The sequence below is a fragment of the Buteo buteo genome, chromosome 2 (assembly GCF_964188355.1).
Source record: "Buteo buteo chromosome 2, bButBut1.hap1.1, whole genome shotgun sequence".
NCBI lineage: Eukaryota > Metazoa > Chordata > Aves > Accipitriformes > Accipitridae > Buteo > Buteo buteo.
Window position 1 is genome coordinate 40,269,651 of NC_134172.1, and position 288,358 is coordinate 40,558,008.

At 38.6% G+C, this 288,358-nt stretch overlaps 2 protein-coding genes across 5 annotated transcripts in view; one reads left to right on the top strand and one right to left on the bottom strand.

The window, feature by feature from the left end:
* Positions 1-4,921: 4,921 nt before the first annotated feature.
* PLCL2 (phospholipase C like 2) lies at positions 4,922-114,331 on the top strand. 2 transcript variants are annotated; one of them, XR_012653648.1, is made up of 7 exons: positions 4,922-5,225; positions 6,004-6,545; positions 66,883-69,369; positions 72,815-73,018; positions 76,179-76,267; positions 90,030-90,105; positions 104,297-104,358. XR_012653648.1 is itself a non-coding variant. In XM_075051891.1 (7 exons), the coding sequence occupies exons 2-7, from the start codon at positions 6,222-6,224 to the stop codon at positions 113,445-113,447; spliced, it is 3,381 nt and encodes a 1,126-aa protein (XP_074907992.1). In that variant the 5' UTR covers positions 4,923-5,225; positions 6,004-6,221; the 3' UTR covers positions 113,448-114,331. The 2 variants fall into 2 exon arrangements, 1 of the variants encoding a protein (XP_074907992.1); XM_075051891.1 differs by lacking the exon at positions 76,179-76,267 and adding an exon at positions 113,268-114,331 and having other exon boundaries at positions 4,923-5,225; positions 104,297-104,406.
* Positions 114,332-159,074: 44,743 nt separating this feature from the next.
* TBC1D5 (TBC1 domain family member 5) overlaps positions 159,075-288,358 on the bottom strand; it is a 325,080-nt gene continuing 195,796 nt past the window's right edge. For all 3 annotated transcript variants that reach the window (XM_075051907.1, XM_075051919.1, XM_075051928.1), the window contains 10 exons: positions 283,974-284,146; positions 241,648-241,790; positions 234,930-235,036; positions 219,104-219,189; positions 214,031-214,296; positions 204,452-204,615; positions 187,122-187,221; positions 169,893-169,972; positions 168,971-169,147; positions 159,075-162,300 (listed from right to left, as the gene is read on the bottom strand). In XM_075051907.1, coding sequence (XP_074908008.1) covers positions 162,007-162,300; positions 168,971-169,147; positions 169,893-169,972; positions 187,122-187,221; positions 204,452-204,615; positions 214,031-214,296; positions 219,104-219,189; positions 234,930-235,036; positions 241,648-241,790; positions 283,974-284,146 — 1,590 coding nt within the window. In that variant the 3' untranslated portion in view covers positions 159,075-162,006. The remainder of the gene's footprint in view (positions 162,301-168,970; positions 169,148-169,892; positions 169,973-187,121; positions 187,222-204,451; positions 204,616-214,030; positions 214,297-219,103; positions 219,190-234,929; positions 235,037-241,647; positions 241,791-283,973; positions 284,147-288,358) is intronic.

The window sequence follows — 288,358 nt, forward strand, 5'->3', positions numbered from 1 at the left end:
CTGGTAAAACATATGTACCTCAGCTGAAATGCACATGATGCAAGTCTTATCCACTGTGTCTGTCTTTCCTAGTAGAAGGAAATACAAATTTTGCTCCATAGAAACCTTACCCAATATAACCTCAAATATTATTGTTACAAAGTAAGTTTTTCCAAACAATGATACAAAAATCAAACAAAAAAGATTTGATTTTCAGCCTTTTCAAGAGTGGCAAACAAACAACATGCTATTAGAATACAATAAACTCTCATTTCCAGTTAAGATAACTTCAGGATCCCCAACAGATTTACTCAGAATTAGTGTCTAGGTCAAGACTTTGAAAAGAGACTTAATTTCTAGTTTGTAAACTGAGGCCTTAAGGGAGCCTGACTTCCGGAAAGTCATTCACATCTGCTCTTTAACTTTCCATTAAAGTGTCTAGTTCACTATTTTAAAAGGCAGGGAATGCTGTTGTTCAGTTTTGAAAAATCTTGACCTTTTTTAAAACATATAAACAGAGTCTCATTTTCAAAGCAATGTGATTTAATGCTGCATTGCAACCAATTAACCTCACAGCATGATAGCCTTCATAACAGACAGTTTAGAGAAGAACTTTTGAATGATCTTGATTTGGAAAAACACTCCTTCTGGATTCAATAGTCTGTAGGGGAAGAGTTGATTTACTGTTAAGCTCTTGTTAATCCTCAACCGTCAAATTTAGTAGGCTGGTAGCCAAACTAATTGGTATGATAGGTAGGATAGAGAGTAAACATTCCTTAGGCTGCAATTAATAGGCTAAAATGGTTGATCTGCTTGATTAAAAAAAAATCCTCATGCTTACTGCTAGTATAATGAACTTTCCAAAATTATAAACATAATTAATTTCAAGTACACAGTGTTAACAAATGCTTCCCAGTAAACAAATCTGTCAATTTAGCCTATGTTTGCCTACCTACATTTTTGCTGTCTTTAGTGCACATCCATTCATATTCCCCCACTCGTACCGTCTGCTCTTTTTACGTGCATATGACACACCTGCACTTTACAGATGTTGTATACAATAATGCATTATTTATAGCTAAACTTTGCTTTGGATTAATTATGAATTAGATTCCGACTGTAATGGGACTGCTTAAACATGTATACTTAATTATAAACAAGTATAATAAGTATCTGCAAGACTGTGACCTGAACAATCAAGTCAGGCAATTTAAAAAATTATCACTGGAATTGTAGAGATACTTATAATAATGAAAAAACATATTCCAAGCAGAGATGTCAGAAAAGCAACATTTAAAGAAGATAATCACTAATTAAAGTTTTTCATGTTTGGAATAAAAAGTATTTAGGCTATTAGTAATAATCTGGCATTTGGCTTATTTAAATACTGGTCATTTAGTCACTGGTTAGGGGTTTAAACATAGTCTTTCTTGGCAGGTTTCTACTGCTACACTATTTGAGTTAGAAAAGTTTGAGGGGTAATATTAGCTTAGGTGTGCAACTGATATTTAATAGGATTTTATGAAAATAGCTAATATGTGCACATGACAGCAAGAACTCAGTTAAATATTGTCACAGAGGTGTCTTTTGATTCCATTATAATCCTTATTTCACTTAACAATTAAACAAATAGAGCCTGCTGAGGCCGCTATTGAATAATGATGATGAGAAAGTTTCTTCACCCCATGATCTTCAAAATGCTGTGGCAAAGGAAGTATATGGTATACATTAGTATAACATTAACTACTTCAGAAACGTGAGCTCACTGGGATAAACAAAGTCTCTACAGAGTAGCCCAATCCTGGTGGCCATTTCTGGGACTTTGGTTTATCAGAAATGCTTCATTTTGTGTATGGAAGTATTTTTCAACTTAATGCATCAAAAATGCATCTGAATAAACACTTTGCTAATGTAAGGAAATTCTGTAAATTGGGGCAATAATAAAAATCAGTGAATGGTGATCAGAAGAAATTTCAGATTCAGAGAAATAATTATTTGCTACCTCCATCTTTCTAGTACAACTTTTCTACTTTAGTGTCTGATACCATGTTTTTATCAGTAACTAAGTTTCAGTAATTAGCATAAGCACAATGCCAGTACTATTACATTGACTTGCAGGCATGTGTCCTTAAGATGAGGTTCAGAAGTTTTACTGGTTCCTTTGTATTAAATCATCACTTTTACAGCCAAAAGTCTGGCAATGTCTGCATGTCTTGATATCATTCATTACAGAACTGCCAAGGCTAAAGTTAAATGATTTCTTTTTCAGTGGTGTTATCTCGTTTCTATACAGGTTGGACAGATAAGCAGAGTTGAAAAGGGAGGGGTTTTTTTCTTCTTTTTTTCTCTGAGACGGGACTGATCAAATTTTGCTAAAGGCCTAAAACCTGGTGTTTTAGTATGTGCATCTTAAGTAGTAAAATGACAGAAAGCACACATCTTCTTCACCTGTTTACTCGCAACACTCTGTGACAAATTATTCTAATAACATTTTGTACTGGTTGTATGTAAATCTCCTCCTCCAGAAGAAATAGTGATGATCCTAACGACAAAGTGTCTCCTGTAGGGTTGGCTTGTGATGTGCACACCTGGAGATACAATACTGAACATTCCTTTAATATTCAAGGCTGCCTTTTCCTACTTAAATGGCAAAGCAAGATGTTCAGGCAAGAGACATTCAGATATGGCCAAATGGTAAAATCACTGTATCTCCAGCTAATGGAAAACACAAACTTTGGCTATTTCAAATCTTAATGTCCTTCAGTGTTTACAGCCTAAATCCTACAAATGTCTACGTTTTCATTTAAACTTAAGCATTGTTAATAGTTTGATTAAAATTAGGACCATATATATGAGTGATGTAGCAGTGTCAGGTTCTGAACTTCCTTGACCCACTAGAAATGATACTGAATAAGTAATATTCTCCAAATAGGTTCATACCTCTCACCAAGTTAGATCATACTTCACAGTCCCTTTTTCCTACAGTGATGAACACCATTGTAGACAGACTTGCAGACAGAATATTGCCTGCAAGTCATGGACCAGAGATTAATGATTTATTACATGCAATTATTATGCACCTGAAGGAGATTTACTCTGTGGGAGTGGTGTGGCACTTCGATGACACAAAACCAAGTGGGTTCCTGTGTCTTAGTTACTAGACCTCTCACCTCAAAGGTGAGTTGTTTAGTCCTTTCCTTGCTACCAAGATGATTATTTAATAACACCTGTGAGCAGATTACTGCTAAACTGCAGTCACATTCCCACTTGTGCTCCGTCTTCTTTCCTGCCCAGTGTCTCTTGGTTTCTTTTCCATAGTGTGGCACAGCTTCCCAAGGAAAATGCTCTCACCAGAACCAGCCTGTAAATTGGCGGCTGCCTAATGGCAGTGGGGACACGTGTGTGAATCCGTTCAGGAAGAGAGGGGATTGAAATAAGGGCTCTCATGCTCCAAGCGATCTAATCACTAAACACAGACAGAAGGCGGCATCACCCCTGTGTCTCTCAGTGTTTTGGAGGAGTGAGCTGTCCCTTGGTGCTCCAGAGGAGAAGCTGGAGGTGCCTTCCCTTTGGACACAGCTCAAGGCAGTGGGCCACCAACGGGTGGAGGTACTGCTCTGCAGTCCGTGGTAAGGCCCTGGAGCCAAGGGACAGGATTGAAAATGTACTCTTCTTCGCTCCAGCGCTTCCACCACGTGACTCCGCACCAGCACACCGAAGGGAGGTATTTATGCTGCCTTATTCTAGGTATCTACGATAAGCGTCTGATCTCTGGTGCCAAGGCTCCAGACACAGTCAGCGATCTCCAGAGAGCAACTGGGGGAACCTAAATTAAAAGCGTAGTGCTTTCGTTCGACTATAATCCGAGCCTAGCTCCTGCATTAAGCACTTCAACCAAATGCCGAAGGTCAGATGGTGTGGGCCGTCTTAGGTGTCTCTTCGCTCAGCGTGACTCTTTGCACTCCTATTTCTGTGATTCCTAATTTTGCCCGTGATCTCAACGTAGTGCCTCCGCGTCTGACTCAACTTCTGAATTTCAAGCAGAGGGCCAAGTGCCTCAACTGCGGCATTTCATTTCCCTTTATTCAACATAGTCATGAAATATCAAGCTCTTGCAATACGCAGCCGTGTCAAGAGGTAAAAATAAACATGTGGCTCTTTGAATTATTCCTCATACGCGAAGTCACTTGTGTTTGTCTCATAGCACACGTAAACAGGTATGCATGGGGTACGTAAGGGCACACCGGCTGCGCTTGCTTTGTTGTGGACACCACTCTTAGCTAGGGTAACCGCCAAGTTGCAGTCCTCATTAAGCTTTTACTATTCCAGCGCTCCGTCACCTTCTCCCCTGTATTAATTAACGGATCTAATCGGCCTCAGCAGCCCCCGCCGGCTGCGAGCTCCGCAGAAGCCCCGGCGGCAGGGTAGGGCGAGGCCACCTCCCCGGCGGCCGCCGGTCACCTCACGGCGGGCGGGAGCGACCGTTGGGCCGCCGCCCCCCCGCCCTTCCTGCGCGCCCCCGCCGCCGTCGCCCCGCGCCCGGCCCGTTCGATGGGCGCGGGCGCTGGGCAGGGCGGGTGAAGGGCGCGGGGCCCCGACGGGAGGGGTGGGAAGGGCTCCCGCCGTCCGGGGCGAGCAGCGCTGCGCCGGCCCCGCGGCGGGGAGGAGCGGGGGACGCGGCCGGGCGCGGGGCGGCGAGGAGCGGGCTTTCTTCTGTGTTAGCCAGGGGCGTCTGCGCGGGCAGGGAGCGTGTGCAGGAATCCGCCGGCAGCCCCGGGGCGAGGGAAGGGGCCGGCCGGCGGCGGCGGCGGGGCGGGCGCGGGACCTGCCCTCCGGCGGAGCGCCCCCGAGCTGCCGGAGGGGGGTGCTGGCGGCGGGGCCGCCCAATCCGCGCGGGGCCGGCCCCTGTGATTGGCAGCGGCGGGCGGAGGGGGGGGGCGAGCCCGGCTCGCTTACTCTGCCTTCCCCGGAGAGTTTCCCAGCGGGGGCGGCCGGGGCTGCCTGTGCCCTCGGCGCTGCCGGCATTTCCCCCCTCGGGGCTGTTGCCGGGCTCGGAGCTGGGGGAGGCGGCGGCGGCGGCAGCGGAGAGCGAGGGAAGCGAGCACATGAATCAGTTTCTCTCTGTATCCGGCTCCGGGCAGAGGCGGCGACCATAGCGGGGAGGAGGGGAGAGGGGGAAAAAGCGGCTACTGCAGCAGCCGTGGCGGCAGCGGGGGGGTGGCTCCCCTTGCCACCTGGCCGCCGAGGTGGGTAGCGGGGGCGCAGCGTGCGGGAGGGGGCCGGCTGCGGGGGGGAGGCACCGCGGGTAGCGGCTCGGGAGGGTGCCGCTGCCCGGGCCGCGGCTGTAGCCGCTGCGAGGCGGCTGGATGTCGGCAGGCAGCGCGGAGGGGAGAAAAGTTGCGGATGGCGCCTGGGAGGGTGCCCCGCGGGGCGGCGGCGGCGTTGCTCGTGTTCCGCCGCTTCTCGATCCGTCGCGCGTGGCCGGAGAGGGTCTGCGGCGGGTCGTCCCCGCTGTGCGTGGGACGGGCTTTCCCCCGGGCTGGGGCCGGCGGGTTTGGGGCGTATTGTTCTCCAAGTTCTCTTTTCGCTCCCGCCTCGCTGCTCTGCGACTGTGGGTTTCACCGTAAGGGTGAGAATACCGCCATCACCGTCTCTCGTTCTCCTGGCTGAGCAGCCCGCACGGCGCGGTTCCTCCAGTCCCCCTCAAACCTTCCCGCTCCCCCCCCCCCCCCGCAGCGGGCAGCGGCCGGCCCGGCCCCTCTGCCCCGCGGCGGGGCTGCCCCCCGTCCCCGCGCGGCCCCCCGCGGCGCTGTGCTGCACCGCACCGGACCGGACCCGACCCGCCGGGTCGCGCGTGTGCCCGGCGTGGCGTGGCGCCTCGCGGAGACCTCGCGCGGTCCCTCCCCTCCCCTCCCGCGCGCGTGTGTCTGTAGGGGAGCGCGCCGCGGTGTAACGCTCCTCCGCCCGCCGCCGCCGCCTCGTGTGCGGGCAGGCTGTCACGTTTCGTTTCTTTTCCTTCCCCAGGTGCTGAAGCACTGGTGCTCGCCGAGACGCAACCGAGACGTTTGTCCCCCCTGCCGGAGCTACGCGGCCTCAGCTGCCAAATGTGCGGAGGGGAGAGACTTTTGCTCAAAATCCCCCGATCGTAAATACACGGAAAGCGGAAGAAGAGCCACCGCCGAGCAGCTGCAGAGGAGGGGAGGGGGACAGCAATATTGTTTCTGCTGTAGTCAGGGAGGCTGATGGCGGAGTTTGGCAGCGGTGGCGGCACCGGCGGCGGGGGGCTCCCTTCCTCCCCGGGGCCGGTCCAAGGGAAGGTGGCCTTCAAGGCAGGAGATGGGGAAGGAGGAGGAGGAGGTGGCGGCGGCGGCGGCGGCGGGAGATCCCGCTTTGACAGTGCGGGCAGCCGGGTCTCCAACGGGGACTGTGCCCTAGCGGGAGCCGGCGAGGAGCCGGGATCGGCTCCTCCTGCAAGCCCGGAGAGCTGCAGCAAAGAGAAAGGATTTTCCACCGGTCAACAGCGAGAAGGCAAACCTGGCATCCCCCGGAGGAGCAGCATAATTAAGGTAAGAGCACTTGCTCCTCCCCATCGGGGTCTTGGTTCTTTCTCTGTGACAGAGGCAGGGGGATGCGGGTTGATAGATTTGGCTCACAGAGCCTTGGCTCTAGATGAAAGGATAGGCGGCTTTTTCTTTTTTTTTTTCCTGTGGTGGGGGGACTTGGTTCTTTCTTTGTCAGAAGTGGACAACAGTGAGAGGACGGCTTTATACACATCCACGCTTGGGGGTTGGGGGTGGGGCGTCGTGTTTTGAGGTTTATTAAAACAGAAGGCTCTAACTCCTGTTGGAGAAGGTGAGAGAAACTAGCTGGCTTGTAAAAAGACAACATGGGCACCAGCCTGGCAGGGAAAGACGTGGATTACACAGTATCCTTGTTATTTGGGATGCACCTGTGCAGAGCAATTTTGTGGCTCCATTGGCTTGTGTGTGTGACAGGCACACAGCAGGTGATGAGAGATTCGGGAGCTCATTGGGCTGGGGGTGGGAGAAGGTAGAATAGGGAGCATTCGTTTTGTTAAAAGTGACAGGTCGTTTAACAGTAGGCTGTGTTGTACTTCACCTATAGAAACATCTTTCTTTATACTTGGCTCTGCATATTCTGAATGCTAATGTTTCAGCTTGAAAAATAGGGGGACCATCAACGGTAGAATGCAGATTGGAGAAAAAGGAATGTGAGTGGTTTTTTAGTACAATTATTTATACAAATACAGTTGTTCTCTTTTCTTAAATCCATGGTTCTGAGAGATGACGCTTTTGGCTTAGCTTTCCCAACTCCACCGAAAAGGTTCAGAGAACATCGAGAAATGACTCCATTGGTATAATGGCTGTACTAGCCATAAAATGCACAAATTCACGTACTTAAGAACTGAATTTAATCAAGATCAGCTAGATCTAAATCAAGCTAGATTTGTTGTGTTCTTAGGTATTTATATGCTTCCAAAATCAGCTGTGGTGGGTTGACCCTGGCTGGATGTCAGGTGCCCACCAAAGCTGCTCTATCACTCCCCTCAACTGGACGGGAGAGAGAAAATATAACAAAAGGCTCATGGGTCATGATAGGGACAGGGACATCACTCAGCAACTACTGTCAAGGGCAAAACAGACTGAACTTAGGGAAAAAATTAATTTAATTTATTACCAATGAAATTAGAGTAGGGTAATAAGAAATAAACCCAAATCTTAAAACACCTTCCCCCAACCACTTCCTTCTTCCCAGGCTCAACTTTGCTCCCAATTTTCTCTACCTCCTCCCCGCCAGTGGTGCCGGGGGACTGGGAATGGGGGTTGGGGTCAGTTCATCACATGTTGTCTCTGCTGCTCCTTCCTCCTCAGGGGGAGGACTCCTCACTCTTCCTGGGCTCCAGCGTGGGGTCCCTCCCATGGGAGTCGGTCCTCCACGAACTTCTCCAGTGTGGGTCCTTCCCACAGGCTGCAGTTCTTCACGAACTGCTCCAGCGTGGGTCCCTTCCACGGGGTGCAGTTCTTCAGGCACAGACTGCTCCAGCGTGGGTCCCCTGTGGGGTCACAAGTCCTGCCAGAAAACCTGCTCCAGGGTGGGCTCCTCTCTCCATGGGTCCGCAGGTCCTGCCAGGACCCTGCTCCAGTGCAGGCTTCCCATGGGATCACAGCCTCCTTTGGGCATCCACCTGCTCTGGCGTGGGGTCCTCCACAGGCTGCATGTGGGCATCTGCTCCACCGTGGACCTCCCTGGGCTGCAGGGGGACAGCCTGCCTCACCATGGTCTTCCCCACCAGGGGCTGCAGGGGAATCTCTGCTCCGGCGCCTGGAGCATCTCCTCCCCCTCCTTCTTCACTGACCTTGGTGTCTGCAGAGTTGTTTCATGTATTCTTACTCCTTTCTCTCTGGCTGCTGTTTTTACAGCAGTTTTTTTCCCCCTTCTTAAATCTGTTATCGCAGAGTCGCTACCGCTATCACTGATGGGCTTGGCCTTGGCCAGTGGCGGGGTCCGTCTTGGAGCCGGCTGGCATTGGCTCTGTCGGACATAGGGGAAGCTTCTAGCCGCTTCTCACAGAAGCCACCCCTGTAACCTCCCCTGGCTATCAGAACCTTGGAACCAAATATATTCTGCCCCTTGCCTCTTTGAATCACATATTTAAGAATTATCATTGAAATCCACATTCATCACATCATCTTCACAAACTTCAGTCACATCAACAAAAAAAGAATTCCCCACACCAAAATCAAAATAACATCATCACAGCATGGAATAGAAGTGGGCAGTATTCACACACAGTCCATCTCTCATCCCTTCACTGCAGTTAGAACAACATAAATTCCCTACAATCATTCCACTCTCTTAACATTGTTCAGTCCATGTTTTGCCCGCTACCTCTGTTCTGTTGGGTGGATGGTAGACAAACGTGTACAAATTCAAGACTAGTAGTGTATCTCAAGTTGTGTTACCGTCTCCTGGACCTTTCTATAAAAACGAGGGGGAGAGCAAGGGCAGTCAGCAGTGGAACACATTTGACAGCCTGCACCCACCCTTCCTGTTCGAGCAGTAATGCTGGGCGTATACGTGTGTATGTGTGTGTGTGTTAAAGAAATTATAACAATAGACAAGGGGCAACTGAGCTTGGTGTTGGAATAACTTAATATTTACTGGTTTTGCCAGTGATTTTTTTACAGGTCTGATATTTCCTAATACTGTTTTGTTTCTTCTGTGGTAGCCCAAGAAAGATACTAGCTTTGTTTGCAGTGTGTATCATGCCATCATGCTACTTTGTAGTGTATGATTTGATTATACAGCTACCTTCTGCCTCTCTGGGGACCAAACAAGGATACAATACCTAGGGATTCGTGATATATTAAGATCAAGCAGCATGAGATAAGGAAATATGTTTTAGATTACATTTCACGAATACCCAAGTCAAGATTCTTGGTTCCTACAGAAATGATAGCACTTTGGAATATAAAATTATTCAACTTTCTGGTATTACCTCTGATGAATACCATTTTGCAAATGTGAACAGTAATCTGTATAGCTGCTAAGAACTGATTACTACAACTTTGTGTTACAGTTTGAATAAATATAACATGAGTGGAAAAATTTGACAGCACTTCCTTTAAAGTTATGTCGTCCATATTTATTTTAGATATGACTGTTATAATACTTCTGGGAAAAATCTCTTATCATCATATATACTGAATATTCTTCTGCCTGCTTAGTTCAGCAGTTCACAGAGAGTTTGAATCTAGTTGTGTAGGTCCCTAGTTTTTGATACGAAACCTTTTGGAGAATCTGGCATGAGTAATAAAGCTTAAGATGCGTCTTGTTGTCTGCTTTTGCAGAGCAAAACACAGTGGGAAAACACAGTGGGAAAAGTAAAATGTAGTGTGTTTTTGGAAAATGTTCTGGAGTTTTAGTAACTTACATAAGTGATGTAAAACTGCTCTTAAAAAAATACATGGAGTAGCCTCAGGAAACAGGTCCGTCCCATGCAGATTTCATCCCTTCATGCAAAACACAACATCATTAGTTGATCTGTAAAATGCATGTTTGTGGAATATCTAATACTTTAAATGTTTTGCCTGCTGATTACTGTGTAGGCTTTTGAGTCACAAACAGAAAATTGACATTTGAATAGTAGTTCTAGTTGAGATTAAATTCTTCAGAACTGTATGTTTGTGCATGAAAATCATGTGCACAGAAATGTATTTTATTTTGGTTTTAGTCTGTGTTTCTACTGGTTGTCTGTTTTCATAACTCAGAGCACTTGCTGCCTTTTTTTCCTTTCCTTTCTTACTTGCAGTCTCTGTTATTTTTTTTTTCACTGGTTCCATATTTTTTCTTTCTATTTTTATTTATTTTATGCACCTGCATAATTTTGACTTTTTCTTTCTTGTTTGGTAGAAGAGGATATACTCTTCGAGCTTGAAGTGTCATCTAGGATGATGACAGGTGGTACAGCCACTATTACTGGACAAACTAATACAATCTTCATACCATGATAGTTTACTTGGCCTTTCACTATCATATATAAGCTGCATTTAGGTTGAAAGTGTTAAAGATTGTACCCTTCATTTGTAGCAATTTTTATGGAATAGCCTATTTCATTGCTTACCTTTGCTGAACCAAATTTGAGGGCTAGGGACTGCATATCTGTGTTTATGGAGACTTTTTCACTTTCTATTTCTTACTCTCCGTATTTATGAGATTCTGATTTTTCAGAGGTGATGGTGATGACACATTGTGCATTCATGGGATTTAGGCTCTTCAGATACCTGATTTGTGAATTAATTTATGTTCTACTTATTTGTACATAGTGGGGTTTTTTTTGTCACTTTTTTGGTTTTGCATAATATTTTCCTTGGTGCAACTAGCTATGGTTTCCTATACTGTAATTTCCTACAACAGTTCGTATAATGTTCTGTAAAATGAATTTACAGTGAGTCCATCTTGCAGTTCAAAGTGGATTTAATCATCTTGTGAACTTCTCTTAGCTGCTCTGACAGTTGGCAGTGAGCTTGCTTTATTTTTGTGTGAGACATGTTCACATCTTTCTTAAAGAGACTTTGAAGTGGTAGGAGTTTGAGAATCTTGAAGGCAGCAAATGGCATGTGGTATATGTGTTTCCTCAGAGCTGCTTGCTTCCAGGGGTCTCCAGTAAATGCTTATGGAACCTCACAGTTTGTCAAAACTATAGACCTAGACAGAAAGCGATCCAGTGGAATAAATATGTCTGTATTAGAAGACGTGTTAGAGTAATAAAATGAGAAGAGATACACGTAGAGACCAGAGTTATTTAGGAAGACAACAAAGAGAAATAAAGGGAGAAAGGTGGCTTGGCATTCTGTGAGCAGGTGTTTTCTTATCAACATGTGTCTGGAAGCAAAGTCCAGGGTTTTTTTTTTTTTGCATGTAGTAATGCTGATCTCTGTCAAGAAATCTGTTGGCTGAAAACTTAAACAAATTTCTATCTCCCTTTTTTATTCTGTGTGTAAACTCAAGCTTTCATTTTGTAAAGTCATGCACTTGCTGAGCATTGGCAAATCCTAAGTTTGAAAGTCTGTGAGAAGAGAGGAACCAAATTTAGCAGGTAGATATTCTAGGGTATAATCTTCAGCAGAGCTTTGCTTTTGAAACTAAACATTCTTATATCTGTGGCTTTCTGAGACTGGGGAGCTCTACAGCATGTGCATCAAGATCTTCTTTTTTCTTATTAAAATGCCAGCATATGTTATTATCTCATTCAATTTTTTACGATCTCCAGTTCATACTATATACCTGTTTGTATCAGGTGTACAAAATACGAAATATGGGGAATGTTACAAAGTATTTTCTACCACTGTGATTGTTTTAAAGGCTTTAATAAAGCCTTTTGTGTTCATGGTAAACTCTAAAGTAGTATTTTCAGTAGGTCTAGGTTCTCTGCAGTCCTAAATTACTTTACCCACAAAGGGATATTAGCAAGTCTTCATGGAGACCCAGGAACAGATCATACACGTTCAACTTCCATCTAAAAGGATATAAAGGAGTTAGGTTGCTGGAATCAGTTTGAAGTATATGAAATTATCTAATTTTCAGTCATCTTTCATATTGGGAAAGAAACCTGTGTAACGATGCTGTTGAGATAGTTAGATATATATATATATATCTGTATGCATTTATGCCCAAGTAACTTTTCAATGTGCTGGACATTTTCAGGTAAATTTGATTGAGCAGTCACAGGCTCAAAGGAGCTAAGGCTTCTTAGGTTCAAAGAAAACAAGACGTATAGAGGAAGGAAGGAAAAAACTAGCACGTACTTTCTTTCTCCATATCCCTTCCCTTTGGAAACAAAATGCTATAGTATGACCTGAATTATTCCTAGTTACAGAAGACCTGTGTGGAAGAAAGACATGAATGTCCCAACAATAGAAGATGTTTTGCTCAGAGCACATGTGCTAATTGACACCAAAATTGGTACAATTGAGACCACAAAAAAAAGCATATATTTGGGAAACAAGGCTATGATAGTTGAGCTACTCCTACATCTTACCTTGAGCAGGCTTTCAACTAAACAACCAAAGTGTAGATTTTTCTGAGGAGCTGTTTCTGGATTTGTTTTGTTTGTTTGTTTCTTAGTTTTTTCTTGTTGATTTACTGTAGATCTATCTCATCTCTGTGGTTTGTCAGATAGTATGAGAGATCTCAATCGCTACCTGCAGCTCCGCAAATCCTGGAGCTTTCTTTTAGAGGGTGCTTTCTCTTTGAGTTGTTGGACTCTCAGCTAGATTATAGGAGGTTACCGGCACCTATCAGTATTTGTATTTCTCCTTCTTCATCCTCTACTACTGATTGTGTACTGGCTTCCTGATTTAAAAAAATATAATCTATACTTTAAAACAATACTTAACACCATATAGTGGCTCTTCCCAAGTCATATTTTCTGTCATACAAAAGCTGTATAGCTTAGGTATTTGCATATAGTATCATATATATACATTAGACATATATATCAGGCAGTTTGCTACCTGCTGACAGTGACACTGGACTGAGGTATGTCACAGCCACTGAGTGGGTATGTTGTGCACTGCATTTTGTATGTATTTTTATTTGCATTAGTACTTTCTGTAGACGGCAGTAATCAAAGTTTTAGTTGGATATATGTAACAAAATTTAAAAAAAAAAGCGTTTGTAGAAATGTTTACACGAGGACACTCACTTTACCCAAGTTCGGCATATAATCTAGTTAGTTTATGTACTATAGCCCATGAAGAGAAAGTATTTTTTCCAAAAGATGACTTGGAGCAGGAGCTTAATTTGTATGAATTTAGCTTCTCTGATTTCTCTTCTGGAAGAGCTTATCTGCCTATTTCTGTCGACCAAGTAAAGAGCTTGGCTAGTGTGAGTAACAGCAGCTCCTTCACCCCTTCCACCCCCAAATCCTTAGAATATCCACAAAACATATTCAGTCTGTTCAATGGTGAAAAATCAGTTAATGGAATTTAAAAATCATTATGAATACCTGATGAGATTTTTTTTTATGCCTGTTATCAGGCTTGATCGAAGATATGACTATTAGTTTAGACTTTTTTTAAACTAGGAATTAGAGCAGTGGTCTTCTACCCATGGCTCACAGATAATACATTGCATTTGATTGCATTCATGGAAGATTAAAAAATTTAAACTGAAACTGACAGGACAAGTTAATTGCGTAGTTTCCCAGCCTTTGCTGGTCCATGGGTGATATTGACGTCGATCTTTGTATTAATCCCACTGACTCCATTAAAAATCTGCTTTAAATAAAATTTGCTGATGTCCGTCTTTCAGGGCCAAATTAAGTTAATACACGTAATACTAGTACATTGATTCTAAAATATTTATCTTTGCACACAAATGTGGGATTGTGTTCAAAATTCAGAAATCTAAATATAAATAGACTAGGAGGTAGATTTTTGGGGAAGAAACATGTATAATAATTTGTTTAACATACATGGAGAAGAGGAAAATATGATAAAAAGCAGCAGCATCTGTGTATTGAAGAATGTTTGAAAATAGGGCTGGAAGAGACCTCAAGAGGTCAGTCTACTCTGCTCCGCTGCTCTGCTATAGGATCAACTGTTAATAAATTTCAGTATGATGCTCTTTGTCTTTTAACCGCCTTTTGTTTGTGATCTTTCTATGCAGAACTGCTGGGTGATTATTCCTCTTTGTATATGGGCAAAAGCAATCATCTGCAGAGTTTAAAAGCCTGCACTTGTCCTACTGACTGCATTCTAATTATTTCTGATCATATTTTCAATTTGTCAGGTTCTTTCTGATTTTAACTTACCTTCTAACTTGCATGCAGCTCTTCCATCTTCAGGTGAACAGCCAGCTTTAACTATGCTGTCATTTCCATCAGTACAATGATACGTGATTTTTTTTTTTCTGTTTGTTAAAGGATTGTAGTTTATGGGTTTTAAATATAAGTTCAAATTTTATACTCCATGGTTAAAATAAAATCGGGGTTTTTTTTGCTCATTACTGCCTGTAAACTGGGCAATATGATGTTGCAGAATCTAGTTCAGAAATACAATTTATGAGAAAATATTTTTCCTTCAAAATATATGAAAACAATAGACAATAAATACAAATTTATAATATTATATATTATATATACTAGACTGCAGTGTTGGCATAAAAAAGGGTGCTTTGAAAGGGGCTGGTTTGTTTGTCTTTGGGGAGAGTCAGTAGCAAGTGTCATCTTACCCTGTTCTGCAGTTGTGTTTGTAAAGACCATCATTACCGTTTTAGTTGATTTTCACATCTGGCATGCCTTTTAAACATGAGGTAGTGCCATTACTGTACTTCTTCCTGTTGAAGGAGATTATGTATGGAATGATCCTTTGGAAGGATGTGTTGCCCATTCTCTTGAATGCAGTACACCTCTTAATTTCTACTTAACTAGTTTCTTTTCAAGAACTGTCAGAATAGACTAACCTGTCCCTTGCTTTTGAAGACGAGCATGCCTGAGTTCACCCACCTCTTTCCTCCTAGACCTTGACCTCGCAAAACATCAATGTTCAAGACAGTGAAGAGTGCAATATAGCATGTGACTGGAAATCAGCAGTACTGAGGCTCACAGCGTTAAATGGTGCAGCCTTGGGAAAGTTAAATAGATGTGATTCATTTCTGCCTCTCCTGGGATTCCTTTTAATGTCATTTAACCCTTTGGAATAAGTAATAAAATATCCCTGAGTACTTCAGATTGTATACTGTGTTCAGGGATCTTTTCAGATACCAAACATTCATGTTCTGGAAGTTGTAGTAGGTAGTTCATAAGTGCAGGCAGACAGAAAGTGCCTTTAAACAAACAAACAAACAAACAAAACCCTTTTCAGAATAGTGGCTGAGAGTTTTATAAAATGAAAAATATAAAATAACAAGATATTAAGCTGGATTTCCAAATTTACTGAAAAAATGTTTACTTTAATAGAAGAAACTTATTTGTGGGTTTTATTTTGGTATAAGCAATAGGAATCTTACAGATACATAGTGGATAATTGATATTATGTGTATTAGTGCCATGACTGTCCTAATACCTTTGCTAAAATGGCTGAAAATGGTTTGATATTTCCTCTAAATTACAAGATAATCATATTGCAGAAGAAAAAAGAATTTCTGTCCTTTTGTTATTAAACACTTCCACAGAATTTTCAAGTTCTTTTTATGGTTGAGCTTCTGTGATTATAACTTCTTTTTTCTTTCCCCATTTTCTTTTCCTTTTTTTTTTTTTTTGTCCTTTCTTCTTACCAGCATTATTATTTTGCCTTCACTAAAAAAGGCAGAGCATTATAAGGTTCTGTGTATGCTTTGATGTGTTAGCATCCATGTAAGTGAACATAGCCCCATCCTTTACTGCCCTTTTTAGTGTAGGATAAGAGAGGAAGGACGATTGTGAAAGTCTGCAGCAGCAGAATGGTCTGTGTGGTTTTTGTTTCGTGAAGCACCTCTTTCAGTATGGAAAATACTGGATGCTTTATATATTTCATTACCTAGTTCCTGATGACAAAAGTGTTTGACATTGTCCACTGTTTACTCTAGCTGCACTCCTGAAAATAAAGTGTAAATGACACTTTATTGAAATAAAAAAAAATAATTTCATTGCTTAATTTTTTGTATTATTAAAGTGTAATTTGGACTAAAAGGACAGGAATTAATCTCGCTGTCAAAGCTTTTGTTTAGGTTGTTTTCCTCCTACAAGTTATTGTTGGTGTTTTTAGGATAGGCAGTTGTTTATTGAGTTTAGGTAACTCCTGTAAATGGTACAGGAACAATTGTTAAAAAAAAAAAAAAGGCAAGACAGCAACTTTATGTACTATGCCATGCTTTTTCCTTTAATAAATTAGAAGCAGAATTAATTATCTTTCACATACATATTGTAGAAAAAGTTAGTTTCTGAGTTGCTGGAATAATACATTCATTGCAATATTTATGTGCTTACTAATACATACATTTTTGCTACATAAGGCAGGAAAACCTCAGTAATAGTTGGAAATAAATTGCTTCAGGAAATAGCTTGAATCAACCGAAACTTATTTTGCCGTTTACAGAGAATGGTCACTAAATCAGGGTTTTTTTTTTTTTTGATATGCTGATAGATTATTGCAAAAAGCGTTTCCAGCCTGAATCCTAGAGTTAAAGACTAATATTTATGTGAAATGAGAATGTATTTAGTCGTGGCACGTTACTACCACATAGTGGAGAAAGCTAGAGCAGACATAAGTAGTTTGAGTTTGGATAGTATTATGTTTTTCTTGCTTTTGAAGAACCCCCAAGAGCATTTTATGGCTTATTGGATGTACTTCATTTGTTAAACTCCAACTCTCCTTTATTTTATCGTTGTTCTCCCCTGTTGTAGTAGTTGCAGTGGTTCATCTCACAAGCATTGTTTGAGGTTGACACTTTACAGCTTTATTAGTCCCTCAAGTAATGCATACCGTGTGCCTCACGCTTGGTCCTTCTTCAGGGAATGGCCAGCCTGATTTGGAATCTGCTCTGGGAGTGGTGGTATAGTGTGAAGGCACTGAGTGCTTTTAGTTGTGACTGTTATCTTCTGGTATTTTGTAGATTTAGAAGTAAGGCTGTGGAAGAATTCATAACGTGAGTCTTTTACTCTCCTGCTTGGCCTGGTTCTGGTTTGTCTCACCTTGTCTATTGTGTCACCCTGTCTGTTTGTCCCTCCCTTTCTTTGGTCTCTCCCCATCCCTCATTCAGCTTGGCTTTTCTGCTTCAGCAGCAGAGAAACCACAGACTGGCCATACTCTGCTTTTCTTCCTTAACAGCTAGTGGAGATCTTCTGTTCCCAGCAAAGTGCTAGAACAGAGCAGAGCTCTCTGTGGGGTGTGTGCAGTACTGCAATAGCTCATGTCTGCTTTTGAATCCCCAAAAAGGAGTAACAACAAGGGAGTACAGATTCCAGTGCAAGGCTGTCAACCTTCACGATGGGTTTAAGTCCCACAGGGTTTGAGACCTGAGCTTATGATGAAGGCTGACTGTGCCACTTAGGGTAGATGCATCTGTTTCCCCCAGTCTTCAAAAGTTGCCAGCCCTTGTGAATTTAAGAAAGGCTGCCAGGGTCACACCAAAAGTCCATTTGGCTCATTAGCTTGCCTGCAACAGCAACCGCCATGAGATAGAAGAATAAATAAAAAAAGACTCCTTTCCTGACATGTGCTTCCAGCCTTAAGTGATTTGGACCTAGGACATCATTGCATTTAATAATCCATATGGTTTTTTTTTTCCAATTAATTATCTAAGGCCAGTTTGACTTTTGTAAGCTTTTCACCACCGTAAAGTCCTGTAGCAGTTTCTTAACTATGTGTTGTGTGAAGTCCTTTTCTGCCTGGTTTTACCTGGCAGCTACTGACTTGTTTACCTGCTGTCCCCTGGTTCTTTGTTAGAAGAACACTTTCTCTATTCCACAAATGAGTTGAAAGGTGTTTGTCATGTTTGCTCTATGTCATCTTTTTTTTCCAGGCTAAAGAATCTTAATGTGTTTATTTGTTGCATGTATTGAAGCTTTTCTGTGCTTTTTTTTCATTCTGGTGCCCTTTTATGTATTTTTTTTCCTTCCATTTTATTAATTTTTTGCAGTGTGGGACTAAAGTGGTATTCCAGATGTGAGCCAGTCAAATGTGTAAATCCACTATGGCATAATGAAGATTTAGCAATATTGTGATACTAAGTTGGACTGTAATTTATTTATTTTTAGTGTTGTCATCATCAAAGATTTAAATGGTATCACTGTCACTAATTGGCAATGGGAAAGTGGTGTTAAAACCTTTTACTAAATATTTAAAACCGTCTCTTTGAAGAACTGTGTAAGAATGTCTGTGCTGGTGATGTTTGTGTTGGAAGTGGCTGGCATTAACATCTTTGCAGGAGACTGAAGTTCTGTTAGAAATCTTTTAACATGTTATAAAGTCTTATTATGGTGCTCATGACACAAAACATTGCCGATCAGCACATCTAGCTTCTAGCTATGGTTGAGTACATTTGTTTGCCCAGTAACAGAATAAAATGGCATGGACGTTGTATAAAGCTGAAAAATACAGTACTAATAAAAGTGCTTTCATTTTATAATAAGCTGTTAAATATGAAAGAAAGAGGAAGGACCTTGTTTTTATAAATGCAATCCGATAGTATTTTGGATGTCCTAGATTTTTGAGTTTTAAGGTTCTTGCCCAACACTTATGGTAATGGATTATTTTATTCAATCTTCTATTTCTTTTGCTTTTATAATGTGTGAGGCTCTTTAAGAGCCCTGTGTCAGAGTCCAGAACAGCCAAGAAGGCATTTCTGGTCTTCAGGAAACTCAAAGCATAACAATGAGGTCAGATGGCTTCCTGAAAACAGAAGAGCATCTGATGTTTCACCTAAGAGGAGAATTCATCTGAGGGTTAAAAAGGTTATTAAATGGTTATAGTAAGCAATGACAGATAAAAATAATTGGAAGTTTTTAGGTCCCATGGCATTGATACAACAGCATTATCTCAGACGAATTCCCAACACTTTGTCACTTGAGCTGTTGAAAGTAGAAATGGTGTGAGGAGTCTGTTAGGATGCTGTCCTCAGTTTTCCTTATGATTATCTCCTTTCTGCCCCCCCCCCCCCTTTTTTTTTTCTTTCTTTCTCCTTTGAAGAGGGGAATTGCTTTGTTCTTCCCTTCAGAACTTTCTGGCTACTGAGAAGTGGAGTAATCCCTGTTAGCCTATTTCTTCTCAGTCGGGCTGCTGTGTTGAGATGGAAGAAGACACCTTTGCTGTTCCTGAAGTCCTGAGGATTCCTGAATCCTCATGCTTTTGTGTGTCCACTTTGTGACAAAGTCCAGTGCCTGACTCATCATTTCTGAGCATCACTTTCAGCAACATTATCTTTATGTAATTCTGAAGTTTCAAAGCTTCAGATAATTCTACCACTTGCTTTAAAATGTCTGATAATGTGTTATTGTTCTTCTGTTTGAAAGTGACACACAGTCAGTTGGAGTAACAGGAATAGAACATGACATGGATTTACATTGTTTTACATGTGGAAATTAATATTTCTGTCCATAAATATTGAACTTAACCTACCAAAATAGTTGTTTAGGAGTTCCTGCCTTGCCAGGAGAAAATGTACTGGTTTTGTCCTAGTAATTGCTGATGTATTTTTGTATTAGCCAGAAATCATAGCTCAAATACATACTTTCAGTGTGGTCAGCTGTAGCAAATATATTTTTTTCTTCCACATCTAATCCCAAATTCTGCTCTGTCCTTAGTGGATATATAAAATTTACTATAATCATTGGGGGGCAGGGGGGAGGTAAGTGGGATAAAAAAAGAGCCTTGTGATTAAAGCTTTGGCCTCTCAAAAATGATTTGCAAGATTGACCACTTGCCACAGACCTTAGAATCTTGAATTAATTTTATTAAAAAAAATTAAATTCTAATGTTTAGATTTATAGTATAGTCTGCAAACAATCCCTGCATGTATTGGAAATACTCTGAAGTGAATAATTAATTATTGAATTTATTTCAGGTCTTTCTCACTTTTTCTGGTGAATTAGTAAAATTACATTATGGAATACTATCAACTAAATGCATCTTTTGCTAAGAAAACATACCACCTTGTGATTTAACATAGTGCCTAATTGTGCACCATGAAGTAGGTTTTATATTAATTCAGTAGAGGCTCAGAGTACTTTATCAAACGGTACTTGTGGCTGAGGTGATGGAGGAATAAGAATTTTTTGATGCGTTCTGTTAAAATACAGCATAGCTGTTAAATGTTTAAAAAGTTTTTGTATAAAACAAATAGAAGTGAAATTACTTAGTATATGAAACAGAAATGCAGAGCAACATTATGTTTTTTTCTGTTTGGTTCAGAACCATACCCCTATCTGCCATGTCACTAAATTTTGCAGTAGTCAAAATTAGCCATAGTAAAAGCTACTCCTTACTTTTTTTTTTGCTTACTACTTAAAATATTTAGAGTACAGTTCTGTATTCTAGGAATGCACACCTCATAACTTCTCCTTATTTTAAATGTCTGATCTGCACCGCTTACACTTGTTGATGGGAATAAGTCGGGGTCTTCTGCTGCAAACTTCTGTTTGCTGCTTTGATCATAAGCCAGGTGGGCAATATTGTGTGTGTTTACTTCTTTATTCCAGGATTTTTAAAAAATACAATACAGAGTGACCTCTTGGTCCGTTGATTTAAAAATCTTATATAATTATTAACAATGCAGTTGTATGAACCTTCCTCTTTTTACTTGCCTAGAAGACATTGCTAACAAACTTGTGGAGGTCCTTGCAGGACAATGTAAACAGTATTGGTCTTGCACTGATCAGCTGATTAGACAGTTTAAAGCCCTTCGTAACCTTCCCTATCCTTGAATTCTGATTGTATTCAGGATAAAACCAATATTAGTGAATATTTCTGTCCATGAAGTTGACCTGCAGTAAGTTCTCATGAAAAGCAAGCTCACAAGCATAGTAGCAACTTCTTCAGCCTTACTCTTGAACTTTTGGGACTTCCCAGCTGAATTTTCTTTCTTTGTTGATCCCTCAGTTGCTTTACACAGTGTGTTCTCTTTTGCTTACTTTGATTGTTTTTCTCTTTGGTTTAACTGTAATGAAACCCTTTGAGATAAAGTGTATGAAGTACATGTTTTGCATTCCTTCTATGTTTACCTACAGTATTCTCTAACCTTAACATTCAAGAATCACAAGTCAAGTCCTCAAACTCTGAGGTTTTTTAAAAAAATCCTAAGACATGAAAATTAATGTATTGGTTTCAGTGCTCCTTTGACTTAAGCCATTCTGCACGTGTGCCATATTTTCCAAGTCTTGGCATAGGAATGTATGAATAAATATAAAATTTAAGTTAATTTGGAGATTCTGATATCTAAGGACTTTAAGAAAACACCAAGCATCATGAGATTTGCCATAACGTTTGGAAGACCATTTGATTATTACACAGATAGCTATTATGTTGGGCAGATAACACTAGATAACAGAATATAATACTGATAAACCATTTTACTTTTTATTATTTTACATACTTGGTCTTATTCTTTTGTTTCTTTGTTTAATTGCTGTTTTATTAGCAAGACTAGCAAGGTGCTAATGTGTATTTTAAGTAGTTTCAAACTCCTCTTGACAAAGATTTCATGAGTTTTGTAGTTAATTGTTTAATGTTTAGGAAGAATGTTAACTGTTCTTTAAACTGATCCTATATTTAAACTATTTGTTTCAGCAATTTGAGAGCAATTACCATATATTCTGAATTGTGTTAGAATAGAGGCCCTGCAAGCTTTATCCACATACTGTGGTGATAACAGGAATCAGATGCTCACAAGCTTCTGTTCAGCTGACTGTGAAAATTTCTCTAGAGGAAATCAGGATAAACAGTTCTACAAAATTCTCAAAACTTATAACCAGTTACAGAAAACTGAGGACCTAAAAGTATACCAGTTTAAAAAACCAAAAAAGTTCTGATAGTCAAAAATTCTTAAAATGCTGTTCTTGACAGGCAAAACTTCAGAAAAAAAGTGAGGCCTCGATACAAAGCTCTTAATTTGTTATACTAGAAGGGGAAAAAAAAATAGTTCTGTATTATTTCAGGCCAGCAACTTGGCAGGAATTTAAATCTGAGTCCAAGGTTTCTGAAACCAGAGGCTTGAGAATGTTAGCAGGTTTCAGGGCTGGTCATGAAGGGGAAATACAATGATTTCACAGATAGCTGGGATACAAACCATAATCAGAAAGTTTAAAGGAGTTACTTGGAAAATGTGGAATTATATATGATAACAAACAGAAAGAGGTGTGTGTTAAGTGTTGGTGTTGCATATGTTCCTTGTTGCTAAGTAGTAGGGCAGTTTTTGAGAGCCAGTGAAAAAAATAATGGCTTTCTGGTTGTGGGTCAGGATGTGGTCAGGGTGAGTTTTATGCCAAGAATAATGTGACTGAATGAGGCAAATTATTTTTGAGTCCTTTACCTACAACTTTGGTAGCACATAAATGATTTCAGCACGGTACAGCATTGTGGAAAGCTACTAGTCACTAGTATTTTGTGGTGGTGTTTTTTTTGTTTCTTTTTTTTCTGGATGCCAGTTAATTTCTTGCTGGAAAGTGTCTTGGGAGATCTTACTGTGAGAGGCAGTTATTGAGCAGCAGCAAAATCCCTCTGTGACTTGTCAGATCATCTCTCAGTATTACCGTGTATGAAATGAATGTGACATTTCTTAACCCTCCTTCTGGAAGTATGGTTCTTTTTGTGATGGTTCTTAGTTTATAGAGTTTCTTTCTTAATATAGGCAGATTAAATTTTTGTGTCTAATATATTTTTCTTTTGTTTCTACCCTGCTTTTAATGAAAGTCATGGTCGTCCCAGGGAGGAAGCTGCATTTTCTCTTTAATGTTCCAGTGGGAAGACAAACAGGACTGCCATTCTTGCACCTGCTACATTAAGGAAAGGGAGGGAGGCAACAGTTTAGAGAAAATAAAACATGTTTGGACTTCTGTCTTACATTGCACTACTGCTCAGGAGTAAGAAATGTTCTCATCCAACTATGTTTATGTAGATGATACAGGAGAATGCTCTTCATTCACTATGTCTGTGGTCATTCTGTGTGTTACGCTAGCTGCAGTTCTGTGAGGCAAAAATTATGCTCCTTGAAACTTCCTCGTTTCTGTCCCTGTTGTTTTTGTAGCTTGCCAAACTCGTTACTTGTTCTAAATCAGCAATGAAAAGCCATTTCTCCTTGCCTCCAGGAAATCTTTGTATTAATTTAATTTGTTACTGTAAAACATGGTAAGAAATGCACTAAAACTGTAGGAGACCTTGAACCAAACTGTTACTGAAAAATGTACTTATCTCACATTTTACATTTTCTTTCAGTGTTCACAGTAACTAATTGGGAGAAGGTGACACCTGCTAGAATTTTGTAACCCTGTTTTTTTTACATGTAAGAACTAAAAAAAAATAGTCTGGTTTTAAGATGTAACTTCAACCACGAATGCCAGAAAAATTTCACAGTTTATGGGCATTTTTTCCCCAGTTCCTTGAGCAAATTATTTTGAGATTCCATACTAAAGGTATTTGTTATGCTCAACTTTTCACAATCTATTTTCCTCCAATTATTGCAAAGCTTATTAGGGCTGAGACACTTGTTTGCAATTTTATATCATACAGAAACAAGGTCTCAGGAATCAATGTAAGGGACAGAACCATGATCAAGAAAATGTTTCTGAACAAATACTTCGGAAGGAAATCTGGCAGTTTTTCAAATAGAAGGAAGTAAGCACTTGATGCAAAAAGCTGTCATTTAAGGTGTCATCATGTAACTCCTTCACTTTTAATTCCATCCACATGTTACCCCCCCCCCCCCCTTCTTTTTTGTGTGTGTGTGTGCAGGAGGCTGTGGGGAGTCTCTTCTCTGGCCCGCCTGTTATTTGAGTTCTAGTAGTTGACCGGTGTTGGTAGCCAAGAACAATAAAAAGAATAGTGTCATTTTCTTTTTCACAACTATATGCATAAAATTATTTTATTATATGTGTTTCTTCTTCTCATAGCATGCATGTCGGCTGTGTATCACTTCATATTTTTGGAACCTTTTCTTTTAAAAGGTAGTAGCATAAAGTTATTGTCATTTTCTTGGGCCAAACTTGTAAGCTTGTTCTATTTAGTTCAATGCACAGGATTTATTGAATGGACTACTTTTATTTTTGTGGATATATGTATTTTAAGGGGAAGACCAGTTTACCAGGAAGACAAAATATCTTATTTAATATGAGTATCATTGAATCAAAGTTGTGGTTTTCATGCTATTTGCTCCTGATTCATAGGAATGTTCTTGATTCATAGGATTCATTGGAAGAGCCAAATGTGTGAATAAAACAGAATTCTGCTTGCCTTTAAAATTGTCAATATAAACTTAAAAGCAGAGATATTTTAAATATTCCTCATTTAATTTGAGACCAATTAAAAATACTAGTTACCCTTCACGTTTATTTTGTACCTTGGAGACGATTAACTACATGGGAAGAGAATGTTGTATTGCTGTGGTGTTCCAAATGGGCCAACTGGCTTCTGGTCCATAGCGATACCAGTTTGCTGTTCCAACAAGTTTGTATTGTTAAAAAAACACCACAAAGCAGGTCAGAGCATTAAGGGAGAGTGTTTATATAAAGGGAAAACGGAAAGGTACAGAGTACTAGAATTGCACATCTCTTGTGCTCTGGTTCTTCTACATCTCATTTTCCTTTACACTTTGATACAGCCAAGGAGAAAAGAAGTGGGAAGTAGCTCAAAGCTACCTTATATTCTCCTCTCCTCCTGGGGCCAGCCACAGATGTGGTAGTCGGATCCTTGCCATGAGCGAAAGTAGCTTCATTAGTTGTTACAAAGGCTCTGTATGTTAAGTTCCTCAGTAAAATTCACTTCCATCTAGCCCGTGTTCCTGTTGGAAAATAAAAGGTGGGTTTTGGAAGCTGTTAAACTGGTAGGTAGCAGCTAGTCTGTTCCAGTGGTGTGCTGTAAAGCAAGCATGGTGGTGCAACAATCTCCATCATTTGAAGCGGATCAGAGGCTTAAAAACTGGAATATAAATTAAAGTTGTTTATTCTCAAACACATCTCTCTTTCTTAAGCTTTTTTAAGTCTTCTGTTAAGAATGGCCTTTCTGCATCGAGCCCATCATCCTGTCTCCACTGAGAGTGGGCGTGCAGAAGGGTGCTTGAATGCAGGCTCTGAGAGGCATGCAAGGAAGGCAAAGCTGAAGGTCTGCTAGGCAAGGGATGAGCAACAGGACAAAATAAACTGATGGGTGGGTGCCCACTGAATAGATACTAGATGGCGACAGTCTGCTTAGAAAAGTACAGGGAGTGGAGTTGCATGGCTTGGCAAAGCCTGAACTCTTAATAACTGAAAAAGACAACTCAGTGCTGAATGTCAATGCTGCCCTGTCCCTGATCCGCAAGCGCTGGCTGGATTCTAGCACAGGGAAGAACAAGGTACCAAAGTACCGCGTTGGAGCTTCTCCAGCAGCCCAGCTGCTTCACAGCGAGGTCACCTGGAATATATGGTCACGCTAGGGCCAGTGCAGCCATCACTGCTGCCTTTGCCTCCTGGGCTGCTTTGCCCTTGAGCTGTTGTTGACTGCAGTCAAGGCTGCCAGGCGAGGGAGGCTGGGTGAGAGCTGCAGCAAAGCAGCTTTGTGAAGCCAAGCACCCAGCTGTGTGGTGTCGTCGCCTGCCTCCGCGGAGTTGAGAGGCCTCCGGGAGGTGCCCAGGTGCTCTAACAGCCTCTCAAGCTCCACAGCACTTGGAAGCAAGGACAGCATCTCCCATTGTCTCAGAAACCTCAGTGTGGAGGAGGAGGAGACAGGCAATGAAGCCCTGGTCTGTGCTTTGACTTTAATAATAAAAAATTTTGCTGCTCCCTGCCCCTGCTTTTTGCAGAGAGAAGTGCAAGTATGAACTAAATATGTATCATTATCCCTCAATATTGACCTAGTATTTTTCAGTGACCTATTGCTCAGAGATTTTCTGAGTCACAGGTGGTATTCTCGTATTTAGTATCTACATTTGAAGGGCAGGTTTTGCTCCCATTATTTTTCCAAGTTTCTTTTTGAACCCTGTACGCTTTGGTACCTGTAGCACATCCTGTGTCTCAGAGTTCCATATCTTGAATGTGTTTGTAAGGAAAAGGTACCTTCTCTTCTTTATTTTGAATCTGCCACCTGCTAGTTTAATCTGATGTCTCCTTAATTTTTTTTATAGGGTGAGATGGTGAACAGTCATTCCTTACTCATGTTCTTTATTTCACTTGTTAATTAATATTCTGATGTCACATTTGCTGTCCTATAAAGTAGTCATGTATGATGTATAACTTGAAAGATGTCTTGAGATCTTGGAATCATATTTTTAACATAACAGCTGTGCAGTCTACGTGGAAAGAACTGAAGTCTTTTATTAATAATGTGCTGTGTCCCTCAGCCTCTTTTTCCTCAGTATGTGAAAGTATCTTGGCCACATCTGGAATCTCAATGCATAGGGATCTTGTGATACATGTTGACAGAACTAGTTTATCTCATTTAACTGTAAGCCACCTTTCACCTATAGCAGACCTCTTCCACACTAGCAGTTTATTTTGACTTTGTGAACTTGTGTGCTGGTAGTAATTTCCCACTGATAGTCTTCATTACATTGAGTTTCTGAAACATCTGTCACATCAACATCCTCATTTAAAGTTTGGCATTCCTGTTTCTCCATCTTGTTTGTCTGCATTGTTTAAATGTCTCTGTTCTGTTTTATCCTCATTCACTATTGAAGTGTAGTCACTTCCTATCCTCTCTCTCAGTGTTACTGTGATTCTTCCACAAAGGATTCATCATCTTAAACTGTGTGCTATTCAATCCTTAACAGCTTTTCTCAGCTATTAAAATTTAAAAGGTCACAGGAAACTATTGAATTAAATTGCTTACACTGTTGCTTTTTGGTTTAGATGAAGCCTTCTTCCAGTATGTGCTCACTCTGTTTCTTCTAGTCTTGGCAAATCTGCTTGGAATTATTCTTCCCAGAATTAGCCTCTCTAGGGAGATATGAGCTCTATATTCTTTTATTTATTCTCCTTCCCTTCCATTCACCTCTTTTACCCGTAGAAAAAAGAAAACCCTTCTTGGTTCTGAAAATGATTGGAATGATTTGATGGCTTCTGTGTGTGGGAGAGAGGAGGGTTATTTTCTTCATTCTTGATGCCTTTTTCTCTTTCCAAGGAGTTCAAGCTGGCCTTTTGTTAACAGAAATTGCTTGCTGGTTGAATCCATTAACAAAGTTCCTGCATTGAACTTAAGATACCTGTGGCTATCTCATGGTGGGTACTGGAATTATTTCTTCATGCTCAGCAGGGGTGGGAAATGTGGTGTGTATGAGAGATGAAAATGAACAGAAAACTGTTCAATGATTGTCCGTAGTGTTTAGTAATATACTGATGGGAACTGATAAAATCCAGTTGATCTGGAGGGTCCTTAGCAGGTCAATCTGAATCATTTGGAACTGGAGAATATTCTGCGGCCATGAAAATGGCAGCCCTCAGTGTTCATCCCTAAAAGCTGAGGCTGCAAGAGAGGATTTCTTCCACAGCTCCTGTTTAGTATTCAAGCTTTATTGCTGCCACATTTTTATTACTGATTGAAAGTAAGATAAAAACTATTTGTATTATTTCCATGCTTTTTCAAAATTATTTTTTTATTGTAGATCCAAGTTAGAACATAGAACTAAATACAACCCCCAAAAACTTAAGGAAGATGACCTTGTAAGTCTGGTTGCTTAAAATGGCAGAATCTCTGCCTGGGGGATTCACGGGAATTGTAGTTTTGTTTTCAAGTAAGAAATCTTCTGTTACTTTTGATACTAGTTGGAGGCTTTGAACTCCAGTCTCTATCAAGACCTTCAGGAGAAATCTCCTTTTCTCCCAAGGGAAATACAGAGAATGGTTCGTTCCTCAGAAGATTGCTGGACACATTTTCTGTCTACAGTACTAGAAGCTGCAGATAATTTGGAAGTAGAACCTAGAAAAAACAATCTGGGCTGTGACTGGTTAGACTAAACAAACGGCAGTTTCTGGGGTACTGAGAAAAAATTTGGAAACACTTTGGCAACACAGCTGTTGAACAACATGGTAAAATGACTCTTTCTAACTTAAGAATCTAAAATTATTTCTGTGACTTATAGAAGTGTGTACAGGTTTAGTATCAAAGTAATGAGAATACAACTCCAGAAGAAATTGAATTGGTAAGTTTTCTTAGAAGTTTATCTACTTTATTGCTTGCTCTGCAGCATTTTTCTTGGCTATTTTTTCTCAGTTTTTTTTTTGTTTGTTTGTGTTTTTTTTTTCTCCATATAGTTGTCTTTTAACTACAACAAGGACAGTGTTATTAATCCCAAGAAGGTGCTAGTGACGATCCTTTTAGCAGAAAACAGGGCTGGAAAGGATCATGGAAGTTACCATGTGTAGTGGGTTGACCTTGGCCAGCAGCCAAGCACCCACACAGCCGCTCACTCGCCTTCCCCTCCCACGGCCAGAGGAGAGGGTAGGAACAGCAAAAGCAAGAAAAACTCGTGGTTCAAGATAAAGACAGTTTAATAAGTGAAGGAAAGAGGAAAGAAAAACAAGTGATGCAAAGGAAATCACTCACTACCTCCCACAAGCAGACCAATGACCAGCAAGTCTCCAAGCAACAGCCACCTTGGAAGACAAGCCCTCCCCTTCTGCTAACTGAGTTTTATTGCTGAGCATGTTATACAGTACAGAATATACCTTTGACCAGTTTGGGTCATTTGTCCTGGCTGTATCCCCTCCCAGCTTCTTGTCCGCCCCTAACCTATTCGTTGGAGTGGGGCTAGAGTGAGGGAAGAAAGAGCCTTAATACTGTGCAAGCTCTATGCAGCAGCAGCCAAAACATTGGTGTGTTATCCACACTGTTTTAGTCACAAATCCAAAACACAGCTCCATACAGGCTGCTGTGAAGAAAGTTAACTCCATCCCAGCCATATCATGGTTTTTCCCATGTCCCAGAGTGGAGTCATCAGAGTAATAACACTTCTAAATAAGTACATGTATGTATGATTTGGAGTTTCTCTGTGTGTGTATTTTGGTTTGGTACGCTGATGTCTTTTAAATGAACCATTTCTTGTGGTTTGGTGTTGATGAATATAGGGAATATGACAGGTTTGTGATCAGAAAACTTGCGTACAGCTAGTATGGCTTTGAAAAGTGATTGCTTTTAAATGCTTAATATCTCTTTAGAGTACTTAATTTTTTAAGTATTACATACATTAATTAAAAATTTTGGCTCAGTCTGTAATGGAGATTGAATCATTGCAAAGCTGGTGCAGCCTGCAGGCTGTTGAGGCTGGCTTTATAACAGCTCTGTCTTCAAATTTCCCTAGCTGCTGCTAATACCAGTTTCTCTACCTTCTGCATGTCTCTTCCCATCTTTTTGCCAATTGAGAATAGAGTGGTGTTAGTAAAAAATCTTAAGGCTATCATGTATTTTCAGTCTTAACAAGAAAAAAAGGCAGACCCTGGTCATTTGGAAAAGGGTGACAGTCAGTGCTAGAGAGGCGAAATCTTCATGGGTTTTTCAAAGTACAAAGTTTTATTTTAGTAACAGGGAGAGACTTTGATCAATTCAGTTTTCATCTTGCAATCTACCCAGTGCATCAAACTTCCTTATAATTTCAGTAATTGTATGTCACTTTCTAGGAATGATCTAGTACATGTAGGTCAAAAATTCTGATAAGATAATAATATTTTAATAACATTTTAAAACAATTAATTGTTCCTGAACTGTCAAAAACTTGTCTTGAATTCAAAGAGAAAATGGCTTGCTATCTACAGTACTCATATTTGGGAAAAGGAAGTTTGTCTTTCATGTAAAAACTGTTACACAGAAACTGTAGAGAAATGACCATAGTTATTATTTCATTGTTCAGGCTGCTTTATTTCCTCTGTTATACAGGTGAGTAGCTTAGCAGGAATTAGTTTGAGAAACAGGTCCTAGATTTTGTGTCACTTTTTGTCCATGTGTAGGTATTTAGAACAGGACCTTGGATTAACTGCTCTTTAAAGCCCTTGTGTATTTTTGTTTGTATAAAATTTTGGTTTAGGTAAAACTTAAAGTTATTATCTTTGTATAAACAAAATCAAAGATTTTTGATTCCCCTTGTTGTTCTTCAGTGTATGTGGGGGTTTTAAAAAGTAAAGTATTAAATGCTTGCAGAAAATGCAAAGCTTGACTTGAAGTGTTTTCCTGTAACTAACTGCATTGGCACAAATAGGTGCAATTTTATACATGAATGGTTTTGAATTAAATGAGAGATAGACCAAGTGCTAAATTAGCATTAATTAAATTGGCATACATTTATTATGACTTTCTGTAGCCATCAGAATATTGCCAGCTAAAGTGCTCTTTGGTTGACATGTGAACATATATTGTACATTCTGTGACTAATGTTTCTGTGAACATTTTACAAAACAAGGCAGTGTTAATTTTACTTCTGCATTGTTAACAGAGCTCAGTATGCAAGTGCCTGTAACCTCTTTGTGGGGTTTTATGCAACACAAATGGAGGAATTGGAAAGAAAGCCTTTTTGCTGTAGAAGAACTTGCACATTGGTTTACAGTGGAGTGTACTAGCCTTGCATGCAGCCGCTGAACAGGCTAGCGAACAGGTCATCAGAAGGCTTGAGAAACAGACAGGTGGGAAATCAGCCATAGACTGAACTGTTACTGATGGAAAAATACATTCCCAAGCTTGGCATCTAGAGTCTGCCACTTCCAAAAATATCTGTGAATGGTCTGTTCTGAAACACATTGGGCAGAAAAGGTTAAAAAGAAGCACAGTATTAATACTACAAACAGGAGGAAGCAGTGCCAAGATAGTGTTGGATTTATCCTATGACCAGTTTTCTTTCTAGCTGCAGTGTGGTAGAAGGCCAGAGTGTGTGTTGCAGACCTTGTTTCATTCACACCATATAGAAGTTGCAGAGAAAGGATTGCTGTGCAAACATCCACTTTCAAACAACTTTTGGTCAGCTGTTAGTGAAATGCCAAATAATTGTTTTTTTTTGTTTGTGCATTGTTAGGGAAAGTTCGTTAGTCCTGTTGTCCGAAAAGCAGATTCGTAACCCGGTGTGCAACGAGCCAATAATCACACACTCGGGAGAGACATTATTTATTTCATATTTGTGTAAAGATGGGTGCTAGGTGGTAATTCCACAAAGCTAGCACACCCTGCAGTTAAACAAGCAAGCAATTTATACAGTTTTAGATTCACCCACTTAATTCCAAAGTCCTTCCCCAAAGTCATTATTGGTAGTCACTTATCTGCTGCCATTTCTATTGGGCTAAGGTTTTCTCTGCTTTGAATTAAAAGTACAGTGTTTTATTATATAGTGCATGCTCAAGGCAGGGCGGGGGGTTAAGTCTTTTAGGTCTTGAATTGAGTGGGTGGTCGTGATCTCCCCCTGCCACCTTTACGTTTCCCTTAGTTCATGCTTCTTTGGCAATCATCCGGCCTTCTGTGTCTTCTAGAGCAGGATGTTTCCTTCTTATCAGTCTTCAGTTCCTTCTTCAAGGGTATAGTGGCTGGCAAAGACTGCATCGTTTATACAAAGTAACCAGGCCTACATAGTGAAAGTGTTGAGTAATGGTCGTCCTTAAAGGACAATGCATCTTGTTTAACCCCTTATTCAGCAGTATCACCACAGTTAGGCTGTAACTCAAACAGACGACTGCAGTCCTATTAAAATATATTAGTTCTATTAAACCCGGTATCTTCAAACAGGAGTGAGAAACTGCTCTTGTTTTAGGATTTAGGAATAGAAGATGTTAATGCTGGAGCGTGGATATTATACCATTAAGAACAATTGTTTGAAGTGGGTATTTTTATCTGGGTTTTTTTGGCAGTCTTATACTCCTTAGTCGTCATAATTTAACATATAAAACTTGCCAAAGTTAAATAGAATGTGGGAAGAACATACTTATTCTTAGTTAGCATCCATTTAGAAGTGGGGGAATGGTGGTGGGGAAAAAAAGACTTTGCAGAATCTAATATTCTTGCTGGATTCTAGTACTTATATCTGTTACTATGTTCTTAGTCTTTGAAATATAATTTTTTTTTTAATGTTTTAAAGCCTAAGAAAAAGGTAACGTTTAATAGATGAAGGTAGCAAGGAAATGTGAAATGTCATCAAATGTTAAAGAGCCAATTGGATTTTTGTTGGTGCAGCACTGAAATGAAGAAGCCAAACCATACTGATACTGCACTTTGCACTCACTAAAGTAGAAGTAAGCAGCTGTTGTATAGCTCAGTGTTAAACACAGTAGTGCAAGGGTCGTACCAGTAAAAGCAAAAAATTAACTTACCATGTTGTGTTGGAGAATTGTTGCATGTGCTGTTCTCAAATTAAGACCTGACCTGAAAGGTGGTGTTTGCTGATTCTAAGTAATGAGATAATTGTCACGCTTTTCTGCACTGCCTCCAAAGATTGGAGTAGCTGGCTTCCCCCCCCTCCCCTTCCTTAAACGTGCCTATGGAAGGAAACTTTTATCTAGATTTTGTGGCAGCTGAACGCCATTGCTTTCATGACTTGAAGTCAGAAACAACAAGAAAATTGCAGATGAATTTCAGTACTTTGATTTCAAAGAAAATGGCATGGGCAAAACCGTCTCCCTAAATTGCAGGAGTATATAGTTTGAAGACACTTGAAATTAAAAATGTAACTTTTGCATTTAATTTGAACTTTTATCAGAGTGCTTGTAATATTTAGGCAGGACGAGTGTGTTAAAACACAGTAAGGTAATAGAAAAATCACTCAAGCTTGAAGATAAATAGGTGATTCTTAAGTTGCTTGGATATAATTCATAAAAATAAGATACCAGAAGTACACAAATGGGATGAACACTTTCAGAATCTTTTTGTAAAAAGATTAGTACTCTTGTAGAGAAAGTAGCAGGCCATGGCAGCCAAGTGACTGCCCTAATATTGTCTATTCTTGGTTACAGTATAAATGTACCTATGAAAGGAGTAAAAAAGAAATTGCAGTCGTCTTTAGTTGCAGAGTTACTCAGCTAAGACGCACATGTCCAGAACTACCAATTATTAATGAATACTTATTCCAAGGAGTAAGAGTGAAAGTAGTTCTATATTGCCGTTTATAAACATGCCTGCACAGCACCATTCTAATGCTAGTGTGTTTACCTCGCAAGGGACTTGTGTGCTGGGAAAGGGGTTTTATCTCTGTTCTATGAACATAGTTTCTAGAGACTTGAGTTGAATTCCAATGTTTTGTTGTTTTTCAGTGAAAAGTAGCCCAAGGGTTAGGTTAGTTACCATGTGAAACATTGCTGAGAAATCACCACTTCCTCCCTTTTTTCCCCTCTTTTCCTTGTGAAGACTTCTTCAGACTGCCTTTGCCTTTTTCTCCAGTTCCATGATCTCGCAGGTCAAGCAGAACTGCTTTCCCATCTTCATCAACTTGCACAAAATCCTGTCTTAATTTCTTAAAAAAAAAAAAAAAACATACAAAATGAATATGGCTTTGTCATCATCTTCACCAGTGCTATTTGTTTTCTTCTGGTTGCCTTTATCACGCTACTTACTACAGTGATAAAACACCTTCTTGGTTCCCTTGCTTCTCCATGCCTCATTTTCCTTTTACTTTATTTATGACTCGCCTAGGTTCTGCCACTCTCAGTGGGATATGCTCAAGGACTCTTGCGTCTCTAATTACAAATACTATCTTTATTCTCTCTGCTAAGTTCATTCTGTGTGCCTTGTCAGCAATGAAAAGGAGTATACCTGTACATGATTTAATGCTGATGGATCTGGTAGCTCAATGTATGATAAAATTCCTGATCTTGAATGACATATTCAGCCTTATTGTTTAGCAGTTTATAGAGTGCAGAACAAAACCTATGGACTCTTGATTTATTTTTGTAAACTCTGAGACTGGCAGTTTCTAATAACTTATGTTCGGGTGCCTCTCCTAACTGTGCATTTAGGCACTATCACAACATACTACAGTAATTGTTTAACTGACATAGTTTTGCAGCCACTTCTGTTTAAACTTTGGAGGACAATCTAGAGGTTATGTCTCTTCCTACTGCTGGCCTTCAGGAATTAGCCAAATGTGTGCAAACATTTGTGATCTCTCACCCAAGAGCAGAATAAATTTGCTGAGATAATTCTCTAGTCAGTATGCTTGCAGTAGCTGTTAGTATTTGCTTAGATTTTATAGCATGGCAGCTAGAAATGTGAGTAAGTAACTAACAGAAATTAGTTAATTACAAAGCAGCAGCTTGTACCAGTTGTAAATAATGATAGGCACATAACACAGCACTAACATTGGCAGCTTGTTTTTGTAATATGTTTATGTAAGTATACTATCTAGATTTTATAATTTAGTAAAGCTTAAAAAATATTTATATTGGCCCTAGTGACATCTTAGTTTTCTTGTATTTATTTCAGTGTATATATGGTTAAACAAAATTGCAAATACGATTTGAAAATACTCTTACTGTATTAAACTATATAATGGGTAAGGCAGTGTTTTGAGAGCTACTCCTGCTGTTCATGTAGAATATCGTCCTTCACTGGGGACCTTGTAAGTGGAGAATTCTAGTGTTATATATTACAAGCTATTAGTAATAAGGACATGAATTTGACATGGTAATATACAGTGTAATGATGGAAAAATGGGTAGGAAATTGACTTTCAAGTTCCCAAGTATAAATTAATGAATGTAAATCAATGTTGCCCATTGTTACTAAGGTCTGTAATAGAAAACTTCCAAATCAATACAGATACTTAAATAGCTTCATTAAAAATCAGACCCTGAAAATTATTTTTGAACTGGTGTTAACATTTTAAGGTATATCGGGATATGCCTAACCGTTTACACCATGTCGTGGCAGATTCTCAGTAAAATGTGGGATTCAGGCACATTGCTCACTGCTTTACTAAGAAGCAGCAGGATTTTCTTAATTTGTTCAATTGTCAGTAGTCTCAGGAAATAATTTCTTCCTCTTCTGACCAAAGCGATTCCATGTTTGGTATTGAAAGTCATCTGAATTGCCCCAATATCTCAAAAAACTTGCATACTTTTTGCTAGCGAATCCTTTTTTGTCTATCAGGTCATTAGCACGTATATCGCTAGGAAAAAAGGATGTAGTTGTTTTCATGCATTGATTGTGGCTGCTGCCCTTGTGTCAGTATAGATAGGTAGTGTCATACTGGAAGTGGAATATATGAACTGCTGTTTACTTAATAAGCATTATTACTTCAAATACTTATGTTTATCTGGGTACTTGACTGTTGCTGATGCAATCAGAAGTTTCAGAGTAGCTAAATCTGTTGACATTTTGTGTAGACAAGTATGGGTTGGGAGAAGAGATCTCTGAAAAAGGCTATGTAAATTAATTGCTAATGCAGATGTTATAAAAATTCCTATAAAAATACATGGAAGTTAAAAGTGTCAGACTAGGGTTCACTTGGTTCTAAAGTATTTCAGAAGTATTTAATGTGATTATAAAAGTGTTGATAGGTATTGCATTCTGCTGCAACAATCAAATCCTGTTGGACTGGGTTGTCTAAGGAAATTTTTTGCAAATGTAAATATATACCAAAAAAAGAGCATTTTTTTATGTTTCAAGAAATAAGGTTCCTGGTCAACAAGAAATCTTGATACCAATGTTGTCCTTAGTTGGTAAAGTTTTATGACCTTATATAAGAGTAGACGAAAATAAAGTTCCTTTTTGGTCCTACAGCTGAGGAAATCCCAGAACTTGCAACCTGTTGCCAGAAGACGTAATGATGACTGTTGACTATGCCACATTCAAGAAGTAATTAAAAATAACTTTTTTTCTTAGATTTTCGGAACATGATGTTCTCATTCGCAAATTAATTTTAAAGGGTAGAAATAAATGTTACTTTTTGTTATTTGGAAAGTGAAGTTGAGAGAGCATTTCATAATCTTGTGATGCAAGTTTTGGTTTCATGTTTTATTTTTTAGAAGCACTAGACACTTATAAGGGTTCTGTACATTTGTACGTGTACAGGAATAGATAGAAATTAATAGAAAACATGTAAAAGCTGTAGTCAATACAATGACTGTTGTTAGCTGACAAGAATCCAATGTTTGGATCCAGCCCCCCCCCCCCCCCCCCCCCCCGATTAAAGTCAGGAGTAATAATGCTTGATTATTTGTTAAGGGACTCATGCTGAATTGTTGAAGATGTCTGGAAACAAAACAGAACGTGTAATTTGTTTTAATATATCTCCTTACCTATCAATAGTGATCAAACCTCAGATATACCATTTTCTGCCTTGAATAAGTAACACTAGCTCTTAAATGCATAAAGCTAATTTATTCTGCAAACCAAATCAGATCATTAGTTTTCAATATTTTTATTCTTAGCTGACTACAATTCTGAAAAACACAAAATATGCCTATAATAGCACCAGTAAGACAAAACATGCTTTAAAAACTGCATTTGTGAATTAGAAATTCTAGTGTAAAATTGCAATTGCATAAGCTTCAAATGAGTCTGATGTTTTTCAAAACTGCATTAACTTAATTGTAAAAAATAATCCACTCCAAAAATACGAGATGTAAGCCATTGCAGCATAGTATCTTTCTGAGCGTTCTATAATCCAGAGAAACTTCTGATATTCCATTATCAGTTCTGCAGCCCAGGGAGAATGGGATATGCTTTATTTATAAGATGATATACCATGAGGATATTCTGGGGCTGATGAGAGATTTCTGATTACCATCTGCTCCAACTACTCGAGTTTCAGAATGGATTAACTATGTGTACTGAGACCATAAGATCCTAAATCCAGCTGTAGGCTGTTTATCAGTAGTGGTAGACTGTAAAATCTCCTTGGGTAGAATGTCTGAGGCCTTGTCTACAGCTAAAGAAACTTGGCATTTGGAAGTCACAGTGTAATGAAACAGTTGCTCAGTCAAACCACAGGTTTTGTTCCTTAAATGGTACTTTTCCATTTTGGAGAAGATGAAATGGGAAATTGAATCTGTTGGTTCTAAAGGTGTGACAATGGCCAAAATGGCTTTGTAGGAGTTTGCCATAGCAGCAGCCACGGTTTTGTTGTCTAAAGAAGCTGAAAATGAGGGTAGAACATAATTTGGTTTGAAATTCTGAATCTAAGACATGATTCAATGCAGATCTTAAGATTCTTGAACATGTGACTTCTGTGCATCTTCCTGGTTAAGAACACAAGGTGTTCTACGGGTAGTAGAAAAAAATGAGACTTTACAATAATAATTGTGAAGTTTGAGACATATCTTTAGAAAACTCAGAACTTTACAGTAACAATTATGAAGTTACCCTGTTAAGCTCCATTCTTGAAGAAGCAGCTGTATAGGTAGCTATAGATATGCAAACTGGGTAATGGGTTTTGATGAGCAGCTTAATTTTGCGCACATTTTCTAGTGAGAAATACTAATTTGAGTCTCCCTCCTTCTAACACCAATTTTTAGGAAAACTGCTGGAAAAAAATGATGTTAACAGATGTCTGTCTTCTCTTTCAAATTTCATTAAGATAGGCTTGTACATTTAAAAGCTATGAGTAGGGGACTGTAAGAGGGAGAGACAGACTAGGTGAACATTGAAAGTATTTACATAATCTCTGTGTTCTTAGAGAAAGTTAGTTTAAAAATATAGACTTATCAGTTTCTGAAAGAAGAAAATTAATTACGTCAGTAAGGATAAACCCCCCTTTTTTAGAAGAATGCCAAGACTTTATGTAACTTTTGTTGTGCTTCAGTTGTCAGTCTGCCATAATTTTCCTGCTTGGCAACTGTCATACATGCTTCTATGGGAATTTGCTTTTTTTTTTTTAGGGAGGTTTTTTACTATTGATGTATGATAGCAATGTAATCCTGGTACTAGTGAAGCTATATAATCTTTTCCTGAACCGTAGTCCAGAATTGTAGTTTATCTGAAATAGTTTCTTACTTGAATAGATTTTGCCTTTGTGCAATCTGCTGTGTCCCTACTAATACCTGATGCCTGGTTACTCTGTTAGTTGAATCCTACAGCCTGAAAAGGGTGCAGGGAAACTTTTTAATCTATTCTTAAAACAGCCACAACAGGAAAGAGAATAAATTGTGCTTAAACTCTTTTTGGCACAGTGCTTTTCCAAGCTAATTTTAGTAAACATGTTTTATAAAGGATATAAAATTAAAATACATGTTCTGAGAGCTGTCTTTTTTTTGTACTTTTTATTGCAGTGGTTGATTAATTAATGTTTGTGGTACAATCAATGGCCTTATGAGTGGTAGGTAGAGGCTTTTGTGGTTGAGGACTTAGCAAATACTTTTAAATGAAAAACACTAGCTAGTTTTTGCAAAATAGCTGGTAATCTTTCTGGCAAGCTAAGGCAGCATTAGCAGAGGAAGAAACACATTTTTGCTGTTGACTAAAGAGTTTGCTTTCTAACTTCATGTTACTACTGGAGTTATAAAAAAATTGTTTTCACTCTTTCTTGTCTTCTTAGTTGCCTAGGAGCAATTGGTTTACAATATTGGAAAGTACAGAATGGTAGAATTTCACAAATCGGACGGTATTCTGTTCAGGAAATGATGAATAATATTGGCTTCTGTCATGAATATTTTTGTTGGGTGCATACTTCTTTACTATGGTGATTTTTGTAGTGTCTGAAGGAAAAAAAAACACCTGTGAAATAAAACTCGTACGTATTAAGGTGAATTTCCTACAGCTGTATGAAGACGACCATGGAGACTATGAACAAACAGGATCATAAGTTAAATTCTAAAAATGGCTAGAACAGGCTAGTCCTAGTGTAATTTTAAGGCTATTGAGTCAAATTCTGCTTAGTTGCACTGCACTGAAAATCCAGAATACTTGACTTTAACATTTGATTTGAAAGCAGATTAACAAGGAGAATCTGGATGCTATTCTGCAGCTGGTAGTTAGAGAGTGGTTAAACAAAGAAATAGTTTCTGTTGGTGGAATTAGAGACAGGGTGGAGTAGAAATGTCATCAATTTTGGAATCAAAGGTTCTTATTAAAAATGTCACAGATTTTTTAAAAATAATTTTTTAATCTTCAGTTTTTGCCCAGAATTTTTTATAAAATTTCTTCATGTGCTTTGCAGTAACTCCTAGTACACCTCAAGTGGGGTTTCATTTTGCAAATTGCTAGCATTTAGCTAAGAAATAATATATGTGATGAGAAGAGAGGAATAGATCATTAAGTTTGATTCATATTTTTTTCACATATATCATTCTTATAAAAGGAACCCTTTCTTACTCCACTGTAGTTCCTGCTTATTTGTGGATGTTTGTTTTTACAGACAAAGTTCTTTCAGGTTAAACCTGTAGAATCATGTGTTAAACAAGTTGACATGCAGAATTCAAAAATTATATGTATCACAAAGTTCTAGATCAGTCACTTACGTATGAGTCTGTGCATGTGCTATGGCTCTCTAAATGCAAACACTTCTAGAGGAAGTTAGAAAATAATTGTGGTTCTGAAGTAGATGGATCAAAACATCTCTTCCTCTTCCAAGTCAGAATATGTAGCTAATACCCTTCAGAATGTTCCAAAAGTACAGGACATTCCTTTGGGAGTAATCTGCTACTCACTTCAAAGTAACTGAATGTATCTACAGATATTTACGTTGAAATGTGAAGGGCTAGCGCTTTTGGGGGGGGACTTTCAAAACTTAGAGAATGTTGGGAATGTCACTTTATATAACAACAAAGGAGTTTCTGCTTCCAGTCTATAGCTATGATCACTTGACTGTATATTTAGAAGTGAGGAAATGCCTGGAAATATTTTCTGACTCTTACTCCTGTGTGTTAGTGAGAAGAATATCGCGTATCCTTATTATTATAAAATGTAGAGAATGTATTGTACAGATGTAAAGATGTAGAGAAAGTTTTAGGTAATGCTTTGAGACCAATCTAAATAAATGTTTACAATTCAATTTTATTTTTCATTCTTTTTTGGTATATTTCACTGAGCTTTCAGAATGAATATCAACTATTCTTTTTTCTTTCCCACTTATCTGGTGCTCCAATATTACATGCAGCATTTGGGCCTCAGATGTTGTGGGTGAACCTTGTAATTCAAATAACATTTTTCATTGGAAGGAAAACTGCTGTGTTTCTGGAAATTCTTGTAAACTGTTTTTCACAGAGCTTATGTTTATCAATTATTGAGTGCACTCAAACTGCCCATAATCTACAGATCTTGCTAATTGTAAAGCACTGAAAAATTAGCTTGAAGTATGTTTTGATTAAATTTTGAAAGCCTATTGCTCTGAAATCAGGCCACTACTGCACGTGACAAAATGTATGCAAGCATCCTATAAAATTCTGATGCAATCATACTTGTATCATTAATGCTAATGAGAAGAAAGTATATAATACAGTAGACATAGTACAGGTGGCGATACTTGGCAGGATGCGCTGCCTTGTGCTTCTTTTCAAAGTAGAATGTATGTGAGAGTGGGAGACAGCTATTCTCCATCCCCTTTTATTTTTTTTGTTTTTTGTATGTTTACATGTATGTACATGTACACACCCAGAACCCCCTGCATTTCTCTCCTCTCACAGGTACAATCACTGCTGTTTCATTATACTCCCTTATTCATTTAGCATAGAGCATGGTGCGCTATGCTTCAGTCATGACTTGGTCCCACTGTAAAAACAGTCCTTTTCTCTTTCAGAAATTTGAACCTGTGAAGTGTTTTTAACTCTAATAAATAAGATGTGAATAAGAGATTATTTTAATATTGAAAAGAAAAAGTATAAGATAGCCAGAGTGGTTTGCCTTTTTTTTTAAACTAAAAATCATATTACTGTTTTTTGAATGACTGGAAACACTTCAAGGGAGTCTTCACTCTTTTTTATATCATTTTTTAATTTTTGATATAACTTTTTTTTTTTTTTTTTTTTTAAAAATCTCAGTTATTGGAGAGTGTAATGATCAGGGTTTTCCTCTGCTACCACTGTGCTAAGAGGAGTAGGGTCAGCTATTTTGAAAGTAATTCCAGAGCTCTGCTTTCTTCTATCTGTAGTCTTGAGTTTGCAGAATGATGCCAAAACTCTTACTGATCATCTCAATGTGTTGTGTTGAAAGTTTTTATAAATAAAAGAACTCCACTGGATTTTTCTTCTAACTGATGGCATCTGCTACAAATGAGCTTTTTGTTTATACTGTAGGCTTGCTCGGCTAGTCTCCTTCCAAAACCCAACACATAATAAAGAGGAGAAACTGTGCTATATTACCAATTTAAAACCTTATCAAAAGGCTTATAAACTAAACTAAATGTAAAGCTGTGATTCTTTCAGAGAATAATGCAAATTAGTTTGAAATGTAATAGTGGGTATAGTGTAGTAAACAAATTAGAAAGTTCTGTGTGGCAGTGTGACTTATTGTATAAGCAGTAAGATATTTTTGATAAATGAGAAAACACCCCGGGTTTTACTGTGTTTTCTCCAAGTCTGTAGTCTTTTCTCTCCTATAAAAGTTATTATCTGTTTTTTATAAAGCCAGCAGGAGACCAATCTTTTGTATGTACTTGCTGCCTGGAGTGCTCAGACAATGGAAAAATAACTTAATTTTTAAGGTTCTAGTATGCTAAAGTAAACCCTTAAGAGGATTTTTTTTTTTTTTTTGAAGAGGCAAATGATAGTTGGAATGTGTTTCCCATATAATGTGTTTTCCCTTTAACGATTGGGAGATCCAGACAGATCACACCTTCTTACTTACCTGGGGAAGAAAAAAAGCTGAAAGACAATGAGGCATATAATAAACTAGTTACCTTGATACTGGAGTTTAATCCAAAGATTCCCACTTGTATTTATAAAAGTTAGATTATAATTCTGTGAGAAGAAAATTTTTCCAGCCAAGGTTCCTGAGGAAGTGAGTTACTGCATCTGCCTGCCACTAGCTGATTTCTACCAAATAAGACTAAAGGATAGAGGTCTTGGACATAATTTAGTTTTCCAAATTTCACGAACATTTACAGCTGGGTGGAGAAAAGAGGCGCAGTTTATTCTTCGTTACAATAACTCAGGGAAAGTGCAGGCACTATGTGTTGTTTTAGTAGTGACTTACTGAGCAGGCAACATGTCTGTATTGCCTAGCCTTTCAGCACAGGTGTCGTTCCAAATGAGCTACAACATGTGCTGTCTCTTGGCTGTTCTGCAAGCCATGTAAGCAGAATACAAGAGGAAAGGGTCAGGATTCACGTGAGGTAAGAAGAAGCGTTGCTGGGGTTGGGAGGGAACCATAAAAGACAGGAAGAGATAGTGGAGAGGAGTGTGTGTGGTTGGGAAGATCAGGAATGCGATCCAAACCAAGACTTGGAGCAGTTGAGGAATCTAGCAATGTGAGAAGACATGGCTTCAGGCTGTGTTCAGACATGTTGAGGTTGGGAATGATAGTTTTCTTCCCATGTTCCCTTCTGCCAGTTTTGTTAAGAGGAATTCTTTCTCAAGTGCCCTTCTGGACTTGGGCTGTCTTCTGGTGCTGCAACAGCTGTACTGGCTCAATGCGGTGCAGGGGGTTGCATTGATGCATGGCACATGCAATTTTAACATAAATTTGAATTCTCTCGAAAGATCTGTAGTTTACAGTAGCTGACAGTGACCTCAGAGGTTGCCCCGGTAACTGGTGTCCCAGAAGCCTCTCTAAATATATCCGAAAAGTGGCCCAAAGTCTACATGCCAATGCAATGTCTAAAAATATTGAGTAATTATGTTTATATTTAAAACTGGTTATATCAAGGTGGTTTTAGTAGCAGTCTCACCCGAATATAAAAATAAGAAAAATCTTTAAGATAGCATGCACTTTGAAACTATGTGGGTTGAAGATTTCTAAAAAGACACCAGTGAGCACTCCCCCAAATTATGAGCCATTATTCGATGATGCCTTCTACTTTTACCATAATGACATAATTAACAAATGAAGTTCATTTTGTAAGAATTATATTTAAGTCATTAGAAGAATGACTTCTGCCTTCATATGACATAAAAGGAGGAGGTGTGGATCAAGGTACTTTCACACTGTTGGCCTCTAGATGAAGAAGGCAAGAGGATACAATATTTTTACTAGGAGACACAAATGATACTGCTGTACGTGGTTCTTTTATAATAGCTTCAGTAGAAAACAGTTATGCGATGGTGGGATGTTCAACTGAACAAGTCTCTCCATGTCTTAATTCTCCAGAATTCAAGTATATTATATAGTGGTCAAATTCATTATTAAAATTAATTAATTCTTAAATAATAAATTATTAAATTAAACTAAATTAATTAATAAAATTATTTTTCTCCCCTGTGGAAAATCCATATGGATTCGTATTCCCAGTTGAATGTTTGATAGTTTAGCAGAGTTTTGGTAAATATAACTTCTAGTAAAGGAATAATTCTCTTCATTTTAAGTACTTTCTTTCCCTCCCTCTCTATTCACTGTTGACCCTGAGCAGGAAGTGGCTTAGCAGTGTTGGCACCTTGCATTTGTTTGTGCAGTTCAGAGGAAGAATCAGCTGTATCACCACTACCTTTTAGTTGGAAGATGCATAGTATTGCCCAAGTCATAGAGTGCCTATTCTCTCATAGTTACCTTGACTTCTGGAATGCTTTTTCTTTTGTTTTGTGGATTTTCATGACCAGCTATAAATAGAAATTGTAGAAAGCAGTCTAGTTTATTCTATTCAAGAAAAAATGGGACTTGTGAATCCTTATTTAAATCTTGACATGTGGTACATATTTAAATTTAGTAGCTGTATAGCTTGGTTTCAAAATATACCTCAATGGAATTTTCCTAGTAAAAAAAGAATTTAGACCAGTGTCATGAAGACTTCCTGATTCTACTGTAATTTCACTAAAATAAGAAAATCAGAGTTTTATACACCAGTGACATAATTATTGGGTGGTGAATAGTATCATTGAACAAGAATATATTAAAATAGCAAAAGGTGTAACAGTGTATACAATTGTTATGGTTATGTATTTTGTAGTAAATTGTGAGTGGTCCATTCCTGAAGGAAATGCTGATTTATTCTTCAAAGGGAATCAGAGTGATATTCCTTAAACTAGTTTGTGGTTACAGATGTAATTTATCTAAATACTGTCTTTAAATAAAGAAAAAAAAGATTACCAGGTGAACGTTATGACCATATCAAGCAAGCTTCAGAAGGTCACAGTTTCTATAAATACTGGCCTGCTGTGGCAACGTACAAATAAACCAAAGAAAACCACGTACAAAAGTACTACTCATCTCTGTTGCTATGTATTAGGGAGCTGACTGTGAGGTAAAGAATACACAATCAAGTCCCTTGTCTTTTATGCTCCTAAATCTTAGTCTTAACTTTATATTCTTCATATTCATTATCGGTCTTTATCTTATGATGGCAAATGAGCCTGTCCATTCTCCTCAGACTTCGGCCACATTTGTAACATTTAAAGTCAGTTAAAACAAATTAATGTCACACAGTGAGTCAGAGTTACAGTCTGAATTTGGAACATTTTCCTGAAACTTGTTAAAGTCTCTGGATGAAAAGCATCCAAAAGATTTACTGTTGTTTACCCTTCGGGTTCAGCTGTTCAGTTTGTTCTGGAACCAGCCAAGGACAGATGTGTGTGCAGTCTCACCATTAGCACTTGTCACCATCCAGTTACTTGTTTTTATGACTTCTCCACACACTTCGGGATTCAGAGCTGTGAGAAGTCTGTCAGTTTTTCTTGAGGAGTCTTGTATTGCTAATGTGTATGTTGTTCAGTTGTGTCCATAACAAAAGGATGTGTATGGCAGACTTGCTATTCATAAAGTTATGTATATACCTCAAGTCTAGTTTTGGATAGAGTGATTTACTTTTAATCTCAAGCAGAATTGCAGTCCTATTACCATACAGAATAGAATTTTAGGAAAGTTGCCTGTGTAAACATTTCTTTTTAGCTGCCAATGTCTTAGAAATCAGTGAATAATATACTTGCATGCATCCATAAAATGTATCTATTTTCTCTGCATAACATTCTTCAATCTGGCATATGGGAACAAAATTAGAATCATAATTCTGTAGCTGCGATATATTCACAGCAAAGTGCAGTGAACAGCTAAATGGACTAGAAAATTTTGGATATGTTTTCATGCATCTTGAAATACAATATTGGTGTTATGATATTGCTTCAACAACTATTTATTAGTTAGGAACTAAACAAGGATTACAGTCCTGTAAGATTTCCCTAATGTTGAAGATACTCACATTAATATAGGAAGTGGTGATGATGTTGGACAGTTCATTTTGGAGTGCTTGACTTCCAGCACCTCCTGGAAGGAGTGACTAATTTTTGCTAGGGGAAAATATATCACTTGAAACGGTTTGGTGGAAGCAGCTGAAAGTTGAGCTCCAAAACTCAGTAGCTGCTCCAGAAAGTTTGGGGCTATGTAATAATGACATTTCATAATCTTCTTGAACTTTGTGGGGTTTTTTTAGTGCATTTTAGTCTTGTCTAGTTTATAGACCCCCAAAGTTATCTAGTAGTGTTATAACAGGGAAAGTGTCTAACAGGGCTCATGCTTTGAGTTAACTTTCATCTTCTAAGTATCACTTAGAAATGATCCAGAAAATCTGAGAAAACCATAGACTGTAAGTCATAAATCCTGAACAGCACAGAAGATATTATCTTGATTTTTTTCAGGATATTTATAATCACCACTAACAAGCTAAACAGTAAACTGTGTATGTGTAGTATTGTTTTGCAGGATTTTCAGCACTGCTTCTATTAGTGCTTTCTCATTAACCAATGGGTAGGCTATGTGCTCGAATGATATCTTTTCTCTCTAATTTACAGAACATAGAAAGATGTGTGAATCAACTGGTCATTGGCTGGGCCCAGAGAGTTGTGGTGAATGGAGTTAAAGCCAGTTGGTGACTGTCTACAAGTGGTCTTCCCCAGGGCTCAGTGTTGGGGCCAGTTCTGGTTAATATCTTTATCAATGATCTGGACGAGGGGATCGAAGGCAGCCTCAGTAACTTTGCAGACAACACCAAACTGGGCGGGAGTGTTCATCTGCTTGAGGGTAGGAAGGCTCTACAGAGGGATCTGGACAGGCTGGATCAATGGGCTGAGGCCAATTGTAAGAGGTTCAACAAGGCCCAGTGCTGGGTCCTGCACTTGGGTCACGACCACCCCAGGGAATGCTACAGGCTTGGGGAAGAGTGGCTGGAAAGCTGCCCTGTGGGAAGGGACCTGGGGGTGTTAGTTGACAGCTGACCGAGTATGAGCCAGCAGTGTGCCCAGGTGGCCAAGAAGGCCAATAGCATCCCGGCTTGTATCAGAAATAGCATGGCCAGCAGGACTAGGGAGGCAATTGTCCTCCTGCACTCAGCACTGGTGAGGACGCACCTCAAATACTGTGTTCAGTTTTGGGCCCATCACTACAAGAAAGACATGGAGGTGCTGGAGTATGTCCAGCAATGAAGAAGAGCAACGAAGCTGGTGAAGGGTCTAGAGCACAAGTCTGATGAGGAGCGGCTGAGGGAACTGGGGCTGTTTAGCCTGGAGAAAAGGAGGCTGAGGGGAGACCTTATCACTCTCAACAAGTACCTGAAAGGAGGTTGTAGCGAGGTGGGTGCTGGTCTCTTCTCCCAAGTAACAAGCAATAGGACAAGAGGAAATGGCCTCAAGTTGTGCCAGGGGAGGTTTAGATTGGGTATTAGGAAAAATTTATTCACCGAAAGGGTTGTCAAGCATTGGAACAGGCTTTGACTTTTGGTGGAGTCACCATCCCTGTAGGTATTTAAAAGACATGTAGATGTGGTGCTTAGGGACATAGTTTAGTGGTGGACTGGGCAGTATTAGGTTTACAGTTGGACTCAGTGGTCTTAAAGGTCTTCTCCAACCTAAATGGTTCTATGATTTTAGGTTTAATGTATATACTTGTGTGTGTGGTTTTTTTAGAATAAAATGCATTATGAATCTTGGTGTCCTGTGAAGATACACTATAAAAAACTCTGTTAGCTGCATAAATATTGTGAAGATAAAGAAATTTCTAACACTGTTTATTAGTCAAACTAATACATCCATTGCCAGTTGCTTTCTCAACATGCTTTCCTAAAAGCACAGCAGTGATTGATATGCTAGAGAGAAGCAATTTTCCCTATAAGAATTAATGTAATGGAAGGGGGGTGTCTTTCCATCCCCCACGCTGTATATACTGTCCTTGAAATTGTAAAGGTTTTTTTAAGCCTTACTGAGTTTCATGTATTCAGCTGTTTCATCTCTGAAGCTGATAATGGTTAAGTGGAACAGGCTATTAAATAATAAGTGAAGGAGTTCCTAACAATGGATAAAGAAGACATGGGTAGCATTATCGCTTTGTTAGTTGAGAACACAGGTAACTGCTAAATTATGCTGAAATTATCATAGGTTGCAGCCAATATGAACCCTCTGCATAATGAATTTTCATTCCATTTATTTCCCTGAGCGTACTGCCTTTAGGAGCAAAGCTCCTAAAGTGCATTGTGTTTAAAACAAGCTAATACATAGAAAGGGTTCTAACTTGTGATGAAAAATAATCAGTAGTGCTTAGTTGCTGGCTGGGGTTAAACCACGACATATATATGTATCACTACTCTGCTAACTTTTCTTTTTCCTCTTGACAGTCCTTTAGCTATTTTTGTCCTTTAAGGCACCTATCAATGGAACATGAAAATGCCGAGAAGGACCTTGGGATCATGGTGGACGAGAAGCTGACCATAAGCCAGCAATGCACCCTTGGGGCAAAAACGGCCAACAGTATCCTGGAATGCATTAGAAAGAGTGTTGTCAGCAGGTCAAGGGAGTTGATTCTTCGCCTTTACTCAGCACTGTTGAGGCCACATGTGGAGTAGTCAGTCCAGTTTGGGTCTCTCCAGTACAAGAAAGGCATGGACTTCCTGGAGCAAGCCCAGTACAGGACCACAAAGAAGGTTAAGGGACAGGGCCATCTTTCATATGAGAAGAGGCTGAGAGAGGTGGGACTGTTCAGCCTGGACCAGAGAAGGCTCAGGAGGATTTTACCAATGTGTATAAATACCTGCTGGTAGGAGGGAATGAGGAAGATGGAGTCAGACTTTTCTCAGTAGAGCTCACTGACAGGGCAAGAAGCGATAGGCACATATTAAAAAACCAGGAAATTCCATTTGAACATAAGAAGACATGTTTATACTGTGAGGGTGGTCAAACAATGGAAGAGGTTGTGGAATCCTCATCTTCAGAGATACTCAGCATCCAACTGGATGTGGTCCTGGGCAATCTGCTCTATGTCATGCTGTTTGAGCAGAGGGGTTGGACTACGTAATGTCAAGAGATCCCTTCAAACCTAAAGAGTTCCCTGTATCTGTGTCAGGATGGGACTTTAGCAATACAGAAGTTAAAGTTTGGTATGAGTCAATACACAAAGACTTTTCTGAACCCTGTATGGGTGCTATTGTCAGGAATATGCTTACATTGACTAATCTCTTACAGTTTTGCCCCATGTATGTCGTTCTATCCAGCCATTTTGGTGTGATTTCATCTAACCAATGGTCACTCTTTTTTCAGTGTTCTGAGTCAGAGATAGTCAGTAGATGAACAGCATTAATGTGTTTCTGCGTGCTTTATGGTGTTCTGAGGTTGTCATTCGTTAGTTTACAGGTGCAATATCTGCACTGAAGACTGGATAGGAAAGGTCTGCAAATACAGAACAGGTGCTGCTGGAGTTGTCCTCTTAATTTATCAATTACTAAGTGTTCTTGGTATATTTGGGGCAAAAATTATGAAGGATTATTTATCCATATGTAATGAGTTTTCCAGTCACTATTAACCTTCTTAACAGGTTTGCACCAAGTTGTATTAGCTATCAGCTAACAGTAAATATGATTCTAAGTATCATGAGGTTATTTACTTGTGTGTGGGAAGATAAGCAACCTATGTGATTGTTAATGGGAAAAGAAGTGTTACCAATTGGTCTGTCCAGGTTACAGAATTCTGACCAATATATTACACTCAAATTCTTCTTACGAGTGAAAGTAGATATGCCTTACAGGTAAAGGCAACAGTTTATTGCCAGTCTACATACAGTCTTAGCAGTCTAATGAAACAATTCTTATTAGTTCAGCTATGATAGTAACGGAGTTCATGGTTGGCTTTATACCATTATTACATAACCATTATGTATGATTAAAGTCCTCACACACAGTTTCTAGTATATACCCCTTTCACTGATGTTATGGTCAGACTTCCACTGCCCCTACTAATGGATGCTACAGTCAATGGTTTCATTTGGGGATGAGGCCAAGTGTCACGGGAAGTTGTTGTCGTCAGCCTTGAGTTGTCCTGTCAGCAAGCTATCCTTTTACAGGAATAATATGATGTTGGTGGGGTTTTGTTTGTTTGTTTGTTTTTTTCACCCTGGGGTCTTCTTGGAATCATTTTAATGTGTTTTTTAACATGCTCAACGTCTTGATCTAACCTCATTGTTTCCAGTTTTCTACATATGTTCATATTTGTCTTTTTTGCCTTAAAACTGTTCTTATCCACTTTCCAAGGTTGCATTCCTTTGGCTAACAGTAATGGGCTGTTAAATCCTTTGAGTGTCCGGTATCATCCTGTGCATGTACTTTGAAGGCCCCTGCTGTCTCTGCAGCTCTGTGCTCTATGCTGTGTTTTTATTCGAGGGTCACAGACTGTTCCATTCTACACAGGTCATCTACTCCTTATTACTGTCCATTAACTAGAAAAATGCGTAGTGTTACATTGTGCCGTTGACCAAGGTCTAAAACAAAGCAGGTAATAATCACCTGGTCATTAGGTCGTTGCTATTATAACTAGACAAGCTAAAACAATCCAGGCAGAACCTGACATGCCTGAGGCTTTTCGTATTATTTTAGCTCAAAGCCTGTGGCCCCTTAGTAGCAATGTCTATGGAAGAATACTTAAGTTAATGTCTTATGAAGCTCTGATCTCCCCTAAGAAAATAAATCAGTTGAGATTAGGGTAATCTGTACTGCGTTAACACAAAGAACTAATTTCTGAAATCTTATGGTTTAATTCAGATGTTCTAATGTAGACAAAAGATTGTCTTCATAAGAGGAAGTTTTGTGACTCTTGTGTGTATCCACCACTTGTCAGTACCTGCTAAGGCCAGTGGGATGGGTGGTTTTGTTTAGATAAAATTTACAGCTGCCTTGGTAGAAGAAGAGAGTGAATATAGTACAGTGCCGGTTTTAAGCACTTCAGGCAATACATGAATTTCCTATGTTGAAAGAAACACCTGTTTACCACAGTAGGGATTTTGACGCAGGTTAAGATCTGTTCTGGAACCTTTCCTGTTCTCTCTCAAAATTGCCAGTAACTTCTGTGAGAATACAGCAGGCCATGCTCAGGTGAGATAAGCCTCTCTGTGGTTTCTTGCCTAGAGGAGATAAGGAATCTTAGTCTCTGTAGTAGCAGAGAGTGTTGTCTTTGAAGAGGCAGGTACTCTACACCTGCCCTTCTTGGAGCAGGGTTTGACTGATAATGTAATACAACAAGCTCTTGTTTTTCTTCCCAAGCCCTTGGGAGTTCTTGGCAATGCCGTAAAATCTGCTGAGGAAATCTGAACGAGAGGCAGTAAAGAGAGGTAATTCAGATGTTTAGATCTGAGCACTGTATATCTGTTTAATTTATATGAAGCCAGAATGAAACAAATGAAGGGGAAAAATTGTTCTTTGGACTAAAATTTTACTCATCTCTGGGAGACAGGACGTGGTGGAAAGTGGCAGGATCTTCTCTCTGCTTTGGACTCAGTTGTGTCTGCCACAACGTTAATGACATGTGATCTCCAGTAGGATCATGTCTTCTTGGTTGACTTGGGGATCCAAGGAGGTCTGAACTCTTGATCTGTGCTTTTTTAATAATCTGAATTTTATTGATTCTCTTTTTCTTCCTGGCTTTCTGGTTTTGGAAAACTTGTGGAGCCTAGTCGTCTTTAGATCTCCTCTTTTTGTCAGATTTAGTTGAAATCAATAAATAAATTCTAAAGTTAGGAGGAGGGAACATAAAGAGACACACATAGATGACGTGATCCCTAGGATTATTTTCCTAGGAAACCATCTAAAACATATTATATGGTTCATTGGTAGCCCTGGAAACAGCCTGCTTCTATCTCAATCACTTTTATCATCATGAAGCTTACTCTGCCATGATTTCCTTCTCATAAATCTGTAGCTTGCTTTTAAGAAATAGTTTTTATTATAACTAAATGCCATTGTGAGAAGTGTGCAAATACTGTGGTAGGGAAAACAGTAAAAGGTTCTATGTAAACTGGGATATTTCTGCTGTATTTGAGTGCAGCCCATTTAACAAAGGTTTCTGAAGGCTGAGCTCCTTAATGTTCTAGAAATAATATTGTGCTGGATGGGACGTGCAGGAGACGAAGGGTATTCAAATTAAGGGTATTTATAATAAATTACTGAGACCAAAATGAATCCTTTACAATGTAATGCATACAACTGCAGCTGTTCTTAAAAATGCTTAAGTAAATAATCCGATGCAATAGGCTGAGACCAAATGGTTGTTGATTTTCCAAATTTGTAAAATTTGTGCACTTTTCTACTGTAATGTTAGTTTATTTCCAACTAATACAAGTTCAAATAGCTAACTTATACTTTGGTAAATGATTGAAATAGAGTTGCAGCATAGAGCAGGTTACTGAAATAAGGTTTCAAGATACATTGAATGAGAAGTTACCAAACATCAGTGAAATAGTTATACCACTTATTGTTTGTTTTTTCTGTCTAAACTATACTGACAGTTAAAATTCAATGATACAGAAAAACTGGGCAGCAACAGGTTACTACAGATATGAATAGAAAGTTCTGTTAATATTGCCAGAATGCTTTTGCTGCATTTAGTTAACTTGTACCTCAGAGACCTGATTGATTTATAGCATTTTTAATTATAATGTGACTATTTTTTGTTCAGAATTCAAGGTGGATAATAGATAACGAATTCCATATTCAAATGTATAAATATGCAAGTTGGAGCATTCAAATTATTTAATAATTTTGTTAACTTTTCAATTCACCATTGCATCAAATTAATTTGGCAAATTATTTTTCCCTTACATGTATTCTTTCTATGCTGTTTTAGAACAGAAATCTGAATCTTCTAAAGCAGCATTCAACTAATGGCACATCTGCTTCCTCTCAGTCTGGCTCCTCTGTCATTTCAGACTTAAGTTCTGTTGAGTCCAACAGGGCAAGTCATGTTGTAGCATGAACTTACCAAAATGTGTGAAAATCTGGGTAAAGTTGGTTATAGATGTGCTTTTAAAATGTTTTACATACAACTTGTTTTTAAAGCAAAGAGTTTTTAATTTTAATGTCAGTGCTTTTTATTGTTTTTTTTTTTTATCTAGTAATTTCTTTGGCTTTGTTAAAGTTAGAAGATTTACTATTTTAGTCTGTATATTAGTTAAACTATTCTGAGAGTTGTTTAATACACAAAATGTAATTCCTTCATTTTTTTATTATAGTACTTGAATGCTTGCCTTTTTTCTCAGGGTTCAAATGTAAGTATTAATACTGAAGGCTTGTCTGCTTTTGACTAGTTTTATTGGTATAGGTGACATGAGGGACAGCTCTATTTTTAGGGAGTACACAGATTCTAAGCTTCTTTTGCTGGCATAATTTAACTACTGAGAAGAGTAAGCTAGGTAACCAAAAGATGCATTTGCAGATATAACTGTGTCCATTCTAGTACTTTCCTGGTACACTGTGTCATTTACAGCTGATATTTTCTTTACGTTACTGTTCACCATACTGGCAAACTTTCAGATATAATCTAAAAATATTCTCCACCACATATTGATGACGCTATCTGCATATGCTTTATGTACAAAAGTAGTTACTGTGATTTATTTTCAGTTCTGATTAACAGTATTAGGAAAGGAAAACATTTTTTGCACAAATGTTTCTGTGTTGAAGAAGAATGTTTAAATAATTTTGAAATAATTAAATATAAACTCTTGAAATATTAAAATGTGTTTGGAAAGTTTTGTTAAATCAGTAATTATAACAAAATAGAAAATAAACAGTTGAATGTAGGAAGCTGGGAGAGTGAGGGTGATGACTGTAATGGAACAGTTCTAGTTTCTGTCTCTCTGCTACGCTGCAAGAACAAAACTTCTCATGAAGTCGTTTAATCGCTGTGAGGTTGCATTGTGGGTGGTTATAAGGTTGAGGTAAGGAAAATTAGTATAGTTTCTAAGTATTATCTAAACTTTTCTTCAGCCTTTTCTTTACCACCCAAGGCATGCTCATTTTTTCCCATTGGTTTAGGCAGATGGGCCTTCGTGGTGGGACACTGACCTGATTTCAAAGGATGGGGATATTGCTCTGTGCTGTGAGCAGAATCAGTGGAGGCCTTTGGTTTCTGAGTGAGCACAGTCATTTCAAGTAAATGGATGAGAAAATTGTTTTGCTTCTATGATTGGTTTTAGTTTTTAGATATCTGAGTTAATTTTTGTGCTTGGCAATGTGACTTTTTGAGTATTTGTGATGTGTAAGATACTCAGAAAGCTGCATACAGTGTATTGAGGTATGGTACATGAATATTTTAGTGAAAGATTGATGATATTTCCCTAGTATGTCTTAGTGACTTAAAAAAAATGTGTCCTGTTTTCCTAGTAATTATCTTTTCCTCCACAGAACACAATTATGGTATTACCATATATTCATGATTGCCCATACCAAGCATTAAGTACATTGAACTCTGAAAATTGAAAGTAGGATTATTTTTACTTGCCATATTATACTGAGGTTTGAGTGCATGCTGGATCCATAGCCCTCCTCCACATCTAGGAGGGTCGCAAACTTTATTTTAAGATATCTGAAATTCTTGCATACTTTCTTACCACCTCAAGTGCTAGAATTCTAATCTATATTGAGAATTTGTGTTAAGATCATCAGCTGCTTGCTAAGATGCTGCTGTTGTAGGTGGGATTTCAGAAATTGTCTTCAGTGTATTTGCTCTTGACTGTGACATCCTTTAACTTCTTGAAACTGTAATGTCCTGTAGTGATGCTTATTCAGGATTCCTCACAAGGTACACTTGTAGCAAACGATCAAAGTAAAAGTCTGGAGAAAACTGTTATACCTGGTAATTTTTATTTGTTTAATTGTAATTGCTTGGTAAAGTGTACAGATGACTTACTAGGTTTCGTTTGTCAAAGCTATGAACATTTATATAGATTTAAAATCTAAAGAGCGTATGCCTTATTGTTGTTGGCTTAGGATATACGAGTACCTTATACTATTTGATTTTTGTAGTCCCTCTCATGTCATTCTGTTACAGGCCTCTTCTATTAAATATTTATAGTTCACTGTTCTAAGTGCTTGTAACTGTTATGAATAATTAAAGAACAGAGTATAAGGGGGAAGAAAGGCACTGATGTAGCATTCAGAATGAGAATTTCCTATGATTGTTTGACAACTGTAAATTACATACATCTGAAGATCAACAAGGAAGACATATCAGAAGCAGCGGTATGTTGTTAGCAAAGATGCTTGGGTTCATGTCTTCTCCGCCTGTGTGATTGCTGAGTGATGGTAACCTAATAAATATTTTTTGTCTAATTCATAAGAATTGTCCTCCTTAAAAATAAACAGTTAATTATCACTGTTTAATTATCATTGCCATCTAAGTAATGAGGCTGAAGTAGCAACTTAAAGAAGAATTTGCAAGATAATCTTTGTTTAGCAAGTAGTAAGTTTTAAAAAGTTCCAACTCTTGTACTTAATTGAATACTGAATTGTATACATGAACTCTTCATAGCATTGAAGAGTTAATATTGGTAATGGTCACTCTCCTACTTGACAAAAAGTAACTTACGTCAAACCACAAAAACAGAACAATTAAGCTTATGAAGTTCCATCTCTCTAGAGTTATCTTATGAAATTTGCTAGTCCAATTACCATTAGTCAAGAAGCAGATCTGAAGACACCATCAATCACTAGAATGAAGCAAATCAGTTGATGAATAGAAAGCTGCAGGACAGAGGTAATGATAGTTTTTAGAATTAAAAAAAATTCTACATCTTATTCCTCTTAAGCCTGAATGTTTTACTTGAATAAAATAACCTTTAGGTGATAATTTTACTTCTGTGTTGTTCCTGGAAAACACTCAGCAACAGGAAAGGACACCAAAAGACACCAGAAACTTGCCAAGAGAGCAGATGATATTTGGATTGAAATTTGGAGAGAATATATGAATTGGCAGTACAGGTGGAAATGAACATTTTGCCACATCACTGAAAGTGAAATTGCGTGATTTAGTCATAACCTTGTGCTGAGAAGTTGGGTGGGGGGACCTGTATGGATGTGTGAAAAAGTCGGTCCTTTAAATTATATAACACATCCCTGGTCAATCTGCTGCTCATTTTTTGTGAGCAAGAGTTGTTTGACAATTAAGGAAATATCATGTAGACTGCTTATCACAGTAGAGGAGAAACAACATACTTTCCTGCTTTCTGACTAAATTAGTCATTTATAACAAACACAATTATTTTCATTTGTTGGCTGCATTTGCAGCATTGAAAAATAGGAATCTTGCCTGCAATGGAGTAGGTTGTCCTTTTCCATATTATTGTGTCCTTTTAGTATTTAAATTTATGTCACTTCAATTCTATCATGGAGTATGTACCTGTGATGGCACGCTAAGATGCAGGCTCTGCAAGCTTGGTTTTGTTATGTGGTTTTTCCTCTTGACTCCCTTAGCTCTGGTGACATGCAGAAAATAGGAATGTTGATATTCATAAAATGAAACTTAATACAGTTAATTGCAGAAGGGCTTGGGCACCCCAGCTCCCACTGAAAATAACTTCCCTCTTGGCATTGAAAATGTCCTTCAGCATGATCCCTCAGAATGATTCCTTACTTGTCTTCTTCAATTGTACCATTTTAAATCATACAAAAGTGTGAAATTTACCATGTACATAGAAATACATATAATTATGGTACTTTTAATAATTAAAACTTAAGTTCTTCAGAAGTAGTTTAATTTGCTAGGAAAGCTGTAGAGTTAGGTCTGTGAACTGATTCTCAAAGGTAACAATTGAGAGGCTGGCACATTAACAGTTTCCCTGTTTTGTGAACAAAGGACTGCCACCTTCATCTTCATGTTTCAAAACACCTTCAATGAGTCTTGCTTTTTTTACACCATGGTCAAATATTTAAAACCCTCATTTAATTATACTTTGCTTATTTGGAAGTAATGTAGAACAGAAGTCTTTTATGATCAACACATTGTTTGCACAAATCTGCACAGAAATTGCCTTGTTGGTTGTGAATCAGGTAGGATGGTGTTTGGGCCTGCTAGGTAGGAAAGTTGGAAAAAAAAACCCCAACCCAACCCAACCCTTATGTCTGTGGGAAACTTTGGAAAAGCTGCTGGGAAGGCTTTACCAACAGGAGTGGGAAAGGGTAGGGAGGCTTGAGCCAGTGCTCACACTCACTTCTTGCTGGACCTGCTGTTGGCTTCTCTTTCCTCTCTGATGCTGAAGAGGAGCAGCATGGGAAGAAGTGAAGCAGCTTTCTGCAGAGCCTGTGCTGCATCTGAAATTACAAAAGTCTTAAACGCGGTTATTGTGTTATCTAAGTCACCCACATGCTGTAGTTTTGCTTTAAACTGTGAAGCCTGACAGCTGTGTTACGGAAGTTGCTTATTTTGCCAATTCAGTCAAATTGTTGTTTATGCCTGAAACGAGAAATGGAAAAATGCTGTGCTTTCTACCAGTGGAACTGACTTGCAGCTATGAATACTTGAAAAAAATCTGAGATTCAACTTCAGACTGATAGCTGTAGTATTCTGCATATGAAATCTTGTTGATAGGTTTTGATTAAAATGCTCGTCAAAGTGTATCTTAGCTATAACATTTAAGTATTTAAAACATTATTGAAGAACTGAAAATGAAAATGCTTGGCGTTTAAACAGTTGTGCATGTGTATGCAGAAAAAGTGTCTTGTTGATTTTAAGGATCACAGCAAAGACTCAGAGGCTTCTTCACTCCTGAGCCATACTGAAACTTGTTGAGCCAACTTGCTTGTTTGAATCCTCCCGTACCTTCATCTGCAGTGTGAGCTCTGTCATATTCAGTTATTCTTCAAGCTGAAAGCATATGTAACTATTATTCCTTTTTCTGATCATCGATGGCTGAAAAAATAAATGCTTATAATAAACATTAGTTTCTCTATAGTAGTTAAAATGGTCTGTTTGCCATAGTTTAGATATAATTTCTTAGTACATGAGAAATTAGGAGTCTAAAATACTTCCTACTTACTTATCTAGGGTTATTGCCCTTTTCACGCCATCAACTAATTTTTAACAACTTTCCATCAAGACAGATTCCTCAGTTTAAGACTGAACAGTACATAGTAACTGTTGGTTTTCATAAATAATTATTGTAGTTTATATGAATTTGGTTAAAATATTGCTTGTTTGGATCTGAAGTATACATGTTTTGCTTTTACCAAGTTTGTGAAGACCGAATGCCTCTTTTGCTCCATTGGAAATGCTACCCAGAAGCCTGAACTGTAACTGACTCAATAAAACCAAAAACTTAGATATTCATGCCAAGCATAACTCAGACTTCGGTGCTCTCAATGCTCACAGCAGTCTGAGTAGTTTCCTTAGATGCTTTTTATTTGTTTTCTTTTGAGGTTAGACTTTTCTTTTCCCCTTTCCCCTGCTCATCTGTATTGTAAATTAACCCCTGAAACCAAATGCCCCTTTATTTTAATATTATAAATACGCAGATATACTTACATATGAAAGAATGCCTCAGTGGTGTTTGGATGTCATTTTAATGTATTACCATATTTTAATATTCAGATATAATATTACCAAGTTCTCTCATGATGTGTATTGCTTCATAAACATAACCGCATTTCTGTAAGTTACAGTAGTTGCTGCTAGAAGGCAAATGTACTTGGCAGCATGAAACTGCAGAATGGAGAAGTCTTAGTTACTATAAACTTTTTAAAATTTAGGTCAAAATCAAACATAGTATAAGTAATTACAGCTCCTTTATTTTCAGCAGAGTAAGCAATATCAGATTGTTTTCTTTCTCTTGAAAAACATATGGAATGGATCTATGTGTGCTGAATTAATATGGTGAAGTATCACTGTGATTTAATGTCTTGTTTTTAAAAAGCTAATTAATTGATCCTCAAGAGATCAGATATACTTTTGCCATTAAAAACATGGCCCTAAGAAGAAAAGGCTAAACTATTTTTGTATGTTACCCTCTGTTATGGTTAAAACTGAGGCTCAGAATTAAAACCTGAAAGAGAACCAGGAGTGCTCCATGTAATCACTGTTTCGTCATTTAACTGAAGAACATTTTCAAACTGAGCTGTCATTTCTTTTTAGTTCTTTTTGTAAAACTTACCGATATGACTTGCAAACACTAACAGTGAGGAATGTAATACAGTCAACGTTTTGGGACATGAAATGTGTTCATGCTGCTTTAGCAAGTCTTAGCATTGGAGTTAGGACATTCTCTTACCTTGCGCAGCTTGTGTCAGCTTTAAGAGCTGAGCGAGAGGGAGCAAGCAGCAGCATGGCTAGGGATGTCTTGGGCATCTTGGTGGAAGAAGAGTCTGCCTCGTAGCAAAGGTTCACAGAAAGCTCTCCTGCGACATACTGCAAGAGCATTTGAATGTTGAAGAACCTAAGGATACTTAACACAGCAATATAAAAAAAATATTAAAAAAATGCTTTCTTTACTCTTGGTAAACTGATCAAATTACTAAATAATCTCTTCTGTAAGAAGTTTTACATAGAAGGCCTTAGTCTAGACCTTATTTGCAAAACCATATCCTGTTATTTCCCTGCTCATTGCTGTCATAGTCTTTAACTGAGTTAAATTGCCTGCTCTAAAAGCAACAAGGACAACATAGGCTACCATTCTTCTCTGCTCTTTCTAATAGGTAATGTAGTAGTGATCTCTCTCCTATAATACAAATTTTTTGGTGTCCTGTTTTCTTGAAGTGAGGCAGAACAAAAATGAACCAAAGGAGCCCTGAGAACCTCAATTCTGTTATTTTATGGTATTGGTAGTTCTTTCTTATACCTTGCCTTTATATTCAATATGTTTATGAAATTGATGGTGTACATTCTGTGGGGTGGATCAAGATGAGAGATTTTGTTTTCTCTAATGACATAAAGCTCTCTTGTCAGGTCATGTACAATCAGATTTCAACAGAACGGTTTCAACTGCATTGATTTTAATTGAATACATTTCTTGATAAAAGTGAGCGATTCTGTTCTTTCCTCCCATTTTTAATCAATTTCCTTTTTCTACTGGTCATTTTGGACCAGCTTCATACTTCCCCGATCACATGGCAGATTGTTTCAGCTCACTAAAATTGTAGAAAACTAATTCAGCAGAAAAGAGATTTTTCATTTCCCGAGGTAGTGAGGTAAATTAATTTACTGTGTGTCAGACAGGTGCTAATGTGGGCCTGAGGAGCCGGGGTGGAGAGAAGGGAGATGCAGCTGGGGCAGGAGGAGGAAGAGACAGGACAGAAAATTAATGTTTTGAAGAGGATTTGAAGAGGGAATTGGTTTAGCTGGATCATGAACCATGCAATTAGCTGATCTGAAATAATGTAGGTCATTTTTGTTTGAATATTGAGCTAAAACTTGCTCCTGTGTCCATATTCCTTTAATAACAGAATTCCCTTAGTAAAAACAGATTAAAAAAAAAAAAGAATTGTTACTTGTGCAGCTAATCTTCATATTTTTCTTTCCTCTTCACTGTTATTTATAATGTGTAACTGGGTCTGGCTGGGGTCAACCCACCACACATTGAAAAAATATGTTTCTCTTAAAAGATTTCTGCAAACAGCAGATACATCATGAATACCAGTTTGGAAAAATATTTAAATGCTGAGCTCAAATATAGCGATTCACAATGAGTGGGAGGCCCTGTGTTTTCCAAATAGCTGGTGTTTTGTCTCCCCCATAAATGCCTGTTATTTCAGTTGAGGACTTTTTACTTTGTCTTAAATACAAGTGGTCAGCCCTGTGTACCATTAAACAGTGGCTACAGTTTCATTCAGAAACTATTGTACACGATGTGATTTAATATGTGCTGTTTCTAAAGTTTTCTGGATTTCTGTCAGCTGAACTGCTAATTACTTGGAGGGTTTTTTCTTGGTTTGATTTTCACATGCTCTGCAAGCTTTGGACATCTGTGTTGAAGCGTTATAAAGTACGTGCTTTTTAGTGAATTGGGTTACTGTGTTAGTAAGAATTTCCTAGTGATGGCAACTTAAAAGGTACTGACTAGGAAAAACATAGATACTTGCCTAGAGGAGAGAGGCTGAGTGGTGGCTGTAAGCAGATTCTTCTGCTGAGTTGTTGATTCCAGGAGAATTAGGCTGAGAGAGAGTGCACCAAGGATGTAGACCTCCTGCCTTTGAGGATGTGGCTCCTGATGACGAAATGCCTTTTCTGCCCCACCTTCTCTCTTCTTTCCCTCCCACTTTCTCTCTTTTTCTTACCCTCTTCCAAAGAAGACTCTCACTCTGTCTTTAACTGCATGTAACTTTTAAAATCCATGCTAAGTTTTGTGTAACAAAGATGAAGTGTTGCTGGTTTTAGTTACCTGTTATTTTCCTTCCTTTTTTCTACTGACTCTCACACAGAAACTTGGTTAGCTTCTTTTATAATGCTGCATGTTAAGTTCTGGAATGAGCTGGCAGCTGTACATAGACAACCTATAAATAATAATGAATTCCTTTTTTGTGTTTACAAAAATAAGTGGTCCTGTTTTATTATTGCTGTATCAGTTAAAGACATTTTTTCAAAGAAAACCCTAAGTATTTTTGCAATGAAAATATTTATAAAGAAAAGGATAATGTGATACTGACGTTGCATTTGTAACTCATTTGCTGATTTATGTCTGCATTTTAAGACCACAGGTGAAACCTCAGAAAAGAACAAATTACTGATATCATATTTTTTATTAAAATGCATTTAGAAATTGAATGTTTTAAAATACTGCCTTAAATATCTGTGTGTTTTTCCTTTGAATAGACCTAACTATATATAGACACACCTGAATGCTTTGTTAAGTATAAAGAAAATGAATAAAATTCAGGGTTTTTCTTTTGCAGGGTTCTGAAGACAAATGCTTAGGAATCTTAATTAAATAAACAAAGCTGCGATTTTTTATTATTTTTTTTTTTAACTAACCACTTCCTGTAATAGGCTTATGCTATACATCATGTTATTAAGCTAGGTGATCTTGCAATTGCTGCTAAATTGCATTTGATGAAGATAAGCAGTTTTCATCCTCAAATTGGCTACTTAAGTATCACATGCGCTGTAAAAGCAACTCATCAATGACTTGTATAGTGTCAGTAGAGTAGTTTGCTCTATGTTAATCGTGAAAATCATTAGGCTGTCTGTTCTGGTCATGAAGTAGTGAATGGTATTGCAACTGTTGGCTACAGATGCATATTAAATTACTTCTAAAATGCCTTTTACGCAATATGACATTGAATAATAATGTGATTTTAAAAAAACCCCAAATTAACCAAACTTAGGCACAGCCTGTGTTCTCACCTACTCACCAGTAATTGTTCAGAGTATTGCCACAACACTGACCCTCAGATTCACAGACCTGTCACTTAATTCAGAACTTGCATTCAAAAAAATTTTGATTTATTTAAAAGCTCTTGAGACCCTGTACGTGATTGCAGTCTTGTTACTACACATATATGCAAAGACGTTGCCATCTTTGCTAGGCTGAATGGCTCGGCATCCATCTTGTTTCTAAGCCTGTTTGGGATTAATTAAGTAGGCGTTCTTGGAACTGTGGCTCCTGTAGTCTGTGTGCATCATTGTCACAAGGTGTGTGAGTTTCTTCACACATTGTCAGAGCTCAGCCATTTACAATCAAAAAGCCTGCAGTGAGGTGCTGGGGTTGCGAGGAGGTGTCTTGTGCTCTATTTTTTGTGTAGTTGCTTGGTTGATAGAGCACTCACCTACTCATTGAGTGATTAGGCTCTAGTCCTTCTGCCTGGGGATCTTCAAATGCACAGCTCCTTGTGTGCTAGCCACATGCTCTCAAGACTAGGAGGGGCTGCCTTCCAGCTTCTGATGAACCTCTGGCATATAAACACAAAATGAAATTTTGTACAGTTAGAGCATAAGAAGCAGCAGGATCTGTCACCTGGGGAGGCAGGTATTCCTCTGAGAGGGCAAAATTCAGTGTTCAGGTCCCTGCTGCATGGACTGTTTGTATGTTTTGCATTCAGGGCCACCAAGTGAAATGTTCTATGGAGTAATGATGTCAGGGACTTTCACTTCCCAGATGAGTGCTCTAAAAATGTGTCATTCTGCCACTTCCTCTTGTTACCATTGTCTTTTCTTTGCAAAGTCCTCTGTCTCAAAAGGAGTACCTTAGTGGGCTAAATGCAGATAGGGGCCTTAATTTTCAAATCCCAGTTAGCATAACTACTGCATCAAAGCTGCAGGTAGCTGCTTTAGTCGTGGAGAGAGGCAGGATCACAGATACCCATCTCCAAAGTTTGCACTTGTGACTGTAAGGACTGTTCTGTGTTGGCTGATGGAAGGACTGTCCTGCACAGTGCTCTGGTTGCAGCTCCTCACTTTTCACCTCAGGTGGGTGGCAGACCCCTGCCTTGGGCTGTAAGTTTCTTCCTGAAGTGTTCTAGATTCCACTGTACCAACCAGTACTGAAACTTCTTGGTAACTCTGGGACTGAATGTTTTTTGAAGTACTGCTTTCCCCATGGTGTCTTCTGGGGCATGATTCCTTTGCGCATTTGCAGGTCATAAAATGCAGTCTCTGCATCCTTTCCTTTAGTAGATGGTTACAAACCTTGCAGTCTGCATTGTTTCCTCTATCATCCTGATCTATTACATTATCAAATCTCTGTTTGAACTCCACCACTGTCTCTATCAGTAACTGTGGTTATTTGAACTGCTCTTTAAGTAATTTTATCATAAAGTTGTATATACTAAAAGCTTTGCTGTTCAGGAGTGATGTGCATTTCTTTTAGTGTCTGAGGCAGGATTCTTTCATTGTCTCCAGAATTCTGTTTTGTAGGTAGTGCTTAGCCACACAAACATTTCTTTGTCTGTACCTTGAGAGGAACAACAACAACAAAAAGTTATCATGGAGATACTCTTCCCTGTTTGCTCTTTTAAGCTGTTTTCTCCAGCTGTCTCTGTCTAAGTGCCATAGATGTCAGCTGGGATTATTTCTGGTTTTTAAACTGCTGGATACTTTGCTTTCTGTTGCTAGAAATCCTGCATAAACTAAACTCTTTGTTTTGTCACTTGTAGTGGATATTAGCAAAGTTTCACAACAGTTTTATCTGTGATTGGTCTGTTTCTCAAAACTTCTTGCAGGTGACCTTGGATGTGGCATAGCTGGTTTTAGGAAGTGTATTGATGGGGGTGGTTATTTTGCTTTCAATGGTGAAGTCTTCTGAAGAACAGGCAGTCTTCAGGGGAAGTCCTGTGTTGCGATGACAGTACCTGTTATAATCTAAAGTTGTTTGAGCACAAAAATTGTAGCTTCTGTTGTGGACAGAATTATGCATCTGCACTGTAAAGCCAGTCTCACTTCGAGCATCTTGAACAGCATCAAGAACACTGTAATTCTCAAGAATGCCAAGAAGTCTCTCCTGTGTTCATTCAGATACATACAGTTCTCTGATGTGCCAGTCTTTTTGATTCAAGACAGACTTAAGACCATAAAAGAGCTGACGCAGTTCATGAATGCCAGCCCACTTTCAGGGTGAAATCCTCCACATTGTATAGCAGAATATTTCTGCCTCCTTCTCCATGCCAGACTGTATCTCTGAGGCTCACAAACCTGTTTCATACAGTTTGTGCACACTCTATGCAATTACATACTCAGCTTGTGAGTGAGAGTTTCTTTTCTGTTTCTTTTCAGACAGGTGGGTAATTCAGACAGACAGATAATTCTGGCCAGTGTCTTTGGGAAAATATCCTTTAAGTTCTTCTGTTCATGCAGATTGATTGTGACTGCCATGTCTCTCTCAGCATGGGGACTTGCACAGGCAATCTGGTAGCTCAGAATCATTGATCTCTGGAAAAGCAGAAACTTAAGAAGGGTATTGTGGAGCTTAGAGCTGTGAGAAACTCATGAGTATGTTAAAATTTGTCTTCACGGTCATCACAGTCATCATTCAGACAGTGATGTCTACTGCCAGCAGGCTTTACGTGGATAAGCCAAGTGGTGAGATCGCTTTACCCTGCAGAAGTGCAGAATACTGTCAAACTGGCTTTAAGTTCATCTGGCAGGCAAGGAAAATAGTCTTGCAGGTGGTAGATTGAATTATTCCTCTGATCCGCTTGTGTAAACTCCAATTCAGTCTTTAGGTAACTAGAGTTGGGAGTGGGGTTGCCTTGAGATGGACCTATTTACACCAGATGGCATCAAGAAATGTCAGATTTTTTTTTCTCCCTTGCCATTCAGTGTCTTGGATCAGACACAATCCTGATCATAGAGAAAGGCATAGACCTTCATTCTCTTTGGTAAATACTGATCATGGTCAGGCAAGGTAACACTTCCCAGGTCTTGATGGTTCTGGTGTCAGGAGGTTATCTGTCAGCTGTCTTTCACTGAAGAGTTCAATAAATACATTCCTCTCCTAGATCTGTGACTGAGAAATCTGGAGCATTAAGGAGTTTCAGCATGCTTCATTCCAAGCCCTAAAATACTGGACAGGAATGTCATTGCTCATTTCTGTGTGGCTGTCCCTTGCCACTTTTCCAGGTTAGGAGATGTAGATAGATAGCCAGACAAGAAGCTAGGCTTAAAATAGAACAAAAATCTTTGTAAACAAAAATGAGTTTTTTAATTTATTATTTTTTTAAATTAAGGAAATTTGCTTTTGTTTGAAAGCAATCCTTATGCCCAAACTACATGTAATGAGATTCCAAGAGTCAACCCTGTGCGGTATCCATTGCAGCTGTTTGATCTGGAGTTAGAAATAAAACAGTCCTCTGTAGGGTTATTCACTTTTACTGGTCTCTTGAGAACTTGCATAAAGCAAATTCTGCTGTCATTAAAGGTGCAAGAATTGTTATGGTTGATTAATTTTCTCAAACACAGAACAGCAAATATTAAGTCTGCTTACTTTACTAATCATCATTTTCAGTGAAAGGCTTTTTGGATGCTTATAAATTAAATTACAAAAAAGAAAGAATTCTGCGTTTTTAATTTAATGAAATTAAACATATAGCTCATATGCCTTGAACTGGAAATACATTCTGTAATGAATGGGTTTTATTTGAACATCTGTTCAGTGTAGCAGTTGTTAAAAGTTTTCTTTCCCTCGCCTTTCTGCCATATAAGCAATGCTGATTTACACTGAAACATACTTCAAATGGAAAACTATTAGAGGAAAAATCAACATTCTTTTTGTATAAAGCTGGAAAAGTAATATTTTGAGCTGTGCTGGAATATAAAAAGAACACTTCTAAACAGGGTATCTAACATAAAAAGATTATTTCACAGAAGTATTATTTTGGAGTAAAAGTTAGCTTATCAAGACACATGGCACTTTTAGAAAAAACAAAACAGCATTTTTTCAATCTCAGAAAATGCAGATAATGAAAGCACACAGGTTTCTTAAATTCAGTTCTTATAAAATTGATTGTACTTAACTCATCTGTTACTGATTTATTTGCACTTGTTTGAATTAATACAAACAGCAAATAGAGGTAACTAAGTGACTTTTTTTTTTGTTGTTGTTAAATGGCTTATATATCCAGTTTTCAACCCAAGCTTTCTCTAGTAAACTAAGACCTCTGGGTTATTTCATTGTTTTAAGAGCAAAGGTGAATCACTTTTCTTCCCTTCCTGATGAGGCCTTACATTTTCCATTCAAGTTCTTTCTAATGATACACAGCTTCTTTGGAACCAGTTAAACTTTAATCCTCTCGGACAGTTCCCTCCTGAGTCACTGTTGTATTTCCTGAAACTCAGAACTTGCATTGAATTGTATCTGCTGCGGTCCAGTCACTTGTGTTTCAGTGTAGTTTCTTAAGAAGAACGTGCATGTTTTCCTAGTATAGCAGTGGGATGCATGTGTCGATGCTCTGGGCAGTCTGTGGGAAGAACATGGATGGGTGCAGTAAAGAAGGGAGCTATGCGTGGTAAGTGCTGTTAATGTCTTGTATGCTTAGATTAGGAAGACATCCTATGGATTTTATGTAGTTAATTGTGTATTAATGTTTCTCAGGTGTTCATGAGGACCCTGTCAGCGTGGTATTAAAGCATTATATTCCATACTGACAAAATTCAGCAAGTATCTGTAGGACTGTATAAGGACTCAGAGGAAAGCTTACTTTCTACTGCCTTGGCTGTAGGACCCATTATTTCTCTAAGTAGGTTATTACTGATAAAATAAAATACATTTATACAGCATTATTATTTCATTAGCATTCAAAACTTGCTTTGTTTAACTTTGTGGTCATATAAAATATATTAAAAAAAAATTACCCTGGAAGGTTACTTATATAGGCAAGAACAAATATTAAGCCATTACTAGCATTTTCATTTGTTATGATTCCAGTAAGAATTTCCATCTTACTGGTCATTGCACAGATGCTAGACCTTGTTGAACTGCATTATGAACTTTCACCTGTAAGTTGAAACCTATTTCAATGTTGAGCAAAATCATACTGATACATGTTTTCTTTTTTCCCCCCCCTTGTTTACCAGGATGGTACGAAACAAAAGCGGGAGCGGAAGAAGACTGTGTCGTTTAGCAGTATGCCAACTGAGAAAAAGATCAGCAGTGCAAGTGACTGTATAAACGCAATGGTTGAAGGCTCTGAGCTCAAAAAGATTCGATCCAACTCTAGGGTGTATCACCGATACTTTCTTTTAGATGCAGATATGCAGTCTCTACGCTGGGAGCCTTCAAAAAAGGATTCTGAAAAAGCAAAGATTGATATTAAATCAATCAAAGAAGTAAGAACAGGAAAAAATACAGATATTTTTCGCAGCAATGGAATATACGACCAGATATCAGAAGACTCTGCATTTTCCATTATATATGGAGAAAACTATGAGTCACTAGATCTTGTTGCTAACTCAGCAGACATTGCAAATATTTGGGTTACTGGCTTAAGATACCTGATTTCTTATGGAAAACATACTCTAGATATGATAGAAAGTACTCAAGATAATATGCGGACTTCATGGCTTTCACAGATGTTCAGTGAATCAGATGTAGATAATTTGGGACATATATCGTTGTGTAATGCTGTACAGTTTATAAAAGACTTAAATCCTGGTTTAAAAACTAATAAAATTGAACTAAAATTCAAGGAATTACATAGATCCAAGGAAAAAACTGGTACCGAAGTAACGAAAGAAGAGTTTATTGAAGTTTTTCATGAGCTTTGTACCAGACCTGAAATCTATTTCCTGTTGGTTCAGTTTTCAAGCAATAAAGAATTCCTAGATACCAAGGACCTCATGATGTTTTTAGAAGCAGAACAGGGTATGGCACATGTCACGGAAGAAATAAGCCTTGAAATTATTCAGAAATATGAGCCAGCCAAAGAGGGCCAGGAGAAGGGTTGTCTTTCTATAGATGGGTTTACAAATTACCTTACTTCACCAGACTGCCACATATTTGATCCAGAACATAAAAAAGTTTGTCAAGATATGAAACAACCTTTATCTCATTATTTTATAAATTCATCTCATAATACGTACTTGATAGAGGATCAGTTTCGAGGGCCTTCTGACATCACAGGTTACATTCGCGCTCTTAAAATGGGTTGTCGAAGTGTTGAACTGGATGTATGGGATGGTCCAGATAATGAACCTGTGATTTACACAGGGCATACAATGACATCACAGATTGTCTTCCGTAGTGTGATTGACATTATTAACAAGTATGCATTTTTTGCTTCAGAATACCCTCTTATTTTGTGTTTAGAAAATCATTGTTCTATTAAGCAGCAGAAAGTGATGGTACAACACATGAAGAAAATTTTGGGGGACAAACTACATACACAGTCTCCAAACATTGAAGACTCTTATCTTCCATCACCGGAATCACTTAAAGGGAAAATACTAATTAAAGCAAAGAAGCTTTCCTCTAATTGTTCTGGACTAGAGGGAGATGTTACAGATGAAGATGAAGGAGCAGAAATGTCACAGAGAGTGGGGAAAGAGGGGGTAGAACAGCAAAACTCAATGACGGGGAAACGATTTCAGCTCTGCAAAGAACTCTCTGAGTTGGTAAGCATATGTAAATCCGTTCAGTTCAAAGAGTTTCAAGTTTCATTTCAGCTCCAGAAGTACTGGGAAGTGTGCTCGTTTAATGAAGTGCTTGCTAGCAAATATGCCAATGAGAACCCAGGAGACTTTGTAAATTATAACAAACGTTTTCTTGCGAGAGTTTTCCCCAGTCCTATGAGGATTGACTCTAGTAATATGAATCCCCAGGACTTCTGGAAATGTGGTTGTCAGATAGTAGCAATGAACTTTCAAACACCTGGCTTAATGATGGATCTTAACATTGGTTGGTTTCGGCAAAATGGAAACTGTGGCTATGTCCTTCGTCCTGCTATCATGAGAGAAGAAGTGTCCTTCTTCAGTGCGAATACAAAAGACACTGTGCCTGGAGTTTCACCTCAGCTGCTCCATATTAAAATCATTAGTGGGCAAAACTTTCCTAAACCCAAAGGATCAGGTGCCAAAGGTGATGTTGTAGATCCTTATGTCTATGTTGAAATACACGGAATCCCTGCCGACTGTGCAGAGCAAAGGACGAAAACTATGCATCAGAATGGGGATAATCCAATTTTTGATGAAAGCTTTGAATTTCAAATAAATTTACCAGAACTAGCTATGGTGCGTTTTGTAGTACTGGATGATGATTACATTGGGGATGAGTTTATTGGGCAATACACTATTCCCTTTGAGTGTCTACAGACTGGTTATCGGCACGTTCCTCTGCAGTCTTTAACTGGTGAAATTTTAGCACATGCTTCCTTGTTTGTGCACGTGGCCATTACTAATCGAAGGGGTGGTGGGAAACCTCATAAGCGGGGCCTGTCTGTGAGGAAGGGCAAGAAATCAAGGGAGTATGCTTCTATGAGAACATTATGGATTAAAACAATTGATGAAGTGTTCAAGAATGCTCTCCAACCTATTCGGGATGCCACGGATTTGAGAGAAAATATGCAGGTACAGTTTTTACAATGAATTTATTGGTTCTTATGTGTATTTTTGTATTATGATGCATATGGAATACATGTTTTTAAAAGTCTTGCTGCATTTTGTAAGTTATGTTATTCAAGTCTAACGCTGAACAGCTTTAAAAATGGGTTATGCCAGAGCAGCCTTTTAGGTGATACTGCCTACTGAGGTCATCTTGGATGCGTGTGTGTATTTTGTTGAGTGTGAGCTGGAAATATGACTCCAGTGTTAGAACTCAAGCCTGCTGACTCATCCTGTGCCTTTGAGGGAATGTTAGATACACACTAGAGGAAAGTATGGCAATATTTTAGTTTTAGAAAATTAAGTTAAATAGAAATGCAGGAGTAAAATAGAGCTGATAGAAAAAGGAGGCTTTACTGCTTATTGGAAAAGTTATTGTACGTCAAAGTATGTTTAGCATAGTTTCACTGAGGTTTTGGTTTTTTCCTCATTCCCAAATAGAAAGTAGTACTTTCAGAAAGACCATTTGTTTTCCATGATTCGTCCTAGCAACAATATGTTAGAAATACGTGGAATTAGCACTAAGATATTAGAAGGCATCCTCTAGAAGAATTACCTTACCTTAAAGGTCACATACAGTAAACACATTGAATTTCAGGAAAAAGTACCGGCTGAGGTGCTTGTTTTTGTGGAAGCCAAGAGATCCCACTTCAAAAACGCGTTGTTTGGAGATTCCAATAAGGATTCCTTGTAAATAAACCCTTTTAGTCATATACTAAAGTGAGTTGTAAAGTTGTGTTTTATTTAATAAAACTTTTAACTATCTATAAACTTCTGATGGAATACTAGCAGTGATCAATAAAATTAAGCATGATAATTTCAAATGAAGTGACCTATTAAATCCTCTTATGTAATGTTAAGTGGAAACTGATTAAAGGAAATGTCTGAGACTTCAGTCTGGATTTTAAAGGCACATCAGAGTAAATAAGTTTTCTTTGTGAATAATCTTCTATTGAAGAGATTTTAATAGTAATACATTTTTAAAAGTAATTTTTCTTCATAAGAAAGGAGAAATTAGTACGGCATCATGAAAGTCTCCCATTCCACTCTATATAAAATTGCTATACTAAAAGTTCATTAAAAAAATACAGGGATAATATTTTGACTTGTAAATATTTCACATTAAGGGCTACATACGAAGTGAACTTTACCTGTAGTTAACCTGTTGAAGGCTAGAATTCTGTCATATAAAGGATACTGTATTTTAAGATACCTTTCAAGGAAGAGCTGAACCTAAGATTTAAGGAAACAGTGAAAGCATACAGGTTTTGTAGCTACTTTAAACTCTTTACCATGCATGCTGCAGTATTTTCCAGTACTGATATAATTGAAAACAGGCTCTACAGTGTGGTTTCTTTGAACATGAGATATTAAAAGGTATTTTATGTATTTTATTCTGTCAGTTTGAAAGTTGTGCTATCAACTAAATTCCTCATTATCATTTCTCAAAATGCTATCAAGAAGATATTTTAGGTGCCTGAGGGAATATCAGTTTTGCATAGCTATACTGACAGATTATATAGCGTGCACAATTTAAACTCTGTATAACTAAGGTTTTACAGCTAATAAAAGTAAATAAACCACTCAAATATCAATTTACGGGAATGTGAGGTTTGTTTAATTCCTATATTACTGAAATTTTGTGTTATAAATTGTTACGATTTTTATGATATAGAAATAATGTCCCCACAAGCCAGGTTATAAAGAGCAAAGTTGTTTATTAATATAAGGTGGAACAAGAGAAAAAAAGAAAGTGTGCAGCAGTGAGTTTAATGGTTTCTCTAAATCTGTATACAAATAGCTAGCCTTTTGTCTTGTTAGGTACTACGTTACTGTGACAAAACCTGATGTCATAACTTGTTACATAATAATCACTGATAAAAGTATACTATAAATGATTAAACTGGATGTGATGTTGTATGTTTAAATTGCTTGGCAGTATGAGGGATAGTCTCTGGATATAGGGTTGGAAGTTCAAATGTGAGAGTTACAGCTGTAGTTCTGTCCTGCCTGCCATTAGTTAATATATACATTCCCTGGGTCCTCCTTAACCTCTCTGTAAAATTGTTGTTTGTAATGGCTTACCCATGATGTTTATATCAAAATCTGTTTGAATAGAATTCCCAATGTCTGTCTTTTCAGCTATGTAATTATTGTGTCATTAAGGTGTAGTCTAGTTAATAAAAGCAGTTTCTGTTTCCTGGACATTTACTAGATGCTACTACACATTTACTTAAAATATACTGTAAGTGACTGTAGTAGATGTAATTTAGTATTCACATAATTTTTCATGAATATGCTATATCTACATATTTTGAAGTCTTCTTCAGGTATTTTGTCCCATAAAGGGACAACAAAATATTTCACTCTTGATTGCTGTTTGCATTAAGGTTGGCATTGTGTCTTTCTAAGAAATTTGTCCACAAATGAGTCTTACCATGCCAGCAAGATGGAGGGTAGTTTTGATTAAAATGAAAATCTGGGTCAGATACCCTGCTTTGATAAGACATGAGAGAAAGGAGTACTGAGCACATTTGTAACTTAAATATACCATGTTTTTGTTTTTGTTTCCTACAGGAACACAAACTCCAGACCTGCCATAGATCACCAGCTCCCACTTGGTACAAAAATCCTAAATTTGTTACAATGCTAAGAATATTCCCATCATGGAATTTCAGTGGCTACTTGGAGTCACATTGTATTTCTAATATTGGATATTTTCTTCAAATTTAAACATACAGTTTTATGTTCTACCATATTGGATATAAAATACAACTATAATAAATTTTAGGGAAAGGTACCAAATTGGTATTTATATTAAAGTACCTTAAAAATTCACTGAAGTGTGATTCTGTGATAGGAATGACATCGGTAGTGGAGTGCTGGTTTTGTGAATCACACCAAATGGGAGCCAGCAGATCCACAGCACGTCTGGACTATAGTTCAGGTATGTTTAATGTTACAAATGGGCTGAATTCCTCCTTCCACTTCACTTATTTGGGACATTCAGCACCTAATATTTTATTTCTTTTGGTGGCATTTTAAAAATTACCTTGAAATGTCTTTTAGAATTTTTCATAATATATAACCAGTGTGTTTTAGAATTAATTTATTTGCTTGGTTAATTTTAGTAGTGATAGAGACCAGACTTACTTGTTCTAAATACATTTTTTTTTTTAATATATTTTTTTTTCCCTGTGGCAAGTATTGAATTATGTTTGAATTTTTAACATTTTTGGTGAAATATATGTGTAATATTGGTTGCTGTGGAAAACTGCCAGTTCTTCAGAGAAAAGCTGTGGTAATTCCACATTGTAGCTCAACTATAACAGTGAAGTATTTTATCCTGAAAGAATAAGACATTAAAATTCATATTTAACTGTAAAGGAAACTCTTTCTTTCCTTTTTGCAGAATGCAGTAGTTTCATTCAAAGAATTATGTGGCCTCTCTCCTGTAGCAAATCTTATGCAGTGCATTTTGGCAGTGTCTATGCGCTTGGTTGGGCCTGATAATACACCCTTGGTAGTACTGAATCTCAATGATCAGTATCCGACTATGGAGCTCCAAGGGATTGTTCCAGAGGTCTTGAAGAAGATTGTAACAGCGTATGACATGGTGAGTAGTCCTTTGTGGTTATTTTATATGCTATTTGAAAGACTTTCTTTTTATAATATACAATACCATGCCTGTTTTGAAAGGTTGTTTTAACCTGTGACTTCCTATTTCATGCTTCATTACATGTGCTTGAAAGTCATTCCCGTGAACATACAGCAGCTGATAGTGTTTTCATATTGAGTAAAACATAGAGATTAATACACTGCATGCAAATACATAAGTGTTTGTACACTTCAGAAGTCAAAGTGGTTATAATCAAGAGGATTTAACATGAAGAGTCTGTATTAATTTACCTGTTTTGCAATAACTTGAAACTTTTTGCATATCTATAAACCTCTTACATTAATTTGCTACTTTACATTTTCCAGTTTCTGGACCTTGATTTCTTTTGGCTTTGACTCAAGGTAGAACAGAAAAATGTTAGGAACTGCTTTTAGGAATTGTAGTTTTATAAGCACCTTCAAGTGTTAATTCTACACATGCTTTTTCATTTTCCTTTGCTGTATCTTTCTTACAGATCTCATTTGATTTGGCATTTTTTCATCTGTAAGCAGCTGTAATGTTAACTTCAGCCCTTATACTTCAGTAAATATGTAAATTTTGTCTTTAGAGACTGGAAATTAAACATTTTGCAAGAAGGAAGGAAGAACTAATACACTGAGAAATACTGATTTACATCTGCCTTGCATTAATTTTAAAGTATGGAAAAAAGATCCAGACAAGTGTGATTTGAATTGTCCTCCTTACTTCCACTGAAGTAATCTGGCACAGAGTAACTGAGCCTTTACTTATTTATTTAATGATTTCTTTAATTTGATCCATCATCTGACAATAAGTAAACATTTCTAGGATAATTTTGCATTAATTTTGTGTGCTAAAATGAGAAACCTCACCTGGCAGGATCAAGTCACTGTTTTAAAAACAGTCCTCACTATTTAAAGAAAGAAAATGAAGGAAAAGAAACCAGTAGCCCAGTTTCATGTTTATATTTTAAACTGCTTTCTAAAGAAAAAGTAGCTTTAGAATAATGCTATACCAAAGTCTGAAAAGCAGTTATTGGTAATTAGGTGGAGTTTATGTAGTTTGGTGATGATGTAAATACAACAGAATTTGATTGGAATGGTAGCACAGTTACAAGAAGATAGTGGTGTATCCTCTTAGTGGTAGCTTATAGGATATCGCTATAATTGGGATGCAAACAAGCTTGATTGTTGGGATTAGACCTGTAACACGTATGTAATGACGTTCTGTCTTGTTGATGGAGATGTCTCTACCTGCAGTTTGTTCTAATGTGGTGATGCCGCTTGTTAGTTACTAAGCTATTCCAGATACTTAAAATCTTTTTGTAAGTCTGGATTAAATTTTTTTTTGAATGTCACTAAGATAGGGGTGGCTCATGACTCCAGAAATCTTTACAGTCCAAGTTTGGTTTGCTCTTTGTCTCTCACATACATTTTTTTCCCCCACATCCTGTAGTCTACACATGATTTGAATAACTGTGTACTTTAGAAATGTATACTTTATTTTCATATATAAGAATTATAGAATATTTATTTAATGGCATGTTCAAAGCATTTTTCCATCTCCTCTTCCCTAAAGGATCAAGACTCAATTTTAGACAAAGAGAAAGGGTATGGTAGTGCTTTTAGCGCTAAATGATATTGAAGATAAGTAAAATTTAAGATTATTCTCGTCAAATAAAACTTAAAATAATGAGATGCATTTCAATTTGTGAAACTTTGGTCTTGCCAATACTCTGACCAGTTTGACAAAAGGTTTTAAGCAATTAAAATCTGTACGGCATAATGGAAAATGAAGTTAGCCATGGGAGCCATACTGATAGCACTTGTTTCTGAAAGCACATTGTGAAACAGTGAGAGACATCCATATCATCCTTTCCTCAAGGGGAGGAAAAGACATGGGAAGCTATTTAGCTCATATATTGATATTTGCTCTAGTGGCAGGTGTTTAGAGTCTGATACTGTCGTAAATAGTGTTCTTTTTGTGGGTTTTTGGTGTAAATTAATATAGTGAGCCCTCAAAATGACGCATTTTATCTCAATGGTTGGTTTTGGCTTGAGAATTTTTTTGACGTGATTAATTAACAAGTGGGTGTAAAATTCAGCTTAATAATGAGAAGCCTTATCCAGAATTAAGAAAAGGTAGATGTACTGTCAAAGTAATGATTACCTACTTTTCTTATTTTCTGCTGGCTTAGGCCTCAGTATAGGTCAAAGTTATATGACTATGTTCTTCCACTGTGTGAAGTACTGTAAGTATGAAATCATGTTGATAACAGAAATTGTGTTAAATGTTTATTAAATAAACCTTAGTTAGTACCGTAAATGCATAGGGTGTCATTACCTTGTGTGCTTTCTCAGTGTGGCATATTTAATGATATTCTCAAAGTACTGCTGTTTCAGGTTCACGGTATTTTTGGCTAATGAAGGGATTCTTATTTGTCAAAAATACTCTCCTTTTTATAAAATGATAATAAACGCAGAAAGCAATATTCAGCCAAGATTTTTAATTAATCAGAATTTGTTTATACTGGGAGTGGTTAAAGGACTCATCGTTGCTCTGTAAAGTGAGAAAGCATGTAAGACCTTTACAGTGAGACAGTAAGTCCATGTTGAAATAATTACAAAAGAGTGCAGTAATGCTGGGGCACATGGAAAGGTGGGAATATCTTCAGTGTAGCACAGGTACATATATTTTTTAAAGAAACAATGAGGCAAATGATAATAAATTAATTAGCATATCACGAGATACTTGGGTTTTTTACATGTAAACAAATAGCACATGCTTTCTTAAATTATTAGCATTCACTACTACATTAATGGAGGAGCTATAAGTGATAAAGGCTAGTACTATTCACGGGTTAAAATAATGTATTTTTTAATTTAATGAGTAATTTGTCACCAACATTACTGGAAACAGTTTACCCAGAAAATAAAAGGATCTTTTGCTTTTATCCATTTTATAGGAGCTGGGGTCTCTTTTCAGAATAATGAAAAACAAATATAACTAGAACTTTTAAGACAGATGTTTAAGTTGTGTATTTTTCTCTAGCTTCTCCATGCTCCTGAGTATTTTTCACCCTAACATCTTTTCACTGTTTAACAATGTTTTATTTTTCCCTCTCGTTCATGAACTTCAGCTTCCTTTATGTGATACTTCAGCATGCACTCTGTTGGTGTCATCACACCCATCACTGATCAGTGCTGCAGACTGAAGCTTGGAGTTAAGGCAAGTGCCTCTTCCACACCATTGCATGTTGTTTTTTTTTTTTTTTAAATGTCTTATAACCTTTAAGATAAACAGTAAGTAAACCTTAAAAATCTATGCTATGGCAAGAGAAAAAAAAAAATCTTGTCCTAAGTCTGCAGCATTATTCAGTGATGAGTATAATAGCACTGCAAAGATATGCTAGAGGATCATACAAATGAAGCCAGATATTGTTGAGAACTTGACTGTCTCTGTCTGCCCTTATTGGAGGATGAAGTGTCCCATCTGATGAAGATAAGGTTTTCTGAACTTTGCAAGCAGGCATTTACTTCTAAGAGGAAAGGTAACACATAAAAGGGAGAGAATTGTACCTGTGTGAAAGAAGATAAAGTAATGCTGCTACAATAATTAGGATTAAATGTTATTAAATCTTAATTAGAAAATGCTGCTAGATCCATTTTTTTCAGTTTCTGGTGGTAGGGTTTTTTTAATGTTGAGGTTATGTTGTAATTCAGAATATCTGCAGACTACAGTATAGGAGGTCTGTATTTGATTCAAATGAAATCAAATAAGATTAATAGATTTTGTATACATGCCCTAGAGATAGGCTCAAGATCAGGGCTATGTTTATTAGTGGTGGGGTTATGAGATGATGAAAATGAGAGGTATTAAAGCAAAAAAAAAAAAGCTGCTAAACTCAAAACCACCATATGACTCGTGATTAGCAGCTGTATAGTAAGCTTAAATCCAGTTACCTTATTATTGGCTCATTTCAACTACTGACTCGATACAGCAGATTGCATATAGGCAATGATGTGGACGTTACCTTTGTGTCATGGAGTTGCAAATTTGGCCGATGACATGAACTAAATATGATAGCCTATCTTTTGAACTTGAACATGTCCATCCCGTTGTGAAGTAGATAGTTTGACACTATGCCTTGAAGAGTTATTGACTGGACTGGTACTAGTAGGGTTTATTAAAAGACTATCTAAAAAGTACTGATTGTCAAGGTTTTGGTAAAATGTTAATAGTCCTCTCATACTTCAGCTACTGCTCAAAACCCTAAATATTCTTCACCTTTAAAACTCATCCTGATATCAAGATAGATGAATTGGGTGGGACACTTATGTATCAGGCATATTGGATTGAAACTCATAATTCTGAAGGAAGCAAAGAATATATTTATTGCCTGTTTCACAGGGCCTAAAAAAGAATGATTAACAGATCTGTTTTGAGTTATGCTTAGCTCATAAAATCTGTATGAGTTACCTTGTTGTTGATGTAGGTCCTCGGTTATTGTTACTTTGCAAATACAGTAAGAAGTAAGAGGGATTTCAGTCATTCTGCTGTGGTTATAGAATTGTATCTTGAGAGAACAAGTAGATGAAGACTTTTTCCTATTGATCTCAGCTTACCAATGTGCCAGAGTTACTCAGCTGAGTAGCCTTTGTTCCACAAATTACCATCTAAGGTTGCAAACCTTTGGGGTAACCAAAAAATACTAGATCCAGTGCTGGTAATTACCAGGTTATCTCCTAAAACAGAGTGAGCAAATAGGTTACTTTAACTTCTGCGTAACTTTCTTTTGATCTAAATACTCAATTTCTGATTGTGGCAGAGAAGGGTGAGTTCAAGATGGTCACCAATCTCCTATGATTGAACTCAATCTTTAGATCTCATGGTTTTAAATCACATGATAGCATCTTACCACTATCTGCTTTGTGCACTTGAACAAAATCCAGATTTTTCCATCTGGTACCTTTTCTGAGGAATATGTGACTGGCATAGACTGTGATAACACTCTTCTGTTGCCTGGTTGGTTCAGAATGTCTTCTGGATTCCAGCTCCATGGGTGTTCCATGTTATAATTTAACTCTTAGAATTATCTGGCTTATAAAGCAAAGAACTTAGGCTTTACACAGAAGACTGAAAAGCTATTATTCCTTGCTTTTATACTTAAGACCATAACTACATAAAAATAAGCAACCTTGTTAAAATGGAAAGGTAAGAGAAGTAGTAAAAAGAACAGACATCTTAGACACTCAAAGGTGCCGCACAGGGGGCTTGAAGTAAATATCTACCACTTATCAAAAAACACTTGAGGAGGACAAAAAGGAGGAGGTGCCATTCAAAAGAAGGCAGCATCTTTCAAAAAGCTGAAGTCACATGCAAATGAAGAAGACAGGATAGATATTTAACCCTGCCATTGTTAAATAAAAATATAAGAAAGCTGACAGTGAAGAATTTCAGGAACAACCTGAACAGACTTAAAAATAACAGTAACCTCTTTTCTGAAAATACCAGAAACAGGAAACCTGTCAAAGAGTGTGTATGACCACTAGTTGATCAAAGTATAAAAGAAAGCCCCAGGAAAAGAAATAAAGCCACAACCCTAAATTAGTTTTTGCAGCCATTTACCTGTGGAGATTAAGGTTTCACATGAAACGCCTCTTTATGAAGGACTCATTCAAGAATTCATCTCTAACTGAAATGCTGATAAAAGATACTACACAGGAAGGGTGAAATGACTGAGAAAAAAAATTACGAGAAAGAGGTGATATTCATTCAATGGTTCTGAAAGATCTCAAGAGTTGATATATCCAAACTGCTAATTGTTGTATGTATCCTCTCACTTAAAACTGATTATCAAAGTTGTTAGTTGGTGCCAGTGTTTTAGGAGGTTTCCAGGGAAGATCATGAAACTACAGATCAGACAAGATGACATCTGTACTGTGGAAATGGGTAGGAACTGTTTTGAAGAAGAAAATTAGAGGAAACATGGAGAAACATGTCGTGTTGGGGAAGAGTCAATACATCTTTTATAAAGTGAAGGGCTCATTAATCTCTTGGAGTTCTTTGAAATCAAGAAGCATGTAGACACAGAAGATTAGTCGGATTTTCCAAAAGCATTTGACAAAGTCTCTTTTCAAATGCTTGTTATATTGAAATGAAGTTACTATTAAATTTTGAGCCTTTTAAAATTCTTAGCTCTTCTCTGATAGGTGGAGTAAATGTTGAACTTAACCTGATGTTCCAACAGGAAAAGAACTGTTGAAGACAGTTGCTTGTGTTGATTTTTGCATTAGGCTGTTTTTCCATTAAGTGGATTAGAGATAGTAGGTATAGCTCCAACAACTTTGAACTAGCTAAAATAGCTAAGTACTCTTGAAAATGTATGACTTAATGATGCCCTCAGATTTGCAAAGATCCTCAAGGTGTGAGGTATGTCGGTGCTTAAAGTTTAAACAATTTTCTCAGTCTGAGTGGTGAATTGTTATAATGTGTGTTAAAACAGTAAGTTTCAGAGTTGGCAATATAAATGCAATATCGAAATACTGATAATACACACTCTCTCACTATTTCCATTATTGCCTCTGGCTTTGTACAGTATGTTTACTTTCATTATCAAGTCTCTGCAGAGTTAGAACTGTCTTTATTTAGGTAATAAATGGATACAGTTCAGTGGTGAAGAGATCTAAGGGAAAACATCATTCATTGCAATTTAATATTGCAAATAGCCCAAGTAATGGGTTTTGTCATGTTAAATAAATGGTAATAATTGTAGATCCTGGTTTTTGAGGTGAATTTAAATAGTTACTGATAGTGTAGTTGTTAGTCTGTCACAAAAACTGATGGAAAACAAAGTATTGATTGAAAATATAGTGAGTAGCTTGGGCAATTTCTTCAAAAAGAGTTATGTTGCTTATTATCAGTTTTTATTTTCCTGTTTTATAACAGGACAGTCATTCTAAACTGAAGGTTGCAATTATGCTTCCAAAAACAGAGCTGCAGATGATAACCTCAGCTTATGTTGGGCTTTTCAGTCCACAAGGGCAGAAACAAACGTCTAATTTTAGACATTCAGACTCCAGTGCCAAGTGCTGTAAAGTATGAGCTGTTTTACATTGATTGAAAAGCTCTGATAATGACAACTTGATGCTTCTGGGAAGTCAAGATTTCTTCATTTTTTGTTAAGAGCATGAACGGTGAAGCTTTTTGTGTCCTCTCAGTAATCCCATTATGGCTAATGGCTGACTCACAGTATTCATAAGAGCATAAAATAATATGACTACTTAGGAAGAGGAGTTCATCTAGCTTACTGTTCTGTTTCTAATGTAGTCCAATGGAATGTTTATGGAAGAGCATAAAAATAGGTCACATGCATAGCAACTTCTCTTATATGTACTCCGTATTTCTAATAGTAGTTCTCTTTTTCTTTCTCAATAAATTCTTAATCTTCTGTTTGAATTTTTGTCTCCTGTGTGAAGAAATTGTGGTTATTGGAACTGCTACCGATGGTTTTACACTACCTATTATTTTTCTTCGCAAGGATGATAAATTTCTGCTTCTCTTTACGGATACAGGCTATTTTCCTTTCATATATATGTGCTTCCTTATTGTCCACTTTTTACATAGTGTTTTCATTCTATCAGCTTTAGTTTAGAAATTATGAAAATCATTTTTCTGTGGAACAGCCAGAGTGTCAGGAAAGCAAGAAGAAATGACTGTTGGATTTAAAAGAGTTTAATGTCATTGTGTGCACAGTTCAGAAGAGAGATGCTGATTATTTTATTTACTCTGTCTTCAGCCTAATCTTTCTCAAATACTTTACCCATGAGGAATTAAGAACATAAGACTTTTTAATGGAGAACTTGTGGACTGTTTGTTCCTTTGGTAAATTTTCTTGAACTGTGGGAAATCTAATTCATTTTGGGATACTGCAGAATTAAGAACAGATGATGTCCTATTTTTTCTCGGGCCTGCAAGAGTTAGTTTTGGTAAGTGGATTTCATCCCTTATGCTCCTGCACTGCATTATGGCATAATCTCAGCTTGCTTCTTTCTGAAGACAAAAAACCTGTTCCATGTATGTGTTCCCTAGAATATAAAACATCTCAAAAAGAAGTGCGAGAGGAAAGGAAGGCTGGAAAAGTGAAATGATGAGTCTATTTCTATGTTTTTCCCACTTAGGGGGATATACTGCCACTGTCACTGAGGTACAGCATTACATTTATATCATAACATGCCAACGAGTTCAGGAAGCATAATGAAAATTTCCTCTGCATTTGTCTGGGAAGAGGACAGTGTTTTAAAGTCTAAAGGGAAGCATAATGATAGCATAATATATAATATATGTTATGGTCAAGGGAGGTGATCCTTCGCCTCTATTCAGCACTGGTGATGCCACACTTGAGTACTGTGTCCAGTTCTGCGCTCCCCAGTACAAGAGAGACAGGGACATGCTGGAGAGAGTCCTACAAAGAACCACTAGGATGATGAAGGGACTGGAGCATCTCTCCTATGAGGACTGTTCAGCCTGAAAAAGAGAAGCTTTGCGGAGGGATCTCATCAATGTGTATAAATGCCTGAAGGGAGGGTGCAAAGAGGACAGAGCCAGGCTCTTCCCAGTGGTGCCCAGTGACAGGAGAAGAGGCATGAAATGAAACACAGGAGGCTTTTTCTGAGCATCAGGAAACACTTTTTGACTGTGTGGGTAGGTAAGCATGGGAACAGGTTGCCCAGAGAGGTTGTGGAGTCTCCACCCTTGAAAATGCTCAATAGCCATCTGGAAGTGGTCCTGGGCAGCCTGCTCTAGGTGGCCCTGCTTGAGCAGGGGGAGTTGGACCAGATGACCTTCCGAGGTCCCTTGCAACCTCAATGACTCATGTGTTTGTGTGCTAAATTTATTTTCTTGTATAGTTGGAGAAGTAATTTCTAATTTAGACAACAAGTTTGCTGAAAACTTACTGCTTTGAAGTGAATTTAGTTTGATGTGAGGAGTCCTCTGCATGTACAGAAGTAGCAGTTAGAAGCTTTGTTTTCTTACCTTGGCACTTTGGACTATACTTGGGTAGTAGGAAGATCAGTTGTTCTTCATTATAGAGCAGCTTTGGACTGTCTGGGCAAAACCACAGCTGATTTTTATCTAAACTGAAGTTATTATTGATTGTTGCCTTGAGCCAGAAAGCTCAGTTCTGTAAACTTCTTTTGATTAGAGATGTCAGCTTTACTAAAATCCCTATTTACACAGAATCATTGAGGTTGGAAGGCACCTCTGGCGATTGTCAAGTCCAGCTGCCTTGCTCAAAGCAGGGTCAGGTAGAGCAGGTTGCCCAGGACTGTGTCCAGTTGGGTGTTGAATATCACCAAGGACGGAGACTCCACAACCTCTCTGGGCAACCTCTTCCCGTGTTTGACCACGCAGAATCCCCATTGAGCCTTCTCTGCTCCAGGCTGAACAGTCCCAGCTCTCTCAGACTCTCCTCATATAAAAGACACTGCAATCCCTTAACTCTCTTTGTGGCCCTGCCCTGGACAATAAGTCCATATCTTTCTTGTACTGGAAAGCCCAAAACTGGACTGAACACTCCAGATGTGGCCTGACCAATGCTGAGTAGAGGGGAAGGACCACCTCCCTCAGTCTTTTGGCGATGCACTTCCTTAGCTGTGTTCAAGTTCCTGTCCACCAGGACACTCAGGTCCTTTTCCCTGAAGCTGTTTTCCAGCCAGTCAGCTTCCAGCCTGAATGGGTGTATGCCTGGAGTCATTCCTCTCCAGGTGCAGGACTCAGCACTTCCCTTTGCTGAACCTTTTTCATGGAGTTCCTGTCAGCCCACTTCTCCAGCTTGTCAAAGTCCCTCTGAGTAGCAGCACAACTGTCTGCTGTATCCAGCCTCCTCCAAGTTTTGTGTCTTCTGTCAGCTTGCTGAGGATGCACTTTGCCCCATCATCCGGGTGATAAATGAGGGTATTTCAACAGTAGTAGCTCCAATATCAACCCCTGCGGCGCACCACTAGTGAGTGTCCTTCAGGTGGACTTGATGCTGCTGAGCACAATGCTTTGAGTCTGGCTGGTCAGCTAGTTTTCAGTCCCCCTCACTGCCCACTTACCTGACCTCTGTTTAACTTCCTTAGTTTGTCTGTGAGGATGTTACAAGAGACAGTGTTGAAAGCCTCAGTAAAGTCAATAAAAAACATCCACTGCTTTCCCCTCCTCCATCAAGGCAGTCACCTCATTGTAGAAGGCTGTCAGGCTGGTTAAGCCTGATTTCCCCTTTGTAAATCCGTGCTGTCTTTTTCCAGTCATCTTGTCCTTCATGTGTTGGGAAGAGGGTTTCCAAGAGGATTTACTACACCACCTTCCCAGGCACTGAAGTGAGGCTGACTGGCCTGTAGTTCCTCAGTCCTCCTTCTTACTCTTCTTGTCGATAGGAATGAAATTTGCTTTCTTCCAGTGCTCTGGAATGTCCTGTGATTGCCATGACCTTTCAAAGATAATCGAAAGTTGCCTTGCAATGACTTCAGTCTGCCCCCTCGGGACTCATGGGTGCATCCCACATATATGTCTCTGCGTTTTGATGAAATTGTCGTTAAACAAGGTTCAGTGTGTCTATTGCCAATCAATACCTGCTTTACATAACACGAACTACCCAACTCATGGACTGGCTGTGGTCTTGCTGTGTTAATTTCTAAAATTTCACTGGGATTTGAAGAAAAACTTTAAAAGAAAAATAATAAAAATCTGTTCTGCCAGGACCTTTGCAGGTTGTTTCCTGTCTCATCACTTGTCAGTAGTAGTTGTCAGAAAGTTGGAAAACTGTTCAGCTATCTTTTTTCAGTTATCTTTTCCATGCAACCTAGCAAGGTATTCTTCAGATATTTTAAAGCTCTGCTAAGAGGTCTCCTGGAAGACTGCAACTTGAACTCGGGACAGAGAAAAGTATATTGTCCCTTCTGTTTAGATGCTATTTCACAATCACTTCAACATATTTCTTTGTTGTGTATCGCTCCTGTTTGAACTGGAGGACCCGTTACTCTTGGAAACTGAGTAGCACTGATCTAGTGGTGCTAGCAGTCTCAAGGGTGGTAGGTATAAGGTTTTTGTCACTGCTTATTGCATTTTGAACTGAGCTCAGTAACGTGAACATGAGTCGCCTGCTTATTAGAAGGCCACTTCTGTTGTTTGTGGTGGTGCTGGTTAGAAGTTGGACATTACGGAATGCTTTCAGTGTGGTGTCTACACCATTAGAACAATTCATTTGAGTTCTGAGGTTTAATACGAGTTTACAATCTGATCTTCCAGTCATTTCCTTCCTTATTACTATAACACCATTCTTTTCCAGTGGAGAATCAAAGGCAGTATATAAAGTTCAACTCTTTATGCAACTTCAAAGCAAACTGACCATGGCAGTTGTCACTGAAAGGACTAAGAACAATTCTTTTGCTTGTTTCAGTGCCACAACAAAAATGCCTTCTGGTGCATTGACATTGAATAGTGGACTGCTTGGATATAGTTTATACATATATTTAATTAGAACTGAACATATTTTGTTTGAGTTCCTGGTACATATAATGGTTCTTGAGAATAGAAGTGTTTATATGCTGTCCCTACCAGAGTTCCTTTACTTGCTGTTATTGCTTGGGGCAATGGTAGCAACTTCTGACCCTCTCTGGGTCACGTGCATCTTTTGAAATGGTGCAGTTGCTATTAGCAGTTTATGTGTTGTAGTCGGTGATGCCCTGTGTTTGGTTTCCTTTTTTATGAAGTGCTATTTGCTATTGGTGCTATTTGTGCTATTCTGGGCTTAATAAAATGTCTGGAAAATGCAAATTGCATTTTTATTACTACTGTTAAGAGCACCGGTTTGGCCACTGAATACTAAACTGTTTTCAGAAATGGTGTAGTTTGTGGTTTCAGAAGTATATCTAATATACTGAGATTTGAGGCGAAAGGAGAATGTGAGCAGCATTTTGGAGAGAGCCCTTTTAATAAAGATTTGGTTTATACCTACTGTAAGTATGGTTTCAGTTTTACTGCTGGAATGTAGGTCTAACAGTATTGGCAACACATATTCGCAGATTTCGAAATGTAAATGTGTAGTGTGCTTTACTTGCTAAAAATAAAGCTCATCCTTGGTGTTGCAACTCTGTCAGTGAAGGTGTTTTCTCTCACTGAGTTTCATCAGCCAGACCCAGTTTATCATTGGCTGTTTTTTCCATTTTAAAATGCATCTGATGTCTCTCTTGGTGTGCTACCAACCAGTTCCACATGCAGAGGAATTAATAAATCTTGGGTTTTTTTAAAGATGCCTTTCTCGAGGTCTGTATTCTTTGTTAAATGTGATGTTTAAAATATTTAGGGTTGAGTTCAATCTACATCTTTTCCCTAAGTTGGGTGCATAAACAGGATATTCTGTCTTCTACCAGAAGACCTGTCTTCATGAGCCTGGTAGAAATAGATCTTTACTTTTTCAAATTAAGCTGAAATTGAATGAATGGTCTCAAATACATGCATGTGTACATACATGTGAGCACTTGTATACATGCATAGATATACTCAGTGTTAGTTCATAGCACTTACCTCTTTCATAAAACAACAAAACAGACTTAACAAAGCTTTGCAACATAAAAATAAGCCTAAAGGGTAGTCTAGTGATGTATATTCTTTTTTAAATTTTCTGTAACTTTCTTAATGTGAGAGTTCTATTTTGTTGAGAAAGGATAGATATATTTTTTAAGTATATGACTTCTTCATTTGGTTTGTGAAGACACAGTCACATAAGTGGTGAATGGTACTGTTAGCAACACAGTTCCATCAGTTTGAAGCAAGAATTGGTTTGATTTCTAACCATTGTCATCATGCTTTTTAAGGCAGGGACAGCATGTAATAATACAGATCTCTAATCCTCACTGAGAACTCTGGACTAATCATTTAGTGTTTATTTCTAAAACCCCTTAAGAATAATTTAAATGTTTTTTTACATCTTTCTTGACATTTGTCCTTTTGTTAGAATTACTGATGGACTTTGATCAAACTGTCAGCCTGGCCTCTGCAAAAATGTGATGACTTCAAGAGTCATAGAGCATACCATTCTGCATTTCCCATTTTCCATTGACCCAAAAAAGAAAGGAAGGTAGCCCAGTATGTAGTGAGTACCGGAGCAGTTCTCTGGTCATACTAAGATTGTGGTGGGGTGGCAAGAATTGAAGGTAGAGTGAAGCAATGCCAGCAAGTGTTATACATTCTGTATTTAAAATATTTGTTGCATATTTTGAATCCTTACTTCCAGGAAAAAACAATGTAGGTTAGAGATGGGAATTAATATTGTACAAGACTTGCTAGAAAGTATAGCTACTAAAATTCATATAATACCTGTTCTTTTCTTAGAATAGGTATGAGTAATTTGCAGTGCATTTTTAATGATCAGCTGGTAACTGGTTGTTCACTATTAGGTTTGTTTGCATTTCTTTTCGCAGTTTTATCACTGATAATATTCTCATAGTTGGCTGTGGTTAGCAAATACCTGCTTATTGATTGGCTTGTTCAGTGTAGACTAGTCTAATATATATACTTGACTCTACTTGGTCTTTCTCCTCGATTTCCACAACTAATTTGCCTTGAGAATTTCATTTCTCATTCTGCTGCAGACATACTGTTTTTCACACTGAAGCTCCTGCTTACTCATCATTTTCTGCTTTGCTTTTACACCAAGCACACACATACATACAAGTATCATTTGGATCAGGCTAATTTTCTGTTTAGATATAACCATTTATACTCAGTTGTTACATATGCTGTGTGTACCAAAGTCTTTCAGTCTCTTTTAATATCTACATGAATGTTTTCATGATGTTATAATTTTGGCTTGAACACCAGAAAGAATTTATATGTTCAAACCTTCCATAAAAGTCATTTAACAAATCTCTGAATACATACGAAAAGGTGACTGCATGGTGAAGAGCAATGTAAGAATAAAATTATAATGAACTAATACTATTACTTCATTAATCAAACATGACTGAAAGGTGACACCTACTCATGCACACAGCATACTGCTCTGTTATTTCCTTAGTGAAGTACATCAACAGAATTGGGTGTAGCATAATATTGATTGAATGGTAGTGGCAATCAACCCCGGAATTATTGCTAGCTCAGCCACTTTTGCTTAGTGGTGCTGTTCATCTTAAATACAGATTTGTATGTATTTTAGGGACCAAAGATAAAGTAACTGTTACTGGCCTTGGTAATATAAAAATTGGTATTAGAATAATTTCTGTCACATGAAATGCATTGACATTTTTCTTCAAAAGTTGCAAAGAGGGCGTTGCTTTTGATCTGAGAGTGTTTAGGCAAAGCAGCTTTCCATAGCAAAACTGTGAAGTATTAGACCTGCACATTATTATAAATTCTTCTTCAATGTTAGCCTTGCTGTGATGAGGGAGGACTAATACAGCGATTAGTTTAATTTCCTTTCATCTGCAGAACTAGTACAACTTTCTTGCCTTGTCAATACAGAAAGTAAACAAAGAAGCAGTGATGTAAGCATTTTTATGTGTCTTTGAATTCTCTTATTTCTGCAAATCAGTGCAGTATATCAGAGTAAGTTTTCTAATCTGCCGAGACTTGATCTCCACTATTTTTAAATTGCCTGGTGTGCATGTAGAATGCATTGTGTGAAGGAAACACAGCAGATAGAGATGCTCTGTGTTTGGAATAGGACCTAACTGAGATGACTTAGAAATTACATTATTATACGCATGGGGTCAGGAACACAGAATAGACTAACATAGGGCAGTTGCAGTATTTCTTACAGTTCTTCCAGAAAAAAATACCTTGAATAGGCAACACAACTGGTCTCTCTCTTTTATGAGATCCTGTCAAAAGGGTTCTCAGGTGAAAGCATTCTTATTAACATGAGAATCCCTCTGTAGTCCTTATTGTTGTGTATTAGCTTTCTGATAAAACAAGAGCCATATGTGCTCAGCATTTCATTTTTCAAGGTGATTTTCAATGCACCAAAAGCTCAGTGAAGGATGCTTTACAGTATCCTTTCAGCTAGTTAGCAAAATAACGTCAGTTGTTGGAAGTATATTTGCAATTGAAGTCAACTGTGTTTTGGTTCTTTCCATTTAAGTGCATTACAGAAGCAAATGTATTACATGCCATACATATTGAAACAGGTAAAATCCTTGCCTTTCAAGCAAGTTTATAGTGGCTTTATTTCAGTTTCTGAATATTGTTTTAAAGACCAAATAGTAATGAAACAGTGAAATGCAGCTTTCTCCTTGATGCCTCAGGAATAGTCAGTTTGCAATGCTCCCTATAAAGCCTATCATCTGGGTGAAATATAGTATTCTCGTATTTAAGTATGCTTCTCTTTAAAATAGTTGTCTTCAATTTATCACACCTAATTATTAATTGGCATAGTTCTATTTATAGGCAGTTTTTGCTTAAATGAATATTGATATTTATATTCAAAGAACAATCCAGTTAAAAATGGGTAAGCTAAAGTATTTCACTTGCAGCTTAGCAACCTGATCAAGTTATTATTTTTTCTTTATTTATTATAATTTGCATTTTTTTTTTAAACTGACTTAATATAAATCAGGGTAAATAGATACTTTGAAATTAAACACAGGTTAATCAAGATGTGAAGATTAAATTAAATTATCCAGTATGATGATCTCCACACACTCTGAAGTTGCTTGTTCATGTGTGGTTTGTATGTAGCATAAACATGGAATTGTGGGTTTTGCATAATTTTCTTTATTCTATCATTTTACATTGTAATTACAGAAACAGAACTAACATTATTTTTAAATGCTTTGTAATATACATAAACCAGATTTTTGTGTAGCTGAAAATAGAAGTCTGTAAAGCAGTTTACATCTGTGCAGGTGTTCTTCCTCTTCACTTGCTTGCACACTTGCCATCATGAAAAATCTGAGGCTTACTTGCCTGCTTTTCCAAATTTGTTTATGCCTCAGAGCAATGTTCAGAAAAACAGCCTTAATGTCACTCAGCTGGAGAAGGCTTCTTTTAATACATGTGAGGAAGGACTACCGTAGTCATGCCTCTTCAAGTATTATTATCTCTCTGAGGAAAAGTCTTAAGAGTGGTTTGGGTTTTTTTTTCTGTAACATGGAACATTCCTGCTTGTAACAGCAATTGTGGTCTCCAGAGGAAAAGAAAGTTCTACATGAACACCCACATAAGTAACACGTCAAACTTTAGACATTGTTTTAGTGACAAGAAGTGCTTTGTTGTTAGCATAATGATTGAGTGGATACCAGACACGTCAGTGGGTAAGGTGTGAAGCAAAGTCATTACTTCTCAATACATACCCCAGGCTGAAAAATCTGCATGGTTCCATCTTAATCGGTGTGCTTTTAGCTGAGCTTCCATGAAAGGCTTTTTGTTTAGAAAGATCAGGTAAAGGAATCATTGTGTTTTCCTTATCCTCCAGTACCAGCCCCGAGTGATTTGTTTTCCTCCATAGAGTTGTCTCATACATATGTACAGGTCAAGCCACAGAAAGGCAAAATGTAGAGGAACAAATCTGGAAAAGCAGTGGGATCATCCCTAGGAAAAAGAAAGCACTGGGTGGTGAGTGATCATCATCCTGAATGTCGGAGTGAGTGAGGAAGAGGAAACCTGCATCCAGGTTATCTCACCCAAGCCACCAAAAGTGAATTACCTGGTAAATAGTTGTATAATTTTCACTTGCTTTGCTAGGCAATGACTTATGGAGTAGATATTTTACTTCAGTGTTGACAGATCCCAGCCCAAAACCATCGTATTTTTTTATGTCTTTCTGCCACCTTTAGAGCACTTCTCTGCCTGGTCACAACCAGGAAAATGAATGTATTCGTTATGTTAACAATAAATATTAGATTATTGACTTGAGTTCAAATTTAAGCACCTTTTACAGATTAAAAATTTTCAGTAAAAATTGAATTTTACTGATATTTCTGTATATTTTAATTTATTTTCTCTACAGATGATTCAGACCATCAGGACTCTAGTTGAAAATACAGATAGCTTATATGAGAAGATAGTACAGTGTCAGAAAGCAGGTGAGTACAAGCTGTTTTTTAAAAATGTTTAAAGAACTTACTGCATTTCTGTTTATTTCCCAAGACTTTTAATTGAGTTTATTTATTCAACTGTAGCAAAAAAAATACCAAAAAACCAGCAACAGAAAAACAAACAAAAAAGTTTATTGTAATTAAGGCACGTACAGTAACAGTGAAAAGGACATTTCAAATCATAGAAAGCAAAGATCCATAGAATTACAGCTTGACTTTGGAAATCATGAGCATTTTATATATGGACAGTAGCTTGTCAACATAGTCATTTCCACAAATGCAGACATAGGATTAGAGGAAAGAAAGTGAATGATGTTTCTTCACAATGAAATCTTTTAACCATTTACTCTGATCTTGTCTTTTACCACGTGAGAACTTTTCCCCTTTCGTCATGGTAGGCTTAATGTCTTCAAGAGCCTTGGTGAAGTACTTTGCCTTCTGATAATTACATGAAAGTAGTTCAGTTATTTCATCCCTGTGTTTCTCTAGATCTATTGGGTGGATACCCTCTGGTTCTGCTGATTTGTTACTATTTTATCTATTCAGAGTAAAACTGGTATTGTAGACAATTAGATGTATCTTCTGTGGCAGACTTTTTAAACCACATGGATGCAGAAAGTCTGATTTTTTTAAAAAACTTTCTTATGACCTATTGGTCCCCCATTCTCTGGAATTTTTCCTGTTTCTGATACATACTTGAGAGAGATTGCATAGTTAGTTCTTTATCCCTTCACAAATTGCCTCTTTTTCACCTGATACTTTGTAATGGTTTTCTCATTTGAACACAACCTTGAGTTTTGAAGGTTTCCCTCTTATTTTGAACATCTCTGACCTTGCTGTTTAATCATGCTTGTTTTCTTTTGGTCTTTCTAACATATTTTTTAAACAATGTTATAAATTTACTCAAGAGTAGTGAGGCATCACATTTTGCATTAGAAACAGGAAGGCTGCCGGAGAGTCAGTCAAAGTGTCTGCAACCATGTCTTGCATGACTCAGCTGGGACAAAAACTTTTTATATACAAATACATTTTTATCTGTCAGATACTCAGCATCCTGCTGCTCCCATAATATTCCATGATTTTCTTCCATTCTTTGATCTGCTTCTCTGGTCTCCTATGAATTTCAGTATCTTTTCTTCATTCTCTTTTACTGAAAAGAAAACAACAATGCTCTTCCACCTTCACCCTTCCTTTACAAACTCTTTTCTGTTAGCAGTGTCTTCCAACTCAGATCAGCAGCAGGAGTGCTTACCCACTCTGAATTTCTAGATCTCCTCTTTATTCACAACTCATATTCCTCAGACTCGTGAATTTTAGTCAAACCGCAGAACTGTCAAAATACTTGAAAATTTTAATTTGTCCTATTTACTTCAAGCTGTCAAACATAAATAATCATAAATACCATGAGTCACAAAATATTATTTCACATATCTTGTTGGTAGATACAGAGATTTATCTAAAATACGAAACTTAAAATATATCATGCAGCAATAAAGACATTGTCTTGTAGACTTGTACGCTTACTTCTTGAATCATCTCCCATTTTTGTGGTGATAGTGTACCATATGTTTTTAGCTTTGTCACTGTCTCAAGCAGCTTAGATCCTTGGTTAGAGGTGAAGCAAAAGCTAATTGCCTATTTTACCTCAAATTTTAGAATTGTTGCCCTTCAGAAAAGATTGCTTTCTACTAGCTGATACAGATTCCAGTAGACTTCCACATGTCTGATTTTCTTGAGTCTTACAACCTTATTTTACATGAAGTGCAGCTGGGTCCAAGAATCCTTTGTTTAAGAATGCTAAAGACTTAAAGCCCATGCTAAATAGCAGAGATTTTGATCTCATTTGAATGAGAAACCTCCAGCATGGTGACATAAGCCTAAGTATGGATTATGTAACAGATCCTGCTATTCAGGGCAGCTTTAGCCCTGCAGGGTCAAAGTACTTTTTAAGATGAACCAGCTGAATTGAATTACCTTTTAATATCAACAGTTTTCAAAGATTTTCTTATGACTAATTGATCTCATGATCTCAGTAGATGCTACTTTATTTAATTCTGAGTAAAAGAGTGTATGTTTTCCTATGTAGATTTTTATAAGGAAAAAGTAAAATTATGCCCTTGTCTGGGCTTTTTTGTTCTGTGGCTCAAAGAGTGAAAGACCTGGTAAAATAAGAAGAAATACGCAAGCTGCCAATAAGCAGTAAATTTTTCTTGTCATGAACAGGCTTATAAGAGCATTCTGTTAAGTAGACAAAGTGGACTTCCTCTATTAAACCGTTTTCTAACTTAAGTTTAATAACAAGACTTTTGGTCTCCTTTAAAAATTAATTACTAATTTTAAAATAAATACACCATTATTTCTTACTTAGGTTGATGGCCTATTGAATAAGCAAAACCACAATTCTTGAGATGGCTCTTTTCAGAATTCAGGTTCTTTGCTATTAATATTCTCTAAGAACATATAACTGGAAACTTCTCTCCTTATTTTGGTCCTTTAAAATTAAACCATATCAAAAAACTTCTTTGTTTTCTTCATATCAGCATATTAGTTTCAGCTCAACACATTCTGTTCTCAATTAAATAGTTATTGAAAGCATTTTAGAGACATTAACTAATGAAAAGATAAGGAAACGTAATATTGCTTTGGTTCCCACTGTACTTCTCTTTCTTTAACAGAATTAAGAAAAAAGTCTGCATAACTTCAAAATGATTGCAGTGCCATTTATTTTGCTATTAAGCCAGCTAAAGATTCTGCAAGAAAACAGAATGTAGGTGCTAAAGGGAATTTAAAGATAATCCAGTCCGTCCCCTTAATCTGTTAAAGACCTAAAATGCTCCTGTATCTTCTCTAGAGTAAAGAATTTGAATGTCCAGGTCACCTTACCCAATTTGTAGACCTCCTTTGTATCCAACTCACATCATTCTTGTACTTCTCTTTTGAATCTTCTATAGCATTCTTTTGCTTTATAATTTAAATACTGCCTGAGCTCATCACTGGTTAAAAGAGAACCACAGTTTAGGAATTCATTTTGGTGTTCAGCACTGGGAGCTCAAAGGGACATGCGATATTCCAAGTATTCATTAAATGATATGGGGGGCAAACAATGAGCGAACACAGTTTGCTGGTGACAAAGAATTATTGAATGTAATCTCATGTAGATATGACTATGAAACAGTACAGGAAGATCTTGTGACACTGAGAATTACAAAACAATGTGTGAAATGCAACATCAGTAAGGATAAATGAATGTGTGTAGGGGAAACAGTAGTCTCAACAATACCTACAAGAAATGGTCTCTTAGGGTTTCTGTTTTAATTCAGGAAATGAAATGATTGTATTCAGTTCTAACAGTGTCAATTTACTGCTAATATCATGCAAAAATACGCATTCCAGCACTGTCTGCTGATAATTCAGATTGCTTTTTTTCTGTGTGGCTTTAGAGTTGTAACCTTCCCTAGTCATCTGTGCAGCCAAAACTCTTGTTCACGTTTTCTTGTCTTCTGGGATCTCAGCTACACTATCGTTTTCTCTGAGTTTGACCATTATAGTTTTGCATTATGTACGTTATTTTCCTGGCTGTTGTTTTGATGATGCCTGTCCCTATATTCATTTCTATACTTTTTCCTCATTCTACATGAGTATGGAGCTGCTTTCACTTTTCTTGTGTTTGCTCATTTGGTAGCAGGAGTTTCTACTGCCTGATAGATTGTCAGCCATCGTCATGCTTTCTATTGTGTTGTCCCACAGGCTCGCTGTAAACATCCACGAGGCTACTTCCTTTGAATTGTTTTTTTAAAATATCCTACGAATATAGCTAGATTGACACATGTCCTCCTACCACCTTAACCAAAATAGTTTTCATTGCTTCCTTGTACTCCCCACTCTTTCTTTATCCATCTGTTCTCGTCTTTCCTCATACTTTGATTCTAAGTTTTTGGAGCAGGGACTGTCTCATTTATTCCATCTGTACAGTGACTAAAACGGAAGTGACTTAGTTTATTAAATAATGCAAGTAGTAAAAGACATAAAATGAGTATATTTTTAAAAATGTACTCCAAAGCAGTCCTTCAGCAATGTCAGAAACAGGATACAGTTTGAAGAAAGGGAATATCCAGCCATTCTGGTTGCTGTCAAAGATAAACACAGTGCACAATATCCATTGGGAAAAAGTTATGTCTGTGCTTCATGCAGAAAAAGACTAGGATAAGGGCTGTACAGGCACTGCAAATACTTATTGTAGTTGAAAATTAAAGTAATAAAATCAATTTTGTTCAACTAGCGATAACTCTCAGTTCCCAATTGTTACTGCATAAGCTTTCAGCAAAACAACACATTTACTGAGCTGTTTCTTTTGCTGTTTGTTCCTCTTATTTGCATTCTAAATTGCCTTTTGACTTAGGGTCCACCAAAACAAAGCATGTAAGATACAGAAAAAGTAATATTCTATGTTTTATGTTATGTACAGATTAGGTAATCCATTAATAGAGGAAAAGAAATCGATACAAATGAATGTTGAGGAGCACTTTTGGCTGCTTTATCCGTTACTGTTGGATGTCATAACTGAGCAATATTTAATCTGACTGCATCAGTAGGACATGCTGATCTTCAAGTTAAGTCCTATAATTGGATCCTTTACTATATTTTTTCATGAGGTTCACTGTTGAAATTAAACAATCTGCAATATTTACCACCATCACATAAACTCAAACATCACCTGCTGTGACTAAAACAGCACTTTGAGGCCCCTCTCAGCCAGTCTTCATTGTTCCGAAATACCTGCTTTTCCCTATTTTCTCTTTCTTCCCATTTTTTCTAAGCCAGCTATCAAATTGTTTTAACTCCTTTCTTCACACTTGTCACAACATCATTTTGTAGGTTTATTAGCACAATAGGCTGTCTCCTGTACTTAAGGAAAGGTGTCAATAAAGGGCATATTCAGGACAATCCTTTTCTTGGTATGTCCCTTAACTTTCTTTCTGTATTCAGTCCATTTTAACCTGTTTTTTTCTTTCCTCTTTTACTCCATCTGCTCCATTTTTTCTACATTTTTTTTCTTCCTATTTGTCCTTCCTCAGGCAACTCCACTAAGCATCTCTGGGTACAGCTCCACAGCAGCTCAGGTTATACTGTAATTGCATATACTCCCTGGCTCTGTAATCCTGTTCCTCTCCTGTGCCTTGAATATTCTTGAAGCCACATTCTACTGGGGAGAAGGGGGGGGAAGTAAAGAATTGTGCTTAGATTAACTTAGGTAGCATTGGTGAATAAATGATCAGTCTTTTTTCTTGATGTTCAAATTTCTCTCTTCATTGTTACTCGCACCAGTCATACACCATATTTTTCACATATTGCTCCTCGTACATAGCTCACTGAAGTACCTTGGATGTTGCTGTGTTTTTTGAGAATCTGATATATTTTGCACAAGGGTGGATGATTCCTAGGATACAGCTCCTATACTTCTAGATGTTCGTAATGAACTGACTTGCTGCTTCCAGGGCAAACACTTAAACTAACATAGACTTTTCTATTGTTCTCCTGAGTTTGCCCCTTCACATGAAGCCTTTTTTTTCCTACTATTAATGCAATTCTAGCCCAGTAAAAGATCAGCTTGTATTAATCATGACTATCTAGAGCTGCATGTTCAACTTTCAGCAACCTCAGTGAGCAAAAATGATTGGAAAATTTGGTTATGTACTGGAAATCAGAATAAAATTGTAAGAGGCTAAAATAGAATTCTTGATTTTAAATAGGCTTTCCCAGTACAGAAATATTTACAAAATTAATTTGTTATATTAGCTTGTAGTTCATATTTTTTGGCAGTTGCCTTCTACTTGCTAAAATGGTGAAAGAGGCAAGATTAATTATACCTCTTAAGATACAGAGAAGTATACTAGAGTGCACAAATACAGCAGACATTTTATGTACTAAGATCAGCTCACAGGCTACACTGCTATCCTAACCACAGTCTAACCCGAGACAGTAGGAAAGGATGAGGAGTCCGTTTATTCCCCCGTGGACTATCTGTATCTACATTTGACAACATAACTAGTACAACAGCTGCTGACTGAGACTAACCAACAGTGCCAACCTATCTATCTTTAGATGGGTGTTTAAAAAAAAAGCAGAGTTAGTAAAGTGTTATAATTTGTTATAATTTGAAAGACAAATTTTGTAACATGTGTTATTAGCCTAAAGCACTGAAAAGTTGAACAAGCTTTCAGATATACATTTCCCCTTCTTCATATTTTAAACAATAGCAACAAACAATTACAGTTTGGGGAAATGGCTCTGTGTTTAACTAATTGTGTTAATCAGGCAATTTGAAAGAAAAAGGTAACCAGCTTCTCCGGAGCAGAAGGTGATATTAAAGAAAGGAGGAGTTACATTCCTGTGGAAGCAAAAGAGATAATAATTACGATTGCCATGAAACAATGTGGTCTTAGCAGGATCTGAAGACTGGGAGAAATTTTAATGTGCCATAAATCAATGTCTTTATTAAGTCTGCTTTCTAGCATTCAATGAAATCAGGATCTTTTTTGCTTACACTTTCACTGGTCTCCCTTGAGGATCAAGGCTGATAAATAAAAGATGGAAACAGCAGTCTGTGGAAAAAATCCTCTTCCTCGTAGCTTTGTGTTTGTGGCCTTTATTAACAGCATTAATTCATTCTCATACCTCGTGTAGTGGCTTAACTTGACCTACATTCAGAGATGTAGTCTGTCTTCACAGAGGACTGTCCTTGTGGATGAAAGTTTTCCCTGCATTGGGGGTGAAATACCAAGTCTTCTTTTAGAGCAAATGTTTTAATATGTGAAGGCCTGGTTTTCTGTGTATTTTTGTAGGACTGCTGTTTTGGAGGTACACAGAAAGTGTTGGTGTGTGGGTTTTATGTGTTTTGTAGCTTGATACGCATTTTGCCGACTTTGGTGTCTAGAAGGTTAATGTTACATAGGAGCGTTCTTGACAGTGTTTGAGGAACGTGGAGCTGCTTACTCAACTCCTGGAAGTAAACAACTTTTAATTAAATCAAGGCCAGATGTCACAGATGTCCTCTTTGTAACTTCCTAACAGTGTAAGCTTGGTGCTGCAACTACATTGAATCTTGTCTGACAGTGGTTCATAAAGAAGTTGGTGACCATCTTATGTCATAAGTGGTTCCCCAGCATTGAAGAAAGTGTCGTATATTGAAAACTGAATTGCTGTGATTGCGTATGGAACTGGATGAGTCTGGATTGATAGACTAAATATTAATTTAGTCCTTGCAGAGAGGATGGCTTTCAGCAGGCTGTGATGCCATTGTCATTTGGGATGTTGGGATAAGAATGTTATCTCAAGCATAGTATTTGTTTTGCTACTTTTGCTACTTTTAAAGAATAAAAGGGCAGCAGGCACCAAAATGTATTTTTAACCATCTAAGTAGAGGCAGTACATGGCTGTCTGCATTTGGGGAACATTTCCACTTACTATGGAGATACTGCACATTGCCAAAGTTGAAATAATTAAAAAATACTGAAAACTGATTTAGTTAATGTATTATTTCGTCAAGTATTAATCTAAATATTTTGAATGCAAGTAATTCAGACCTGGAGCTTCTTGAAGCTGAAGCACAGCACACTCAGAATCTGCAAAGAAATTCTGATTCTCCAGGTATGACATGAAATGTTTTGAGTGACTTCAGTGGGAAGTATGTGCTTGGAAGTACTTGAGAATTTAATCCCTGTCCCTGTTGAGACTCAGTTTTTGCAGCTAGCAGTGATCCTTAGATAATACAGACATGCTCTTAAATATTAATTTATTGAGGTTACTTTTAAATCTTTGTGTGAAAAGTGTTCTGTAAGCAAAATATGTGAGCATTTACAATTATAGTGACTTCTGTTGCTTCTCTAACATGATTTATTTGATTTATTGTTGATGTGATCTGGTAGCCAGACTCCTTTCCCAATCACTTTTCTGATAAACTTCATTTTAAGAGGAAATTGTGAGGTTGAAATACCTGAATGTTTAAGGAATATAATCTGAAATAAAAATATTGAGAAACATATTTAATGCTGTAAAAATTAAAGCCCTGGCTTTCAAAGATGTGGCCAAGAGTGGCAGTTGTATGTGCAGATCAAATATTTATATGTGGAAAAGAGTACTTACAGCTTAAATTCTTTCCTGGAATTCTTTCCTTTCTGTTATTACCTTTTAAATGACACACTGTAGGAAGAAATATTTTAATGTATGAAGTGCTTTCTTGGATTTTTTTTCTTGTAAGGAACAAACCTCTGTATGCAAATTATTCACAGAAACTTTGTAAGCATTTGAGATGAGTGTACATAGTAACGGAGCTGCAATATGTGGTAACCTGATCAAGAGCCCTATGTTTTTTCCCTTCCATTTTAAAAATACTTAATGTTTATTTCATTTTTATTACTTACTTATTACTCTTCTGAAAAGTATTTCGTTTGCTTTTAAATCAAAGTGCTCTACTAAGAATAAAATAAAATATATTTGGCTTGATTGAAGTTAAGTGCTTACCTGCAGTATTATCAGTGTGTATTTTATATAGGTATAGACAAATATTGTTTGTTACCTCTTTCATATTAGGCCTACTCAGTATATACATTTATTGCCAAAGTTCTGCCATTGTGCTATTTCATTGATAAAGGTCATTGTTAAGAGAAAAAACCTATACCAGGAGGAGCCCACCTGCTGTGTCGACATGTCTTAGCTAGGTTGGAAATCGTGCTCCTGGCAAGAAAGCTTTCATCAAAGAAAACAAATGAGTATTTCAAGTAGAAGTTTGGCTGTAACAGTACAGTATAGCAAGTGTTGTGCTTGCTGGAATGTATTGGGTTTGTGCGGCAAGGTTTTGGTAGCGGGGGGGCAGTTACGGGGTGGCTCGCTGTTTTGCTAAGGATTCCTTGAAAAATGAGTATCTCAACTCTCAGTTAAAGAAAAGGTGTGAATTTTTTTCCTGTAAACTGAGGTTGTATGCCAGGGCTTTGTGATAGTAACTTTTACAAAAGCAAACAAATTGCAAAGTTCCAAACAGTCTGAACTCCCACCTTACACACATGCACTCCGATTCTCCATGTTTCAGTCTCTTTTCACATCAGAGTTTTCCAATAAGGATATATGTATTGTACAGTAAAAAAGAAAAAATACAAACACATGCAGCTCAGTGACTCAAGGCTACTTGTTTAATATGTGCAATATATATGCCTCAGTTAGTTAAAAAATAGCAGAATCATGTATATGTCACATTTTAATCAATATCTTAAGTATACTACCTTGGAACTATAGTGAAAGCCCAGTAGTGGGAGGAATTGCTAACCGAATTCCTACAGGTGTCATTTCTAGTTAGTAATTAAGGATAGTGAGCTTCACATGAGGTTATTTCATTTTGAAGAAATTAAGAAACTGTTTTTTCCAAGCTAAATACAGTTGAATATGAGTAACTTTTAATAGTATCTACAGTGTTGTTTCTGATATGTATCCCCAAATAAAACTTTTTCCTGAAGATACAGTGTTGGCACTACAAAGCCAACATATCCAATATGCAGGGAAGCAACAGAAATAAATCTTCCTTCCTGCAGCATTTCAAGCATCAGCAAAACAATAACATGCATATTATAAGCTCACATGCTTGTAAGTTACGAAAGGTTTTGGATCTTTTGAATATATTTGTGACAACTAAAATATTGATTAAAAATCCAGGACTATAAAACAAAGCTCAGATTTGAATCTGGAAGTTATTCTGACAAGTGAAGGCTCAGAGTGCTTATCAGCCCATCAAGACTTGTATTGCCTTGTATGTTTTATTTAGGAAAGACATTTTTTTAATGAAGTATGTCATAGCAATAAGATACCCCAGTTTCTATACTATCATATCAGTTCTTATTTAGTTTATAGACATAAACATTCCATCATAATATGCTGAGCATATTAATTAATTAATGCAGGTTTGAGGTCTGCCATGTAATATTATTTAGAGGATACATCATGCAGCTAGTTGAGGAAACACAGGACTGGAAGGTCCTGAAGTCTACCCCAGGTACAATTTTTGGAAATTGATCATGTCAAGCTCTATTTTAAAATGAATATGAGGTATTGATTTGAGTAATTTTCTCCCTTTCAAGGTTGCTTACAGAACCACATCTACAATGGTAATAAATTTTACATAAATTCCAATTTTACTGTTGCACATTCATCCTAATATTGTCCTTCAGCTGAAATGATTCTTTGACGTCCACGGTCTTACCTGACTGATGTGTAGCTACAGAGCAGTTACTCCTCTTTTGGTTTTCTTTTTGCTAGACTAACCAAGCAAATTTTTATTAAGTGTCCTCACATGATACAGGGTTCCTATTGCATAGATCAGCTTTATAGCACTTCTGTTTTCCTCATGCTGTTTGAAGTTATTGAAAATGGGAGAAAAGAATTGTACATAAAATTTCAGAAGAGCATCTTGAATGATGGTATTTTCCCAGGAGGGATGAAGAAGCGTTAAAGCCATCTAATGCATTGCAGGGTTGGGGGGGAGGATCTGAGAGAGTCAAAAGCTGAGACGATCATGAAATTCAAACTAAACTAATCAGCATTCACTGGGGAACCAGAAAGTGATTCAGCACTGTAGGGGAGAATAATTATTTGGCAATACTGAAGACTGAGGGAGGTGATCCTTCCCCTCTACTCAGCATTAGTGAGGCCACATCAGTAGTGCTGCATACAGGTCTGGACTCCTCAGTACAAGAGAGAGACAGACATATTGGTGATGGTCCACCAAGGGCCACAGAGATGATTCATTAATGGACTGGAGTTCATCTTTCATATGAGGAGAGACTGAGAAAGCTGGAGCAGAGAAGGCACTGTGGGGATCTTGGGTTGTCAAACACTGGAAGAGGTTGTGGAGTCTCCGTCCTTGGTGATATTCAACACCCAACTGGACACAGTCCTGGGCAACCTGCTCTACCTGACCCTGCTTTGAGCAAGGCAGCTGGACTTGACAATCGCCAGAGGTGCCTTCCAACCTCAATGATTCTGTGTAAATAGGGATTTTAGTAAAGTTGACATCTCTAATCAAAAGAAGTTTACAGAACTGAGCTTTCTGGCTCAAGGCAACAATCAATAATAACTTCAGTTTAGATAAAAACATTTGTGCAGTGGGCACAAACTAAAACCCAGGAAATTCCGTCTGAACACAAGAAGAACACACATCCTATATAATCTTTGTGATTACTCAGAAACTTATATATAATATCCTTTCTAACATCTGCCTGTATAAGTGGAAAACATGAGTAACTTGTGCTTTTTGGATTAAGCAGGTGCCATATGCAGAAATATATTAAGAGTGATATGGGTTAGTATTGTGTCTGTTATTGTCCAAGAGCTCTCAGGCAGTTCAAAATTATTAATGGACTAATAATACTAGAAGTAGTTAAGCCTCATGAAAATTATTTGCTTACTGTATCTTAAGGAGAGAGAGATGAATTTTTACTTGCAAGGAGATAGAAAATTCTGTGTATTTATAAAAAAAAGACATTTAGCATTCAGTTTTCTTTGCAAGCGTATCTTAAAGGCACTTTTACATGAGTTTATATGGACATATTTTTCATTTTATTAATGCAGCTGTAAGTGAAAAGCCATTTCCTCTTTTTTCCTTTTTGTGTTAATCTTCTAAGAAGTCAGTTTCATTTTGTAATTTAACAGTTTTGTTGTTATTTTGCCACTATTAATGCATGAAATAGTTCCAAGGCAAGATGCAGGAAAACCAAGCAGGAACATAGAAGGGGAATACGAAGAGAGATTAGTTAGCAGTTTAAATGCTGTGCTGCATTCATACCCTGAAATTAAGTTGTCTCTATATTGTGTAGCGAATATTCCATTCAGAGATGGAAAAACTGAGACCAAGAGGTGAAATAATCCATTTCAGTTTATCAGGCAAACTAGTAATAGAAACAGAAATAAAATTCAAATCTACTTGTCCCTGGTTGTATGTTTAGACTTGGAGTAGGGTAGCTTTAGTTTAGCGTGATAATGAGTTGCCCTATCCAGCCCATAAGAGTTGTTGAGTGCTGTTTAAGCAGAAGGCACTTGTCTGCTGAGGGTTTACATGTGTGTGCCCTCGTAGAATGATCTGACTTTGTTTCATTTTTTGAAAAAGGGCACTGAAATGTTGCTGCTAACTGCCAGGAATATTTAGCTGGAGTGGAATGACTTTGGCAGAAGAGACATGGGTGTAAAGCATGAGTGTAAAGAAGGAAGAGAGTCACCACAGAAGGTAGTCAGTGACCCAGAAAAGAACTCTTCTAGTTACCTGAATATGTGGGAACCACTGTCTCCATGTTTGAGATGCTAGTGACTTTGTATACATACACATAACCAATTTCATATCGATCATGCAGTCCCTCACCATTATTCTTAATCTCTCTCTCTCTCTGAGTGGCTTCGGTTCAAGGTCATTATTGATCATGACTGCCCGTTGATTTGAAGGGCAATATTTATAAAGATGGAAATGAGGTACAGAACTTCAAAAGTTTAGCAGTATAGTCTCAGAATTCGTGGTACAGATCAGAAAATCTGTATTTTTATGGTGGCTCTAGAAATGTAATGTTGTAAATATGGATCTGTGCATAATCTTTCCATGATCATATTGGGAGTTTATTTTTTTTGGATGATTTGGACAGGAGATGGATACTTGGAAATGGTGATGGATGAATGAACTTTAATTTCTCACTTGGTTAGAAATCTGTTTTGGGGAAATAGAATATGAAAGGCTCACTTGAGGCTGTACTCCAGAGGCAGAGGCAGAGATGAAAAGGTGTTTGAAATAAAAATGATACAGTAGTTCAATTCAGGAAAAATATTTGCCATTTATTTTCCTTGTAGTAAAATTTAAAATAGTAAGAAAGGCTAAAAAGAACAATCTTGTCTTTCAAATGAATTTATGAATAATTTTTAAAATGTATGTATATATATATGAGTAATGTAAGGGAATGTACAGTGAAAACATTCAGTCATATCTCTTTCTTGTAATGAGACATGAGTGTGGGGTGAGAATCTACGAAGAATAGATACTATAATGTCCTTAGAAGTCCGTCTACTCTAGGATTGACAGCCAACACAAATTTGTAGGGTTATTCTATGACAATTAATTACATGTAAATTTTGAAGCATATATACTTACTGGGCAAATAGATGTCAAACAACATAGTTAAAATTATAATTTCTAATTAAGCTACAACTTGGTTTTACATTCATAGGTGTAAGTCACAACCACTTGCCAACTTTTGCCCACAAAATACCCTTTATGCTGTTAGTGATGGAGATTCTGAGAGCACAATTTAATGTATGATTTCCATAGGAGAGTTGCTGTAATCCATGTTGGGTTGATATGTGTACTCATGGAAGGATATTTTACTTCCCCTGTATGAAGGAAACTGTTTCAAATTTATTTTTATATGACTTGTAACAGCAGCATGGAAAGTAAATTGTTTTTCTTACATCTGTGCAGTGTGCTGGGTTAAAACGAAAGCTCTGGTCACTCTACTCAATGTTTAGGTCAAGCTAATCTGAGTTTTGCCGAGAATTTTTGGTTTGGAGTTTGTCAGATACAGGTTTTGTGGACACAGTGGTTTACATGGGTGTGGTAAAATGTCCTTGGTGGTTCACCTGGCACTCTTCCTTCACAGTAACTCCTTTTCTCCTCAGGGGTTCACTGAGAAGGTTATTTTCTAGGCTGGTCCCAGCATATAAGCTGTTAGCTGGACAACTGTGATGTAAATTTAGTGCATAAAAGAGTAAGGCACAACATAAATTTGTTGGGATAGAGTATTTAATGAAATTATTGTTTCCATGCTATAGCAACTCACAAAAAGTTTTTTACATATGGTGCAACAAATTCAGTTATGCTTAAAGAATATTCTTGTGTAGTAAATATTTGCTTGGCTCCATTTTTGTATGGCAGTGACCCAACAGGTACTTCAGTGTGGATTTTGGCTTAGAGAGATTTGTGTATATTGGTATGTTGTATAATGATGCAGATTACTAGATCAGATCCATTTGTGCTTGAAGAATAAAATTTCTGAAGCTTTTTCACTGTCCTTTTGCCTTATTAGTTTCAAATCACTACCTCTGTGATCACAAAAATGTACTAAAATAGATACTATATTCCTCCCTCTTTTATTCTCCACAGCAATGGAGTTTCATGAAAACCTGCACAATATAGGAGCAAGAGAAGGCTTAAAAGAAAGAAAACTGCAAAAATCAGTAGAAAGTTTTACATGGAACATTACAATTTTAAAGGTAATGTGTCTTCCTTTGGTTAGTTACTGTATTTTTTCCATTCACAACTGACATTCTAGTATTGTTACTGGTCATTGTTATGTGTCACAGTTCAACTGGATTTATTCACTCCTATAACCATATTCAGTTTAGTTTATACAACTTGAAAACACAGCAGACTCTCAAAGTGAATTTTTCTTCTTTTCTATTGTTGTGGGGGGTTGTTTCATTTAGTTTGTCTGACGTTTTCTTCTTACAACCTTTTAACGTTAACAGGATCCATTGTAATCTTGAACACATGGGTGAAACAATGAGTATTGATTTCTGTGAAGTGGCTCCGGCTGGGAGGAAGCTATGCTGCTGTTTAAACCCTGATTTGTGATTTAAAAGGGAGTAAGAGTGTTAAGGTTAATGCAGTTATTGAAAAACAGAAGGGAAACAGTTGCTACTGCAGTCAGTGATGAATGGTGATTAATGATACATACAAATTATATTAGTAATCCAGACTGGAGTAAGTTGAGTGTATATGAACTGGGGATTCTCTTTGCATTGTCGAGCGCATTTGCTTACGTTTTGATGCAACAGTAAGTGATGAAGTATAAAGAAGCTTTCAGCCAGAGACCCTCAGGAAACTAGAATGTGGAACAGTTCAGGTTTCTTATCACTGGTCTTTCATCTAAGTAGAATATATAAAAATTTATAGAGATAGTAAAACTGCCTCCCTTAATTTATTCTCTTGACACTATCCTTCTAGCCCAAATTATTCAAGTTTTGTGTTTACATCCACTAATGAGTTTTTCTCTCCCACTGAATCAAATATTTCATCACTACATTAAACTATAAAGTCTGTTTTAATTAGAAAGAAAATTATTTTCTCCCACATTTTTTTTATTTTTAGTTCTTATTGAAAATAAAATTCCCTATCGCCTCTTCTTACAGTGAACTACTATGGAAAAGCAGTAATGCATATGTATTTCTCCAGCTTTCCATGTTGGTTTCAACTGTTAAGCTTTTCACGGTGTTGCTTGGTGCTCTGGTCCCTCTTGTGTTACACTGCACAAGTCCAGTGCAGAGGAGAATCTCAAAGAGGTTAAATGTGCTGTAGCATGTACAGTTAATACATTCTAAAAATATGTATGCAGATTCTACTTATAGGTAAAAGGACTAGACTATCACTTTTCCTTTATTAGAGCAGAGTTTCCTGAAGACAGTGTATGGGGTGTGTTAAGTACCATTCCTGTGCTACCTAGGGGATAGAGAGGAGGGGAATCATTTTGGTGGGTTTGGGCAAATGTCAAGGAAATAAATTCTTATCCCTTCTTTACTTTTCTGTCAAAGGTATCAGATACCAGCTTGAATAGGCAAATCTATTTTAATGCTGCCTGAAACAGCAGTACCTTTGCTTCATCTCTGCTTTCCATTCAGAACATAAGGGTTGGTGGGGGGGAGGTTTGTAGTTGATGAGCAACTGAAATGTGAAGTCGTGATTTCTGTGTAAGCCAGGAATTGGAGAACCCACATGGTAGATCTGGCTCTTCAGAGCACTGAAAGGCTTTTGTGCATATCCTTAGGATTAACGTAATTATGAAGTTAGAAGGCTTTTGTTTTGAAGAGATTATTGAGAAAATCTCTTCAACATCGACTTGTTGGGTTTTTTTTTTCTACTTGCAGATTAAGCTCCTATCTGTAGGAAGGTACAATTTGTCCCATCATTAATATTTCATCAAAAAAATTGTTGAGGTGTTTAATCAGCCTGTTGTTGAAACTTTACAGGAGTTGTTACAGAAAGTTCTGGTATGTTGTTACAACTTTAAAGAACAAGTATTACAGTTCACATAGGCATATATTAATTGCTGTTATTCACATTTAGATGTACAAAAAGTTAGAGGCTGTGATTTGTTTGAAGTAACACATTGAGGTTTTTCACTCCAAACTCTTAAATGTAGGCTGTAACCATAACTTCTCTTGGGTGATGTAATTAAATAGAAAAAGTCTATCAGTTTCTAAGACGCTACTCTTCCTGTCTGGAGGAGAAGACCTGCAACTGTAATTTTGATCTAACACTATGTTTTTCCATTTCCATTTTTCCATTTCTCTAAAAAATATGCGAGGACAGTGATGGAAAGTGAATGCCACATTTTTTAGAGTAAAAATGGATCAGGAGAGTGACAATCTGAGCCAGTGTAAGAAGAATTTCTTTTTTCTGTTGAATTCCCTGCCTATGTCAAATTAACTTCCCTCTTGAACCGTACAAAAATAAATTCCTGTCTATTCAGTGGCCCCAAATTTTGCTGTTCAACAAGCAAGACAGTTCAGTAACCAACACACCGAAGGCAGTGCATGCTTAGATGGATTTAACTTTTTATTTTTCTTGTAATTAGGAACAGTATTTTACATGGCCTCTTGGCTATGATTTAGGAATTGCTGTGTGGCTTTGAATAGCATTACTAAATAATTCTGCATGAGCGCCATCCTCAGCTCCCTCACAGAGGAATCACAGAATGCTCACATGGTGTGGCTGATGTATTTTCCAAGCCAATTAAGCTGCATTTTACCCTCAAGGTACATATTGATCTTTTTTTCTCAATTGGGACATTTTGACTACAGTTGATGCAATGGAAAGTTTGATAAAATAACAAAAATCGACAGCTTAATTCTAGGGGAATTCTTTGTTTAGAACATTTGATGTAGCTATTAAATATCTCTATGTATATGCATGTGCGTTGCAATTTGTAAAAGGATTTTATTTTTCCTAATTTGAAGCCATGTGGCCAAATTTATTATTGGTATAGTATGTTTGAATTCAGCTGAAATATCTCTATCTAATTTGTGTATGTGTATATGCACACATTCCCATTCTTATGCACCCCATATATGCACATAGAGATACTTGTGTAACTTCAGAACATCACTTAGACTAAATTTAGTCTGCTTTAGTGAACTTTGTTGTCTATCTGAGAGATTTAGGGATTGTACAGTGTTAGAATATTCCTCTCCTTCAAACAGGCAGTTTGCAAGATCATTTGCTAGTAATTTGTTTATTGTTATTACTCAGACTGATGGCACTCATATTTTCTAAATATAGATAATCACGTTTCTTGCCAGCAAGAGTACACAGTTGAAGAAAGAAAATCACTCTAAGTGCTGTTGCAGCAGACTTCTACGAACAACCTAATGTTACAATTTATGGACTTCTCTGGCATACCAAAACTTTGGAAAAAAACTCTATAGGCTCAGAATTTGAGATGCGCATAAGAAGAGCATTAACAGCATCTTTAAAGTAGTCTTTGCAACAAAGAGCTGTTCCAAACACATAGGGAGAGTTCAGTGGAAGTACTCAGAATGAAGGTGGGACTCCTAACTCCAGCATTTGTTAGATGCTTCTTGTTGGCTATGAGTTTTTAGACGTCACATTAGACAACATGAATTACTTTCTCTTGAAAGAAATCCCAAGGCATATGCAGTTCATGGCATCTGTTATCTCTGTAATGACATTGGTTCTGCACCTACATTATTTTTATAAATGTATTTATAAAGGGAACATTCAAGGCACTTACAGGGGTGCAACTTCTTACTTTTTTTTTTTTTTTAAAATAATGTCAATTTTGTGAACCAAATGTACAAGTGGATTCAGGCAGCACTTCTGTCACCATGGGGCATTTGTAAAGCCTCTGATAGCTGCTGCCTAGTCTTGTAGGTACTCAGAAAACCTCTTGCATCACAGTTCGATTTAAATATCTAAAACTAGTAGTCTGTTGATGTTGCTGGACTGGTGGAATTTTGGATCCTAATTAAATCCATATTTAGAAGTTAGGAAGTCAAGTCCTTTATGTCCTGATTCTGTAAATGCAGTCAGAGCATGTCAGCTGGAGCACTTGCAGTATGTCCCATTGTACCCAGCAGCCACTGCTCAGAGAAACGCTTTGAGAAAGGGATACTGGCTTCTGGCTTCTTACTTTTCTTGATACAAGCTTTGGGTCCCAGAACCTGAGCTAAAGCCCAGTCATTACTGATACAGTTTCTTGGGATTCGGGGGGAGAAAGAGTGCTCATGCAGTTATTTCAAATGTCATCTCTACAGTTTTACTTGGATGTTCACACACTCACTGAAGAACCTGTTAACCAAAAGTCATGAGTGAATACATGCCAGATTATACAGGTAGCTGTGCTGAGACATTCTAGTTGATGCTATATCTGATTGACTCTGAAATGATACCTCATTTCATAGGTATGAGAACTGATAGGAACCATTTTGGGTTTGTTTTTAATTACCTTTCAGGAGCTATGATATAAAAACACTGCCTATTAGCCGAAAGCTTCAAAACAAACAGAAGATTTTTAATGTTGATTTAAAAAAAAACCCAAACAGAGTAGTTGACGCAGGCATATTGGGACAGAGAAGTATGAAGGATATTGAATTGGGCTTCCACATTAATTCGCATCTTTTATTGTTGTTTATTAAAAGCTTATGAATGAATATCAGTTTTGTTCTTTGATGTTCTTTAAGATCTTTTTCATGTCTGCCTACAAAACAGCTTGGTGCTTTATTCTTTTTCTGAAGCTTGTAAACATCAATATGTGAAATAGGTATTAAAGTTACATAGCACTCAGTTCTGTTAGTGAATTTTAACCACGGTGAAGGAAAGGGAGCAGCGATTGCCATCTGCTGCTGTGAGGACAGTGCTCTTATGGTCCTCTGCACTTGGGATGTGCAAGGCCTGTATCGGTCCCATTCCTAGCTGGGAATTATCACAAACTGCCTGTTAACCAAAGTGCTGGGAGTAAATTTGAGTTTTGTGGTGTTTTTACCAGACAACGCTAAGGACTAAATTCATTTACATTTTTGACTTATCTGAGGTGAAAGCCTGACAAAGGCAGCCCTGCTGTATAGTGAGAAACGTATGGGTTTGGTTCTGCAACTGCTCCAGACTCCAGCATTGAGTTGTCTCTGCAGACCAGAGCTTTGTTTCTTTGAATGTGGGGATTTTTTCTACTTCCTTATGATAAATCTGCTTGACTAAGGTCTGAGCCATTGAGACTAAGGTCTGAGCCATTGAGACTAAGGTCTGAGCCATTGATAGGTTTCTTGTATTGGCTTTACAATATGCAGTTTATCAGAGCAAGTAGCCTACAGCCATTTGGAGCTGGTAAGAAGGTGAAAGACCTCCAAGTAGTCCATAGATCTGAGAGAATCCCGTGTTCCAGCTTGTAGTCAACTGACTGTGCTATTAACTTACTTTTTAAGTCAACGGCACCTACTGCAAAAATAAGGATCTTATGCAGCTACAGGATGCATAGAATATAAAGAATTGAAACTGAAACTTCAGAGCCCTTGGACAAGAGACATTTGATATATAACTAGAAGAAAGGTCTTTGAGCTCTTTTAATTGAGTGTGTGTGGGCAATTTTTTCAGATCTGGATGACTGTTTTACTTTTCTGCCTTTCACATGCGTTGTATTACTGTTCAACAGTGTTCACTGTGACTACAACTTGATTTTTTAAGATGCATACTGCTTTTTTTCCCCAGCATATGGCTTCATGATGGTACATCAACAGAGCTAGGCATTTTACATCAGTTGCGCAGACCTCTCTCAGTTGAGCTTGTGCCATATTTCATAGCAGCGGTTGGCTCTTGTTTTATCTTTGGATCAAGACACGTCAGAAGATAATGACAACACAGTTGGTTTCACCAACATTTTTCTGAGTTCAGTGCATTCGGAAATCAAGTGCTTCATTCTGTGTGTTGGAGAAGAGAGTAATATACACAGATTCATTTTTCTGTTTCACCCTGGTCTAAACTTGATCCCACTTGGCTGAATGTGTTTAGTCTGAACCCTTTATCTGCAATAAGCCAGTCCCTTATCCCAGATCCTCTCTTGTCTACGAAGTTCATCTTCCCTGATCAGTCTTGCCCAGACACTCCCAGTTCCCTGCTGAAAATCCAGCCATTCTTGCTAACCCTTGGCTTCCTCCTTCCCGTCTCTCCTTCATCCAGTATTCTGTTCCCACTTGGCACCTAATTTTCTCTTCTGGCAGGTCTTTCCCATTGCTTTCCAATTCATATTGCCCCCTCTTCACCTCCTCTAGAGATCCTTCCTGATGAGTCTTAATTTTAGTTTTCTCATCACCTTTCCCAATTTCATTGTATTCTGCAGTCTTCTCCCTGCTCTGCATTTTTGTTTGTTTTTCTCTCTCACCAGCTTTTAGTCTCATTACCAAGCTCTCTCACTCTTTCTCAGTTTTTAGTCCTTCTACTTGTCTATCATTTTCAGACTTCTTTCAAAATGGTGGATTTTGTCAATCTGTTTTCCCTCTGTATTCCAGTCCCAAATGTTGCCTTGATCTTTCCCTTTCTCCACTCACCTGTCTGATCCAAGTTCAGTGTTGTCACACTGTGTTAGTTTTTCATTATTTCACAATCTCCTCTTTCAATAAGATCTACTCTCTGCTTTGTATAGTACAGTCCAACTTCCCTTTCTGCAGTCCTAGGCTTCTTACCAGGTCAGTCCTGGAGATTGCTCTTGCCCTCTCTTTTTCTCCATCCACCTCATCACCAGAGTCCCTGTCCCCTCCTCCAGTCTGGCTTTTGGACTGCCTGCACTGGCAACCAAATGTTGGTGGTAAGACAACTTGGAGAAGCCATACAGGAAAAACCCAACTTTTTCTTCTAATGCATATTTATTATTGTCTGGGAATGGAATACGCATTGTCTTACCACATTGCTGGAGCTGTCAAGAGATGAAGAATGGTCAAGAATGAAATCCTGAGTGATTGTACTAACCACGTTCAAAATCTGATTTCTGTTTATTAAAAGCTCATAACATAGATCCACTACTCTGGGTCCCTGCAGTCATTTGAATTACAAGTCTCTACCCAAGTGGGAGTGGGGAGGGAAGGATGGAAGATTGTTAAAGAAATCCTGACAGCATTTTCCTGCCTTTATTCTCAGAACTGAATGAACCATATGGATGAGGTTGAAGAATAATATTAAATAGTAATAATAATAAAATCTGCCAATGGCAAAAATCCTGCATAGAAAGTATCAGCTTAAGTAGTTAAAAGTTTGGCAAGCATATAAGCAACTGAAAGCAGTTTTTTTTAAATGAGAAGTTTTGGGCAACGTTATTAATAGACTGTTGCTAGCAGCTCTGCCTATAATAAATAACTTGATTAAAGTTCCAGAACTATATTCTACTAATCCATGTAAAATGGAGCTTGGGCTAGAAACAGATGCACTCCAGATATGACTCATTTAGTCTGCTGGAGTGTTTTAAATTAGCTTTTAGTTGTTTGTCAGTTTGGAAAAAAGTATGTGATTTTAAAAAAAAGTAGCCCTGGTGTTCTTCAGAAGAAAATATTACTGAAGCTTGTGCTGTGATTGGTCAACTTCTAGATTTTTTTTCCTGTCTGGTGATCAGAAAAAAAACCACTTTGGCTATTATAGTCTTGGATAAGGGGAGAGGGGGCATTATTTCTTTGAAGACAGCTATATTTGTTTTCAATTTGTGTGCCTCAAATGCGTAATTCTGTTTACTTCATAGGATAGTATTTATGTCCTGAGTAAGGCTGAAGTATCACACCATGAGTGCACACATGTTTTTGTCTGACTGCTGTTCTACCTCTCCTCCTTCATTTTTTAAATCAAAAAGTAAAGCTGGATTTCAACCTTATTTGGCAGAGGAGGAGAGGCAACATATCTGTTATGTCTCTAGAAGAGACATTAGCATCTCTTCAAGAGAAGTGTCTCTTAGGAGCTAGAATTTACACAGGAGAAACCTGTGTACCCCAGTTACAGGAAAAGGTGCAGTCAGTGTTCATACCTTATTAGACATTATAGGAACTGACAGTCTGAAGGAGCTACAGTACCTGGGGTTTTTTTGTTTGTTTGTGTGTGTTTTTCTCCCTTTCAGTTGGAAATGATGCTGTTTTAAGATCTGGTATTTTTGAAGCATCATTTACTTTTCTGTAAGCTGTGGGGCAGTTCTCCTTCGGGAGTGCAGGCACAGTGCAATTGCTTTGGCCCTTCCAGACTTTGCACGAGTTTGTGAACTTCTCTGTGTCCACCCATAAGACAGGTGTGCTCACCATGCGCTACAGCCGTGCTCATTCCCTGCACACGGGCAGAATAGGCAGGTAATGGCTGCAGGAAAGGCAGTCCATAGTCTGCTAATGAGAGCTGTTGCTGTTAGAGGGCTTTAATCAACACAGAGAGACGGAGTAGCCAATACTGCAGGACAAAGCCAAATCACCCAAGTCTGGGACAGCTTCTCTTACAGCTTTACTTAAAACTTGATTACTGTGAAGACTAAGAGTGCAAGTAAAGAGGGACAGTGATAGCGCTGAACTGCAGACAGCCCTGTGAAGTCTTTGTCATCACTGTCCTTTTTATATGTTGCTTGCCAACCTGTATTTTCATATTTCATGCCTTGACAAGCATTGATCCTTTACCATGCTCCTGTTGAATGAATCACTTTGCTAGGAAAAAAACCCCTGTAAGAACCAAAAAACCAAAACAGTTTAATGGCTCTCTGAAGTATTAAAATCAGCCTTCATGACTTTCTCTATGCAGAAACATTTGTAGTCCCCATCAATTAAAAATACAGCACAGATAACTTTCCTGAAAATTGTTAGGTAGAAATGATCCCTATCCCTTTGTTTATGCAACTGGTTGGCTCCAGGGAAAGCAAAGAGCTTGGTTCTTACTAACATCAAATTATCCAATTTTGAGTTTTGTTTTGGGTTTGGGGGTTCTTTGGGGTGTTTTTTTGGCTTTTTTTGAGCAGGGCAACTGTACCATTAATCTGAAACAAACAGAAGGGAGGAAAAAAAAAAGAGAGTCCTATTATCAAGTGTGTATTCTAACTGCATTTATTTTCTTACAGGGACAAGCTGATCTTCTCAAATATGCTAAAAATGAAGCACTGGAGAATCTGAAACAAATCCATTATGCCACTCTTTCATGTGGACTCAATAAGCCAGGCACTGAAAATGCAGAAATCTCAAAGCCCCGTCGAAGTCTGGAGGTCATACCTGAAAAAGCAGGTGATGAAAATGGAGAATGAGAGAACACTCTTCTCGTAATTATGGAGTTTATAACTCTGTGACCAATTGTAGCTGCATAGGACATTTGCTTTGCACTTACTGTTGGAAAATATTTGGAGTTTTTAAAGCACAACTGGAGAAGCTAATTACAATCTACTGAAACTGTGAATGTATGTAGCAACTCTGCTTGTGAAGGCAATGATATTGTGTAACATGGAAATTACATTATTGGCCAAAATATAATATATATGTAAAAGATACTGTAATTCAGTAATAGCGTGCTGAAAAATTCATTATAGTGCCATAGGGAGACGGAACATTTTTTAAATGAGCTGTAACTAGAGGGAAATCAATTGACAGAATGTGACAAGATGCCTTGATTTTCAAATGAATTGGATGCACAGGTCCTTTATTTCTTTGCACAATTTGTTAATTGTGCTAGTGAGGTGAATTATTCTTTTGAAAATCAGGTCCAAAAAAGTAGAATCCACATGTTTCACACTATATTTAATTCAGCCGCTCAGATATTTGGGTTTGAAGTGGTATTGATTTTATTGTTGAGCCATAAATTGAGAATGTAATTAGACAGTGATCACTGACTTCAGTGCACTGTAGGAGAGCCATTATGTAAAAGGAAAATGTGCAATCAATCTGATAGCCTATGTCAGAAGAAGATACATACCTATTTTGCCTAAGATCTTCTGCAAATGTGTGTAGATAATGTGACCAAACTGCAAGCAAAATGTTGTAAATAGTTTTTGTGAAGTGAAGTGCTCATATTAAAAAGAGTTTTATGAGATTGCTCCCAGACAAGTAAAGCTTTTAACTAAATTTTAACTTTTTTATTTTTCAAGTATTTTCTTCCTTACAGAATAGGTGGTATCTCAATAAGCAGGTTTGTCAAAAAAAAAAAAAAAAAAAAAAAAAAAATTGCTGTTCTGGTTCTGTTTTGGTTTTCTGACAACATTAGGTAAAGGTATTGTAGCTGATATGCTCATTGTAAAATGACTATACCAACCTAGAGTGTTCTCTTACTGTTTCTGATTTAACAATAAAATGGACTGTATAATTACAGAAGCTAATAAATTTGAAGAAAAACACGCAAAACCCTACAGAGATCAAAATGCAGTTTTTTTCACTGTGGGGAAAAAGGGGAAGATTGTGATGTCTGTTGAAAAGCATTGTTTTAATTAGAGGTCTTCAAGACATGCATTGTAAACTGATTTTTTTTTTTTAACCAATTCAAGATGCTGTTTCTGCATTCGGATTGTAATGAACATCTACATATAATACCGTCCTGTAAAAGTCAATGGAACTCTGACCAGCAGCGTTGGTATATTTGCACTTAATCTGAATTATTAGGGACTTAAATTTATTTTCTAGTCATTATAAAATTAAAGAGGGGGGGGAGGAAGATGAAAACAATTTGCATAGTAAATGTCGCAGCTTGAGCCTGCACTTTTAAATGTCAAACTGCATGGGTTAGGAGCAGTTTTAGAGGGTGCTAAGCTCTTTCAGTGTCTAGTGACAGATTGTATGCCTCAATATTACAATCTTGTCAGAAGCAAGTTCTATCCTGTGTTTGAAAAAAATGAACAACATTTCCAAAATGAAACATTTAACCTGTGGTAAACACCTACAAGCATTGCTTTTTAGGTAGTCCTTCTCTACGTTGTCAGCTGGAAGTCTTCTGATTGCACCTGAAGTTGATGGGAAGCAACATGAAATTCCCTGTTGCTAACTATGTTCTGAGCCAGCATGAAATTAGTCTTCCAGGGCCAAATCTATCAGATCTAAATCTGATTTATCTACAGCAAAATAACTGTGTTGCATCAAGATTCAGCTGGTCCATAAATATACAAGGTCAGTTTCACTTTATCAGAAAACCTAAAACATAGGCTGTTGGAATTTTAAGTTCCAACTTTTAGCCATAATTGAAAGTTCTAGACTGTAGGAAGATGCCAGTACAGTTAGCATTATACTTCAGAGAGGTCTTAAAAGCCAGTAAAGCTCCATTTGCAGTCGTGGCCCACCACTGTTTGCATGGTATTTACAGAATGACATAATTTATATCACAAATTAAGCATTTCTGTAGAGTCTCTCTCTCCAGCCACGTTATCAGAATTGATGGCTTGGGTATTCTTAGCATTTATATATTTTTGTTTAGCATATCACAACCTGGAAAGAAGTGAGGGAACTTTGAAAGGATTAAACAGTTTGGTGTTTTTTTCTTCATTTTAAGGCAAAAAAAAAAAGTAAGTGAAACATGAGTATCACATAAGCTAGGACTGACGGATTGTGTATGTTCAACTGTACAATATATTTAACCACTTGCTTTGATCCTGTTCTATCTTGTTAGAAAGGAAGATGATACTTTTTGGAGTAATATCCTTACATAGTATCTGCTTTTAAAAAAAAGAAAAAAGTTAAAATATATGCAGTTAGCTAAGTGACCATTTAAGTATGTTTCAATTTCAGTGTAGTTCTGATTGCTTAAAATGGAGGTCACTTTTGTCCATTATTCATACTCAGTCCAGATGTGTATGTAGTGTAAAGGCTTAAAATGAACTCAGTCAAGCAGTTACTGTGAAAGATGATGTGTAGCTAAATCCTTTAGGGAGTTTACATGTTGCATGTTAAAAGAATGCAGGATAAACACCTGCAAGCAAAGTATCAGGCTCCATTGTTAACCCAGTGATGATAATTTCAAAAGCAAATTTATTAGCATATTTTTCTCAGTTGTATTTTCTTAAAACGTTCTTTGCATCCCTGATGCAATTTACTTTTATTATTAGTCCCATTTTTTACAGTGTTTATTTTAGATTATATAGAAGAATAAGCACCCAAGATCTGGTGAAGTATTCCAAATAAAATAAATCACAGGTTGACTTTACACTTTTTTTTGCCTTTATTTTCTCAAATGTGCTGTAATGCAGTAAAACTGTTTACATAGTTTTCAAGTATGAAAAATGGAGCCAAAACACAAGTGACTATTTATCTGACTGTCTTTCTTGCTTTTGTTTGGCTCCAGTAATCGGTGAGTGAGTAAGGGTATGTATGGAGACCTAAGTCAACATATTACTCAATTTAAAAGAAAATACTAATTGGGAAAGGAGAAGTTCACGTACAGATTAACCATGTAGACACTAACAGTGAATTCTTTTTTTGAACACAAGAAAAAGGATGAACAGTACCTGTTTGAAAAAGGAGCATCTCTCTAAGCCCCACCTGCGTTCTTCCTGCCTAGACTCCCCTCCTCATTGGTTGTGCTTGGTGTGGTACATAGCAGCTGTTAGATATTTAATTACAGAGCCTAAGATCATGCCCTCCGTCCTCTGAACACACCAGCCAACTACAGAAGACAACTCTGTTCTCCAGGAATTCCCTCGGCAGCACATACTGAGGGGCACTGCTGAGACTATTGATGCCACCGAAACAGCAAAAGCCTTCAAAACAGAGCTGGGGGCCAAGCTCTACTGGTGAAGTTGTGGCCCTTCTGCTGTCGGTGGTAGCCTTCTACTCAAGTCAGTAGGATCAGGATTTAAGTGCAGTGTTGCAAAATTTCCCTTGTCACAGGTCTTTTGTTTCTTTACCTTTTCTTCATGTTCTTATGTTGCTGCAGCAAGGAGCCTTAGATGGGTGCCCCACACAATTTCTCAAGCTTGCCCATGCAGACATGGTGAAAGATGCTGTATGAGTCAAGCATTTTTTCAGCTACTTTGTACAGCACAGGAATATTTTTATAAGACTCCATGGCTGGTTACTGTGTTCACTTTTTCCTGTTTTGAAGTTGAAGCAGCAGAGAGAGGGGTGATTCACAGTTGCCATCATGAAAAATGGAAGTGAGTTCCAAGATGACTAAAAATTTTAACTCTGGTCTGCTAATCAAATGAACTAATCCAAAAGGACCCAATCCTCCAGTCTTGCAGTGCTTGAGTTTCCCTTCCGTTTGTATGATTTCCTAGTTTTCTATTGCATGAATGTTCTTTTGTCAGTAATGCTGATTTCTTCTTGCTGCATGCATTGTTTGCTGCACAGATCAGGGAAACCCCTGAATGTCCTGTGCATGGTATAATAATCCTCCATTAAGCCTTAGCCTATATAGGTTTACGCTTGTGTTAACTGAAGGTTCAAAATTAATATAAAGAGCAATATTTGCAAAAAGGGCGATCATACAGCCATATTAATGGCACAATATGCACTTGCAATGGCATGTACTTCACTGTGAAATCATTTTATCCCCATATAGCTAACAGTTGGAGTGGTGCTGCCGGAGGATGACTAGCCCATGGGGTTTTAATACTGTGAGCAAAATTCTGAAACTGGTGAAGTCACCAGCTTTCTTCTTTTGACTGTAATGGGTGTAGGACTTCACCACATTTTTTCTTTTTCTGTTCACACCTACTCATTCTGACCAATTAAGCTTTCTAAATTGAATGTTTTAACAACTTGGTTTAAAAATTAATAGATCTGCATGTATCCTATAATGACCTCCAGTCTTTTGAACTCCTGTAAAGAAAAAAAATCACAGTTCTTACCACTCTGACTCCTTTTGCTCTCAGTATTTTGAAAGCAGCTGTGGGACAGGTCAGTTTGATAATTTTCAAAACTAACCCATGTGACACTCTTTATTCATTACAGCTTGCTTGTTCTCAGTAAGAAAAAGGCAGTAAAACTCTTGAGGTTTTCTGGTTATTTCTGTTTCTGGACACTATTAAACTTCCCTTTCTGACTCATCACCTCTGTTCTCTGGGTGGCTGTGGAAAGACAGGGTAGCAAAAAGCAGCACAGCAGAAAGATTAGAACCAGGACTTGACTGCAAGAGCAACAACACGCCCTCGCAGGCTTAGGGGAGCATCCATTGTAGTCAGCTGCGTTGGAAAGGCAGTTAAGGACTTAAAGGCAGCAGTGGGGAGGAGGAGGAGGAAGATAAGCAGAACTGGATGTAAAAATAAAATAAAGAATTTTAGCCCAGGAGTATGGGCAGCCCCAGGGTGGCATGGTCCCAGTGCCATCCTGTGGGATCCCTAATGCTTCCTGGTGGTCCTAGAAATGTTACCAGTACCTTGGGGCAAAAGCGTAATGTTTCTTCCCTTGACAGTATTATCTGGTGTGGCAAAGAGAGCAGCGTTGCTGGGAGAGCGGTCAGGTGTGAACGCTGAACTCTTAATTTAGCTTTCCGTACCCAGCTGCATGCGCTGCTTCGGCATGCGTACTTGTGCCACTTCAGCTCATAGGAGTTCCCACTTGGTGCCACTTCGGGACACCGAAGTTGAGGGGAGAGGAGGAGGGTGGTGCGTGTGCGTGCGTGTGTGTGATCAGGAGAGGGGTGTTTGAGAGGCGGCGTGGGAGGATAGTGTGGAAGGAGGCAGCTTGAGCTGGGGTGGGAGTAGCACGACCAAACAGAGATTCGGCTGTCGTGAACCTCTCCTGCTTTGTCAAGAGCAACCCGGCCTTGCTAAGCCACCTGCAGTCTGTAGAAGAGCTTTCTGAGCGAGCTTAGATGTTTTATGAGTTACCTGTTTTCCATGCAGATACACGTGGAGGAGCAGAGGGCCTTCTCGGCTGGGTGCAGCGTTGGCCTGTGCGTTGGTGACCGTCTGGGAGAAGGAAAGCGGCAGGGCCAGGAAACAGAGCGCAGGAACTCACAGGCCTAGGCTTTGTTCTCTGGCCCTCAGCTTCCTCCGTCGATAAATTGGAGGAAATGACACCTACCACTTTTTGAAGTAGCAGAAGAAACACAGTGTAACTGCAGAAAAAAAATAACCCCCGCAGAAGGCGGCTAGGAGCGAAATAAACTGACGTATAAATAGTACATCATGGGAAGGCAGCACTTTTTGTGTTTGAATGCCATGTACATTAGGTTTCACTAGATACTCTTCTACCAAGTGCACTGATGCCTACACAGTTTTTCAGTGGCATGTACTTAGCAGACATACTCAAATGTGCTACTGATTGCTGAAGAGGGTTTAGAAATAGAAATCCTATCAGTTGATTACAAACTAAGCATGTCTGTGTGAGGTCCCAAGTCCTGGGGAGTTCAATATTTTTACTGTCTAGTAAGAGTAAAAAGATTTTGTTACACTCTTGTAATAATGGGCTTTAAGCTGTGGCTCACAGCATGAGCCCTTCTTTTTATCTCAGACATTATTTTATGGATCAAAAAAACCCCTCCTAGAAATCTTAGAAATAAGCCCTAGGATTCAGCTGTAGATCTCAGTCTCAGTCCTGAATTCCAGAACTGATGATACCTGCTGTGATTTTGATATGTCCTTAGCTGAATAATGATTAAATATCTCATGTCTGAATATATAACAAATTCTTCAAATATCTTTTTATATATTGTACTGGTGCTGCTACTTGTGCCAGGATTACTGAAAAAAGACAGAATTTATTTGGATGGAGAAATAAGGATCACCTCTTAGACCAGGAATCTGTAATTGTGGAGGTGGGTGGGGAGCTTCCCAGGAGAGTAATGGCTGTCCCTCCATTTCAGAGAGCCTCATGCCTGTGACAGAGCAGTTGTCAAGCAGGACTGGAAACAGCATTTCCTGAACATCCTTCTCTCAGGCGCAGTGTCTTGTGCTTACATTTATTTGCACACAGTTTTACAGAACCGTATGCTTTACTCCCATTTTTTTCTGAGCCTTGATTCACAACTAATATTCAAAGTTTATTCGCTTGGAGAGAGTTGTATTGATTTGCTGAGTATTTTTCCAGCACTCCCTCCAACATTTTAACAGCTAATAGCTCACAAATAGTAAGAGCCCGAGTGCATGAAGAGCACTAGTGATGTCAGCACCGTGGCAACACCTGGTTTTGGACTGAAAGTCTGGTCGCTATAATGTGAGCACAGCTTAACACTGTGGGAGGCTGCATTGGAGACAGTATTAACTGAGGAGACCTGTTCACTCAGGAAGGGGAGGCAGCAGCAGTTATGAGATCAAGGACAGAACTGGGTATGAGAGATAGGATATATTCAGTCCTGGAGGAGGAATCAGCTACTAAATCCAGCTCCTTCCCCTCCCCCGTGTCACAGGCGAGACTTCTCAGACATGACAGTTCGAGATAAAAACTCAATTTTGTATTAGAGATAATTCTCTGTAAGTGATGATCCATCACATATGATGGAACACTCTGACAGCATCTCCCCAAAAGAATTCTGGCAAAAGAAAAATGGCATTTTCTACCCACATAAAATCTCTGCCACAGCTCAAAGCCCAGAGGAAAACTGCAAGAACAATGATGAGATAGGAGCAGTGTGTTTCAAGCTAATCAGAATTACAGTGATATGCTTTGCCTACCATAACCACATTACCGAAAGTAGTATGATCCTAGGAGTAGGACCCTGAAAAGATAACATGCACCTATACTGATGGAGATGCACAGAACAGGTTGGAGCACTACATGCTCTAAAATCAATCACCTCCAACTGTTTTCATAATCCACATAGAAAAAGACATCCTCAGTCCAGTTTCCAAGCAGTGCTATATTTTTCACGTACTTGCTTTCTTGTACAGATACAAACTAGAAAGACAGTTAATAAATAACACCATAACGAGCAACGCTGGAATTGCAGCTTTTGCAAACTGCCTAAGTATGTAACATGCATATGACATCTATGCAATTCCTCCAAGAGCTATATCTCTCTGAAAATCAGACCCTCACACTTAAGATTCGGTTCATAGGCTTTTCATAAGAGCCAGATTAAAATTATGATCTGCGCTGCAAGTAGTAGTACCTACAACATTGTAAGAATGGCTATATTTGTTACTCAAATATTACCGTTTCTAGGTTCTACTGCACTGTTTCAAATACTGATAAGGTATGTAAATGGTGAAACCCTTTAATAAACTAAAAGGCTGCAAAATACAGAAATCCATAAAGGCCAGTGCTTCCCCTTTGTAGTAGCTAGTAGTCACAGCCACAGGATTTCATTGAGGCCAACTTACTCAGCGAGCTCAAGAAGGATACCTTGCAATTTAAACAGAATCCCAGCGTTACAGTGTGTTGCACTAAACAAGGGGTGATTAAATGTCATCAGGGCCTAAAATAATCTCTATTTCATAATGATTGAGAGAACTTCAAGCTACCTACTGAAACAACTGGTACAGGTCAATGGCCAACACTAGCTGCTGCAGTAGATCATGCATTTAAAGCCTCATGATGATTCCTGTGTTTTTGAGTAAATTTAAAAATATTTCTGTTATATGTTTAGAGCACATGACTTAACAATTAGTGTTATCCTACCACAAAAATGTTAAAACCAAGCCCCCCCCCCGGCTTTACAGACACTATGAAGGACTGGACACAGATTTCAGACCTATTCAGAACCACGCGATCGCACCGAGTCCCACAAGCCCTGACTATAAACTGGAATGCAGAAACTGAGTTGTGTCTCTGAATGAGTTTCCCAGTGCTGTAGCAGAGTATCCATGAAATACCTGACATCAAGAGATGTCTTTAGCTTAGCAGGGCTGCTGATGGCTGCTACATAAAGCTGGAGAGCAAGTCTGAAAGGCAGAGGACAACAGCAATGAAAGACACCCATCCAGGAGCCTCCAGGCCTGCTTTCAAAGTCCTGATTGTATTTGTCAGCTCACATGATGACGCTCAGAAAAAAAATATCTTTGCATCTGTATTTCTTGCTTAGGCCTGTGATATTTCTGCTGTTCGCCACTGGCTACCTGTAATGCAAAGGTCCTTATCCTTAGTGTACCAAGAAGGCAGCAATCATAGCTTTACTTGCGATGCTCTGACAGTCTCTTCTCGGGGAGCCCAGAAACATGTTTTTTTCACACTCCTTTTTCCCAGTGCTGACAGCTTCCGAACCTGTCACGTCCATCACGGTTACTGTCCTCTCCTCCCTCGACTGCCGCTGACCTGGCAGGGGCTGCAGCAGGGCTCGAACCGCCCCGCAGAGCAGTTTCGAGGTGGGGTGAAAGAGTCGCAGTGATGAAGACCTACAGCTTTGATGAGCTGCTGCTGAACTGCAGGACCCAGCAACTGCAGCATTATCAGCTGTAGGAAGGACTGTTCTGCAAGATCTGAGAAAGAAAGGGGCCGGGGGCTGGTAGTGAAAGTACTTCTGAAACAGGAGTGAGAGAACCCTGCAGTATTGGGGAGCAAAGGGTCACAGAGAAAAGCAGTGGAAAAACGTGCCGTTCGGATGTCCTTCTGAGCCTTTGTTCTCACTGTCAGGGAGGACTCTCAGTCTACAGTATGTATCAAATGACTTGTAATATCTTCAATTAGTCTGGAAGGAAGAGTAATCATTTCTGAATAATCAGCGTAGAAGGGATGTTTAGAAATGTGAACAACAAGATAAAAAATGTTCTTACAGTGATTCTGTAGGGATATAATAAAAGATACAGAAAGGGATGACAGCTATCCTGATCATCCAGCTGCCATGTGATGTGGGATGTTCATACTTTGGACTTACCTATGGTTTAGGGAAAGACAGACCCTAAACAGAACTTTTATCACATTCTAAGTCTTCCCAGCCAAAATTAACAGCTACATACAGATAAGCATATATTGTCAAAATTAGACAACAGCTTTGGCCTGGGTCATTTCTAGTTGTTTCAGACTGAGTATGGAGAAAAAAAAAGAATCCTTTTGCAGTAATTGGTTCTGCTACTGTACTTATCCCCAATTTTCTGAACTGTCAAGCCTCATTTCTTCTGTTATGTAGATTGACAGTCCTCTCAATAGTAATTCTCATTATGGTTTGAAGGACACCATGGCCTGGTTTTCTGGGGTAAGCACTGAACGAGGGAAACATAGCCTGCTATTACTTTGTCCATGGTGTTCTGTAATGATATTGGGTTCCTTCTCATACGCTGGCAATTTGCTAGACAGGACGATTGACAGAGCTGTAATTCATCAGCCACAGGCTTGGGTGTAATAGACTGTGGCAAGGTGGCAAGTGTCCCAGTGTAGATGATTCGAGCTGAACAAAATGGGGGGCTTTCAAAGGTCCAGCTGCTGTTTTCATGTATTTTGATGCAGCCACATGGAATAATAATTCATTCAGGATTACAAAGGGAGAGGAGTGGATGCTGAAGAGAGAGGAGGAACTTCCACTAAACCGTGTGGTGGAAGGCAGGGTTTTCTCTGTGCTTGTCAGTCCTCCTCTGAAATAATATCCTTCATAGAATTCTATTAATTTATTACCAATTTGATATGAAAAAGGTTATGTTTCCACCAAGCCTTTTATCCTTTAATTAGATTTTTCTGTTATTGATGCTCTCATAATAAAGGTTATGTTTGAATGGAATTTATACACTTACATGACATTTAAAACTGCACAGAAACACTGTGTGAAGTCATTGCATGCAAAAGTGCTATTAACTGCATGTCAGCATCCAATAAACTCTCTGCACTTTTAATCCTTTTTTAAGATCTTGAAGCTTATCTGATGTTGTGACATTTTATGGCATTTAAATGTCTCAGCAGTGGGACTTTGTTCTCTTCATGCAGACAGCTCTTCTAAGACTGAAAGAGCTCTAACATTGCAGAAGAAGCAGGGAAGATGACAAAATGGGCTGGGTTGCCAACTATTTCTCAAGTAAATTGTTGTAGCCAGCTGAACTGCAAACGCAAGCTGAAAGCTCAGACTTTTCCAGTGGTTTGTAGCATGCTGAAGCGATCGGGAGTTGGAAGGACGCTTGCGCCGAAAACAAAGTTAAATTCAAATTCAGCTGGAAGATCTAAAGGGAAGAGGTACAAAACACTGGTCTGGTACCATAAAGATATATTACCACATACTGGATGATCCATTGTGAAACTGTTCTCAAAAACTTCAAACTGCCAACCGGTTTCAGACTCAACATGAGGGGTTTGTAAAATGAAACCTGACACAAGTGAAAATAGTTTAAATGACAGAGAAACGGCGTGTGCTTATTTCATTAACCGTTTCCCCTGCAGTGCTTCAAATCCTTATGTCACAGCAGTGGGCAGGCAGGCAAGCAGCCCAAGCCCACCCCCAGCGCAGCAGCTGCCCCCACGTGTGACACAAACACGGAGCGAGCAAGCGGAGAGCAGGGCAGGAGGGTGGTCAGGTCTTTCCCTTTTGGTAACAAAGTAAGGGGATCAGATGCTTTGCAAGTTGTTATTCTCTCGTGTACCGCCCATTAGGTATGAATGCAGTCCCCACCAACGCAACAGTTTTTGGCTTAATGTTGTCAGCAGCTAACATGTACGTGTAGCCTAACTGTCTTCCACCAGGCCTTTTATGCTCTCGGGTAAGTACGTGACCAACCACGACTGCATTCACCCTCTACTGCAGGTTGACCACGCAGACAGACAGAGAGGACTCAGCAACTGAGGAGCTGATAATAGACAGTACGATAAATCTAAAAGAGCGGCGGCAATGGTTGTCTTTATTGCTTGTGTGCTTGCCTTGGGCTTGCTCTGCCAAGGGGGATGCTGACACACAGCACTGATGAAGGAAGAGGACGCTGAGTTTGCTGGAGTATTAGACAGAGAGGACTGCCCTAACAAAAGGAGCTTCTAATTTATAAATCTATGCAAGGACATAACAGCATCATCCAGGTATGAGCAGACCTTGTGCATCGATCTTGCACATATCAGGTGCATCAGAGGCATTCTGAGGTGAAATCCAGTATGGGCTTTTCCCAGTTTCAGCGTATTAGTCAGCTCGTTGCAGAACTGGCTGTCTCCAGAGACCCGTATCAAACGCTCATACCGGAGGTGGCGTTACTGCTTGTTCTTTTACTGAGACAGGAAAACTCTCTGAAATCAAATGGCTTTGTCTTACAAAGAGTGGCCAAGACCTTTCTGAGAAATACAGTTTCATCTTTTTCCAAGTAGCATAAAGTCTGTCTTGCCAAGTTTTCAGGGTGACAAATCCAGTTTGTACAGAGGGGATCTCTATCCTTCTGCCACTCAAAAGATGTGCACGCCTTTGGGAGAACTGAGTTCAGCCTCCAAATTGCTTCCCTGAGGAAACAAATTGCAAGTAGAGGAAGAGTTGTTTGGTGCCCTGTAATCCAGAAGAGAAATGAGATCTTAGGGGTGTTTGGAGACTGAGCTGTGGCTGGTCTGGCCTGGAATATTTTGAGAGAAATATTTTTTGTAGACCTCAAACCATACTGCGTTCTTGAGCCCAACTGAACATATGACTATGCCTGAGTATAGGTGTGCTGGTGTCCTGGGATCTGGCAGGAAGGCTCTGTATGGTTTATGTGGAACATGTTACCTGGGGTACACCACAATCTATTTCTGGCTACCCTGTGGTTGAGCTATGGATTTTCTCTCTGAGGATACTTCAACAAAACTAAACTACTGCCAGTTTCACTGACAGATCCAGGGAGGCAAAAGCTGGGCCAGATGGAGGTCATCACTGCTGCTAGGAATGGCTATAGGTAGACCAAAATTCTCAAAATAGAGGTGCACCACTAAAAATCGAGGTTTGTTGGGCTACGCTTCTGGGACCCCATCTTTGAAAATGTCAGTCATGATGCAAATAACCATCAGATGTCTTCCCTGGGGTACTTTACTGATGTAAAACATCCTGACTTTAGTCACTGGCAGCTATTTATATTCCAATTTCTCCACACATTTTGTGTAAATATTAGTCTGTGGTCCAGGCTGAGGTTGTTTCTAACTTTATCTCAGTTGGTTTGACTGCCCTATTTATAACACTCTTGCCACCTTTCCTGAAAGTTGCCATGCAGCTAAATTTATGATTCCACCAGCCACTGTTTATTCTGTACCTCTGCAGAAAATGAAAGGAAACATCACAGCTCCCACTCCTCAGCATAACTGCCTAACACCAGTTATAAACACCAGTTCACCTAGTCTCTCCTGCCTAGATCCTTCACCTGCAGCAGGTCTTTAAATCCACATCCCTTCCTTCCTAAGAGCTACAAAATGATGAAAATTAAAAATTAAACACTTTTGGTAGGTTATGTTTTTCAAAGGCTAATTTTTCTTATGGTAAAAACTTGCACTTTGTTTCTAGTTTGAGTTTGTCTGCCTTGAGCTTTCACTCATTCACCAGATAACAGATCCCACTACAATCAGAAATCTTTCTTGTAGCCTAATCATGCTGAAACGTAAATTATATTATGCATCAGATTGAAGTGCATTGTCAAGACCTCAGGTCATTCTTTTGCCTTCCTTCTTAATCCTTTTTGATATCTCAGCATAAATTCTGGTGTTGACACTATGAAAACATATATAGCATTTCAGGAATGACAGAGACATGATCCCTGCTAGTGATACATCACATGGGCTCTCACATGTTTCTTCTTTCCTAAATGTGTTTAATGCTGTTGTGTAGCCAAGTGATGCAAAATCCATCTGTACAAATGACTTCACCTCCTTTTTATTTACACTTCCGTAATATGTGTCCTCTGTAAATTGTATCCTTAATTACATTTTTTTCAGATCAGTATAAAGCAACTGTCAGGCAACACATGGCACTTCACTAGAAATGCTTCTTCAGGATAGTGTCTTCCCATTCAAAGTTAATTACATATTAATATCATTAAACTAATTTTAGGCAGTTTTAATTATTTTAAATTGAAGATATCAGGCATGGCATGGAATATCAGTACAAAATTATCAAGTTATAATCTCATCAAATAAGAAGTTAGGCTTACTTGACATTTTGCTTAGTAAAATAATTTTTACTGAAATTTTTAAAGTCATGACCCCCCTCCCACCACTCCACTCCCCCTCGAGTTTTGACCAGTGTAAATAATGCATTATGTTTTCTTTTCCAGGACTGCACATATCATGCAGTCTCTGTCTTTACTCCTGTAGAATACTACCAGTCTTCTGGCTTTTCTGTCCTGGGAACTTTCTCATCTTACCATGCTTAATTAGCAACAAAGTCAAAGGTTCAGAAAGCTTCTGAACCATTATTTTAATATTCCTACATGAAAAAAGGGATCCAAATCCATCCTTTTTATTAAGGGCACCACTACTTTAGCTGTAAATGTTTGGTTGAAGTAATGTTCTACATACAACCTGAAACATCTGATAGACACAGGAACAGCAGGTGTCATCTTTGTGTGAAACAGGGGTTTATGCTCAATAAACAAAGCACAGACCAGGGCTTGGGTTTTGTTGCCTAATGTCATGTCAGTGTTGATGCTCCCCAGCAGGAAATACGAAACATAGCAGTGACTCACTTCAGTGTCTACTGCAAACCCACAAAACATCATTCTTTGAGTCTCACAAGTCTCAGGCTTGCCAAAGACCATTAGTTGATGCACTTTTTTTTTTTTTTTAAAGTATGATTTGCTCTGACCAAACTGGTAAAGCTTGTGCTTGCACAGTACCAGGATGCTGAGAAACCTAACACAGCCACCTCAATGACTCGGCAGCACCTTTGCAGCACCTCTACTTAGCTGAAGGATAGATTCATTGTACTGAAACACTCCCCTTTGGAAGGACAGCAACAAGTAATCCTAAGCTGTATTCATTGCAAGTATCAAAAAAAAAAAAAAAAAAAAAAAAGTTTTTGAGCTCATTTTTCAGACTTTGGAACAGACATGAAAACAAATTTTCAACAAGCAAAACACAGCAGTTAGCAGTTATTATTTAATGAGTGACAGGTCTCATTCAGGCTTACTTGCACTTTTTTTTTAAATTTTTTTTTTTAACCTTCCTTTCTGGCACTGAAATATAGAGCCAGACTCTTCCTGACAACTCTGTTTTGCTAATTAATCTAATTAAGTGCTGTATGTAATTTTGCAGAGTAGAGCAAACTATTCAAGATTGTCATCATTAGGTTAAAGAGCTGACAATTGATAGAGATAATTTTTTCTTAACAGGCTGTAACCTTTCTGCAAGCAACCCCCTCCCCCAGAGGAGTTCTTCAATTAAATCAATAATGCTTCTGGAGAGAAAGAAGGACTTTGCTTTTTAAGAATCACGTAAACAGATCTTCAGCAGCTTCTCGTTGCTTTGCTCGATAAGAAAAGCAGCAGCTGGTTATTAATACCTGCTGTGCTCAGCTTTGACAAGCTTGCATTTGAGAATAGCAACTACTGTCTGGCGTTGAGGAGTAGGGGTTTTGAAGGTGTCAGGTGGGGTCTGGAGAAAATAATACAGTATCTGTATTGGGTAAATGACAGGAATTGGATGGTTCCTAGGCAGGCTGGGGAAATGAGATTTAAACTGATGGCGTTTTCGTTATTGTTTGGATACAAGAAGACCTGACAAGAAGATAAATGTAACCGGAGGAAAAGGTGGGGGAAGTTCATCATGATGACTCTTGCCAGCCTTAAAGCTTTAATAGGCAGGACCTGGAGGAATATTTTTGGCTTTTTTAACACCATTCCCAAAGGCCATTGTTTTGCCTGCAGCATACCCAGTGGGCTTTGGAGGACTGAGAGTGCCTATGTCCCTGCCGGAGGGAGCCCCTCAGTCCTCGGTGGTGACCAGACACTGATGTCCCTGGTCTGGGCGAGCTCAGTGGCAACTGTGGGCAGCCTGGGCACAGCTCTGCCCGTGGAGCAGCCAAACCCTTGTGGGTCCTCCCGATGGCTCCGGTGGGCTCTGCAAATGGAGGCTTCTGCAGCAGCCAGTGGGAGATGTTCCAGTACTTAGTTTTGCTTCAGATGCCTTGTTACCTTCTCTGAAAAAAGGGTGTGTGGCAGGTCACTGTGGCTGGGTCTCACCTCTTTCCCTTGGCTCAGCTCTTTCCCTCTGCCAGCTCACGCAATCCGGAGGATGCAGCCACGGAGATGCCTCTGTCTCCCTTCCTGCACAGCCTGACCCTGTGGGTAAAAAGCTCGTCTTTGTTAGCTCCTGCTTTTGTGTGAAATATCTCGTTTGTAGCAAAGATGGCTACTTTTTTCTTTTATTTCTCAGCTCTGATCCTTTAACCACCGCAATTCGCAGGCTGGCAGGCGCTGGAGCAACGTCCGCCGCAGACCCCGTCCTCCTTCGTGGATGGGTGCCAGCTTTGTTGCACAAGCATCTGGCCAGTTTGGGGAAGCACGTGGGAAACAAAACTTGCATGAGTTAACACGTAACAATAAAGCCCAAGCTTCAACTAGAAGCAAGCCTGAAATACCTCAGCAGCTTTTGTTTTTCGTGCATTTTAAGCTTTCGTATGAAGTTACGTATCACCCTCAGCTTGTTTGAGGCAGTTAGTCTATTTCCACTTAATAGCGCTCATTAAAAACTCCAGCAATATGATGTGTGGTGCACCTTTCTCTACAAAAGGTCTACAAGCACAGGCTGCCGGTACTGATAAAGGAAGGTTGAATAAGAGTCCAGGTCAGTACCAAACTGGTGGTCAGGGATCCCATTGGGCAGGGAATATTTGGACAAAACGAATTTAGAGAATTTTCAATATGAATTCAGAGTTTTTTCCATTCGAATCCTCCTGCCTGGATCCATTGAACTAATTTCTAGCAGGTACCTTGACTCAAACGATAGGGCTTTTTTTGCTCTGGCTGCAGCCTTTAACACTGCAATAGGTAATATACAGCCACAATTCCAGACCATCGTTTCTTGTTAATTTCTTAAATAGGAACTTGTGCTGCTATGGACACTAAATATATTCCATTCCCTGTATCATACAATTACAGAATTTTTTACTTCATTGGGTTTCTGTCCTTGGCTCTTAGAGCTAGAAAGTTACTTTGTGCAATGAAGGAAGAGAATTACAGTTTTTATTAAAATGAGAAACCAGCTTTATAGGGGTTTTGAAGGTTTTATTCGTCTTTACTTCCACCATCTTTGCAGTATTCAAAGTTCTCCTATAGATGCACACAGCAGGACGCTCCTAGAGAAAGTGTCCCAGCCAAGCTGATTGTGCCATCAAGAGAGGCAGTTGCACAACGTGACTTCTATGCTATGGCCACAACTGAGAGCTTTCTGTTTGCATCAAAAGCAAAGTCTGCTCAGAAAAATTAGGGGAAAAACCCCCACTTATTTTTCTGTTGCTGTTGTGCATTTAATGTGGGTTTAGTGGCACAAGAACTATTGACAGGACACAGAGACCCTTCACATAGCAATTGTGGTATCATTAGTCAAAAGAATTAGACAGAAACCTAAGGTATTTGGGACTGAAAAATGGGACTGCAAGTTGTGCACTGGACGTTATTTCTCCTATGGTACATTTACACAAGCTATAACTGTAACTATACTCAGCATTACTTTCTTTTGAGGGACTGAATAATGTGCTAATCAGAGCACAAGCACTGCTGCAAGGCTATTTATGTAGCTACTTGTCTATGCACCAAAGGAAAGGGTCTGCTTCGATCTTAGCCAGCAAGAGCAGAGCAGTGCACACACAAGACCTGAGCTTTCTTCCTGACATTGTCATCCAGCATGTCAAAATTATGCGTGACAAATCAGCTTCCTAAGCTCTGCACCTCAAAAATGAAACAGATGGGCTGTATCAGCTTCCTCCCACTGTTAAATGAGGATGAAGCATGTATTGATGAAAATCCCCCCTGGCAGATTGCTTTGAGGCCTACAGGCTCCAAGAAACACAAAGGGTTAACCTTACAAAAGGGTGACTTTTTTCCATGTTCTGGTTTTAGAGTGAAGGGACGTTTATTTTTAATAATTTTCCATTTGGATTTTGTCTTAGTTTAGGTTTTGAGGGTGGATCTAAATTAATACAAGCGCACAGGCACACAGGCAATTTTGCCTTTAGGAGGGGGCAGCACATAAATGGCAGCACACACTGGGAAATTCTGCTGTTGTATTGGTGTTATAAAAGAAAAAAACCCATGCGTCTGTTGATCCTCTATGTGATTTAAGGGGAACTAGATGTACATTAATTTAAAAAACCCAGTTCTATGTGTATATAATTTTTGTAAGAAAATAACACTTAATACACAGTCAGCAACCAATTTAAGTCAAAATTAAACTAGAGATCATAGATCTCTGTTACATTGTGATCTTCGAATGCACAAAGCAGCAGTGTAGGTTTATACATTCATGTATCTTGCTTAACACTGTTTACTTCCTTTAATGACTTTGGTTCACTCAATCAATTTTCCTCAAGCACGGCTTATGGCTGGAGGGTATTTTGGACTTACTCAGGCATCTTGGAATACTTTACAAATAAAAGAGAGGCAACTGACTGTAAAGCATATGATATTACCAATGTTGTTATTAACATTTTCTCAGCAGAAGCGATAGAGGAGAGAAAAGTCCACTCCCTCTTTGGGGAATGAGAGCTACGTCTCTGAGGGTTCTAAGAAGGAAAGTGAGCTTGGAAATAATTGCATTGATCCTTATTACATTGATGTTGTTTCACAGGACAGGAATTTGTTTTGGTAAAGTTACTGCAAGACCAGTATAAGCCTTCTCTATATTCCCTTGAAATCACGCAGGGATTAGATGTATGTTGTTTGCGATCACATCGTGCAAAAGGTGTTGTGCTAAGGGTGACCCAAAGAGGCTGCTTGCAGGGGGAACAGGAGCGATCCCTCCCTGTGCTGATAATCTGGGACACGGGATGACTGTATTCAGCCCTGAACTGGCAAAGCAAAATAAGGAAAACAAAAAAGGCAAATGCAGTATATGAAAGAAAAAGAGGGAACTTACTCAAAGCAAGAACTAAGAGATTGCTGGAATCTTGTCTGTTTTTAAAAATAAAAACTTAGTCAGAGTAAGGGGAAAGAGTATATTTAGAGCCAGCAAAACAACCTGGCTTTCCTGGCTCTACACATACACTATTTTGCCAGGCCTCAGCTAAAACCACCCAGTTTTTCCCCTCAAACAACCCTGTTTGCTCCCAAAACTCAAAGCTTAATTCGCTTTAAGCTGCTAAAAAAACTTCCTGCATCGTGGGTTAGCACTGTGTGCCAGGCTTCAGCGTGCTGAGAAATGAAAAAGTGCTTTGTAATGGAAAAGCCGGTTCATTCCTCCCTATGTGGTGCCACGGTAATAAAAAAAGAAAGTTGCAAACCTTCCCCTCTTTAAGAGGCCAGAAGGAACAGGGGATTAATTTAAAGAGTTCAGACTCAAGATCACTGTGATCAAAATTATACTCTCCAGCCATTTCCAGCCTCAGAGAACACTGGTTTTCTTGGATATTTGGTAATTCAGTGAACTGCATGATAGAAAGAGAAAGCTGCATAAAGCTACTCACTGTTACAGAGTGGGAGGTTAATGAAGTTCATTTAACAGACCAGTGGTGCAAACCTGTTATCAGATGGCTTGTGCAGATCCCAGATGGCTTAAGTAGAGCTGGGAACTTAAACAGGTACCTTGCATTTTGTCATTGGATTAATAAAGCATCAAGATACTTACAGCTTTTCTGTAGCAGGATAATGATTTTCCATAACTATGTGCTTTAACCGAGAAGGAACACATTTTAGCACTGTGTACTTCTAAGTCACATTTTTTCGGTCAGCTAATTGAATTATTTTTGTCATAGCAGAACAGCACTGGAAACCCTCAGACCTTGTCCTCAATTGCTGCACCACTTTGTGGATGAAGCAGGCATCATGCTGAGCATGAAGAGCTGCTCTTCCTCCTCCCCTGCCAGATGAGGAGCCTCATTTGGCTGATGCAAGGGAAGGCCAAGCATCACCCCACTGCATCACTGGCTGTGATATCTGCAGAGCAGAAAAAGCAGCCGGGCTGGAGGGGACACGATACTCCACCCTGGCTAGGCAGTACGTAAAACGCAGAGCTAGCTCGATTTTCAGAAGCCTCTTACTTTGGGTCTGTGATTAAATCTGTAAGACTATCATGTATCACTAATTTCCTGCCAGTTCAGTCTCTGCACTGCCTAACCCTTGTAGCATCAGCCTTTATACATGAATACACCTGATGTATTTATATTTTTGTTTGTTTGTAAAATGATTACTACTAGTGCAGACTTTGACTCTGTAGTACAGTTTATTCTGCTGTTGGCCAGTTGGCCACCCCATGCAGACGCCTTCTTGACAGCAACCCTTCTTGACAATCTTGGATCCCCACATCGAAGCAGATTTGCAGTGTATTACTGTCACCAGTTGCCCTTTATCACAGGGCTTTCACTGTCCCCTTCTGCAGACCCATAAGGAGTGTTTTTATAATGCAGTTCTTCCCTGAGCTGGAAGGAAGGAAATCAAATGTTTTGTTGCCCTTCCAGGAACAAAATGCAAGGTAAGGTCTTGCAAGAGCAGGTCCAGTTCCTGGTGCAGGTTCAGGCACGTGCTTGCTATGAGACTATATCCTCTTCATACCCCAGGGCTATGTTTACCATAACCACCTACAAAGCCCTGTTGACTCCACATTTGTCACCCAGCACCTAAATGCTTTGCGGATGACACCAAGTTGGGAGGGAGGGTTGATCTGCTGGAGGGTAGGAAAGCTCTACAGAGGAATCTGCATCGATGGGCTGAGGCCAACTGTATGAGGTTCAATAAGGCCAAGTGCCGGGTCCTGCACTTGGGTCACAACAACCCCACGCAGCGCTACAGGCTTGGGGAAGAGTGGCTGGAAAGATGCCCAGCAGAAAAAGACCTGGGGGTGCTGGTTGACAGCCGGCTGAATATGAGCCAGCAGTGTGCCCAGGTGGCCAAGAAGGCCAACGGCATCCTGGCCTGTATCAGAAATAGTGTGGCCAGCAGGAGCAGGGAGGTGACTGTTCCCTTGGATTCGGCACTGGTGAGGCCGCACCTTGAGTACTGTGTTCAGTTTTGGGCCCCTCACTACAGGAAAGACATTGAGGTGCTGGAGTGTTGTCCAGAAAAGGGCAACGAAGCTGGTGAGGGGCCTGGAGCACAAGTCTTATGAGGAGCGGCTGAAGGACCTGGGGTTATTTAGCCTGGAGAAGAGGAGGCTGAGGGGAGACCTTATCGCTCTCAACAACTACTGTCAGGTGGCTGGAGATAAGATGAGAGAAAATGGCCTCAAGTTGCAGCAGGGGCGGTTTAGATTGGGTATTAGGAAAAATTTCTTTACTGAAAGGGTTGTCAGGCATTAGAACAGACTGCCCAGTGAAGTGGTTGAGTCACCAACCCTGGAGGTATTCAAAAAGCACGTAGACAAGGCACTTCAGGACATGGTTTAGTGGGCATAGTTGATGGTTGGAGTCCATGATCTTAAAGGTCTTTTCCAACCTAAATGATTCTATGATTCTATGATTCAGGGTTCAGCACCTTGAAAAACTACGTCCACATGTGTGCTTCTCCATCAGATGCATGCTTGTGGAGGGCTGTGGGAAGGTGCCCCAGGGAATACCTTCAGGAGGGACATCTACCTCCAGCTCCTTTGGCCATCCAGCAAGAGCTGTTCTGCAGGGACCCATGTCCTGCACTCACCTGGACAATGTGTGGCCCTCCCTGAGACTGGGGACAGCAGTGGCGGGGAGAAGACTGGGTCAGGAAGGCAAGAGACCTGTGACAACAGCTTTCTGCCATTTCCCTGCATCTGTTTGCAAATTTTCTTGGCAGCCACTGGAGGACAGAACAGCAGGCACTGACCCCATGGGCTGTGTCCCTGCAGTTTAAATGCTGCAGGATGCCCCTCTTCCTCCACACTCATCCCAGCAGGCCATGGCTACATCTTCCCTTTGGCCAGAATAAGGCCCCACATGTGCCTCTCCCTGGGGAGCTTTGAGGCAGTACACCCCCAAGGACAGACACGCAGGCACTAGGGCAAGAAGAGGGAGGCTGCTGGTGCCCAGACCCTTCTTCAGGACGTCACGCTGCAAGACCTGATCTCTGCAGACATCAGGAAACACTGCCTCTGAGCCCACTCCATGAGGAAGGCAAGCATGGGGGCCTCAGCAGCACCCTTTCACGGCACCGAACCAGTAGCATCTGGGTATGAGAGCAGCCCCTGGCACAGCTGGGGGAGACAGGAAGGATGCTACAGGTACATAATGTAAATATAGGTAACAGTAGCATTATCTTCAATAATATATTGTTTTCACTGGCCAAAACACAGCATTTTAGTTAAGACACTGCATTTGACTTACATCTGGTGTTTACACAAGCCAGTGATTCAATGCCAGACAAATCCTGCATAATCTCTTTGGTAAAGTACTGTTAAAATAGCTGCCCACAGCATTTCTTCTCTGTCTTCTCACTAGAGGCGATGGCTGGTTCTGCGGGCAATAAAGAGCCAGTGACAGTTTCAGCCTAATCAGTTCATTCACCTTTTCAGGAGAAATGCCCAGAAACCAGCAACAATTTTATGTATCTCCAAAACTGGATGACTCAGTAAAGTCATGTCTTCAAGGTGGCTCTCTAATCAGCTCTCTTTTATATGTATCAAGAATGATAGCATATGGCATCTATGAAAGAGGAGATTTTAAGCTATGGGAGTTAGCTTTGATCTTATAGAAGAGTATAAAAGGATGCCTCAGCAAAGCTTTGTGGAGGTCACTCAAAGGACTTCTACCAATGTTGCTTAAATGAGAGTTAGCCGAGTTATTAATTCCTTTTTTAGTGCCTGTTTGCTTCAAGTTCCCTGCCTAGAATACCTTGATCTTTCTTATTTCTTCTGCACCTCATGGCTGAGCAAATTTAGTAATTTGGGGTTTTGGGGTGGGGTGGGAGAGGCTGTTATAAAAGCAGCTTTAAACTGCATTTCTATGCATCCTAACTTTTTTCTTCCTTTTCAGAAGAAGTCTATTCCATGAAGAGACAGCCAAGTTGACTATGTGCATCCCTGCATTTATGAAAATAAAAATGTAGATATCAGAACGAAGGGAAGAAACAAAGAGTCAAAATGAATTATCAGGCATTCATTCAATAACCCTCCTAGAAGTGAGCTCCTGCTTGAAGATAAAACTATTATTTTCTGTGCCAATATGTAAAAGTAACTTAACATCCTTTGTTGTGATACTTAGAGTTTGCTCAGACTCTTATTCATGTGTTACTTCAGAGCAAAGAAAGATGTGCTGGTGTGGACAAGATTGGTGAACTAGGGTTAATCCGGCCAACCATATAAGAAGATGACTTAAATGAAACTGTTTTATGTATCCAAAGATAATTAATGAGTAGAATGCAAGCACTTTTCTATACTCTTCAACAGAGGCAGTATATTATGCATATATCGCATGCCATCCTAGCCAGCAAGGTAAGCATTTGTCACTTGTTTCAAAATTGCTTTCTCTTAGGTTGCAGGCACACTTGCTAAACTTCACTAACTACATTTTGGAAAGATTAGAGAGATACTTTGGGAATAAAAAGAATCCATAAAAACCTGAAAACAAATGCAGACAAACAAGTAGGCTGGATAAACCTCTACACAAACCACTACAAACTCCTTGCATCTGCACCTATGGCAAGTGGTGGAGCTGTGAATCCAGCTGGATTTCAATTTTAAAACCCCAAAGTCTCATGAACCAGAGGAATTCAGCATGGGGACAGCTTGCAAAGTCAGGTCACAAAAGTGTTCAGTAAGGTCTTAACTTCCTACTGAGGGTAGTCCTTTGCACAGATATGATTCAGATTTGTCCAGGAGAGTAGGACTGGAGGCTATGTGGGATTGTGATAAAGGACTATCATAGAAGGGTGAAACAAAGGACATTCCCAGGCAATCTGAAGAAGACCCAATATTAGCCATTCTCATACGTCTATTAAATTTCAAACCTGCATATTCATTTATGCTATACAAGGGTGATCCAGGGATCTGAATAATTTAGTGTTAACAATTTTAGCTGTTAGAGGAGCAAAACATGGCTTATTAAAAACATGATTGGTGCATGGTGTAACCTTTTCAAAAGACCACAAGGATTACTTTTGCCAGAGCCAGAGGGCAGGTCCAGTGCAGCTCTCCAGCTAGCTCAGACATCTCTAATGTAAGCTGCCACATTGCCTACTGCAGTCCTGCGCGGGACCTACAGCGTACCACTGTGGGTCCTGAACAGCACAGCCAGGGACATAATTTAAATTAACCCATGTTACTGCATATCTGCATTGCTCTAGGATCGCGAACATGACTACTTGCTCTTGCTCAGCTTGCAGTCTCAAGGCTGTTCTCATGAGAGAGATGAAGCTAGCCCTGGTGCAACACCATGTCAGCATCAGCCCACTGCTTCCAGCCATGGACATCACCTGTTCGGTGCAAGGCTGGGAGGTCTCTGCACTGTACTGCATTGTCCATATGCACCTGCACCCCACAGCTTGAGTGGAAGCTAAAGAAACAAAACTGTCTTTTATAAACAATCACCAACTCAGGCAGGGCAAAAGGGAAATGAAAACCAAAGCAACCAGGAGTGTATCACAAATAACACCCCGCAGGTTCATGTGGAAAGACTTCTGTGGGGGGAACAAAAGGCAAAAGAAAAAAAAGTAGCAATCTGACTGATGATGACAGCATTCGTTGGAAGTGAATGAAAGAGAGGGACACAACGTCCTTGCTTTCCCCACAGATGATACAAAGGTAGGGCAAGGGCTGGGGAACAGGCTGCAGCAGCTACCTGTTCTGCCTAGCAGGTCATCTGAACCATATTCCTCCTCCTCAGGGCAAAAACCAGTACCAGCCCTTTGCCAGTGGATTGGGAAGGGCATCCTTTGGTGGAGAGAGGGGAAAGAAGACATTTACATTTGCCTGCCCACTCTCTGCTGGAGGGTGAAGTACCAGCCACGCTGGCAGGTCCTTGATTCTCTGTTCTAAGCTGTTCCTGTTTGGAAAGAGGGTCCTAAATTTCCTGTGGGATTCAGCCCAGACTCTCTTGAAGCGCAGAGGATGAGAACCACAGTGCACTAACTCCTGCTAGTAATAGCTCTGTAACTTGCCCCACACAAGATTCCTGCACCGAAATTAAATACTCTGAAGAAGTATGCCAGAGTTTTCTGCAAGAACAGTAGCAGCACTGTTCAGAACCATCACCATGCTGCAGATAAAAACCTTTTAAAGGATCATGGTAAAACAACAGTAGAATAAAAGAACAGGAGAAGAAAAAGCCTGTCTCCAGCTTCACTTTAACCTGCCCCCGACTGCCTTCATCATGTTAATTTTATATCTTACACGTGTTAGATCAACAGGGAGCACAGATGGCTGCACTCACGTGTGAGACTGCAGACACCCACTGGGGCACCAGCAGCACCTCTGTCACTTCCCCGCAACGTGGGGAGGGGGACTCCTGCCAGCACAGCGACAGGAGTAGGTCACTGAGGGTTAATAAAGGCAGTCAGCACATAATTATCACTCCCTTGTTAGCCTGAGCCTCTCAAGAATAAATTAGAAGGACAAAGTACAGAGGAGCTGTGAGAAGATCAGAGTGGGGCTACAGGAGGGGACGGCCACCTTCCTGGAGGTCCCTGCTTCAACTTACCGGGGTATTTTAGAGGCAACTGCATCTATATGAGGGAAAGTATTAGTATTTGAGCATTTTAGGTAGCTATGTTAATTTTCTTTAAGCTTTTAGTAGCACTAAATATGAATCCAGAGAAAGCAAGTTTTCCTTCCTCTTTTATCCACTGACCGTAGGCACGTCTGTCAGATTGTTTTCACACACACACTCAGTTTCTTGATCAATCTACATTACTCTGGGCCTGCAGTAAAAGGGACACTTTAAGGTGATTAATAGTGCTCTTGAGACTACAGCTCTAGAATGCAGGAGTCTCACTTGCAACGAAGATGACAAGAGCTCAATTAGCCATCTCTTTGCACATGTGTAAGCAATGAAGACAAGGCTTTCTCTGTATCAAATCAAAGCAGCAGATGAATTCCCAAGGTAGAGTACTTGCAAGGCAGAGTTGTTACCTTTGCAATCAACTTACTGCTAATCGTTTCATCTCAATGCTGTCAAATAATGCATAAATTAGCTTGGGCTAATGCACAGTCAGGGAACACTGGTCACAGCTCTAAAGGGCCACAAGTCACAATTCTGACTGGCAGTGGAGCAGTATGAACTAAGGGAGCATTAAAAGTTCAGTTGTAGGTGGGAGGCAGAGTGATGTTACAAAATATAAAGTATAAAACATAGGGGGATTCTGCTCTTTGTGGGACACTTGAAAGAATAATACCACTCCCGCTGTCACTCCTGCACTTTCATTATTTAACAGTGCTCCTCACATAGTTGTTTTCCCCAGCCATTGGTAACACATACTAACTTCTGAACAGCAGCAGCTGCCTCACAAAAGAAAAAAAAAAAAAAAAAAGGAAGTCAAAATCCTAATGATGCATCTCTGGTATGCTTTGGCACCATTCTAGTATATTCCATGTAACAAACCTCCTCCTGTGAAGGCTGCCATGATGGGTGAATAGTAACGTCTCTGCGGGTTAATTAGGTACACTTGGAGGAGTGGCAGAAGACCTATTGGTTGGGTTCCCCTGTCAGCTGCTGAGTCTGGAATATCTACCAACCCTTTACATAGACCTCAGCAGCCTCACCACACATGGACCAGCTGCAGGGACAGCTGCAGGGCAAATTTCCATAAGTGGCACTAAAGAACTGACTTGATCACCATTAGTACCAGGGGAGGTATATAACACAGAACTGGCATTTTCCTATCGTCCTCCAAGCAGGCATGACCTCTGTCTCTGTGCGTCCTGCTGTGGCACAGGTAACACATGCTGTTCAAGAAAGCTGGCCTCCTTGGAGCAGAAGTATGCAGATATCAAAGCTCACCTACTGCTGTAGCTACTCAGTCTTCTCAAAGTAATGGGTGGCTGGCCAGAGGGACTGCCCAAATATGTCTTGGGTTTATCAGGCACCTCCTCCTTTTCTCAAAAATAGAGTTGCGTTGATGCCAGCTGCTAGTACTGGTCATCACCATCCTTTGCTATTTATAGCTTTTTTTCCACTGGAACAAAGCTATAGACAGAAACTGTTTATTGAATAAATAATTGAATTAAGATCATGCCTTCCTACGTGGCTGGAAATTTTATCAAAAGCCCTCCAACATTGCAGGAGGGGGAAAGAAGTCATACGATGACTTTGAGGCATGCGATATTAAGAAGGAGATATTATGGCTGCAGAATGCCTTAAGCCCCAAAAGTCTGAATATGATGCCAGTGTGGACTCTAGTTTTACAGTGCAGTGCCTTACACCTGAATTTAGCTATTTCATGTGTTTACACCCAAATGCCAATCATCCAGGTTAAACTTGCAATGAAGGCATTTCTTTAAAGAAAGCTAGTGTGGGGTTCATAACTGTTGTGGTTTAACCCCAGCCAGCAACTAAGCACCACACAGCCGCTCACTCACTCCCCCGCCACCCAGTGGGATGGGGGAGAAAATCGGGCAAAGAAGCAAAACCCATGGGTTGAGATAAGAACGGTTTAATAGAACAGAAAAGAAGAAACTAATAATGATAATGATAACACTAATAAAATGACAACAGTAGTAATAAAAGGATTGGAATGTACAAATGATGCGCAGGGCAATTGCTCACCACCCGCTGACCAACACCCTACTAGTCCCACAGCGGCGATTCCCCCCCACACTTCCCAGTTCCTAAACTAGATGGGACGTCCCATGGTATGGAATACACTGTTGGCCAGTTTGGGTCAGGTGCCCTGGCTGTGTCCTGTGCCAACTTCTTGTGCCCCTCCAGCTTTCTCGCTGGCTGGGCATGAGAAGCTGAAAAATCCTTGACTTTAGTCTAAACACTACTGAGCAACAACTGAAAACATCAGTGTGTTATCAACATTCTTCTCATAGTGAACCCAAAACATAGCACTGTACCAGCTACTAGGAAGACAGTTAACTCTATCCCAGCTGAAACCATCTGCATGCACCAGGCTGTAGGGCTCCTGCTGCTGCTCGGCTTCTGCTAGACTTGCTGCCGCCTCACCTGTGTTGCATGCAGAGGACATTTTTCTCATGAAAAGTCCTTGAGTTTTAGTACAGAGTCCATAGAAGTAATATGCAGACTGTACAGTAATATATCAGAGATATGATGTACCTCCTGTGTGTTCCTGCTCTGTAATAAGACACTTCAAAGATTTCTAAAGTCTACTCAAAACACCCAAAAGATCCAAAAACCTCAGCTAGTGAAATCATACCAGGCAGTAACGTCTTAGGTAGGTAAAGTTCAAACCACATCTATAGATATGGCATCACTCTTCTGTGATATTCAATATTCCACAAGTCATCAGAGCCATTTTCTCAAGCCTCGTGTGTTAACTAGAATTTTGTCTGTATCCCCCCCCCCCCCCCCCCCATTCCTAGCTTTCTGTTCTCAGTTTTCTGACAACAGAAAATGAGTAATTTCTGCTAAACAAACCAAGGTTTTCTGAACTGTAGCAACTGTAATGACCTCTGTGTTGCCTTGATAATTGCAATAAGAAAATGATGCACACAAAGATAAACAAGAAGAGAATAGGGTGAGCAGATCCCTCTGTGGCTGCAAGCTCCCAAACCCAGGTCCATAGACTCAACTCAAAGGTAGGCAACTTGATAATGTTGATGGAACAAAACCATTTCTGCCTTTGCATACCATCCTTTAAAATCATCTCTAAAACTCAAGAGTGACACAGCAACAAACATGGTCTGTAAAGTCATAGCCAGAAACTTCATGGGTCTCCATCTCTCTATGGCGAGCACAAATTCCTTTGTCATGCTCTATTAACCCTGAATATAAGATGCTTGAAAGTTGTGCATTCAGGACTTTGTGTGAAAGTTGTTTCCTTATATTACAAGCAATGACTTATCTGCAGGCATGTGTTGCTGAGTAAATCTGCCAACCACTTCCATAAAAGACAGTTCTGCCCAAAGAGATTTTTCTTTTCCCATGAGAAAGCACTAAGAGAACATATTCCTCTGCACAGAACACACCAGACACCCCCTCCTCCGCCTTGAGCAGAGTATTCCTGCCTCTTTTCCTTATTGCTTTGGGGGGTGGGGTGGGGTGGTAGCAGGAGGGGCTGCAGGGGCAGCTCCCCTGAGAAGCTGCTGGAAGCTTCCCCGGCTCCAAGTCGGACCCACCTCTGGCCTGGGCTGAGCCCATCAGCGACGGTGGTAGCGCCTCTGGGAGAACAGGTTTAAGAAGGGGAACCTGCAGCAGAAAGGGGAGTGGGGTGCGAGAGAAACCCCTGTGCAGACAGCAAGGGCAGTGAGGAAGGAGGGGGAGGAGGGGATGCCCCTGCAGCCCGTGGTGAGACGGCAGGCTGTGTCCCCCAGCCCGTGGAGGGGAGCGGGGGAGCAGATGCCCACCTGCAGCCCGGGGAGGACCCCACGCCGGAGCAGGGGGGTGCCCCCCAAGATGGCCGTGACTCCGTGGGAAAGCCTGTGCTGGAGCAGTCTGTTCCTGAAGAACTGCAGCCCATGGGAGGGACCCACGCTGGGTCAGTTCGTGAAGAACTGCAGCCCGTGGGAAGGACCCACGGTGGAGAAATTCGTGGAGGACTGTCTTCCATGGGAGGGACCCCACGCTGGAGCAGGGGAAGAGTGAGGAGTCCTCCCCCTGAGGGGGAAGGAGCAGCGGAGACAACATGTGATGAACTGACCCCAACCCCCATTCCCTGTCACCCTGCACCACTGGCGGGGAGGAGGTAGAGAAAATTGGGAGCAAAGTTGAGCCTGGGAAGAAGGAAGACGTTGGGGGAAGGTGTTTTAAGATTTGGTTTTACTTCTCATTATCCTGTTTTGATTTGATTGGTAACAAATTAAATTCTGATTTTTCCCCAAGGTGAGCCTGTCTTTTGCCCGTGACCATAACTGGTGAGTAATCCTTCCCTGTCCTTGTCTCGACCCACAAGCCTTTCTTTATATTTTCTCCTCCCCATCCCACCGGTGGGGAGGAGTGAGTGAGTGGTTATGTGGTGCTTTGTGGCTGGCTGGGCTTAAACCACGACACTCTTCTACATTTTCTGTAGTGAGCTGGAGTGTGGCCTTGCAAAGCTGAACACCATTGACTCATACCCTAATTCATGAGGACCCCAATTTTACCACCTGAACAATGACTGGCTTTGGCAGTGTAGCTGTTGTACAAAGATACTCTGTTAAGATCTTAAACTGCATGGTAGCTGGCTTTTGCTATACTGCATGTTCAAAAGAAGAGTGATTAAAACTCCATCATGAGAATAAAACTCAAAAGATTTTGTCAGGAATTGGCATCCCCCTGTACCACTGCTTTGTGGAGAGGTGGGATAATCTAGCTTGTATTGCCTAGTCATTTGACAGGTTTTTTGGGGGAGAAAGACTCCAGAAACAGCTAACCCCCCCCCCCCCCCAAATCTCCATAGAAGGCTATACTAGAAACTAACTCATGGAAAACCAGCAGCTTCATGGTGTTTAAACGTGTTTTACCTGTGGATCAGCAAAAGAACTGAAATTGCAGGAAATTTACTGGAACACCTTTTACCACTGCAAAAACACCCATTCCTCCCTTCCTCTCTATCTATTAAACAACCTAAAAATACCTCAGTGGGTACAGTGGTACAGCAATATGACATTTTTACTGTCTGCTCCTTTCCCCTGATTACTCTTCCCTGTAGCTGCCCTATTTCACAATAACTTCCCCTGGCTCACACTCTGCACTGAGGGCCTGGTTTGCATAAAAGGCTGTATGCAGGGAGGCAGGATCAATCCACCCCAGCAGTGCCTCCAGCCACTCCTGTTATCTTATTTTCATCAAGACATAGGAAGCTGAAGTGAAACGCACCCCTTTTCCGAATTGTGAGGGTGCCTGCTGTGAAGATGCAGTGATGTCAGTGCTGAATAATTAAGTGATAATGTAATAACTGTGAGTTTGTGCTCCATTAAGTGAGCTCCTGCTGACTGCTTAATGAGCAAACAAAACCTCAAACCCCATTAATATTATTCCTGTTACATTAAATGTAAAAAAGAAAACTCAAGTCCTTAGCAGTAACCGCTTGGGAGTTGTCTTCTGAAAACACAGACCAAGATGGAAATCATGAACTATCCCATTGCTGCATTTCTAAAAAGACCCAGAAGTTTATTTTCTTTTCAGAAGGGTGGAGAATTAGGTAACAATACTGATGGGTTTGCTGTTTCCTCTGTGCAACGTCTGAATCCTTTGTTGCAAAAAGAGGCTCGATAGGTCTCCTCTTCCTGTAACAATGCTGCAACGACTGTATCACAGAGGCTGCAAAACACACAGTTCCTTGGCTTGTGTGCCTTAGTAATTTGAGGAGAGTCTAGAGGAAATATCCTTATTTGTCAATATAACACATGAGATTAACAAAGGATCTAAAAAAAATTCAGTGGTATTAGTATGGCTGCAATGTTTGGGAAGAAGAAAGTCCAGAGTTTCTTGTTTATGTTTCTCCTGCTGGGGCGATGAGTGAGTGTAGCATCTTTTAGTGAGGAGTCAGCCACTGTGAGAAGACCCATACACCACAGCAGCCTCAGGCAGCCAGAACCTCAAGTCACATACAACTTTTAAATCAAGCCTGCTGCTTTGGAAATAAAGCCAGCACAGTTCAGAGACTAGTACAAGGTTTAGGCTTCACATGAATGGCGACAGTCTCAACACACAACAAAGCAAGCGATAGTCCTTTAGCTTGCACCATTATCTTGTGTATGATCTGTGGAAAGACAGTAAAGCCCAGATTCTATTATTTTCCCCAGATGGTATTAAGGAAAAAACAGGATGTGAAGTTTACAGCTCAGTGCTCTAATTTCTGGAGGTCTGTTAGCTGAAATGGGGCTTCTAACAAAATATTTATATGCTCTTAGAAGCTTTCTCATGAAAAGGAACAAGCATTATTTGCATTTTCACTGGTTTTATTTGAGAATCCCAGTCAACATAAATTATTCAATGTACAGAATTTATAATCAAAGCATAAAGATCTGTATTTGCCTAAGAAATCTTTCCTAGAGAAACACATGTTGTTCCCAAGTATCACAGAGGTGTATAAGCCTACTTTCAAGATTTGGTATGCTATTAAGGAACTGAAACTTTGCACACAGATAACATGAACTACCTGCTATTTCAACAGATAGATAATAACCTGCAGCAACTGTCTGGGTGTACCCTTGTTTACTCCAACCAACATGCTGAGTCTTACAGGAAATACAGAAAGATAACATGCAAGAATGACATCTCCCCACTTCCTGAAGGACATACTTTTTAGTATATCATCAAGGACACTATCAGCAGGTGATTTTTTTTCTCCACTAAAGGTGCCCTGATCTATGTTATTTATCATACTATCTGAAGGGCAAGGGCTTCATACCCTTGGTAATGAAATTGGGTATTTTGTAATAAACACAATAACAACAACAACAATGAGCAAGCAGAAGAAAATAATTGGGGAAAACAGCATGTTAACTGTCATTCTATTTTTATGGTGCGTAGCTTCAAAACAGATTTCCAGGGGTGAGGTAAACTCCAGCTCTGATCTTTAGGGAATGCTTTCCAGAGCTGCTCTTGGACACAGCTCTCTTCTCTAAGAACAACTCTGGCAATGTTGGCAATGTTGATCCTTCTCCATCACAAAGGGGGTCCTCCCATTCCTCCCTCTCCCCAAAAGAAGTGAAAATCAGTCCCAACAGAGTCATATCTGTGCCCTGTGCTGAATTCTGTGTTTTACCGTAAGAAGACAGTTAAGATGGAGATTGGGAGGTTGTATTGGTTTTATGTGGCAAGGTTTTGGTACCGAGGGGGGTTACAGGGGTGGCTTCTGTAAGAAGCTGCTGGAAGCTTCCCCTGTGTTCGAGAGAGAGTGAGCCCACACCAGTCGGCTCTGAGATGGACCCGCCGCCGGCCAAGGCCGAGCCAATCAGTGATAGTGGTAACGCCTCTGTGATAACATTTTTAAGAAGGAAAAAAGTTGGGAGAGTGAGAAACAGCCGCTGGAGAGAGGAGTGAGAACATGTAAGAGAAACAAGCCTGCGGACACCAAGGTCAGTGAAGAAGGAGGGGGAGGAGATGCTCCAGGCGCCGGAGCAGAGATTCCCCTGCAGCCCGTGGTGAAGACCCTGGTGAGGCAGGCTGTCCCCCTGCAGTCCAGGGAGGTCCACGGTGGAGCAGATGCCCACCTGCAGCCCGGGGAGGACCCCACGCCGGAGCAGGTGGGTTCCCGAAGGAGGCTGTGACCCCGTGGGAACCCCGCGCTGGAGCAGGTTCCTGGCAGGACCTGCTGATCTGCGGAGAGAGGAGCCCATGGAGCAGGTTTTCTGGCAGGACTTGTGACCCCGTGGGGGACCCGCGCTGGAGCAGTGTGCTCCTGAAGGACTGCACACTGTGGAAAGGACCCACACTGGAGCAGTTCATGAAGAGCTGCAGCCCATGGGAATGGCCCACGTTGGAGAAGTTCGTGGAGGACTGACCCCGTGGGTGGGACCCCACGCTGGAGCGGGGGAAGAGCGTGATCAGCCCTCACCCTGAGGAGGTGAAGCGGCAGAAAATAACGTGTGATGACCGTAAACCCCATCCCTGTCCCCCTTGTGCCGCTGGGGGGGCTTGGTGGAGAAATCCAGGAGTGAAGTTGTGCCCGGGAAGAAGGGAGGGGTGGTGGGAAGGTGTTCTGAGATTTCGTTTTATTTCTCATTACCTTACTCTGGCTGATTTGTAATAAATTGAGTTAATTTTCCCTAAGCTGAGTCTGTTTTGCCCGTGATGGTAATTAGTGAATGATCTCTCCTGTCCTTATCTCGACCCGCAAGTTTTTGTTATATTTTTCTCTCCCCTGTCCAGCTGAGGATGGGGGAGTGATAGAACGGCTTTGGTGGGCACCTGGCGTCCAGCCAGAGTCAACCCATCACAGTCTTTTTTGGTGGAGAATGCGGGCAGTGTGAGGAATTTGAGATAAGGATAGTAACTGAGAGAGGTAACGGGCAAAACATGGATGTCCATTAAGGATGTCGCTACCTAAGATGCTCAGATACGGAGGAATGGGCAGCTGTTTTTAACACAGCAAGTGGCAAGTGAAGATCATTGTAAAAGACCGGTTTGGCAATGTCAACCATCTGGCAGTAAGTTCTTTGCATCCTAAAAACTTACTGTATCAAAGGCACACTGAGGGATTTGCTTTTTAAAGGTAGTTAATAACCGAAGGAACAGTCCTCCCTGTGATTATGATGACTGTCAAATACCACGATGCTAGTATCTCATTTAAGGCCAGATAAACATTGCAAGCTGGTTATTTGTTGTTTTAGTGGAGGTTTTCATTACAGACAAAGGGAACAAGTTAAAATACAGCAACTGCCAAAATGTTTCAAACCAATTGGGAGTATGTTGGTTTTTGATCTCGGACAGGTCATCCTTGTCCAAAACCCCTTCATCCTTGCATAAAGGCCTGCTTATGGTCCCCAAAGATACTAGGTTCTCTGTTAATGTTAGAGCTTTTCAGCCTAAGGAGGATTATTTAAAGTCATCCCATAAGTAAGAGTTTATTGGTATTCTTTCTCAGACTTTCTAAAAGGAGAAATCTTGGTTTCCAGATTCAAACACCAAAGCATACCATTTTTGTTCTGCACAGACTTCTACAACACAGTTTTTTTCTGCAGGAAACTTCCTCTCCCGCAAAGTAAATGAACTAATGAATTCAAGTAAAGCTCAGCACTTTTATGTAAAAATAATAAACACACCAAAATAACAAACCACACATACACACAGAATTACTTCTTCCTTCTTGCAGATTAAATTGAATTGCAAAGATCTGTAGTGGTACTTTGTGAAAGACTCTGAGGAAAAGAACCTGCTCTAAATTCTTTCATTCTCTCATGCTGCAGAGATATTGCACTACATGATATTGGCTAAATTGGCACGTAACAGTGCAGAGGCTGACGTATCCAACACCCTTTTTTGTCTGTGCTGCATTTATTCCTTAATGAAAGCATAAAGCTAGTCCAGCCTTTATTGTTAAAAACCACAAAGGTAACCTAGAGCATGAATTACTTTTCCAGTCATTGGCAAAGAATATACATAGTCTATATTCTCTGCATTAGTACACGTAGGCAAGTGGTAATTCAGATGAAGTCCTGCATCTATCAGTCAATATTTCAATGCCCAGAGAGTTATTGCAGTCACAGAATGATTTGGCAGGACAGCGACTTTATTTAGATGTGGCAAACACAGTCTTATCTGATTACTTTTGTTGCATGTACCTGTTTTATCCAGGCTATTCTTCAAACATGGACTTAATCTTGAATTCTGTAAAAAATCAAGGCAGAGAGTAGCAGGTATGCTCTCAGCATCCAAGCCATTGCAGCTTTTTTTTTTTGCAGAATTTATACAAACAAGTATGTAACACTAATCATATATCTATAGTACCTTTAAACTTACCTCTGCAGCCAGCTCATTTTCTTTCATTTCTAAGTTTATAGTCCTCAGAAATACCATAATCAATAAACCTGCTCCAACTATCAACCTGAAGTAAAGTAGGGTCTCCCCATTACCTCAGCAGCAGAGGATACCATTTTTCATGCATTCATTATGCAATATTAGGGAAGAGCTATAATTATACTCTCCAGAGCTTGGAAAATGGCATACAGAATAAGACAAGACTTTCAAAGCTGCTGGCAGTATTTTTAGAAGCAGCAAAGCACTTCAGCTATTAAATCCAAATATCCACTTCAGTGGTATTTAGGCACCTAACCCATTCAGATGCCAACTCCGTCTGGTCCCATGCCAGCATCCCACCCACTAGCCCATGCTACCCCTGCATATTACATGGGGTAATGACCAAACCAAAGAGCAACCAGCTCCTGCTCTTGCTTGGTGCAGCTCTGCTCACTGGCTGTGCATCAAGACTTCTAGCCTGCTGATGAGTTGTCACATTGGTCTTCTCCTGCAGCAAAGCAGAAGTATTTGACTCCTTGATTCTCTGTACGACACTTGGGTAGCTGGTAGATCTTGATGCAGCTGGGATGGGAGCACAGTATGTTCCCTGTTTCCATAATGACCATAGAGACTATAGCAGAGTATTTGCAGTATTTGTTCTTGGAGAATCTCAGACTCCCTAGTCACAGGTCACCTAAGGAAGACAAGCAGTGTGGGCAAGTATCCAAGTGGGGCAGAAAAGGCAGTGTGTTGCCTTGCATTGAGGCAATTAAATGGTAATTGCTTGGCAGTCTCTGTTCATTATGTCCTGAATCCCTCTTTCAGCCCCTGTTTCTCGCACTGTCCCTACCAAGAGCTGTGTGAAAGTCTGAGCACGGTGTAGGCTCTACTCCTGATTTTAATGCCCTCTATGAATTTACTGCAGGTAAAGTAGCATCTGGCAAAGCACAGATACTTCAGGAGAATTTCTAACTTTCTTTCTCCAATTGATTGTTAATCCTAAAGCAATGATGGGTATTCTATCCTTGTCTACCTTCCTAAACAGCCTATACACTGGAAAAATTAAAACCAGAATGTGCTATCAATCAGATCCATCTTAGTGAATTACTTCTGAAGGGCCAGTGCTACAAAGCTGCTATTTCATAAACACTTCATTAAACTCTGATGTGACTAATGCATTTGTTATTTGTGTGTATTTAAATTTATTCTTTGACCTGTTTGTAAATCTGTTTTGAGGCAACTAGACCCAACAGTCTTCACACTGCTCTTACACTCTCCCCTCATTATCATGGTACAGTTAGTTTCTTTCCCCTCTCACACCTTTACTTTGAAAAACTCATCTTCAATCTTTAGCTGAGTAGGCAGGCCACAAAACCACAAGACACTATATAACATTTTTTTTAAAAAAGTATTTTTTATGAAACAGAAAACGTGTTCTAGTTGCCAAACATTCCTAAAATTATGCTCCTAATCAATACTGCACAATCATTTTCAGCAAAATCTCTTAGCCATTTCATTAAGTGATATGAAATGTAAAATAAGGAAATTCAGGAAAACTTTGAATGCAACAGTAATTATGGTGCTAAAACCTGGACTCCATAACAACAGTCTGATCAGATGAGAGCTTCTCGTTTACTGTTTTTAAAAAAAATCTATTCAAATGCAAAAATCAGCAGTAGCTATGAGATTATGCGTAGCCTTTCCCTTCTCCCCAGTCTTGTATCTCGAGATCTATTTTTAATGCTGATTCAGGTCAGCGCAGATTCATTCTGCTGTTGGGCATTTGCAGGCTGCGGGGCAGCGCCTGGACCGCGCATCACTCTGCAGAGGACCTTTGATAATAAGGTTCTTCACGCTCTGCTTATCGAAGAGCCAGGTTCAAGGAGGAATTTGGAGGCTGTGCTCCCAGCTCACTGCCGACACGGCCTGTGGCAAAGGCTGGGTTTCAGGGTGTGCACGGGACGGGCGAGGGCCGCTGCTCTGCCTGCTCAGGTGCAGACCTCTCTCAGCATCACTGGTGGTACCGCTCGTCCCCACCGGAGCACGGCTCAGTGGCACGTTGCTGACCTGCGACCACCACCCGTGGCACAGGGCAGCACCTGAGAGCAGCGTGCCCATCACCGGGAGCTGAGTCTCTGCACATTTAAAAGAGAAAAAACCCCAAACCCCAACACTTTCTTGGCTTTGAAAGAGCGAAGAACACTGAAAAACTCCCCAAAAGGTGCAAAGGTCTCGCTGAGTTCAAGTCCCAAGAACAACTCTGTGAAGATTTTCAGCAAGACGCCGATTACAACCAAAACAGAAACTTTTCTCCCTGGATGTAGCCTAACTGGAGGACACATGGATGCATGAAAATTAAAATACATCAGCCTGTGTGAGGCTCAGTGCCCGTTCACACCGAAAGCAAACTTGCCACTACTGCCACAGCAGCCCTGAAATAGTGATTGGTAACGCTGAAAGGCTGGGGAGCAGGGTGTGGGGAGGAGGCCTGGTAGGGAGTGTGCTGCGGGGTGGGAACCCCCAAAGTCAATGCAGCGGCTGCAAAGCAGGCAAGGGCTGGATGCGTGCTGTCCGTACACTGCTGTCACAGTACTGGATTGCCGGCAAGTGTCCCGTGCCCACCCTGGCACGGGGCAACTGGTGGCTTGTGATTCTTCTTCTAGACTTTCCCTGAACTAAGGTGATGACTTCCAAGAAGAGGTCGCTGCTGCTGCTGCTAGCACTACCGCCCTCACTGGGTTTTGCTATGTGATTTAGCACCGTTAGCAGCTGTGGTGGGAGCTGACGGGGAGGATCTGTGGTAAGCTACTCACAGCACAGGTGTAAAAACACTTCTAACAGATATGTTTTACACATGACTGTCCGGACCCACAAGTCGAAAGTGCAGCCAGTGCCTGGTATCTTTGAAGAGCAAGGGTTGCTTAGGGGCTGTGTCTGCAGGGAGCATTTCCAGTGACCCTGGACTGGAGAAGGACCCATCTTTTCTTATGGGTGTCTGTGGTGGGTTGACCCTGGCTGAATGCCAGGTGCCCACCAAAGCCTTTCTATCACTCTCCCTCCTCAGCTGCACAGGGGAGAGAAAAATATAACAAAGGGCTCATGGGTCGAGATAAGGACAGGAGAGATCACTCACCAGTTACCGTCACAGGCAAAACAGACTCAACTTGGGGAAAATTAACTTAGTTTATTGCCATTCAACCAAAGTAGGGTAATGAGAAGTAAACCAAATCTCAAAACACCTTCCCTCCACCCCTCCCTTCTTCCCGGGCACAGCTTCACTCCCGGATTCTCTACCAGCCCCCCCCAGTGGCACAGGGGGATGGGGAATGAGGTTTGGGGTCAGTTCATCACATGTTGTCTCTGCCGCTTCATCCTCTTCAGGGGCAGGACTCCTCACTCTTCCCCTACTCCAGCATGGTGTCCCTCCCACGGGAGACAGTCCTCCATGAACTTCTCCAACATGGGTCTTTCCCACGGGCTGCAGTTCTTCATGAACTGCTCCAGTGTGGGTCCCTTCCACGGCGTGCAGTCCTTCAGGCACAGACTGCTCCAGCGTGGGTCCCCCACGGGGTCACAAGTCCTGCCAGAAAACCTGCTCCAGCGTGGGCTCCTCTCTCCACAGATCCGCAGGTCCTGCCAGGACCCTGCCTCAGCGCGGGCTTCCCATGGGGTCACAGCTTCCTTTGGGCACCCACCTGCTCCGGCGTGGGGTCCTCCACAGGCTGCAGGTGGAGATCTGCTCCACCGTGGACCTCCCTGGACTGCAGGGGGACAGCCTGCCTCACCGTGGTCTTCCCCACGGGCTGCAGGGGAATCTCTGCTCTGGCGCCTGGAGCATCTCCTCCCCCTTCTTCTTCAGTGACCTCAATGTCTGCAGGGTTGTTTCTCTTACATGTTCTCACTCCTCTCTCTCCGCCTGCAGTTTCTGTGCCTGATGCAACTTCTTTCCCTGCTTAAATACATTATCACAGAGGCACTACTGTTATTGCTGATGGGCTTGGCCTTGGCTGGCGGAGGGTCGGTCTTGGAACCGGCTGGTATTGGAAGCTTCCAGCAGCTTCGTACAGAAGCCACCCCTGTAACCCCCCCCCCACTACCAAAACCTTGCCACACAATCCCAATACAGTGTTTTACATCAGAAGGACACACTTGCCATCAGCAGAGATGAACAGGTGCTAGCACAGAGCTATTTTGATCAAGCAGGAGGGAAGAGGAGGCTCTCCCCAGTACCCAGGTTACCTAAGCCACCGGTGCAGCAATGTAGCTGATATACAAAATGCTCTTAATAAACTTAATCCTCAGTCAATCTTTCTAAAACACTCAAATTTTAACAGATCCTGTTATCAAAAATAAATAAATTCCCCTCGGTGGCTGTTGTGGGGAATTGTTTATGGAGAGCATTTGCATTACCTTGACTTGCTGGCTTGCACTGCCACCCCAAGCTCAGTGATGAACGATTGATGCACATGGTTATCTAGGCCAGCAGAAGTTGGATGCAAAAGAAACATACTTTGATCTGGATAAGCCTCTGTGACCGCGGGGGTCAGTAGAAGTGTGCTGATTTGCATCCAGGACAAATCTGATCCAAGCGGGCTGGGTCGGTGTTGAACAGACAGGTCTGCGCTGCAGGCTCTGAAGATGGGGATTTCCCTCTCCCCACGGTGGCTCCGCATGTGTGATAAGTTTAGAGGGAAGTGTGCCCAGCGCACTGCTAAAAACCTTGGGTTAAACTAATGTTCTTTCATCCAAAATATGGCGAATGCCAATCACACAGCTAATGGTTTTGATACTAGTGCAGCATCCTTTGCCAGATGGCCGAGCATGTACAAAGGACAACCAACAGACAGACCTCAGTGTATGAACTGTCCCTGGCCGTGCTGCTCACTGGCTCTCCTAGAGGAGTGAGGTTTTCAGGCCAGAAACCTTCTGCATCCAGCAGCCAGCACCATAAAACGCCAGTCTTGGCTGTGAGCACGTAAGCTGCAAAGCCCCACTCTCAATTTTAAGTATCTCTCGATTTTAAACTTGTCTGGCTCTGTTCTCAAGGAGCATTCCACAGCACAGGCCCACCCTCCTGGTGTAGATTTTATTTCTTACTAAAGATAAGCTACCCTCATCCAAAAATCAGTGATTTGATAAAGGAATTTTAAAATGTCATGAATTGAAATATATTGATGAATTTGAATTGTTTTGTATATATCTCACTTTTTTACTGTCCATAAAGGATTACTTAAAATTTCCAAATGAAATAATTTTGAACCAGAAGGTGACTTTCTCTTAAAGAATATCAAAACAGTATATTTGAAACTTTTAAAGCTTCTTTCTGAAGGAAGGGGATGGTATTTCACAATTTGTTGAATTCACCTTTTGCCCACCTGATGTTTCTATTTGGTCTCATCAGCATTTTGCAGTAGAAATCAGAGTTTGTATTTTTATCACCAGTCCCCAACACCTGTGTTTATCTTGATCATTTCAGCATCCACAGTGTGCACTGATGACAAAGGCTTATGAAATGACAGGATTTGGGGATGCGTCTCTGTGCTTATGAGATCTTTCCTGTGCATTTTACAAACTTGCTGGAAGTTAGACTCATGTTTTCTGATTTTGATGGCAAAGGATACAGTTATTCTCAAATAATGGTACATAGCTCTATCATGCAGATTGCTTCCTACGAATGCTTACCCTTCACAAAAAGCCAGACTCCTCAACAGCCCATGACTTTTGGTATGCTTGTGGCTTTGCAAGGACAGAGAACAAATTAATGTTTTCTGGCAAGGTGTGACTTGCTAATTTGGGTCAGGCTGTGATTTGTGTCATACCCTCACATCCTTTGTTGTGGTTTTCCCAAAATGATATGCAACTGGACCTCTCATAAATCCCGACCTGGGGAAGGTGGCGGTGGGGGGATGAGAAGGTTCTGCAGGTCGTGCACATGCCAGGGTGCAGACAGGAAGACAGAGGATGATGAGGAGGGAAAATACACTCTTGCCATACCTTAGAGAAGCACCACAAAAAGGGATTTACAGAGAACCAAAAAGTTTCGAAAACAATAGGGATTTTTTTAAGCAAAAGCATGTACTGATTTTCTTTCTTTAAAAATATTCTGCAGAAGCCATATTCATCCTATAACTTGCTCCAGTAGGCCAGATGTACCTTAATAAGCACTGGCAAAACACACAGTCCTGTGCTCACATAGTTGAAGAATTGTAGACATTTTGCCTCTTTAGCATGTCTTAATAGACATTGGTTTTCTACTTGCTGCAAGCTACCAAACATACTACTCCCATCATGTAAAAAAACCCAACAGTTAGATTACAAGAATTTTGAAGTTGCTATTTCTCTCTCTCTTTTGTTTACTTTAAAATCCCTGATACATGGGGGCAGAGGAGGAGAGAAGTTGTTGCAGTCTCTCTGTGGACTTACACCAATAATAAAATGTCTTAAAAAAAATAAAATAAATTCACATACAGCAAAAATGCCAAAGTATGAAAAAAGGAGATTTTTTTCTTTCTTCTTCATAAGCCAGTCTACAATGTAAAATTTGCATCCCACAGAAAGAAAACACTGAGGAAACCACATTGCAGCGACTGCAATGCCAGCACGGTTAATGATGCTTGGCAATTGCTTTCCCATTTTTATTTACGCTGAAGCGTAAAGATCCATGGAAGGCAGCAAACACTAATTTTCATCTTTTGGTCCTCCACCTTTCTAGCAACACTGCAGCCTGTGGCCTTTGCACAAGGATGAGCTCTCCTGTGCCGTGCACAACGGCGACACACACTGGTGTGGCGTGGCCTCGGGTGTCCCGTGTTTCCTCCACGTGTGGCCATGGGCCACCTTCCCCTGTGCCCAGGAGCACCTGGCCCTGAATACAGCCATGGCCCCTCCTGAGGAACAGGGGACAAGTTCTGGTACCACGCTACATCGCTACATCGCTGTCCTGGGCCTGAGGCTGTTCTCCCTCTCTGTGGTCTCACCAGGGGGAATTTAATTTTTTTTTTTTAAAAGAAAATGGCATAGCTTGCTAAGTGTCTTATTTGCCCAATTGTGGTCCAGTGTGTTTACCAAAATGTGCTGTTTTTTAGAAATTGAAAATATACACTATTCCCATTTATAGTTTTGTAAAGTTGACGTTTAACTGAAGATCCTCTTTCTCAGTATGGGAAAAGTTTTGGAGAAATCAATGTTTTGTTTCAGCACTTTTAAGACAAAAGATATCAGAACTCTACCTTATAACCAGTTCAAATACACTTAGGCTGTTTTACAAGTAAAAGAACCAAAAATCCTCGGCAAAGATACTTTACCAGGAGAAAGAGGAGGGAGGAAAGAAAAAGCAAAGCATTTTTGAGCCAAGCCAAAATTTTTCTTCTATTTTTTCCCTGGTTGTAAGAATTACAAAGAAAGTGTGGAGAGAGAAAATATTAGGCAATAAAACTTACAATAAAGCTTACCACAGGGAAATTGTGAGGACTGAATATGGATACCACCTGCTGTAAAAATAGTGTGAGATTTTCCTAAGATTTCAGATTTTACAGAAGACCAAGGAGCACACTGGTTGGGCTGGTGGCCAGGCTGCAGGCATAGGGTATTGGAGGCCTCAGATGATGAACAGCTAACTTTGATCACAGTGACTGAGAATTCATTTATTCAAGAAGATTAAACAGCTGAAGTTTTTATGGGTTATGTCCGGTATCACAAAACTGCCAGATGGGCTTGACTGTGGGAAATGAGTACAAAAGGAGTTTGGAAGGAGGGTCTGCTGGGGAGTTCCCCCATCACAACTTCTTCACAACTTAGTAAACATGTGCAATTCATTGCTCATATACTGGAATTAATTTTCTCCAGATTTTGAAAGTTATTGTCTGAAGCACAATTCTGAAATACAAGAAGTTCATTGTGGTCCCAAATGCCTACCTTCAGGTGCCTTTACAAGCCACACTGAAGTATCACCTGGAGGCTGGAGTTTCATCACTGCACGTGCAATGCACATGTCATGCCAAAAGACTTGCAGGCCTTATAATCAAAGATCAATAAGAAAACACACATGTGGGTAAAGCACAGGTAGGGACTTCAAGGCAGTAATAAGTAAGGAAGGCAGTAACTGGAGAAAGTAACATTCAGTGTGCTCACACCAAAACCTAGCCTAATACTGTCCAACCCCCAGGCTGCTGGCGGAGAGGGTATTACATTGACTATGGGTGCGAATACCGCAGCAATCCAGACAGCAGTGTCAGTGATAAACGGAAATCTGCATGGTGGAAAAAGCAATAAAGTAATCAGATTTTAGTAAGAAAATTTAACTTTCCTAAACTAGGTGAAACTTTTGTGAGACCTGATAATCTTTGCAAGCCTAAATAAGCTTTGTGTGTATTTAAACATTTTTTTTAACATTTTGATGTATTTTAACCCTTGTAGCTTTAAAAATAGCCTCACATTCATATACATTTTCTGCCACATGTTCCAGGCTGTTGCAAGTCTCCCTATTTATGGATAAAAATGATGCATGTTCCCAAGTATTGCACAGAGGTATATCTTATCCTGCAAGCTATATGACACCTCTCACAATCTGCTTTTTAATATGTTTGCTTGATATTTTCTCGTATTTTAAAGGGGAATTTAATGCTGATTTGAAAATGCTACTACATTCCCCATCCCATGGATTCAATTAACACAGCAGGTGGGAAATCAAGATATTGTGACAACTATTCTTCCATCTCAAAACTATGTAGCAATTTATATTCCAAAAGGTCTCAAATACTGACATGATAATTTATAGCATCTTTGAATGCTTCTTTGTACTAGTTAAAAATTCAGACAAACCTAACCTTGCCACAGTCCCTGAAGCTCACGGTGAAAGCCAAAGCTGTGAAAACTTTCTCAGCTCAAAGCTCTGTGACTGCATATGATGACTTAAGCAGCAGAGTTCCCATCAGGTCTCTGGAAATGCTTACAGGGTGTTTCATGTTGTCACCATGGAAGACAGTGAAAGTGTAAAATCAGTGGGATTTGAAGGATCAAATTCTTACCATTCATAGAAATGGAACCACAGTGTCTTCCCTTTGCAGCTGATACATTTTAATGCTTCCTGCATCTCAGCATCAGATAGGCTTTTGCAAGTTAAAGACAAAGATAGGGTTGCACGAACCTACCTGGCATAGTCAAACAAGGTACACAAGTGCTACCTGAAGCACATTTTAGAAAATACTTCTTATACTTCATATATGTGTGGAGACAAATATAGCTTTTTGCATTTGGCAACATTGTTGTCCTGTTTCTGGTGTGGGTTTTTTTTGGTATTAATTTATTTATGTAAGCTACTGCTTTTCAGTTGCACTTACTTATTTCAGCAGTCTGGGACCAAATTTCTCTGATACAATACTACTGCTGTCAGCTGAGCTATTATTATTGGATTACATCTAGCTCACCGAAAGAGCAAAACCTGGTAAAACAATGAGTATATTATTATTATTATCCTAATTTTGACAGCTTTTGTGATCATGGCAAACTACGCTAGAAGCTCAGAGAAAAAGATGATTCCTGCTGTAAAGAATCTGTAGTTTAAGAGAGTCTCACGCTGCATCCCTTCCGGCTCATCGTCTGTTTCTAGGGTTATACACTTTGCCTCTTGCAGGATCCTCCCACATAACTAAAACCTCCCTCACCATTTTAGCGGTTAAATATGTTGCGAGCAGCAGGCAAACAAGTTGCCTGTGTGCACATTTCAAGTTGCTGTTTCTCTCATGACCTTCTTTCATGCTCTTTCATCTCTAAATTTAGCTAGCTACTAAAGTGGGAGTCTAGCAGATTCAGTGACACAGGAAACACTAATGCAGAGACTGTATATAATCACTCTTAAAAGAACAGCACAGATTATGAGACAGTGTAATTACTATTCCATAGCCAAATGAAGTTTATTTTATGAAATCGCACCTTTTCAAGTCTAATAAACCATTACAGACATTCACTCAAGACCAACACATGCAGCACAAAATCAAAAGTATTACTTAAGGGCTGACACCCAGAACTCAGAAATCTGTTCATGTTAGGACTGCTGTCTGTATTTGAACAGGTGACACTGTAACTGCCAGGCACAAGTACACCTTAAATCTGAAATCTAACCTTTTAAATAGCTGCGTCAGTGCCATCTAATGAGGAGAACATACTGGAGAATGTGAAATAACATACTGAGTTTCAGAAAAGTACTGTACAGATACTGGCACTGTGACTGAGACATGATGATGTAACTATACCAAGTTTCATGAAATTGCAGAAAAGTTATACCACGTTAAATTCTGGTTTGTCATTTTCAGATAGAATAAATATGGTAAAATAGGAAATGTTCTGTGTTGTTTGGGTGAGAGAAATGACAAGCAGTTTTATTCCCTGGAGCATATATATAAAATCTGATTAAAATATTAATAATCTTTGTGCTTATATAGTTAATAAGATAGTTTTAAAATTTTTAATAAGTTCTCAGAAATCATACTTCCAGTATTCTAGTCAAAAAGTTTTCCCTCTTTTTTGAGAAAACAGCACAAGCACAGCCCAGAAAATTTGTTAATTCTCTCTTTAATAAAGTGGGCTAGATGTTCTTCCAGAGTAAAGATACAAAGTTCCACGACTAAATGAATACCCAGTCAAAATATGATACTGCCTTTCTGCAGTACATACAACTGACATGACATGCAAAAGTCTTTAAACAGTCATAAATTACAGATGTGAGATACAGTACAACAGTCTCAGATACATATCTTAATCCCATATTAGGTTTCATCAGTAATTTGCAATGCATGTAATTTTTCTATCTGATTACTGTTATCCATGAACATTATGAGCAGGTCATCTTCAGAGAAAAAGAATAATCTGTATTTTAAATGACAATTTCTTTCTCTGTATATACTTAACATAATGCAAGACAGGGTGATGATTTGACATTTTGTCTAACTTACAAGTTTCTAACTTAATGAATATACAAAATTCTAACTATCTCCGCACTATGATCAAGTATCAGAGACAACATATTTGAGATGTGGAAGGAAATGGTATAATCAGAGTAGATTCATTTACTGGAATTCGCTCTGATCTTATTTGTATAATCATCTCTTTGCTTCTGAAGACGTTTATCATATCCCACGGCATGATAGGCATTCAGCTCATCAGTATTCACTGATTTGTGAAAACTTGTTAGAAACTCCCCAAATCTTTATATACTTTTAGTGCTGTTTTAAAATATGCAATATTAGAGATACAACTAACTTACAAAAATAAAAGAACTGTACAAATCACACTCTCCCATTGGCAACGAGACTGTTCAAGAAAATAGTAATGTGATCCCTGAAACAAACAATCAGAACAGAAATCAAAAGACTGATGCTTAAAAAAAATAAAAAAGAAGTAAAAATATTTTCCCCTGCCAAAGTACTGGAATCTTTGAAGGTTTATGTATCACAGAATATAAAACTTTTCTCTCTGTCCCCAGAATATTTCTTTCCTCTTTCCATAGGTACTTCTTGAACAGATTCCCCTTTGTGGGTGGTGTGGCACAAGCCTTGCTGAATGAGTTAAGGCTAGAAAAGCTTGAAAGACCTAAATAAATCAACAGCCACCTAATCCCCTGGCAATCATGCAAAGTCAGGGAAATAAAATAAACCTGAAGACAGGCATGCATGCTGAATTCCAAAGCGATTTTCTATGAAGCTTAAAATTAAACCAAAATAAACATCTCTCTGAAATGTTATGCATTTAAGATCTTTCATCTAAACAGTCATCTGACTGTTAATATCACTCTGTCGCAGAGAAGTATGATGCTATGCCTGCTCATAACATTCTAGTATTTTATCATTTTACAAGGCACAAATAATCTCAGAAGAACTACTTGGCGGCTTTTGAACATATAAGGATATGGCAGCTACCATGTAATTACATGACAATGATCTCTTCAGTTCAGCAACTGACACAGACCTTGTAAAATCTAAGACCAACAAACTACATGTCTCCTCATCTTTGGAATATGGTACTTAACTCCATTTACAATTACAGACTAAGCAGCAAATAACTACCATTTCTTAACTCCATACAAACACAAGCTTTGCCATGCAATTATGAAGTTGTGGCATAGTATAATGTATATGTGTCTAAAAAGTAAATAATGCAATTTTTTTTTGCTGCTGTTATGGAGTGACTTTCTAGCATTCCTTCCTCAAGCTAGCTCTGTGTAGGTCCTGCAAGAGGAGGTGTCCACTCACCACCGGTCTCCCTTTGTGAATTCCAACAGAGTTTAAAGGGATCAGAGAGTACAAACCACTCCCCCCTTATCTACTTGAAAAAACTGTTATTAGATGTACTATGTACTTGATGGGAAAGAAAGACACTTTTCCATAGAATAACAAGTTCTAGAGTTAATTAGAAACTTTCTGTTGGTTAACGCTGCTGCACCATTATGTTTTTCTTGACTAGAAATCTGGAAATCGCATAGGAATATATGTAAACAGAGTCTATAGAAGAGAATAGTAATGAGACATAAAGTGCTTTTAATTACGGACATTTCATTTCACTTTGCACCCTTCCCTGGTAAGTTATCTCAAGCTAGTTTTAGTTCAGCTGGCTCACGTCTACACTATGAAATACTGTAATTTCCCTTGCACCTACTGTTTTAACCATGGTAGTCTCAGTAAAATAAAAAATAATTCATGCCAGAAGGAGTAAAAGTAGACAGATATAGAGAGGGAAAGAGGTGAACTGGAAACTCTCAAGGGGAAAAAAAGTAGGCAAAGGGAAATAAGGCTTTGTTATATAGGTCCCCGTTCTCAAGGAATTTGTCAGACATTCTCCTGTAAGACAGCGCTGAGGAACAACTACACAAACCTCTGCCTTGAACACACCTCAGGCTACTGCCGGATGAAAATGAAGAAACTAGGATTCCTCAACTGAGAACAAGCTTACTGCCAGGATGATGCTTTTAATCTTTCTGATATACATTCTCTACTTCTCTAATCACAGTCTCTGAAGAAACAGTACCCTCTCCTACTCAGAAAACCCAGTCGAGCATGTTTTGTAAAAGGACAATATTAAATCTAGCCTGTCTTTGCTGCTTCAGGTCTGATGCCAAGTATCTACACATTTCCTAATCCATTATGGTACCTAGCACATACTATTCTATGTTTTGGGAAAGCAACTGTTCTATAGTAACAAAGCTCCTAAGTAAGATAAGCATATAATTAAGAGTAACTGTATATTAGAACTGGGTTTTACTGGGTCTTTATTTAAGGCAGTTATTAAAAGGTGACTATTCTTTTTGAGAAGTTGCAAATTTGTGGGTTTTGGCTTTTTTTTTTTTTTTTTTAATTTAGGCTTTTTGCAGCAGAAATGGGTTACCTTTATCTGTTTTCTGTCCTTCTAATCCAAAGAACTATCCAGCCCGTGAATCATAGGAATTTGAGCTGAGTTGTAATGATCGACCTCCCAAACTCTCCCAAGCTGTTTCTTTAGATGTCCAGTGGGCTGACAATAGCAAAGTCAGAATCTTTGCTGTTATTACTACTGTCGTCGTCAGGGCTGGAGCTCAGGTTGCTGGAGGAGGGTGAAATGGAGCCCATCAGTGGGTCAGAGAATATCAAAGCTGAACGAGACGGAGCTTCTGGCTTCGCTGGTGCCTCCTTGTGTGCCTGAAGTGACTGCGCTGGCTCCGGGACAGCACTTCTACTTCCTTCCTCTTCTTTGGAAACCATAATATAGTCATCAGCACTCTTGTTCTCACTGGTGCTCGAATCAGTCGTAGTCTGTGAGACAACAGCACAGAAAGGACTTAAAGTTAGTACTACTTTTACCACTTAACGAGGTTTATGATGCATGTCAGTGATATAGGAATGGGATAAAGGAATAATCATCCAAAAGTAGCAATGCCCAAATCGAGAAGTAAAAAATAAAGTGGGTATTAACTTTGGATGAAATAATTTATTTCTTATTTACAAAAGCATAAAACCTAACACCCTAAAAGTACATTATTTGGTATAGCAGTCTTATATTTTTCATCATCATAATGCATCCATGTAGCGATCACAACAGCTAGGCATCTAACACATACATTACAGTCATGAACATTTTCAGTAATTATATTCTCACTGCTGTTAGTTTTCCACAGTAATTAATGAAGTACAGAGGAATTTTTTGCTGGTTTGCATGTACAATGGCATGTTGGAGCTTGTCAGGAGAATGGTTTGATATAAAATTTTCTAGTAAAACCCTGACCTGTGGAATCTGAGCCATATATAGACCTGGTTTAGCATGCACCAGTTTGGGTTTGACAGATCTGGGCTCCCAGGGCTTCTAGGCTTAGTGTCATTGAGGATTTCCTAACTCTACCAAAAAACGAGGGTCTGGGAATCCCTCTTCTGTCTGGTTAGACCTGTGTCCCTGCGCACTCTGGTAGTGGATCAAGACTACACGTCAGTGTATCAGAAAACTCTCTATGAACTCGCAGTCTTATATTCCAAATAGCCATATCCAGGAGAAACCCAGTGCAATTTCTCACTTGTTGACAAATGGCAGCCTATTAGCCTGGCTGCAACCCAAATGGACAACACTTTGTTTTCTCCTGCAAGAGATGCATTCAACTTGTATCTAGCGCTATGTTCCTATAACAAGAATAGGACTGGTTTCTTAGCCGCTCTCTCACAGATTTTTTCAGAGTAATAACGCAACCTGCCAAGCAGCCTGTGGGAACAAGCATCCTGAGGTGGTGTGATATTGAAACCAATATATTTGACTACGCTAATGCGAGACTGAGAAAAAGGAGAAGTAGAGGGGCAGTAGGAGAAATGTGTATGTCAACATGTGTGTTGACTACAAGCCCTTCAGCTGTGATCCTTTCACCAAACAAAAAAATGTAAATTCACTTTGGAGTAAAAGAGGATTAGGTACTAGTATGTAGGTATTAGAGAAAAAAAGAGAGCAGTTACAAAAAAGAACAACAGGAATAATGTGAATGAGATAAAGTTAGACCCTCAGCACAGTATATAAAATTGGAGTATGGAGGTCATCACAAGTATCAGCAAGCCACAACTTGGGGTTACAGTATCCATGGCTTCCAGCAAAACTTTGCCACATTTATTATTACAGCTGAAAACAATTTCCCATTGTGCTGGTTACTGATTATAGATCAGAACGTTCTTGAAGGGGAACTGTAGAGTAGCTCAGGGAGCAAAACCCACCAGTGATTATGAATGACTGTAATATGAAATGAGGGAGCTGAAAGTCTTTGGCTGTTATTTACACAGCCGTTAACAAGTTGTTAACAGTCACAAACAAGATAAATATCAGCTGAATGTGAAAATATCTTCAAATACAGAATTGAGACCTATTCCCTTCCAAAATTTGTATGAACAAGGATTCAAATAACTGCCTGTGCAGTAAATTTTTAAAACAACCTGTTTCTATAATTTTTAATTTTTTTGTGTGTTATCTACATAGTATCTAGGTACAATAATGTTATATTATTATCTAGGTAGAATAATATGTAGTATTCTGTTTTGTAATTAGCCCATTTTAATACTTTTTCAAATGAAAATATCTTAAGTCCAGATTATTGGTTACAATTTTAAAGGTTACAAATTCCCAATGTAAGACAGTTGTCAAACTGATAGAACTTTACATCTATTATTTTTTATACTAATTCATTTTCCTCAGATGACTTAGTAAAATTCATACCAAACTGAGCAGATTGCTTTTAGAAATATCAATCACTATCCTGTGCTGAGTGCTATCAAAATTGATCTCAAACTTCCTGATCTGTGCAGAACCAGGGTAGTTCAAATGTCAACAACTTCAGGCAGTTTCCATGAAGTTAAAAACAAACAGAACTATCCTACAAGGAGAGATACTTCACTATTTAAGGACTTTTGAGCTGAGACATCATTTGTTATTAATTAGCCTTTTGCTTTCATGTGGTCTGTTTGAAATGCTGATTTCATGAGCTGTCAGTCAACCAGCTGCCATCTCCAGGGGGCTGAAGACACAGGCACCCATGACCGTGTCTCTGCTCCACCAACACTGAATCGTAGAATAGTTTGTGTTGGAAGGGACCTTTAAAGGTCATCTAGTCCAACCCCCCTGCAGTGAGCAAGGACATCTTCAACTAAATCAGGTCGCTCAGAGCCCCCGTCCAACCTGACCTTGAACATTTCCAGGGATGGGGCATCTACCACCTCTCCAGGCAACCTGTTCCACCGTTTCACTACCCTCATTGCAAAAAATTTCTTCCTTACATCTAGTCTAAATCTACCCTCTTTTAGTTTAAAACCATTACCCCTTGTCCTATTGCAACAGGCCCTGCTAAAAAGTTTGTCCCCATCTTTCTTATAAGCCCCCTTTAAGTGCTGAAAAGCCCCAATAAGGACTCCCTGGAGCCTTCTCTTCTCCAGGCTGAACAATGCCAATACTCTCAGCCTTTCCTCATAGAAGAGGTATTCCATCCCTCTCATCATTTTTGTGGCCCTCCTCTGGACCTGCTCCAACAGGTCCATGTCTTTCCTGTGCTGAGGGCTCCAGAGCTGGACGCAGTACTGCAGGTGGGGTCTCACCAGAGCAGAGTAGAGGGGCAGGACCACCTCCCTCGACCTGCTGGCCACGCTGCTTTTGATGCAGCCCAGGATATGGTTGGCCTTCTGGGCTCGTGAGTGAACATTGCCGGCTCATGTCCAGCTTTTCATCCACCAGTACCCCCAAGTCCTTCTTGACAGGGCTGCTCTCAATCCCTTCATCCCCCAGTCTGTATTAATACTGGGGGTTGCCCCGACCCAGGTGCAGGACCTCTCACTTGGCCTTGTTGAACCTCATGAGGTTCACGTTAGTAGTTGCCTGATTTTGTAGGCACCCAGTGCAGCCACAAGACAGGGCCAGGTGAAGCTTTTTTGAGAGCTCTAAACGCCACCTTCAAAATTTCAGCACTTTGCCCCACCCCCCGCCCTGTACAACAGAAATATACATTCCTTTAAACAACCACTGCTGCATAATTCACCTGGCTTCTTTCCACACTACTATTTAAAAGCTCTCAGGGAACGCAGTACAGTCTCATTTTGCAAAATTATACACTTTATTATTCCAAGCTATCAAGACCATGCTATTTCAGTCCTTGCAGCCCTCACATCTGAGATGGCTCCACCTTGCGTAGGGTGACACAGATGTTACCTAGTGACACACTTGCCCGGCAAGATCAGTATTTTCCTCACTAGCACCCCCAAGGATGCTAACAGGGTGTCTTCCTTTTGGCAGTGAGCCCCAGCAAGGGCCCTCCGTCATAAACACTTGGCACTGGTGTTGCAATTTCCTAAATTCTGCTTCCAAAAATGTGCTCTTGTGCAGTTAAAAAAGAACCCTGCCCTTTAATAAAGGGAAAAGAAAGAAAACTACTCATCCCAATTTCTTGTTGTTAGTGTTGTGCTTTGCAACACTACTTTTTGATCTACCCACACTTTTTGGTTCAGTTAAAGAGACCTATAGCTCACTTAAGTATCAGAGAAGCAGCAAAGCACAGATACGGACTCCAAAATGCTATAAAAGGGCCTCCTGTAAATGTTTGCCTATCCCTGGCATACATTGGTATTTTGGTACTGATATTTCCAGAGGTAAAATACCTCCTCCAATCTTCTTCTCCCTGTTTCTGTTTCAGGAAACTCATGCTGACGTGAACCATGTTTTCTCCCATCTGCTGCCACTATTGAATAAATGAAAAATGACAGAATTATACTTCCAGTAGCTTTGAAAGTTAACAACCTTACGCCCGTTGCCATATGGCTTCTCCAAACATTTTTTCCTGACGAATATCAGCTACTAGGACCAGGCTTATTTCAATCGCCTTCATACTGTGAATGAGTTAAAACTAACTGTGAGGATATGATTCAAGAAAGCTTAGAAGAAAAGCAGCTCATTTTGCCTCCTTCTTTGAACAGACATAAAGGCAAGATAATGTGTTAATTATCATTCATTATTTAGCAACAGAAGCCTTCTGTTTGTCAACTGCATGCTGCTACCAAAGCCAAACATTCAAAAAAATGCTCTATTTCTTTCAGCCTTTATCTTAATTTTTTTGCATTTTATTTTTGCAGCTTTCCTTTCCAAAGAAGGGCTGTATCCTTATCATCACTTTCAAGAAAGGGATTTTGAGGCAAAAAAGAGGAAGAGCATTTTTTAAAAAAGTAAAGATGATAAATAATTTATAGTTACATAACAACCAAGCACAAAAGACCAGATTTTAATCTCAATTACACAATAGCTACACCTGTAACTTTTCCAGCTGTCCTAGAAAATATCACTATAATTCCACTGGAGAAAAATCTCAACAGTATGTCACATCAAACAGAATTACACATATTACCAAAGTTACAGAAAATGTAAATACAGTAAAATTTATTTAGCAAGAAATGTATTGAATGGTCTAGAAGTGGTTGGAATTTTTAATCCCTCTGCAGCTCTCAGTAAATACTCCAGGCTTGACCCAGGGCATCAGTGCAGCCCATTTTCTTCAGCAGAGCTAAAAGCCTGGGCCGTGGCCCGGTTTGGGCCAACAATTGACCACATCAATTAACAGTTGAATGTCACAGCCCACTAAACTCAGCAGTTTTATTTTCCCATGTTTTTATTAAAAGGGTTCCAAAGCTCTCCTATTTTGTTTGATTTTAGACACAGCGGTTAAAGGTGATGGGCTCGGAAAGAGCACAGCCCACTGGGATACTAACAGTCCTCCTGGATTGCCATTTCTAACCCTAATCTTTTCTCTTTCTTTCTGTCAAAGGGGCTGTTGCTCATTGTTGTAATTGGAACTTCCAGAAGATAAGAGGAGAGAAGGCTAATCTGTATGAATGTACTGTACCTCCAAACGTAAACCATGCAGTGCTGAAGCCTCATTAATACTCTGCAGGAGCTCAGCTTGTACAACCTCTACTCACATTGCTCATAGTTCGCTTACTAGCAGCCTCCGAAATTGTGGGACCCACCGACCCCTCTCTGTTCCTGTGGCTGGATGTATATACCCTGACTACACACTGGGGTAATACCAGACCTCATTACACATTGCCCCAAAAGTTTCCACTGGAAAGAAACCTGCACAGACCAGGCTTCACCTTCTCCACTCAATACTCAAAGTGCAAAGCCCAGCGCCTCCGCTCAGTGACACACTGGTGGTTCAGACCAGCATCTGAGTAAGGGCTTCTCCAGCACAAGTTGGGTCTGCACACACTCATACAGCATGTCGTCATTTTATATGGCATTCTACCTTCAGTTTCTAGAATAAATCCAAGTAAAAATCATCAAAAAACTACTATTTGCCATTTTGGCAAGAAAGCAAAAGGTACTTTGTATAAACACTAGGAGATAAAGGGCAAAAATAGGAGGTCATTATATGAACACTCCAATATGCTATATCAGTTTAACCTATGGCTTTATTATGGCAGAAAGTAGTGATTGTAATGGCAATAGCTAAACAAGCAATGGAAGCTATCTAGCAAAGCTTTGCTCTTTGAACCTGCCATTACTAAGTAAGAAAAAAAAACAACTCGGTATTGCTTCTAATACTGAAATATAATTAAAATATGATTTTTAACATAGAGTGTTCTGACTCAGGGGGATTGCGTTTAATAAATCAAAACAACCCTGTGTCATTATTTGAAAATGAATAAATATTTCCTGTAGTTCCTAAGTAAACTTGTCAAAAGTAAACTGATGGCAGACTCAGTTACTACTGTGAGGTGATAGTGCTGCCACTGATTTACAAGTGTGAGTATCAGTAGTGGGGTGGCAGACTTAATAGAACTCCAATATAGAAATGTACATGTACAAAAGTAATTGTTTCTAAGATCACATTTGAGTCAGACTGAGTCTCAGACAGAGGGACCTTTTAACATGAAAGGAAAATACCTCTTTCTGTGTATGAACTTGTCCTGTGACTGTATGCCTTGTATGTGAAAACATTGTTTACTGATTCAAGGAGAAACTCAATACAATGGAGTAGAAGGTAAAAGCAACCACCTGGCTATTTCCTTTTTGGCACTGGCCATGAATACACTGCAATGCAGATAATCAGCTCTTACATAATGGGATTCTGGAGGACAAGGGCAATGAGAATAATCGTATGGAAACACTGGATATAGGAATATTTAACTCCAGTTTTTACATCTTTTTGTAGGAAATTAATCTGTGAATCTGAAAGAAGACACTCCCCCGCCCCCAACACTGCATAACACTTAGACTTAAATATCTGTGTGTGGAGTGTAAGGCTACAATAAGAATATTTGATGGGAGTAGGACAATAGCTAGAGAGACACTTTTAACCATGGCTCTGTAAATACCGGGGATGCTGCTGTGTTCCCATGTTGTGTCTGAACATGCTAAAGGAAGTCTTAAAAAAAATATAAGGCTAATTCCATCAATGTTCTGTTTGGGATGTTTTTATCTTACCTGTCGTCCTGAGACGAACTGTTGCTTTGTCATAACAGGTCCTTTTAGGACATCACCTGTCCCCTTGTTCTGACTGTTGGAACAGTAATGATCATCGGCTATAGTGATTTGCTCGTTTTCTTCAGCTTCCAGCTGGCTCTGGTTGAAACGCAATGAACCTTTCAGGATATCCTTGATCTGTTGTTGAATAGGAGAGAAAAGGATGTAAGTTAGAAATTTGGAGGAATTCTAAATTTTCTAAAGCTCTGTGTGGAACGCTTTCATACACCATTTCCCCAAAATATTTGCTTTGAAGAGTTAGGAAGCAGATCAATATTCATATCTATATTGCTTAAATAAATAAATATCAGTGGAATGTGGTTGTATCAGAGTCTGGAGAACAACTAGCCAAGAAATCTGAAGCAAATGAAACTGTTAAGATTATTCCCTACCTCATTACAGGTTTAACATATGTCACATTGTTCCTCATAAAATGTATTTTGAAGGAGCAGAGGGCAGTATAATCAGAGCTACAGATGCTCAGCAGCATTCTCATTTTATGTACGCAGTATTTTTTCTTTTAATTCAATGACATTCAAGTGTTGTCGCATTGAAATAATGGGGCCATAGGCATGATTATTGCCTAGCAGGTACATTTTGCATTAAGAAAAACGACGGTGTGGGTTAAGTCCAGAACTCGGTGTCGCACTGCCTCCGTTCTGGTTCAAGGCCTCCAGAACTTTTCAGGGAGCAAATACCATGCAAGTCATTTGAACTCTTTATAGCTGAGCTTTACGTTTTTAAATAAAAGTACACCACAATGCTTGATGCATTAGTATTAGAAAAACAGCTACAACAAGACAAAACAGCAAAAAGGAGAAAAAAAAGAAAGGTTTAATAGCACTGAAGGGTACAAGAAGGTTGAGCTAAGCAATAGTTATACCTGCTTCAAACCAGCCAAGGAAACCAGAATTTCATCCTCTTTTTCCAAGTGTTCTTGTAATATGACTTCCTGAATATTTCCTGCAACATCAATAGAAAAAAAAGGTAAAGAGAGAAAATTCCCTAATTAACCTCTACCACGCTGCCAACTTACCTCTCACTTATGCTCTCAAAACAAAAGCCCGTGACCTGCAAAGGCAATTTCACACCCAGACCTAGAGGCTGACAACCTCTTTAGCTGTGGACGTGAGGCCAGCCCAAGCCTGGTACTGCTGCCAGGAGGGCCCCAGCAATGCTCTGCTGTCGTGGGACTTCCACTGCCCCCGTGTACCAATGGACTCAGGCTATTACTGGCCCCTAGAAGAAAACATTGGCCTCTGTGGCTAACAGAGTTACATACGTCTTTGAACCTGCAAATGCTTTGGAAAGCACTCAAGAACATTTATGGGAATCTGCTGCAGCTCACAGAAAGGGTTGGGGTAGGAGTGCATCAATCTTTGTCTTGATCCCACAGCCACTGCAGGTGCTAGAACACTCTTCTTCTTTAGAAAAAGACTGAAAGTTTCATTCCCTTTCCAATCCCTTCTTTTAGTTAAAAGACCCAGGGCTGAGCAAAACTTATTTGACAGGAAGAGCAGTGCAGTAGTGTCACTTGAGAAGATTCCTGCCTTCTATACCTATAGCGCTGTCCTCCAAGGATGCATTTCAATACTCTGGTATAGGGTGTTTGCAGGAGTCAAGTCTGGAGGCTGGCTAATACACCAGAGCTGGAGCTGTGGTGGTCTTCCCTGTGTCAGAGAAATCCTAGGCAATGCTGCAGTCCAAACCAGTCCAGAGAAACTATAGCTCCAATAGCTCTGCAGACTCTTTAAACTATGTCAGGTCCTTCTCTGGCCTCCTAGCTCCTACCTTCCTCCTCTTTAAGAAAACAGCAAAGATTCCTAGTGACAGATTTACAGAATGAGATGGTATCTGTCAACTGAAAATGGCAGGATATTCTTTTGTGCCACTCCTGTCCAACATAGACAGAGCTGAGCTCAAATTCCTCAGTGACACTCATTTGGGCACAACACTTTGCTGCTCTTGAATATCTGTATCCCAGGTGCTTCACAATTAGAGGTTTGTACCATTAATCCACACCTGCATTGCATTTGTTTGTTTTTAAAAACATCCTACATGTTCAGGGCCCGAACCACTGAGAAGCCAAAACTGTTGTCACAGATTATGCTGACACAGATGAATATGATGATACTGCCAACTCTGACACAACATGAAGTTTCAAGTAAAAGCATTAAGCAATTTGGCATGAGTTTTGTGTTTACAGAATAAATAGCAAAAGAATGAGGGGTGGGAGACTGGACAAGAAGAAGGATTAAAAGCAGAGAGGTAGATCAAAAACTCACATATAAACACAAAAGTTTGAAATTGAGTGCGGACCAGAAATCAGTAATGGGTATAAATGAAGAATGGAAAGAGCAAAGAGGAGAGAGGATCCAAGCCTAAGCACTAAATGAACTGCTATAAAGAAGCATTCTGAAAACCAGAAGGAACAGAAGAGGCTAGAGCCATGAAAGGCAATAGATGACAAGAGTCCATAAAAGGTGGTGTGATCAAGGTCAAGAGCAACAGTGGAGGTAGGATAACTCAGCTTTGCATAAGCAGCCTATCTGAACAAGGTGAGCCATGTTAACATTATTTAGCACTTATTATTTACCATATTACAGTGGCAGTGTCCTGCAGCAATGAAGTCAAACATAGTACAATTGAACAATGTCTAGTATAAATTTAACATCAGAAAGACACTGCATTATGAAGGCTAGAAATAATATAAAACTATATCTTTCTGCAAATATGTAGCATTATGAATTGAGGGAAAGCATAATTAACTCAATTTTACTTGCTTTTTTACACCTTACATCTAAATTGTCTAGTCTTTCAATTCAGTAAATGAAAGATATTAACATTTACTCACAAAATAATACTTTAGACCCTGCTTTCCATTGTTTAACAAACAATGCATGATTTACTACTTTTAAAAGGTCCAGAACTTGAAACACCAGAAGTCCAAAGTCTTCACAGGCAGGAAAGCAATGCTTAATAACAGCCAGAATCACTGAATTCAACTGTCTTTTCTATTTCTCAGCATTAGGAAGAAAAACATTTCTACAGTGTTTGATCCCCACATAAATTAAAACCATATATTAAAAAACGACGGTATGCATACTAAGTGGATGGACCAAGAAAATAATTCAAAACAAACCTCCAACCTGCTGAAGACTAAATGAGGGAAATCTAAAAAATCAGGAAAATAAGAGTGAGAGAACAAAAGCTGAGAGGCATTCCACATGATGTGGAAATAACTACTATTATTTCTGTTCTTTAGAGATGTTTTAGAAGTCAGTATGTAAAAAAAATGGAAAAGAATCTATCATTGCTACAAAAAACAGCTGTAACTGTGTTTGAAGAGCCAGTACATTGAGAAATTTCTAAGAACTTATGAATGGAACTATGACAGCCAGCAGTAAAAATTAATAAAAATGTTCATATCATCACATACTTACTTTAGCAAGATTAATGCGAGATTTTAATACTAGTTTCAGAGGAAAAAAGATTAAAAGAGAAAAGGTTGGAAATGCAGCAAAATTTTCGAACACCGAACTGTTGAACTTCCCACATTTTTCCTTCAATTTGCGTTATCTTTAAAGTACAGTATGACATATGTCCTGGATATATAGGGTCTATTATTTTTAATCAGTTAAAATCACTAAAATGTATTTTGGAAAAATTTCCACTTGGAGTTTGCTAAGACACAATTTTGGACTCAAAGAGCATGCTTCCACTTCACCCAGAAAAATGTCCCAAGATGCAAATCACTGTAATCAGCCATTCTCCCCCCCAGTAAGTAACAGTTGTGGCATAAGGGCATAAATCGGGATGTCCTCTCTAGTACAGTGAAACAGAATGAAGATTTCCCTGTGGAATTGGCAATGGATCTTCCTTCTTCTTAAATATGCCCTTGAACTGCACATGGCTTATAATCTACTACCCTCATCGCTTTCGAATGCAAAGTTTATTATCTACCAGATAAGTATGGAACCCAAATTTATCAGTGCTTATTCTTTTTCCCTGGCTAATAAGAGGAATTAAAAAAAAATAAAAATCCTCAGAAGAGAGAAGGATACAGGCAATGTGATTTTGCATGAGTGCCTCCTCGATCACATCCTCCTGCTGGGACCACCCTTCGCAATCCATGTGGACTGGAAGCAGAAGTGGGAAGAGGAGGAGGGATGGCAAGCAACTCAGCGCCTACCTACGCAGCCGCACTCCTGTGGATGGCTGCGCCAGGGCTCAGCAGTCCTCACCTAAAGGACGTTCATCCAAGCCCCTTCCCACGTCTGGGGGGACCTCACAGGGCAGTCAGTTGCTGAGATGAAATGGGAAACTAAGCTGTCAAGTACAGACAAAAGCTTTTCATTTTACCCTTCTGTATCTCAAAAGATACCCTTGTAACCATAAATACTTTTAAAAACACTAGCTCTGTTAAGAGTGCTAGGAAGTGTATTTGAGATGATATTGCTCAGCTGAAGGACTTTTACATTAAGCTGAGATGTATCATTTAATTATTCTTCCTTCATAGGAGATGTCACTGTACTTTGAGAGAAGTGCTTTATGTATATAAATGAATTGGACATATATTGATTTTTTTCCTTATCTGATGCTTTATAACAGTACCTCAACAGCTTTAATTTTTTTTTCATAAAATAATAACTATCTTAAATAAAACCAAACCCGCAGATGTCAACTAGGAACTGAAAACACCTTCCTACCTGTAAAACAAACACTGATACAGTGATTCAAACAAATTGATTATGTGATTTCCAGATTATTCAAAACTGAGTTCAGTTTGATTCTATGCTATAAATGTCTATCTCATTGGGAGAGCTGTTGTCATTCAAAAGTTAACAAAATCCTATGGTACTTAGAAGACTAAGGCTAAGGTCAAATATTTCTGGCTACCTTTTTTTTTTTTTTGTGGTTTTTTTTTTTCCTTTCATCATGATTTCATTTAGCTGATGCCAAATGCTTTCTGCAGAAAACGAAAATATTTCTGGTTCAGTGAAATTCTTACCAGAGGAAAACAAAAGGTGAATTTTGCAACCTGTCACCTGGTGGTGGGAGCACTGCTGTGAGGTGTAGGAGATCCCAGACAACCATTACATGATTCTGGATTTGTTTCAACGTAGTACTAACAAACCTCTAAGTTTCACAAAATGGACTGTCATACCATAACTCTACTCTTGGCTAAGTCTCAGAAATACTGGAGCTGTAAAACTAGTTATTCTCTTCAGAAGTCAGCAATGTTATCCACTATTATTGCCACCCTCAAACAAGACTCACAACCCCAGGGATGCCTTTAATATAACTGATTAGAAATAATTTTGGGTACTTACTAGCAAATGAGTAGATTCACTTAAGTTTGATAGATACTAGATCAGAAAGTCAATAACTACTTCCTCAGTGAGACTATGATCAGCTGCCTTGATATGCTTCAAAGTCAACTATAACTAAAGAGGATTAACATGGAAATGATTGCATTCTTGTTCTTCTTTTCTACAAGATATAGGAAAACAACGTATCAAGTAGTGATTTGGGCAGCAACAGTTGAAACAACTAAAAATTAAGATGAAATGTATCTTTCATTTGCTCTTACAGTTATCCCAAATTGTAAGTAAGTTCACATGCAAACTCACTGTAGAACTATTTTTAAAAAACTTCAAGATTTCTATTTCCTCTCCCTAACTTAATTTCTAAAATTTAAACTGAAGACATGCAATCATCCTCCGTACAGAGACGAAAGAGGAAAATAATCCACAGCAGCTCCTAGCAGGAAAATTAGAGAAGGCTTATGCTCTTTGATGACTGAACTGCTACATATTGCATGATGGTATGTGCCGTCAATGCTGAGCTCCCTAGCCAGGGAAAGAGGCTGTTCAAAAGTTTCCTCTCTGAATGTGGAGAAGCTGTTACGCTTGGCCTAATTATTTTAGAGGCTTATTAAGTAAACTAACTTTCACTGAAAATTTTGCCTGCATTCAATACAGATTCTGCAAGAAACCCACCCAGAGCTGCGTTAAATGAGTGGGAAAACTAGGCTGTTGTAGACAAGGTCTTCTTGAGCATCCCTTCATGCCTGTCCATCTGGAAGACAGACCTGCACCTCTTCCCTTCCACCAGAGAAGCGGGATATATGCAGAGCTCCAGCCCTGAAGGATGAAGGCACAACATGGACTTAACTTTATAGTGACACAAAATCAGATGGAGGTGGAGAAAACAGAACCTGGGAATAACTTTATCGTCCTTGTTCTCTTAGGTTGTTTTCTCTTGTACTGCTGCCTTTTTGCAGTGCATCTCTCTTCTAATGATTTCTATTTTAAGCTGGTCTCCGTGGGGCCTTTCCAGGAAGATGACTCCTGCTGAGAGGAGCTAACTCAAAATAGCTGCAAGCTTTATTATGAATGCTGCCTTTCTACTACTAGTTCCTGATCAATGACTTGTGAACAATCAACAGTGCCAGAATCATGTTTTTTCACCCTTGCTTCCCACTACTGAGAAGACAGCTCAAACTCAGAATGCAAAGGTACCCGCCTATTGCCACAGGGCGTAAGGGGAGAACTGAGTGTATTACTTTACCTCCTTATTTTTCCAAAAAAAGGAAAGCAAAAAAAATCCCAAGGTTCCCACAGATGTCAAGGCATAGTCAACTCTCTGGACTCACATTCCAGTCCTTTCGTATAAATGTTTTTATGAAGTTGGAGTTTACAGAAAATGCTTCCAACATTTCCCACAGTATACCTGCGATAGTGAGACTGCTTTTCACCAACATTAGAGGGCTGGAAGGATGGACTGGGAATTTAGCTTCTGATAATAGATTCTTCTCTCTTTCCACAACAAATACTTCCTTCCTACCTGAACTTGATCTGACTTTGAGTAGGAAAATGTGCTCTCTCCTTAAAATTGGACAGAAAACCTAGAACTTAATAGTGGTTTGTGGCCTTTCTAGAAAGACTACACTGTATGACATACATAGTGACGTTGCTTTTTAACAATGCAGCTTAGGATGTTTCCAAATACTGCATTTTCTTTCCGGCATTAAAAATACAAATGAAAGGAGTTAAACTTCCTTCTCAAACAATAGAGTTTGTGATCTAAGTGTTGATGTAGGCAACACCACTAAGTCATCTAGCTTTCATTTACCTATCTCACTGTGAATATCAACTCTTATTGTAACAATTATGCATTACATTAAAAGCATCACTTAGCAACATTTGAGTGTTAAAGAATTTAAGGATCTTAAAGATCTGAAGTATTAAATTCTTTGTGAAGTATTGCATTCTTTAAAACATTTATTTTAATCTAAATTATGTATTTATATAGTATATACTTCTGATTCATGTGCCATGTGTGGAGCACCAACACTTTGTCAATATTTAATGTGTGATAATTGTGATGTCAGAGAAATATGTGGTAAAAAGTCACCAACCATCAACTCATAGTAATGCACAGAATCGCAGACGTACAGAAAATGAGGTTGGTAGGGTCAAGAAGTCATTTTGTCCATCCCTTGGTCAAAGGCAAGATCAACTCTTAACTATGAACTCTAATTTACAAATGATAAGAAAACTATGCTTCACATATACCTTATGTCCATGTTACCAGGAGAAAAGTGTATTCCCAGGCATCCTGTGCTTTCAAAGAGAATATAAAAGAGCACAGGCACTGTGCCTCCCATGGGAGAGCGTGCTCTTCCTATGAAGGGCTAATTTTTTTGGAGAAATTTTGGCCCTGATGGTCATGATAGATGGTACCATCCCACACTCCTCACATGAATGTACAATGCTGATCATTGTTAAGACAAATGACATCTGTGTAGTAGCTATCATGTGCTCCATATTCCCCCATCTCTATTCTGCTCACTAAAACTCTTTACCCATGACTACAAACACCTACTAGGACCACCAGCCTCTGAGCACCTCCAAGCAACTTATTTTTCTTAAAGTTCAAAGCAAGTTTTTTACTCTCTCTTCTCCTGCAGAATTGTTCTCTTCCTGTTGCTGTTTACATTCACTAGAAATAGAAAAATTACTCTGGTGTGAAGTGACAAGCAAATGAGAATTTGTTCTGTGTAAGTGACAAACTTAATAGCCATAAGAAATTGAAACCTTTCCTAAGGGGAAACTATATGTTTTCACTTCCTTATGATCTAAACACTTCATTCTGCAACAGATTGCAGACATTACACCTTAAAATTGCTATGGTTGTGTAAAAGACAGTTATTGTAGATCATGTAGAGATTCCAAAAATATAAGGTTTTCTACTTGTTGTATGGCTGAACTCATTAAAACAGTTTCTGATTTTATGAGCAGAATGATTTACTCAAATACTGTTGCAGTAAATGCTACATAAAAACCTGGATAGATCTAGAGTTTTGAAAGCAAACATCCATAAATGCCTGAAATTCCATTTAAAACATTCTTAAGGGATTTTCTATGATGCATGTCATATATAGAATAAATGACAACAAACTGAAAACTGTTTTTTAAGTTCTCTATGAGAGCATTTTCTCCAGTATAGAATTATGATATTATCTCAACCTGTGTTAATAAATACTTCTGAATGTATCACCATGTATTTTCCTTTAATTCATCATTGTTTGGAGTTTTCCTCATCTGTATGAAAAACACTGTTGCAGTTATTAGTTTCTACTGTTCTGTCAACCCCATTGCTTAACGATGAGGACTTATGGAAACAATTAAGCATACAAATTATTTCATTCCAGTTAGTTTTAGTGTTTGACCTGTGTGGAGAAACTCGTGTGATGTCAAAGCATTATGCATCTGGTTATTTCTGTGTGTAAGAGAAGTATACCTTGTTGCATTTTATGCTCTTTTCCACTGTAAAGACTTTATTATAAAAAGCTACTATTGCATACTTTATTCTTGAAAGATTGAGGGTCAAAGAATGTACATTAACTCCTCAGAAAAATTCTACATTTTGGATCAGGTCCATCAACATTAAATTGTTTAAATATTTACCTGATTAATTGATATTTAATAACTATAACTGAATAACTTGTATTGAGGGTTTATGTCAATTTTAGTCTGTGCAAGTTTTGCCTATGTAAATAGCAATACACTGGACAATTATTGGTTAAAACATTGCATGCAAAAGGTTAGTTTACATTTCTCAATTAAAAAACATCCACAGTTTTCTGTGCTATGAAGCTGGTGAAATTGTGCTGCCAGTCAGGAAAAAAAGGATGTTGCAACTTATTTCAGATTAAAATCTACAGAGTACTCATAATTTAAGTCTTGGATAGTTGTTTCTTCTGAGGTGAACTGAACATCAATGAAGACAACTGATACTGACATAGGAGATAGATAGTATATGCATCCAATACACGTTACTGATGTAATTATTGTGGCTGCTGCTTAGTAAATAGTATGTTTCCCACAGCTATGCTAACCTGGAAGAAAAGCTAAAGCATCAAAACCGAAGACTATTCTTTATTAGGAAGGAATATGCAGTTTGAAACAGCTGCTTTCAATTTTCAAGTAGTGTATACAAAGAAATTATGGATCCTGACTACAGCTATAGGACTTTTCAGTTCTCTTTAAGGATACAAGTTGATATAGCAAAGACACCTATTTGAAGTGCCATCTCCAGGAGTCAGGGAAGAAGGAATGGGGCCGATTTATAAATCTCACTGTATCATTCAAACTATTTTGTGTTAATCACTCACATGTATAATTTTTTTTTTTTGGTAATTTTTTGAGACTTTTATGATTACCCTGTGATTATTCCCTCACTGAAGAAATCTCAGTGTATTAACTATATTCTCTCTGTTCATTACAAACTTTTGTTTCTAACCTATGGAATTTTTGTTATAGAAGAACATACTAGGGTCAAATGTGCCATGAGGAGATGGGGCAGTACTCCTAAAATCAGTGTCACGCTATTACAGACTTTTTAAAGTATCCATGGAGTGTATTTCAGTTCTGGGTAAGACAACTGCAATTTCTATTTCATTGCCTGAGAAGTCGGATGTCAGAAATAAATGAATTGTACAGTACATCCATTCAGTAGTGTCCAGCGTTGCACATGAAACTGTTTTGCCTCTTAGGAGAGACTTTGACCTAAACTGGTTTAAAAAAAACAGAGATACTGCAAGCCCTGAGACATATTTGTATCACTGATTCAGAAGTCCTTAGCAGTGGATTACTGACAGTAGTGCTGGATTTGTGCCTGGGTTATAACTGAAAAGCAAGTCAACCCAAGCTGTGAAGTGTGGTTACATTCACGTTAATAAAAATAATCAGAAACGCGCATTAAAGAAAAGCAGTTTTCCTCTGTTTGCATTAATTTTGTTGCCTGCACTTTTGAATGTCTTGCACAGGTTTGATAAATGTACTGATTTTCTGTTTGCTACCTCTGTACAGTTTAGAGTCAGGCTGCTGCTCTGTTCCGAAGATGGGGACTTTTCCATGTCACCTAGTCCCTCTGCCTACTGCAGTCCTCTTCAGTGAAAACAGTTGTCTGCAATCATTCACGTAGCTCTGTGCCCTTCCTTTAATGCTGCCATGTATTCTGAACGTGACAGGCAACCATGACAAGCTGAACAAAGTGTGAAGAGTGAAGGAACGTATCACATGTGCTCCTGCTCACCTGGTTGGTTACAACATAGCTATAATGATTTAAACTAAAGGTGGATCTTGAGGAATATAATAATAAGCAAATCAGTGACTATGGTAAGGTTCAGCTACAATAGTGCCAAAGATCTTCTTGGAAATAATGGGAAATTAACAATTCGGCCATGCCAGAATTTAGCTTCTGCCAAGGTTTTATTCCTCTAAAGCTGACATCAGAAGATAAACCAATGCCTAAGAGATGCTGGGAAGGAAAGGGTGGATTGTCAGCAGCAGGGAGATGTTCACCACACAAATGGAAGGAAGCAAGAGGCCAGTGGAAGTAAACATTGTAACAGGAATTCACTGAAAGTTTCAGGGAAAGCTGTTAATTAAGTGATGATGGGGTGCATAAGCTTCATTATTTTAATCTTTTCCTTTTCATACAGACTACCAGGATGAAAGCATCTGTAGGTGCCTAGCACAGTTGGACTTTCAGGACTGGCACAGCTGTAGAAAGAAAGTAGCTGTCTATCAGTTGAACTGTGTGTTTTTGACCTTAAGAGTTATGCTCAAGGGACAAAAAGGTGGTTAATATTCATGGAGCATTAAGAACTACACTTTTATTCTTCCTACATACATATATATAAGTATATATATATATATATATCATGACCAGAAGTGAGAGTCTGAAAGTCATGCTATACAACAAATATTTGTTTCCCAGTAACCATTCCTGTATTCATTTCAGTAAATTTGTTAATGTTCTTTATTTATAAGCTGTTTTTATAGGTTATTTTACATCATTATTCTTACCCAAAGGAGCAATCCCCTTAGAACATTTCTAATCACACTGGGTTTACAAACTATGGATTATTTTATTTATGTCCCAAGCATAAGAGAACTCATTTAATGCACTTACTTCCTCAACAAATGCTGAAGTGTTTCATTTCAACCCAGGGCAGCAGAATAATTTCCATTTCATTTTATCCTTACAGAAATGTCATAACCTTTCATCTCATCACATGATACATAAAACAAGAATTCAGTACTATCTTGCACACATTTAACAAGTACTGCATCCAGATCTGTATTGGGTGATATATCAGCCCCTAAATAATAAGCAATTAAGTGAACTTTCTCCTCTCCCTGCCCCACTGCAAATGATCCTTATAATGAAATGCATCCTTTTAACAGTTGCATGGACTGTTAAAAGAGGGATGGATGAAGTCAGTCTAATTAAGCCTTTAAAGGTGCTATTTCACACAATAACTAAAATTATACTGGCAACTATATCCTGTAAGTTTTTATTCCTCTATTTTTGTATTTTTCCTTCCTTGCCCATGGTGTTTGCAATAATCACAGTGAAAAGGTGGCTTTGAACTGTGTTTAATAAGTCTTCCAAATAATATTTGTCTGGGAGATGTCAGGCAGTGTAAGTGTAAGTGGCTGTGGCAGGGACACATCCTGTGATCCCATCCAAAGAACTCTCAAAAGACTAGCTTGCTTTTTTTTTTTTTTTTTTTTGTTACTGTGATGCCATAACTTCTTGGTATTTTGTAAATATGTACAGTTATCTACAGGCTACCTATGAAAGCCAAGAGCTGACATGTAATTCTAGTGGCAGAATGCCGCTGGTGTTTAGAAGAATGGGGGATGAAAACTTCACTTTTCCATATCCCTTCCATAATCCACACTGGAGGGGCAGAGATGTACCAGAATACTGGTGAAGGACATCTTACAGATAGGGAAGTCACATTAGAAAATGCACTATAAGGAGAAGCCAACCAGCCCTGTACGGGTAGCTCAGAGAAGGATTTATTTGCTTTGGCTTAGCGGAGCCAGCATGCTTAAGCATAAACTTACTAGATGCAGGTCAGAGCCGAGAGGTTTTTGTGATGTTGCCTCCAAGACAAGAAGTGATTGAAAAACCTGGATACTGAGCAACGTATTTCTGAGACCCATCTGAATATCTCTCTAACAGCTGGCTCAAGTTTAGCAGTACCAGTATGAAGATGAAGTTAATAAAACCAGGCAGACTTACATTTTTTCTGTGTAATTGGGTACCTTTGCACATATTTCTAGGGTGTTGTGCTGAACTCTGTGAGCTAACTCTTTGTGGAGCTGGTATGAATCTGCAGGGCTTATTAGCTGAGGTTCTGTGCTGTGAGAAAGCAGCTAAATTGCTGCTAAATCTCAGCTAGAAGAGGAAGCAACCTTCTGCATTTACATAGTGCTGCCCTTAAGCAAAAGCAAGTGTGGAATGACCTTAGTTTCTCTACTTTCATAAGCTGATAAATTGCCCATCAAAAAAGAATAGTTTCTATATAAAGATCCCCATATCCAAGTTAATACTGAACCAATGTTCCTTTAAATTGCCTCTCATGAAAAGGACTTCCTGTACTACATGTGTAATTATTTGGTAAACTTTCACACACTTGGAGGTCTGAAACTATGCCTCTGTTGGAAAAAAATGGTAGTTCTTCTGTCTTAAGAGAACAGTGATGGATTGGTTCCTTTTCGTTATAAACAGATGACATTTTAAAATTCAGCACTCTTCTCTCTGGAACAAAACTGGCAAGCTTACAAACATCCTTCACAATCTCTCATATTAGTACTAGCCTATGGAGGATTGATAGCTCTCCAGGGTTTCATTTACTTTTTGTTAAGAGGCTGTGCCTTAATCCTAGGCCAGTGCCAACATGGTCCAAACCCTAAAGCTACTAGAATAGCATATGGTGTCAGATGGCAGTGTCATTAACTGGTGTCACTTGAACTGCCATTTAACAGAGCTGTGCTGTCCTGAGCCTGGGCCATAATGAAGCTTTGCTCTTTGAGACCCTCCAGATTGGCTTCATATTGAACTAATACCTCAAACTCAGTTCCATGTCAAATGTGAAGGACAAGTGAAGAGCCTTCCAGCAGATACCATGGGGCTTTTTGAGTGATGTTTGGGTGCATGCCTCTTAGACAAATTATTCATGATCTGCTCTAAGACATCAGACAGAGGTCACATTTACCAGGGAAAACATTCTTCTGAATGCACTTGCTAGCTTGATGCTTTTCTTTCCACATAGTGAAAGAAGGGAGGAAACAATAAAAAAATCTTCAAAAAGTAAATAACATTATGACAGGTTATAATATTGTAATACTTAACTGGTATATTATGGCTTTCTGAATCATTGAGCCTTGAGGTATTTATGTGCACTAACAGAAAAGTACCTCACAGAAGGAAAAATGCTGAAGAACATTACCATATTACTGAATGCACCAGGGACAATATTATTTCCTGAAAAAGGCCAGTGTATGTGAAAAAGTAACATCAAGAAAATGCATCTCTGATGATGCTGGAGCAGTAATAGCTATGGCAACTATACTTTTTCACTATCAGCTGAGTAATATTCTGCATTTATATTGTGAACAAAGCCGCAGGACAGGCTTACAAGATTGGATGTGTCTTCATTTCATTAATGGAAAAACTGAACTCGGGATTTTTAAAATTTTTTTTTGAAAGCCATGACGAGCTTGTGAAAAAGGGTGGGAACAGAAGTAAAATCTGCCTTCCTATCTGTCCCTTTTACATATAAAAATTTCAATGTTTGTCCTTGGAGGCATTAAAAGGCATTCTACCCTAGCAGTTCTTAAAGCTCTTTCTAATGCACAGCCCTAAGAAGGACACAAAGATCACAGAATGGCTTTCCTCCAGTTTCATAATCAAAGACCTATTTCTAATTTCCACACGTAGCGCTAAGTAGTAATATTTTAGAACCATCATTCATTCCCATGGTAACATCCCCTGATATTACAAGCAGTTAATTATGTCGTTGCTGTGTGGTACACTGTGTGGTTTATTTACGGAAGGAGATAAACATTTAATGAAAGCATCTTTGAATATATGAACAAAATAAAAACTGCTGTTCTATCCCTCTGGTCTTTCCTCATGCTCTATGTAAAGAAAGTGCAGTGTTAGCAGGTATCTGATGAAACTTACAGAAATACAATGTTCATGGTAAAGAAATGTGATATCATTATATGGCAAAGAGAAGAATTCTGCCCAAGTTTTTAATTAAACAAAATTATTTTCTAAAAAGACATCATATGAAAATATACTTGGTATAACTGGAGTTGATATAAATAGATTATAAATAACTAGGGATTCAAAACAGAATAGATGACTTCATGGTTATTTTGATCATTTCTGAGCTACAACACGACATCTCTGTCATGAAGTAACTGCCCCTGACTGTCATCAGGATCCCCCTTGGAAGGGAAAGAACCTGAGAAAAGATGGCCAAAACATTCTGACTGGAAACCACTAAAAGAACATTCTATAATTGTTTGACATTCTGATCTATAGTGCCAATTAAATAATTCTGTTGTGAATGGTCACTGGATATGCATTTTTATAAGCTTGAATTAATATTGTTTTGTTAAAAAGTGACCTGTAAATATAACGCAGTCAATACAGGAAAAAAGAATATTGTTTGAGTAATAATGTCTGAAAAAACTTTAAAATGTCAATCTAAAAAAATGTGGCTTTTTTAAAAATAAGAATCTTAAACCTTATCAAATTTAAAAGGCAGGCCTTAGACTAAAAACTGACTTATTGATAATTCTTTAAAATGTTGTCTAACTCTTTCTTGACGGAATTAGTTCTGGAAGGTTCCTCAAATTTTACATATCTGTATGTTTTTATCAATAATTTAGACAACTATTAAATGTATGATGGCTAAGTCTGCAGTTGGAGTGGTAGAAGAAAACAGAGTACATTGCAGTTAGTTACCTGAATTATTCAGTTAAAAAGCCAAATGACAAGAAGTGAATTTTAATATAATCAAATGCAAGGAACACATACAGAAATAAACATTTCCTGAATTTACCTACAGGATAAAATCTTTTGTTTAGAAAGCTGTGATTCACCAAATTTTAAAGGTCATAATGGATTATCACCTCAACCTATCACTGTATCAAAGAGCAGTAATGTGATGCTGCATTAAAAATGTTTAAAAAGAGGAATACCACATAAGAGTAGAGAGGTGACCTTGCCTTTGCCAAGTAACCACTTTGCTGAGCCTAGTGCTGGTACAGCATATCCTGATCTGATTAACCCACTTCAAAAGGCGTATGAAAACCCTGAAGAATTCAAAGGAAGACCACAAAAATGAGTGGGTCTAAAAAGCAACCCATATAAAATGAATCTTAAAGTGTCCTACCTAGCAAAGACAGTGTTGGGAGATTACTTAATCACTATGTATAGGTAAGTTAGTTAAATGAAGATTTTCAACCTTGCCAGCAAGAATGCTACAAGAGCCAAAAGCTGGATGATGAAGTCAGAAAAATTCAGCCTCACAGGAAGAAGTAATATCCTTTAAGTTAAGTGTCCCAACAGATTACAGGAGGAGCGATATAATTCATCTGCTCTGCAGTCTCTGAATCGAAGCAATTTTCATGGGTAAGAGATACCTGGGGGAGAATCAGACCAGGTGCAGTAGCAGCCCCCGCTGACTTTTCCCTTAACCCTGAAATGACCAGATATGCTCTGAGTTTTATTTTGCTGCCATTCCCTGCAGCCCTGAGCAGTGGATCGACACTGGAGAAAATTCTCGGGGGGTATTCCATGATGTTATAGAGAATCCATTTCCTTGGACAGCCTGATGGCGTGTGCTGCTCAGATCACCAGGATGAATGTGACAGACAGATTTCAGGTCAGAAGGGATTTTGCACAGGTCAGACCAGCAAGAATCCTGGTGGTTTTTTTCCTGCCTTCCCGTGGATCATCTGCTGGCTGATTTGGGGATACCCAACCTCATCAGTTTGCTACAAGCGCAGAAGCTGTGAAGGTTGGTGGTATCTCAGTCTCTCTTGTGCTCTGTTTATCGTGTGCAACTGTTAATCTCTATAGGCTTTAAACACATCAGTGCAATCCAAATTTACAAAGTTAATAGCCCATGATGTTGACAAGACACTCAGGAATATTGTGAAGAAGTACAGGGAGTGGGACTTAGAAGAAACTAGGCTGGAAGGCTCTGAGAGCGCTGCAGGGGTGCCACGATGCACCAGGTGCAGCTCTTTAGCCAAAGCTGTATAGGGCATGGCCTTCCCTGTCCTGCGAGGGTAACAAACTGCTCCACAATGCTCCCGGGAGACTACGGGCCCTAAATGTTTTCGCTTCTAATGTATTTGGGGAAAAGAATTTATCACCTGGATATTATCATAAATCTTTTGCTTTCATTTCATGGATGCAGTGCTGAAAAGCAGACTCCTTCAAGTATCTTTGTTCTGGTCTCTAGTCCAGAGCCATAGCTGGTGAAATGCTTATGCTTGTACTTGAACTGATACCCCTGCTAAGCGGCCCTCGTCTTGTTTTCTGAAGGAAAGAAACTTCAGCTTTTCTTTGACACAGTAATCTTTTCCCCATCATTTCAGTAGTAATAATTTATCCCTTTTGCTTGCTTCAAGTGTCATCATTGCTCATGTGCCCTCACAGAAGCAATACAATATATCTGACTAAAGCTGTTGGGGTTAGAGGTTTACACTTGGCTTTTGAAGGCTGTGATTCCAAACTTTCAAATAACACAGTATTTATAGCTTTTCCTAGGCTCATAACAGTGGCTACTAAAACACTCACATAAAAGAAAATGAAAATACAAGTATAATGTAGCTTTCACATCTGATCTTTTTGACCTGGCAAACTTAGGTATCATATACTTAGTTCTACCGACTGAAATATTCACCTTTAATTTATTTTGCTCAGATGTTGCAGGCCGCAAATAAACCTTAAAATCAATGCAGTTGTGCCCTGATTTTTTAACAACAGAGCTTTTTCACGTAACTAAATATACTAACTTTTGGAGTTCAGTTCAACAGTTTAAAAATTCTGCTTTTATCAAAGCATAGCTAAGCATATTTACACCTGAATTGATTTAAGCTTTTTGTTTACTTTCTCTGATTTGTCTTGGCAATATCTAAGTTGAATTTTAGATTGGAGTCTTTGCTGATTCTGTTCCCAATGTATTGACTTCTATCTTACTATATTTCTCCTGGTCTGAGTGAAGTATTACAAACTAGCCAGCCTACAGTAACACATTTTTACATACTGAAGGTGATCAGCATAGACTGTGAAGATGCTACATTTAATGAAAGCGTTATGAATTTTATGCAACTATCACTGCATGCATCAAGTATCATTCTGGGACTGTTGAACTGCAAATGGGCTTAAAAAGTGTAAGCTCACATGCTGTGAGCTCCAGTATGTCTCTTACAATACAAGAAATCTTAGGAACAGACAAAGGGCATCTGTGCCAAAATGCCTCTACATTTTTTTAACTTCATCAGCGGCTATCATACTCCCAAGTTTAAAAGTATGACAGTATAAAGATACAGTGTTTGGCAGCATCTGATAGAACAACTGGGTACATCAATTCAATTTTCTTCATGGCTTATAAAATAATATGCACTGTACTACATAAATATTATTTTAGTTCTAATACAAACATGAAAAAAGCCTTTGCAAAGATTTACAGGTTAATACAGGGTACTGCACTTACCAAGATGTGTGTTCATCATCTTTGCGCAATATTTGCACATGGCTTCCAAGTCATTTAGTTGTCCTTGTAGAAATGAAATCTGGGCCTCCAATTCCTCTTCCTGCAATTAAGAGGTTATTAGCATTAAACCCCACCTTTTTATGATGCACAGTAAAATTGGTAAGCTAACCCTTGACATGCTTATACATCTTCTAATTTTTCCTATTCCTTTGCTCTTGAGAAAATTTTGGAAATAAAGAGAATCACCTTCCAACTGTATTTATCAAAAGACCTTTAAATTCTTTTGTCATTTCATTGAAATAGGGTTCAGTTTTAATGTTTCAGCGTTTATTAACACTACCCGTTTACCTTGTAAGAAGTCTAATAAAAATCTGCCTATGTTGATCCAAGAAAGGTTAACAATTCATATTTCTTTTACAGATTAGCTACCTGGTTTTGCTTGTGCAAACACAGGACCACAGCAATGGGTGAAAAAACTCACCAATTGAGAATAATTTTCATTTCTGGCAGAGTAATTTCCACAGCAATTCCTTTGAAACCTCAGAAAAATTCCCTTTTTTTATTTCAAGGCATGTATTTCATGAGACCTAATACCATACCTCAAGGATGCACCACTACCATGTATTTTGGCATATTCATTTCTGTAACACATCATGCTCTATCTGTATAAAAAAACTGCACAGCCATCTGCAATTCCACACAATGTCTTATACAAGATTTAGGTGAAAACTATTTTCAACTCACATATTATAAAGTGCTAACTCTAAATTATTAGGTTATGTTTAATAAATATGCATCAAGTGTAATTTAAAATATTAATAAAAAAAGGAAAGATTCTTGATTTTAAGGCCCAGGAGAAGCATTATTATCTAGCCACATGCCCTGTGTAAGCAATGGGAACTACCTCAGCTAAAGAACTCATCTTTGGACTCCTTTCTTTGCCAGTTTACAAATGCATCCAGTCTTGACTTCGAAGACCATACTGCAGATGGAAGTTCACTATTCCTTTAGAAAAATTCCTTCAAAGCTTAGTCACATACAGTATTAAGCAGTTTTTTGTTTGTTTAAGTATGCAATTTAATTCAAGCAGATAAAGGCAAAGTAACTTTTTAGCCTCCTGGCTTTTTCTTAGGATTTTTGCAGTTCTATCATACTTGTTTGATGGAGATTGCTGAACATTACTGTATGAATTACTTTTCAAATGAATAAAAACCAAAACTGATCAGCAAGAACAAAGAGAATGAATCATTCATGATTTAAAGGTACAAGTGATCTTAATTTCCATTAGAAACTGAGTCAGAGCCAAGCAACAGAAACTTTGCACTAATATAGCATATATCCAAAAGCAATTGATCAAGAAAAAGAAATTTAACAGTAGCATCTTGCAAGATCTACCAATATAACTTTTTTGTCACACTTACAATCTACACACATTAAACATTTTTTTTTTGCTATTTCCTTAAATTAATATGCCCTTACTTTATTTTACTCAACCTTATACTTTGACCACCTAAGCCTCAATGACATTGATTTTATATTGCCAATTTAGAGTTGCTGAAAGACTAACCCCTTTCGAAGTCTGCAGTTCTGTCACAGCCTATACAAGTCTATCATCTGCACTGCTATTTCTATTCAAGCACTGTCCCTTACAGAAGACGTTTTCCTAGTGCATACGGCTAGTGATTGCAAGAGATAATCTACCATACATTTTAAATTCCCAGTGCATTGCAAGTGCAGCTGTAAGATAGGGAAAGGTGACAATATTTGAGTATTTTACCATAAAATAACAATCAAATTCTTAAGTCATTAGCCAGTAATTGAAACCCAGTTTATCTCCTACAAGTGAATAAGCAAATTTAACTTCTGGTAATAAGTATTTCCATGTTTCCAGGACTATTTTTTCTTATTCACAGATCAGAACTGCAGTAAGTTGATTTTAAAATGCTTTTAGACAGCTCTATCACTTGGGCAGATTGTGAAACTAACCTTTTCAACTGTACAACAGTACCTCTCCATTTGGCAAGGGAGACCTGTGCTGAGTAAACTACATCCACCGTTCTTTCAGCTCGTTAGGATCCAGCATGGGGGCCAGAAACGTTCAGCAGACCCAGCACTCACAAAGGAGGGTGCTGTGTCTGGGAACTCACAGGCAGTGCAAGAGGTTTTCTGCCAAGTGGGAAATCTTGCACAAGGCTGAGTGAATGCACTTGGCGTTCCCGACTGCTCTGGCACCCTCAGGAAGGGCACCAAGGAGCGCTGCCAGCGGGATGTGCAAATAAGCAAGACGGTTAACTTGGCACTTGACACACGAGAGACCCAGATGTGCTGTTTGCATAAGAAGACAACACCCAAATGGTGATGACTTGCTACAAGACATAACCCCTGCCCCTGCCGTCACCAGCAGTGCTGTGGCAACCTCTGTGCATATGGACTCCTGAGGGTGACCTCCCTGGAGGGAGGTTTGCTCTGTCGCAGTCACCGCAGCAGCAGGTGAGAAGCTGCAAGAGGTGGCAAGTGTGTTTCGTTGCATCGGGGGTGACTGACAGGATCTTTCAAGGTGTAAAAGCTTATGCAACAGATGGGGAAGGTACAACTGAGGCAAGATGCAGTGGGAAGAAGACGTGCACTCCTAAGAGGGTGGAAACTGGAAGCTTGTGACTTCTGGCCAGCAGGAGGGCTGCCCAATGGTGCAGAGCCCAGGCAGCAGAGGGGAAGAACAAGCTCCCTCAAAGGAAGAATCCAGGTTGGACGCTGTATCAGAGCACTACCAAGAGAAAGTGATGAGTGACAGTGAGCGGTTGGTGACTCTCTTCCAGCCAGACTCATCAGCTAGGGAGGTTTCTTGCTTGGATGGAGCCTCAATCTGTGGTGTTGCCGAAAGACTGCTTGGGGTCACCTAATGTTCTGATTTTTTTTCTGCTTATTCATGCATATACCGATGACATGGTGATGTGAAACCATTTCAGTTCAAAAGTGACTGTAGGGCTCCTGAACAAGGGTGAAGGGAACAGGAATCCTGGTAGTGTTTCTTGTTAATCCTATGGCAAAAGGGAAAAGCCTGGATAGCAGCAGATGTATCCCGCAGACCACATATGGCTACATATTTGGTGGCACTAGCTGGGTTTCAACTATTTTGCTTGTGGCACCCAGTTTGATGAGGAAAGACAACCTAGGGAATAGGTCTACCTGCCAAAGACAGGCAAGAACATCTTTGTGAACAGACTTGCTCATCGAGTGGGGAGGACTTTGTCATAGAACAGGGACCTAACCCGGAAACACATGGGGAAGCAGCATATATGGACAAGGTATGCAGAAGGTCCACTTGGCTGAGTAAGGAGCTTCTTAATGAACTAAAATGGGAAAAGCACACATGAAGATGGAAATGGTGGAAATGGAGAGCAGATATGTAGAAACAATGACAGGAAACAAAGGACAAGCACACAACCATTGTTTGGGCACAAGAACAAAACTAGGAAGGACAAAACCCAGATGGAACTAAAATTAATGGAGGACATTAAAGGGTAACAAGAAGGAATTTTACAAGTACAAGAGCAGCAAAAGGAGGTTCAAAGAAAATGTAGGTCTATTCATTACTAGGGGAGGTAAGGTAATGACAGATGATACAGAAAAAGCTGCAGCACTCCATACCATTTTTGCCTTTCACTTTTTAGGCCAAGCCTGCTCCCAGACCTCTGCATATACAGGTTGGGAAGGAGAGGGATAGCTAAGAGTGGGGGCGGGCAATAGGTTGGTGAATACCTGAAGAAGCAGTATGCGTTCAAATACATGGGGCCACATGGGATACACCCATGGGTACTGAAAAAGCTGATGATGTGATTGCAACACCACTGGCTATCATCCATGAAAAATCACTGCTATTTCAGGACACCCTTGATGACTGGAGAAAGGTTAATTTTACAACCATATTAAAGAAAAGTGAGAAGGACGATCTAAGAAACTATACAATGGTTGGCTTCACCTTAGTCCTTGGCAAAATTGTAGAGCATGTCCTCTTGGAATCAATTTTCAACATGTAAAGGACAAGACAATAATTGAGAAAAGTCAACAAGGATTTACCAAGAGCAAAGCATGCTTGACCAATCTGGTTGTCTGCTATGATGAAATGACTGGCCACGCAGATGAAGGGAGAGGAGAGAATGCAATATATTTTTACTTTAGTTAGGCTTTGACACTTATTTCCAAAAGCCTCATCATTTATAATACGACAAAGTATGGACTGAAGGAAAGGATTGTAGGTGGGCTGAAAATTGGTCAGACCCCCAAGCTCCAAGAGTAGAGTCAATGTCTTAATGTCAAGTTGGTGGTTGGAAATGAGCACAGTAACCAATGGACTGCTCTGAAGATACTGTTCAGTATCTTCAACAGCCCATATGAGGGGACAGAATGTACACTCAGTAGATTTTCAGATGATGCAAAATTGGGAGGTGCGGCTGCCGTGCTGATTGGTAGAACTTCAGTTCAGAAACACCGTGCGACACTCAAAGCCTAGGCAAAAGAAACCTTTCTGAGGTTTCTGTTTTAGAAACTTCAAAAAGTGCAAAATTCTGCACCTGAGGAGAAAACATCCAATGCACCAGTGCAGACAGCGAAGGAACTTGCTATGTTTCAGGCCTGCTGAAAAGGATCTGGAGGCTACAGTGGCTGCTGAGTTGTTTATAAACTAATAAAGTTATCTTATCACGAATAACGTAAACAGTTCACTGGGCTACACTAGGAGGAATGTGGTCAGCAGATCCAGAAAAGTCATTACCCCCCACTACTCAGTGCTTGCGAGCCCTCACCTTGAATAATGTTTTGGGCCTCCAGTTCAAGAAGGATGTTGAGAAACTGGAGAGGGTCCAGCGCAGGGCTACTATGATGGTTACAGGTCTAGAGGACAGGGTGAGGGAGCTGGGCTTGTTTATTTTGGCAAAGAGGAGACTAAGGAAGATCTGTTGGGAGCCTGCAACTACATGGAACTACAAAGATGTCTTCAAACTCTTCTTAGGAGTGGCAGATGATATAGAAGGGACCATGGCCCAGAATTGCCCCTCGGGAGGTTCAGACTGGTCATTAGGAAAATATTCTTCATTAGAAGAGCAGTGCAGCACTGGACGAGGTTACTCATAGAAGTGGTAGAGTTTCTGCTTGAAGTCACTGACTTAATCCAATATTAGTGATTGTCCTGCTCCAAGTAGCACCTTGAGCAGAGGTCTCTTCTAATCAACATATCTAAGACTAATCTTTCCACAGTATCTTTCTAAAACTGTTCTGCAAATTATGAAAGTTTTAATGTTTTGTGAAGGTAAGCAGCAAAATCACAAAGCCTCTCAGAAAAATTTTTTTTTCAGTATTCTAAAGTCAAATTCTTCAGCAGTAATAGACGAAACAACTGATTTATAGCCAGCATTGTGCAGATGCTCTCGATTCTTGTCCAGACAGTATTCACTGTGCTTTTCTCTAAGTGCCAACTTTTGTGTTTCACTGTGCTGAGAAAGTGAGTATCCTGGATACGATTTTTATTTTGTGTACAAATAGCAGTGCTGATTTGATCTCTCTTATGCATGAACAGAGACTTAAAATTTTTTTAAACAGGCCAAATGTAAGTCAAGGGAAAAACATTATGGTCTATGCTTCCTTGAGAAACTGACCTTTTAGCTGATCTGACACACACAGTACCAGAAACATGTGAACAGTGATTCAAACTCATTCAGCCACAGCTCTCAAAGGTTAACCAGTTGCCCACAAAATAAAAATCAATTACTTAAATAACTAACCAAAATAAAAAATCAATGTCAACTTACTGAACAACATGTCCTATAAAGCATATAAACTCAACATTTTCTAATATTGGGAGCTGCATTATGAGGAAGAAAAACAAATCAAGCAGCAAATCAAACAAAGGAATCACTGCATCAGATGTGGCAGACCAAGATGTGCAAATTTAATGATGCAGTCTTGCAGAAAAACAACTTAATAATACTTTCTGAAAATTTAGTCCCAGAGTCCTCAAAAAACTTTTCCACACCTTCAACATTCCAGATGACGTAGAGCCTTAAAGATAATCAGTAACATCTTGAATTGAATAACAGAATGAAAAGAAAGTGGATTATTTGTGATGCCACATTGATTTACATTTCACTAACAATATAAAGCAGGCTAGTATTTATGTCTCCAGTCAAAGCAAGACTCTATTTGAGTGCCTCCATATACACATGTCCAACTACTTTCCTTGTTGTGGCAAGACTGAATCTGCAAAAAACTTGACTTACATTTATGTTTCTCATATTTGTCTTTCTTCTTATCCACATCCAGGACTTTGCTTACATTGTTACATTTCCCTTTTTCTTTTCCCATGAAAACTAATTCCTTTATGATTAATTATTTGCCATGTCTTTGCTATTTTTTTTTTCCCAGGCTATACAGTTCTGGTGCTCCCCATTTGTCCAAAGCTCGCTCTTCTCTTTTTATTACTTTTCCTTTCATCTATCTTCTCACCTTTACAAAGACAGCTATGGAAATAAATTTTTTATATCCTTCCTTCTCTCCTGAGCTCATAATGAGATCAGCGATGCCTCTACCATACCCCGTTTTTCATCACATTTTACTGTTTCAGAAAACCAGCTGTGACTAACTGAAAGTGGTCAGCACCTTCAAGAACAGATTACAGGAAGTTTTACAGTTTTGACATTGTAATCCTATCCTTTTACAGCTCATCGCTTTACAAGCTGCAATAAGGTTTGCGGACATAGGTAAGGGCACTGGAATTTAGCATCCTACACAAGCCAAGGTCTGAAGAAATATAGTTTTGGAAGAAGCCACTCTTTCTCAACCTTGTTTTTATCAGTTTAAACTATTTTTCTCCCAAATACATGACATGTAGCTTAACACAGAAGTATGGAAAACAGGGAATATGAACTCACAAAATCAGGACTGTAACATCTTTCTCTCTTTCTTTCCTTTCTTTCTTTTCTTTCTTTTTCTTTCTTTCTTTCTTTCTTTCTTTCTTTCTTTCTTTCTTTCTTTCTTTCTTTCTTTCTTTCTTTCTTTCTTTCATAATACCATGTAGTTTTCAGTTTTACTGTTCAGGAAATGAAAGAAAAATTGTATTTTTGTCTGTTTTACTCATGTAGAAACTCAAGGAAGAGTAAACTCTGTTGTCAAAGGCTTACAACATTATATGTCCAAGCACTTCATTCATGAACTCTCAGAATGGCAAAACTCTATTCATCTTAAAGCTGAATCCTGAATATGAATTAATTTGGCAGCACTACCAAGTGTTAAATGCAGCGGAAAAGAAACTATCTTCAAAGAGAAGAGTATTTAAAGGTATTTAAGGTGCTTAAGCAATAATGCTGCAATTTAAAACATAGCACAAAAAGTGACAGAACTGCGTGGGAGGAACAGCCCAGTCTTCCTGGTGTCTTGTCTGATGCTGGCCAATGTTGGGTTGGGTAAAGTGTAATGAAAAAGGTATGTCATGATACAAACATGTAATGGTACTGCCCAGAATATTCTCCCAAGCTACACAGATTTGCAGATCAGGGATTTCTTGAACCAGAGGTGGGTTTTTCTTGTAGTTAATAGTCCCTGGACTTTTCCTATACTAATTTGCCTGGTAACATTTTCAGTTCTTTCAGTATTCATAGTAAGAGCACTAAGGAAACATCCCCTGAGCTCTTGGCAAATTGGCAGGGCAAATTAGAAAAGAATTCTGATGAGGTATCGAAACATTTAGAGGAAAATAATGAGAAAAATGAGACCGATGTAAGGAAATCCTGAAGCCAGGGACTTGCTAAGAGTCTTACCAGTACTTAAGTCTTATTCATAAAATATTCACAGAGTATACCTTTTGGATATTGGTAGCATTTTACATGTCAAACAAGATTCAGATGCATGGCATAAATTACTTTCTCATTTAATTTTATGCAAATTTCCCTGGAGTAAAAAGCAGTGGTTCCTGTTTCCATTTTGCGAGTATTTAGTTTTCAATTTTGAATTTACCAATTAAATACAAGATTTAACCTTTTAATCTTGAACTCCTGACAGCTGAATGTTTGTTGACACCCCCATAATTTTTTTATGGTCTATGCCAGCCACAGAATAGTCTACAGCATATGCTGACATTTAAACCAGAAACCACTGTTTCTGAACAATGAATTACATACAGTAGATTTTTTTTTTTAAAAATAATTATCTAATTTACTGATTTAACTTCTCTATTATTTAATTTTATCACTCATGGGCCCTCATCAGAACCAAGACCTCGCTCTGCTGGGTGCTGTACAAACATAAAGAAAAAACCGGCTTCTCTAAAGGACTTAACAGTGTAAGCCAAGAGACAACAGATGGCTGCAGACAGACATATGGGGAGGACATGGAAACAATATGGCTATATTAGTCAGTCTTATAGACATGGCTTCAGCATGTTAGTAACCAAACCATTGTCAATGGAAAGGTGGAATTTTTAGGAGAGTTTTCATAAGGCATTTGCTTTGCAGATGTTTAGAGAAAGTTTATTCTACGTGGAAGGGGCTGTGAAATGATTAGATGCAAGTTCACCAAGCATATCAGAGTACATCTGGGGACATCAGAGTAAGCACAAATGAATTGGGTAAAAAGTAATCCTTGAAGTTTAGGTTCAAAATACAGTGCTGTCAAAGTTAAAACATTTCAGGGCACAATGCACCCTCATCTGCTCAAAGAAGTAAATTCAGAAGAATAATTACTTATTTTAAAACCTGAAACAGAACTGCCACTACATAATCTTTAGTGAACATTATGTCTGTGACAACCCTCTGAAAGGGGTGGGGGAATGAGACTGAGAAAAATAAGAAAATAAAATGAAGGATGAAAGAAAGGTCAACAAAATATCCACTGTGACTCCTAGAAGCCAAGCTAAATCAGGTTATATACCAAGACTGGAAAAAAAATTTAAAAATTCAATTATTTGGTTCAGACAGCTCTGATTGAAAACAAGTATCAAAACCAAGAAAGGAATTCTATAATACAGATAAAAATATTCAACTAGGATGAGACCAAGATAAATTTGGCAATAAATTAAAATGCTAGAAGGCATTCACCTGCAAAGGCACATGTTTTTGGGCATTAGTACAATCCTGACTTCCTCTGTGTGCTTTCAGTAACAACACAGAAAAGGATGGCACCGCACAATGCTTGCCCAAGCTATGCACATGTAAAGAGAACCAACAGATTATTGGTAAAGGATTAAATGAATAAATAAAAATTTCAGCCTTTCTGTACTTAACTTCCCCCCTGTGAAACAGTGAACAAACCCCAACAAAACTGAAAGGGTTGCAACTCTGATTCAGAATAGCCAATGACTCAAGAACTCTCTCTTCCAACATCCAAATTTCTAACACTCTAGAGTTAGCACTGTTTAAGGAGACCCACACTTTTTAAATGCAGGAAAAATTATGTTCTTCTTACTCTTCATAAATTTGAAGATGGGTGAAATATATATACATGTGTATTTTAATGCATTGTGAATCTGTAGCTTTTCTGAAATATAAGAAACAAGAATTCATGGCCAGCTATTTGTCCTCTTCTTCCAAACTAGAAAAACTCTCTGTTCCTCTTCCTTGCCCTCTAGTTTTATGAGGACAGCAAGGTAAAAAATATTTATAATCAGTATTTATTTAAAATCTCTACTAAGAAGATTATAGTGAGTTTGAGGCAAAATATCTGTTTCATTGTGTTGATGTATAATTACCTATTTATTTGATTTATTGTCTCTTAAAACACAGCTAAAAATATTTACATATAGTGACACTTGGAAGAAAGTGAAAGATAGAGCCTCAGAGGATCTCCCTTGCCCCCTGACAGATCCACTTCATTTCAATTAAAATCCTGAAAATAGCTGAAACTCTGGCTCACAGCTTCTAAACACCATGTCCTGCTGTTGAATTTCCATCTTAAATAGTTCAAAGTCAATTTGCCAGTGTCATGCTGTTGGAGTCGGCTTAGTTTGTCACATCCCACCTTGCCTGGAGACGTTAGTGGTAAAGGACCATGGGCTTGGAAATTTTCCAAAGCAGCTCCCACTGTCGAACCTATTACTGGAACGGCTTCCAGGTGCACCAGCCTCACTGTTGCAGAGCTAGAAACCAGCAACTGTGCTACTGGAGCAAGAGCAGGACTTGTTTTCATCTAACCTGGGTGTATTTTCCTCTTAAAAATACTCCACTTCTATGCTCAGATAACCTCTCCTTAGCAGGAAGATGGAGAAGGATAAACATGAATAACGGGGAAAGCTCTTGCCTAGAGACAAAGAAAGTAGGGATGGAAAGAAATCTCTTTTGCAAGCAGACACAAGACGTGTGAGACTCATCTACCTGCTGCCTGCACAAGTCCACCTGCTGGCACTGGACTACGGGACTGCCGAGAGACAGTTTGAAAACAAAAACCACAAAAAGCTGGAAGATCTATGGAATGCACAAAACTGATTGTGGATGGGTAGGCACTGAACAACTGAGAAAATCGGTAGTATTTCACTTGGTAAGGGAATAGATAAGGACAGAAAGAGCTGTAGGGTAGTAGAAATTATTCCTTTGAAGAGAAATGCTGATAAAAGGTTTCTCTCAGTGCTGCTGTTGACATTGGTGACTTAATCAAATTGGAATATTTCTTCATAAACAATAACACTGAGATATTAATTTAGATGGTATGTCTGTAAGTATTTTGGAAATAGCTATAAATAAACACATAGGCAAATGAGAATCCCATTTCCTCCATTATGTTTTAGTATCACATCTGACGGGCTTTCTGCCCATCTGGAACACACATTGCTGGCCTTTAATACTGCATAAGCCCACTGTGGCAAATGTAAGAGAAATGTGAGCAGGGGAAAAAACCACCACAATTTCATGATTTTTGAGCTCTCTGAAACAATGTTGTAAGTATTCCTGAATGCATATAAATATGGATATGGCATGATTAATATATAGATATTCTGCAATGAATAAAGTTCATGCTCCATACTTCAATATTATATTACTAAACTGTTTGGTTGAATGTTATTGAAATTGTTGATTAGGTGTAATGTACTTATGTAATTATGCTTCTTAATTTTGCTGCCTAAATAAGCAATTTAATATACACACAGTAAAATTTTCTTTAGGCATCAGTTGCAAAAAAGTTTTGCTAACCCCTTCTCTGTTCAGGCTGGATGTATTTGACCTTTGATATGATTCCTAACATGACTGAGGATACAGACCAGACCAAGATCTTATTATTTAGTGTTTTTAGAATCTCTGCTTACATTGTTCAGAGTTTAAGGAGGTAAAACTTAAGTATAGTGATTATGAAGGGACTGTAAATATACACCATTTACACTACATAGTTAAAAGACCAGAAGTACAAGTTTGTTGTTTTTGTAGCAAATTATTTGATTTAACCAAACACAGTTAAAAATAAGAATCAAGGTATTAAACACATACCTACAATTTAGTTCAGTGGGAAAAAAAACCTTCCAAAGACAGAAACCCTTTCGGCTCAACCCCACCCCACTCCCCCCAACTAAAACAATAGCCTGATTTAGAGAGATGTTTCTCATCCATGTCCATGTTTTTGTTGAGAGTTCAGTGCAGGTCTCTCAGCTCTTCACAGCAGTGGACAGTAATTTTGTGGTATCTTAAAAGAGCAAGATGAAGGGATGAAATTTCCACTGAAAAGGAAAAAAGGGCAGCTCAAATGACCAACACAGATCCTCAGATATATTTTCCTTTGCCACTGGGATGCTGAAACATTAACTTCATGATTAATGTATAGAAAGAGGATGCACAGAGCAAGTCCTGTACCTGCTGCTGGTAACATGATTGCTGTGGAGTGAAGGATCACACTTCTTGGCTCCTAAGTCACTTTGATCCTTTTGTAAACACTGCTGATTGATAGTCTCACTCATTGATCATTTTGGTATTTTTAAAATTCTCCCTGACAATTTTAAAGGGCTGCCCAATAATTTTAAAAGTTCTTACTGCCTTCTTTCAAATGATATCATTCTAATTTGCTTCTGTGCATTAGTTACTGGCAAGTGTAATTTAGCTGCATGTATCTGAATCTCTTGTACCAGAGAAAGACAACAGTTTACACTGACATTTTAAAAATCTTCCAAATGGCCCCACAGATCTGTTCTGTATACATGTTTATTGCTCATAATATGACAGAAAAAGCACTGCAGAGCCACTTGGGTTTTTATTCATCTTTTATTCTAAGCAATTAACTTCCTGTTTTTATCACAGTACAGTTTCTCTTCCCTGAAATGAATCACTCCAAAAAAGACAAGGAGCATTAGGATTCAAAGCTGCCACTCATGCATACAGCTGTCGTTTTACTAAATTATATGAAACTTGCAAGTATTTCTAATAAAAAAACTCTAAAAGGCAGCTTATTTTTCCTTGTACTGTATTCAGCTCTTTCATTTGAGTTATAGCATGTTGTGGGAGCCTGAGAGAAGCAACGGAGAGAAGAATCACACTTCTAAAATATCTCAGAGGTTTTTCTATGAACTCTGTTCACATGACCTGGCAGCATCTCAGATTTAATATTCTTTTCATCTATCCCTAAAATTAGACAAGCACTGAAGTACTAAATAAATTGCATTTTTCAGGTGTCTGAATTTGCCTATCACATCAGAATAAGGAAGACAAGTGTCATCCAATATTAACTGCAGTTAAACGTTAAGGCACTGAAGTTCGTTAAACTTAATGGCACTGAGCACAATCATCATGTCTTTAACTTTAGGCCTAACAAATCCAACACACTGATCAAGGAGTTGGCTGTTGTACACAGACGCTAACTTATTCTGGGCACATTTTATGGTGCTTAACTAAAAAAAGGATATTTCATCATAGCATTTGTATTTCCAAATAAGTGTTTGGCATTGGTAAGTATGGACTGACAAATATTTTGCTTAAAACCTTTTAAAGAGATTTAAAAAATAAGTCAGGGAAAAGATATAAGGGAATAAAAAAATTCTCCAAGATGTGCACCATGCATAAAAGGCTTGCTCTTCCTCAAAGGAATTTTTGCATGCATGATTTTTTTTGTGTGTTTCTCTAGTAGTTATTTTATTATCTCTTTGATTATTGTATACCACTTCTACTTGAGCAAAACTGTCAAGTTTGTACGCTTAAGATCAGGTTCTAAATCAGTAGAGCAGATGCCTGTTTAATTGAAAATAATGGCATACATTAATTTTCTAACCTGTAGGGGTACTCATAACTAACTTCAAATCAGTCAGATTAGCTATGTAAATCACAGACAGTAACAGTTGTTTATACCTGCTTGTGGGGACAATAGCATATGTTGTCAAATCTGATTTAATTAAAAAGTCTGTGCAATAAAAACCAGCATGATGCATGACACTTTTGTTCAGTTTTTTTTGCTAAGAAATGGGGATTCTGACTGACCAGGTTTGTACAGTATTTTAGTAAAGAAAATAAACTGCTCCAGAATTTCCTTAGAAATGTTTCCTTCTTGGGAATTTTTAAACTAACATATTTTCCAAATGGATAATTTGATTTTTCTTAACTTGAAAACTTTTATGTAGAAATTTACTTATTAAAATACACAGTTTCCCCAAATCAAACCTCTTTTTAGTCAAAGTCATCTTTCTCCTGTATTTTTTAATGGAAGTTTTAAAAATGTTTATATTGTTCAACTCAAAAGTTCCCTCTCTGGCACATCTCTATGGCTGAAAGCAATTTACAGAATATTCTGCCAGAAACTGAGACCAGCCAACCATATTTGCCAGAATCAACATCTAAGCAGCTTTGCTATTTGCCAAAAAGAGGGGTAGACTGTCCTTAACTGTTGCTGAAGATGTAAACGAAACATAATGAGAAATAAACGGACCACAAATGCACCCAATTTCCCAACTGCCAAAAAGGAGAGGGCAGTAAGCAGGCTATGAGAGAAATTTTCTAGGACTTTATTCCAGTGAGACTGACCCAGCCAGAAGATAACAGGCACCAGAGTGCATTATATATTAAAAGTTCCTGTTCTTGTTTATGGAAGACAGCTCCAGAAACTGCAACCTAAGTTATTCCCGTCAGAAAGCTGCAAACTATATAAAGGGGTAGGGAACAATCTCACTGCTGAGCACAAAATAGACTTTCAAACACACTTGGTGGGCCTCACATTAACGTACAGCTGAGTGCCACTCAATAGTAACGCGAAAACCATAAGGCTGCCATGGGTTGCCAAAACATGATCTGATATTGTGCATTCAGCCCTGAGGCTGTAGATTCACTTCCTTAACTAAATAAAACAGGGGACATCTGTTTCTGACAACAGCAGTAAAAAAGTCATTCCATTGATCTTTGCATTTGAGGGGAAAAAAAGATCTAGAAGACTAAATATAACGCAAATGTTGCTACCTTAAGAAGTCCTTAATACAAGAAATGGACACATCCTATTCCTGGAGGCAATGAATCAATTTAAGTATTAGTTTTGATCACAACTTGCCCAGAGAAAGCCCAACTTGTGGGACCACCTTTAGGAAAAAAAGAATTTAGACAAGTCACATTCCAGTTTATCCTGTCACAGAATCCCTAAATGGTTGAGGTTGGAAGAAACCTCTGAAGGTCATCTGGTCCAACCCCCTCCTCAAGCAGGGTCACCCAGAGCCGGCTGCCCAGGACCGTGACCAGACAGCTTTTGAGTATCTCCAAGGATGGAGACTCCATCACCTCCTTGGGCAATCTGCGCCAGTCCTCAGTCACCCTCACAGTCAAAAAATGTTTCCCGGTGTTCAGACAGAGCTTCCTGTGTTTCCGTTTCTGCCCATTGCCATTGGTCCTGTTACTGGGCACCACTGGAAACAGCCTTTCTCTGTCCTGTTGGCACCCTCCCTTCAGGCATTTATACACATTGATGAGATCCCCTGGAGCCTTCTCTTCTCCAGGCTGAACAGCCCCAGCTCTCTCAGCCTTTCCTCATAGCAGAGGTGCCACAGTCCCTTCATCACCTTTGCAGCCCTTTGCTGAAGTCTCTCCAGTATGTCCATGTCTGTCTTGTACTGGGGAGCCCAGCACTGGACACAGTACTCCAGGTGCAACCTGTGATGATGACATTCCTGTTCATCCCATGACAACATGAAAATCACTTTTTTAACTCCATGTTAAAGGACATATTCTTATGTATGTATTCCATTTCCACTTTGCTTGGGAAGGGCCTTAATTAGAAGTACAAGAATGAAAGGGAAATGCATTCTCTTTCATCCGTTACACCAAGAATGACTGATTTTTAAAACCATCTTTTTATAAAGTGATTGATGCATGGCCATGTTCCAGCAAAGGTAATTTCCCCAATACTTAACAACATAATCTGTATAATTATTGGAGTAAAAACATAAACCAGTTCAGTTTTATAAATAAAACAAAGATGTGAATCCATTATGTTTTCAAGCCTTCTTTTGCCTCCAGAAAACAGCTGTAAATGAAGCAACTGTAAGACTGGAGAACTCTGATGCTACTATTTTGGGACCTCAGGATGAACTCTTTGAGGTTTTCTTCTCTATGTGGAAAAGGAGGTATCATGAAATTTACAGGAAAACAAAAACCAAACATCGTCTTCAGCAATAGACAACAGATTTAAACAAACCTTTTCCTCTTGGAGCTGCTACAAATTCCTTTCTCCTATATTAAAGGTCAGTCAAAAACTGAACATAAGGCAATAGATTTCGGTAGCCTAAAACCTTTTCTAGCTGTTTAATCATAAAATGCTCCAATATGAATTATATATCACAGTTCAAAGAATTCCTTTGAAAATTTATGCTCTGCTTAGTTTATCATGATTACCAATCTACTGAAAATTATTATAAGGACTACAGATCTGTTCCAATGAATACTTCTTTGTCTAAAATCCTTGAAAAAACATTAATAAAATATCATGAATTTGGGAAATTATTTACCTGAAAAACATGTTAATCATTAATGGATTCTAACTGAGTACGAACATTATAATGGCAAATTCTTCTATGTCCTCTATTAGAGAACTAAGGAGGAATTATTCTTAAACTCTGCTAGCACAAAAGCCCAAATGCTGGCCTGGACAAAAGTTGCAAACAAAAGCTGGATTTAGATCTTGTTAAACCACATAAAAAGAAAAGTTTGATATTGGTATATTTATTTTTCTTCAACTCATGAGGACAAGCAGAGAGATATTATGTTGTTATTTTAGCTTTAGATTCAATTCAATATGTCTTAAATGGACACAAACCAAAATTATAGCTTCTTGTTGACTAACCACAAAACACAGCTTTTCTTTAGACAACATTAAAGCATGTGGAACAAGAATTAAACCCTCTCTTTCAGTGAACAAAAACTGAACAAAGTTGCGCAAAGTTGTGCATTTCATTAGAACATTTTAAATATCAAATTGAAAATATGATGTGACTATTAATAAAGATTCTGCTATTTAAAGACAAAAATGCTGAGATATTCAGATTAAATTTCTGCACAATATTTAGCTCTGAACACCTGAAAAATGCTGTAATATAGAAATATTGCTATTCCTATTTATTGAAATCAGTAGGAAGTTATAATCAATAGGAAGTTATATGAGCATACATTTGTAAAAATGGAATGGAGAAAACCACTGTGCCTTAACCTTACAAAAAATACAGGTTTTTCCATCTACTATGTAACCGGTTTCTAATCAGCAGAAAGACAATGGGAAATGTGTATATAAAATAAACAAGAATGCTTCTGCTCCATGGCAAATGAGGTTTATCAAAGTAGTGCTCCTATGATATCTTTGATGGGATGAGAATTTCTTTGGAACACACCCATGATAAGAGGCAATCTTCTTGGATGAGAATGATCTGTTTGAATAATACTTTCTTGTGGCCAAATATAAGGTCAGAGCTGTGCAAGAAATAGAACTGTAACTGCAGACTACAGATGCTACAGACACTGGGAAACCTCTGATGTATTAAGGAATTTCAGGGAAAACAGATGGACATGTTTGGATCTGCTGAGCTTTCGTGCTTCCCACCGAACTGTTTATTAACTTCAGGACTACACCAACAGTCTAACAAAGCAAATGAACTTACAGGACTTCCCTCCTCTTTCTCAGAGGCAACAGGTGCTTTCACAGTTTCATTTCAGGTAGGATAATGGGATGGAAGCCATAATGGAGATGTTACTCAACAGAAACAGTTGAAATAGCTTATTTCTGCTTTTGCCATTAATGCGTGCTTAGGGAAACATTTCCAAGTGCAAGTGCTTAATGAATGGGAGAAATGATTGCCTCTAACAAGTAATGCAGTGTGACATTAAAATAACTTAAAAAGTTAAAGAACCCACCGATTCTTTTCTGCTCATAGTTTTGCTCTGGGAACGGGAGCGGGAGATTGTACTGAAAAAGGAATCCCTTTTTGACGCAGACAAAGGTGGAGATCCTGTAAATTCACGTCCTCCAGACAAGCTCTCTATGCTTGGAGATGAACTGATGTTTTTTGAACTTTGGCCTGTAAAGCAAGTATAAAGTAACAAAAGAATTAATCAACGGGCTGTTTCTCTTCCCTGTAAATACCTCCTTGCCTTAATTGACATTCACTGAGATTCACAGATAGCTCAACACAGAATGAAATGTTGAGGTGTGTCAGCATGCACTGTGAGATTGAAGGACTATTCTGACATACATGGAACTTAATTTTTGTATGAGAGAAAAATACAAAATCTTAGTGTATATATAGATATATACACAAACACGCACCATCTAGTCCATACATATATATATATGCTAAACAATATATATATACACACACACACACAAATACCATCTCAGTATATATACCCTATTATACCCACAGACTGAGGACCTTCTCTTCCCTGTGCAGCATAATGACCAAAAGTACCATCTCATAATAAAAAAAATAATCTGATGTAGTCAACATTGCAAAGGAAATCCTTTTTCTCTCAACAAATAAACTATAAAGCTTGGCAAAGAAAGCTAAGAACAAGAATGTCAGATTCCAAGAATGGGTTGGACACTGAACATCTAGATGACAAGATCTAGACTTACAATAGGAAAAAGTAAGTTAAGTTTGGGAAAGAATGTAAGTTCTCATGCTTCAAATTTTAAGGCCATCTACACCTAACAGACATTTCTATGAAGTCTACTCAATAGTTAACTGGTTGTCATTTCATGCAGCTTTTCAAAAGACTCTGGTGTTGTCCTCTAGTGTCGTCCTCCAGTGTTGTCCACTGTCATAGCAAAGACATCTGGGTAGATGCATGGGCTATTTCACCATGACACTGCATGCAGTCAGGCAGTCTTTGATAAGGACCATTTCTTCCAGTTGAAGTCCACAAAGTGTTTTTAAGTATTTAACTTAAAATTTTATTTCAATTAGCTCCAGAAGAAAAAAAGCAGTATGTCAGTTTTCATTAACTTTCGTTAAGAAAATGTTCCATTAGGACAGATGATAGTTTTAAAAAGCCTTTCTATTATGTGTATGAGGAAGTCAATCCAGAGTGACCCAATGCAATTCTAGAATTTTTCATTCTGAAAGAAAGTAAAATAGCACGTAAACCTAAAGCTCCGGAATTCTTCCCTTTTCTTGTTTTGTCGGCTATTCTGATCAGTCTGTTTATGTTCTTCCTTTTTCCTTTGTTTTCGGTGTGCTTTTCATGTTACCATCTACAGCGTCAAGAATGATCCTCTGAAACTACATCATTCAGATGTCACAGATGCAGCTTCATCTCTTTTGTGAGGTTGTGATAGAATTCGAAACCACCTCCCTCACAGATGCCAGTGGTTCATCCTTCTTTGCTCTGAGCTGCTCCCACCCTCTAAGCCAGTTTTACTCCCAGATATGATGCATATTATTGCACAGACCTTACAATGTAGCGTTTTGTCATTGTGGATGCACTGCGAATTCTGAAAATACGAAACTAACTCATTTTCCAGAATGGGTTAGTCTCCCCTTCATTATGCACTGTGGTCTTCCCTCATGATACAGGTTTCTACAGAAATAAAAGAAAACTAAAAGACAAAGAAATGAAAGAAAATAGAGGCAGAAAAGGCTGCAGAAAACACAGAAAGGAATTCAGATTTAGATGAAAAAGGAGACCAGCTCTGTTGAGATCAAATATTTTAAACAAAAGGAAACTACTGGCAAAACCTACTCATACAGAAATATCTTAATTCAGTCATTTAGGATCTAGAATGGTAACTGTCCTCGAAGTGGTGTAGAAGTCAGTGGTGCCGTGCTTGGCCACCTGCCAGGCGGAGACAAAGGCCAAGCCAAGTTCTCCGTGGTGTTTGACCGACACAGCATATATTGCACAGCCGCAGTCACATGAAACCAGCAATTCACATTTTCTTAAGGGAATAAATACAGATCTATTTAAAATTTCCTCTTAGCTAGAAGACTGTTAAATGCAAAGAGATTGAACTAGCATAGAATAAAACATCACATGTGACAAAACAGACCAAAAAGGACAAAACCCAAGAAAGGTTCTGGGTTTAATATTCTCACCATTTCCTGGAAGCAAATTGGCATATAAACTGCTTCCCACCTTCTTCTTCATTCTCTGCTGCCTTATTTTGCTCATCTCTCCCGTGACCCTCCTACATTTTATGTCCTGCTTCTCTTACTCCTGTGGACCTTCCTCTGCCTGCCTCCTCTTCTTCTTGAGACCCCTCCACCTTGCCTCTTCTGCTTGTGCAACTTCCTTATTCCAACTTTTTCCTTTATATATTCTTTCCATCCCACCAACTTCTTTCAACTGCATTTTTCTGTTTCTTCCCAGCCCTCCTCTAGTCACTTACCACCTACCACTTAGTCTGAACAGCTTCCTGTACAGCTGAGATTTTGTGGACAGAAGAATGCAACTGTCCTAAAAGTGAATTTGCTCAAATAACACCAAGAGCTTTGACTAATTTTGTTCTTATGGACTATAAAATATAATGAAGATGAAAAGTAAAAGCAATACAAGTTGTAATGAAACTAAGATAGAGATGCAGTGAAAAAAAAAAGTGATAAAAATACTATTTCTGTATGTTTTATACCCAGGTAAGAAGAAAGCTTAGGATGCACCTGATCTTTCTGCATGAATAAGCAAATCTGAGAAAATTATCATCAGGAAACACTAAATTTTTATTCTGACTCCAATCCTGTGAACAGCACTGTGACATGGATTATTTGGGGATATGATTAAGAATTAAGCAAGACAGAAAGAATAGCATTTATGAATAATTACAGTGTGTTGCAAGTCATAAAGCAGAGCTCTTGGATTGTAATAGGCTTTTCCATTTTCCAGAGGAGTCATCATTTTTACAACTGTAAATAAGAAAGCTGAAGGACAAGTCACACCAATCATGCATGTTTTCCCTAATGTAACAAAAAAGCCACCTATCATTCTCCCAAAACAGAAGTTTAGTGAAGGTACTGCAAGAACATTTAACTGAAGTCACCATGACACTTTTGAAGTCTTTCAGATGTATTATGTGTGCACCGATTTCTGAGGCATTAACAACCCTCATGTAACTTTGGAAATAATCCTGTGGCACCAATGCGAAGATTTCAGGACCTTGGGAGGATTACACAAAATGCCATTTGTATCTTCTCTGTTGTGTGTCTTACTGATTCTGCATCTTTCTTAATAAGCAGTGTGGTATGTTCTCCTCACTCAATAGCTTAACAAGGTCATTTGAGAGAGTTTCTAATTTTGGATTATTCCTCAGGAAAGAAAGAGAAAAAAAAAAAAAGAACAGAACTCTTACTCTCCCTGTAGAATCAAACTCTGTAAAGTGATGCAATAACTACAGTTAATAACTAACCAAACTCATCCCCTTCTTCTTTAGCAGCTTAATCAGCAACCTGGGAAGACAGCTGAATCAAAACTCTCATTTTTCTCTGCTCATTCTATCAATCTCAGATGAATACATTATGTTTCCTTAAAAGAAGATTAGAGAAATTTAATCTCTGACCATCTAAGCATATACCAGAAGGTCCTAAAGCCTATAGGAAACAGGCTGAAGAAACCCCAAGCACAGAAATCAAATAAATGCTTATGAGGCACACTGAACAAATAGCTAAGGATCCCTGATGTAAGCAGTAGTCAGAACACATTACTGCGTAGGATGTCTCAAAAATATATATATATCTGCATGCTAAAATGCATAAATAGTTCACAGGAATGATGCACAGAATTTCACGCACTAAAAATATACGCACTTCTGAGGTAAAAAGGAGCGGCGTTACCTCCATGTGCTGGCTTCTAACTGGCTCGCTACTTGCCTGTTGCGAACAATACTGGGGCTGACCCCAGACTTACAAATGCTCTGCCTCAAAACCATTTGGAAAATACACAGATGTGGTAGTGCGAAAAGGGACCGAACTGTTGGTATTGCTGCAGGGCAGAGGGTGGAGACCTGCAGTGTCTTGAAAAGAAGAAGGAAAATTTAAATGTAATGTGATCTATAATAAAGGACTTATAATAACGTAAAAGATGATGATGAGAGGCGTGGAGAAGACTTACGGTGAAAGAAAAGCAAGCTTTAGGTCTTACTAAGTTTGAGTTAAGTTACAGGGGAGATAACCATGAACTTTGGAGGTCTCTACTAAAATATATGAAAAATCAGAGGAAGACGCACCAAAGGCACACGAAACTGACGGCTCATTCTGTTTGGCCCCTGCAGAGGAAAAGAATAGCTTTCATAGTTATAAGGAGAGCAAGGGCAAAGATACCAAGAAGAACAGAAGCAAGGCACGATCTATAATTCAAACCCATTCAGATCTGCTCATCTATTACTCTGTATTTGCCGTAGCCAGGCTGTAGAGCATTAAACCTTGCAAAAAGAGTGATATGAGTTTTACAGAACTTTTAAACTTCGGATAGATCAGTCTCCCTTTCTCTCCTGCACTGAAATAGGAACGCAGGCTTCCAGCACTCTGAAAATTTATTCAAGCCACTTCATCTCACAAATCCGTACGCTTACTATTTCAGGCCACGGCCGGTAAGCTCCCCTTTAGCCAGGCGCACGACAGCAGAGGTGCAGCTCAGAATACCGGCCTCAGCCAGACCACCGCGGGAGGAAGCAACGCCACGAAAGGGAGACGTCGCCGGTCGAACCCCCCCCCCCCCCCGGCCCCCCGTGACAAAGTGTGGAACGGACTACGAAGCGCAAGGCAAATAAAGACACGTTTTCAACGAAGACGGCTGCCGGCGTGGAGCGAACGCGAGGGACGGGCCACGGAGGGAGGGGAGGGAGCGCGGCCGGGGAGGGAGCGCGGCCGGGGAGGGAGCCAGCCATGAGGTGAAGTGAAGCCGCTCTCCTCTGCCGGCCCAACAGTGCCGCTCGGTGGATGGACGATGGCAGTGGATGGAGCCGCCGCGCAGGGAGGGGTGCGGGGGGAGCCGGCGGGGGGGACGGACGGCTGGGGGCACAGCACAGAAGGAGCCGCGGCCTCGGCAGCAGCCGTACCTGGGGGGGCAGGGGGCCGCTGCCGCCCGGGGCCCGGCGGCCCAGCCTCGCCGCCGGCGCCTGCCTCGCCTGGGGAGCAAACAACAGCAGCGTTAGCGGGTGGCTTTCCCCAGGGAATGCAGGTCGGTGAGGGAGGGAGCTGCGACCTCCGGCGTTTCGAGGTGGAAGACCCTGCTTCCGACACGAGCGGCGTCCTGAGAGGGCGGCCGAGGGGCAGGGAAGCGTCAGTAACCGGTGCGTGACACGCTGCAGCCAGAGACGTGCGAGAAAGCAGTGTTTTAGTTGAAGAGACCCACCGATACCAGCGTCTACACTGAAACGATCAAACCCGTTCTGTGTCCGGTACTCTACACCGACAGCGTCCTTCTGCCAGTTTGGGAGCATCACGTTCTTACCATCAGTAAAACTCCCTAACTGCCTAAGAATACGTATGTTTTTTAAAAAGGAAAAAAAAATAAAAGCATTTGTTAATCAGTGGTTTATTCCTTTATTTTCTATTCAGTTCTGCTATCAGTAAGGACAACTTCTTTTTCCTTCTGAAAAAGCGTACTCGTTTTCTAGACACAGTTCTTAAATAATTCTAAATACAGAGATCACTTCTTTAGGGCATATTCGGTGGCTGTGGAAATTCTGTTCGTGTTACAATAAATACCACAGAAGCATCAACTCGTACAACCAAACAGTAGTCTGGAAGCCCTTTGAAGAGCTGATCACAGGTTTGGCAGAACTTCATCTTCAAACTGGTCCTCTAACTTGTCCTTGTGATAAAGTGGCATTCAAATCAAAAACCTTTTGGGTTTCAGCATGAAAGGACCTAGAAGGAAAACCGTATCTGGCACTATCAGGGAAGAAGTGAAAGAGAAATGCTTTTTTTCTGGCAACACACTGCCGTTTCATAATCAAAGAGTATCCAGTTTCTGAACACTCAAGAATCCAGTGGAACACAAAGGGCAACAATTCTGCTTTTTTCCTGTATTTTTTCATTATCAATATTTTTGTCTTTCAAGACAACAAACTCAACTGACAATCCAATGAACTCAAGATTTGGATTCAACCTTTGTGCCAATGAACTCCTGCGTTGTGTAGGATCAAGGGAATATTTTAATCCCTTTTCTATTAGCAGGCTACCCTGCATAAGTAATCAGTAATGATACCCAATCTTCTGCTGTGCTGAGGACAGGCTGAATGGGATTAATATAATATTAGGAGGAACTGAATTTCCAATTAGGTGTCTGGATAATTTGTTCAACTGTGATTTGTAATGTTGAAGACTCATCTGGAGTTACAGGCTTGCAGTTATGGTTTTTTTCATATTCATCCACTCTTTTTCTGTTTACATTATCTAAATTACATGCGTTTTTTCTTAAAGAAATTCAGCACGGACCAAAACTTCGGAGTGAGAAATAACTGCTATCGATTATGTGAACCAACCATCCCTCCTCTAGAGTCCACCACACGCTACCCCTGGAGGTGGCAGTACGAATCACACCTGTCACTGCTGCTGGTTCGTGAGTGGTAACTGTCTAAACAGAGCTGTTAAAGCTGGGATAGGATTATTTTGCCAGTCCTGCGAGATATTTTGTTACCAAGGTCTTCTTCACACTTAATAAAAAAGTAGATCAGGCAATTATTTTAATCTCTTCAAACTTATAACCCTCTACATGTTAATTTAAATTATCAGCGCTACCTGAGCATTCAAAATATGAAAGGACTAATACAATATGAGAAAAATAGATGACTTCTTTTATGACTTGATGCCTGTCAGATTTACAGCACTTTGGGCTGTTATACCATTCAACTGAGCATCCGTGAGTGTTAGATCAATTTTAAGTGCAAATATCTATCTATTTAATTCCTAAATCTGTGCCTCTGCCTACCTCAGCTAAATAACTGAGCTCTAGGAGGCTGAGGAGAGCTGAAAACACAGTGAAGAACAGGAACGTAAGACAATTAGTGACAGCTAGTCAGTAACTTGGGAGCCTTCTAGTTACAAACCATTCCAAATAGCTTTTAGATACTCAAAAGCTAGGGCAGCATCCAGAGTTTGAAAAAAGCCAGTGCAGAAGGTAAAAAGGCATATAAAAAGTTTAGCACAAACAGAAGGGGGATCAGAGCTTCTCAGGTCATGGCTATATTCTAAATCCTAAATCTTAAAGCCTGGGATAGAAGTACCTGCAACTTCTGAGAGCTGTGGGGAGTGCCCTCATTCACTGAAGATGCTGTACAGCACTTTCTTGAGGTGATGATGCTGTCCTTCAGCGCAGAACTGAAAAGACTTATTCTCACTTTTAAGAGGTGATGGAGGTGGTGCTGAGTTGCTTACAAAGGTATCTGCATCATGCTCCCAAAGGGTCTTTTTAGCCTGTCTCTGCCACAGTGTCATTGCAAATAGGGTTGTTTTTTTTTTTTTACTAAGCTATTCCTATATTTAAACTTACTTCGGAGGGAATTCACTGGGCAGCCTCTAAGAGGCTTTATATTTCCTTTGCCATTTTGGGTTTCCTCTTTAAAAATATAAATTATGGCACTTGAAAATGTAGTTAGCTGCTGTCATTTAAAATTTCTATCCAACTACAGGCAATATACTGTACTGATAACTGTACAGGCCTGGAACAACCAGCATGGAACTAATATGTAAACCGAAACTCACTGTCATCTCAACTGATTAAAAAATGTATATTTACATTTTGTTGCCTTTAAATTACTTCTGCAAGTGCGGTACCAAATATGGATAGACAGAATAGGGTGAGAGGAAGCTGCAGGTACTGAAGCGTTGCAGTATGTTTTATTTCCTCTTACCATGAAAATGCTTTGTGGCCTACATCATAAATTTGCATAATTTCTTGATAACTTTACCAAATCTCCAAATTTCTGTTGATACAGAAATACGTGCACAGCTTGTACGTGACACTGACCACACACAACTACAATTTTTTATCCGCATTATTGTATGGAAAGTGTCAGGTGCATTTCTGGATCATGCAACATATTAGTTGGCACATACAAGTGTAAACAGGGTTGTTCTTGACCAGCTACATCAAGATTAAGCTACAATTGATTCCACCTACAGAAGTTGCTTCAAATTGTACACTTTTTTTATACTAAGCAGGGAAAGAAAATAACCACCCAAGGACCACTTTTCAACCCAAAAGGTAAAAAAAGAATAATGCGATATGGGAAGTATGGAAAACTTTTTTAAAAAAGCAAACAAAAAATCCTCTCCAGAATTGTGGAAATAATTTTGTTCCATGCCTGATTTTACTTCTATTGTTTGCATCAAGGATTCACTGCGTTTTGGTTTGACATTTGCACTGTAAAACCCTTGCTGGAGCAATTTCTGAGGTTATTCTATGATTCTGAGGGAAGCTGTGGATCTGGATTTTGCCAATCAGCTGCAGTGGCCCTTACAGAAGGGCCTGTATCTCTCTGCTTCAAGAAAATGGTTGTACTTTTCAATTTTGCTCCCTCAGTGTCTGCTAGGGATGCGGTGCATCGTGAAAAGACTAACTTTGGACCATATGGGTTCTACAGGAAAAGAAAGAACACCAACTTCAGCTACAAAGTGTTATTTCCCTTCTCTTACACTTTCAAATCTGGTGAAAAATACGATGCAATCCTACGTAATGGTTCAGGGCAACGAGCACCAGCCCTCAAACTTGTAACCATTACTTAGGATGAGTTGCTAGAAGGAGCAGATACCATATCACTCTAGATACTCCTTGCAAAGAACTTAATTGTCTGAAGATGAAAAGCAGTAACACACCTTGAGCGTGGCAGAGTACAGGAAACAACCACCAAAGCTGAGCTTGTGACTTTGTTGTTCGAATAAACCGTCCTCAAGAAATATAAAAAAAAGGCTCAAGAAAAAGAAGCAGTATTTACTAAACAGAGAAAGTGCAGAGGGCCATCACAAATCATTAAAAGGCAAATACCTGTTATTGTTCAAATAACTTCTCAAATAAGCTCCACCCATTCTGAAGGGAACAAGATTTTCTTTATTAAGAATTACTCTGTAATTGATCTAACTTCCTTCACTCATATTTAGCTAATATTCTTATGCATGGGATTTGTGCTAATAACCTGAAAACCCCTATATGACATTAGTCTTACAGTTAAAAATATGTTGCATTTAAAAGACTGAAAAATTAATTGGCTAATGTTTATGGTAACGGTGTAGTTTGTTCCTATGTCTGACATAATTTCTGGTTAATATTTTTTTAAGGGTTCAAAACTTCCTATAGTATTTGTACATTCTTGAGATAACATCTAATTCTGTATTACATTGCAAATGGGCTGTTGTACTTAGCCTAGATGTCCTGCTTAACAAAATTTTGGGTTTTTTTTCCTCCAAATATGTTCCCATCAATATAAAATCAATAAAAGGACTTTCCTCAGACAGACATTGAAGCTCCCCTCTGTCGCGGCGCTGCCACACGTTTCACCTTTACCTTTGCCCAGCTGAACTGGCATGCTTTCAGACTTCATCATCCTCTGCTGCTGTGCCTGGTGGTGCTGGTGGTGGTGCTGCTGGTGGTGCTGGGGGGCTTCCACTGTGCTTCTGATGGGCATTGCAGGGGGAGGAAAGCTGCTCCCGCCGGCAGGAGCACCCACAGCCCCGCCTGAAGCCATAGCCGGAGCAATGAGCTTTCGGCCAAAATTCAGTAAGCTGTTGGAGACTTTGTTAATGTTCAGTGGGGCAGCCTTAGCACTGGCGCTGAAAAAAGAGGAGAAATCATCACGTCCTTGCCAGCGGTTTGGACAGGTACAGCAATGCATGCATTGTTCTTCAAAAAAGGGGGAAGAAAATGCAAGACTTGAACATTACAAAGAAGGTGTTTTACTACAGTCGCACTGTAATACACACAGGAACCACAGGGACTGTGTGTGGTGTGGATTCTTCCCAACCGGTAGTGGACAAATTGTTTTGGCCCTTTCTTCCTGAAAAATGCAGACTGACCCCAAACAAAGCAAGTTTGCACAAATTTTCTTAATTTGCCTTTTTAAATGAAAAAACCAAAGAGTGACAAAAAGCAATCTAGGCTCTAAGGCATTGAAAACTTTATAAAACTGACTTTTTGCACTTCCTATTCAAAGACTGCTTTAATATTTACTTCTGTTAGATTAAATGCTCTTAAATGTTTAAAATAACTCAAACCCAAACATTTCTTTCAACAAGCAAAACTAACGCTAGACTGTATTTTTAGGTTGGCAGAGCTATATGTCTCTTGCTCTTAATTCACCTTCTGCCTAGCCCAGCCATGTCAAGCCAAGCACTTTTTAACAGGAATCCTGATTTCTAAAATGATTTTGGCAGAAGAATGGTTTCAGGATGTAACACATATACTGGATCATGATCCTTATCATTGTTACTTTTTATTTTTAACTACAGTGGCTATTTAATTCACTTCAGTTATATGCAACATTAAGAATGAGGAAATTGTCGAACCATTTAATCTGTCTAAAATAAAGAGACAAAAAAGCTTCTAATTCCCAGTAGAAGTGTTCACATAACCCAGGGAGCAGCAAAGCCGTTACTATTTGTTCATGCAATATTTTCCTGTTTTATATAATTAATGTTTGAAATACCCTTCACAATCACAGAGAGCTTTCTACTCCTGAGGTTTTATTTTACTGATCTGTAGTTCAGTGATACAAATAGTTGTCTTTAAAAAATTTGAAGAAATACATGTAATTAAAAACAATACAATCATTGTACTTGGGGAAAAAATAGTTTTGCAATGTTTTGGGGAATTTTAACTAAAAATAAACTACAAATGAATTAATATGGGTGACTTGTAAAATGCGCAAGCACCTGGAAAAGTAATTTTGATTTTGTTTTTCATATAATTTCCCTATTTGTCTTGAGACATGTTTTTTTTTAGAATACATAATATACGCACGCGCACACATATAGAAGATATTCAGAAAATAACAACAGCTGAGTTGTTTAGACTCAGAATAGATACGGTTAAAATGAGAGACAGCAGAAGAAAGTGTGTGAGCCCGCACGCTCATGAGATACAGCCCCAAGCTGTACGGGGCCCTTCTGCCACATACTGGTGATGAAGAAAGACAGCACGTAGCATTTTTTTTGAGGAACCGCAGCACAGAGGCTGGGACAAAGTGCTGCTTCCCAATTTATGGAAGCTGGAAAGGAATGACTGCTGAATAACGATTACAGGATGTTTCTGTGTCTCCCCATTTTATTAATTGCTGCCAATATTACAAAAAGTCTTTCTGTAGCCACCTGAGAATGACCGACAAAGTCACTACAAGGAGAGCATCTTCAGAACTGTAAAATACTCTTGCAGGAGTCCCAAATGGTTTCAGAAGCAAACTGAATAGGTCCCAATGATTTTAAAGAAGAGGACGTGGTAAAATGTTTATTACTATTAAATTTTACTCTGCTACTGCCTAGCAGATTTGGTTATTAATCAGTTCCCTGAGGTATTGCAGAGACACTTAAGGAAAAAAAAGGGATTTTTTCTATTCCATTACATATATGTGGCATCAGAAGAGTCAGCACAGGGCCCTTTGTTTAATGTCTTCTGCATTCTAGAAAGACAACGAAGATTGTAGCTTTGAAGGCGGAAGAAGAAATGCCAAGTGCTGGCTTAGCAGGTATCAAACAGTTATCAACAGTTTGCAATGAATCTAATTACATCACTGATTTTGGGGGTCATATCAGTAATAACTTGGCTGAGATTCAGAATCCAAACCTTAGTATATCTGGCAAATTTTTTCCCCTCAGTCTACTGAAACTAATCACCAAGATTGGGGTGGTATATATATCACTCACTCACCTGAAACATCAGCTTAGAAAGAAGATAATGGCTTGCATATTGAGCCTGAGGTTTGTGTTGTCTCTAGGTCTAGAGTCTTGACAATCAGCAAAAAACCCCCTTTGACTTTGCACAAAAAGTGATATTTACTGGAAGTAAATCTTTTTCTCTGACAGGCTACCCGAGCAACAAAGCCACTGGATGCTTTGAGCTAACTGCATCATTGGAATCATGATGGTCCACAGATGCAGGAGACAAAGCCGATACAGATGCTTGTGTATTTGCGTCCATCAGCTTGTTTCTTTCTTGTTTCTTTTTTTTCAGCTATATTTTGCTTAATACTAAGTATCAGTTTTCTTTCTACACTGTTTAATTTGCTGCTTTGACATAAATAAAAACCAGGAGAAATTGGTTTATTTGCATTTTTCAGACGGTTGGAAAGAGACTTTTTGAGAAACTTCACTTTACAGGAACAATAAAAACCAAAAATCTCCTCTGAGCTGTTATGTTTGAAACATGATTTTAAAAAATGCTTTCAACAATAACATGCCATAATGTTTTATAATTATTTGAGAACTAGAAAGGATAGTTATCGTAGCTCTTAATACCTATGTGTGATTTGGCTCTGCTATTAACTGACACTGCTAATCATCAGCTCAGAACACATACACAATCATGAAAAATAAATAATGATGCTATCTAAGTTTCTTGTCAAGAGGTGGTCTCAGTGAAAGTATTTTGAGGTAAAATTTATCGTGCAATTTCTCTGAATCACAGCTTCAGAAAATGAACAATAACAAGGTGCTAGATCTCTGGAGGAGGTACATTAAAACTGAGCTGAGCTTCTGGAAAATAAGAACAATGTATCTACGTCTTACCATTTACATGTCTGATATATTAATACAAAGGATGATTTCAGGCATTAAACACGGATCAATGTCTACATTTTAGCCATCTAAATGTAGCAGACATGCACAACAATTACAAGAAAAATGCTGATTATGTTGTAGTTATCAGCAGATGCATTTAAAAGTAAGGCATCAGTTTAAAAATATGAGTACCAAAGAGATGTGAATTCCATCTATGAAGCAAACAATTTTGTTTCATCACAATAAGCATCACTGACCTTGAATGTGAATGGTATATTTTTAAACTAGCAGTAGAAGATGATTCAATCTCTGCAGTTTTCTGCTAAGATAAAAATGTTTTGTTTTAAGCAAGCCTTATTCAAAGGGATTTCTCTCTTCAGTAAGTAGCCATTATGAGAGATAAGAGACAAATATATGAATATGAGGGATTAAAAAGTTTTATATATCATAAAGTAAGCAATATATATTAGAGATTTGCCAAGATATTTTAAATATATCATTGAGCCTGTGGAATTAAAGATGAAAAAGACCTGGTAGCTGATCTAATCCATCTCTTTGCTCACTGCAGAAACATTTCCTAATGTTATATCTTCCAGTTCTCTCTTTAGTCCAATCTTAAAACAGATTTACCACATCTGACCTACTCTAAATGTCACTGTGTTGAGATAAATTTATCTCAGTTATTCCTCTATCTGAACTATTCTGAACAATTTCTCCTCTCCTTTAGTGTGTAACCTGTATATATGTGTGCAATGAACTTACCTTCCTACACAGATTTAATGGACATTTGTTTCCTTAGAATTTAGGTTTCCAACAGGTGTCATTCTTGTCTGGGCTTTATGATTTATTTATTTTTTCAAAATCCTTGAAATGTTTCTTTTGGAATTTTCAAGTAACTTATTTTTCAAGTTTAGGCAACTCTTGAAACCATTTTTTAAAAGAATAAATAAGTAAAAAGATTAAGAAAATGCAGTAGAATGCAGTAATTTTTGACAGCCTTCCCCAACTTTAAAGCCTGGTTAAAAAAAATAAAAAAAGATGCTTTTGCAGTCACTCTACTCAGCTTTAATTTCTGCTCCTTTCTCCATTTTTAAGAGCTTTTTAATCCACTCCATTTTAATTGTAGCTAGCTTTTAATGTAACTGATTTAAACAGAATTTGACAGAGGTGCAAAGCTTTAAAAGCCGGCAAGTTCCTATGAATCAGCAAGCACAGTATATGGCTGGGGCCACGTGCAATCCAAGAAACTCCCTGTGAGAGCATAAATTGAAGCAAGCTTTGTGTCTTGCACTGGCTTGCCCTGCAGCCACCAGCCACCAGCAATCGGCACCCACGTTGTGGCCACCCAGTCGGGGCACGGGCACCTCTGCACTTGTGACCGCTAGATGAAATGTCCTTGACAAAGAATTTAAGCAGTATTGATACAAACCATTTTTAAAACAAGGGAGGAATGCTGCAAAAAAGTTTAGTAAAAATTACTTCAAATTGGATTGACGTTGATTCCATTTAACTTGCACAGCTTCTGGTACGTGGATACTCCAGACTGCGATTAGATGCATTATTGGAAGTGGTTCAGCTACAGATCGCGCATTGGCAATGTTTTACGCCCTGCTTTTAGTATACACGTCATTGCATATGAATGTCCTTAGCCTTAAGAAAATGCCAGTGAGCTGACTGCAATGCTATCTGGAAAACTTTCATTTTTCATGTAATAATAGGCAAGGTGAAGATTCAAAATAAATGTCATGATGTAAACACATGTGCTTCTAATACTGCTTATGTAACTCCTGTTTGGGATAAAAGTGACTTCTGAAACATTTTGTTTATGTAAGTTCTTAGTTCAGTGAACACATATTCAGAAATAGCTTACCGGGTTTTGTTCATCAAGTCTGCTCCACGAGCTTTGTAATAATCTAAATTTTGTTGGAATTGATGAGTCACTGGTCTTGGATTTCTCTAAAAAAAAAAAAAAAAAGAAGATTTAAAAAGAATACCTTACTGGAATTTTCTGAGAGATTTAAAGCAAAGACCAGAGGTATGCTCATTAATGAAGATTAGAAATTTAAAGAATCATTTCTTTTCCCAGGATCTCAGTTTCTCAAGGCAGTAATGCCAGTTACATAAGTGTATTCTTAAAATACTTAAAACAATACTGAGTGTTACCACTAAGTCCACTCCATGCTCACAGAAATTAGTGTTGTTCCACACAGCGATGTGGCTGTTGGCTGTAGCGGTAACATTTCTAATTAAATCAGTAATGCCTGGACCGATCTGATTTCTTCCTTGAGTTCAGGTATAGAATTTTACCACCTCCAAGCTAAAGTGATATGTTTTTAAAGAAAACGGTAATAGTAAGGAGAGACTACAGCTAAAATTTTGAACTGAATGCATCACTAGCAGCGCCTCGGTTAAGCCCAGAATTAGATTTAGGGGGACAACCCGCACAGTGCCACTAGATGGCAGGCGGAGCCTTTTTTCTCACCAAATTTCACCCAACTCAGAATCCACGAATAAAGAACTGATCTCCTACAATAAAATTTATATCATTAATACTGAAACCACAAGCCACTTGTTAGTCTCCACCTCTGCCACAATGAAACTATTTTACTGAAGTATGCTGCCTTCAGTAGTTCTGAAATTATCCTTTCTGGACTTAATCTACCAAATGAATGCATTATTTGGGGGGGAGCGAAGTAAATACTTTTAAGTAAAAAAATTTGCATACAGAGGAAACCAAAATAACAGAGAGGTACAGAGAGGCCCTTTTAATATATATAAAAATTAGAAAAGAAAAATAGCTTAAAGTAATTCATTTCTAGTATAAGAGAAAACAAAACGGTAAATTTCTGCATAATGATCAGATGTATTGCATAGACCAGACCTAAGTACTTTCTAAATATTATTTGCTTTAAAGGTTTATTCATTCATAGGCTGTTGCCTTATATTCTGATCTGCCTTCTTAAGTCCTGCTAGTAGTAAATACAGTTTTAATGAACTACTCAATGACCTTTCTGAAATAATTGTTCACAGGTGAGAGGACATTACATTTTTGATGGAATCAGTCTTCAGTTGTTTCACATGTTGTATTTTTTCCCTCCAGATTTCATTATAGACTGGAGTACCCATAGCCGTATCCTCTCATTTTCCACATAACTGCAGATAACCCTGCTTCCTTGGAAATCTTATTTTTGGAGGAGGACATAGGAGTTGCGTTTTAAAGACCAAAATATTGCATGTGCACAAAAGGAGAGAAGAAGATTTAAAGAGGTGGTAGATATCAAAGGCCATGATGATTTCTGGGGTCAAATTTAAGGCTAGGAATTTCCAGATCATCTCCTGCAGTCAGACTTAACCTTGTATGAAATGTCTCATTTTCCTTCTCTGGAAACAGATTAAACATTTTTAAAATACATCCTATTTGTAATGTTCATTAAAACATGAAACAACTAAAACCTATTAGACAAGCATTAAAAAAATCCTCATCTATCCTACCACCCACATTGTAATGGCCGCTCTATGTTTTCCTTCTCCTGTTATAAGAACAATATTTGCATAACTCTACCCATTCATATGGCTTGTAAGTCAATCCTCATCAACTGACAGCAATAACAATGAATCAGCTTTAGTTACTATTGCTCTAGTTTGGTAATTCAATGCATTTCTATGATAATCAAATCCAAACTGACGTGATGAGGATAACTGATGGTTCTGCGACTCCTATGCGAGTAATCAAACAGTGTAACTTTTCTCCCATGAATTAAATGACATTTTTCTTTACATGTCTTGATGACCATTTCAACAAGGTGGAAGAGTAAGCAATGGCTAGAGTAATGGGCACTTCTAAGTCATAAGGCAGCCCTTTGAAAAATTCATGTTACCAGATGCTAGCCAGTTTTGCAATTTGTTTGCAATAACTCAGTACCTATTTAAATTTAGCAAAAACATTGAAATTTCTTTTCCACCACCCAATAAATAAAAAAAAAAAACCCACATTGCTTCTGAATAAAAAAAAAAAAGAGGAAAAGATCATGTGGAACAGTATCTTGAAACATATTTATGCAGAAATGACAAGCAATTCCAGACACGAAAGGCTGATCTACTATCTAAGCACTTAAAGCCATTAATAGGAATAATGATCTAAGAACATATGAATGAGGCTCAAGCATTACTTTCACAGGGGCCTATTTAAATTCCTATGAGGTTTAAAGGTATCAAAGGAAGAAGCAGTTTAAAGTACTATTGCATGCTGTGAAGAAAAAGCCCTCAGAAAAAATGCTGTTGAAAAAACATTAGAAATGCAAGACAGTAAATACCAAGGGTTACTGCTACAACTCATTTTGTAACACTACAGAGATATCCTTTTGGAAAATTTCATTATTAAAAAAAACCAACCTGACATATATGTTAGCAGACAAGTATCTGTGAAGTATCACCACAGAAATTTTAAATACTTCTGAAAACTGAAATTCAGACAGCAAAAAATATGGTTTTATGAAAATCATGATCTTTATGTCACTGTGATTGTCCTTTGAATTTTATACTCTTTTAATTTCAGTAAGTTAAATATAAGAAGTAGAAAAGAAAAGCTACACAATTACAATATCTCTTCCGTATGAATTTTAAAATAATTCCCCTCTCTAAGCATCCAGTTTGAGCTGTCCCCTATATTGTATTCCATGTATTAGGACTGAAGGCTAAAAAAATTTATTTACAGCAAAACATAGTGCTGCTGTTTAAAATATTTGCAGTAACCACATTTTTTTTCCTATACAGTGCAATTTAGAATGATCCTATCTGTATTTTTACTTATTTACACAAGTAAAGTTTTTCCTTTTCTTTTTCAATTATGTATTTTGACTAGTACCTCAGATAAAATCTTTTTTCTTAAAAGGATAATGTCAAAATGACAGTGAAATCAACCCTTCAAATTAGAAGTTTGTTGAATCCCCCTAAGAAACTGTGTAAGGGCATTATACAGATTAACACATTTATGTTTTTCCCTTTCTAAGGAAAGAGACTGCAGAAATCGGAGAGAAAAGCTGCCTGTGCCAATACCAGAAATCCCACTTCCCCACACCCATTTTGTGGGAGCAGTCTGCTGGTTTTATGATTCTTCTAATCTTTATTCTAGCTACAGTGAGCTTAGTTTCAAGTGGTAGAATATGCCCAATTTATACTTTTAAAAGGACAACATATGAAATTCAGATATAGGAGCACACATAGAAATTGATGTGATTCTGGACTTTGTCTCTTCAAAACGTATTAGCCACAGCCCAAAGGGAAGAGATGCCTTGAAATAGTTCAGGTATCTCTGAGGTACTCCTGCCTCTGAGCCCTTCCTTGCCTAAAAAATGCACCCCCCCGCCGGCCCCCCCGCCCCCCCCCGCCCCAGCATTTGCCTGCTGAAGTCCTAACCCCCGTACTGCTGCTTCTGTTCCCAGCCACCGCCAGACTGACTCACTCCAATTCCCGTGGCTTTTGGGAGGTTCTTGGGGACTTTCTGTTTGGCTTTATTCTCCCCCAGGGACGTGGGGCTGAGCTAAGTTATACCCCGTGCCTGCTCTTCTCCTAGGCGGGGGGCTGAGGCCATGGTCAGAATCAAACCGAACGCAGCAGAGATTCCCTAAACTTCCATAAACCATCGAAAAGCAATTCCCACCAGCTAAGGATCATGCTCCATATGCTCAAATTCCCTAGTATAACCCTTTTCCTCGCTGGCCTCCAGAGACATATCACGTCACATTACCCACGGAGTAGACGTGATATAGCAAAGCATGCTTGTGCGTGACAGAAGTCACAGGCAGACTGTTCTACAACATACCAGGAAAAACAGGTTACTGCTGCAATGTAATGTTTCACCATCTGAATAGACAACATTTGTGAAAGTTTACATGCAGGTGCAAGTGGAGGAATCTCTACAACACTATTTTTTCTTCTTTGTTGAGGTATTTCCTTTCCTTCCTCTTTAGCATTATGAACAGGAAAAAAAAAAATCAAACACAATGTTGAGCAAAATCTGAAGGTTCGAGTAAGAGACAACAATGAAAAAAGATTTTCAATATGTCTGATGAAAAATGAGACTTATTTTAGTGAACATGCTATTGCCTCAATGCCAAGGGAAAAGCACTCGTCATTAGAGAAATGAATTGCTCAGCTGTTTATAAGCAAAAAGCTCTGGGGGAATTTCTCAAGGCCCAAACCACAAAGCATTGCAGGGTTACACAAACATATGTTGCAGGTGTTTTGGGTAGACAGGTGGGAAAACCTCAGCTACTGAAAAATACTCCACTTAATAGACTGTATCTGAAACTAGATAACCTAAATGCAACAGAGAAAAAACCAAACAAAACAGCAGCAGTGAATTATACATACACGCTGCAATAGGCTCACCAAAATAATCTTCTCACTAGTACCAAATGGGATTTTTTTAAACTAGTTTTTTTCAATATATTAAATAAGTGCTGCCAAACATATATCTTTTTTTTCTAAACTAATAATATTTTAAGCCTAAACCAAAGAACAGAATGAACTAAACATATATATAAAAAGAGAAAGATAATGATGCAGTGTTGTTCTTTTTATTTAAATATTTCTAAGGACCCAGTTTGCTCCTTTTTCCGTTCTTTAGCTCTCAAGGCAATATTGGATTTTTTCATAATTCTCGTACAGCCTAAACCACTTTTGTATTAAAATGCTATTTTTATTCCTTTCATTTGTTTCTAATGAAAGTTGGAGCATATGGCCCTGTATTTAGTAATGACTGGGAGGTCAGCAAAGGTTTACCTTTTCCTTCTAGATCACTTATGCTTCTTTCTTCAATAAAGATGATACAAACATGGCAAAAAGTTGGACTGGGAACAGAGCTGAAATACAGCAGCTGAGATGTGGATAAGGAATACGGTTTATTCAGTTCAGCAGCAGTTTTTCTATTAGGCACTAATAATTAATATGAAGTCCATATTAATGTTTACCTAATAGCCTAGCTGCACAGACAATTTCACCTTTCCTCTTTTTATTCTTTTGTCAGGTGTCCAAGCAGCTGTCTCCGCTCCATGACTAGACTTATACAGTATAGGCAATGGCTTAACATTACATAAACATACCACAATACTTTGTATACTGAACAACCAACTCACCCCAAACTCTAGAGCACCCAAAGAAAATGCCATTCCCCCAAAAAGACTTTCCTTTCACCTCCTAATTTTCCTCCTCCCTAGTTACACTTTCTGCAGAACAAGCAATCTGCTGGAGCACAAAAGGTATTCCATCCACCTACAAAGCACTGAGCTAAATACTTACTAAAAAGAAAAAAAAACAACAGTGAGACATTAGAGGACATTATGTGCTATCATAACCAGCAGGTCAAGGGAGGTGATTCTCCTCCTCTACTCCACTCTGGTGAGACCCCACCTGGAGTACTGTGAACAGCTCTGGGGCCCCCAGCACACAACGCACATGGACCTGATGAAGCGAGTCCAGAGAAGGGCCATGAAGATGATCAAAGGGATGGAATGCCTCCCCTATGAAGACAGGCTGAGAGAGTTGGGGTTGTTCAGCCTGGAGAAGAGAAGGCTCCGGGGAGACCCTATAGCAGCCTTCCAGTACCTAAAGGGAGCCTACAAGAAAGTTGGAGAGGGACTTTTTACAAGGGCAGGTAGTGATAGGGCAAGGGGTAATGGCTTTAAACTGAAAGAGAGTAGATTTAGATTAGATGTAAGGAAGAAGTTCTTCACCGTGAGGGTGGTGAGGCACTGGAACAGGTTGCCCAGAGAGGTTGTGGCTGCCCCATCCCTGGAAGTGTTCAAGGCCAGGTTGGATGTGGCTTTGAGCAACCTGGGCTAGTGGAAGGTGTCCCTGCCCATGGCAGGGGGAATTCGAAGTAGATGATCTTTAAGGTGCCTTCCAACCCAGTCTATGATTCTATGATTCATTCTATTGCCAATTTTAAAGTGGTTCAAAGCCAATAGCAAAACATTATCCAAAACATAGTTTTGGTATGGTAACATAACCCTATGTATGAAAGTAGCACAACATGAGGAGTACCCTGCACAGAACTAATAAAGAACTTCCTTTAATCACAGGAGTCAGGAGATCCATGCACTAATACTGACACTGGCAAATGAACACCATAACCCTCAAACTGGGAATAATGCTTCTTGTTTACAGTTGTCAGAAAGATGCTGTGGGTCTCAATCACAGAACTCGTTATTTACAATGCAATAACATCATGAAGAATTATCATATTTCATAATTTCTAAAGAAAACTGGGGAGTGCTCTTTTTTTAATTTCTTTTCCAAAACAACAAAAATTCAGAGAAAGAACTGAAAAGGAAAGAAAATTCAGTTAATTGGGTCAAAGCAGGAAGAAACCCCTGAACTCTTACCAAGCTGAAATAAATTATTTCCAGTTTTGTTACGTGACACCCCTCCATTCCCCTGGCAACTAGAAATTTCAGATACCAGGAAGGTATTTTAAATACCGTGCATTATGGTCTGTTTTTAACTTCATACACACATGCTTTCTTTCACATGGGCATTCTATGACAAGAGATGAAGAACTGAAAAAAAAATGACAAGTGAGATTTTAAAAATGCTTCAGTGACTTAACTGAAAGAAATTTCTAGTTGTATATTTTGGCTTCTTGTCCTAACTGATTGAAAAGCTTTTTTTTTTTTTCCATTTATAGTTGTACAGCGTATTGCATTTTAACAGGTAGATCAAATCCTACCAAGTCAGCTTTTATCGATATTCCAAACAAAAAGACTGTGACCTGACAACGTTCAAGTTCATAACCTGCGTAAAATCCCCATCTTACATCAACAGAATTGCTCAAGTACCTTTTAAATCTGCCTCTTAATTTAGTCGCCTATTTTTCAGCTGAACTCTTGGTTTTAAGAAGTAAATTAACTAAATAGTGAGGCATAAATCTCACAGTGTTCAGCCCTACCCTGTGACAGATTTATGCTCTGGCATCTTGCAGCCCCGCACGGTTAGGAACAGGAGTTTTACAACATTGCGGAGGAAAGATCCAGGCTTTTGAAGGGAACACACAGCAAGCCTCGCTTTACACCCTGGAATGCTCCAAATTATGAGATTTAAAATATGACATCTTTATGTACAGAAAAGCTACCACATTATGGTTTTATTGGCACTCGTTTTGGACAACCTGCATAACTGATGGCTTTGTGACTAATGCAGTTATCCGAAGCTTATACTGATAAAACCCTTATAACCACACTCATAGCATTATATGTCCTCCAGATACATGCCTATACACAAATCTCACCTATCAGGGAAAAACAAGACCATTTTAAGGTGCTATTTGGTTATTTCTGCTATGTAGAAAAGAAACAGGTTAATTTATGTTCCATGTGTAATGTTCCATGTAAACCACTTGAAAAAGGTCCCTACGGGAGTGAAAAAGGCTCTTTCAAAGAGGCCCATGCACACACCACAGCAAAAGGAGTATGATGTCCAAGTCTTTTCCTCTAAAACGCAGACAGAAGCTAAGGTCCTGGTGCTGCGGGACATGCAACTCCTTTCATTTTGGGATTCCAGTAATGAGGATACTGCAGAGCCATTTTAATCACTACTGCTCCGTAAAAAGACAAAGAAAGACATCACATCTCCAAACCTAATTTTCCTTAAAAAGTCACAGCAAAGGATAAAATGTACCATTCCAACTTCTATCTTGAAAGTATATTGCTCTTTCAGAGAAGCATTCCCCAATACAAATGTACTCAAATAGCTTTGTACACAACAATTAATACATTAATATTTACTATAAAATATGTCAATACACCAGCAGTATATCTACATTTATATCAGAAAAGACTGAACTTAAATTCCATGATAATAGATTGGATATGATTCAGTAGCTAATCTTTCATACATTATTGAAAAGTTATGAATCTATTTTTATATAACTCACAGTTTGTGTTTTGCAAATTTTACTCAAATAAATAAATTATGATATGGAGAACTTTTGATTAGGTAGAATCAAAGTGCTTTAAGTGTTTTAAGTGCTTCCTTTTGATAAACTACCTTGCAAACGAGAAGTGATTAATTGAACTGTCAGGTTGCACACAAGAAGAACCATAATCACCTCACTCTAACACTGTTAAATACATTTTATTAGTGTAATTTTATAAATAACATCATTACTCTTTAGGAGAGGGTCAGTAGCTTTAGATGACTTTTTAAACAGAAGTAAACCAATCATTTGAAAGAAACAGCCCCAAGAAATTCACAAGCAGTAAGTTTTAGTGGTAGCTAAAGTAATTAAGAGCTTGAAGTGCTTCAGCTTCTTGCTTTAGCATCAAGTACAATCAGAATTGGTTTTACTTTGCTACTAAGGATATCAGCTTGCTCAAAGAGAAAGCACAGTTTAAAGTTTTGGTTTAAGTACTTGCCCTTAACATGACAGAGCTTATGAATTCCCAGTGAGTATTATCAGGAGCACTGATCAGCACTGGAGAATAATTCCTTCCCTATTTCTAAATTTTCCCTGATCGCCCCTCTGGCCTGAACTCGATGTTGCTGCATCTCATGCCTTCACTTTCCGATTAAAAGGGAAGACACCTCGATAAAAGGCATAATTATGAAATCTGCAGACAAGAATAAAATATGCAATTTTTTTTCTTGTTTGCAATTCTTAGTCCAGTTGAGTGATCAGCAAGTAGTTGCCTTGACTATTTACTGAATAATGTGCGTTACTTGCTGTTCTATACAACACTATTACATACTCGTTTTAATATCAGTCGAAAGTGTAAACAATGGTTCCTAACTCGCCTTTAGCCATCTCCTCTGAAAGACTCTGCACATCTCCACCGGCTCAGAAATCACCAGCCATGCTACCAACCCCTCGCTGCCCTCAAGGCCAGCAGCTCTCCTGCTGGGTCACACAAGACCGGCAACGAGAACAACGAAGCCAACTTGCCCTCCTTGCTGGGCTCTGCTCTCACTGCCAGGAGCGAACTGCAGCGCCATCTCGCTCGGCCCTACACAGAAATGGGACAAGTCCTTTGTTTCTGCACCGTCTTACCAGCGGCACAGCTTTGTCTTCACTATGAGAGGTGTCACTGTTCAGGAAGCTTGGCTTTATTCTCTATTATTTCCCACTGTTTTCCTATTCATTTAAATGGAATGGCTGCTTAACTTGCATTGATACAATACTTGCAGGTTCTTAACCAAATAACTGGCCTGTGCATACAACACAGAGCAATACTGGGAACTGCATCGTGGTTGGCAATCTAAGGGATCAGCTCGCTCCTTCGAGTGATGACTACTGTGTTACATATGATACTGAGGAATGGGAAGGACTTTGAAAGATTACTCATTCGAAAAGTCTTGACTAGATGACTAATTAACCACTTTCCAAGATTTTTTCCTGAAAATATTACTTGTGATGTATAGAAGAAGATGACTATTTTATAGTGGGTTGATTAAAGGGTTAACATATCAGGGGAGATTGCAATGAACTTTGAGAGAGACGAGAAAGTTATTGTACTATGACTATTGACCACACAGCCTTTTTATATTTTAAAATGCACAGGTGCACTGGGAAGGAAGGTTTTGAAACAAATGTACAAAACTGAAGAGGATTTTTAATTCATGGTACACTTACTATTTTTATGTGGTACTATGGCAACATGGCTATTCCAAGTAATTTATCATTAAACTCATAGCTGCCTGTCATACCTTATTCTATTAATGAAACACAATAACTGAATATTTAAAACAATAATTCTTAAAACAAAGCATGGCCTATCTCCTTGCAAAGAAAAAGTTTCTCATTTTAAGAACATGAACATAAAGAACAAGTTAATAGGGCTTTAACATATAAAATATATGCAATTCTTAGTTGTATAGTGCCACATTAAATAGCTTAGCATGCAGTTACAGAAAAACCATCGATTTACTCAAAATGAGGTGTTTAGATTACATCTAACCTTACTGTATTGGCAAATGGGGAAGTTAGACCATCAAAATGTTTGGGTTCACTACAAGGAACTGAATGTGTTTATAAAACCAGCGGTCTTACAAGCATCTGAGATCTTAATCTTTCAGAAATTAAGGCAAATAGAAGTTCTCTGTGAATCACTGAAATAAATGCATTTATTGCTTGTTTCTCCTAATTCCTTTCCTCCCAGAAGAGACAGGTACTTAGCTTTTCTGGAAAAACCTTGTTTCCTTTATCAGTCATATCCCCTGTCAAGGCAACTCTCCTTTAAAGTGTAGGTAACCTTACTTGTACTGCCAGCTCACACGGCATTGGGATATCCATTATCCCAGCTTCCTGATACTTAGTTTTCACGCACCCAAACGCCCTAATGTATTACTGCGAAACTCCCGAAATATCAGTCACATTCTTCATGATCAGAAAAAAAAAAAGAAAAAAGCAAAAAGCAAACGTTTGTTAAGAGCCCCCCTCCCCCTTGTTGGTACCCCTCTAACAAAATGGACTCCACACCCCAGCAGTACCTCTGTGTGTAGGTACAAATTAATGAGTTGTTAATGCCCAAACACTGCCAGATCCCAACTTCTGATTGGCTGCAATCTGGTCATTAAAGACAGGTAATTAATGCCAGATTGCACACACAATGCTAACAAACAAACAAAACAACCCCAAACCTGCTTTTCTCCTGCCACAAACAGCAAAACAAACAATACTGACATACTGGCAGCTTTCAAAGGACAGTTGCAGCTCTGCAGCGGCACCTCAGTTAATGAGTGTATAGAAAAGAATTTATCTGAAGAAGAAGAAAGTGAAACTCAACAGCCTTTCAGGCACATGAAACTAGCTTGGAGAAAACTCTGAGATGGTGGCAGCTACTTAAGAAGAAAATTCAGCTGAAAATAAATGTACAAAGAGTTCGGTTCAAAATTTCAGTAATGTGTTTTCCCCTTGTCACTTATTGCTCAGATTGTGAAAAAGCTGGAATGCAGATTTCTCTGACTAATCGTTATATGAGTGATCATGACCATATATTATTGCTTAAGTTTTCTAGCAGTACCTGTAATTTCAGGCATGACAAACTAATACGAATTCTTTGAAATGTCATGTATGCTTCATTGTGAATTTAGTTAGATTTTAATATTATTATACGGCCACTTTCAATGTCAGCAAATAGCTTAAAATACAATGTTGGAAAATATCACCAGCAGTAACTAGAATATTATTAGCATACCTAACAAATGAATCCCCATCGACCAAGCACAACCACTTTCTTTTTTCTCTTTTTGAATTGATGGCTTATGATAAAAGGTGTCTCCACTGAATTAAACTCCTAACTAGCTTGCTCAACACATAGGGTAACTCACCACGTTAAAATATCGAAAGCAAACTTATTTTACAAAAATATTAGGAATAAATACAGTAAGCTTTCAGACAAAGGATGGTTGTCAGGTTCTTAGTATGCAATGTAAAACTGTAATATTCTACGTAGTGCTTTAGTTTTCTAATAAGTCATTGTGATAAGGTTAACACTTCAACACAGAACAACATACAAATAAGAACACCCAAAGATGAAAATTACTTTGCTTATGTTGCTGTATTAGAATTTTATTTGCTAAAGGGTGAAAACAGATTTGCAAAATTCACAGTTAACTTAAAACAATAGTTTTAAACCTTTTATTCCTAGCCCTGGCTGCCTTCAGGAAGGAAAGAACATCTGGTTATTTAAGGAACACAATATGTTCACATTTTCTATGACTTTTGTTTCTAATTGGGTTTTTTAATTTTTTTTATTTGAACAACTCTAGTTAGAACTATGTTTTTTAATCACTTTATATTTTTCCACTGCCCTATCTCCATATCTCTACTTCTTAATTTCGCAGCCTTTGCTTTGAAAATTAACAGTGCTCGATGGTTTTGATAAGGAAAAAAATGAAGAAAATTGGCCACTCGTGGATATTAAATACACAGAGACACACCTTCAGTAACCGCTTTTGGATATACACAAAAAAACCTTCCCTTATTTTCTCATTTCACATATACATACTTTTAATAGCCCATTCTTCCATAAGAAGCTCTACTTTTATATTCAGAAGGACTTTAAGTGCATAGAAGTTACTTTCATATAAATAATTGAGGTAATTATCTGTTCAAAGATTAGAAATGTGAAACAAATACTCTGCTAAGCAGGTTAACTTTATCACCCTATGCAAAGACAACAACACTGATTTGAGCTCTTCATTCTACATTTTCCAAAGAACTGGAGCTAGCCAAATGCAGAAAAGGCTGAAATTCAATTATTCTGCATTGAGCCATACTCATGCCTGTAAAATTAGTATGTCTCAGGCCCCCCTTCAGAGACAGGTGCATTAACTTGTTTTCAGCTATTACAGAGATGTGTATTTCTCTTCTATGGCACTGGAAGAGATCAGGGATGTGGTATCTAAAATGTCCTCTCATTCCTACTGCCAACCACGGTTCATGAAGTGAAAAGGAGAGCTCCTGCATGCATTAGACTAATGGTGAGCACTAATAATCTTTCATATTATTGTTATTACTGGACAATGCTAAGGCTTCTGCCAGGGTTTGATTCCACAAAAGGTCAGGAAATTCTACTTGTCCATCTGTAAGAAAAAAATGCCACCCATCTTTTAAGTATAGCTTGCTTTTGACATTGAGGTTGCTCTCCTGGTGACGACTGCAGTGAAAAGAAGCAAACAAAATGCGACAGGTTCATCAAGCCAAAGTTTAGCTCTCCTGATAGTCTACAAGACAAATAAGTAGGGAGGAGATATCTGTCATGTCAGACCAAGGAAACAGAAGAAATAATGGACGTTATTAGACATGCAAACCCGGATTATATCCAGAATCGGAAGTTATGAATGGAAAGGCCGTATCGGGTCCATCTTAACTACTTCACCATTTATGACAGGATTGTTCCTTAAGAACCTTTCAGATCTATGTAGATACGACCAACCTTTCTTAGTCCAAATACCCCACAACTTCCCTTCAGTGAGATTATTTGGCATTCACTTAGCTGCAAAAATAATCCCGAAGACAATCTACATTAACAAACCTGCAAGAGGCAGATTCCTGTTTGTCCCTGTCCTTGACTTCTAAACTGCATTTCTTGTCCACCTGAGATTTAAAGCTCCAAGAGGCAGAGATCAAGCCTCTCTCTGATATCTAGAACAACACTAAACATTCTTGCTATGTTCAACAAATAATGAAATAAGCCACTGGACCATGCAACAGTCTCCCACAGAAGAGTTTCCTGACTTCACATATTAAAACCTAAGTGAAATGTTGGAAGAAATGCCACACGGAACAACTAAGCCCTGGCTCAGGAGATCTAAAATGCATTGAACCAAATGTAATTTTCCATTAGAAACCAGAAGCTGGTGATGGAGAAATGCAGAGGAAAACATCAAAGGAGGAAGAAAAATCATTAAGCACTGAATTTGCTAATCATCACTTACAAGTTACACTACTGACTAAAATCGCCTTGTCTTTTCTTCCAATCTCCTTTTATCTGCTCAAGGAATAACAGCAAGCTGAATTATCTTTATGCAGATAGCAAAAAGAAGGTATCATAATTTTCCCACTTATATTGGTATATAATCTGTGTACTGACTTTAGACTCCTACAGCACCCATGATGTCTTGGAGTCTTCCTTTTCCTTCTGTGCAATGAAAAATTTTGAAAGACTTGAAAAATTTTTATGTGTAGGTCTTATAGAATAACAAGACTTCCATTTCAGAAATACATTGGATCGAACCAATACATGCTTAAAGACACAAAAGTGAAACATAAAATCATACCTAGGGAAAGATAAGAAACAGGTACTCAAGTCATAGCACTGAAAATACATTTCATTCTCAGACCAGGAGCTAATTTTTTCTTTTAGAGTGATCCTTTAGAACAGTTTGACTTCCTTACTGTAAGAAGTCCAGATCTGTGTATGCATTCTCAATCAAAGATCCAATGTGAAATGAGAGGTGGCTGGAAGTCCCTTAAGGCTCTTCAGTCTCTGGAAATCCTAGCTTCCTCACCTTCAGAGTATTTCCCAAGTAGATAAGTACAGCTCAGAGATAAGGAACAATTGTAATTAATCATATTTAAATTGACAAAACAACTAGCAGTCTTTGCATGAAAGAGCTTTAAGGACTCATCCACCTGCCTGAAGGGAGAACTACCTGAAAGACACAGTAGGAACTACATCCAGTGTTTTTCTGAAAGGTGTTCAAGGCACACCTCAGAATGTTTATTAATGGGGCACTGAGGCCTATGAGCCTCACAACTTCATTCTGTTGGAGACAAGGGCATAAGGAGCGCAACAGTGATCAAGCTTCTTACATGGGAAATTGGTAGTTTATTTTTGCCCCCTTCAGCTAGTAGGATATCTTGTATACAGCCTAGGATGCTTTGGAGGACAGTGGAATAATTAGTAATTATTCTGTCTTTTAACAGATACCTTCAAGAAATGACAGATTACATATTGGATTTAGTTTGATATCTTAGCACAATTTTCCTCCCTCTGTATCTTCCCTCTAAAAAAATACTTCTATCTTGTTTTGCTAAAAAAGTACATAAATAAATGCTGGGCAGTCTGATTTCACACACTGCTGCCAAAATCTTTAGAAAGATTCCTGAGATCTAACATTACAAACTTTCTTACACACTGAAAAGACAATATACTTTACTCTCATCATGAAAGAAATCTTTGTGCCTGAGAGGAATGAAGAAAGCAGCTGTAAGGATGCAGACTTCTGCAAAAAACTGATATAGAAACAAAGAGACAATTTTTTTCTTAATCCATAAAAGTGTAAACACTGGTACTGAATGAAATTTTGCAGAAGGCAGTCAAAGTGCAGAAGTGATGAATTTTTCACTTTCAAAGGTGACATGCATCAAGAAGATGAGGGAAATCAGACTTTACACTGGCAGCCTACTAATGGGACATGCACAAAGACAGTTCAAAACCAGCAGCACAAATTCTGCTATCTGCCAAAGATCTGAGTACTGCAAAGATTACTGTGTACAGCTTCATCTCAAACACTTTCTCCACTATCCTGTGGATATCTGCTGTATGTTATATCCACACATATACACATGCCATTCTAAAACAGCAAGAGGTTTGCTTTTTTTTAGTATAGATGAGTATATCCGAAACTGTATGCTAGTAATATGTAACATTAAATTTATGAATTTGTACATTTTATTTATGTGAATGTTTTCAGGCTGTAACAGCAGACTTGTTTTTAATTGAAAACCATCACATAACTATTATACATTGGGCGGCGTAGTGCTTTAAGGATTAATAGTGATTAATCTGCAGAAATCCTATGAAAAAGGTCTTAGAGATGAAATCGCATGACAATTTCTATACAGTTTACTAGGTTATTATATAAAATATACTGTTTCCCTCAAAAGTATACTTTATTGTGAAAGATGTCTGTGCAGAATACCAAGCAAAGGCATTCTAAACAGCATAAACATCTGCAGTTACCACAGCTCCTGGATAACTTAAGCAAAATAGTAGGATAGCATTCTTTGAAGAGTAAAGAAACTTGTTTCTACTCTTGGTTACCAACTCTTTACTTCGGCATTTTTGTCAGGTAAGAAGAAAACTTGAAAGTACAGTTTAGTCCCCCAAATGTAGGTTGTTATTAACTTCACAGTATTTAGAACATTTTATTAGAGAGATTTATTCCCTGTATTTACAAAGCCAGCATCTCACCTTTGGATCTCGGAGAAAAAGTGCTCTTAGGATAAGGGAGTGAACATCTCCAATAGGTGGATAATGCATCAGAAGTCCCAAACAGGTCTGATAATTACTTGAAATCACTACAATGAAAAAGGAAAAAAAAAAAAAAGTAAAAAAAAAAAGTGAAATATTACTATCTTATTTTTGTATTCCAAACCAGCAGCTTTTCCAGTAGATTCACCACAGTTCAGATTCAGCTGTCTTTTCCCACCTTAAGTCTCTTAGAACTCAAGCAGTGCTCAGAGTAAAAGAAGATACTGCATAATCAAGCTTCATGACTATGCTTGGTCCAGTATCATTAAGGACAATGCTAAACCTACTACTTACTTTATGTCATAGACATTTACGTTAGCTCCAGATTTAGATGCCTAAATTTAGGTCTCTGTAGCTGTGCACCTAAAGCCTGCCTGAGTCAGTGGTGGTCAGGGCAATAGTCAGTGGAGCTTGAAGAACTAGTCCTATACTCTGAAATGGACACTGACTTTTCAGACACTCATCTGCAGACACCTAAATTTAAGTATGATAATTTGTGAGATAAATTTTACCTTCGGTCCTGCTTTTATGATAACTTTCCCCCACTCTGACAATTCTTTGCTGAAGTGTCTTTTATGTTGTTCTTATGTACATATACAGATACATGCCCACACACATATATATACACATATGTAAAATGATGTCAACAACTCCTTTTTTTCTCGTAAATCAGAAACTATTCATGAAATGTTCAGGAAAAAGGGAAAAGGCTAGATTTTAATCTCATAAACACTTAAAAATATAATATACCATTAACTTTATTAGGATTTTTTACTTATTCAGGAAATTTTCAGCATGCCTTGCTAAGTTTATAATTTTGTTATAATTATGCTTGATTTTATCTCTATGTAAGTATACTCTATGGTTCTTTGCTTGTCGTTATCGTATTCTGGTTGGTTTTGGTTTTTTTTTTTCCCCAAATCAATCTAATTATGAGTGCAATTATTAAAGACATCTTTTCAGGCAGGTCTATGTAAACTACTTCATTTCTTTTGCACCATCTAAATCCAGGCAATCCATCTGCCACAGCTGTCAAAGCAATGCCTGTTAACGATGCTTATACTCTGCAACATAAAGACAGCCTCCAACAATAGTAATTGTAAATAATTTTTTAACAAACTTTACTATTCTGAGAACTTCAGCTGTAGTAACAAGTACTTTTAATTAATCAGGCCTCTACACCAGAAAGGATCATTGCAAATACAAAATTATTTTGAATGAATAAAATGCAAAATAAAGGACTGTTTTGTGGATAGAAAGATTTAAATGTTTTATTTTTTTTCTTTCATGTGAATAAGCCTCATATCCTCCTGCACCTTTCCTCCCTTAACAAGAGGATTATGGGGAAAAGATGCAGGACTGGGCAAAATGAATAATTATAATCTGTGTAGGGAACCACTTTATCATCTTCATTTCCGTTGCTGATCCGACAGCTTGTAATTTCATACATCTGCTTTCATTTGTAAAGCACTCACTTATCCTACTCATTCTTTATCTGTTCTGCCTGTTCTTTTTCCTACCCTTTGTTTTTCTTGTTCATATTCAGGTACCTGTTTTTTCTTCTTGAAGTCACAAAGCTGGCATAATGAACACAATACAATGGTCTCCGTCAGAGTTCTTTCAGAGGAGTATAATATGAGCACCTCATAGTACATACCCAATCAAACTCTCATACGTAAATCAAATTTAAGATACTGTTCTGCAGTTATGATCATGATGCCTTTTTACCAAAGCAAATAAAAATACTGAAAATTGATAGTAAATTCTAAATACTTTTATAAATGATAGGCAGTAAGACCAATGCATTTCTTGTTTGAACATATCAGAATGTGTTCTATTCAGTAATGTAAAATGGATTAAAATTATCCTTTCTTTATTTTTCTGGAAGAGTTCTTTGCTGTCTCACAGATCTAGACAAAAGTAAATATTAAAAAAGCGAATTTATTTTAATGGTGCAGACTTGACCCCTGACAAAAAAATTGTGTTTTCAACCACATTTACTGTAATTATTATTTTTTTTATATGTATAATAGTGAAGCAATCGAATAATGGAAAAAAGAAAATCAAACTGTTGGGAAATGACCTGTGTCCCCTCTGATCCCTAAAAGTTAAATTTTAAAATGAAACCTTACCATCCAAAGAAAGTTAAAAAAACTCCAACACTTAAATGAGGAAGTCCTGCTAACTTTTATATTTATTTTATCTTTAGGGTTTTCCCCACATATTCAGCTGTCCCCTTTCCATGTAGAAATCTTTACAGAAGAGAACACTGTTGCCAGTGCTCTATTTGCTGAGGAACCTTGGGTTAAAAGGATTACTTTGCTGAAACACCTCTTGGTACCCTTTTGTTTCAGAGGAGTGATCTGTATGCTGCCCATGAGCTGGCAATGTGCGCTCGCAGCCCAGAAAGCCAACCGTATCCTGGGCTGCATCAAAAGCAGCGTGGCCAGCAGGTCGAGGGAGGGGATTCTCCCCCTCTTCTCCACTCTGGTGAGACCCCACCTGGAGTACTGTGTCCAGCTCTGGGGCCCCCAACATAAGAAGGACATGGACCTGTTGGAGTGGGTCCAGAGGAGGGCCATGAAGATGATCAGAGGGCTGGGACACCTCCTCTAGGAAGACAGGCTGAGACAGTTGGGGTTGTTCAGCCTGGAGAAGAGAAGGCTCCAGGGAGACCTTATTGTGGCCTTTAAATATATTAAGGGGCCTATAACAAAGAGAGAGACTTTTCACCAGGGCCTGTAGAGACAGGACAAAGGGTAATGGTTTTAAACTGAAAGAGGGTAGATTTAGCTCAGACATAATGAAGCAATTTTTTAGGAAGAGAGTGGTGAAGCACTGGAACAGGTTGCCCAGAGTTGTGGATGCTCCATGCCTGGAAGTGTTGAAGGATGGGGGTTTGAGCCACATGATCTAGTGGAAGGTGTCCCTGCCCATGGCAGGGGACTGAACTAGATCATCCTTGAAGGTCCCTTCCAATGCAAACCATTCTACGATTCTTGTCTCTTCAGGACAAAATGCATAATACTATCCAACAAAGTGGCAGTTTTCTTAAAAATGATAGAGAAAATAGCAGTAAAGCAAAACAAACACCCCTTCTCTGAATATGCATGTCGGAGTTAAAAGGATTTCTAAGAATCAACTGTAGGATAAAGTTTCTGGAAGGAGATTCTCTGCAATACAAATTTATCCAGTCTCAGCAGTAGCTGGATGGTGCTGAAGTTCAATGGTGAAATATCCTACACTGTGGCCAGCTGCCTTGTAATAAGCTTGGTGCTTCTGTACCGTTGCTTTTCCTTCACTAATTGGGTTGGCAAGAGTCACACCGGGATCCAACTTCTGTTGTGAACAACAAGTTCTCACTTCTCCAAAGAATGCTATTGGTATTTCTAGGGAAAGGAGTAGAGAAACTCCTCTACATAGAGGAAACAATCTTACTGCCTTTTGATTAATATTTGTTATGCAGTGCGCAGAGGAACATCAAATTGCTTTCTCCCTTCTGCTTTAGATGAGACTGACTTTTCTCTGTTGGTCCAATAAACATTCCTGGACGCAAGCAGCAATAATAGTGGTGGAAAACACGTAAACTAACTGTACTTGTCCTCAACAAAGTCCTAATTTTCCTTGACATGTCATTTCTTAAGAGTTTAATGTTTGATGCCACCAGTCTTGTATCCTGATGGCTTCCTAACCCAGGAAGCCTACTTCCTAACCTACTTCCCCCTGCTGCTTTACGCATGGCTGTATTCTCTTTAGTAGGCCTTAAACTAAGTTAAACATAGATAATACAAACATCTTGCACTATAACAGAAATAACAAATCAGCTCCTCTAAGAAAAGGTTGTGGCTCCTTTATTTCCCTCAAAATATTCAGAGTGCTTTTAGATAAGAAAAAATACATCCTAACAATGGCCATAGCTAGTCCTCAAGTGGGAACATGATAAAAATATACTTAACACTCATCAGTCAAAATTAGCTCCTGGTGCAATAATGACAGTTTACTAAGCAAAATATAGACAGGTCTTCCAGGTTTGTTGATTTTTGTCATTCTTGAAGGGAAGGGAAGAATATAAAATATATGTATTTTTGCACTGCACCCTCCCCTCCATTCTGATTTCATCAACAACTTCATATACATCCATATACATCCTGCTTCTGGTTTGACACATTTAAAAAATGGTTGTTTTGCATGAATTTTTCCAAAGAAACAAAAAAAAATTAATTTATTAAAACTCACAGATACTTTGGTAAACAACCCTACACTTGGCTTGCAAGGATTATCACTCCACAGATAAAGCTCTGCTTGGATACAGATGTAAAACTGAACAGAGCAGTCTTTACAGAATGGCTGTGTACGTGATTATGTGTCCGTAATCTCTAAAATGTATAAACAATAATCTAATAATCTAAATGTTCCCTTCTCATTGAATAATATATCATTTGACTAACAGAGGATTTCAAATCAATAACAATAAAATAAAAAATATAGCAGAAATAATACTTTCTTAAAATCATGTCCTTGAGAATATCAAAATAAAACACAGAAAACCCCCCATCAATTCCCAAACCAGCAACTTCTCCTCCATCCCCAAATGTTTTGGCATAAAAGAATCTGCATAATTTTTAAACTTTCAAATGCTTTCAGTACTATATTATTATCATTGTTTACATTTGACATTTTTATAATATAATATCTTAGGAGCTCTATTATTATTCCTATTGTTTCAAAGTTTTTAAACTGAAAATTTCCAGACTGTTTATTTATAGATGATTCACATCATCACATGTTTTGAGCTAACATTTCCTTTTACCAAATAAATAGAAGCTTTTAGAAACCTATTTTATTTGAAAATGTTTGTAAAAATATTACAACGGAACTTTGAACTCCATTCAAAGCTCAAATATCAGCAATAAAAAAATGAGGAAAAATGGAAAACTGTTCTATTACAGACATAGAAGAAAAGCTTTCTTTTATCAAATCACTGTGCAAATCACTATCGTTTGAGCTTGACTTTGAAAATATATTCAACTTTACAGTATTTATGACTGGGTACTTTGTTTCACCTTTTTATTATGCCTAGAGTAACTAACTAGGTCTACCTATAGAACAAAAAGTTACTTATTACAGAAACAGTGTATGTATGAAGTATTAGCTGTCCTGATAAGGTGACTTTGCATCTCATTTGGGCAAATGTACGACACTTTAAAGCTATTTACTACTCTGTTTACTAAGCCTGGGGATTTCAGAAAAAAGAGGGCATCATACAGATGCCTAGAACACATTTTAGCTCATGTTTTTAGTTACCTCATACTGGTACTTGTACATGAGCACCACAAAGCAAAAGAAAACAAATGCAGAACAACCTTCCCTCCCCAAGAAGAGAGAGGGTGCTTACAACACAGTTCTAAAGTTTGGTTTTTTTTTTAAAGGAAAACGATGACACAAAATAAAACACTGATGTTAAGAAACAGTTTTACATGCATCTGCATCATATATCTATACCAAAAATTTTAAGATTATTTCAGTTTACTGCACATAAACAAGCCAGATTTAGATTGCAGAACATAATGATCTGGAATCAGATCATCCTGAAACAGCAGCATTAATTTTGAAACCTCTAAACTGAATTAAGTGTCCACTTCTTTGAGAGGAATATAAGGTAGCTCTATATGCTGCATGTTTATTAAAAAGTAATTAAAAAACCACATGAAGGCAGGCACTGGAACGACAGTACGTGCAGAGTACATGCACGTTATCTTTTTGAGATTGGGCCCTAAAATAGGAACCACAGATGCTGAAAACCTTATGTGTCCGAGAATACAAAATTGTGTCAAATATGCGACCTTGTTATAACCTAAAGCTTACAGATTGTATATAATTAACTCTGAACAGCATGCTATGGAATTCATGTATTTAATGACAGACATGCATCTTGCTGCAAGACGCATACTTTCTTGCAGCAAAATTGTATACAGAATTTTTTCAAAATATGATGGGACAGAAATAAATGCCTCAGTCATTACATATCTTCCTCTTCCCATTCACAATTATATAAGCTAACAACATTTTTGTGATTTCTTGTTTGTCCCAACTTAACGTATTCATTGGTCATCACTAACCCATAAGAATTCACCTTTGCATATATTTCAGGCATACTAAAATAAAATAAAATTAAATGATCATTCTTGCACAGAATAAACATATTTTGTAATTGTTACTCATCTCTGCATTTACATTTCTTTCAAGATATATCTTCGAAAATTATGAGTCATTGCCTTGTGCATTTTCACATTTCTCACAGCAGAACAGCATAAAAGTATTTCCAGTCTCAAAGGGAGGCTTTACTCAATTCATCAGCTTGGTCAGAAGGTGGAGCTCTATACATACCTGTATCACTTACTGCACATAAAATCCGCAACTCTATATAAAACCAGAGAACTACTCAGAAAACAAACCTGCATTTAACTCCAAGATACAATTTGTTTCATAAATACACCAGACCGTGTCTGATAATAAATAGCTCCTCTCCTAGCGTTTGGAAGCGTTTTCAGTATGTTAAAAAATTCACAATGAAATTTAGCATTTCTTAAGTCCTCTTTTTCTTTGGAAAAATAGGTTTGCATTCTTTTTAAAAGAGTGTAGGATAATTGATACTTACAGGCATCTCTAATATATAACAACATGGCTACAAAAATGTAGTCAACTAAATTCAGGGTGATACTGTCAGCAAATAGAGCATCCCAGACAACCAGAAGGTCCTGAAGTGGGAATTCACGTCCAAACAGGAGCCTTACCCATCGCCTGAAAAAAACCAGGAAAAGATGTGATTTGTATTTCTCCATTTTGCCAAGTATGGTAAAGTCAGGATACATATCCCAGGATAAGCTACAATCCAAAACATTTTACTAGAAAATTTTGCAAAGCGCAAAGATCTGTCATAACCACTTAACTAACTGTATTCATGGAAATGTTACTGCATCTACATTAAAGAAGTGATACATTGCAGACTGTAAAAGCTAAACTGACTAATATTATTACATGGGTGAACCTCAAAGGACAAAACATATCAATCCTATATACTGTATTTTTTGGCATTTAATGTGATAGTGATCTAAGATGAAAGGGAGAAAATGTTACGCAAGAATAGCGTGGAACAGCAAAACCAGGAGGGTGAAGCCAGTGGTTTGTTTATGAGAAGCCCCGAAAAGCCCAGTGAAGTGAAAGCCAGTTCAGAAGCAGATGCCGAGCAGCAGTTAAAATGGACAGGGTCACACTTAGTTTGAAGAGGCTTCCTCCCTGTAATCAATGACAGTGTTCGCAGCTCCATGTAAAATATGCTATGGATGCTATTTTGATTAAACCTAATTTAAATCTTTACCAGATTTAGTGATAATCTGCATGTAGACTATACCGTCAATTCCTGTTCGTATCCGTGCTGTTTTCATACCTAGCAAAATGTGAAAATCTGTCTTATTAAACGCACTATTTGCTTGAGGCTGTAAGCTTGAGATGCAGTAGAAGAAATTTTTTTCTCAAGATTTCTTTTTTCCAGTTCTGGCTCTTACACTGGCTTACCTGCTGACCTCAGGAAAGGCACTTCCCTTTCCTATTCCAGAACAGACCTGGTAGCTTTGTGCCTTTTTAGGTAGGATTATCTAAGGTTACATTTAAAAGAGCTAAAAATAGTTAGTAACATTAATCCTGAAATAGTTATTACAAAGTGGACTTAAAAATAATGAATTACATTTTTAGTGTGGATATGCAAATTACTATGCGTGTGGAATCTGTTTATTCAGTGGCAAGAAAAGATTGATTGCAAATTTCTGCTAAGCATATTAAGTCATTCTTTAAAACTCACAAAAATTTCTAAAAAGGCAACTAGAAATTTCATCAACATTAGTTTCACTTGTAAGAATTCATGTTTAACCACTTTTGTCCCAGAACTTATTGTTGGTTTAAGGCATCTGGGGTTTTTTTGTGACTCCAGTAATAAAAGTTCATTTCTAGACAAATGAATTCCAACACGTCAGTCAAGCACAAGCTTTTAAGATAGCAACAATCTGTACAAGAAGACTGTCTTACAAAAGAAATTTAAAGGGACTGTTTTGCGAGTCAAGGTTTTGTTCACTTGTTTGTTTGTAAACTTTTATTCCCCCTGCCACTGGAACCATATGTATAATCTGCAGAAACATCCATGTTACAGATTCAGAGATCACTACACAGAATTTTTTCCCTTGCAAGACATGTTCCCTTTTAAAAGTGAAAATACGTAGTTTCAAAAGACAGCATCATCTCATCCTTGTATTAAACATTTACGTTCTAAGATCTTGTAACTTTTTATGTTAGTGTAGTAATCATAAAAGTCACAATATTAGCTATGACAAAACACAAACTCTATGTATTTCTCTCTCTGATCAAACCCCTTCCCTATGAGGACTTATTTTCAGGCCTCAGAAAGAGAAGTCAGAACTGTTAACACAGAAGTAAGGCTTAGCTAGTGCATTTAATACCACGTCTGTTCTATCGAAGGGATTTTACCATGTAGTGGCACATTACCCTACAGTGCTTAGCCCACAGGAGACTATTATCCTATGGTGACACAAATATTACCCAAACTCTGCGTGAAGCCTATTACTTGCATTAACAACCCCTCCCACCTGTAAAACCGCAACTTTCAAGTTACACAAACTGTTAGGCAAGAAATTTCAGCTAAGCTTCAAGCGTTTGAGCTGACTTTGCTTGCAACTACCCAAATCTCATTCAGAAGCCTTGCTAAAAGTCTAATACACTCTAAGGGAAAAAATACACCATGGTGTAATGGGATTTGTTATTAGTCTTTTATTAGAAATCTCTTTTGCTTCTTTACTACTTCATTATGCAGTGTTAATCGTTTGTAGATGCAGGTTTATTCTGCTCAAGCAGAAGTCATTCTTTTTTTCCTCCTGCTTTTATATTTTCTCCTGGGAAAATTAAATCTCAGTCCCCAGAGGTATCACGTTTCACAGACATAGTCTGCTGAAGAACAACTGGACTTCCTTTTGCAACCGTAATATTACCGTTAATTATTTGAACCTTCCTGTCTTAAAGGGAGCAAGCAATTCATACTGTTGTAAATGCATATATACTAACTGCTCTCTTATTTTCTTCGGCAGCATTTAGCTCATAGCATCTATAAACCAAGGACCCTATTGCCTATGAACCATGCTGCCATATGGCAGGACTCCACTCAGCTTTTGTATTCATAAAAAGGGATCTTAATTCCTTAAAGTAAGTGTCCACGCTGAAAAGCTGTCTTTCAAACTAACACATTTTTATTGCTTTTACAAATATTTGCAGAGAATTTAAGACACACTTAATAATTGCATTGGACATGATAAACCTTTTTTTTTTTTTTTTGAGATGGCTGTCTCTGGTTTAATTATTGTTCTGTCCTGTTAATCTTGCCTTACATCTGTTACACCTGCAGACTGCGAGGCTCACAATAGTATACCTTTTATCACATGCAGTAATACAATAATTCATATTTTACCAGGCACACTTAGCAATTAAAATCTACAAAAAAACCCACAACAGATTCTTTAAAGCCATAATACACCAAGGTACTACTACCTACATTGTAGAATACGTAACTGTATCTTCCACTTATGATTCCTATATAATTAAACCAATATTCTCAAGAGATCAGTAATTACTAGCAATAGATAATGATTCATTAATGACCTTACAATATAGGGAAGGCAAGAGAAAACTGTACTCTAGTAAAGCCATTAAATAAGGCAATGATCCAGCCTTACCAGTTTTAACTAAACCCACAACCATTTTGACTGAGATTTACAGGATAATTCTGCAAGCATCAATAAAATTAACTCATGCTATTTGTTACATATATTTAGCTGGTTATCTTCTCTGTCTTCTTGGAAGGCAGACAATTTTTTAAAAAAACTTAAATAAGCCTAAGAAATGGTTACAGATGAGGTGATGCAAACAGCTTAGGAATATGAGGACAAAACAACACAATGAAATCAGAAAGAATAAGAAAAACCGTAACGCCAGGAAAGGGAAAGCATGAGTCTGAAGCTACTTCTATATCTAGGACCTACAACTTGTCAACAAGTTGCCTAAAAATTCTACTCTAAGAGCCTGTTTTCAGCCATTTATACTTTTGCTAAACTCAATCTTCAGCATCTTCAAGCATTTCCACTTCAAGCATCTGCTCAAGACTTGATTTTTTTATTCATTGATACTATTCATTAGAACAAGGTTAAAAAAATTCTGCTCGTGTTTAACTTATTTTGTCCCCAGGCATTTCATTAAGAAGGTCTAGAATCAAAACAAGGTCTCTGGTATTTCCTTTTTGCTGTGTATATTAAAAAAATGCCCAAATTTAGTAATTCCTTGGTTGGCCTAAACACAGCAGGGTGCAGGTTTCCACTGAGTCTGTTCCGTTTCCCCGTCTTTCACCCCAGCTGCACCCTCCTTCCTGCATGGGAAATGGCAAAGGTGCATATCATTCACCTGCAATGGCTAGTGCCACGTAGTGGATGTGGTGGCAGAGGATGCTGTTCATCTAGTTTCCAGTGCTTGCAAGACTCAGTAGTGGGAGTCTTCCAGGGAAAGGAAGGGTCAGTAGGATTTTGCAGGATGTCATTGCATTCTCAGTGCAAGTTTTGCTGCTTTTTTTAAAATAAGAAAATTATTTAAATGGACTGTAACTATTGAAAAGAACACCATCTTATCAAAACTAAGCACTTGGAAGCTGAGAAATGCCAAAATTAACATCAGTTGTTTACTGACTGAGAAAATGATATGTAAGCTCTGTCTCTTTAAACTCTGTCATGAATTATGTTCAAGCAAACATTTGTAGCCAGTGCAATTTACTATGTAAAGTCATGGTCAATAATTTAGGAGAAAGGGTAGACAGACTTGAGCTGTGATCTGCTTGTTCAAAAATGAGATATGGAAAAAGGATGAGGAGCGACATTTGTATAACACTTTCAAAAGAACTTAAAGCTATACGGAAGAGAATTAAATAGTTCAATGCCAGGCAGTAAGCGCTACTCTGGGCAGACTTCGTGTCTGCACTACAATTTCAGACGTCCATGTTTCTGACCTATGGGCAGAGGGTGGGCTGCAGTTGAAGAAGGCTGTGTATCTCCGTGGCTATACTTCTGCAGAGGTACCCAGCAGCAGGCAGGGCTAACATGGGGGCTACCTCTCCCACAGCAGCACCCGTCAACACTCACATGGATGAGAAGGAAGAGCAAAGATAGAAAAGCACCCTCCAAAGAAGACATTCGATACCAGAAGCTCTCCCAGATTTGGTAGTTGCCGGAGGCAGTCGGAGGGGAGACAGGCAATTGCAATCAGAGGATGTGTAAGGTAGTTTACTTTCTGTTAATGACATGAAGGGGACCAATCAAGACAAGCTTTAGCACCATTTCAGCTTAGACTTGTTACACAGTCCATTTCTCCAGTGTTCTGTCTCCTTTCTTAATAAATCTTGTTTTTATTAAGACTCCCATGGATTTATACAGTTCAGGGATTTTGTACGAAATGTCCTTACGAGATTAATAAAACCTTCAAATGATACAAGACAGCAAAGGAAACATGCCCAAAGTATAATCACAACTTCTTCTTTCAGCTGCTCTTCTATAAGGGTCTTGTGGAAGGGCAGTACTGCTCTTGGTGCACAAGAAACTCTTAATGATCACAGATGAGAAGAAAGGCAAAGAAGCTAAGTGTAATGATCAACAAAATGACATTTCTAAAATAAACAAAACCTTATTAAAACCCAATATTTTGTCAGAACAGAGAGAAACATGTGAAATCCCAATAAAGCCAAAAAACTGGTATAAGAAGTTACGTGGGAAGCTCAGCAGACTTTGAGGGATTTACAGAAATTTCTGATGCGTTGGATCTAAACGTTGAGAATTTTACACACAGCATACCCTCATATACACACCACCCATAAAGGATGTACAGTGAGATATTGTTACAGCATATGTTCCATTTTTTTGCCTTAATCTACTTAACTTGTGAGGGGAATGAAAACAGACATCTTGTGAGAATATGTGTTTACTTCATCTGTAAATTCAAATGTTAATTTTGGATTTATTAGATAAAATTATGTGGCCTTTGTCATTTGAGAAGGCAGACAAGATGATCAGATTTTCCTTAGGCTGTAAAACATTTAAATATTATAGAATTCTACCACATTGTCTCCAGCAGTGTATGCTGATTGTACAAAAGTGTGTTTGATAAGGAGGTGTGCTGGTTTTGGCTGGGATAGAGTTAATTTTCTTCATAGTGGCTAGTATGGGCTATGTTTTGAATTTGTGCTGAAAACAGTGTTGATGACACAGGGATGTTTTCGTTGCTGCTGAGCAGGGCTCACACAGAGCCAAGGCCTTTTCTGCTCCTCACCCCACCCCACCAGCGAGGAGGCTGGGGGGGCACAAGGAGTTGGGAAGGGACACAGCCGGGACAGCTGACCCCAACTGACCACAGGGATATTCCGGACCAAACGGTGTCATGCTCGCCATATAAAGCTAGGGGAAGAAGGAGGAAGGGGGGGACGTTGGGAGCGATGGCCTTTGTCTTCCCAAGTCACCGTTAGGCGTGATGGAGCCCTGCTTTCCTGGAGATGGCTGAACACCTGCCTGCCCATGGGAAGTAGTGAATTAATTCCTTGTTCTGCTTCGCTTGCGTGCACGGCTTTTGCTTTACCTATTAAGCTGTCTTTATCTCAACCCACGAGTGTTCTCACTTTTACCCTTCTGATTTCTCTCCCCCATCCCACTGTGAGGGAGGTCAGTGAGTGGCTGCGTGGGGCTTGGTTGCTGGCTGGGGTTAAACCACGACAGGAGGGAAAAAGCATGTGCCAACATCTAAAAAAATCATTCAGCTTCTCCTTAGACTCAGAGATAATAGAAAGTATATAAAAAAGATTCTTCTTACATGTGCACATACACCTGCCTTATCTGTTTAAGTAATTTCAGGTTTGTATGTAGACTACTCTTCTGCCAGGGAACGACATACACGCTTTGGTGTGACCGTGATCTAGGTGGGATTGTCCTGTCCTGCACTCCCATGTGGGGTGTTCATTTCACGCCTTCTCCAGTACTGGCTGCATTTAGATTTGGTGGATCATTGCACCAAATGCATGAATCATGGCTCTGATGTTGGGTGGATACAAGGTAGGTTATTGTTGTTTTTTTTTCTGGTTCAAATTCTGTTTGGTTTGTGTTCACATCCATTAATTTTTTAAGTTTTACATAGTTATATTAAAAAATGCTCAACTTTAAAAACTATTATAAAATCCACAGGCTTTCTGCTCCACAGCTTAGACACTGGGGTCTTACACAAAGATGAAAACTACGGTGTTTGAAAACAATTCCAGTAAAAACGAAACTACACATTTACTTTATGGATTAAATGGGTTTCAAACTCTACCATATGTTTTCCCATCAGAAAATAAGTATTTAAAATTGAATAATACTGATAACAAACACTCATTTATTAATATAAATCTACTCAAGTTTAGGCTAAGTGATGAACAAGAATACTGTATGCAGTTTACTTTGCTGCCTTCTTTCCATTGGGGAAAAAGGTTTTGATTTGTCCTACTGAAAATTCCTGCTGCTCTACATATCCTGAAAATTTTTTATAGTAATTACCTTATCAAACACAGACTAGCACATCTCTTTGAAATAAATACCTTTAATTTTATTTTTATAAATAAATGACATGCGCATCTAATTGTTATGTGGATTATTTCCTCTCCCATATGGTTTCTTCCAGTTTACTGGCAAGATTACTCAGTTTTGCATTTAAGAAAAATTCTTTCCATTTTTGGAAGACTCTATGCATTTCCTTATTAAAGAAGGTTTGTCTTTCTAAAAAATAAATTCTTAATAACTATCTCCCCCTCCTTGCTGTAATTTACCCTTCTTTGCAAAAGCACTTACTGCTGTCTTGAGCCAGACCAATTCTAATATACGCACTTGCAGGAATGCACTTAATGAAAAAGGTGCCATTGCATCTTCATTAGCAGTAATGTTTAATATTTTAAAAAATGTTCTACAATAAAACTATTGAACCTGTTAGCCTGCTTTGGCTAGGTTTCTGTTCCAGTTCTTAACTAACTTTAGGCACTTGTTTTGGCATTGGTGCTGCCCTTGGTGTCACGATTTTCTGTCACCTACTGCTGCTCCCCACCTACAGCCAACTTCTTGGGTGGTACCAACAACTACAGCTGGGTGCCTTGGACATCTTCAACAGAAGTGGTGGTGCTCCTGCTATAGGGAAGATAATTTTCCTTCATGTTCTTGCTATGGTTTTGGTCCCTGATGTAGTTCTAGCTTGTTGCACTATTTTAAATGTTGGTAGTTGTACTTTCATGTTCTTCTGAATTTGTTTTGGAAGTTGTTTCATGCAAGTTTATGGGAATCCACTTAATGCTGACAAAAGTGATGTATTTTGCTCCTTCATGCAGCTGTTGCAAAGTGTACATTTTGCCTCCCACTTCAGCCTGCTGTAGTACACACCCCAACGATAAGGAACTTTCTTTAAAAAAACTTTTACAAAGAGCATTACTGGTAACCAAACTCACTAAAACCTACCCCTGATTTTAAAACTCTGCTCAACATTTCTACTCTAATCTACAACCAGGGTACCTGGTTACGCAGGACATGGAAAAGGCTGAAGAACTGACTGCTGCCTTCACCTCAGTCTTTACTAGCGAGACTGGCTTTCAGGAATTCCAGGTCCCAGAGACAGAGGAAAAGGCTGGAGCAAGGAAGGTGTACCCTTGGTGGAAGAGGATCAGGTCAGGGAATACTTAAGCAAACTAGACATACAGAAGTTCATGGGACATGAATCGGATGCATCCATGAATGCTGAGGGAGCTGGTGGATGTCATTGCAAGGCCACTCTCAATAATCTTTGATCAGTCATGGCGACTGGGAGAATGTCCTAAGACTGGAGGAAAGCAAATGTCACTCCTGTCTTCAAGAAGGTTAAGAAGGATCCAGGGAACAACAGCCCAGTCAGCCTCACCTTGACCCCTGGGAAGATGATGGAGCAGCTAATCCTGGAAACCATTTCCAGGCATACGAAGGACAAGATAATCATCAGGAGTGGTCAGCCTGGCTTCACCAAGGGGAAGACAAATGATACATGAATCATACCAGCAAAAAGGCATGTAAAATATACACCAAAAGATCACCACAAGCTGTTCTCCCCTTCCACAATAACCTCATAAACAAAAATAAAACCCCTGCAATGACAAGTAGACCACTGGAGAAACTTGCCTAAAGATGTGGTGGTTTCCCATACTTGAATCTTTAAATTCTGATCAGATGTTATTACAAAATTCTGGAGGGATATCATGTAAGATTGGATCTGATTCAGTGATTATTTGATAAAGTCCTATAACAGCAGAAATTCAGAATAATTAAACTTATAAACCTGTAGGATCTTGGGTTACTGTTCTGATTTTGCAATTTATGTGATTCATCTTCGTAATGTAAAACTCAAGTAATACGACTGGCTGAAAAAGCTCTTAACACGCATGTAATTGGTTCACCTTTTCTTTATCTAATGGGTCAACTTGCTTTTGACTTTCTTCTCTGAGAGAATTCTAGTTTCTCTGCATATTCAAATTTTTTTTAACCTAGTAGTTTTATTTGCAGGCTTTGCCAATGGTTCTCACAACAAATTTGCAATAGTCTATTTCTGGAAAAGCTTAAATCTAAATTTATTTGTAACAGTAACTATGGACTAACACATTGTAAGACACAATGACCGTTTTCAATACCAGTGCTGATCTCCATCAGTTTTAGCTTGCTGTACTGGCTTGGTTAGATTACAGACACTTCCACTTTCCATTTCATCCTTCTAACATTTTCAGAGGCTATTTTGGTTTTTGGATAGTACAAGACTGTTATACCATGACTCATTTAGAAATTACCTGGGCTAAACTGTGCTTGTATTCAAAGGAAAAAGACTGAAGAATACTGCTGTGTTTCTGCAAAACAACTAAATTTAAACAGCTAAGACAATACTCAGACATAAAAAGCAAGGTTCAGTGTTGATAAAATTATGGGGATAAACAGAAGGACTAGAGGGGACTGCTACATTCTACTGGAAAAAAGCATTTGAAGTCAATGATAAACACCCCTTAAGTGCAAGCAGTATGGGACTTCATCTCCAACACATATCTAAAACCCTAATTTAATGACGAATATCTGCACTTATGAGAGAAAAATGTAAGAACTTAAAGGTGTGCCTACTGAATTCTTACTGCTCTTTGCAATTAAAACCTACAGTCCTAAATACTGATGATGCATGTGCATTTTGTTTTGAAAATCATTGCAGAGTAGCAAAAACATTTTCTTTTTTTAACAAAAATAATTACAGGTGAATGATTTTAAACACTGTTTGCTGCAATAAACCTATTGAAACAAAAGAGGCACTTCTAAATTAGTGAAGTTCCTACTGATATCAGCTATTAGCAATTAGGAACTCCACCCCCCCAACTTTTCCATCTTTAAACAGCAATGATTAAATTTCATTTTAAAGTGGAGAAATTATATTAGAAAAACAACTCTCAGTGTTGCAATTAAAGCACAGTTCTTAAGATGATAAAATAAATTTGCTAATAGCTTTATCCATTGATTCAAGATGCACACAGTAGGTTTAAAAGATACAACGATCCCTTTATACAATCTCTCTTTAGAAGAGGAACCTATAACATTTTACTGTCCCGTGTTGTTATATCTTCTACAGAGTTACTACATTTCTCTGTAGAATCCACTTGGACAAGACTTAATAAAAAAGACATGTATTTTAAAATAAAAAGAAGAGACATAATTTTGTTAATAGCTCTAAAGTAAACAAATAAGTACTGATAAAATATTATGAAGTTTATATTCTATCTTGAGACTTCCCTATCACAATTAAATAAAATGCCTTTTCTGTCCATAAAAAATTGAAATCTACAATTGAACCATCTTTCTGTTACTCTGTATTGAAATGTTAAAACAAAGGAACTTTCTTCTGGTATGCTAAAGAAAACATATTAAAAATTTCAGGAGATTTAACTTTTTTTTTTTTTTTTTAATTCTTCAGAAGCTATCTGCCTATGTCCAGCAATGGAACTGCTACTGGAAAACACACTGTATTCAAACCAACAAGGCAACATGCCTTTGTGACTGCACCACTAGCTTACCAAATCCATGTGAGTCTTTTTTTCCTTTCTAATCCCATTTCTCCACCACAGGTGTTTTCTGGTGTTACAGAGAATTCAGTTGATAAAGAAGACAGTTTTAGGTTTTCATAGTAAAATTAAGGATGACAATATATCAAAGAATATGCATTATCAAGTAAAATGGTAACTTTAAGCTAATTAAATTATATATCAGATCGCCTCCTTTATCTCATAAAACTGCATAAATATACGTCAAACATATCTGAAGTAAAAGGACATGGCCTTTACAAAGTGATAATCTTCAGTTGGGCTTAAAGCATAAGAAATTGAAATTGTGATACTTTGATATGAAGAAAACAAAAAAACCTTATTAAGCTATTTGGCAGCCATGCTCAGAATAAAACAGGCACCAGTAGCGAAGACTTTATTAACATCCACAAAATCTTACTATACATACCTTTTGCAGAAGCCTTATTTTAGTATTTGGAAAATTCCTGCTAATTATGCTGAATACAAACTCAGGTAAAACTAGACCACAGCAGATAAATAAATTCCTTGCCAAAAAACTGGTAAGAAAAATGTGGAGAGATAATAGAACACCTAAAGAGAGGCAAAAACCCACTACAGAGATACTAGAGAAAATATCGTTTTCTATGCATCCAGGACTTTGGGCATCTTCCATGAATGACTGGAGCACCCAACTTTACAGCAACTCTGCAGAGGAAGGAGCTCTACTTGAAATTCCCTGTTTGGAGCTACCGCCCACAGGGGCCAGACCACCTTGACAGCAGCCCTCAGAGAATCTTGGCTTTCCATATTCCTTTTCATCGCAGTATAGCAGACTTACTTCAGAGATGCTTCCCCCTTGAGAGTAAAAATTAAACAGCAATAAACCTAAAATGGACAGAATTCCTACCTACCACCTGAACTGGGGGCTTATTTCTGCAAACCTCTTTGTAATTAAGTATATAACATTTCAAAATCCCTTTGTGGCTCTCCACTCCAGAGAAGAAATTTATTTATTTTTTAAAATGAGGAGAGAAGATTTATATCATCACTGAATTCAATATTACATCTATTGTACGCTCTAAAACTAAATTAAGAAGCTGTTCAGAGGCCATACATGCAGCAGTCCATTTCAATCTATTAGTCTGGCTAAATGCCTTCATACATCCAGTGAAGGGAGTCATCATCATCAATCTGCCAGTTTTAGTGACCAGTCAACTACATGTTGATGCATGCACTGAGGAAACACATGTGCTTCTTCCCTGCTGTCGTACTCCTAAACGTAAGAATCAAATAAGGCTGTTCCAATAGGTAGCACACAAAATGATGATTTAGCTGCTTAGTGTAAATAACAGTGTTAGAACCACCACTTTATTTATAACCTTAGTTCAAAGGCAGAATATGTTTGGAGCCCAGTTCCATTATTGAGCAGGGTAAGGCAAATAAGAGTTAACTTCTTTTGCCTGTTAAGTTAACTGCACTATTGTTATCCAGAGTCTTGCTTTCACTTAAACTGCTAAGCAAAAAAATGCACACTTGGAAGTTCTTTTATCCTTTCGCTATATACTTTAAAAAGTTGTTTTACATATTAGTTACAAGAATAGGAACTTCAACTTTTGTGAAACAAAGTGCCTATGACTGGTGAAGTTTTGAGTTGTGTAGCGGCAGCCTTATGGGAATACCGCATCTTTTTGGAAACGCATAGGGGCTTAGTGGTCTCATTTAGCTACCTATGTGCCCCTGCAGAAGCCCTGCTAGCAATAAAATACTCTGGTGGCAAACAGCTAATTCATTAATTAACCACAGTATTTGCTGGAAAGGAAAGCACTAAACAACGCTGCACAGAAAGTGCAATTGTGGTTGTTCCAGGTCCCTGTCTGCAGTATGTGCGGCAGAGGCAAGCAATGCCTATGCTGTTTCTAATTATTCCAATTATCATGGCACACTATGAAAACTTGATTAATAACACTGAAGATATTGTTGTGGCAATTAGCCATATGGTTGTGGGACTTTATTCTGTCACGATTTAGCCATTAGCATCTACTTATGTTTGTCAGAACAGAGCATCCGTGACAAGTTGGAGTTCCGCTCACCTTGCCGAGTCCCCGGTGAGCAACACCAGAGAAATGTTTATTCCTGGGAGCCCCGCGCTTGAGTAAATTTTTCATGTGGCATCCGGTCTGACTGGGGACAAATGTCAAGTAGCTTAATGCGACGACCCATCAAGCCAGGCTCTTTCTGCAAAAGGTAGCTTGTGAACGGCTTGTCAAGGCAGACTTCTTTCAGGGGAGATTTGACCAGTAAAATTAGTGTCAAATGTCTTGTATTCAATGTTTTCAACAGTTAACCGTTCAGACAGCATGCACCTACCCTTATTTAGATGTGACGAAATGCTCTATTATGATTTTATACACCTATGAGTTACATATTACTGTGTGCTTGAAATGTATATCTCCAAGCAGAGGGACCATGGGACAGCACTACCATCAGGTTGGTCAGCTGAACTGACAGCTACATGAGCTGACAATTTTTATGAGCCATCTTTTTAAAACACGAAGTATATCTTAAAAAACAACGTTTATTTTAATTGTTATTTCTTTTCATTTTGTGGTCAGAGTAACTGCTCATCTCTAAAAGTTCTCTCTAAGACACAAGTAAAACCTTTAAAAAAATCATTAATAACTGAAGGCTGCCTTTTTTTTCCTCCTGAAAGCATAGCAGTAGTCTTACCGCTTCTCTAACATTTCTTGCAAATCAGCTAACGCAAATGTGTTTATACTGGCACATCACTCAAAATCAAAATGTTTGCAATCAAAGACAACTCCAAACTTAACTAGTTGTCCACAGTTAGGAATCAAGAAGTTAGTCCTTATTAAAAGGAGTAGGAAGCACTAAAGAATTAGCATCTTGCTGCACAGGAATGCCATATATACAACTGATGAAATTGTGCTTACCTCTTTTGGATATGAGAGGAGGAAGCAATCACCCAAGTTTGTGGAAATGACAGTAAAATGACACAACATAAGTTTTTAAGAAGCACAGAACTTCAAAAAAGCCCACAGTATTGTAGAAATTCACTGGCCACTGTTAAAAAGAACAACAAGAACTGCTATTTTTCATCTGTTTTTCCAATAGCTCTACCTCTATCCTAACAGTAGCTTTCCTTTTATAGTCACTATCTTCCATCTGTATAGATCTTTCACACACTGTGAGGAGACAGATACATCGTTTTAAACCATAAAAGTAATTGTAAGGAAATAAAAATAGACAGAGGACTCTGACCAGGTGTAGTATTTTTAACTAAATTTAACTTGTTATTTAATGACAAGAATTTTAGTTGACAAGATATCTGGGCATAAAATTTGCTGACAAATGTCCATGTAAGAACAAAAATGATGTACATGCCTCACAGCTCACTACTAATCGGGATGTATCAGCAAAATAAAGTTATCAGCAGAAAGGAGGGACTGGATCTGCTTCTCATCAGACATACCAACTTTTAATGGAGAGCTAGTTCTAAGGATGAAAAAAAATCAGTAAAACTTTTTTTCCATTTATGCCCTTTTGATTGAGATGATCAAGTTTGTTTTTAAATAACAGTGTTTCTGGAAAATTATATACCGACTGTCCTAGAAATCCCATCTGTGCACATAGACATTCATATGCGGAGGGGGATCGGGTGTAAAGGAGGTAAATAATTCAAAGAGGGAAGCAAGGAGAGAAATAAATACTAAGCAGGAAAGAAGGAAGAGATGAAGGATAGACAAGAGGGCACAGAAGATTTAGCTGGAAGGGAAGTATCAGTGAGGATTTTTTTCACAGGAGCTGTGGAGCACAAGACGGATGACCGAAGGGGTAATTTGTGTGCAGTGTGGGCGCTGGGCTCAGCCCTAAGCCTATGCAATGGGTTCAGTTTTCTCCTTATCCGTAGCGGTTGCTGGTAGGAGGTGACAGCAGCAGCATATGGCCTTGCTTAAAGCTGAACTTACTGTTCTCACCAAAGGGGTCTGCAGGACTCTCCCCTGCCCACCACACGGCTTCTGAGATAGAGAGAAGACCCTGCAGCTGGAGACGTAACCCTGCAGAGGGAGCAGAACCGCTGTTTTCCTGGGCTGCGTTCTGCTCTTTGCCATGCTGGAAATCTGCTTTCTACCTTGCAGGCCATTGCAAGAATACAATTGTGATTGCAATGAAATGAATAATGAGACTGCAGACTATATGATCTGACGGTTAAGATGATGTATCTTTTTCTACTTGTCATCCAACCGCAAATTTTGGACATAGTATAGTTGAATATATGCTATATTTTCAGCTAGTACAATATTTAGAACAAACTAGGGGGATGAAGAGGAGTTAAAAACTATGCCATTCACATCCAAGGTCAAATCATACCCATGCCTGAAATATGGACAGATCAGATGAGACCATAATCATTCTTCCTTGGCCAAAACAGTTGTCTGCTAAATCTCTATGCTACAAAGCAGCTCTGTCCTAGGAAGAGATTTTGGCTCATGCAGCAAAGCAATGTGGGATAGGAAACGTGAGAGCTTGGGTTGTCCTGAGAGATGGGTACACAGTCATTGCCACACACATTTGGGACATGTTATATGGGCACCAGAAGTACAAGTCTTACAGCAAGCCATGCTTTAAACAACTCTCATGTCCCAACTCCAGCCAATGTTGTAGAGGGACAGTGGAGGCTGTTTCTTCTCCATTTCTATCTTATTTATACAGGATTAAGTATTTTCAGGAACTTTCTACTACATATATGTGGGTTTCTGATTATCCTTGCCCTGCAAAACTTGGCTGGAACTTCTAGACCCTATTTTTGTCTGCTGATTCACTGGTTTAGATTAACTTATTTTTAAATATGGACCAAAACCAGACACAATGAAAAATATGGCAGGTTCTACAGCACGCTCTACCTCAAACAGGTGCTCCATGTCAGAAATCCAAGAAGTACTTTTTATTTGTTTCTTAACAACCTGAAGTATTCCTCCAGCAAAAAATTCAAGTTCCAATTTTCTGTATGCTTCTCAGAAATTTCGGGGTAGAAAAGGGACACTAAAAATCCCTCTCCGCCTCTCTGGCAGAAAATCTGTTGCATACTTACACATTTGAAATAACAGATATCTCAAAATGACACTAATTTGAATTCTATTGTCCTCTTTATACCTTGATCTGTTTCCTTAAAACTGTATTTTAACTTACTTTTAAAGAGAAGTATCTTTTTCAGAACCTACCACTTTCCAATGCTAATGTGAGAGGTGCACAAGGGACGTTTCAGAATTGTTTTTTACGCAGCTTGAAAATGGACCTGACATCCTAATCCTCTGGCATTTCCTACAACTGGCAAATGCAGATGGGGAAAGTGTCAGTCTGATGGGATAGAGGTGAACGCCTGTTTCATCAGAGGCATTTCCATGAATGCAGGTAGGCTCTTCTGCAGGCTGCTCCCTAGCTTTTAGAGAAATAGAGATATGGGGAGGGATGTGATCAGATACAGGATAAATGATCCCTAAGGGGAGGTATGAAAAAGAAAGGGCTGGAGGCTAGCCATGTCTAAGGGCTAATTCATCTGACCATACTCTTCCATGCTCCAGCATAACAATGCCACAATGTACCCGAAGGGTAAGAAGCCAGAAACGTGCCTGGTGTTGCATCTTGTCTAGTGGAGCCAAATGCATTTGTCTGTTAAACCAACAGATCAACCCGGGCAGCACAGCACCTAGCACTGGAAACCACCCGCCAGATGGACTGAAATATTCCTTTCAGTTTGTGGGAGCAGAGTAGTACTCTAAAACAGATCGCACTCATTCGTGATAACCTCAACAATTCCTCGAGGCACATCTCAACTCAATTCTTGCTCATGGTTGTTTGGGATGTAGGTGGTATTTTATTTAAAGGAAATTATGCTATTGAGTATTTAGTTGGCTGTGACAGGTAGTATGCATACTTTGAGGAGGTGGCATCTATCTCTGTCAGTTGAACCACGCTGTGAAAACACTTGCCAATGATTATTATAAACTTTCTTACTGCCTTGGATGGTATTCCACAATCTTAGATACGTGATCCCATGCCTGCTTTTAGAAGATCACTGTTCAGGATACCAATCATTTATGGATTTTACTTTCATACAGAAGTTAGATGGTCTCCAATGGATCTGTTCACAGAGAGTTTAGCAAACTTTTGATGTCCAAAACAGGCTGACTCAGCAACAGCTCTGATCTGGATCAGAGAATTTGAACATGTGGCCTATCCTTGCAGCATTACCTAATTTTTTTTTTTTCTGTTAGAAGCTCTAAGTCTGAGGTTTATACCCAAAGGTTCAAAGAGGTTTATACCCTAAGACCTCACTTATAGTTGAAGGAAGTAACTTGTGCAACAAAAATGATTGGAGCAGTCACATTCAAATTTCCTATTCAATTGTCTGCTGAAAATGATCTTCAGAAAATGCACATCATCTCAGACTTCACCTTGGCTTTGTGAGAATTTGTGGACTCTTGGGAGTTCATTTTGACTCTGTCCAATCATTAGTAACAAATATGACTTCTTTAATCCAGCATCGACTTTAGGAAAGCACTTGGTGAGGACAGTAAAGAACTATAGTATGGAGAATAAAAGAATTAAACAAAAGTACATCCATGTTTGGAAAGCAAATGTGACCCACAGGATGGGGCACCAATTTAGGAATCAGGAGACATAGCCATAGGCAAATTATTGTCCCATATCATCTTCCTCTCTTTATGGAAGTTAAGCGTAATAACTTTCATCAAGTACTATATATTACAATCTTTACCAGAGAAATCCTTAAATTAAAAAGCAGTATTTTAATATTGTGATAAGACAACTATGAATAATCTGTTCATGAATACCATGATATATAAAATGAGTTTTTTTTCACACAACAAACCCAGAGGCTGTGATTCACACATATAAAGGATATTCTTTTCTTAGCACTGCCTAAGGTGAGTGAAGGCAGTATTTATCAGTTAGCCTATCCATATTAGAAAACAACAAAAGGTCATAATTTCTGATTTGAATGTGTCCTTCAGAAATACAAATTTTACATACACACATCAAGACAGGAAGAAGCTGCATATCTGAGGCAAGGATGGTGCATAGCGTAAGACGATTTTTCTACTGGTGAAGACGCCCTTTGAAGGCTGATTGGTCAAATGTAGAGATGTTATTTTAGAGACATTAACAAGTTTGGAAATAGTAAATAAATTTTTAAAAAAACCACCTAAAAGACACTAGTTTTATGGCGCACTGTACTTTCTCTCAACCTTGTATTTCAAAATCTGTAAATTACTTATCTCCTATCCCTTGTCAAAAACCACCTTACCACTTGACTCCTCTTCTAACGAACTTCTAGTCCACAGCTATCAGATACTTTTCAGATTCACTGGTTGATAAATTACTAATTAAACTCAAAGTAATAACCTTAACTCAAACTTAGGTTTTCAGTTTGGTAGGTCTACTTCAGAGTTGAAGAAAAGCTTGTGTGCTTGAAAGCCTGTGTATTTTTTCAACCATAACGGTTACTTTAATGAAAGATTTTATTACTACTTACACACTTTGTCTTGCTATGTTATTAGCCAACCACATCACTGTGAACTGTTTAATTACTGGTATGAGTAAATGAAGCATATACCTTCAGGTACATATTTCTTCTATTTGGTCAGCAATACTAGCCAAGAGATGAAGATACCTGTAGTATAGAAGCATTTTTTTCCCCATTGTCTCAGAAAACTTCCTGAAGTACTGATGGTGAATCTTTTTAATGTCTAATGATAAATTTATTTTAATGCTACCTTTTTATTGTCTCAGCTAGACAAGGGCTCTACTGATGCTGAACTTGCACTGTAACTACTGATTTACCATCATTGCCTTAAAACTAGACATCTTGCTACACAAAGGGACAAACCAACCCTTTGAAGTGTTTGATAAACCTAAACCAGTTGGAATTTACAGAACGCAAAATGCTTCACTTTTGAGTTTTTTGAGGTTATGCCCCTTGTGTATGTATACAAATCCCCTTCAATTTAATGTTGATAATGAGTATTAAAACTCAAAGGCATTGAATCAATTGCTGTCAGTTGTGCCATTGCACAGATGTATGCAAAATTATTAATTATGAGAAACTCAGATTTACTGAGATAGTAACAAAACCCTTAATGGCAAGGATATAGGTGACTTGGGTGCAGATAAACTTATGCACCCCGGATGATTAAAAACTGTAGTGAAAGGAGGATGACAACATTAGGTTCTATTACTATTAGCAATTTTGTACTTATTGATGATGATGCAACTGAGACTGATGTAGCTGCAAGCATGACATGTGTTTCCAGGAACTGAAGCCAGAGGTCTTTTAACCAAGGAAGTACCACGCAAATAAGCCTCAACCTGCACTATAAATTGGGCATAGTACAGAATCAATGTCCTAGTGGCTTTAACTGATGTAGACACTAACTTCATGGAGCTTAATGACTCTTCTATTGTACTGTTATAACACTGATTTTCATTACCATGCCAAACTGCTTCAGTATAATTCATTCAAGGCAAAGAAGAATGATGCTTCAAAGCAGAAATTTGAAGTTACACAGTTAAAACTCAGGAAATGCATACACCTAATTCCTGTCACATTGTGAAATCCTAGTTCTGCATGTACATCTCCTTTAGATCTGATTTTTATCAAAAAATGCATCACTTTAACACTAATTTCTATCAAAATATGCATCATAAAACATAGCAGATGCATGCAGACAGTTAACATATTGTATTAACTTCTGCATTTTTTATTCTTTATTGAATCCTCTGTATTGCATTAACTTTATTTTGCATTTTCTTTGTTTTCCTTTCACTACCATAAAAATAATTTGGTTTTACTAATGTTATTCTAAATGGTTTCAGTTGGATCAATTCACTTATCATTGGGGTGAAGAACTGAGGAGGGGTCAGCACGTACTTTAGCTGCTGAAGTCAATTTTCTGCTAGACTGAGTCAAGAGAGCAACACTGCATCTGTTTGTATTGTTCTGTATCGGTAAATGAAACTTTCCTTTTTTTTTTTTAAACAAAAGCTTGGTATTTGCAAAAGCTGTAAGACTGTGGAGACCATAATCTAAAATCATGAGAGCCACAATTTTTATGACTACAATCTTCTTTTCCTGGTGTTCAGGCAGTGGTTTTGGGGTGGATTGCGCTGCATGCGTTCTGATGAGACATTTACAATCTCCTTTATGCAAATTACCCCAGCAGCTGTTTAAGAGCTGTGGTTGTCAGACCAGGCAAGGAGAATGTGATTTGGTATGTCACAAATGGGGCAGGGCTTTATTAGGCTCTGCTAGAAAGTTTTAGCAGATGCCTTAGCACAGATTCAGTGTGATCCTGTAACCCCATTATAACTTTATTGCTTATGGAAAGGAAAACACAAAAAGCTCCCAAATACTGTGGGGATTCTCAAAAATAAGCACTTCACACAATGCCTATTTCTGAATTAAGTGTAAATAATAAATGTAATCTTATCATTTGGAGTGGAAAACCTGCAGTTTTCCCCCAAAGAAATCATATGCAGCTGAAAGAGTTTTCCTGGGGAAAAACCCAGCAATAACACCTTTAAGAGAAAATTTTATGAGTTACCGATGACGACTGGTCTTTAAGAATGACTCATCATTAAGCAAATGCCACCATTTACAGGTATAATCATTAAGATCCTTTCATAAGACTGCCTGTTGAAAATGCTACATCTGGATTAATACTGGACATCCCGTGGTCAGGAGACAGATTGAAAGATCCACAGAGGATTCTTTTAGGACTGAAAGACAGCCCCATCTCATTTAGTTCACTTCCCTGTGATTGTGCGTTAATGTATTACAGGTTTGCGTTTTATTAAGATTCATCTTGTACTGATGTTTCTTGTTCTTACTCTCGTCATCGCACAGCTCCAGAACCTCACTCCTACAACAGGTACCAAGAATTACAGCCCCCTTACAACCTTCTGATATTCAGTATATAAATTTGAGGCCATTTTGCATCATTTTGCTTTTGACAACATTGTACAACTTGAACTCACTCACTTTCTTACCCAATATTTATTCCCTGACATATTTCTAGAGACCAGCCATATCCTCTCACCTTCTGTTTGACTTCGCTATAGAAGATAAACTTTCTTAAGCTCCTCTTGAAAAATGATGATGATCAGAAGAAAGGGGAAGCTAAATGCTAGCAGCTATACTTTAGCAGGTTGGATTAATCTTTTTTGAATACAGTTAACCAGAAATGTATATGGCATTTCAGATGAGGTCTTCGTACTACCTGTATAATGGCATCAACACTTTCCTTTCTCTTCTAGAAACACAGGTAGCCTGACAGCATTTGTCTTTTACACAGCTCATCAATTTGGTGCCTCCTAGATGTTGTGACTCACTTTCATCCTGTTATTGAACTTTTTGGGCAAGTAAAAAACACAGTCCTTTTTTATTCTGCTCTCTCGACCTGTATTTTACCAGTTATGCCTCATCCGGCTGGGTGGACAGACATCGCTAATATTGCCACCTAGTGACAGTTTGTAACATAAACCTGTATTTAGAGGGAAAACGATTTTTGAGGTTTTAAGCCTCTGTAAAAATTTCTCAGAACACTCCAGACTTATTTTTTTAAATACCAATAAGCTGCAAATTCTAAGTCGTCAGAAGAGTAATGTGACCAGTGCCTATTTGAGTCTATTCAAGGACTGAGAGTTGGTAGAATTTGAGTTTTACACAAATACTAAAATAAAATACTTCTAGAATGTAAATATATTTCATCATTTAGTTGAGTCTGTAAGTATGATTACAGGTGTCTGCTATTCATCTAATGCCAGTTTCAGCTTTCCTTTAAAGTTTGGGTTAAGAACAATTTGGTTTAAGAACAAAAGAGTCCAAAGGAAATGACTTGGAGTGAAGGACCAGTGAAAACAGTTTTTTGTAACAGAAGTTGAATTTTGGCATCAATTACACTATTTGCTATGGCAAATATTATAACATGTATAGCAGGTGTCATGAAAAATCTTTCCAGTTGCCATTTGCAAATGTTACAACAGTGAACTATATACTGAAGGAATTGGGCAAAGGATAAAATTTTGTAACAGAACAATTTTAAGGGAAACCTCGGTACAGTAAGTTTGTTATCCTTAACATATCTATGTTGCTTAGGACCATATACTACATTCTTTCAAGATTGAAGGTCTGTGCTCTCAAAACACTACTCCCAAAAGACAACTGAAAAGGAAAAAAGAACTTGAATCCACTTCCTGTATGTGCAAACACATAGTGCAGTCCTCCTAAAACCTGGTTGCCAAGCAAACACATTAGTCCGTAGACTGATGGTTGACTTTAGGACATTGACCACTCACATGAATCACTAACATAAGCACTAGAACTAAAATAATTTTTTCAGAACATGGTTCTTTCCATGAGGAAAGGAGAAGTAACTGCCCCAAAGGGCTTCAAGACAGTATGATTAAAACCATCAAAACGCAACAAATTAGGGTTTCACCTTTTCATTTGGGAGTATGATCAGAATAAACTTGTTACATTTGCTCAAAAGTGGGTGGGGCTACAAAGATTTAATAGATCTCCCTTATAAACTACAACTTAAACAATTTCTTTTCCCCACGGACACCTTTCTACCACTCCTCTTATACAACAATCTCTTCAATTATTTCATCTGATCCCCCAGAAGTGCTGCCTTCCCGCTTACAGTAAATTCTTGAATGGTTTATGCCAGCTTTACATAGAGGGTTGTCTATTACCAATTCAGCATCTGTCTGAATTGAAACTGTCCACAATTTTCTGGGAATACTTTACTTCAGTCATGATTCTTTTTGTTCAACAGTTGTCTGAACCTGGCTTGTTATCTTTGTAAAAGTGGCCGAGTGTAAAGAACTACCATCTTGAAATGACCGTTATGACAAAATGCTGTATCTAGCCTTGAAACCCCCTGTATGGGTTTCCCAAATCAGTCTTCTGGATGCCCAAATATAGTTGCTTTCCCCTATGCAACACCTCTCCACCTGGAAGCAATGGCACTGGCTGGGCACTCATCTAAGTGTATATTTCAACCTGCCAAAAAAATCCCAGGCTTTCTTCAAGTCTAGTTCAGCGAAGGTAGCCCCTCCTCCATTCACACTGATACTCCCTCCTCACTCTGTCCTCATATATCCACCTACTAGCACCTATCACGTCCCTCTACCCTCACCTCTTCAGTAAAAGTTGTCTCTTCTGTGGCTTCTGCCATTTGGAATATTCTCTTCCTCTCTGAGACCTAGTAACTCAGCTCCGTCCATACATCATGCTCTGTTCTGTCCTTCTTTCTGTCTTTTTTAAAAAAAAAACAAGTTACTGGCAGCTTTAAAACCAGCCTGGGAAGACAGATGGCCAGAAAGACATCACAAAACTGAACCTGAATCAAATTCAAACTTTTGTTAAAACAATGAGTGAGGAAGAACTCAGGTGGTCTGACATATTTTCACCAGTTTACATTATAAGGAGTCTACTTGAATGGCGAAGGGAAGCAGAACAGCCCTGCTCTACACAATAAAAGGTTCTGCAGACAGCCTTCCTTAGGTCCCTCAGACCAGACAGACATCCCACCGCTTCTCCTGCCCACCTCTGGTGAGGTCTGGCCAGGCAGGGCATGAGAAGCTCTGGGGGTTACCACAGACTGGGCACAAGTGCCTGCGTGAAGAGCTTCTGTCAGCCCAACTGTGCCGGCACCAACGGTGGCACCTGGACAGCAATTGCCACCGTGGTGGCTTTGGTGAAAAGGTGGTTGTATCACTGAGGAGGCCAGAAGGGTCAGGAAGGGAAGGAACAGCAGCAAGGACGTGTTCTCAGCTTGGAACCACACGCATTGTCCTTCCCGACATGGGCGGTGGTTTTGGCTGCAGACTGCCAATCCCTGGTGTTTCTCAGGGTCCTCTCTGAGGTTCGTTTTGGCTTTATGAATTAATCGCGTCAGGAGAAGTCATTTTAACTCACATGCCTTTAGGAGTAATTATACATTTAAATGATTAAACAAATCAGGAAGAAAACATATCTACTGCAGAACGAAAGCAGTTAACACTGAAATCCTTTTTTATATTAGTATCACAAGTCGTTTGTAAATAACATGCTCATTTTAGATATGTAAGGAGTTCTGCCATGCCCTGCAAAATAAATTATATTTTATTGGTGCCCGGGTGTTTCATAACTTCTATTTATTTGCTGCAAGAGTGGAGAATTAAGATAGAGTAGTTTATTTCACCAAAAGACTGACAAATGGCTCATTAGACACTTATGGAGCTGAAGCTAATTGTACGATTTTTTGTTGTATTAATTGTCACTGCCTGCTTAACTGGCTAACATTGGTCATCAATACAGAGCTTTTTCCTTTCAATCTCCAAGAGAGAGGTGTAAAAAACCCGAATTTTAAAATAAACAGAGCAGTATTTATTTCCTAATATAAACAAAAATACTATTTGGATTGGAGGAGCATGAGGGAGGAGTAAGAGAGGATTAATGTGCTGGCTGTTCCCCACTGGGGCCACCAATAACAATCAATCCCAAACAGCAGTCACCTCACATCATCTAACAGCTTGAATCGCAGATATTCAAAGATTCTCTCCCCTTTTTTTTGGTTCAGATTAAATATCATTTACATTGCATACTTTTTTTTTATTCGTCGGAGACATAAGGTCAGAATTGATTGAATATGTACTACCTGCATATAATGATTTCCAGTTTTTTACAATCATGTGCTAATGCTGCACAGTAATGGCCTATGGATGAAGAGACAGATGTACTACCAGTCATTCGCTACACATTTGCATTAACAAATCATCATTTAATTGAAGCCCATCCAACAAGTTTATGCTACTTAAATAAAGTTCCTTTCAATAAAAGATGCCACAATGACACATGGTTGTTAACTGCAAGGTAAATAAAAAGTAGTATTTATTTTCTTGTCACTGGTTCAGGTAAGTATTAAAATGTACACTTATTAATTTGTATTTTGCTCAGAAATAAACCACCTGACATCTAACATAGCAATCCAAGCTATGTACTACTATGAGATGAGATAATTCACTTTTAGAAATAATCGTTTTGTAACACCACAATTTCATGCTTTACAGATTTTTATTTCCCCCCAAAATATATAATAGAACATAGCTTATATAAAGGCTATACATGAGTTGTGTGTTAATACTTTTAGGCAAGCTCTAATAATACAAACCTCAAACCCTGCTGTTATCAACATGGGCTACAATTTTTTTTATGTCTCATTGTTGACTACAAACATTGGCACCACACTTAGAAATCTAGTTGCCTCCCTCTACAATTTAGATATTACTGCTTTCTTTTTAATACTGTCTAGGGAACAATTCAGGTAGGTTGTGATGCCCCTACATGTTTCAGATATAGAAAACCACTATCTATTCATTTCTTCTTTCAGAACGTGTTGCAAAATATTAAAATCTGAGAAGAAAGCATGTCATAAAATGAGGAACCTATAAAACCAATTTTCTCTTCTTCTAGAGATGGTTTAACTATACTTTCAGCATATTCATTTCATGGTACATTTTTGCATCTGCAAAGCAGAAGAAAGATTATTTTGGTACTGTCTGTTAAACTGACAAACAATACTTCGAAGCTAACATGCAGGGACAAGGAGATATATTTTTAATTGTGTTTTTGGCTTAAATCTACATTTTCTAGAAAACAGAATCTTTTAGGATGAAAGCACTATATAAATGAAAGATGGTATTAGTAATAATAGTTGACATCCTTTACTATGCAGGTATTGGCTTACATCTGAACACATCATTGCAATCTTTTATTTACCTAAATACAAAAATAATCAGCTATTTCCCTTTTCCTGATGATACACTGAAAATAAAATATTTATTTAAAAAAAAAAAATCATCTCAGGAAAATGAGAAAATACATTCTGAAACTGGGAGAGGGCTGTGTTTTTCTAACCAGAGAAAACAGACTTTAAAGATGAACAGATATCTTTTCCTTCCCTTCAAGACTGTGTGGGGATGTGAAGAGACAGAGGAGTCTCCAGGTTGACCTTTTGTTGTTGTTATTGATGATTGAAAACACAGAAAAAATTTCACCATACCAAGATTGAAACTACAATGTGAAATTCAGAAATATATCTTAAAGCACACTACAGCATTAAAAAAGAGATAAAACCCAAGATTTATTTTCTCAGACAAGAAGCAGTGTATAAAAGCTACAGAATGCAATCCAATACAAAATAAACAGACATACAAAAAAACCCTACTGTGACTTGCCTGCATGTTCTCCAAGCTTTTTTTATATGCTAACTCAGAACAGTAATTACAGATCTTGCAAGTTGACTTCTGTTTTCTAGAACTATGAGTTGTACGTAAAACATGCCTTTTCATTGAAACAATTACCATTAATCAAAACAGTGAAAGCTAATACCACTCAAGTCCAACCTACTGCTGTGCCCAGCAATATATCAAACTGTCTGTTGTCAAACACGCTAAACAAACTTCAACAGACTGTTTTCACTACAAATAAGAGAAAAGATGCTTCCTAAGTATTTTTTAGTCAAATTGCAACCTCAGTAATCCATTCTGTCACTGGATTTTAATTTGAAGTAGTCAATCACAGTCTCAGACAGATCCGTATTTGACTACAGAGAGGTAACTCACTGGGAATAACAAGTAAGTACCTGCAAATGAATAATATAGCCCCAAATTTGTTTAAGGATTTATATCTATGTACTCAGGCTTGTTCCTTCACACCATCAACTTCTTTCAACTATGAGATTTTGAATTTAAAAGAAAGAAGAAAAATTAAAACTATGTACTACTTTTCACCACTACTGTCCTAGGAACACTTATACCTCTAACAGGTTTATTAAAACTATTTTCCTCCACCTTCATAACTGTTTAAACTACTACTACAATTTTTTTTTGAAATCTTCATTACAAGAAGCTGCTACCTTAGAATCTGTTCATACATTAACAAAAACCTATCCCCAGCAAGTCAAATTCATATTAAGCACAGATCTCATCCACGATGACATATAAATAGTCAACAAAAATAGATATACTTACACTTCTCATGGCACCTCCCCTGCCCTACCTAAGAGTCATAACTATTTTCTTAATAAAGAAATATGGCATTTGGTATCTCATAGAAAAAAACTGTTTACCAATGAAGTCAGTCTTTTTTTGCAATTGGTAATCAATGCAGAAACTGAAGTTTTATATACAAGAAGAGATAGCGAAGGACAGGAATATTGGAGTTTAACAAACAGATCAGGCCTTTATTACCAGCAAGCTCCATTATGGATTTGTGAGCTTTGTAAGCCAAGCTCCCCCAAGTGTAATTAAATTTTTATTTATAATGTGTTTGTGACTGTTAACTTCATGTTGCCTCTGCTTGTTCCCCCCCCAAACCCAATGTGAAATAGTATTCCACATTTACTGCTGCAGAAAGCGGTGCTTTATTCAGTTGCTGAATTCATTTCTAGCCTTATAAGAGATGAGAAGTACAAATAAACATATTGTGTATTATTTATACACAAACACCCGTGTCTTTAAGCATAGATATACGCATATACACTCCTGCATGCAGACGCTCTAAGCCAAAACTGAGGACAAAAGAAGTACGTGTCAGTTAAAATTGAACACATGTGAGCAAGCATCACTTTTTTCTATGAAGAGCCCTATTTATCACATATTTATATCATGGAGAGACAGGAAAGCTTCAGTAAGACAGGGCGATACAGCACTGCAGAGTACATTTTATGCTGCAAGCCATGTCTGAGATTAGTGTAAACGTATCAGGAAAATGTTCTAAACTCCAACAAAGCTGGCATCTACGCTTTATTTTTTTGTTCATTTATGAAGAGGACTTCATGAAAAAGCCCTCTGACTCCATGAATATATTTTTTATTTTTTGTATTAACTCTATTCCCTCTTTCATTCAGGTATTACCCTCCAGTACCAATACTTTTATATATATATAAAAAAAAAAGCTTAATATAAGTAACCACAGGAGGATCTCTTCTCCCCTTGAAAAACTGCAAATAAAGATGTCAGCTATTGAGTATATTTGTGGCGTCTCCAGCAGCTGCTGTTAAATACCAGCTGGTCTAGCTGATTAAAATTACCTCCGAGTTGGTATTATAAAGATGCCTGGGCAGCGTTGCTGTATTAATGGATTATTGAGTGAGCGATGAAAACCTTGGCCAGCTGATGCGTTTTATTACAGATAGGCTTTATGATGTGTAATCACTGTAATTTTTATAACTAGACGAAACAGGGAAAAAAGAAGACCCTTCTTTCCCCCCTTACTCATACTGAAATCAGTTAAACCAGATCTTTCTTTTTTTTCACCAGTCTGTTACTTAGAGTTAGCTAAACAATTTGGGTTTCAATAGTTTCTGCATATGTAGGACTTTATCCACACCTACACATGCACAAAGAATGAGAAACTCTATGCTTAAGGCTACACTGTATTTACCTATTTTACATATGTTTAGGTTTACGCCTTGGGTATTGATTTCATCCTTTGACTACCAGGTGACCGCAACTGGCCATGTGAGATAAACGCTTGTGCATTATTTAATGACTGAACGACACTGCAAACACACCTTATATTGTCCAGGTTCAGCAATTCAAGCAGTGAGGTCTTACATCTGGTCTCTCCATCTCCTCTGTCCCCATTTCTCGTCCTCTTCCTGCCCCAAACTTTCACACAGTACGTCCTTTAACAGACTCTCAAACTTTTTCCTCCCTTACTAACCACATACTTACCACGTTGTCTTGCTTTCTGATGGTAGTTTGGTTTGCTCCCAAACTTACTGTGGTAGTTATGAAAATCATGTAACTGTTACCAGTTTCTGAGACTTAAGAAAAAATAAATGACTGGGCACTTGGAAGATTCAGATATATCAGTGAAACATTTTTTTACTGATGACTTCTCTTGTGAGGTGATTCAGCAGTGAAGCCAAAGTTACCTCTGTCCGAATGCTATTTACTGAAAGCATCTCAAGAAAAAAATACTTCAATTTTTTCAGGAATGGACACGCACCAAAAGCCAACTAATGGTATCTGAGATTTTTCAGTGGAATAGGAACTGCTGAAATGTAAAACCAAAGTAAATTAAGAAAAAGGTCTTTATCAGTAACCTTAACTTTAACCTCTTAAATCTCTCTTAGGGAAACGTAGCATTGCTCATTTTTTCCCAGACTAGATAATTAATCTTAACTCCTTCACAAAGTTTAGAAAATGATTCTCTATAACGTTCAAAAACTGAAACAAGTTACAGAATTTTATAGGACCCTATGAAATATGGCTGGGTATTATTCCAGTTGAATTCAACTCAATATAGAGTTGAATTTTGGGGAAATGTTACTACATCATATACATCCACCTGCAACCTCTATGGAGAATTTTTCACTCAGCTTGGCGGAGTTTATGCAAGGTACTGCAGGCAGATCATGCAAACCCTTTGTTAGAAGAAAAAGCTGCTCTAAGACCGGCATTTAATAGATGAAAAGATAATCTGGATCAAAGATGCATCAAAAAATAGATCAAAGACAATTTAATCAACAAGGTTGTTAAAGGCAAGGATTTTACCATGGACAAACTGTTTTGATTTAAAGGTGAGTCTTAGAAATAAGTTTAGGTCCATCCGAGAGTAAAATCACCTAGGCACTCTCCTCCATTCTTCACACCAGGAGAACCTAAGCTGTCTTATGGTACAAATGTGCGCTTCCAAATCCAACACCTGATAATCTGAATATGGGATATACATCTCTGATGAATCACCTGGCTGTTCCGAAACACTTCTGCACTGCCATGACTAACTGTTGAAACGATGCTAGTTGTCTGCAAAAGGAAGGAGAAAAGCATGTTTCACCAGGTAGGGATGTTGCGGATAAACAAGGGCCTTTCTGCTCTTCCTAACTTCACCATTTTCTTTCTGGAGAACACGTAAGCAGGGGTAAGGGAAACGGGCAAAGCCGTTAGGGCAGGTCAAGGAGGAACGCGTAAGGTGAAACTACACCAGGCAATGGAGCCACGCAGCTCCCTGTAGCACGTAATAACAGTTGTGCTAGCCCGAAATACCTCCGCTTACGGCCGTGCCAAGCGCAGAAGGCAGAAGCCACAGTCGGCTGCTCACAGGAGCATCGCCATCCGGCACCTGTTATGTCTCCATTTTACGCCTGGAGCCCAAGTGGATCTTGCAGTCAGAAAGCTCTTTCGGGAGGGAGGTGCATTTTCATATTTGTTCCAATAAAAAATAAAATAGAAAAATAAAATAGCGGTGGATTTGGTTTGGGAAAAGCCCCACAGTTGCTATTTTCTCAAACGAGGCGACTTTCATCCCTCTGTCTGGAGTCAACCACGGGGCGGCATTTTGCAGCCGCGAGCGAAGAATAATCCATTTCTCAGCGACCGCGATAAAGGCTGGCTGTCCCAACTCTTTCCCGGTTTTTCCTGCGGTGCGTTCCGTAGGCTACTGTAACAACGTTTACCCTCGAGGAAAGGCCGTTTACCCAGACGGCCGGGCAGGCTGCGGACCCCGCCATGTGGGTCGGCTTCCTCCAAGGCGGGGGCCCGGCCGGGGCCGCCGTTTCCTGGGAAACCGCTGGCACGCCACGCGGGAGCGGGGCGGGGCGGGGCGGGGGGGCGGAGCGAGCCCGGCCCCGGCCCTGGGCCGGGTTTCAGGCGGCGGCCGCAGGGGCACCGGGACCCGGGTTCAAATCCCCCAGACAGACGGGGAAAAGGAGGCCGCTCTGGGCTCTCCGGCAGCGTATTTTTCATGATTTCCCTGCATTTCCACCTTGAGCAACCCTCGTAAGAGTAAGCAATAAGCCCCTCCTGAATCGCACGCTGCTGTGCAGTTTGGTGTCTCCTTCTACGCTGAGGGACGTTTCACGCGAGAGGCGTCTCGCTTGGATCTCGCTGCGGGTGGGCCAAGCAGCCCTGAAGAATAAACAGTGTTCCAGTTGGAAAGAGCATCTCACCGAAGATGAAGACTTAGTTATAGTTGAGATATAGTGCAAACACGAAATACTCTAAGTTTCCCCCAGAAGGACTACTTGAAGTAAGATTTAAATCAATGTCACCCGTGGGGATTCACACAAAGATGGCCAACTGGAAGCACTGAAGAAGTAAATTATTTTATCTGAGAAGAAAAAATTATAGGAAGGCGATTCTCTAAATGCCAAAATTATTACAATATGCTAAACAAATATCTTTGCATTTGTAGTAAATACATATAGCATTGATACGCTTTGAATCAATGGTCAATTTAACATGCATGCTAAATTTTACGCAAAACAAGACTCTTAATTCACTTGGGTTAATAAACATAAAATTCTGATAATTACAGATACAATAATGTCATATGAGCACTTTAAACATATGCTGTGGGAATTAAATCCTGGCTATTCCTGCCCACTGAGGACCAGTTTTTAATCTTCGATGCATGATATGTAGTAATGGATTTTACGAGTTGACTTTTTTAAATTTGATGATCAGGTTAATGAAATTTATAATGATATTTTTCACACCAAGTTCAAAATAGTACTTAACTCCTTGGCAGAGGAATTCAGATTGGACATGTAATGGATGTACCAGCAACTGCTGGTGTGAAAGGATTAATCATCATTTTAGACTTTTATTAAATTAGATAAAATGGGATAGGCATGAATCAGAATATATAACAATTAATCACTGGACTTTATTGAGTCTTTTAAAATTCTTATTTGCTCCTGAGTTGATAACTAATCTAGGCCACTCTGTACCAGTTTGACAAACTCTCCAGATAATGACTGTGACTAGAACATTAATAATAGCGTCATTTCACCACAAAATATTTATTCTCTATGCGAATTAGTTTTTTTTTAACATTTACAGATGCTAAAGGTAATGCTCCATCTCAGTCACCCCAAAACCTTGTAATTCAGCTTATTCTTTGCTACTGAAATCTTTTGCTTTTATATATTTACTTGATTTTTGAAATTTAGGTAATGGACACACCAGCATGCACAGTTGACCAAAGTTTTTGGTATATCCAACTAGCATTTAATGTAAATGTTACAGCTATACACACTGGAATTGCTAGAAAATAAAAATTACTAAACTTTTGAAGTTTATTTATTGATCACTGAGAACCACCCCAGTTAAATTGCCATAAACCTCAACATCACAACAACTACTAATCCAGCTAATAGGAATTAAGGGAGATGGAAGATACATAATAAGCATCTAGGGGATATGGAATTTATCCCATGAGTGTAGTAAAGAGCTCATAATTTAAGAGTGCCAAAACCCAAGTGCATCATGAAGGTCTTTCCTCACAAGTGACATTAATTGCATATCCCACAGATGCTTATTACATATTCTATTTATACCTCCAAGAAGAAAAATATTCATTTAAAGTTTAAAGGTTTAGTACTGCTTAAACAAAATGTAACACAGCTGTCTCATGATGTCACACGGAATATCAAAGGCTGCAGCACAGAGTCATAATGTAAGAAATAGTTTAGACAGATGATAAATCAGGGGATGCATTTTGGTGGGAGAGTTCCAGAGCTCAGATGTACAGTAAAGCAGGATGTATAACTGAGTACTTTGGTTGAATATGGGATTACACCATTAAAAAGGTTTTTCTGATTACAGTTATTGAAATAAGAAAAAGGAGAATTAAATCTATTTGAATTCTTTTAAACAATTTTTCAATATACGTAACGTCAAACCATTAATACTAATACATGAATTACTAAGGTCAAAGATGCCATTATCTTTGGTACTGTTCAGTCTATACAAATACAAATGTGTCATCATTAAAGTTTCTGGATATTAAGCTCATTGACATGTTGCAAACTTTCCGTGGGAATTATTTCTTTTCTTCTATTGCCTGATTATTCTTTTGTGATTTCTCTCATAGATAAGTGAGGCAATGAGGAGAATCTTTGATTCAAGATGTCCCATATATTCTAGTTAACTGTACATCCATTATTTAGAAAAAAACCCAACTGATATTGCAGATTTTGCACGTCATTCCCACATGTACTTGTTAGAAGAAATGGAATAAATCAAAAGGCCCAAGCTTAAACTCCAACAACTCATACAATGTTTACTGATATAAGTTGTAAACAGCTAAGAACTGTGTTTAGATGTTGTCTGGAATTTTGATTTAAGCACTGTATACAGTATTTAATAACATTTAATAACATACAGCATATTACACAGTTCTGCTGCTGCTACGTTGCGCATGAGGGTATGTGTATAGATTTATCCAAAGTATCAAAATATTTTTTACAAAATTTTCCACCTCTGTTGATAAAACCCTGGTAGCATTATTGGTAGGAGTAACAGCAATCAGAACCAGGGGAAGTTTCATTATATTATATTTGATTACATTATATTATATTACAAACTTAAAGGACAGAAAATATGAAATTTCTTTTCTCTCTCCCCTTTCTCAACACCAAGAGCAAAATAAAATATATTGCTTGTGTGGCATTCAAAGATCACTGTATTGCACACTTTTTCAGACTTGAAGGACAAAAAAAGAATTATATAAGGAAATCAGAGAAAGCATGCTAACATGGTCCTAATTTCAAATAAGGTGATAAGAAGTAAAGAAAAGCAGAACATTAAAAATTATAGATGACAATGTAAAGGTCTATGAAAAGAGGTGCTTTCTTGTGGACTTCCCAAGCTGATGTTATATTGGGTGATGCTGTTTTGCTTCTCTGAAATTTGGGAAGAATTATTGTCCTGTTGTCAATACATTCAACAGTGAATAACAAGGTCTAGGTGCATCCACTGCCTTCTTTCCTTATAAACAATGCTATCTGGAAATTCAAGGAAGTCATCAACAGCTGTCAATATCAAGCTGCAAACGGTATGCTAAGTGTTTTCAGAGGAAGAAAACAGAAGAGCAGCACCCTTGGCTTTCTGTAAAAATTCAAGTGTGACTCATTCATTGATTTCTGAACATGTGTTTGAAACCAGCTCCTACTCTTGTCTGCTTTTATTCTTTTTCACCTGGCAATTCCATTTTGCAGTGTTGTGCACAGATTTTTCTCTTCTTGCCAAATTGTGTGGGGCCTTCATGCTAAGTTATATAACTTAACCCCTTAGAGCCTCGTACTATTACATTCAGTACAAGGGGTGATGAAATATTCTCTTTTTTTTTTTAATGGTATTAGTTTGGTAAAATAACTGTATTTTTAGAAATGTTTCTCAAACATAATTTCTCATTCCTTACCTAGACTAAAATATTGTGAACTCATACAATATGCAAAAGTTACACAAAATTGTGCACCCTAATTAACAGCACTGCTCTTGAGCAACCTATTCCTGTGACCTGTGTTAATGGATTTTATTCTTCAGATATGGCTGGCTTGCTTTAATATTTCATGGGATACTTTTAAAAATTCTTGCTCAAAACCACATCAGAAACAGAAAGATACTCAAGGCATGCACCTATTTGGAACAAGTTTTTTTTTAATTGATGAAGCTTCTACATCTCTAGTAAGATGTTGGAAAGAGGTTCACAAGGTCATGGAGAACTACTATCCAGCTCACACATTTTAAAAGTGAGGACAGTCAGTTGTGTTATTTTCAGGGCAGGACCTTTTCCTGTTGCATGCACTTCCAATGCTGCCATGTATTTATCCAACTCAAGAACTCCCAATAAAACAGCTGTCAGAGAAGTCTCAGAACATAGAATCTAATTTATATAGGTTGCCTGCAGAATTGCCCACATTTTTATTTTTTTATTTTTTTTTTTTGGCCCCCAAACCCCTTACCTCAGTCAGTAACATTTAGTTAGACTGAAGGGGGGGCGAGCACTGTCCATAGGGGTAGAAATGGCTATCCAAGAACTATGCTTGGTATCTGAAGTGGAAACAGACTGTCTTGACAACCTGGTGAACTATTACTTTTGTGTGGAGAAAAAGCAAAAAGGAAGTGTTCTTCCCAATGCTGACACTATACTGCCTTTCATTTTCCAGATTAACTGCATTCCACTGGGCAACCAGACGTCTCTAGAGAAAATGCAGACTGGCCATATTCCTACAGAGTTACTATTTCGCTAATTTTCAGCAACATTTTCATTAGGGATGAATTGTGGCTTCAGGATATAATTTTCTGCTAAAACTAAGGACGCAGATGAAAATGATGCTGAAGAGCTAGATGATTAACATATCCTCCTAGGCTGATGGAGACTCAGACTTAAGACTGTGCTATCCCTGAAGTTGACATCCCACCCCTTAAGGCAGTTCACCAACTATTGTTTTTTTCTCGAATGCAATTTCCCGTCATTCTTACCCCCACCCATGAAAATCCAAAATGGCCTAGTTTGTTCTGACATGGAATAATAACGAAATATTAACAACTTTGAGTTTTTTAATGAAATCTAACTCCTGTGCTTCCAACAGGTCTACATTGTGCATTTAAATATTTCATGCTTATTTGTTTAAAGATTTCAAACAGGATTCTCTTATCTGCACTACCCACTTGATCCCGGCTGTGTTTAAAGACGACAGTATAACTTTTAAATTTTACAATTTAGTTACTAAATTGTGTTTACTATCTCTTGCCATTGCTCTTGTTGAGGATTCTCTTTGTATTTTAGCAGAGGCATCTCTTTGGGTGGCTCTTTTTTATGAGCATTGGGACAATGCAAAAGAACCAAAAGATTCTCAGGGTGACCGTCTGTCTGTATTAGTCTTCAGACTATCTTTGGGTATTGGCTTTTATCTTAAGGACTCACGACAGGATGATCTTTCCATGCTGGATGGCGCACATGGTTCTCTTCACTACTTTACTATCGTCTCTAAAGGTATGTCTTTGCAGGAAAATAAAGGGCGTGCTAGTAACATATGTTTGCATGCCCATACTAACTTGATTCAGATAGACCAGGTAAGAGTAAGCAGTAAGGATGAAGCACTGGTTAACCAAAACATGAATTATCCACAGGCCTGGATTCTACAGGAGATGCTTTGGTTGCTAGCAAGTGCTTAAGTCCAAAGTGCTGTATTTTGCCTACCAACATCATGTTAACATAGGCATACTAGCACAGTTTCATTTTTTAGGCATATGCTGAGATAATTGCCTTCTGCAACAGTTACTTGACCTACCTATTGCATTTTCTGTACCAATTTCCAACATGAGTTTTCTAGACTTTCTTTGTCGTTGAAAGAAACAAAATGATACACTAAAATTAAACAGTACTTATTAACCTGAACAGCTGATGTGATTTAAGAAAGCAAAGGAGAATTAAATACTTGATATATGGTACCTTGAATTCCTTTCTAGAGTACAACTTCTACATTCATTGTTCAGCTTTTATAATCAATAGCTATTGACTACAAAAATAGAAGAAAAAAAAAAGACAAAGAGCCTTTCAAACATCTGTATATATTCCTATTAAATTCATCACAGGTTTCAGAAGATATTTATTCCATTCAAATCCACTGGTCTCTAAGCTTACTTATGTTTAATGCCACCAGATTTTTTTTTAATTTTTTTTTTAAGGGTATGTGACAAAAGTCAAAATGGAAGCCTTCTTGCTTGTTTCTTTCCCAGATAAAGATAATTCCCTGTACTTCATATGGGAAGCACATCACCTGCATCAAGGAGCAACATAATGACAAATCTGCATTCCATCCTCACAGCCATCCAGTACTACTCATTATCATCTCAGCACATAATTATGAGGCAGGAGAGTAAAACTCAGATGAACACTTTTGACACCTCAACCAATCCTTCATTCTGTTTATAGAGTGGGCTTTTACATTATGTATATGTTAAAATCTTAAGTCTAAGGTAAGACTAAAATACTATTTGTGACAGTCGCGAAAAAGGATAAAATCGGAAGCTCATCATACTGTAATTTTTAACCTAATACACAACAAGAAGCAGCACAAAATGAAATACACATTTTTTCAATCAACAAACCAGAAAGCTTTTTGGAGAAACTCAACAATGAGCAACAGATATCTACCATTTAAGAACAGGAAAAGGTGAGTAGTCTCACTTCAAAACAGAAGAAAAGCAGCTTCTAGAGTTAAGTAGGATTTGCTTGCGGTCTGAAAGTAAGATACCTACCCTGATGCTTCAAGAATTTTCCACATTTACTTGCACAGAGCAAATCCTTTGAGTTAGTAAACCATTGCAATACAACTGGTATGTCAAGAGTAGGTAAGGCAATCCCTCTCTCCATCAAAATATACTGTAGCTTTCTAAATTAGCTTCAGATGTGTTTTCTTCTGTCACCTAACTTTGAACTTACAGGTTTCTTCTTACAACACATTTTTCACTATGCAAGATAGAATTCATAGTAAAGTCTTCAGATGTCTGAGTCATCCCCCAAAAGCTTTATCTAAAAATCCAGTAGACTGCATCTCTTCTTAATTTGTGGGACCAAGAGTGGATGGTAACCTTTCTTAGAAAGGCCTGTTCATCTGGCAGTAAATCCTTAGCAAGGCCTCTACTGACAGACAAGCTGGGATTTATATTCCATTAAAATCTGCTTTATATGTAATGCTTTGTTTAAGTCAAACAGAAAATAATTACTGGAAATCAACAGCACTACCAGTTACTGAGTTCAGGATTAATTTGGTCCTGGGCATTCAAATGAGATTATTACTTTGTTCAGAAAGACTTTGTATTTGCCTAGTCTTAGCCATTGCTAGATACTCATTTATTTTAATAGCAAGGCCAGATTTTGGTGGTTCCCCTACTACATGCACAATAGCTCAAAGTTGCTTTCATTGTAATTGCTGTCCGGTTAATTGGGGACACTGGATTAAAAACTACAGAGGAACTGTAATTGGTTTGGACCATGCCATATATTATCTCCCTTATTTTTTTTGTGAAGTGTGAGAATCCAAAATAAACCCAGGTATCCTGGATGATCTGTAAAGTTCTCCTTAGTAACACTGATCTTTGATCCACTTTTTCTGGAGATCATGAAGATTTCTTATGCTGATGACTAGTGGGATATATATTTTTTTTTTCCTGGATACAATGAATATGATTTATGTTCCTTTACTGCACAGGTAAAATCCTTTAAATTCTCCCTCCAGAGACCAATATGGTTATGGAAAAGAATACTGCCTGGCACCATAATGGCATGGGAGAGAAACTAAAACAGGTGGATGCCCCACAGCAGTGCTCATAGCAAAGCAACTAAGAATAGTAATAGTGGAGCAGCACATCTGCTGTTGACTTTGCTGTAACATAACCTTTCTAATGCTACCTTCAAATCTACACTCGTGCCGAATTACCCTGTAACTTAGTCTGCATCCTTCTCTTCTTTTTTTTTTTTTTTTTTTTTTTTCTTTGCTGGATGAGATAGACTTCTTCCTGAAGTATAATTGTGGTATCAGCCTAAAGGGCTGAAACTGCATCTTGAACTGCAGTAGGCAGTATGTCTATCTGATTGATCACCATAAAGCAGAGTGGCAGCGGGAGGCAAAGTCATCGGCACCGAATGTTCTAAGAAGGCCTTTTTTGTACTGAGATTAAGCTATCATGAAATATTTACACTCACTTCTGCATGCGCTTTATTGTCTATTGGATATGTGCTTAGAAAGAGTTTGCTTAACCAATATAATACTGCCATCAGTGTTATGATGCAGAAGCTAGTGAGTTTATGCCAACAGTTAATTTTTGTTCTTAAATAAAGCTTTTTACACTTATGCCTTGTCATTATCTTTGTATGCATTATTTCTATACAACCTTATCATATATATTTACATGATGTGGCTGTACTTATTGCATGTAGTTCTATGAGAATTTCATTTGATGCAGTATAATTCTCTTTGAAACCCTCAGTACAATGATATTATGCGGGACTTTTCCAATGGATTCATCTTTTCAATGAAATGTAAAAGAAGTCCTCTACTACAAATTACCCTAAATGGAAGAAAATGTCCTAAAATACAGATATATGAAGACTCAAGCCTTGTCCTTTCTCAAGCTGAGAGCACAACCTGCTTAATTTGCCACTACACACACTGGCCACTGCAGAAACTGCAGAATGGTTTTGCAATAATTATTTTGCAGTTTAACATGAATTAGATGTAAGGGTCAAAGAAATTAACACTAGAATACCATTTAATCTAGGACATTAATCATTGTTAACTCATCTAATTTTACAATTAAACTGGATATTCAATCCGTCAACCCTTCAGAGTATCCAATCTTTTTGTTCAATCTTCACATTTTTTTGTTTTTATTTAGAGAAAAGTTTATTATCAGGAAGCATGTCACTGAATTATTACTGTAATCAATTCCATTTATTTTCAAACCATTCTTGTGCTTTAGTTTACAAAGTACAAAGTTAGATATGATTAGATAATTCTTATAGTTTGCTTAGACTGTATGCAAGTCACAGTGCTACTGGGAACGTGGAACAATGTTATTCTGCAAAACATTATCTTAGGGTCTAAAAACAAGCTAGAGACACGGCAAATAAAGAAGACTGAAGAATGATAAGGCACAAAGCCTTTATCTCTGTATTGCTGGTTCCATTTTGGCTGATATTAATAGCAGCTGAATAATTACCACAGGGATACGCAGCAGCTGACTGCAAGTGAATGAATGTGCAGTCTCACAAAATTTCCAGCTACAGAAATTCCTGTGCTAAGGCTCCTACTGTATATGACACCAACCTGAATGACCAGAGCACAGAAGTATGGCATAGCCAGGACCCTACTATACCTTGCTATACCTAACAGAGTCCTCTTTCTGATCAGCAACGAAATGAGATAGCCAGGTAATGTGAAGTGTGTTCACTCATGCCGTCCAGAAGATACAGAAATCCACTCCCTTGAGCTAAAACTTTACAAAATGCAAACTACCTAGGGAAAAGGTTTCTTCTGAACTGATGGCACCTCCCAGCGTGCAGCCTGGCATACCAGGCTGAGGCTAATGACACCACGGTTTGCAGAGAACTAACTGATGAAGAAAAAAATAAAGATTTTTCACATTGATATGATAAACACTATAATGAGTATACTTTTCCACAAAACCAGCATACAACTTTTGCACTACTGGACAGCAACCGAAATTAATGAGTCATACCACATGTACTGAAATGCCTGTTAAAGCTGGTCTTGTAAGCAGGTAAGCATGATTTCAAGAAGTGTGTAACCGCATTTTATTTTAAAGGACAGTTTCTGAATGTGAAAATGTACAACGCACTAGGGTACCTGGCCTCCCAGCAGAACAAGTCTCCTTGGTGTTTGAAAAATAAAAGGACTATTTGTAAACATCAAAGTTTGAAATCAACTGTATGAAAATACAGAGTCAGTAAGCTTACCCCAGAAGGTTATAGAAGGATGCAAAGTGTAAAATACTGCATTTTTAAATAAGTAAACTGTATAACTTGTTCAGGCTAGGGGACACTGCCACTAAACAGAAGCCTTTACTGTTGATACTTTTCACCAGGAATGCCATAATATCTTTTGAGGGAAGTTCCCACTCTTCCTTCTACCATTTGTATATTTTCTGAGTGATATCAAGGCTGACAGATGAATATTTATTGTTGGCAAATCCAACGAACTTCAGCAAAACAATAAACTTCAACAAAAAGCTCACATGAATTCTGCACTTGGGTTAGGTTTAGCAATTATTAATAACCTATTATGTTTAAGAAATGCTGTTTCTAGTTCAAAAAATGTTAAATACAGGAAAAGATCCAGCATCTGAGACTGTCAGCTGGCTCACTACTGGAAATTACTATTCTGAAGAGTTCAGACATCATTAAAGGTGAGAATAATACAACATAGTCATGTTCCTTTCCCTTTCTTTTTCTCCTGTCCTCTATATTAAGTCAGAAATCAGAGAAGGATATGACCTCACAGGCAACCTACTTTCCTCTTCTGCCAATGCAGACTCATTCTCTATGATACTATCCATTTGTGAGAGCTTTTCAAAGCCTGTCTTTAAAATATTCTGATGGTTTTTCCTTTGTTAATTTTGATATATTATTTTACAGCCTAACAGCTCTCTCTTAGTAAGGTTTTCCTGATAGTCAGCCTGAAGCTTTCTCTCATAATTCATTCCCTTAGCTGTAAATTTCTTTATTCAGATTCAGTTCTATTTATGCCACACCAGACTGCACCAATCTTCTGTTATTATAATGTTATGTTTTGAGCTAAAGTCTAATTTTTTCTTTCAATTATTTCTCTTACTGAAAGGCAAAGTCTTATACTGAAGTAAGTACCTACAGTACAAATTATTTTTGCCCCAAAATATGTTTGCAAATTTCTGAGGCTTATCTTATTTTATTTTCTGCGTGTTTTCATAAGCCTTCATAAAAAAGAAACACCGTCTTTTTGTTTTCCTTGATATTTATACTGCCTACTTATTCATTACTACCCCTGAAGTTTATTAAGGATGCTTGCTTTCTCTTCCAGACTAGTGAAGATATTAAGAAAATACACAACTCTACACTATGCAAAAAATACTATAATAGGACAATCTGGCCTCTTCATACTTTTAATACCTTGAGTTTACTTGGCTTATTCTTCCACTCCCTGTAACCCATTCCTATCAAAACTACTTAAATAAGTTTTGTAGAACTACATTTATCTTCCTAATATATGTTATTTGTAAGTCTGGGACTACTACTTAGTCTTAGTTCAACTCTCCTCTTGAGGGTATATGATGTCTCAGCATTTTTCCATTTTACTGTAACATCAAATTAGACTTTAATCTTAAGTATTGCAGTTATGGCCTGACATTTACACAGTCCCCTCCTCCCTCCCTTTTTACACTTTCTATTGAGTTGTTAAATGTAATTCACAATTATATTTGGAAATTCACACCATCACTGCAAAAAGTAAAAAAAAATTTAAAGTGTCATTTTTCTGCCACTGCAACTGCACATAAAGCTTGCCATTTCTTTAAGGAATAATCAAAATGAATCAAATGTCTAGAATTCCAAACAATGAAGGCGAAATTCTTCCTCAAAACCACAGTCAATTCACAGTTACTCATGGCTCATCCAAGTTGCCCGCTTTGTATTGACCCAGACTGACTATAGCAGACATAACTGCTTTGGATGCAATGCTGTGCAAACACGTGGACAAGGCCACATCCAAAGTCGCACCTGGCCTGAGAAGCCCCCCTGGAACAGGGGCACACAATACAACCAGCTGAACAGATCTGAGCCAGCTTAATGGAAAACAGACCACCTGGGCTGACTCTGCGTACAGACACTTTATTATTTCCATGCCTTAACTTTTAACATGCCCCACCACACCTGAATTACCAGTATCCAAAACCCCGTTATTGCAATAGAGGAAAGTTCCCTGATACTGAACTGATGATAAATCAAGTAAATAAACCATTCAGTGATAATAATTTTCCCCTTTCCCGCTTCTTTGTGTCCTGTTATCCCATTCCTTCTTATAGGAAAACCACAGGTAGAATAAGCACTCGATTCAGTATGTACTTCATCACTGCACTGGGAGTCTTTGTCAAGTTCTCTAATATGTAGCTGAATGGACTTTATCTGCACTGGAAATGCCACTGCCACAAATACAACAGTGGGGTGTCATTTACTGTAATGCTGCCAACTGAGTAAGTTCTAAGAGATAAGCAGTACTTCTTTTTAGTCCCATTCCTCTAACCCTAAATTTAAGGAAAAAAATGTCCTAATGTAATGAATTATAAACAGAAGAAATTAAATTAAATAATGCTTTGCAAACACTTACAGGCCATAAATCTGTGGAGCAATTTCCAGTCGGTTCAGATGCATGTACAGCTCAATATCATGTTTCTTCAGCAGATGATCCTGAATTTGGTTTACCTTTGCTACAATAGCAATAGATGGGCCTAAGTCCTGTGGCCTTGCAAATGGCATAGGTGTAATCATCACATCTTTCTCCTGTAGACACAGAAAACAGGGGAAAGAAAAGAACATCCCATAAAGCCTCATTGTCTACAGGGATTGTCTACAAGAGATTTGTTTTGTTGTAATCATTGGCTTCCAAAGAAACATAAAAATATTAATAATTTGTTTCTTTTCCAGCAAAAGAGTAATGTCAAGCATCCAATTCTGTGGAAGGTATTGTGGGATTCCCCTTCCCAGGCGTGCCAAGGTTCATCCCCTCGTTCTGCGCATCAATTTTTATGTGTGTGCTTTACTTTTCATGCTCTGACAAAATGTTGACAGCTTTAGTTTAGCTTTAATATCAGCAGGCTGAGTCATTCCAGAGCAAAACAGAAGAATGGTAACTTAGTAGAGAATATATGCCCTCAGAGGACAGTAAATTGCATACCAAATAGGAAATAACTTATTTTTGAACAATCCTTTCTGAACAGGCTTCCCAGAAAATCTGGTGGCTGTACCTCAAAATCTATGCAACTTTGATAAAGCATCAGAAAACTTTTAAAACAAAAAAGAAATAGAACAGTGAGATGAAGCTGATGGTTAGAAGGTAGTTGGTTGGACCTAAAGGTTGTGCAAACTATGTCATGATCTAGAACATGACACACACCGAGTGAACACAGAGGAAGAAAACTACTGAAGTATTAGCACCCTTGAACCTGATAATGCTTTAAATTTCTTCTTCCTGCAAAAGAGTGAAGTATTATTGAAAAAGACACAGAACGCTAGAAAGAAATGCAGCAAGTAATGAACCGCACTGAATAGGAAACATGTAAAAAGGAGGATGAGAAATAAAAAAGAACAAGTCAAACCTATCAAGAGAAAGATTGGGGAAAGGGAAATGGAGAATTAGGCTGTCAGGAACAATGTTAAAGTTATAAAAGAGGGAAAATTGGAACAGTAAGAAGAGAAGATTTTGCAATGACTTTGTTATAATCTGTCATTATGGCTCTCTGACCTGAAAGCTTCATTTTAGAAGATAGTTATTGTTTTTTCTACCCTTTTGCCCAGTATATTGATAAAGAAGCATTATCAAGGTCAAAGGGTAAATAATTTCAGAAGACTTCATTACAGCTTAAACTGTTGAAAGACAAATTGACTTGGTTCAATACAGTAAAAAGCACATTATTTTTAAAATTCAATAACAAAGAAAGGATTTTTTTGTTGTATAAACTATCCCCAAGGTTGTTTCCTATGGTTATAGTGCCTCTTCAACCCCATTCTCTCTGTATAAGCATTTTAAGAGGAAGGAAGAGAAGTACCCACATTTTTCAGTCATTTACAACATGGTTTAACATTCAAGTGGGCAGCAAAAACTTAATAATTTCTAACAAAAAGCCTATTTTTTATGCTGATATCCTTTGCTTGAAATATTTTTTCTTAATTATTCCACTTCTGTACTGCAGAAAATATGGTATGATGCTAGCAGTGATTTCAGGTAAAATGTTTCTATTTAAAGAACTGATTGATTATAAATTGTACCTTAAAATCTGCTTAATTGTTGCTTTGCTATGGCAATTGCAGCAAAGGGACTGATCTATTACAGTGCAGTGGTTTTGCCATGCTTTTGTGGTACCAAGACATATTCATTTAAGATGCCCTAGCAAATGGCTTGACAAAAGCTCCCTCAGACTGTCAAATAAAGTTCACTGAAATGGCATCCTTTCATTCAAAATCTTTTCTGTTCTACCAAACAGAAATTTAAAATAAACAGCTAGCATCTTAGGGGCTAATAAGCAATGTCATTGCTTACTTAAACACTAAAATTCTTCACAGCTGCAGGTACGTTAAGAAAGGATATTTCTCCTACCTCCTTTTCTAATTTTCCATTAACTTCTTTATCACCAAATTGGGCAGTCTTCTTTTTATCCTGATTTTTGTTTCTCCATTGTATGGCTATTTCCTATTGTTGTTTCGGACCCATTTCATTGTTTTCTTGGTCATGTGCTAGAATGCAAAATACTGAAAAAGGGTATCCACTAATCTCCTTCTAATCTATACACAAACCCACTCCTAAAGTACGGTATGATATGGTAACATTGCCTTAATGTTAAATGCCAGTCTATAGTAATTTTTTTCATGTACATATCAATTTATCTTTGAAACTAACCATAACAGTCTGTAACTCTCTATATTCCTAGACTGTGCATGGTCCATCAGTTGGCACACATCTGGGGTATGAACTGTATTCTTGTTCATTCAATGTGAGTTTAACTTCAGCTTGACCACTGCATGCACTCAACTCTGACGACTCAAAAGTTCTGTATTTTTAAACTTTCCTTGATTATAGGCATAGATTCTTGTATAGAAATCTCAATATTAGAATCTTTCTACTTATTTGAACTTGTAATATGAGAAGACTAGCTAGTTACTCAGATTAGCCTTTATATCATTAGTTGTTTGTGCGTTTAAAGCCATCTTTATGAAATTAGAAGGCAGACCCTTAAACACCAGCTCAAGCGTCAAGAGATTCTAAGTATCAAAACTAATGCAAGCTTTCTCTTACGGAGGAGTGCCAAAACTGGAGTTATTTGTCACTTTGAGCATTTGTGCACCTTGGCATAATGCAGCACTGACACATTGCTGTCAGACTGACTGACTATCAACATGGTTAAGTGCATCAAATAATATATGCTGGCTTGCCATTTTTAAAAGCATGAGATAAGTAAATGGTATCCATCAAAATGCGGTTCATGAGCATCTCAGAAATTCACCCCATTAATAGAAATCTTCAAAGCATGACAGAATCTGTGGGGACAGCAGTTGCAATCAATAATCAATGCCTTGACTGTCCATGCCTCCCGATTTGGTGCATTCCACCAAGAAACTCAGTGGATGACTAGAGTGCATGTGATAGGTCTGTTGTCTCCTCTCACACAATTTGGTTGAGAAAATGACAATACATTTAGTCAGTTGAAATTGCTCCAAAATATCACATCAGTTGGTGTGAAAGAAACAGCCCAAACAGAAAGATGCTCAAATAAACTAGTACAACTAGGCCGCCAAAATGTTTAACTAGAAGTGACTCACAGTGCCTGTGCCTAAAGCACAGAAGCCAAGTGGACAACATGATACTGTGCCCCTGCCCATACTCAGTATATATTAAGTTGCCAGATGAGAAAAAACACCTGTTTTCTTTTTGTGAGCTTCTAAGTCTTGGAAAAAAATTAAGTGCATGGGTTTAGTCATCTACTGCTAACACGAAATGTAAGTGATCAATCCTAAAGGGATGCAGTTCACAATAAAAAGACAAAAAGAGGGATGGCTCAGAGATATGATATACTGTTTACAGGAGAGCATCAGATTCACCTCTAAGAACAGTTTAAATGTGGGTACCAGTGAAATGAAGCTGAAAAATTCAGATCAAGCATTAGGAACAGAGTCACTAAATCCTGCCACAAAACATTACCTACCACAACATGAACTGGAATGGCTGGCAGTCGATACTAATACAATTTATATATTCATGCATTTAGGAAACAAATGCTACAGCAGTAAAGAGAGGCTAGGACATAGTACAAGTATAAACCATGGACAGATTTCTCTCATTAACCACTAGGGAATGGAGTAGCTGGAGAAGCTCCTCTAATGGCAATTGGGAGTAATGGAACCAACTGTTAGAGGCTATAAAATGTAACATGTCTCTCAGAGCACATGCTTTCATTGCTTCCTTTGTGAAGATTCAGACTTTATTATGTAGCTTACCCTCAAAGTCATGACTGTAAAAGGCATACGTACAAGAAAGGATTATTAAAGATTATACATGTTTGCAAAGAACAAGAACAAACAACTAGATATTAATCCATGCGCTTTGCATTGTTAATTTTTTATGCCACGAAAGGACTGGAAAGGGCAATGTAAACTTTCACCTTCTACCCAAGCACTGCAAATCTGTAAGCAGACCTAGTTATTTCCCAGAATAAAATTCAACCTCAGACTTTACCACCTCTGTCACAGAAATTGGAACATTCAAATGCATTTGAATATACTGAATTCTGAAAAGCTACACTCAGAGAAACATGTCTCAGCTTTGTTGTTGGAATAAAAGTGACTATGTAATAAGTTCATAAAATTTGTATCTCATATGCTTTATCCTTAGTTACTGAGAACTATGTAAGAACCCAAATCCAAATAGTAATTTATAACTGTAGATAGCTTAGGCCAAGATGCCAGTGCTCCATGTCTAATAAAATATATACACAGATACAT

Excerpts from the sequence above, each read along its gene's own strand:
- PLCL2 (XM_075051891.1), top strand. The coding sequence starts at position 6,222 with ATGGCGGAGTTTGGCAGCGGTGGCGGCACCGGCGGCGGGGGGCTCCCT. Across the intron at positions 73,019-90,029 it reads TTGTAACAGCGTATGACATG|ATGATTCAGACCATCAGGAC; the intron begins GTGAGTAGTCCT and ends TTTTCTCTACAG. Across the intron at positions 104,407-113,267 it reads GGAACATTACAATTTTAAAG|GGACAAGCTGATCTTCTCAA; the intron begins GTAATGTGTCTT and ends ATTTTCTTACAG.